Consider the following 249,183-nt stretch of genomic DNA (forward strand, 5'->3'; position numbering starts at 1 on the left):
AATCAGATTCTTTACACAAATTTTCAACTGTAAGAGGTCTATTTTGTATAATTGGGGTTATATATATATTTTGCCGGAAGTTGTATGAAATGTGTCCACAAATATTATGATTATTTCAGAAGATGAAAGAAATGATTCTGAGGAGGTGGAGGAGCCCGACGATGTTACTTTAAGAAGTACCACACAGTTAGTAGAGTCTTTGAAAAAGATGTCTTCAGCCAGCAAGTCTGCATCTGTTCGGCAGATGTTAAGACTTACCTTGGATGAGCGAGTGGAAAAACATCAAGATATGCAAGAGAAAGGCAGGTTTCAAGAGTTACAGAAGATATTTCCAGTATTCCAAAAATCAAAATTTGTGAGTATTTAGTTGTACATCACAGCTGTTCTATCTCGGTTTTTTAAGCATTTTTTAAAGCTTGTTTCGTTACCCTTATAATATGACACAAGGTCAGTAACTCTAGCAACACTATGCCCAACAAAATAGTCGAACACGCTGTCCCTACTGACAGTGCTTGTTTGCATATGGAGACTTACTGCAGTATATTTTTAAAAATACTATAGTGTGATAGCTTATATTACAGTATGCAATAAGGTTGCAGTTTAGTTACTTAACTTGGACTTCATAATAATTGTTATTTTAAGTAATTGTTATAACTCTGACACTGAAAGAAGCAGCAATATTTTGTTTTGGTCTATTCAAAGGTAATCTACTACATGATCATTCAACTGCCAGAGAAAAATACATCCATTGAAGAGCTGATGTCCAAGGTTGTTGAGCAGGCAGACAGCATATTGGATTATGTCAGTTCAAAAGGGGCTATGAAGTTTAGTCGCTACCTACTCAAAGCAGATGGTACGATATGCTTTTTGTCATTTATCTTTTAATTTTCCTTGTTGATTTGTTTTATACTAATTGAGGATTGTTCTGAAAACTAGAATGTGTCTATAGGACACAGGGTGTACCCCCCACTGGTACATTTGTCACAAATAAGGGGCAATAATTCAAATGTTTGCAGTCTTAATGGGGTATTATAAACTAAGCCTCAACAAACATTTAATGGAAAGGATTCATTATTCTAGGCCATATACATTTTGAGCTATGAGCATCACAAACAAAAAATCCACTATTTTGGCTATTTCAAGGGCCATAACTCTGTAATAAGCACAAAGATTTCTAAACAAGAATGCCAAGTGTGCAAGGTCACAGCATGATAATGACTCAAGTAAGGTTTCATGAATTTATATCAAATTCTTTTTGCGCTAGGCACATTTTTTTTTTGTTGGATTTAACGTCGCACCGACACATGATAGCTCATATGGTGACTAATTAGGTGAAAATGCGCATTTTTTTTTTTTATTATTTCAGGGGGCATAACTCTGAAAATATGAAGCGGAGGCAGACAAAAAATAGGAGGTGTGCAAGTTTATATCATGATAAAGACTTATGCAAGTTTTCAACCATTTATGTTAAAAACTTTTTGAGCTAGGTGTGTCACAAGGTGAAAATGTGCATTTTTGACTATTTCAGGGGCCATAACACTGAAAATAAGGGGCGGACCAAAATAGACTAGAGCTATCACTAAAGGTGATGAATGTACCCCCCTCATGCACTGACACAGTTCATTGCAATTTGACACACACAAGATTGCATAAATAATAATGTGGACTGTATGTATACAGTATAGTAACAAAAAACAAGTCCCATAACTATGCAGAATATTTATCTAAAAGAACGTAACATGCACCATGCACAACTAGAGTTGGTACTGATCACTTGTGTACTGATTAAATTATGTGCAAGGGTTCGGAAGATTAGGCGCGCACAAGACTGCATATGCAGACTGTATGTACACAGTATATTAACAAGAAACAAAGTCCCATAACTCTGCAATTTTTGTTGTTGAAAGAACCTAACATGCCCCATGCACACCTACTGTTGTTACTGATCACTTGTGTGAAGTTTCGTTAAATTGTGTCAAGGGGATAAGAAGATATGGTGCACACAAGATTGTGTCTATGTATATAGTATAGTAACAAAAAACAAAGTGCCGTAACTCTGCAAATTTTTTTTCTGGAAGAACCTACAATGCCCCATGCACAACTACTGTTGTTACTGATCACTTGTGTGAAGTTTCATTAAATTCTGTCAAGGGGATGAGGAGAAATGGAGCGCACAAGATTGTGTCTATGTATATAGTATAGTAACAAAAAACAAAGTCCCGTAACTCTGCAATTTTTTTTTCTGAAAGAACCTAACATGCCCCATGCACAACTACTGTTGTTACTGATCACTTGTGTGAAGTTTCATTAAATTCTGTCAAGGGGATGAGGAGAAATGGAGCGCACAAGATTGTGTCTATGCATATAATATAGTAACAAAAAACAAAGTCCCGTAACTCTGCAATTTTTTTTTCTAAAAGAACTTAACATGCCCCATGCACAACTACTGTTGTTACTGATCACTTGTGTGAAGTTTCATTAAATTCTGTCAAGGGGATGAGGAGAGATGGAGTGCACAAGATTGTGTCTACAGACAGACGGAAGGATGGACTGATGGACAGACAAGACCAAATCTATATGCCCCCACCACTCATGTGGGGGGTTGGGGTCACAAACAAGAGCTCCGCCTTGCGGGTGCTGACGCTCATCTGATTTTTTTTGTGTAATAGAAATATTGTCCTACCCATGATTTTCTAAGTCTAAAAAGGGCCATCATTCTTGCAAAAAGCAGGATAGAGTTATGTTTCTTGATGTTCAGTGTCCACTTATGATGGTGAAAAACTGTTGCAAGTTTTAAAGCAATAGCTTTGATAGTTTATGAGAAAAGTTGACTTAAACATAATACTCAACCAAGAAAATGATTTTCTAAGTCCAAAAGGGGAAATAATTATTGCAAAAAGCAGGATGGAGTTATGTTGCTTGCTGTACAGGGTCAGCTTATGATGGTCAACAAGTGTTCCAAGTTTCAAAGCAATAGCTTTGATAGTTTAAGAGAAAAAGTTGACCTAAACATAAAACTTAACCAAGAAATCTGATATTTTCTAAGTCCAAAAGGGGCCATAAATCTTGCAAAAAGCAGGATGGAGTTATGTTTCTTGCTGTACAGGGTCAACTTATGATGGTGAACAAGTGTTGCAAGTTTTAAAGCAATAGCTTTGATAGTTTAGGATAAAAGCTGACCTAAACATAAAACTTAACCAAGAAAACTGATTTTCTAAGTCCAAAAGGGGCAATAAATCTTGCAAAAAGCAAGATGGAGTTATGTTTCTTGATGTACAGGGTCTACTTATGATGGTAAACAAGTATTCCAAGTTTCAAAGCAATAGCTTTGATAGTTTAGGAGAAAAGTTGACCTAAACATAAAACTTAACCAAGAAATCTGATATTTTCTAAGTACAAAAGGGGCCATAAATCTTGCAAAAAGCAAGATGGAGTTATGTTTCTTGCTATACAGGGTCAGCTTATGATGGTGAACAAGTATTCCAAGTTTCAAAGCAATAGCTTTGATAGTTTAGGAGAAAAGCTGACCTAAACATAAAACTTAACCAAGAAATCTGATATTTTCTAAGTACAAAAGGGGCCATAAATCTTGCAAAAAGCAAGATGGAGTTATGTTTCTTGCTATACAGGGTCAGCTTATGATGGTGAACAAGTATTCCAAGTTTCAAAGCAATAGCTTTGATAGTTTAGGAGAAAAGCTGACCTAAACATAAAACTTAACCAGGCAACGCCGACGCCGACGCTGACGCCGACGCTGACGCCGACGCCGACAACCGCTCAAGTGATGACAATAACTCATCATTTTTTTTTCAAAAAATCAGATGAGCTAAAAATGGACAGGTATTCTTCACAATCATTCATATTGCTAGTAATTAACTGTCATTCTTCTTTTTGTATACATATATATATTTATAAGAATGAAATGCAGGGCAGGTGTTAACATGACTGCATTATCATATTCCAGTATTTTTTTTACTGTTTATGCCAAGATTCTTTAAAAAGAAATAGCTGTATATATATCGCTTCCTGTTTACTTAAACAGCAAAAGTCTGCCAGCCTCAGTTCATAGTTTTGAAAGAAATAGTAAAAAAGATGAGATGTCAGTTGCCTGTAAAATGATAATATAAACTCAATATTAGGGTTCTGATTTTTTGTTATGTGTTTTTTTTTGTTTTTGTTTTTTTTTGTTGCAGCATACTCAAGACTGCCTATTGAGGACACCTGGCAGAATGTTGCAAGAGAGCACAGAAGCCAAACAGATGGGAGCTTCTAGGTCATGGCGCAGAAAATAGGAGATAGGATGGCCTTTATTCTATTCAATAAAGAAGAAGCGCTGCTGAAATGCTCCTCAGCAGCAGAGGCCATTCTGTCTCTAATGGGGACATACTATATAGCAGAGGTTCCATATCCATGTAACCTAAATGGATCTCTGCTGTTCATTCAGCAGAAAGTGTTACAAGATCTTGTACATGAGAAGGACCTTGCAACACTAAACAAGGCTATGAAGTCCTATCAATCCTTTACAGACGCTATGCTAGAAGAGAACATTTTCTAAAGGTAGAAATATTTACCAACTAACATTGAGAGGATAATCCTTTGATTGTTTTCCGAATAGTTTTGTTGTTGTTGTTATTTTATCAATTATCAATATGTAATTAACAATTATACCGCTTTTTGAAGGAAATGAAAAATAGTCATACAGCTGGATTCTCTTTATTGACCAAGCATTTGGTTAAAAAATATTTTCTAGCATTAAGTAAGGTGCAATCTTTTAAGCATGTTCAATTTTGTATCAATCTAGTAAACTGTGTTAGATGTTGACTGGATAAATTACCACTTTAATCTTCTTCAACACTTGCGACAAACTAAAAATACGACTAAAATAAATGGTAATTAAGAAGCAAGCAACACTGAGGGTCATATTTTCAAGCTCTGTTGAAGGACTAACTTGGTTTATATCTGTAGACTTTCTCCAGAGTGAGCAGAGCTTTAAACTTAGATCACACATTATATCTTTATACCTGGTATCACCTGAAATGAGGCTTCACTTTTGCAGCTTAATTTTCCAATGGATCGACATTATGATCATATAGTTCTCTGGCTACAACATCATTCATTGTCCACTTTCCGTGCCTGTAAATCCTCTCTATATTTTTGAGGCCTCAGTGGGCAAGTGGTAAAGTATGCAGAAGTCGAATCTTGATTTGAGAAGTACTTAGTAAAAATATTTTTTGAGTGGACTCTTTTTTCATTAAAGTAAATTATGTAAGAAGAAAGATGATTGGATGACCTTTAAGATGGTAAGCATGAAATTGATGTCAGACATTCGTGAGCTAAGGTATAACATAAGGCTTGCAATCCAACATGGCAAATCACTGCAGTAATCACCAAGAACACTTAATTTCGTAGCGGATAAAACGGCTTATGAAAACCATTATTCATTCATCCACCATCGTCAACATATTTGGCGAAATCCACAATGATTCAGCATGTTCGAAACCCAATTTTTAAACTTGTTCTGCACATTGAAAAATGGAGGACAAAAGTCCAATTCAGGTATGGACGAACACCTCGTTTTTAAAACTTAAATCTAAAAAAATGAATTTACATATTTCAATGCATTATTAAACTTCACTGACTCAAAGGGGAGGAAAAATGTTTGTAGAGTAACTGTAGTAATTTGTATTGAGACGAATAAGCCTTTCAAACTTTAACAGGGATTGAAGCCAGGACTGAGACTGCATTACACTCAGACACACAACCATGTCACTATTTAAAAGAACTAGACCTAACAGCTAGGCTGTTGAAAGTGGCCTACATTATTATAAACTGTTACACTCTTCTGCTCCTTTTATTATTTTTCCACATTTATTTCAATATTTGATAGCAGAGTTCTTCCCAAGCCTTTAGGAAAAAAGATAATTTTATTTTAAATATAAACACACTATGTGCATCTCTATAGGTTGAGCCTAGCTGGCATGGTTGTGGGGGAGCTTGTGAAGTCTGGCTTGAAACACCTTAAGTTTGAATGCAAACCGAAGAATGAGGGGGCTGATGAAGCCGCTGTGATCTTACAGGATGTCAGTGCAGCTGCCACAAGAAAGGCTATCAATGCATTTGAGGTCATGATGAAAGGAAATCGTGTGTTGCCAAAAAAAGAAAACCAGCAGGTTAAACATATTGTCTTCTTACTGTTTTGTAGACTTGATTTTAATTCTTGAATTTTCACCACCATTTTAATAATTTTCATTGTTCGTCTATCTGACATTTTATTTAAACTACCTATACCTCAGGCATTTTTATGGTAGGTGTAACTGAAATATCAATGCATTGCGATCCTGTGTGTCCCGATAGAATGCATCAATAGAAAAGTAATGATCCAATAACTATTGTCGATAGTTCCTTCAACAATCAATAGTTTCGACAGTTTTGAAATTTTTGTAAATACAGAAATAATTAATAACTTATCAACCAAGAGACAGAGCCAGCCTTTTATTTGCGCCTCGGAAAAAGTTTATGTCTCCATTACAATAATTAACCGCACGGAATTAAACTACCTTAAAGAACTGAGAAGTTGCGGAGATAATCAATAAATTTAGTTTCTTAGAAACATTGATTAAATATATTTAAATAACCTGTTAATCTTAAATGAGAAAAAAATACTATGGACATGGAGAAAGTAGGCTACTTGTATAATATATCAAACTGTTCGGTACAGCCCTTCATTTAGTGTTTGGACATTCGCAACAAAATGGCCGATTCGTTTGGGTATACCTTGCCTAGGTTTATTGTTTTACTTATTGTTTTAAAGCAAAGGAGGGAAAGAAATAGAAACAAGAGGGCCAAGTTTTGACATAGATCACATACGCATACACTTTAAATATCATCAGGATAAATATTTTCTTGCAACCCTTTTGACCTATAGGTCTACTGGTCAGGGCCTATCTCCATACCAAGTTTTAGGGTCCTCGGCTCAAATGCTGCATTTTTGTACTAGCACGACTATTCCTTACCCTATAAGACTTAAACAAGCAAATTCGATGAATTGGTATCCCCCACCGAAAGGGTCTGAATATTAGGATGAAGCAGGAAGATGTCAGTCGGATTAAAGTGTGCTCCAAAACACCGGTTAAATTTGCTTTAAATGCCTTAGAACTTCTAGTTAACAAAGAAGAATGCAAAGATAATTTAACAGTATATGGTGAAGGGAAGGGAAAGAAAGCGTTAGATGAAAGAAAAAGAAAAGCTCTGAGAGGTAAGAATTATTATTATGAGCCATACTTTCTGAAGAAAAGTCCACCTGTTCTACTGGCACAGGTTTCAGCTTCAACCTTAGTTGTAGGCTCGCTTCACTAATAAACCTCTTTATAGAATAACCCGAGTTTTGAGTTCTTATGTGAAACAATATATCACTACGGCCTCTGTGATATATTCTTACGCATAAGAACTCAAAACTCTTGTTTATTCTACGATAAACCACATTATGGAACTTATTATTTCTTAAATAACTAGACCATTTTGTTGTTTTCCCCCCGCCAAAGGCGAAGGGGATATTAGAAATGCTCTCCGTCTGTCCGTGTGTCCGCAACGACCTTTGTCCAGAGCATAACTCCAAAAGTACTCCAAAAGTACTAGAGGGATTTCTTCAAACTTCATACACTGATAGAAAACATTTGGAGGAAGTGCAGTGTGCAAGAACAATAACTCTACCTTGCCTATTTTTAGCTCACCTGTCACAAAGTCACTCTGATGTTACTGTTTATGCATCCGAATTAATAACACCACTGTAACTATGCATAAAATGTCAACATACAGATATATTAACTCAATAAAATTACTCTTGACAGATGTCGAAAGTATCTGAAACTGAGAAAAATAGGAAGTATTTCTTAATGATATGAATAATCTAACGGACAGACTTTTTCCAAATTTTATATTATGTAAGCTAGAACTAAGACAAAAAAATCTAAACCAAAAAACTAATATCAACCCGTGCTTGTTTTCAAGAAAAATTAAAAAATATTCACTCTACCCACAAAAGTATTTTTTCATTAGCCCACCCACCTAAAAATTATGAACATTTTTTTTTCTTACAAAACAAATTGCACAATGTTATTATCAGTTCCTTAATCAATATTCTTACATGCGGAATAATGCTCCTTTAAGGTTGCATGCCTCTAGGTCAAATACTTTTTGAGATACATGCTACACAAGCTTTCACATCCCATTTACGTATATATTTGACCACGTCAAGGGACATAAATCTGTTTTTATTGAGTGAAACCTCAAATAAAAGCACTGGTGCACAACTTTGCATGCTGAATTTAATTCTTGTGTGGTTTCATGACTCTTGGCGCATATAATTTTAAGGTACATGTGACACAAATGTTTAGACCCTTTATGTACAATTTGACTATCAAGGGCAATAACTCTGGTCTTACTACGTGAAATGTGGGATGGGGCACAAAAAGTATAACCTTTCTAGGAAGTCACATTTGAACTTGAAGGAGATATATCTACGATAAGATTTTCTGGAATTTTATTTGACTTGGAGTCGACTGCATCATTACTGGACGAAATAGTTTACTTTCAAATTGGCTGTCCACAATGTATTCGATTCGAGCACTTCTTACAACTACTCCTTCAATAAAACACCATCACTTTTAAAGGTAAAATATGGATGCACAACCTATATTGTCAGTACATACGATATATTTTGCGCGAGTGTGTTGCATATCCGACAGTTATGCACTTTCGACGGCGAATTCTGAACTATACAGTGGATATCGCTGGCTGCGCGATTGAGCTGCACACAAAATATTGTGATGAACTCCTTTAAAAAAACAAAAGACTTACAATGATTACTAAACAACCACAAAATTAACATTCCATTTGCAAATACAGCTGCTAGAGTAAAGAAATTTGCTGCGATGGGTATATATTGTGACATTCTGGCACTCTTGTTCCCTGTTAGCTTTCAATTCCTTCTTTTTACAGTAGCCATATAGAAAAACATCATAGCTATACTGTTCATGAAAATTAATAAAATTTAGCAGTAAACCACCTCACTATTGACTTATTCTTTCTTCCACATCTATAAAACCCCTGATGAGGACCACAACTAAACGGTTCTTCAAAACTTTCCCCATAAATTAATACTTTCAGACACTAACTTGCCAGGAACTTTAGCCTTCAATTATAATATGCCCTGCAGGGGGATTAGCCATGTGTAACATGGCTCTTGTTTTATTTGGTGCCTGTGATAGAAAATGTATTTAGTATGTTTTAAAAATAACATTGGTTGTGATTTCAGGTGAAATATTCAACAACTTTCCATGTAAATCGGAAGAAGAAAAAACAAATCTGTGGATGAACATCATAGTTCCAAAGCTGAATAACAAAATTCGAGGAATAAGAAACGATAAATACAGACGAAACACAGCTGATCAAGAATAGTTTTCTCTTGTTTTCAGCAAGAGCCATGAAATAGTTTAATTATTGAAATTGTTTGGATAAAAACAAGAGCTGTCTGATGACAGCGCGCTCGACTATTCGAAGAACTGATTGAAGAATGGGGTCAAAATATTTCCATGGATATTCAGACAAAAGAAATAAATAGATTAGACAAACAATGTTCCTGTATTACTTTGATTTCGATAAGTCTTGCACTAAATGGCAATATATGAGCCAATTTCAAAGTCCAAAAAGGGCCATAATTCAGTCAAAATAGTTATGTACTCTTGCCTACAGATGGAAATCATAATGATAAGCAAGTGTTCAAAGTTTAAAAGCCATATGTCAAATAGTTTTGACAAAACATGGACTTGTATGAAAACAGAACCAATTTCAAAGTCCAAAGAGGGCCATAATTCAGCCAAAATAGATGACAGAGTTAATATGTAAAAATTGTCTTTCCTACAGATAGAGACTATTATATTAAACAAGTGATAAAAGTTTCAAAGCCATATGTCAAACACTTTACAAAAAATATGAACTGGTACGGAAAACTTAACCAAGATCTAAGTCAAAAGGGGCCATAATTCAGCCAAAATCCTTGATGGAGTTATGTACTCTTGCCTGTAACTGGACATGGTGATGGTAAACAGGTGTTGAAAGTTTCAAAGCTTTATCTCAAAAGACTTTGTCAAAATATGAACTGGTACGAAATATTAACCCAGATTTCTAAGTCAAAAAGGGCCATAATTCAGCCAAAATCCTTGATGGAGTTATGTGCTCTTGCCTATAACTGGACATGGTGATGGTAAACAAGTGTTGAAAGTTTCAAAGCATTATCTCAAAAGACTTTGTCTAAATATGAACTGGTACGGAAAACTTAACCAAGATTTCTAAGTCGAAAGGGGCCATAATTCAGCCAAAATCCCTGATGGAGTTATATACTCTTGCCTATAACTGGCCATGGTGATGATAAACAAGTGTTGAAAGTTTCAAAGCTTTACCTTAAAAGACTTTGTCAAAATATGAACTGGTACGAAAAACTTAACCATGATTTCTAAGTCAAAAGGGGCCATAATTCAGCCAAAATCCTTGATGGAGTTATGTGCTCTTGCCTATAACTGGCCATGATGATGGTAAACAAGTGTTGAAAGTTTCAAAGCTTTATCTCAAAAGACTTTGTCAAAATGTGGACTGGTACGAAAAACTTAACCAAAGTGTGACGCCGACGCCGACGCCGTGGTGAGTAGGATAGCTCTACTTATTCTTCGAATAGTCGAGCTAAAAATTATAATAGTTATTGAATTTTTTTTATAAATATAGACAAGAAGCAGATTTGAAAAAGTTGTGTAGTGTTGTGATACCACCAACAGCGTTTGGGGTATATAGATTGGCAGTGGCTAGAGAACCGGAATCGGTTCCCTAGACAGCGAACTTATTCGTCCGGATCTGTAATGGTTTTCTGACTGTATTTGACAAATATAGACAAAAAGCAGATATCTGCTGAGTAGAATTTTTCGTGAGGGGTTAATTTTCGCTATATTCACAAAGTCCTACATATCGCAAAATTTACTGGTAATTGTTGTGTAAATATTCACCATTAGTATAATGCTAATTCGAGTAAGATACCATTTTTACAATTTCTTGAATATGAAACCTCACAAACATAGTCAAAATTTCAAAATCGCAAAATGTTAACCTCGCAGAAATATGCGCTTTTACAGTATAATTGTTATTTGAAAGTTTTTGACAAATATAGACAAAAAGCAGATCTGTAGTAGTTTTCTGAAAGTGTAAAACAGCTGATTTGTAATAGTTTTCTGAAAGTGTTTAAGACTGTTGTTTAAATACTGTTGTATGCATTTGTTTAAAGGTGACTTTGAATCAGAGAAATATTTAAGGGTTGTACCTGAAGGTAAATACAGAAATGCAATGTGTAAATTTCATATTGAAACTGGAAGGTATGAAAATGTATTAAGAGATCAGATAGAAAATGCACTTTTTGCAATATAAGTCTTAAGTTGAAAGTGAATTTCATTTCCTGTTTGTCTGTCTGTTTTATGGTGAACTAAGAAGAAAATGTTAAAAACTATATTTTTGTCATTGGCCATGCAAATACCTATATCTAATAAATTTGAAAGCCTTATCTCTCAACTTTAGTATTATTAGTTTATTGTCTCTTCTGAAATTAATTATGTAATCTTGCATGATTATGTTTGTATTTGCTATAGGAATATTGTAATTACATGCTTAAAATTTATGCAGTAAATCAAAAATTGAAAAATACATTTTTTTGCTAAATTTTCATGAAATTTCAAAAACATGTTAATGAAATATCACCGAAAGAATTTGGCTAAATTTTGTTGAAATTCCACTGTTATTTTGGTGAAATTTTACCAAAATTCACCGAAAGGTTTTGGCAAAATTTTGGTGAAATTCCACTGTTATTTTGGCAAAATTTTACCAAAATTCACCGAAAGATTTTGGCAAAATTTTGTTGAAATCCCACTGTTATTTTGGCGAAATTCTAATGAAATTTTACCAAAATTCAGCGAAAGATTTTGGCAAAATTTTGTTGAATTCCCACTGTTATTCTGGTGAAATTTCACTGTTATTTTTGTGAAATCCTAATGAAATTTTACCAAAATTCAGCGAAAGAATTTGGCGAAATTTTGCTGAAAATTCACTGTTATTTTAGCGAAATTTTAATGAAATTTCAACAAAATTTTACTGTTAATTTGCCAAAATCTTTCAGTGTTTTTTCACTGATATTTCACTGAAATTTCACTGATCATTTTCACTGGGGCAGTATCTTGGTTCATGTCTATTTCAAGTTTGATGAAATTCTACCTGCTAGTTACTGAGAAATGGCTGCGGACTGACATTTTTCATTAAATCAAGGGCAATAACTCTTAGGGAAATTGACCAATCAAAAAAAAAACTTGACGGGCATCATCGCAGTATGTTGGTTCATGTTTATTTCAAGTTTCATAAAATTCTACCAGGTAGTTACTGAGAAATGGCTGCGGACGGACGGACTGACGCACGGACAACGCCATTTCAATAACCCCCTCCCGATTTCATCGGCGGGGGATAGTAACATTTAAAACCAATCTCATTAAATGCTGCTGAGGTATATTCATTTATATAAAATAAAGGGAAGTAATCTGTCATAAATTCAGTCGAAAGCTATCTACCCTGATTGTCGGAATCCATCTGATGGCATAAATGACATTTCAAATCAGTACCTTCATTGGTTTCCGAGATACACCCATTTTAATTTGAAACAAAGGGAGGTAATTTGACATAAAATCACTCCATAGTTATTCTATGTAGCACGTTACAATCCTTGCCTAAAATATAACTGTTAGCTGATTTAAAAAGAATAAAATTTTGGATAGTTGTTCTGAGCATTTCTTCTGGCTTAGGATTTGTTATAACCATCCTCGAAGGCTCATACTGAGCATCCTGTTTACAACTGGAACTAGAGTGACAATGTGTGTGATCGTTTTTATAATGTGACACAATGTTTGATAGATATTTTCTCAAGTTTTCTGCCCTATTCTCACAGTTTCGTATGGCCCAGTGACAGTGTGTTGCTATTGGTTCAACTTTGTCAGAAAGCTGCTTAAACCAAGTGTTCCCCTCTTTATATCTCGGTCCTGATGATATGGCAGTTTGATTGATTTAATTCCATGCCAAACATCATTCTGATTGGTTGTTAAATGTGTTTCTTTGAGACATATTTCTATCATGAGTGTGTACCCTCATTGTCTGTGAAGTAGTTGTATTTTTTCTTAGTTCCATTTAGCTCATGTCTTTGAGACACAATGTCATCCCTTTTAGTGACATGACATCACTATAACACTTTAAGCGTTTGTTCTCCAATAATCACGATGCTCCTGTCCTTTGCATTTTTCCTCCAGCCATGCCTCGCATCGGTCATCACATCTATTCCATCTAAACTTTCATAACATCCAATTTCCTCAAAAAAGGCATCTTTAATAATGACAGTAAAGTTGGTAGGCAGTTGGTAGTTGGTAGTTGAACATTCGAATAATCAACTACTTACTAGTTGCCAGTTGGTTATTCAAAATGTATAAGCAAGTCTGATTACCTTTTCAAATACAATGATAACAAGAGCTGTCTGATGACAGCGCGCTCGACTATTCGAAGAATTGATTGAAGAATGGGGTCAAAACATTTCCACGGATATTCAGACAAAAGAAATAAATAGATTAGACAAACAATGTTCCTGTATTACTTTGATTTCGATAAGTCTTGCACTAAATGGCAATATATGAGCCAATTTCAAAGTCCACAAAGGGCCATAATTCAGTCAAAATAGTTATGTACTCTTGCCTACAGATGGAAATCATAATGATAAACAAGTGTTCAAAGTTTAAAAGCCATATGTCAAATAGTTTTGACAAACATGTACTTGTATGAAAACAGAACCAATTTCAAAGTCCAAAAAGGGCCATAATTCAGCCAAAATAGATGACAGAGTTATGTTCTCTTTCCTACAGATAGAGACTGTTATACTAAACAAATGATAAAAGTTTCAAAGCCATATGTCAAACACTTTACAAAAAATATGAACTGGTGCGAAAAACTTAACCAAGATTTCTAAGTCAAAAGGGGCCATAATTCAGCCAAAATCCTTGATGGAGTTATGTACTCTTGCCTATAACTGGACATGGTGATGGTAAACAGGTGTTGAAAGTTTCAAAGCTTTATCTCAAAAGACTTTGTCAAAATATGAACTGGTACAAAATATTTACCCAGATTTCTAAGTCAAAAAGGGCCATAATTCAGCCAAAATCCTTGATGGAGTTATGTGCTCTTGCCTATAACTGGACATGGTGATGGTAAACAGGTGTTGAAAGTTTCAAAGCTTTATCTCAAAAGACTTTGTCAAAATATGAACTGGTACGAAAAACTTAACCATGATTTCTAAGTCAAAAGGGGCCATAATTCAGCCAAAATCCTTGATGGAGTTATGTGCTCTTGCCTATAACTGGCCATGATGATGGTAACAAGTGTTGAAAGTTTCAAAGCTTTATCTCAAAAGACTTTGTCAAAATGTGGACTGGTACGATAAACTTAACCCAAGGTGTGACGCCGATGCCGACGCCGTGGCGAGTAGGATAGCTCTACTTATTCTTCGAATAGTCGAGCTAAAAAGTCATTTTAATCCTTGTTTTGTTCTTTAATATTAATCTTCATTTCTTTAAATGCATTCAGCAGTCTCAAAAAGTACCTGGAGAGCCAGTTGCCAATTCGCGATATGTTTCAGAAATACCTTTTTTCAGAAATAAATGCATAAAATTATTCAATTTTACATATATTTTGTCCTTTCATATCAATATCCGACACTTTCAATATGTAAGTCAGTCTTGGAAACACTTCAATAGTCTCTTTGTAAGTAATGTCAATGCTTGAGATATGGTTTTCCTTAAACTTTTTTCTCTTTTCTTTCGAGATAAGCCCCATTCCTGCCCCTTTCACAAAATGATGGTAATGTGAAGGCAACATTCCACTGCAAGCAAATCCATGATTCATTCTTTGATTTACCAGATATTCTTTGTTCGGTAAATATGGTGATGATGACCACTGAAGTCTGTGTTTTGTTAGCTGGCATTGACATTTTCATTTACATGACCTCTGTACACTTAATTTTTCAACATTCAATCCTTTAGTACAATACTTCATGTGACTTTCACAAGTTTTTATCAGTGCTGATAAAGAAGACTCTGCCACAGCAAATATTTTCTCATTAGTTAATTACATGTATTCCTATGTTTAAAAAGCTTGTCCATTAGCATTCCTTAGATTATTAAGCTGTTTTCTTATTTCAGTTCCTACCAAATACTGCACTTGATGTTGATGTCACAGAAGCAGACCGTGATTATTTCATGCGTGATGGGGACTTTGCCATTGAAAATACAGAGAACTCAAAGAGCTTGACACTAGATGGTATCTACCAAGTTACCACTTATGATGCTTGTGCTAATGCAGGTGAAGACACTACCATATTTAACTTGAAATATATGCAGTTGGAGGTTTCAATCTCCCATTGGTTACATGTACCTTACTTTGTATATTATGCATTGCCTGGTGGTTATAGTCAGTTAACATGTATATTTATAACTTTTGCCTGCATTTTGCACAAACTGTGGCCATTGTTTAACTTGAAATACTTATTATATTGTACGATGTGCGGCCCTTCACCCCCCTCGAAATTTTCGGCCCGGATTTACACGATTCACAGAAATGACCCCTAGGACCTTCAGATCCGCGGAAATCCAAATTCCGCGGGAAAAATCACATCCCTGTTCCTAGATATGACTCCAGATGGACAGATGGAGTTATGAACGGAAAGACGTACGGACGGACAATGCCAAAACTATATCCCTCCGACTTTTTAACAGTCTAGATAATATCATCTCAAGTATTTATTCCTATATAACTCATATAATAAATGACCCCCAGGGCAGGGCCACTTTTCATCCCAGGGCATAATTTGAACAATCTTGTTAGAAATCCACTAAGCAATGCTTCATATCAAGTATGAAAGGCCTAGGACTTGAACTTTCAGACAAGAAGATTTTTATTTCTCCCTGTATATGTCTGTGTCTTTTCAACCCAGGGGCATAATTTGAACAATTTTGGGAGAGGACCACAAGGCATTTTTAAAGTTTTTCTTTTCAGTTGCCATGGCAACCAGATTTCTGCATAGAATTCAGTTCATGGACCAGTTTTGAAAGGGGTCACCAAGTTTGGTGTAATTCTGCCCAGTGGCTTTCTAGAAGATTTTTTAAGAAAATGTTGACAGACGGATGATGCCCGACACACAACAGACATTGAGCGGTCACAAAAGCCTTTGGCGCAGCTGAGCTAAAAAGTAGCATATTGTTAAAACAAGATTAATACAGTTTTTTGGCAGACAGAATGAACCTGGAAAAATTTGCTCATATTAGCCATGAATTTTCCTGTAGAAATGATAGTGCACAATGCTGCATAATTATATACCTTGGATAGATATCAGACCATTATAACACTGTTGAGATAACTAGTAAAATTTCAATGCAGTACTATGTATTGCCTGGCTACACTTAATTCTTGTTTAATATGTTAGTTACTATATCATTTCAGAAGTATCAATGCACACATTTACTCAGGCATTACGAATGAAGAAGCATTGAAGGTGGCCTCCATCCACAACAACAAAATGGACCATTTCCCACTTAGTTTTCTGGTAACCACTCAATATGAACGGTTTACCACTTTATTTTAGGGTTTGATTAAGAAATAATGTATCCAAACTGTTGAATGTGGTCGCTGTTTGGAATACAAATTCTATAAAGTAAGCTATTAGGAAAGCCAGTTGTGTGAAATAAGCATACGCAACAAATGTTTTATTCCTTAAAAAAGCACAGCAAGATTTTTTATATTATTTTGCTCCAAATATGTTATTTAATCTTTGGCCTGCTGCTGCCAAGTGATTCTGCCTTTACAACCACTGCAGACCAAGTCAGCCTGCACTGCACATATCAGAATACCTCTCATATTGTCAACTCAAATTGCCTTCACAAATTGTCTAAGACATCATCACTAGAATGGGTTACTCCATATGTCAAACACTGTGGAAGAGAAATTAACTACTAAAGCGTACAATGAAGAGCATGGCAACTGTTACTTAGGGCTGCAGGTGGGGAATTCATAGTCAACGAAGCTTATGTCTGTCACTGGTGAAGACAGAATGACACCTAAATGAATCAAAACGAGACAAGACATACCAATCATGGGCATACAGCACAATTATCTTGTTATTGAAAAAGAACTAATAAAGCTGGCCACCGGTCATCGCAGCAAAAGATTCGCTGTATCATATATTTATCTGGAGGCCATGAATGTTGCCGAGTCAAGCAACCACACAGAATTCAAAGGGTCACAAACCTGAGTCTACAATATCCTACGCATAAACCAATTATAAATTTGTTGCCACAAAATTAATGCACTGTGCAGAAACTGCCTAAGGATTATAAAGACAAATTCAATTATCCTTTATACATCAGTCCTTGTAACAAGTTTCATTCATACTTCAGTACTTTAAAATCACAGATTGTATTTCACAGGTTCTGTGCTAAATGTGAACAAATATTGGATGGAGCTGAAAAAAACTGTACAACATGCAACTGTGATTTTACTAACAAAAACAATACTACATATTTCATAGAAATTCCATTAATGTTTCACTTACAACAACATTTTTATAGACTTATTTTTCAATTGAACTTGCTACACAGATTTTCTTGAAGGAAAAAAAATGAAAATAACATTGAAGACAGTCATATATGATGGGGAAGTGTATAAAAAAATTCAAGGAAAGGAGGTTTTCTGGATGCAGTGAACAATATAAGCTTAATCTGGTATACAAATGGAGTTCCACTGTTTAAATCATCTAAAGTGAGCATTTGACCTCTCTTTCTGTCAATTAATGAACTGCCTATTCAAGAAAGGTTTAAGCCGGAAAATATGCTGTTTGCTGGTCTATGGTTTGGTCAATCAAAGCCAACAATTACTATGTCGATCATGCTTTTTAAAGCCTTTTCATCACACTCTGATTAAGTTTAAAGATGCAGGACTGGAAGTATACTACTCACATTGTGCTAAACATATCAATGTGAAAGGGCACTTGCAATCTTCCAGCTAAATGTATGGTTATGAACATGACCCAGTTTAATGGAAAGTTTAGTTGCCCAAAATGTAAACAAGAGGGAGTGGTCACCAAATCAGGTAAAGGACATACAAGAGTATTCCCATTCGACAGTGTGCATATTCATGGGCCTATGCGAACTCATGAAGAATTTACCTTTATTTCTTCTGAAATAGTTTTTGGAGTGAAATGACCATCATGGTGGACTAACTGTTGTCCAGATATCATTAATGGATGGCTATTGACTATATGCATTCTGTTCTACTAGGGCTTGTTCATCGTTTGCTTCAGTTGTGGTTTGATCCAAAGTTTTCTGGTGAATCATTTTCTGTTTCACACTTAGTGGATGTAGCTAATCAAAGATTATTGGGAGATAAAGCCACCCCACTTCATTCAGAGACACCCTAGAGATATCAAAGAACAGTCTAAGTACTGGAAAGCCTCAGAATGCAGAGCATGGCTTTTCTTTTATTCTGTTCCAGTTCTGTTTGGAGTAATAAAGGAGCAATATTTTCAACACTATTTATTATTAGTGGAGTCAATATACATACTGAAGTTGGAGTCAATTTCATCTCAAGACTTTAAACTTTGTGAGGAAATGTTGATTAAATATTGTTGTGTTTTTTCAGCACTGTATGGTGACCAACATAATTATGTCAGCAAATTTGCACTTGCATGCTACTGTTAAACAACTTGGACCTCTTTGTGTTTACTCATGTTTTTCATTTGAAAGTTTAAATGGTAAACTTGTAAGTCCTTTTCATGGAACACAAAATCCAGTTGTTCAAATAGCCAATGCAGTTTCATGTTTGTTGAAGCCTCCAGCCCTTTCAGTCTCAAAGATTATTGAAGGAACAGAAATTGATCATTTCTATAGCAAACTAACCTCAAGAAATTACGATTGTTACAGAAACTATGTTTGATGGTGCATATATACTTAGTATAATACTCATTCAAGAAACTTGTGTCAGTAATTTATTCTGAAAATGGCAAGATGTGTTGTGGACATGTATCATTTATCATTTGTAACAGTTTCTTTAACTTTAGAGCAAAATTTCAAGTACTTTTTTTAGTGTATAGGAACACAGATTTTCTTCATTTTGTCACATGAATGCTTCCTTATAATAACAAATATAACACTTGATGGTTTAGACAAATATAACACTAGATGGTTTGGATCCAATTAGATGGTCTGGACGAGTGGATCCAATCAGTAATTCAAGGGCCATAAATCAAAAGTGCCTGGGTGGATTTGGCTAGTTATCAAACTTGGCTAAGGTCTTATGGCCAAACACATTTTGTTCAAGTTTGGTGAAGATTGGATGAGAAATGTCCGACTTAGAGAGAAGACAAGAGTAAAAAGGCGGATTTTTCGGTAATTCAAGGGCCATAACTCCAAAATGCCTGGACCGATTTGGCTAGTTATCAAACTTGGCCGAGGTCTCATGGTCAAACACATTTTACTCAAGTTTGGTGAAGATCGGATGAGAAATTTTCGACTTAGAGTGCGGACAGGAGTAAAAAGGCCGATTTTTGGTAATTCAAGGGCCATAAACGGGCGTTGTTGTCGGTTTGATTGATTATAAACATATTTTTAACGTGTTCTTTATCCTGCCAAATTGAACTGTTGAAGCCGCGAGGTCTTGGTGCCATTTGGTGGCGACTTGGTTATTAAATAAATATTAAAATAATTTACTATATGTATTATTGGCTTGCATACTGTGTCATGATAATATTGTTGACTGTATTTTATTTTCTTTTTCATTGATTGCATTATGAGACGTTCTACCAGAAAATGCAAAGCTCCAGCCGGCTAGATGTGGGCAAGACGGTCCCAGAGAGACGGGCATGCCCTGGTGAGACGGTCCCAGACAGATGGGCACCCCCTGGGCAAACTGTGGCTATGCAGACTGAGGCTCCTGCTCCTCCAATAAATGATAGTCAGAATGTCCCAGACCCTGCACTGACAGTGCCTCCAGTTGACAAGGTTGTTTTACCTCCAGTGCCACCAGCAACCAACATTGGCATACATCCAGTGCTGCCAGCAGCAAATGGGCCTATAGGTAATATTACATTGCCAAATGTCACTCACACTTTCCAACCCCCCATGATTCCCTCTGTAAGATCAGACTTGGGTTTTTTCAGTATCTCAAAGTATTGGGGATAAAAAGGCATTAGGTCTGTTTGTAGAGATGGCCGCTTTTCTGCCATCTTGATGCTTTTCTGCCATCTTGATGCTTCAGGTTCAGGTTTGGGCGGTTTAAATGAAGCTGCGAATATATACACAGGGGGTCTTTGGAGCACCTTAGAGCAAAACTTGCATATTAACATTTTAGAATTAAAAGCTTGCCAGTTAACATTAATGTCATTTTTGAAGGAGGAAAAGGCTACTCATGTTAGAATATATAAAGACAACACAACTAGTTGTGCCTATATTAATAAGTATGGGGGAAAACAATCATGCAAGTTTGAACAAAATAGCACAGTAAATATGGTTTTGGTGCACTGAACGGGAGATTAATGTCAGCGCTGTTCATATCCAAGGACGAAACAATGTTGAAGCAAACTGTCTTGAATAAAGCAAACTAATATTCTATACAGCAAAACTATCAAAGGGCCATAACTGCAGTAAAAGTAGTCACAAAAAATATTTCTTCCTTTAAGACCATCTGCAAGTCAAGCTTGTTCATCTGAGAAAGTTTGAAGCATAATCCGGCTGATAGTGTGGGAGAATTTGGACTTACAAGGTTTTGGGATGTATGGACAGACATATCACTATATTGGGGATGTAATTTTTCCGCGGAATCGCGGATTTCCGTGGATCTGAATGTCCTTGGGGTCACTGTGAATTATGTAAATGCGGGTCGAAAATTTCGAGGGGGGGCAGGGGGTGAGGGGCCGCATATCGTACAAGATCCGACAAATACACTTCCATTCTACACTACGCCGCTTTTCATTGGTTGGAAGGCCACCGCTAGACCAATCAAATCATATGTGTAATTGACGGCGCATACGGGTATTTAAAAATGGCATCAGATTGAAAAAACAAATTATATACTGGGAAGAATGAAACAAAAATATTTGCGAATTATGGCGAGAATTTTAGATAGCGCTATTGATACTTTGGAAATTCAAAAAGTGGACGCTGGTTGTAGGAATAAGTTTAAGTGGGAGTGGCTAGAAACAGTCCTTGAAGGAGTTCCATTGTTGTCTTGCATCTGCAAAATAGATTTAGAGGGTAAGGCGAAGTGTATCGCTTGTTCCCGGTTTATAACCTATGCTTCGCAGGGAAATATTGCAATTATTGACCGTTGCACTTCTTCTGATCACAACAGCAGAGTGAAAACAATCAAAAACAATGAGAAAGTACCATCTGCAATCACTGGGGAAAAAAGTGAACTTACTTACGCAATACACATGTAGTTAATTGTTGATATTTTTTGACATCTTACTGCACCAAATTTCATCAAAGGAGAGCCATCCAAAGGGTTTTGAACACCTGAAATTGCTTCTGGGGAAGGGGGCTTTGCCCCCTGTGACCCCCACCGGGGATTGGCCCCTAGACCCCATTGGGTGCCTTGGGCGGCCCCCAAATGCCTCACCGAAGATATTTTCAGCCCTTCTTACTTCAGCTCAATCACATCCCTGTATATGCGGAGCATAACAATCATTAGGAAGTGTAGACATTCAGGCATAAGAAAGGTCAAAGGTAGGTCTGCTGAACAAGGGGGAAAACTACAAGACTCCAAGATAATCAGACTGAGTCCATCTGACTCAGAGGAAACAGTGGACTGGGACATTGTTCAGGATCTGGATCAAGAATGTCTTTCAGGGCTTACCTGAGATTAGATTGCGACCAAAATTCGTAGTTCAGTCTAGAAACCTAGTTTATCAAATGTAAACCATGATTTATAGTCGAAATATTAGGATTATAAAATCAACTATGATTTTCGGGCATGAATATGTAAAAGGTGTCCACAAGGGAAGATCTCCTGTGCCTGTGTTGGAATATCTGTTGGACCAGCATGGTACCTTCTACATTGTTAGGACCCTGTGAGCCTTCTTTAGTTCCCTTAAGATCAACCCACGATTCTCAAGACCAGAAAGAGCTGAATGCAACTTCTCATGGGCTTTTATTCACAGTATACTCTTAGCTTGTTAACCAGACACCCATTGATGAATACCTACAAAATACCTGTAGAATAGCCCTTGGGGAAAAAGGAAGCAAAAAATTTAACAGTTCTCCACATTTGTGCTACTCACATGCTGAAAGCTGTTTGAGATAGTTTAAGGGACAAGGTGCCTGATTTACAGATGTGTCAGCTTCTGACAAGATTGTTTGCGCTGATGTAAAACTACACAACAGTTCCTGAAACTGTCCAGATATGGAAAATTATGTGCATAGTGTTTGGCAACAGATATGTGACCAATGCAGTTCAAAAGGGAATTGAGGCTATGTGAAAAATGGTTCTTAATGCACCATTAGATTGTCTGGAGGAAGATCTTATTTGTGCTGAAACCATTTCTAGTGAGGATGATGACAATGATGACACATTTTGATGGAATAAGGAAGACATCCCCTTGTACAACTAGAGCTATCACTAAAGGTGATGAATGTACCCCCCGCATGCACTGACACAGTACATTGCAATTTGACGCACACAAGATTGCATAATTATGTGGACTGTATGTATATAGACTGTATGTATACAGTATAGTAACAAAAAACAAAGTCCCATAACTATGCAGAATATTTATCTAAAAGAATGGAACATGCACCATGCACAACTAGGGTTGGTACTGATCACTTGTGTAAAGTTTCATTAAATTGTGTGCAAGGGTTTGGTAGATTAGGCACGCACAAGATTGCATATGCAGACTGTATGTACATAGTATGTTAACAAGAAACAAAGTCCCATAACTCTGCAATTTTTGTCGCTGAAAGAACCTAACATGCCCCATGCACAACTACTGTTGTTACTGATCACTTGTGTGAAGTTTCATTAAATTGTGTCAAGGGGATGAGGAGAGATGGTGCACACAAGATTGTGTCTATGTATATAGTATAGTAACGAAAAAAACAAAGTCCCATAACTCTGCAAATTTTTTTTCTGAAATAATCTAACATGCCCCATGCACAACTACTGTTGTTACTGATCACTTGTGTGAAGTTTCATTAAATTTTGTCAAGGGGATGAGAAGAGATGGTGCACACAAGATTGTGTCTATGTATATAGTATAGTAACAAAAAAACAAAGTCCCATAACTCTGCAATTTTTTTTTCTAAAAGAACCTAACATGCCCCATGCACAACTACTGTTGGTACTGATCACTTGTGTGAAGTTTCATTAAATTGTGTCAAGGGGATGAGGAGAGATGGTGCGCACAAGACTGTGTCTATGTATATAGTATAGTAACAAAAAAACAAAGTTCCATAACTCTGCAAATTTTTTTTCTAAAACAACCTAACATGCCCCATGCACAACTACTGTTGGTACTGATCACTTGTGTGAAGTTTCATTAAATTCTGTCAAGGGGATAAGGAGAGATGGTGCGCACAAGATTGCGTCTACGGACAGACAGACAGACGGACAGACAGACAACCTGAAACCAGTATACCCCCCCTTACAACTTTGTTGTCGGGGGGTACAATAAATACTTCGTTGAGTTAATTCAAGAAGAGGAAAATGGGGAAATAAACATCTATTGCAATCAAGAAGTACTGATAATGTTCAAGGACAAGTATATGCCCCTTCTTAAACTGTGGAGCAGAATAATGCTAGGTAACTTGTACTGACACCTTGACAAGGAATGTGAAAGAAAATCAGTTTCTCAAACAAGAGATACAAATGCTAATGTTGAAAATTGGATGAAGATAGTGAAAGTCGATACATTGGGAGGAATGTGTCATCGTCTGAGAATGCGCAAGATGTTTATTTTTATGTTATTTGTTTTGCCCTGACATATACGCACTGTTTCATTTATTCTGATACAACTTTTCAATGATTATGCTACTATTATGCTATAGTGGTAAAAGGTGTCCACAAGGGAAGAACTCTTGTGCCTTTGCTAGAATATCTGTCAGTCCAGCATGGTACCTTTTACATTGTTGGGCCCCTGTTAGCCTTCTTTAGTTCCCTTAAGAAGTTCAACCCACAATTCTCAAGACCAGTAAGAGTTGAAAGCGACTTCTCATGGGCTTTTGTTCACAGTTTACTCTAAGCTTGTAACCACACATCAATTCATGAATACCTTCAAAATACTTATAGAATATTTCTTGGGGAAAGATGTTCCAGATAGTTTAAGGGGCAAGGTGCTTATTTATACATGTGTCAGCTTCTGATGAGATTATTTGCTCTGATGCAAAACTACATGAAAGTCCGTGGAACTGTCCTGGTGCATAGTGAGTTGAACAGGGAATTGAGACGATGTGAAAAATGGTCCTTAATTAATCATTAGACTGGTCTGAAGGTTGTGACGATGAGAAAAATGGTCCTTAATGCATCATTAGATGGTCTGGAGGAAGATCTTATTTGTGCTGAAACCATTCCTGGTGAGGATGATGACAATGATTATACTAGTTTTGGAGGAATAAGGAAGACATCCCTTTTTTCTGCACTGTAAAATGAATACTTCTCAGTCTCTTCAAGAAGAGAAATACAGGGAAACAAACATCTACTGCAATCAAGAAGTACTGATAATGTTCAAGGACAAGTATATGCCCCTCATTACACTGTGGAGCGGAATATTATGCTAGGTAACTTGGACAGACACCTTCACAAGGAAAGTGAAAGAAAATCACTTTCTTAAACAATAGATACACTAATGAATTGTGACTGTTGAGAACTGGATGAAGATCGTGAAAGTCAATATATTGGGAAAAATGTCTCATCTTCCGAGAATGTGCAGGATGTTTATTTTTATGTAATGTGTTTTGCCGACATAATACGCTGTTTCATTTATTGTTGATACAACTGTTCAATGATTTTGCTATTGATGAATACTGATCTTTGTGTGGTTTCGTCATACATTTTCCTGTGAACAAGTTGCAGACAAATACAAAGGAATTAAAGAACTTGCGTCCACTTGCAAGGATGAGGCTATGATGCGACAGTCAAGGTCTGTTTGATTTAAGTCAATACAAAGTAGGCATGGTTTACATGAACCATTCTGATTGGTCAAACAATTTCTGCCAGAGAAGAGTGTGTGCGGATGTGTTTTAACCCTCATTATCTATCAGAAACATGTATACAGTGCAGCCACAAATTTACTTAGCTCATTCATGACGATGAGTCATCAACAAGCAGTGGAAAGTTTCGTTCAGTACAGTCAAGCAAAGAGGCTTAATGAGGAAAGCTCAGCACTTGAATCAAAACATTGATAACATCATAACTTGCATAAACTTGGATCGTGGACAAGATCCTTTGTTGTTCAAAACTAGCATGTCACCACTCTCCAAACTGAATTTGTGGGAGGACGAAATTAGAGAAGCAACGAACGAAAAAGATATCAGATGTAATATCTGCTGCAAGATTCCTTTTGGAGAACCAAGGCTTGCTGAGGGAAGAAATTGTTGAGTTGAAACTTTGAACTTGAACTTGATACCTTTATTTCTCGTTGTAGCTATTACTGACTTGACTTGTTAAATTGAACATGTAACATTTTTAACGTTTTATTTTTCGCTGTTTCAGACAAAATTGACAAAGCAAAGAAACAGATCACTTTAACAGAAATCATCGTCATTAGCGATGATGAAGGACTACCAGATATCATTAGTCCAACCCTGACTATGAGATCGAAAAGTCTGGTAAAAGGCATCAGAGGATTTCACAAGCTGAAACCATATGCAAAACCTTCAACAACGGTTACCAGCAGTACATTGTCTGAAACTGACTGGGAAAAAGAGGGAAAATGAATTGCTGGTGGCTCATCAGAGGGAACTGTCTGAAGCTAAGCAAGAAGCAAGGGATGAACTGTTCTTGTGCATAATATGCCTGTCTGTACAGAAAAATCAAACACTAGTGCCTTGTGGACACACCTTTTGCAAAGACTGTGCTGATAAGAGTAAAGCAAAGGGAAAGTGCTTCTTTTGCATGGCCGAAGTAAAATCGTGTGTGAGAATGAGACTGACTGACTGAAAACACTGACTGATGTAATTCCTTGCCACCTTAGTATGATGACAATATAATACCAAAACACTGCTCAGTTTTGTTTTTCTTTATCTCACTTCAGGTTTAACCACAAGTCCCTAAACTTATATCCAAAAGCAATTTGAAACACTTGAAAAGTAGACAAACGCTTCAACAGTCTAGCAGTACTATGTTATGCCAACATAACTTTTTTTACAAAGTAGGTAGAACTATACTGTATGCCATATATGTACAAGTTTCATTTTTACCATTTTGGAGTTCTTGGACAGAACAATTTGTATCTATTGAGTTTCAGGAGCTGTGTTCCAAGTTTGACACAGACAAATCAGAGTTGTGTTTAATAAAGAACCCCGAAGTCTTACGTCTAAATTAGGACTTGAATACCATTGCACTTTCATTTCACAAACCCTCTTCTCTCCCTTACACTCAACTTTTTTTTTTTGGTTGGATTTAACAGTGCACAGACACATGATAGTTCATATGGCGACTTTACACTCGAATAGTTCTCATTTTTGACTTAAGATAAAATCCTTTAAAGGGAGGAAGATAAAACAATCATACAATTTGTCAGTCATCTGCAAAACAAGAGGGCTAAAAAGGTAGCAACAAAAGCCAACTTGACAGACAACAAACTGTTCTCCCTTGTGGAGGAGGTTCAATCAATGACACAAGTCATAAAAGGGAAGCACCCATTTTTTGTTACACAACAGAGAAAGAGGAAATGTTGAGAGGTTGTCGTCAAACAGTAGCTCCATCTTTTTTCTGTATTTAAAGCTGTTTTTCTCAAGTTTTATCTACTGGGTGCCTACCAGTCGCTGGAGAGGAATATATACCTGACAAACGTAATTACCGCTTTATTTCAATTTTATCGAGTTATCGGCTAATTGGAAATATTCGGTATTTTGTTTTGACTGTCCAGTATCAGCACTGACGGACAAGTAAGTATCAACAAGGAATATCTTTCCAATTCTCACCTGTGTTTACAAAACAGCTGTCCAAAAAATGCGCAACTTTTTTATTTTTGGGGGGCACCAAGTGGGTCTCCAATAATTGTAGTACAGACTCAGAACAAGAGCTGTCACTAATGGCGACAAATGCCCCCCGCAGCACCTTGACCTTTGACCTGGTGACCCCAAAGTCAATAGGGGTGGTGTACTCAATAAGTACTATCAGCATGTGAAGTTTGAAGGCCCTGGGTGAAGTGGTTCACATGTAAAGTGTCTTCCTGCAAAAATTTAACGTTGGCCCCTGTGGCCCTGACCTCTGACCTGGTGACCCCAAAGTCAGTAGGGTTGGTGTACTCAAAAGTACTATCAGCATGTAAAGTTTAAGGTCCTGTGTGAAGTGGTTCGGGAGTAAAGTGCCTTCATGCCAAAAGTTAACGTTGGCTCGTGACCTTGACCTTTGACCTGGTGACCCCAAAGTCAGTAGGGGTGGTGTACTCAATAAGTACTATCAGCATGTGAAGTTTGAAGGTCCTGGGTGCAGTGGTTCGCAAGTAAAGTGCCTTCATGCAAAAAGTTAACGTTGGCCCCTGTGACCTTGACCTTTAACCTGGTGACCCCAAAGTCAGTATGAGAGGTGTACTCAATAAGTACTATCATTATGTGAAGTTTGAAGATCCTGGGTGCAGTGGTTCGCGAGTAAAGTGCCTCCATGCAAAAGTTAACGTTGGCCCCTACGACCTTGACCTATGACCTGGTGACCCCAGTCAGTAGGGGTGGTGTACTCAATAAGTACTATCAGCATGTGAAGTTTGAAGGTCCTGGGTGCAGTGGTTCGCGAGTCAAGTGCCTTCATGCAAAAAGTTAACTTTGGCCCCTGTGACCTTGACCTTTGACCTGGTGACCCCAAAGTCAGTAGGGTGGTGTACTCAATAAGTACCATCAGCATGTGAAGTTTGAAAGTCCTGGGTGCAGTGGTTCACGAGTAAAGTGCCTTCCTGCAAAAAGTTAATGTTGGCCCCTGTGACCTTGACCTTTGACCTGGTGACCCCAAAGTCAATAGGGGTGGTGTACTCAATAAGTACTATCAGCATGTGAAGTTTGAAGGTCCTGGGTGCAGTGGTTCGTGAGTAAAGTGCCTTCCTGCAAAAAGTTAACGTTGGCCCCTCTAACCTTGACCTTTGACCTGGTGACCCCAAAGTCAGTAGGGATGGTGTACTCAATGAACAAGTACTATCAGTATGTGAAGTTTGAAGGTCCTGGGTGCAGTGGTTCGCAAGTAAAGTGCCTTCAGGCAAACAGTTAGCGTTGGCCCCTGTGACCTTGACCTTTGACCTGGTGACCCCAAAGTCAGTTAAGGGTGGTATACTCAATAAGTACTATCAGCATGTGAAGTTTGAAGGTCCTGGGTGCAGTGGTTCGCGAGAAAAATGCCTTAATGCAAAAAGTTAACGTTGTGACGAACAAACAAACTAACTAACGAAAGGACGGACAGTTGAAAATTAATATGCCTCCCTTCATCCTGGGTGCAGTGGTTCGCAAGTTAAGTGCCTTCATGCAAAAAATTAACGTGACGAACGAACGAACTAACTAACTAACGAACGGACAGACAGTTGAAAACTAATATGCCTCCCTTCGGAGGCATAAAAACTGCAGACAACAGTTTTCTTTTTAATTCTTTGCTTGCAGGCAAAACAAAAGTTAGTTCATATATTGTTAAAATACTGTTTCTACAAAATGAATCAACGTCTGCATCATTTGCTTGGCCGTGTGTTGAATACTGTTATATATGGTGAATAGTGGCTAGAAAACATGTTTAAATCAACATGACCTGTGAACACACTAATAATACAGTAATAATAGTAATAATAATAACAAAATAAAACAAGAGGGTCATGATGACCCTGAAGCGCTCACCTGAGTAATATGAGCCACATGTTTCAAATGACAAACTGATGCTAAAATATTAGAAAGTAGGTCAGTAGGTCACATTCATGGTCACTGAAAGACAGATTTAAGATTGGTAACTGTACATGTCATCCAAATTTTAAGGCTGTATCTTAAAAGACAAGAAAGTAGGTCAGGTTAAGGTCACAGTCAAGTGATCCCTAATCGCTTGGGTCATCAGGGGATTATAATTAAACAGTCTAGGAAATATGACCTGATAATTTTTAAAGTATTTTTTCTTATATAACTCATAATTATAACAAGTGACCCCCGGGGCGGGGCCTCTTTTCACCCAAGGGGTATAATTTGAAATACTTGCTAGAGATCCACCAGGCAATGTTACACACCAAATATCAAATACCTTGGCCTTGAACTTTCAGACAAGAAGATCTTTATTTTTTTCCTATATAAGTCTTACTGTCTATGTAAAACTTGGTACCCCCAGGGCAGGGCCTCTTTTCACCCTAGGGACATAATTTGAACAATTTGGTCGAGCAACACTAGGAAAGGCAACATACTTAATATCAAAAGCCTAGGCCTTGTAGTTTCAAGCAAGAAGATTTTTAAAGACCACAAGGCAATACTACATACAAAATATCAAAGGCCTAGGTCATGTGGTTTTAAACAAGAAGGTTTTTAAAGTTTTTTACTATATAAGTCTATGTAAAACTTGTGACCCTGCGGCAGGGCCTCTTTTCACCCCAGGGACACAATTTGAACAATCTTCATAGAAGACCATAAGATGATGTCACATGCTAAATATCAAGACTCTAGGCCTTGCGGTTTTGGACAAGAAGATTTTTTAATTTTTTCCTTTCGGTTGCCATGGCAACCAGAATTCTGTATGGAATTAAATTCTCTGAACAATTTTAAAAGGGGACCACCCAAGGATCATTCCTGTGAAGTTTGGTGTAATTCTACCCAGTGGTTTTCAAGCAGATTTTTTTAGAAAATGTTGATGGACGCACAACGGACGACCGACGATGGACTACGGACATTGTGCAAACACAAAAGCTCACCATGAGCCTTTGGCTCAGGTGAGCTAAGAAGGAGAAAAAATAAAACATTTAAAAAGTTTTGGGAGTGGGGCCGCTGCTCGATTTTTTTAATCCAAGGGAGGCAAAACGTACAAGACCGCTTATATATAACTGCAGGAGTTAATGCCCTTGTCAGAATACATGAAGAAATGTATTCAGTTTCTAAACTTTGTCATGAAATCTAGTCTGTCTCTTCAGAATCCTTGCGTTTGTTTGTTGTTGAATTTTTTTTTTCTTTTTCTTTCTTCTTTTTGCCGTTTAATATGAAATTTCAGTATTTGCTAGATTATCAGATCAAATATATTTAGATATGTTTAACTGTAGATGTTGAATATAATGGTTCTTAGTCTAAATAACCTTGAACTGCTACTTGTTATAATATGTCAAAACAGAAGTACACTGAAGAAAACTTGGAAGCTGCAGTTTCAGCTGTCCGCCAGAACAGAATGGGGCTACTTAAAGCTGCAGCTGAATTTCATGTGCCAAAGTTGACGCTCAGTGACCATATCCGGGTAAAATATCAGAAGTCTGCCTTTGGCCCAAACAAGCAACTGACAGATGAGGAAGAAAATGCCCTGGTGCGCTATATGCTTTATATGGCAAACCTCAGGGATTTCCTTTAACAAGGAATATGGCAAGGTGCAATATCCAAGATATAGTTAAACAGTCAGGTAATTAAAAAATACAAATTGTACGTTCACGAAAATGGTTGATATATTATCTACCATTATGACAACATCATACATTTACATGGACTTTGATATTAAAACTGTACCTAAGGGTATAAGATTCACTTTAATAGCAAAAAGGTAAAATAATGTGTTTTTTTTTTTAACAATGTAAATTTGATTTAAGGACGAAAAACACTTTTCAATTTAGAAAAAGGGTCATTGGACAAATGGTTCAAAAAGCTTATCCAGAGACACCTGGAGCTATCCCAGAGAAAGCCTGAGAATCAGGACAATGCCAGGACAGTTATGTCAAACAAGGGCATTATGGAACGCTTTTTTTCATTTCTAAAGGATGTATTTGTGAACTCTGACATTATGAACAAACAAACCGTCACGCTTAAGGAAGGTCATAATATTTATAATCTCCGTCATAGGTATTGAATTATATCACATCAATTCTTTGTTTTTTATCATTATGCCATATGTTGTTCAAGTTTCTTAATTTTAGATTTTTAACTGTGACGAGACGGGATGGTCAGGAAAGGAAATGGCAAAGGCTAAGGTGATCAGGCCGAAGTTAGGGCACTTGTTTCGCAGGTGCACTAAGACCACTGATCATACAACAGCCCATTTCTGTGTCTGTGCAGACGCTAGATTCCTTCCAACGATGGTAATATTTCAGGTATGATGAAAATACAGTTAAATGCTTCTTTTGTACCAAGATGTTGATCTATTTAAAAAAATTTCCTTTAAACCTGTAAGTCAGTGCATTATAAAGAAGGAACATTTCTCGCAATTGTGATAAAATAGCAGTTAAATGAAGACCTAAACACAAATTCTATTTATGACGGATCGTTTCCACATCGCAGCTACAGGGATGGAATCCCAGATTCATGTTTTTTTGGCAAGAGTGAAAGTGGCTACATGGATACAGAGTTGTCCTATATATGGTTTACAGAACTATTCATGATCCTAACTGTGGCTGGGTACGACCTGTCGTGCTACATATGGACAATCACGACAGCCACATAAATCTAAATGTTGTTGAAAAGGCTATTGAAAACGAAATAGTTTTGGTCGGGTTCCCTGGACACACCACACATATCTTGCAGCCCCTTGATGTAAAGGTATGAGACATTGTTTTTGCTTTATAATCTGAAATCTTATCACATCAAATCCCCTGTATGAGAAGGTAAATATATTTCGCAACCACTTGTATTATGACATTCTCATGCTAACTTACTTGATTATGCAAATTATCAAGAAAACTTCAAGATGTCTGGAACTCAGTTCTTGTTTGTCTGGTGATCAACCTGACAAGTTGTCAATATATTATGGTTCAGACCTGTGACCTCAGTTTCATTAGCAGACATTAAGTCTTAGAAGTGTTCCTTATATAAGAATATTTTTTTAACTTAAGCCATGCTTAGAAATGTTGGCTATTGCAGAAAATACCAATCAATGTCATTTGATTTACCATTTTTACTGTAAGCTTACAGGTCCTCTGCACAAGAATCAAACAGGTCTACGCCTAGCCAAATGTTACTGCCACAACACAGTACTTCCACCGGACCTATTGCTTGGTACATGTATTGCTGCACATTATTTGCCTCCGAACCAATTTCTTTAACAGGAGTTAGTGCATGAAATAGCTTGTTGCCATCAAAAGTAACAGTATGATCAACCAGCCAGAGTAAATTCATACAATGCAGGAGATAAAGTATGAACAACACTCCGCCTGACATCATTTGTCCTCCATCTCTGATTCATCTTTCTGACTTTTTCTTTTAGTTTATTTATGAATATTATCAAATAATTGATTGGAGCTACTAACCAAGGTTAAGTTGTTAACAACAAAGTCAATGTATGTCTATGTGAAACAAACAACTACTCTTGACTGAGATCTTTCAATTTCCAGACCAAGAATGGATATGACAAAAGATATGATGAGGTCAGCTTATACCTCATTATATGGATAGAAGTATCAGCCCTGCCAGTAAAGTACCACTACATGCTCCAGCAGTTTAGTCAATTTGGCAGACAATGTCACAGCCACTGTAATAAAGCAGCATCGCTGCAACAGCTTGTACTTTCCACTGGCAAAGTTATTTCTTAAACACCCACATCCAGAAAGCTATTTTATGATGCTAAAAGGTGTCCACAAGGGAAGACTTCCTGTGCCTACATTAGCATATCTGTCGGACATTGTTAGGACCCTTCTTGGTTCCATTTAAAAAGAAGTTCGCTCCATGATTTTCAAGACCAGTAAGAGTTGAATGTGACTTCTCATGGGTTTTTGCTCACAGTTTACTCTTAACTTGTAACCAGACATAAATTCAGGAATACCTACAGAATACCTGTAGAATCTCTACTTGGGAAAAATAAAGCGAAACATTTAACAGTTCTCCACATTTGCGCTACTCACATGTTGAAAGCTGTTCGAGAAAGTTCAAGGTGCCTGATTTACAGATGCATCAGCTTCTGACGAGATTGTTTGCGCTGATGTAAAACTACACAACAGTTGCTGTAACTTTCCAGATATGGAAAATTATGTGCATAGTGTTTGGCAACAGATATGTGACCAATGCAGTTCAAAAGGGAATTGAGACGATGTGAAAAATGGTCCTAAATGCATCATTAGATTTTCTGGAGGAAGATCTTATTTGTGCTGAAACCATTTCTAGTGAGGATGACAATGATGACACTAATTTTGGTGGAATAAGGAAGACATCTCCTTGTACTGCATTGTACAATAAATACTTTGCTGAGTCAATTCAAGAAGAGGAAAATGAGGAAATAAACACTATTGCAATCAAGAAGTACTGATAATGTTCAAGGACAAGTGTATGCCCCTTGTTATACTGTGGAGCAGAGTAATGCTAGGTAACTTGTACTGACACCTTGACAAGGAATGTGAAAGAAAATCAGTTTCTCAAACAAGAGATACAAATGATAATGTTGAGAATTGGATGAAGATAGTGAAAGTTGATACATTGGGAGGAATGTCTGATCTTCTGAGAATGTGCAATATGTTTATTTTTATGTTATTTGTTTTGCCCTGACATATATACATTGTTTCATTTATTTCTGATACAACATTTCAATGATTATACTATTATGCTATGGTGGTAAAAGGTGTCCACAAGGGAAGACCTCTTGTGCCTGTGCTGGAATAACTGTCGGACCAGCATGGTACCTTTTACATTGCTGGGCCCCTGTTAGCCTTCTTTAGTTCCCTTAAGAAGTTCAACCCACAATTTTCAAGACCAGTAAGAGTTTAATGCGACTTCTCATAGGCTTTTGTTCACAGTTTACTCTAAGCTTGTAACCACACATCAATTCATGAATACCTTCAAAATACCTATAGAATATCTCTTGGGGAAACAGGAAGCAAAAAATTTAACAGTTCTCGACATGACTGATGCAAAACTACACGAAAGTCCCTGGAACTGTCCTGGTGCATAGTGAGTTGAACTGGGAATTAAGATGATGTGAAAAATGGTCCTTAATTAATCATTAGACTGGTCTGGAGGTTGTGATGATGAGAAAAATGGTCCTTAATGCATCGTTAGATGGTCTGGAGGAAGATCTTATTTGTGCTGAAACCATTTCTGGTGACGATGATGACAATGATTATACTAGTTTTGAAGGAATAAGGAAGACATCCCTTTTTTCTGCACTGTAAAATGAATACTTCTCAGCCTCTTCAAGAAGAGAAAAATCGGGAAACAAACATCTACTGCAATCAGGAAGTACTGATAATGTTCACAGACAAGTATATGCCCCTCATTACACTGTGGAGCGGAATTATGCTAGGTAACTTGGACAGACACCTTCACAAGGAAAGTGAAAGAATATCACTTTCTCAAACAATAGATACAAATGTAACTGTTGAGAACTGGGTGAAGATCGTGAAACTCGATATATTGGGAGGAATGTGTCATTGTCTGAGAATGTGCAGGATATTTATTTTTATGTAATGTGTTTTGCCCTGATGTACTGTTTCATTTATTGTTGATACAACTTTTCAACGACTATGCTATTGATGATCATTGATCTTTGTGTGGTTTCTTTATAAATTTTCATGTGAACAAGTTGCAGACTTAAATATAAAAGAATTAAAGAACTTGCGTCCGCTTGCAAGGATGAGGCTATGATGTGACAGCCAAGGTCTGTTTGATATGCTGAAGCTCGATATGCTGACTGAGGAGTATATCTGACAATGAGGTAATCATCAAAAGACATCCTTGATGTATTCCAAGCAGCAGTGTCACCTGCGACATGAACAGTAAAAAATATTTTAGTTACCTTAAAGTGTGTTATTGGAAGCTTTCATATTAATATCAGATTGTACTGTAAAAGCACATATTTTCATGAGGCCAAAATTTCGCAAATTTGAAATTCTGAGTACGTTTGCAAGGTTAAATATTTGCGAAATCGTAAAAAGGTAACCTGGTTGTACATTATACTGAGCAAGTCATGGAATGTCTATGTCGGAAAAAGGCTATTAATATTAAAACAATAAAGCTAATGCATGTGGGTTAGGTAATGAAAGCATTCGATAAGATGAGCAGTGACTGGTTTGTTTGTGAAAGCATTTAATAATTGTGACATTGGAACATGAAGATCATTTGAAACTAAAATGGACAGTCAAATAAAATAACATACATGTTACATTTGCAATGAAGCTTATTAAACACATGTCATTGGTTTTATTTTATATTAATTCTGGGTGTAATACATTGATATTATTTTCAACATTGTGTTAATCTTAACACACAAAAAATTGGAAGACCACCCAACAGAATCTGTTTTAGTGATAAAGCAAAGTCTGAAATAGAAAAAGTTTTGGACAGAGCTGTAAAAAACGAATCTGTATAAGATTCAAACTCTCTATGGGGCAATTGTCATTTCAAATCCTTGGTAAGGATACTTTACATTTGCTTTTGAAAGTGCAAAAAAAAATGGATTAATGAAAACCGAAAAACAGACGTTAGGTCCTTACATAATTTTTCATCAAAGGATGCTTCTCGGCATGGAAGAAAGTACCATCTTCTCTTTTGGGCAAGGGGAAAGAGTGTTATGTTATTGAGTTCAAGTGAAATAATAAAGAAGGAAAATCTGAATGCTAAGACTATCCTTGAGGAAGAGTTGGGTGCCGTTTCGCTCTTTCTGCACATTACCACTTACTGGTAGTTAAATACCTTTTCGCTTATGGATAAATAGCCTCTTTCTCGGATCACAGAATTCCAGCTTATGCAAAATTCAGAGAAGTTTTTCTATTTTAACTTTTTCTATTCTCCACTTTCCACCCTACCACCCTCCAGGTCCATTCTAATTCATATGTTACTGTTTTACCTTTTGATGTATGGACATTTTGCCAACCAACTTTCTGTCATCAATACACATTTTTCCTTATACACATAATGTTATAGTCTTTTTTTACTTTATCTGTAAAGGGAAGAACCTCTTACAAAACTTTGCTAAAACACTACAGGTGTTTCTACCGACTTTGTCGGGGGATAACAAGCCAACAGTGGAGAAGAGGCTTAAAAGACAATATTTCAAACCTGTTAGTTTAAAGACATTTCAGAAGTCATACTGAATCACAACAATATAAGTACAGGCAGTCAACTAGACAGCTGGGAATGTGGCAAGGTGATGCCTAATCCTGATCTATTCTACAAAATTGAATAACTATCTGTTCTAAAGTTACAAAGACATTATTGATTGCTTTGGTTCAATTTTAGCACTATTTTTCAACAGTTTTTCAATTATGTATCGGTAGGCAGTTAATCTAACCGGTGTTCCCAGATACTTCTCCACAAGTAACTGCAAACTTCCCCTCAAGAATTAGGGTGGATATATGAGTGCAGGCACAATCTCTTTTATCAAATCATCATAAGGACATTATGCCTTCCCCAGGGATCAAACTCAATACTCCATAATCCATAGATCTGTGTGAACCCTAGTGATAAGTTAAAATAATGATTTCGGTAACAAATTGACACTGATGGAGACATGGCAAAGCCAGCTGAACCCTACTTCCATGATCAGAATAACCATATTTTACAGATACATATTTGACTTTTGGTTTTAGTTTGAACAATAGAATTAGTGCACAGGGTCTAAAAATCATTTAATTGAAGAATTAGTGTAACTTATATAAACTATTAATATTATGACAACATAAAAGATAGAACAATACAGTGTAATAATTAACAGGGTCCATAATAATAATAAAGCTTTTAACTTAAATCCTAGAACGATGTTGCTTTATGAATCTTACATATCAATTTCTTTGGTTTAAATAAACTTTCTATCAAAATATTAATTAGATTTAGATTCAATCTTACTGTTCAATGAAGAGCGACTGATCTAACTAATCAGTAAGAATGGTTTTAAATGAAATAGAAAATAATAAGAAAATGTTAAATACCGATCCTAGTAATTTTTTTCACTAATAAGATGCTTTATGAATATGGGCCCTGACCTCGAACATGAAAACTACCAAATATTTTGTCATCAAGAATAATCATTTACAGAACAGTAAATGAGGATTACCCAATATTTTTCAACTTCAATTTTCACACCTCTAACATTGATTACTTTCTATCTATAGAATTCTAATGGAAATAACCCAATTTTCATGTTCAAGAATAATTTTCTGACCGTAGTTCTCTACAAAATAATTACTAAACATATAACTTTCATCAGAATATAATAAAGTAAAAGTATTTACAATTAACAGTTACGCAGTATCAACACCCGCAAATAACAAACATACAATAATTGCAGATGCTTCTTTCTGTCATTGCACATTTTTTTTATTTTTAACAAAACCGGAAGTAGTAACTTCATTTCTGGTGAAATGGGAAATACATCGACTTGCCCAAGGCCTATGATTGTGTGAACATTTCCTGTTAGCACGGTACCTGGCAGTAATACTACAGACTGATCCTAAACACAATCCTTCATAAAAATTACAAATGCTAGCTAGAAAGAATTAACTTCATCACAATATTATATTAAGAAGTTTCATCCTATGCTGCAAGAATGTGACTGACACAAAACACCTTTCATTCATACGCAGGTTATCAGTTTAGCTGTCAAATGTAACCGAGTATAGAATTACACTTATTAACTTTCTTTCAAAACAGATTTCTGTGTTATAATTCCCAAATTTGAAGAAGTAACTTGACTCGATCAATTCCTTTTCAGATCTTATTTTCATGCATGCAATTTGTAATGGCAGCGGAAGCGGTTAGTCAAAACATGCTTATATGCTATCAAGAATACATTATCACATTATGTTGAAATTCAATGATCATAAATATAACTAATATGTAAATTTGGAACTAATGTATCACAGATAACTTAACACAACGGTAACTTATTGTTGCCTTCATTTCCTGAACAGCAGTATACTCGATGCACATTTCTTGCCGACAAATCCAGCATACTCCGTCACCTCGTCCAAGTCGTCAGTCTTTCCTTTACTCAGTGCCTTGTATATAGGGTAAGGCATTGCTGTACGCTGGAATAACACAAGCAGGTTCTCTAAGTCTGGTTTACCGTTCTCATCATCTACAAACAGAAAGATATGAAAGCTTCATGCAAAATGGATTTGCACTTTAAGTGGGATAAATTTGACAGTTCATAATCAAAAGAAACACTTTATACTGATAATCCGAAAAAATAAAGATATATATTTCACAGAAAGTTATTCTTTTACCAGTGTTACTTAAACAATCAATAAACTGCCTACAAAGATTTGTATTTATATGCGAATATTCTATTTAATATATATTCTTACAGCCCTATATAATACATGTAAGCATTGTTTTTCATGTGCTATAGATACATGCATTTGTCATCTACTCATGGGTTTTCAAGTATTTTAACAGTATTTTTCAGGTGCCTGCTGATTAAATATTTTTATGTTCTCCTGGATTATCATACCTTTTTATTTTTATTTTAAACCAGTGAAAACTAAGTAAAAGGTAAAGACAATCTTGCTTATATCTGTATTCCATATTTAAAATTTGTCTTTCGATGTCCATTGCAATTATTAAATTTTCTTAAGTTACCCAAAAATTCTGAAAGATATCTAGTTATTTTAAACATCTGACAAAGATAACATACATTTGTAAGCATTTAGTCAAGTGATGAGGAATTTCTAGTTTTCGATAAAGAAATCATAAGAACAGTAATTGCACAGGCAAAATAACTGAATGAAACATCACATACAAAGAGTAACTGTGACTTCAATTCTAGTCATGCATTACATGCCTGGGGCATCAAACTTGTGATCCCTGTTTAAGTCTGAAACATGTTGTAGGATGCCCAACTTCTAGCTACACAAATTTTACTCCTTAGCTACAATGCAATGGTCAGACTTTGTAGTAATTATTTATATGACATTGGCTGCATTATATTGATTTAATATAACATATTGACTTCTCTGTACCACAAAATACAATTTCATTCAACTTTAATAACCTTTAGTTGGATCCTCCTCAAATCTGCAGTATGTTTTCTGGTCGAGCATGGGACCACACTTCTCTACAGGATGCCAGGTGTACGTCTCTGGACACAACAAGTATGATGGATGGTACTGACCCTGTAATGTTAATAATTTCAATTCTGAAATTGCCCTTTCACAAGTTAAATATATGCTTGCCAGCTGCTTCCTGGATTTTTTTACCAGTACATACACCTTAGTAACAGACTGTTGTGACTGTGATAAAAGTCGGCTCTCACAGGGGTTAGAACCTTTCACCTACCAATCAAGAGTTTGTTCTTTATCCCTGTATCATAGAGCATTTTCCTGACATGTAAATGACAGAAAGAAGGCTACCTGTAATTATGTCCATAATATTGACAATATTTCTGATTTTTTTTTTTTTTTTTTTTTTTTGGATTTAACGTCGCACCGACACATGATAGGTCATATGGCGACTTTCCAGCTTTAATGGTGGAGGAAGACCCCAGGTGCCCCTCTGTGCATTATTTCATCACGAGCGGGCACCTGGTTAGAACCAAGATTTCTGATTAAGGTGGCTAGACTTTAGCCCCATTTATATATAAACACTCTTTCCATTACCTAAACTTTCAGCTAATGAATAACTTCTGACATTATCTTACATAGAGAAAACTTGTTGAAGAATCTGTCTCCTAGATTGCTCTAGGATCTATTTCCCTACTTCTATACCAGCTCACTATTGTAGAAGATATATTCTTACGTACTTCCTGGATGCTGTTCATTGTAATATTAACCCTTAGCCTGCTGGCGGCAGATGATTCTGCCTTTGCGACCAGTGCAGACCAAGATCAGCCTGCACATCCGTGCAGTCTGATCATGGTCTGCACTGTTCGCTATTCAGTCAGTAAATTTTCAGTGAAAACCCCTTTGAATAATAAGTGGTACTGTCCTAATTGAAAGATGGACCAGTCCATTATAGAAATATAGCAGGCTAAGGGTTAAATTAGTACTACTGTTAACTCTGAAGTATATAATTCTATTTTCAAAAATATCCAAGCATGGCAAAACTTACCTTATATATCATTTTGGGACAGGAATGTATATAGTAGCCCATGTAATAGTAGATCAGTTCTGCAGAATGTTTATGGAGATCTCTTACAAGTGCTAGTTCACTGAAATCACAATATAACATAAGGATGACCTAGATTTGAAATAATCTGACGGTGACAACACAAAAACATTCCAGTGAAGTTTAGTTGAAATTGGCATGGCGGTTTAGATGTCCTTAAAGGAAATGTGGACGACAGATGGACACTGATATCCAACAATCATAAACGCTCACCATGATCACTTCATGCTGAGGTAAGCCTAAAACTTGGTATCTTTTTTTATCTAAAACAGCAAAGAGAACTTATTATCAAATCATGAAATTGCTTTTTTTATAAAAGAAGTTACTGGTACTGATGATAAACCCGGACAGATGATAAAGTCGACCACCTTGGAAATTTTTGATTGCAATCGGTTATTTATAAAATTGAATACACCATCTAATAGTTTCCATTTACAATACCAACTGGTGTAAATAAAAACAAAATTGGTAAATATTCTGTATAAATAAATGACTTACATAAATTTGTATAAACAAGAGCTGTCTCCATAGGATGACACATGCCCCCGATGCCACTTTGAATGAATAGTTATGGCCGATGTTATAGTTCAGGACCTTTGACCTACGGACCTGGGTCTTGCGCACGAGAGGACGTCTTACTGTGGTACACATTCATGCCCAATAATTTTAAAATCCATTCATGAATGACAAAGATATGGACCGGACACGCCCATCAATGCACTATCATGAAATATGACCTTTAACGTCTAAGTGTGACCTTGACCTTTGAGCTACGGACCTGGGTCTTGCGCGCGACACGTCGTCTTACTGTGGTACACATTCATGCCAAGTTATTTGAAAATCCATCCATGGATGACAAAGATATAGACCGGACACGAATGCACTATCATGAAAAATGACCTTTAACGTCTAAGTGTGACCTTGACCTTTGAGCTACGGACCTGGGTCTTGTGCGCGACACATCGTCTTACAGTGGTACACATTCATGCCAAGTTATTTGAAAATCCATCCATCGATGACAAAGATATGGACCGGACACGAAAATTGCGGACAGACCAACAGACGATTCAAAAACTATATGCCTCCCTTTGGGGGCATAAAAATAGTTATCCAAAATTACTGGGGAAGAGGTGTTTTGTGCACATGTTCACTGTCGAAAAATTAAGGCCTGAAATTTGGTAACTTTTCATTACTTGATCAAATATGACTGTTGCAGCTTTTTGGGGAAAGTTTCGATATAATAATACCAAGAAAATTTTGTAAATGACAAAGTGTTCGAATTTATCATCAGTCAAGGTTCATACAGTCCCCTTTTTACATACCCCTTTCAGGGCCTCACTTTGTGTGAGTTTGTTTACTAAATACAGGGGTTCAAGTATAAAATTTTGAAAAACCTGAAAATATTGCTGGGGGCCAGGGGGCCGCATGGGCCCCCGGTGGGTCCAGGGCAAAGCCCTGGCCAGGGGTCCAGGGGGCGGGAGGCCCCCGGAAGCTGTGAAATTTTAGTAATTTCAGAGTCATACAAATCATTTTTTTGAGGTTCTTCTAGGAGTGTATCTACACAGAGTATTTCATCTTAAAAATTCTAATACTATTGAATCTAGCAAGATATTAGATTATGTCACTTATAACAATAACAAAATATTTCAAGAACATCTATACAAAGGTTTTTATTTACTTTTTTATTAGAAATGCCATTAATTCAAGTAACACATTTCTTTAATTTATAAATTAATTAATGACTGTGAAAATTACATGGTAGGATTGGTGCATTAAAAGTCCTAACAGGGGTGTAATAATAATCTTAATAGGTTTTAACTATAGTTCACTTATAATACCAGTCAGTGAGAAATGCTGCGTAATAAACAGTTAGGTAGTCAAAACACTTCTACCAGCCTTGAGGTGACATTGTACATCTGGAGAAATCCGCTGCTGATTGGTCTAGTAAGATGCTTGGATATTTCAGCATTCATCAAAAGTCATCATTTCATTTACAATTTCCTTCACTTTTGAGGACTTCTCTACCTCATAGTATTGGTCAAAGCAAATACTCTGAAGAACACTGTCTACATTTTTCATCAATGTTTTGGCCACATTGCTTATCATGTGGACCGTGTCCCCACTAACATCAAGAAGACAATCATTTTTCCCTCTTATAAGAGTCTCAACTCCTCCTTTCACTCCTCTCATGATGCTACAGTTGTCCATCAAAACATTTACAACTTGTGTCCACTTTATTTCATAATCTAACAGAACACTTTCTATAGACTTCACAATTTCAGCAGCTGCAGCAACATTCAGAATTCTTGAACCTAAGTGGTCAAATACAACTTTGTTTGACTCTTCATCATAATACTGCACTATAATGTTAAGCACTTTGTCAATATTTCTATTAGTTGCTTCATCAATGTTCAGTGACACAAAATTTTCCTTATGAGTATTCACATATATGCTGCACTGGTCCTGGATAATTTTTTTTTATTTTATCTAGCGCTACCTTGTCTTCAGCAAGTCATTTCACTAGATCTATGATGTCACCTGCCAGAGAGAAAGGCAGACAATGTTCACTTACAACTGCTGTAGTAAGGATTCTCTCCTGCATCGACTCTAAACGAGAATCTACAGCCAGGAAGTACCTGAAAACGGATCATTGAAAAATCAAGCTGTGTTAAAAATGGTCCTATAAATAAGACCTGACATATTTTTACATTTTGATATTTATCGGTTATGTTACAATGCAAACTAAAAATGAAATGTAAAATAATGAATGTTGAAGGTAAAATGAGCATGTACACATCTAATATGCCTGTTTCTCGTAGATTCGAGCTTTCTCTTGTGTTTTAGTAAAATTCATGCCCAAGCAACTTGTTCTTCCATCAGAAACTTGTGTCATTTACATTTTAAAATGCCTTGTAAAATATTAGTCATGAAACCACTGGAAAATTGAGTAAATACCTCTTTTAATATTTTACATAAAAAATTATTTATTTCAAAAGGAAATTACACAGTGGGCAATATTGTGACCCAAAATTTCAAATTAAAAGCGTCCTGAGCATAATTTGACTGTTTTAACAACTGAAAAAGAAGTCAGTCTTTATAGACATTTGCTTTATGGAAATAGACTGTGCAAACATTAACATTTATTGACCTACCAGACAAAGGGCTCGAATCAATGAGAAAGTTTTAAAATGATGTGGAGTTTGACCTTCTTCAGTTTCTTGCAAAAATGTTCATATAAAAGATGATAACATTGTAATTCTTATTGTCTATTGTTAAATGCAAATATTTTTGTACCAAAAAAAACAAAAAATGTTTAATTGAACAGGTTTACAAAAATATACACAACCCTAAAAGATTTAAGAGGCTCGAATCAAGGATAAAGCAGCATATTTTGGAAACCCTACACCCCCCCCACCCCCCCCAGGGACATAAATATATATTATTTATTCCTGTCCCCACCAAAAAAAAACTAAGTCCAGCTCTCTGAAAAAAATGGGCAGAGGTTCCCCATGGGCCATGCCAGCACATCTCAACCCCCAACCCTTTCACCCAAGCCATAAAAGTTTGGACAAGAGAAGAAAAACAAGTGGGTGGGGTGACATTTGTACCCAAAACCTAACTAACCACTTGCTTCAACTACGATACAAATAGACTGGAAAATAATGCAATAAAATGCACATACCTGAATAGTTTTTACAGTTTTGGTGTGCTTTATCCTTTGAATGATTCTTCACTGCCTTTTTTCCCCGACGACTGATCATCGTTTTCCCATATTACGGCTGGAAGGTCTGTTGTTTTTTTTCAACCAACTCTCGTATTTGTTGCCAGACGAGTCCTTCTAATTCATCCAATCCCATCTCTACTCTATTTTTACACTCCTTGTCCAACACTTTCATGTCCGTACCGGGCCGTAGAAATTGCATATATTGGATATTTTCGAACAAATATTATGCGTTTTGGGATTTTTGAAGAGTGCGCGCGCGAGAACGGTGTACGGGAAGTCGCAAAATGGTTGTTTCCCTTGCAACGAACGGCAACTGCTCCTGCACTTGCACCTCCGCGAAACGGTCAGTTTCTGTCTTCGTGGTCTCGCGTCCATCACCCCCCCCCCCCCTCCCAATTTCTCAACGGATTTACACGATTTGGAAAAATGATCTCTCGGACCCTCGAAAAACCGGAAATCCGGCATAAACCGGAAAACTTGCACCCCTGTAAATACAAATTTGAATTATGTAAAGTTTTCAACAAAAGTTAAGCTTTATTTTGATACCGACCGATGATTACAATTTGCAGAAATAAAAAAGTTACAGGTAAAAAACCTCATTTTCTGTTCGGGTTTATCATCAGTACAGTATAGATTTCAAAGCACTCTTATATAGAGTGGTGGAACCTATGCTCGCGGTATTTTGTACATATATAATCTTTTTAAGAAGCAAGAAAAAATTATGAATTCGTTTTGCCTATGCAAAAACTTAAAGTTATCCTCCTTTTAGCGAAACATATTGCTGATGTGCGTCATCACGTGACTTAGTCGTCTCGTGTGCTATCGACACGGCATACGTAAAAAGGTGAAAATTCGCCCTGAAGGGAACCTATGCTGGCGTTATGTAATATCGATTAAACTAAGGACGAAAAAAAAATTCAGCAGGCTAAAAATGAACAAACAAGCATATGCGAATATAATATTTAGAACATTACTCATTTATTATGTGAAAAACAAAATAAATGGGGATAAAATTTAGTATGTGCCTCTATGTGTATATTTCCCTTACAGAAATGGAGTCACTATTAGAACAAAGCTTAAAAACGTATAATAATGTTGTTTAAAAACAGAATGTTCAAGTATTAAAGATTCAAACAACGACAGTGATTAACTCGCTAATGTTTTCTACACTTCTTTTGTGTGTAGGAAATTTACTCCTCCCTACATCTCAGGAAGAACCATTTGGACTTTGTCAAAATACTAAGATCTTTTCATGGTTCGAAAGGCACTCGTAGTGTAGCCAGGCGCCACATTCATCACATCTTGCTCTTAAATGTATCTTATATCTGAATGTAATGCATGATTTATAAAAAAAAACTAACTTTAGTTGAGTGATTTTGACATATTTGTGTGAGATTTGTGCGACGGATACAGATTGCGTAAAATGTATCGGCTGCTGTATACGTCACGTGAGCGGCACGCGCGGCTATCGCTACGTTTGTTGTAAAGGCATTTCACCACTGGTCGGTGTTGAATATAGCATGATGAAATATTTTTATCAGTGCTTCTGCAGCGAGCATATTTATCGAAATACCGCGAGCATAGGAATACCGCGAGCATAGGTTCCACCACTCTACATGAAATAAAGTTCTAAAACCAAACACCTACACCAAAGCCGAGTAAGTCCCTAATGAAAGAAACTGGTAGTCTGGATCATAATAGAGGTATTTTGACGAGATCAGCGACGGCAGGATATCAATCACGCCTACGCAGATTATCTTCCCATCCAGTATATATTGCTGATGAAATGAACCATAACCCTCAGGTAAACTTCCTCCGGGATGTGAGCTCTGAAATGATGAAACAGAATTGTTATAAATGCAAGAAATGACATTATGATGCACAAACAACTTTAGTCACGTAATTTTTAGTCTTATTCGTCTTGCCAAGTCTGATATTTATTTAAACAAGGATTTTCAAAACAGATCTGGCAATTTAAATGCTCCAAAATCTGTTGTGAAATATGCTTACTAATACCGAATTATATCACAGAGAAAATTTAATGCCAACAGTCATGGTCAACAAATTATTTAATGACAAATAAGTATGCGAAGTTCAAGTGAATTGGACCAAAATGAAAATTTAAACCAGAAACTCCAATTTTCTTAGTACAAGAGGACCATAATTCTGACAAATGCATGCTAGAGTAACGGTTCTTGGCCTACATACTCATCTAACAATGATAAACAGGGGTGCAAAGTTTCAAAGCTATAGCTCCTGTATTTTCTGTGTGAAAAGTGTACCTATATGTAAACAAAACTCATAACCCGCACTAGCACCAACATCAAGTGACAACAATACCTAGCAGTTTTCGACAAGCTAAAAAACCTTAATTTAAAACATATTTTATCAACATTTTGGTTGCCGAAGACATGATTTATGCTTTGGAATCTAGATACGCACCTTTAAGTTAGAGAATTCTGTGTTCTGAAACATTAATGTTGCAGCTTTGCAAGTAATTAAATAAGTACCTCTAACGGTGAGTCAACAAGGAAACCATTATATGAAGACTTAGAGCAATCGTCCTCGGTGTCTTTATGAATTGTCATCTGATATTTCTTGTAAACCTTGTAAGACTCCTCGTAACTTGTCTTAAACCCATCAGACTTCGGATAACTGCGTACCAATTTTATCTGTGAAGTAAGAAGTGAGAAATTAAAATATAATATGTACCTCTAATGGTGAGTCAATCAGAAATCTTGTAAACTGACGCATGTTTGGTTTGTCTGCAGGATCACCATGAATTGCCATTTGATATTTATGATAAACTTTGTGTGTCTCTTTCAGGGTGTCTTCAAATTCTTTACTTCGAGGGCAGGACCTTACCAGACGTATCTACAAGGAAATAACACGCAAATAAGAAACATTCTTCCAAGTCCATTTTTAAAGATAACAACAGTAATTCTTAAGTTGATCTGGTCTAAATATAGTACTGAAATACACATGATGCATAAATTTCTCTAAGATCAAGTTTTAACTACTCCAAGTCATTAACAAGACAAAGCCTGTTGAATCTGGTCCAGCTAGTGAAAGAGTGAGTGGGATTTTATAGTGAATCAACACAAAAAGGTAAAATATTGCTGAGAAAACATAAACTGAAAAATGTTGCCAACATATATACTGTTAAAAATAAAAGTTTTTAACATAGCTATATTGCAACAAATGCAAACAAAAATATTTTATGATCAGATTTTATGATAATGACTGTCTGTTTTAAAAAGGACAAAACTTTATCTAAAGAAACTGTTTCAACCCACTCTTTCAAAGACTGTATGTCAAAATATATACTATGGTATAGGGTTCAAATAATCAATTAAAAAAATTGTTCTATAGTAAGTCATGTGTGACAAGGTACACATTCATGTTGATCTTTCTTCAGAAGATAAAAATAAGTCAAACATATATGACTTTTCAGCCAGCAAGGAAGGATAACTTTTCTTAGCTGCCTTGATGCGATGTTTGTATTATATCACAAGGTTTACTGAACAAAGCACTGTTCATGAAAACTGACATTTCGATAAATTGCAGTTTAGATCAAATACATGTATTTACACATTGTTTAAAATTGATTCTCGGTAATTTCGAATTCGACTGTGGTAATTATTGAGATTTCTTTGCTGCATTATCAGCATCCTAATTTCAATTAATACAAACATAATTAGGAATCAAACAAAATAAGATAAACTTTTTTTAAAGATCGGTACATGAACCATAACCCTTACCCTGTTAAATTTCTATAATGAAATTGTCGATCTTTCAATTTCGACAGTACAATTAACTGTTACAAGAGGTGCTTACTACTGACTGAATAGCAAACAGTGCAGATTTTGATCAGACTACACAGATGTGCAGGCTGATCATGACCTACACTGGTTGCAAGGACAGAATCAATCGTGTCCAGCATGATTAGGGTTAAGAAGAATATTCTAAATAAAGGATTTTCCAAGTTTCAGGTTATGAATCAACTGTAAAACAGAAAGTGAGTTGGAAAACTCTGGCACTGCTGAAAATATTTTTGCATTATTTGGCAAATAATTCTGACCTATGAAGGTGGCTGATGGGAGCACAAACTAACTTTAACCTTTAGTTTGCTGGGGGCAAATGATTCTGCCTTTGCTACCAGTGCAGACCAAGATCAGCCTGCAAGTGATCTCAACATTTTACAATTGTAAAGTGATTTACTGTTAGAACAATCTTGAAACAAAGAATTGCCAGAGTTGTATGATTCACCTAAGAGATAGGGATATTTTTGAGGAGGCGTGGATTCTTCAAAAAAAAAAAAAAAAATCAAGGTGACACAGAAAATATCAAATCTGTCCTGAAATTTCAAAATCCCTTAAAACTAATATAACCTATATCTGCAAAGGAAGTATATGATTTCCTTAATATTGTGATACTCCAATCCACTGACCAAAACCTTATTAGCAAGATACAGCACTTTCAACCATGTACTAAATAGGGTTATTGAGTTAAGATGCAGAACAAAACTGATGCTGAAACATCTAAATAAGGAAATTCATCTTTCATTTGGAGTGCCTGTTATCAAAACAAACACAGAAACTAATTACGAAACTGACCTGTCAGATAAACTGACCTAAATTTCATGAAATGACACAAATCAAATTAAACACTGCCCTGATAAATCAAAACTTCAAAGAGATTAAAAATAGTTCTCCAACGGATAAGACTAACATCCACTTGCTTTAAAGTCAAACACTACAAAACTAAGCAATCAGAATTAACGTCCTGAAACTTGTGCAACCTTTTGTAACTTGAAGAACATATCATAGTGAACAAGTATTAGATAGCCCTGTACTTTGTGTATTTTTCAAAATTCAAATTACAACCAATATACAGAAGTACTGTAGCTAGAAATGTGATCATTGGACATGTGTGATCCCTTAAAACTGAAGTATGTCAATAAATGATCCCTATAATAGTACAAGAATTATTACCTATTAGAAAATATCTTTCAGTGCATAAACCTAATTTGTGGAATTTTTAATACTGAAATTTGAACAAAATACCTATATATAATTACATGTGAGTCCATAGGCCACTGATGCTCCCAACTACCTGTCACTGTGCACGGTTTCATGACTTTAGGTAAAAAATCTTTAAAAGATAACTACAGCATAAACTTTTAAGCACTGCATGTGTATCCTTAACTAAGTAAAGAACAATAACTCTGGTCTGGCTGAGTGAAATCCCAAACGGAACACAATATGCTTTATGCCAATCCTCTAATGTTTCATTACTCTAGGTCAAACACTTTTTGAAATACATGTGACACATACTTTTGACCCTAAATGCATATTTTTTTACTAGGTCAGGGGTCATAACTGTGGTCTGACAGAGTGAAATCTCAAGCAAAACCCCAGGTGCACAACTTTACAAGCAGAATAATACTCCTACGATGTTTCATAATTCTAGGTCAAATGGTTTTAGAGGTATGTGCAACACAAACTTTTAGGCCATTTTTATGCATAATATTATACTAAGTCAAGGGCAGTAACTCTGTTGTGGCTGTGTGAAATTCTAATTAAATCACCAGGTGCACAACTTCACATACTGAATGACAATCCTGTGAGGTTTTATGACCAGGTCACATCATTCTACACTGCACAAATTCAGATGGACAGATGGGTGGACAAACAACTCTAAAATACCCATTCCCACTCCCAGAATTTTGGATGGCACAAAAACTTTAATGTCAACTTAGCCTTATCTTCTACTGAAATGTTAAACAGGCTATGAAAGCTGTTTACTATCTAGCCAGTCCCTGGGTACACCATGTTAGAACTTACCACACAGCTAGTCCCATTCTACACTATGTTAGAACTTATCATGTAGCTAGTCCCGTGGTACACCATGTTAGAACTTACCATGTAGCTAGTCCCATGGTACACCATGTTAGAACTTACCACGTAGCTAGCCCCATTGTACACCATGTTAGAACTTACCACGTAGCTAGTCTCATGGTTCACCATGTCAGAACTTACCACGTAGCTAGTCCCGTGTCATACCATGTTAGAACTTACCACGTAGCTAGTCCCGTGGTACACCATGTTAGAACTTACCATGCAGCCAGTCCCATGGTACACCATGTCAGAACTTACCACGTAGCTAGTCTCGTGTCATACCATGTTAGAACCTACCACGTAGCTAGTCCCGCGGTACACCATGTTAGAACTTACCATGTAGCTAGTCCCGCAGTACACCATGTCAGAACTTACCACGTAGCTAGTCCCGTGTCATACCATGTTAGAACTTACCACGTAGCTAGTCCCGTGGTACACCATGTTAGAACTTACCATGCAGTCAGTCCCGTGGTTCACCATGTCAGAACTTACCATCCAGAAAGTCCACTCATATATAATGATAGAGCATATCCTATAACCAGTCCCATATATTCAATGCTTTCTATCTTGTACTGTCTTACATTTGAAATCTGTAGAGACATGGTGGACCGACAAAAAAATTATTAGGACATGTGAGAGTTTACACCCCTGCCTTACTAGTCTAGTAGGTCCCATGGTATACAATGTTAGAACTTACCTCTAATTTATGAGCACATTTGGTAGCTTTACTAGGTTCAGCCAGAAATTCTTCTAGAGTCTTCCCATCTCTTTTACTTTCTGCACCCTCCTCATTCTGCAAAAACTTACTTAGTTACTTCAAACACTTTATAAACTGTCGGTTTACAATCAATTCATGTCACCTTTCTAAACATGCCGACAATCACATGTAATTGCGTAGATCATACACATGACGTCCTGTCTCGCGGTGCAGTGCAAACGGGCATAATTTATGCCGCTATCGATGAGAAGCAGGTGACTCCTCCCACTAATATTGCTCAAACTTGTTTATTCACAGGTATTTGTAAACAATTAATTATGAAGTTAAAGCTTGCGTCCCACTGCAGAAACTTGTTTCCGTTGACCCCAAAACTTCATTAAACATCCTTATACTGAGACCAATTATGCGTACAGGGACGCTGAATTCTGAGTTTCCAAGAACCCTGGTCAGATGGATGACTTTGTGATCTAGTGAAACTTGACGCCAATCCAATAAACAATACAGAAGTCCAGGCACTAAAAACTTCTAAGATGCTCTTGAATGCCTTCCATCCAACAGGTTAGTAACAGGTCTACACTTTAAGGAAGGCTATGGCATATACAGATACTTTACACAAAGCACATAAAAAACAAAGGGTTGTAATCCCAAAGGGCTACGGTCATACAGCCAGTTCTCTTTTATCTGACTATTGCATATTTCAAAATTATTATAACCATACAAGTAATAGATAAGTTACAACTAACTCTGAACAAGAGATCACAGAGTGATCTTGGCGCCCACCAATGTGCCATTTTTGAGTGTTCCAAATTTCAAGACTTACTGACTAGCTCCAGGTCAAATTTCATTTCCGTACACAACACTGTGCATGTGGTCCAAATTCGAAAGCTGTAGCTTGAGCAATGTGAAAGTAGGTCACTAGATCAATCTTAAGGTCAAAGTTTGTTTCGGTACACAAAACTATGCAAGTGGTCCAAATTTGAAGGCTGTAGCTTGAGAAATGTGTAAGTAGGTCACTAGGTCAAAATCAAGGGTCAAATTTCACTTCAAAACACAAATCTATGCATGTGGTCCAAATCTGAAGCCTGTACCTTCAAAAATGTGAAAGTAGGTCACTAGGTCAATGTCAAGGTCAAAGTTTGTTTCGGTACATAATCCTATGCATGTGGTCTAAATTTGAAGCCTGTAGCTACAGAAATGTGAAAGTAGGTCACTAGGTCAAAATCAATGTCAAATTTCATTTTGAAACACGGAACTATGCATATGGTCCAAATTTGATACCTGTACCTTCAAAAATGTGAAAATAGGTCACTAGGTCAAAATCAAGGTCAAAGTTTTTTCAAGTGCACAAAACTATGCATGTGGTCCAAATTTGAAGGCTGTAGCTACAGAAATGTGAAAAAAGGTCACTAGGTCAAAATCAAGGTCAACTCATGTCAAGGTTCATCTTGCCACTCAAAAATATACATGTGGTCCAAATTTGAATGTTGTAGTTATTGACAAGAAGATTTTAAAAGCTTTTCCCTATATAAGTCTATATGAACCATGTGACCCCTGGGGCGGGGCCATATTTGACCCTAGGGGGATAACTTGAACAAACTTGGTAGAGAACCACTAGATGATGCTACATTACAAGTATCAAAGCCCTAGGCTTTGTGGGTTGGACAAGAAGATTTTCAAAGTTTTTCCCCATATAAGTCTATGTAAACCATATGACCCCCAGGGTGGAGCCATATTTGACCCTAGGGGTATAATTTGAACAATCTTAGTTGAAGACCACTAGATGATGTCACATACAAAATATCAAAGCCCTAGGTCCTGTGGTTTTGGACAAGAGGTTTTTTCAAAGTTTTTCCCTATATATAAGTCTATATAAACCATGTGACCCCCAGGGCGGGGCCATATTTGACCCCAGAGAAATAATTTGAATCATCTTGGTAGAGGACCACTAGATAATGCTTCATACCAAATATCAAAGCCCTAGGCTCAGTGGTTTTGGACAAGAAGGTTTTCAAAGTTTTTCCCTATATAAATCTATGTAAATTATAGAAATAAACAAAGGGCCATAACTCACTCATAAATTGTTGAACCAGTCTGATTTTCAGGGGGACACAACTAGGGTACCAATACATCATTCTGACAAAGTTTGGTCAAAATCCCCCCAGTAGTTTCTGAGGAGATGCGATAACGAGAAATTGTTAACAGACGGACGGACGGATGGACGGAATGACGGACGGCCGGACCACGGACGCAGAGTGATTTTAATAGCCCACCATCTGATGATGGTGGGCTAAAAATCTGGATATAGTTAATTCTAATTCAGTTACCTTTAAAGGTGGATAATCAAATTTTGGCCATGTAACGGATTTGTTCGAAACTTTAGCATCTGATCATTTACACTCATTTATATTCACTTAACACTTAATACAAATTAGATTTTCACTGGAGGTATTTTTAAAATTTCATTTTCCTATCCTGGTTGCCCAACCGAGATAAGAGTTATTTTATCATAAGTATAAATTTGATAAACATACTTTGCCCAAGGAAACGCAAGTTTGAAAAATTATTATTACCTCCCTTTGCCTATCTTGGTTGTGCAACCAAGATAGATTGGAAATAAATGAATTCAGAAGCTACACAAAGCTTTAAAACTTGCATTTTGGTTCAGATTGTTCAATAGTTGATATGTCTATCAAATGCAAATGTAAAACTAGACATTGTATCGAAATAAAAAGTAGGGGTGTAACGATACATCGAACTATCGATGTATTGCGATACTAAGTGTCCCAATAGCATGCATCGATAGAAAAGTCACGATTCAATAACAATCGCCGATAGTTCCTTCAACAATCGATAGTTTCGATAGTTTTGAAATATTAGTAAATACAGAAATAATTTATAATTTATAAACCAAGAAACAGAGCCAGCTTTCATTTGCGCCTCGGAAAATGTTTACGTCTCCATTACAATAATTACCCTCACGGAATTAAACTACCATAAAGGACTGAGAAGTCTGGGAGATAATTAATAAATTTAGTTTCTTAGAAACCTTGATTAAATATGTTTAAATAACCTGTTAATTTTAGATGAGAAAATGTACTATGGACATTGAGAAAGAAGGTTATTTGTATTATACAGCAAACTGTTCGGTAGGGCCCTTCACTTATAGTGCTGGTACACCTTAATCTGATCCGTTCATTTTCGTCTTTTTCGATGCTTTGGGTTATTAAACATGTTGACATTCGCAACAAAATGGCCGATTCTGTTGAGTATACCTTGCATAGGTTTATTGTTTTACTTATTTTTCCAAAGCCAATGAAGGCAAGAAATATTTAATGTTAGAATTATTTCTGTCCGTTTCAGTTATACAAACATCTCGATGTGTGTTAACAGCAATTATAAACAGTGCCATCTGTTACACTGTGTAACAATGCCAGTTGGTAGCTTTACTGTATAAAATATGATGGCCGATAACTATTGCAATAGTATCGCAATAGTAACCTGCAATAGAATAGTATCGCAATAGTTTTTAAGCAATATCAATAGTATTGCAATAGTCAAAATTGGCCTCAATAGTCACCCCTAATAAAAAGAAATACCCAGCTTTTTATATACTTTCATATTAAAGGGGAGTAATTACAAAATTTTATAAAAATAATAAAATATACATTTCAAACAGGAATCTAACTCTATGTAATCGGTCTTTTTGTTCCTTAAATAATTCTCTACCAGAATATACAAAAAGTAAAAAATGTCATTAAATGTTGATTAAATGTGACTGACCACCTTTAACTACTATTTTCTTTTATTTTTCATCATTTTTTAGTAGAGTATTTTACCTGTTTACTGGTTTCAGCAGATTCACCTTTGGCAGCCAGTTTTGCCATTTTTTTCTCCTTTCTTCTATCCTTAGCTTTCTTGCATGGGGGTTTGTTGGGGTCTGGACCAGCACCTTGATATATGGGAAACATGCATTATAAACACAGATCTGGATATTACGTACTCAGGCATTAAATATGAATTTCGAATACCTGTCATTAATCTTTTTTCTTTTAGTTTGTATATTAAAATTGAATATGTAAGAAAATCTCATAAAATTCTACTTATAATTTTCATTGAAAAATACTGATAAGAATGAACTGTCAGTTTTTGGAACACTGACGATTCTGTTGTGAAACCTGTTGGGCTTATTCCATATATCAGGTCAAAAATGGATGGACCATTGGTTAAAAACTAATGGAATTCTGGTATTACATAGGTATCTTGGGGAAACTGTTACCTTTCTTTGGTGTTTTAACATCCTTGGATGAACCCTGATTAACTTTTTCTTCAGTAGACTGTCCACCCTCAGACTGACAGCTGGGCATTTCAGTAGACTTGTTCTCAGATTTCCCTGGATTTTTACTTGACTGGTTCTTAACTGCCTCTATATCATCATCAGCTATATCACCTGAAGGCTGGATTCCCTCAATGAGATACTTATTCACCTTTTTCAATACCTTTTTATGTGATTTTCTTAATTTGAACTTCAATGCCTCACATCTTATGGTGTACATTGGACAGCAAGTTACATTCATAGTAGGCTTGTAGCAGTATTTTCCACTTCTGAAAACAAAAATATTTGTCTTGAATTCAAATCAATAAATCATATAAATAGTGTGTTTTGGGATTGGGGCTTGGGTTTAATACCAGTCAGTTTATTTCAACTAATAGAATTGTTCCATTGAACATCTGAGACAAAATTCAAGTACTTTCAAGAACTTTTCATGTACATTTTCCAAATTTTCAAGGATTTCTTATCTTTTCTTGAGGTCATCCTCCAAACAATACATGTACTTATCAACTATTTCAAATGATTCTTTATTTATCCCTCATTGTAAAATGTATACACATTTCAAAAGGTTAACCTGGCTCAGATAAAAAGAACGAACATTATCAGCTCTTTACATTTGTGCTGATGCGGCATTTCAGAGCACTTTCCTCCCATTCTTAATACTTATAGAATATATGATCCGCACCATGAGAAAACCAACATATTGCATTTGCAACCAGAATGGATCCAGACCAGCCTGCGCATCCACAGTCAAGTGAACAATATTATACCTAATGATATTCTAAAGAGTTACTCACCGCCTCCATCCTCGGTTTAACAGATCTTGGTAGTCTTGCACAGTCATAGTATGTGCCCACATACCTGCAAAATTGAAGATATACTGAAAGCATTTTCTTTGTCAGTTACATCATTGCACCAACTATTTGTATTTATGATTACTTGTCCAGTTGAAGAGAACATTGAGAATATTTTAATAAGACTAGGTTACTACAGTATTGCTGGCAAACTATTTTATGTATCACTGCCTTCTTTACTGCAACACTATAGTAAGTCAACTTTACTGCAGTGTTGCAGGCAAATTGTTGTTGTTTTTTCTTCAACACAGAAACTGCAATACAGTATTAGCTATTATATACTGACACTCTTTTTTTTCTCAGAATATTTTTTGTTATACTTATGTTATTCAAAACAAACGAGCACGATAAAGGCATACATTCTGTACTGAGTAACACATGAAATAGCTAAATGAAAGCCACTCTGATTAGATTTTGAATAAATAGAAAGCAATTTGACCAAAATTACAGTTCCTTATTTTGTACTACTGAACCAATTTCCACGTCCAAAAAGGGCCATAATTCAGCCAAAATAGTTGACAGAGTTATGTACTCTTGCCTACAGATGGAAATCATGATGATAAACAGGTGTTTAAAGTTTCAAATCTACATGTCAGCATGCCCATTCACGCACTGCAGTATGTGAATCTTGCCCAAAAATATCAAATGCACGCATAAAAATGGCTTGTTGGGGGTACATGCATGCAGAGATTCGAAACTCCTAGGTCCAACTACCAAAATGTGACCATCCCCAATTCGTGGGTGAGTATTTTACACATCTATAGGAGATTTTCCAACTTGGAAATAAGATTGTTTATGATTTTCGATAAAGGGAAACTACCCTCCACGCTAACTGTCGATGTTAAAATCTAAGATTGCCGTTATGTTCAGTAAAAGATTAAGTGGTTTATAATTCTTTTAAACAAAATTAATTTCATACAATTTTAATAGTATTTTGATGAAAGAAATTAAAAACAAGGAGCTGCATTCAATAAACGCTTGATGCCCCCAGTGGCATCCTTGTCGACAGATTTTGCACCCAAGTCCAAAAAAAAAAGGTCAAGGTCAAACTTAGGTCAGGTGATGTTTGAAGATGAGGAATGGTCACAGTTTACATCTGTATTAGTATCAATTCATTCTTGTAAGGGGCACTGATGCTAGGCGAAACGGTCCCATTTGGTTAACCAAGAGAGGGCTCATATAAAGCAACCCAAGTCCAAAATGAGGTCAAGGTCATACTGAGGTCAGGTGATGTCTGAAGATGAGGAATGGTTACAGCTGCATTAGTATCAAGTCATTCTAGTAAGGGATATTGATGCTAGACGAAACGGTCCCATTTGGTTAACCTGGTACGGACTGACAGACAGGACAATCACTATATGCCTCCCGCATCAGTAGATGCTTGGGGCATAAAAAAATCATAAACATTGTGATAATAATCAAAGATTGAGTATTATATTCAACCGAGATCAAATTGTGATCAACAAAACTGACAAGAGGTGTAACGCTAATTGCCGATAATTACTGGCTAATTTATTGGCATTTAATCAACACCAGACTTTGTAAAATGTTTCTTTCTTACTTTCTACAAAGATTCACATACTGCAGTGCGTGAATGGGCATGCCATTTTTATGCGTGCATTTGATATTTTTGGGCAAGATTCACATACTGCAGTGCGTGAATGGGCATGCTACAATGAGCCGTACCATGAGAAAACCAACATAGTGCATTTGCGACCAGCATGGATCCAGACCAGCCTGTGCATCCGTGCAGTCTGGTCAGGATCCATCTGTTCGCAAATTGCAATAGGCTTTGAAAGCGAAAATTTTGTCAATTTTACTGGCGTGTTGGGACAGGACTCGTGCATGTTGGAAAAGGACCCTTAAAAATTTAAACTAAAGGATTCTAGAGGTCTTGGGTTTTCAGGTCTAGTGGAACCCCTGACCAGGTATTCATATTAAGCAGGGCTCACACTGTCACTCACACGAAAAATAACTTTTAGCGAAAACTCTCAGCGAAGCATTTTTCACTTTATTTTGTTTACAATCACAGAATGGTTTTCTAATCTCCTCCTGATGCATGATAAGGCGCATTTCCATAGGCAAAAAAATCGATACCAGTCTACAATACATTATCCAGGTTATCAAAAGGTTAAAATCTGTCACACATTTGCCTGGAAGTGCGAATATACAGCTTGTAAATTATTTGACATGAGCGACTCAATTGTATGTTTGTAGATGATTGAATGGGTGATTAAAGAAACAAATTAGCTGTTGGATTATGCAATAATTAACTGAAAGCCTGCAAAAATAAAGTGCCTCTTTTGGCACGGCTGATTCTCTGAAGTGTATCTATAGATGTGCTATAAACTATAGACGTGCTGTAAATTGAAACGGAAATTTTATGTCATTAAGTTTAATATTAAAGGTCATATTAATTACCACACATCTGAGGATTGTGAAAAATGTAATTATCCATATTCTGAGTAGTAAGCACTCGTTTTTGCTCCAAAAGGATGGGAAATCATGCTGTTCCATCATTCCCAAAACTGCATCTTCTGCAGTCAAACGCTTTTTAGATCAAGATTTGTCTGATACTTCACCATCCCAAAAGTAAATTTGAAAGTGCTACTCCATGTTCATTCAAACAGCACTGGTTGAATGAATTTGATTGTCTTCAATTATATGACTCTGGGTCTAAACTTATGTTTTGTAAATCGTGCATTAAGGTGAAAAAATTCAAATAGCTTTACACCTGGTTGTGGAATGATGATAAAGTTGTTAACAACAACAGTTCTCATTTCTTTCAAACATGGCTAACTTAAATATTTTCTCAAACATAGGTGTATTATGTCATTTTCACAGCCTACTTTCACTTTCATTTTGCAATTTTCGCAATGTTTTGAAATTATGTAAATGTTTTGTAACATTTTCCACACTGGGAGTTCCTGGAGAAATATATTAGGAACACAATAAATATAGACAAAATGCCAAAATATTTTTGAAAAAGAAGTTTGAAGATATTTTCTACAAAAATTATAGTGGACATGTTTTTAGGCTAAGCACATAATACAAGAAAATTCATCATTCCGAAAAAACAAACCTTCTTGAAAGACACTTTCACTTTTACTGAACAGTTTTGTATACCATTTAAAAAAAAACAACAAAAAAACAACAGCCTATGCGGCCTAAGAAACAAAAATCACCCAAGGGGCATTTTCAAAACACTTTACATGAACCTTAAAAAACAGCCTCACAGATTTTTTTCTGGCCTAAGGGTGAATTAATTAATTCTAAACCAATGTTTGATTGTGTAATTATTATACACATTTAGACCATATGGATGTGTGATACTACTATTATAATACAATATACATTTTCATATATCGATATATCGTCCGGGACTACTTGCATAAAGTCGAATAATGTTGAGGACGAATTAAAGCATAACACTTGTTGCGTTTCTCCTATTAAAACGATAATTTCTATGTAACTTAGAAGAAATATTAACCATGTGAATAATTTGTATCTGAATTTCCACAGTATCCACATCTGTAAGCTTCATGTTCAGCAAAATATTCAACAATCGTTCGTGCTTGTCCTGCCATGATTTACTTTACTTTAACGAATGATATGATTTGTCCTAACCGTCAGTTAGTTAATCCATCCAGAAATTTACAGGGGCAGTTTTGCCAGCGCGTGCACCGGCATAGATACACCGGCATTAACCTGGGTTCCGGACTGCCGATTTTTCGTGTGCATCTTCCCCATAATCTATTTTTGACAAGGTGCATTTTTGCATATTTGATTTAAATGCTAACCCTGCACTTGAATTTTTGCTATATTCTTAAAACTACACGTTCGAATTAACATAGTTGATAACAGAGAAAACGATATATAGTTTTAATTTTTTTACTATCACATCCCATGTTTTAAAAGTCACAGAGATATATACATAAAAGTGTGTCTTTAATGAATGGTTGAATATCATTTATTCAAAAACATCATTTGTTTTTGTTTTGTTGTTTGATTTTTTTTTATCGGTCAGAGACCACTAATTCAAAAAAGTAATATGAAACTTAGTGCGAAAAAGATATCCGTACCTGGGAATATGGTAAGGATAGTACGTTCTGATGAGTCAGTAAAGCAGTGCTTTATATTTTGAGGTTGAGTCTTTTAATGTGTTTAAAGTATTTTAACACAAATATTGACAATATTTGCAACATTTTATACATACTGGCAGAAGTTTCACAGTTTTCTCCCACCGTGCCAACATTGTAAACGGGGTCACATCATTTACACGAAAAATACTCGAAAAAGGTGTACTATTTACATGTGTTTTTTTATCTGTTATCTCGGTTGAATTACGATAGTTCTTGAATAAAAATATGATTAGGCATGTATGTTTCGAGCCATAAGAGAAACACTGTTAATGGGCTGACTAAACGGGCCAGAAGACAGTATAAATCAGCACAGTCCTTATAATCAGTAATAAGTAATGTAATAAAAGAATATTGGTATTGAAAAGGTGGAGGCTATTCAAACAATTCTTTGAAGAGGTATTTCAACAATGTGTATATGAAATATTCGAAACCGGGTGATCTCTCTGAACGGAATTTATTTTTAACACTTTTGTTGTCATTTTTAGATCATAAAATATGTCATTGCATTTACACAATACACACTTGTACAGTTCGAAAAACATGACTTGGGTAATGGTTACTTTCATATGTAAATTAATCATTAATTAGGTGGGCGATTTATTAGTTGTATTTCGTAAAAAAGTAAGTGAGTAATACCATGTGTAACTGTATTTCCGTTCTTTTATACGTGGGTGTCTAGATCGTTTAAAATTCAATTCCTTAATCGGCGACAGAAGGAAACCACTCTGTAACTAAAGATAGCTGTTCATTCCAAAAAAAAAGCTGCATCGGACCTTGTCGACATCCTACTCAGCTCTATCACGTCAAGTAGCCGGTCATTATTTTGTTTAGATAACCTTGTAGATATCGTCATGTTTGCACCTTTTATCAATGAGAATAGTATGATAACGATCACTCTGAATATTAAAATAAATACCCTTCCCAAATTTATGAATGGGTAGGTGAAAAAGGTCGCAAAGAAAGATTATCAGGTCAAGAAAAAATACCCTTTCATTTTATGAATGAATATGTGTGAACAGTTAAAATGAGTGGTTAACAGGTCAAGAAAAATACCCTTTTCATTTTACGAATGAATGGTCTTATAAGAATGTAAAATATGACTTTATCAAAGGAGAAAAGATAAATGTCAAACTCATCCTTTAAACTGCTAAAACTGCTTGCTTATGAAATGATCTACTGCACTTTCCTTTTTAAAAGAAACAAATTTTTACCAAAGGTGATTCATATCTGCAATTTCCTGCAAATTTTCTTAAATTTTACTTCTCTGAAGACCTTTACGTAACTGCCTGCCAAGGAGTACAAATGTGTAATAAAACAAACTTGTAGACATTTTCAGGTTCAGTCTAGAGTTATGTCATGGAATTTTTACACTATTTTTACATCAGTGAGGTTGCTGTAAAACAAAAAAATCCTGGTTTCCGGAAAGAAGCATAGTATATAAACAGGTTCAAGCCTTTATTACCACATAACTTGAGAGAAGAAAATAACTACACTTATAATATCCCAAAATTTACCTACTGAAGACATGATTTCAATCATGAATAGAGGTAGGCATATGTTTGAATAACATAAATAAAACAAACCAAATAAAACAAACCAAAAAATATTGACAACATTATTATTTTGGTCATTTTTACTTATCAGAAAATGGTACTTGAAATTTAATGTAACTAGAGGATTATGTAAATATACATGGAAGGTTATATTAGAGAATTTCTGCTAAATCTGCAAATGCGTCTCAATAAGCAAAGATGTTTACTCTTCTTGTAGAATTTATATGTATCCAGTAAAATGCAAAATAGAAATTCAAGAAAACCATGTACACCATAAAAAGTTTTCTACATGGTAAGAAATTACAAATTAACCACTTGATTATGGATCGAATCACTAAACCAATAAAACAAGTGGGTAGTACAACAAACTACTGTGTATATTACATTATACGATTCTAAGTCAACTTACCAACGGTTTTACATGCGCTATTATCTAAACTCGTAAGGTCTAAATAATATGAAAAATATGAATGACAGAATTCTTTAAATGGTTAAATACGTGGTATTCAGAGATAGTAAGATTTATGTAGCCTTTCTAGAAAACTTTGAAATTATGCATTTTACATGCCAAAATATAGGTAGAGCTATGCATTAATCTATTCCTCCAGACACTACTATTGCTTGTCTGTTCAACATACTTCTCACTGGTAGTTACGTAATAACTAAATACAATGTAGTTTAGCTTTTTCAATTGAAAATAAAATGAATATTGTTCATTATTGTATATAATTGGGGTTTAAAAGGAGAAAATATAAACCTATTAGGGAGATAATGGATACAAACATTTTCCTGTCTGAATATTGTGTTTTTATATACATCAAGCTTAAGGAAACCAGCCGCACTTTTTGCTGTGGGTTAAAAATAATGACCTGTCGCTTTTGATAATATTTCTGTATGATAAATCATTCGGTTTTCAGTATCTTGTTTTGAAATAAGTCGTCTTCATTCTTTCAAAGATTTTTTTGTTTTTAAAAATCTGAATGGTTGACCATGAGCCCATTTATTTTGTCTAAAATGTTTCCATTTTTCGTTTGCGCATATTGTCTTAGAATAGAAACCACAAACTATCATGTAAAAGCGCAATGATGAAAACGTAGAGATGCTTTGTGAGCGAAGTCTGGTCTGTGGAGTTTCCACTTTTTTCTGTTTATTATATGATCATATGTTATCAAAACCTCTTCCTCCTGATGATATTGGTATCATGTATTTGTAGACGACTACCCTGTGTTAGTTTTTAAATTGTTCCTTCTCGGTAGTTTTAAAATAAATTTTGGATATTTTTCTTTTGCAATTTTCATCTAGTTTCTCCTAAGCAAAACTAAAAAGATAAAGACTAAAATAGTTTGTACTGTATTTTCCTATGCATAATGTCGAGACGTATATATGAAGCAAAGAACACTCTGTTAAGATCAGTTATATTTCTCATGAAGGAAAGTAGTATAAGGATCGCAAAGGAAAATAATAAATACACTGATGTATTTTTCAAACACGTCAAAATCATTTCTACAACTTCATAAAGGTACATCCTGCATATTCGGATATATTTTATTTATTTATTTCATATGTTAAAAAGACTTACTTCATAGTCTGGCTGTCAGTCGTGCAATTCTGTTTAAAAATACTATTTCGGTCTCAAATTGTGAGGTCACAAGTTATTCAAACAAATTGTGCGAACACTTTGTATGAATACATGCATTTATTATTGACTATGATAACCTTATGCTGATGTCCAAGTCGCATGCATAATGATTAGTCCATCGAATCCATATAAATGACAAAACCGATTGACAGCGAGCATTTCTATTATAAACGGAAATCTGACATTAAATCATCACAATTCTTAATTTCTTTTAACAAAACACTTCATTTAATCTAAGTATTTCACAATCCTTCTACTGGGTGTAAATTTCAAAAAGCCAGAGTTCATCTTGAGCTGTTCCTTTGTTTTCAAAGTTAAATAGACTGAAACCCGGTCAAAGTAAAACTGATAGATGTAACTAGTTAACCTATGACAATACAAAAATAGAAAAAGTGGAAACTTCACAGGTCGCTCAACACGACAAAAACGAAAATGTTGCAGGCTCGGTTTGATTGAGCCTGTTCATGGACGGTAGTGGAAATACAAACTTTATATATTTTACGATGGAATATGTCCGTATTCTAAGAGTGAAAGTAAAATACATTGTTGAGTGCTTATTTAGTTTTGTTGTTTTGTTGCAGGTCTTATTTGTACGTCTTTGTTGCTCTTTGTCCTAAGTTCCGTGTGCATTTGCACAACAAGCCAATCGGGGTCTGAAACCCACACAAATCCGTGCCACGTTAATGGATCACCACCAATTGTCGACGTAAATGAAGCGAATTTCAACACAATTATACACAACATTGTCGCGGATAGTAGTTCGGGCATAAAAGTACGTTGTCGAGCGCTATACGAAAAGGCAGATAATTTGAAGAAGTTAGTAAGTACGGCTCTTCAATATCGTGAAACATTGGATATTTCAGTATCTTCCTAGCATAAATGCCAAGATCATCAGATTGCTTATTAGGTCATTGAATTTCCGATATGGTTTAATGTTAATGCAACAAAGTTTGTTTTAGTTCTTTAAATTGAGTCATTTTCTTTCTTCTCTTTAATGTTGTTGAAAAGTAATAAATAAATATTTATTTTCCTCTAAACAGGCACTGCGTTATCATATATTGCCATTTAGAAGGTATTTCCAGAATGACAGGATATACCATATTTCCTGCAATTTAGCACAAAACATGAGCAGATCACAGGTAAGAAAAACTTGTTTTCATTTTCTTATCTGGCTTGTTTTTATTCATAAAAGCAATTAGATTATTGCACTCTTTATATAAAATAATAAAAGGCGTTCAACACCTCGACTATGCATTATCTTTAATATCTTGACTTTACTATCCTAGACGCAGTGTTGTTTTTTTTCCTGGTTATTTGGATATTCAATTATAATATATGATAGAATTCAGCAAATAGAGTCGTCACTATAATGTGCACGTTTTTGCCCAGTACTCCTTCTATTACTTTGATTGGTTGCGTTCTATGATACTAACGGATGAATAAAATTATTAAAGGATTGCACGTGTTATACTCGCGATAGAGATATAGTATTGTTAAGTGAGTGAGTTGGGTTTTACGGCGAATCGATACAAAATGGTCATATATCGCCGAGAATATTGTTAAGGAAGTGAGTAAGTGAGTACCAACTAAATACGGATTTGTAATCTGAGTTTGCTTGGAGAGCACTCAAAGCTTATCGCCGAAGTGTGGTAGACACTTGAACGCATATTGAAATTTCCTTCTTGTCTCCATCATTAAAACATTTCCAAAATACCAAATTATGTCGTATAGTTTCGTTCATATCCAATGAGTGTTTTGTTATTTTGAGATATTTGAGAGTGAGCATTTGATAATTTGCCTTTTTCAAGTGGATGTGAGTAAAAAAAACTAGCCGTAGAAAACTATACCACTCAAAGCCCTGTTCTTGAAAATGAAAATGAAACTATTTATCTATTGCATTTTTTTCAGATTACCGAATGCCTACTATCGACTTATGAAGTTCTGAAGAATTTCTCTATCTCAATCGAGGTTATTAATAGCACAAACTTCAATTTTGCAAGGAAAAATATTAGAGACCTTTTATATTATCTTCAGGAGCTTCAAGGCAGTATTGATCGTGCTTTATGTTCTATAGCTAGCAATGGCTTATCACGTCTCGTCAATTTGAACTCCCCAACTGTAGCGGTAGGGCCCTTGGACATTGTAAATAATATCAACGGTAACATACGACAAATTCAGGTGGTCATCAAAATATATCAGTTAACTATCGCAATTAAAAATACTTGTAGCGAATCGGCCATACCTCGAACACTTAGCCAAATGCTGCCTATATAATTATAAGCGAGAGAAGACAGAACCTGCCGTATTTTGTCTCTAATAGTCTGGCAGTGTTATATTTGAATTGATACAAACTTTACCTGTCACATTTTTATACATGACAGAAAAAGAGAAACGTCTTTCATTTGTGAAGTAAACCCTGGGGTTTTAAGGTAGTTCTGCACGTTTGATAAACCGGAAGTGATGGCGTAACGTCATTTATCCGGAAAACGTAGAAATAAGCCTGGATTCGGTGTACGGAAACGAAAATCATTTTATAAATTAATGGAAACCCGTGAGTATTTTTTTTTTACAAGAGGACTATTACTTTCTTTGAAAAGTTAAAATATGATATTAAAACATCTGGCACGTTAAATAATTCAAAATAATGTCTTAAAATTACCTTGAAATGTGCGGTTCACTTTAATGAATTTAATTTCATTTCACTACATTATAGATCATATGTTTATTTACGACTGTGAGAAGTTTCATTAAAATCTACATTGTAGAAATTTTTCTATAAGGGAAACTGTTATAAAAGTTTTTCCATAGACTCCCATTATGAAAAATTACGTGAGGTCCAAATTATTCAAGTCAGTCTAGCAAAAAATCCAGCACACGACCCTATCTTTTTTAATTGCCGAATTTTCTAAGTATATTCTTAAGTTTTGGAAAATCAGGGTTTAATCAAGTTCTACATTGCAGAAAAAATTTCGATCCAAACGTGCATAACTACCTTAACGAAAATTGATCACATAACCGTTTTAAAAACATTCTGCATTTGTTAACATTTTGTTTCATCTTCACTACTCTTGTTCGTTCTTGTTTTTTTTTTCATTGTACTACTTTGCAGTAAGTGCGAGTATTTAAGAATATTTATGTTTATTCCTATCACTGTTTCGTCTGACGAACAGTTTCACTATATTATTTATATAAAGTGTGTAATGTCAAGTGGCGGACTGTTTTGCAACTTGAGACAGAAACAGTCCTGTAGATTGCATCAATAACATAACAGATGAACGAATGGTGAATATTAGATATGGCCGGCTTCAAAATGGCCTTTCGAGTGGATTATTTTGTATGCCCATTGAAGCGATATCATTAAAACATTGGTTAAAATGGGTAAAACATGCAACCAATAAAATAATTGCCGCGTTTCTTTTTGACACTTCTAAATTATCTTATTTACAGGAATGCTGCTCTTGCCGAAAAGGTTATTTGTAACCTCTATGTACCAGTAATGCTCATTTATGCAAACTATTTTCACAATAATGCTTTTACCATAATGACCATTAGTCGCTGCTCTTTAATTTCATATTGTTACAACAAATGACTTTATATTGAGATTTTCAGTTAATATTCCAGTATTATATGTTTATAATATTTGACTTTTAAAAGAAATATTGCCAGGCCTGTGAAGAATAAAATATTTTATTTGGTATTTGCAATAAAGGCTGTGATACTTTATGGCACCATTATTTTACATGAAACTCTTCGTATTTTTCATGATCTCTGTTTTCGAAGTTTTTCCACTGGTAACTGCTGTTTGTGTTTTTTAAAAAATGGTGAGAAATCTTAAAGGTTAACAAAATATGTAAACAAGTAGAAACAACACAAAATAACTAGTTTAAGCCATAAGTGTACAAATGGTTATTTTTCTGATTATGATCATCTGTGATAATCCTTGCATTGCGATTTATCTTCTTTTATTTTGTTGTTTTGTTGTACGTTTTGTTTCACTTATTGTTGAATAAATACAATTTAAACACTGGTGTGATGTATAGTTGTATTTATCTCCATTTTACTGATACACGTAAAGGCAAAAATACTAAACGAGACTATTTCTTACCCAATTCACTTCAACTATTAACTTCTTAAATGGTTCCTATAGTTGTATTTCGAAATTCTATAGTGCATACTTTCACCTCATACCAATATGAAATGTATTTGAAACACTTAATTAAATGGTTATTTTCACGATTTACTTATCCGACATATGTCAAGGCAAAGATGTCGTTTTCCTGTTATCACGATTTCTTTGCCTCGTAACGAAATTCAAACAAAATGTATTAAGATCGTTAAAATGAATAGAATAACTTTACTTTGGAGCACTTGATTTTGGTGAAATGTCAATGTATTATTAGCAACATATTTTATCAAACGTGTTAGAAATATAGTAAATATAAAGTATATTGGTTAAATGCGCACATAGAGCCGACTTCGCTATGAAGAAATCTGCTTCAATTACTAAATATTGTTATAGGGAGTATCATGATCATCGACTGTGTTGAATTAACCCTTACCCCGCTAAATTTCTATAATGAACTTGTCCATCTTTCAGTTTGGACGGTACAATTAACTGTTAAAAGGGATGCTAACCAAAGAGATACTGACTGAATGGCGAACAGTGCACACCATGATCAGCATGCACGTTATATTATACAAACAAAATAAAACCCAGAAATGTTAAAACGTATAAATAAAACCAAACGGATATACTCTGACCAGTTTTGAAAATGCTATTACTTTTCTACATCGAATTAAGGAAGTAAAACATATTAACCCTTGTCATGCTGGACAGACTGATTCTGTCTTTGCGACCAGTGCAGATCACGATCCGTGCAGTCTGATCATGATCTGCACGGTTCGCTATTCAGTCAGTATTCTTATATGCATCCCTTTTAATAGTTAATGATACTGTCCAAACTGAAAGAAGGATAAGTTTATTATAGAAAATTAGCAGGGTAAGGGTTAATACTTTACAGTTTGATACATACACAGTCATTTTCTGAAACACTGTTGAAAACAGTGCTAAACCGAAACATGTCTGAGAAATGAAAAATTGTCGACATGCAAATTCATATATGATTCAAATATACTCAAAATTATGAATCAGATACAAAAGAGTACATTTGTAAGAAAGGATAATTTTGGTCCAATTTTTAAAAATGATAAGGTGGTTAATTAGATTTTGATCAACTAATGGATGTGTTCAAAACTTAACCAACTGATCATTTACACTTATATATATGTTCACAGAGTACTTAATGTGCGACAGAGTTTCACTTAAAGTATTTTTAAAATTTGATTTTCCTATCATGGTTGCCCAACCAAGATAGCTTTATTTTAGCATAAGTGTATATTATATAAACATATTTGGCCGATGCAATAATATGTATCAAAGTTGTCAAAATTTGCATTGATAAATACATATTTTGCCAAAATTAATTAGAAATGCAAATTTATAGTATTATTACCTCCCTTTGTCTCTCTCGGTTGCGCAAAAACAGATAAAGTCCAAAGCTACATGCTTTTTCAAAACTGGCCTTTTGTTTCAGGTTGTTGAAATGTCCGAATATTTATCAAATGCAAATGTAAAACTAAAACTAAAAAGTACATTGAAATGAAAAGAAAGTCCACAAAAATTCCTAAATTAAAGAGAGAAAATTTCAAAATTCATCAAAAGTAATAAAATACATATTTCCAGTAGGGATCTAACTTCATGTATATGTAATGAGTATTTTCATTCCACAAAACAATCTCAAACAGAATACCCGGTACATGAAAACTGAAAATAATAAAATGTTGCTCAAATATGTTTGACCACCTTTAGTATTAACTAGGTCATGTACATAGTTAGACCCTTGCTTATAAATTAATTTTATTACCTTTAATGTCATAGTCTGATTCTTCCTATTTTTAAAGTTGGTATTATAATGAGTTATAATCTATAGGCCTCATAAATGAAACTTACAGCTTTTGCCTGGATCTTTTCTAGTTATTAGCTCGACTATTCAAAGAATAGTAGAACTATTAGACTAACCAGTGCGTAGGCCGGCGTCGGCGTCGGCGTCCCGATTTGGTTAAGTTTTTGTATCTCAGTAACCATTGATGGGTTGAAACTTCACATGTTTGTGCACTGTGATAGACTGACTTATATTGCACAGGTTCCATAACTCTATTTTACTTTTTTACAAAATTATGCCCCTTTTCCGACTTAGAAATTTTTATTCAAGGTTTTGTATGTAAGCTGGTATCTCAGTACCCACTAATGGGAATGGATTGAAACTTCACACACTTGTTCACAGTCATGATCTGACATGCACTGTGCCGGTCCCATAACATTGCCGTGCATTTTTTCAAAACTATTCCCCCTTTTCGACTTAGCAGTCTTTGGTTAAGTTTTTGTATGTAAACTGGTATCTCAGCATCCACTAATGAGAATGGATTGAAACTTCACACACTTGTTCACTGTCATGATATGACATGCACTATGCAGGTACCATAACTCTACTATGCATTTTTCAAAATTATTCTCTTTTTCGACTTAGTGGTTTTTGATTAAGTTTTTGTATGTAAGCTGGTATCTCAGTATTTACTAATAGGAAAGGATTGAAACTTCACACACTTGTTCACTGTCATTATTTGATATGCAGTGAAAAGGTTCAGTAACTCTACTTTGCATGTTTTCAAAATTATTCCTCTTTTAAAACTTAGCAGGTTTTTTTTGTTAAATTCTTATATGTAAGCTTGTATCTTAGTATCCACTAATGGGAATGGATTGAAACTTCACACATTTGTCCACTGTCATGAGCTGATAAGCACTGTGTAGGTTCCATAAGCCTGTTTCCCACTTTTACAAAATTATTCCCCTTTTTCGACCTTTGTTTTCATTCAGTTGACAAGGCTGTTGAATAGTCGAGCTTTGCTGTCCTACGACAGCATTTGTTAGTATGTCCTTTTCTCGTTATTCCGAGCCCCTTAACCAGTATTTCAGTTCTTGTCGGCAACAGTTTTAAGTTTCAGAAGAGTTTTTGCTATTATTTGATACACCAACATCTAAACTTAAAAAATCCCCATGAAGAAAAATTATAAGGGTTGTTGTCAATGAATAATCCACATGATGACCCTCACCCTCTGAAACAGCCAGATGCTTTCTCGTTGGACCGAGAATTGTGATCATTTGTACTAGCTCTCAAAAACTAAGGCTGTTTTTGAAAAAGTTATTTTTTAAATTTAAGAACAGATATATTATTGTGTTTGCAGACAAAAAAGTTTTACAATAAGTGGTTTCTGTTTTCTGTAAGAAGGTTATATATTACCCCAGTGATTTTAGATAAGCAAATTTTGAGCCAAAATTTTCTATTGTGTATATTTCTATTTTAATGTGAGTTATACTATTTAGTTTTTATTTTTGTTTACTTGCCATATGATTTGCCCCAACATACATAAAATTTAGGATGAGGAAATAGCTGCAAGTGCAAATTTTCCAAAGCGCGGATCAATGAGAAGGCTCGGAATTACGAGAAAGAGGCATATATAAAATCGGTAAAAAGATCCTTCTGAAGCAAAGAATGCAACTAAGAAGAATAATAGCAGACTCAGTTTGACTTCAAGTCTGTTCATGAGAGGTAATGAAATATGCAACACCTCACATGTCCCATAGCACCGGCTTAAGCTGAACTCTATTATACATATGTTTAATGAACTCCATGATCCCAAAGAATCAGAAAATATAACAACACTGAATCCAAGTATGGGAAGTCTTACCACGAATATGCCGAGTGAGAGGGCTACAGTGTATGTTTTATAATATAAAGGTATAGCAGATAATACATCTGCCTTGTTTACATGAGTGTTAGCCAGTTTTTTTTATCTCCTTTATTTGTCTTAAAGCCTTTTGCAGTTATTATAAATATGCTTAGCAAATTTTAATTCAAAATCAAAGGTCATCAAAATTTTAAAATCCTAATTGCAAGAAACAGTTATCCATGTAGGTAAAAAGTTTTGTTTTATTTATTTATTTTTTTTTTGTCTAAAAAATTTTTCTGTAGTGCTTTTTAGAGAACCAGCCGGTCAAAGACTGACTATATGACTCTACAGAATCAACAACATTTCTGTGTGTTTCACTGCAGGCAAGTGTTATCATCGGCAAAAATATACAAATAATATTTATATTAAAAATAAAAAATGTCAATGGTGAAAATGTAACTGTGTATGTCACCTGAAATAACACTCTGAAAGTTGTCTTCATAAAAAATTTTGATGGCACTTGGGTGTAAGCCAACACATTGACACATTGCTTCCTGTTACTATGAGTGTTAAGGTTTGATTAAAGACATCATAAAAATCATGAAACGTGAGTAAAAGAGCATGGGTTGTAATCGAAAGATTTCGACAAACCTACTAAATAGCCCGTGACAAATTTGTTTTAATCAACATACATTTTGCAATCTTTTTCAGTTTTTTTCCGGCCTCTGTTGTTCAAAGAAGGGTATTTTGACAGTTGTAACTTTGCCTAAAAGCAGATCCGTATTTGTTAAAATGGTTATTTAAAATATCAGTAGCCGGGTATCAATAGACGTTTTATAAAATGGACATAATTGATAACATACTGACATGCCTATAGTTATGCTATTTTTTTTTTCTTGTAAACTGGAGCGATTTAAGAATCAAAGTACTAGATTACATTACGTAAACCTAAGCTTACCATTATATGTAAAAGGTTTTCAACTGATGGTCTGGAATATTTCGAAAGTTTTGCAGATATGTCATTATGCCCTGCTGCCATTTCAGAATATGATTCAACAATTTGCTTAAGTACTGCTAAAGAATCACAAACAGACATAAACCATAGCTTTTATCCAACTTACTATCCTTACCCCTATTTTTACCTTATCTTTGGTCAGGATTATAACTATGCGTAGATCTGACAGCAGTTACCTGATAGGTGCATATAAGTGACAGACTGAGGTAAAATATAAAAATATTGAAGACTACCTTTTTCTGCTTGTTACCTCCTAACTTTGGTCAGGATTATAACTGTGCTTACATCTAACTAGTAGCTTCCTGATAGGTGCAGATAAATGTGAGAGACAGATTGTGGTTAAATATAAAAATCAGCCTGTCCGATTAGCTCAACAGGGAGAGAAAAGATCAACGGTCGCAGGGTCGTAAGTCCGATCCCCGGGTGGGTCGTATGTTCTCCGAGATGATTTGATAGAAGACATTGGGTCTTAAATATTTGTACTCACCTCTGATTCGATGAATTGGTATCCCCCGCCGAATGGGTTTGTGGTGAGGAATGGCAAAGAAATACATTCGGCAAAAAGTAAAAGATGTTACTAGGAAGCAAATAATTGCATTACATTTGAACTGGAGGGTGGGGAGTACAACTTCGCATGTTGATAAATATTCATGAAAGGTTTAAAAAATCAAAAACATTTTAATTCATTTTTAATAATAAAAATAATTTTAAAATGTTGGCGATGGGAGGTTTGGTGCTTGATCGAGGTGTTGGGGGTGACTGGGTGAAGGAGCTAGGTTGGGGAAGGGTACAACTTTGCATGTTGATAAATATACGGAAGGTTTAAGGTTAAAAATAATGTACGTGTGTGTGGGGGGGGGGGGGGGGGGGGGGGGGGGGGGGATGTGGGGGTGACCGGGTGTGGGTACTCAAATTCACATGTTGATAATAATTGTTAATGGAAAAAATGAAAGAAGTAAAGAAGTTTGATTAAATTCTATCAACAAGTTAGTTTGTTATGTACAAATGTGTTGATTTTTAAACAATTAAATGACAATGATTCTGAAGTTACTCAAGAGATCATGACGAAATTATATGTGCACTATCACATTGTGGTGATCTAAATTCAGTTTAAAATGCATAGTTCTTGGTCAAATATGTCACAGGTTTTGAACCAGAAATTGCTATATAGTTAACGCTAGAAATTACTAAGGACCATAACTCTGGTGTTACTTAAGCAATCTGGCTGAAACTTGACGGGTCGAATTTCCCTATAGAGGTGAACATGTATATAAGTTGATTATGACTGGAAAGACGGATGAAAAGACAACGCCATAACTATATCCCTCCGTCTTCGGCAAGGGAAAACCAATTGCCAAATTGGTGGTTATTGACCTTAGACGATAACGGTGATATGGTAATATTCGTTTAAATAAAAAGAAGTTGTACTTACTTAATTTACTTCCGGGATAAATAAAAAGCTGCGACGCAATATTGTAACAGTCGAATTGATTTAAATCGTCGGAGAAACTGTCGATAACCATGAAGTTTATTAGTTTTGCATTCTGCCTTCTTATATTGTGTTTTGCCTCAACGGTAACTGCGGCAGAAGAAGCCACTGAAGGTAGGTTCCGTGATGTTTTTCATTTCGTTCTCAATAATTTTCGAGCGAAATATATTCTATGTATAGCGGTAGATATTTTGTAAAATGTAGGGTCACATAGACGAAATATCAGTTTAAGCACAACTGAAACTGATGTCCAGAAAACAGATGTTTAATTTTAATCGATAAAAATAGATTACAATCAAAGTTGGGTAAGAAAATGTTTTGACTGTTTCTTTTTTCATATTTTTGAAATGACCGTAGGTTGTCTGCTGCAATGTCAAACTGCCAGTTTTTCATGAACTATGCTTCGAAATTATTTTAAGGATAACATGGTCAAAGGGGTCCGACACGTGTGGGTCACCTTAATATTGGCATAATAAATAGTCCTAAGGCACTGGGAGCAAAAACATTGGTCAATAGATATATAACTGTGACCAGGGAAATTGCTCTTTATGGACCCTTCAACTACCTCACTCAACAAAACCCCCAAAAATTTTTACACGCTTTGTTGCATCCATTCATTGTTTCTCTCTGTGAATTACAGGGCTATGCATAAAAAAAATTTGCCACTCATGAAAACACACAACTTTAATCAGTTGTAACTAAATTTAATCCATGCCTTAAAGGATGTTCATTTTGTCAAGCTTTGTATGTCACAATAACGAATAAATTTCGATCCATTTACACGCGTTTGTACACACGGAATGCAACAGTAAAATGAATCTTAAATTCAAATCTGGGTCACATGGGGTCAAAAACTAGGTCACTAGGTCAGTTCAAAGGAAAAGCTTGTATACACTCTAGAGGTCACTTTTTTGCTCCAATATTCCCAAAACTTTGTCAGAATGTCAATGTTTGTTTTTATGAAATATTGGACAAGTACTAATCTGGGCCATGTGGGGTCAGAAACTAGATCACTAGGTCAAATCAAAGGAAATGCTTGTTTACACTCAAGAGGCCACATTTTTGGTCGGATGTTAATGAAAATTTGTCAGAATGTCTCCATAAAATCACTAGGTCAAACATGTTAACACTTTTATTGTATGTTACTCATGTGAGGGACCTAGGGCCATCTTGGCCCTCTTGTAGAGATAGGCCCTAAAATTTTCAATGATAGAATTACATTAAATAAAGTCTAGAAATTAATTTCCAAGTCCTTGAAATAACCAAAAATGATTTCACAAATGTGAAGTTTATGATAGTTTTGTTAATATCAATAACAGAAGTTTTAATTTTTAATTCAAAGTTGTGATCCACAAAGAATGACAACTCTTGCCTTGGGCTAGTACTTACAAGTAGAGATCTATTAGTTTACTTCCCTTGCAATTACACAATTGAGTGGAAAATGAAAACTGTTTAAGACACAATATCATACTTTTTTGCACAACAAAATCATTAAGGATTTATTCATTTGTGTTTGATTTACCCCTCAAGACATGGTTCATATGATTCTGTCAACTTACATATGGTAAAAAATTAACTTTTAACAAGCCAATAATAAAACGAAGTACCAGTAGGTAAATAATAGTGCAGATAATACAGTTTTGTTTGTATCAAAATGTCACAATAAATCCACTTTTGTAATACAGAACACCTGGTAGGATTAGTAAAGGTGCAATTATATTGATCTCTATTTCCTATGCCTACCTCTTGTATTTTTATACCACATAGATAAAAATGTTGATGTGGTATGATCTTTGATTTCTTCAACATAGTTCTTAGGGATGGGGTCAATTACTTGGTAACATAATGCATTAATAACCATAACCATTACATTGAGATGTACCCCATTACCATTACATCAATTTTGATGATAATGCATTACCATTACCATTATATTTTAACATTTTAAAGAGCGTTTATAGTATATTCTAATATGACAAACAATGCTTTAATCATCACAGCGATATTATGTTGGTGTCACGTCAATGTGATATTTAGCGCCATGTACGCATCAAGAAATAGCGCTTTCAAATTTCATGAAATATTTTACTTGATAACATGTTTTAAACAAAATGTCACATTGCACAAATGTGCTGATTAATTTAAACACATACTGAGTTAGTTATTCACTTTGCTGAATAATTAGCAATACTTTTCGCTCAAACTGAACTCTGCCGCAAGACGTATTACCATTTGCGGTCCTGGCGTGCATAGACAAAGACCTACTATTGGCGCCATGGTTGTGTGAAGAAACAGTTCTATCATATTTGATATAAATTATTCAATAAAAACATATTAGAATCGAAATGATTTATAGCAAAACAGTGTTTTACCACTATTTATACACTCGGGCGGTTATATGTTGACCGAAATAATTTCACGAGGACGCAGCCCGGCGTATAACCGCCCATCGTGTATATATAGTGATAAAACACTGTTTTGCTATAAATTATTTCTTAACTAATCAATACTTTTATTCTGAAAGTTGTCACATGTTATGATAGTTGATACATTGACATTACTTTGAGAGTTATTGTGACAGTTTTGTTTGGTTTTGAAGACACTGAGATTCCTGTTATAGGCTACAGATAATTCATTAATACTGGTAAGGAAAAACAAATTAAAAGATCAAAAGGCTGTACCAGCTTTGCTGGAAAAAAAATCTTGCACCTTTGCAAGAGTCAGGAGGTCTGATTAAGTTGATGAATGTCAAATTTTTAAATAAATAGAACATGATTTTAATATATATTGTCTGTAATATTTCAGTAACTTGATGTCTATTTCTGTTACAGAGGTATGTGCAGCATTGACAGAAGATAAGAAGTGTTGTAATACGACAGGGTGTATGTGGTTCTTCTGTGAAAATGCAACAGCAACAAAAAACATTACAGGTAATTACTTCTTGCAGTTATACACAATTCAGGGGTTTTTTTTACTAAGAGGGGAAGACACCCAGGCCTGTGATTTGGGGGAAAAATAGCTCTGTATTTGGGTAAAGGGGCCGGAATAAAAAGCTTGATGTAAAGTCAATTTTTGGGGACAACTGCATGATTTAAAAGAAAATTTCTGATGGGAAGGGGCCTGTAAATGATCCCTATTATAGAAGGGAAAAAACCCTGCAATTACAATAACAATCATGCCTAAAGAATATATAACAAATCACAAGTTATTTAACGTCATTATTTACAAAACTCCAATGCTGAGGTCTCTGGGAGGTTACCATTTGAGTATGTGTAAGCATCTGGTAGAGATTTTAAACATTTTGCTACCTACATGTATGTAAATCTAAAAGTTTAAAACATCAGGTCCTGGTTTAAGGAGTACATGTTTAATGTAAATTGAGTGAATTACTTGCAACATCCTGAATTTTTACACCTTGTATTCTGATGATAGGGAATACTGTAATCAGGGTCCTCCATTGTGTGACTGGTTGACTGTTGTCTTTGAAGTACTTACCAATTTACTATCTGGGGTCATAATTTTGCTCGGCATATAGAATTTTTAGTGGGAAAAAGTCAACACTGGCGTATGGAAAGTCTGTGTTTCTGCCCAGAAGTAATGCCAGGAGGGGGTACCCCTAGGGTCTTCCCCACCATCAAAAGGTCAGAAAAGTCACTGCATCACCTATTATTGTGTTCTGTAAACCCAGCAAAAACATGTAATCCTACACTTTCTTATATGCAAATATGAAATTTGAACTGGTATTAATGCAGAAAAGATTGTAAAGTGAAGGTTATTCAGATTAAATGTTGCATGCATTGAGATTTTTACTATTTTCAGAAAACTTATCTTCATGTTTTTAATTGTGAAGCTTGTTCAATAATATTAAGTCTCAGCAAACAAAGAAAATTATTTATGACTGTATGCCTCCATGATTCACATTGCCCTAAACCACAAAATTTTGTGTACAAAAAAGAGATCTAACCAATGACCATCCGTGTAGGTATATATAAACATAGGGCTACACTTAAACTGCTTTATTTGATTAAACGCCTAATTTTACACATAGTATATTCACCGGCGTTGTACATTTAATTATACCAGATTTATGTAGCGCCAAAGGCGCTTTACATAGTTCAAATGCAGCCACACAGGGCGCATAATTCATCCTCTACTAGTACAGACACAGAGCGATCTGACCAGAGGGACAGAGTGAGACAAAGCCCCCACGACAGAGAGATCAGAAATCAGATACAGGCTTATCCGGCTAACTTAGCCTAGCTCGTTTCGAATAGACAGCCTGGTTCTTTAAAGTGCCCAGTGTATAGCACTGATACACACAAGGATTGCCTGGGTTCCTGACCAGTACACCTCTAGTTGGGTGGGAAACACTGGAAAGCGTTTCTGAAAATTCCCGAGTAACTGCCGGGGATCGAACCCCGACCTCAGGATTGGAAGGCCAGTGTGCAAACCACTGAGCTATCCGTCCACCCCAGTACACAGGTAGAGTAGTGGTCATTTTAAAGGTCCATAATGCTTAAAAAATTTATCTTGAAAACAGATAATACAGCTTTCCAAATAGATGTTATGCATACTTACAGTCATGATTAGAAAAGTAATACATTTAATATTGCACATGAAATGTTAAAGGTAGAGCTATAAAGGGAGGTAATAAAAAACAATAGATTCAATAAAACAGTCTAGTATATTCAGCAATATTCAAACCTTTGACATATGTTCAAGAAAGTAATTATCAGAATTAGGACTTAACAAGAAATTAATGTATTTTATATTCATAACAGAAAATGTGGCAGCCACATTCTTAATCTTTAGCCTGCTGGCACCAAGTAATTCTGCCTTTGTGACCAGTGCAGACCAAGATCAGCCTGCACATCCGTGCAGTCTGATCATGGTCTGCACTGTTCGCAGTTCAATCAGTAAATTTTCATTGAACATCCCTTCAAATAATAAATGGTATTGCCCAAATTGAATGATTGACCATTCAGTTTTAGAAATTTAGTGTGCTTAGGGTTAATTATTGTACTGGACATTTTATTGAGGTGCTTTAGTTAAAATGCCTAAATGGGTGGTTTTTCTGACATATAAGTGCATGATTTTCACAGTTTTGTCAATCTGACCATATCATTTTTACCACAGGCAAGATATGAAAAGTAGAACCTCATGGTCATATTAATTATTCCCATATTTTCTTGACTTCACATATAGTCATATAGTGAATTTCATAGCAAGGTGTAACTTGGTAAAACAGCCCCTTTCTGTTTCCTTTGACTGACTGAGTAAAGTAATATAAATAGATCATGGATTTATTTCTTGAAAAAAGTACCCTAGTATCCGTTTAAGGGGATCTGATGAAAATGAAACCAGACTGCAGTTTTCAAAAAAAAAAAAAAAAAAAAATGAAGATTTCCTAAAAGTGACTCATGTTTTCTAGTGGAAATATGCAAGCAGTAATTGAGATAAACTTTCTGATACCATAAAAATGTGTATCCCCAGAAATAAGATGGTTAAAATGGTTTTATAATGGAAATGCATGTACATATATTAATATTAATATGTTGGAAAGTATAGGCTAAGTTGCTGATGCAGGCAATAAATGTATAATGGAGAAAAGATTTATTCTGGTCTTATATTTATCTTGTTTGCTGACATTTTGAAGAAGATTTTGAAGTATTTTCAGTAAATGGTTTCTTTATTACAGAGTGCCATTCCACAAACTGGACAGCAGTTGACTCATGCAAGAACAATACTCAAAAACAGATTTGTGAGAAACCAGGTATATTAACTCCTTTGCTTACAAGTGTTTCTGAAGTGACTGTGCATATATTTAGAACATACAATGTAAATCAGATATATCAGAACATTGCCCAATTTTTTTTACCAACTTTGTGCTGGTTTTGCTGATTTGTATCTTGAGTTTCGCGCAAAGGCAGTTTCTCTTGAAGACTGTCAGAGAAGAGTTTTGTTAGTTTGTTTTGGGTTTAAGGCCGTTTTTCAACATATTTCAAATATGTGACAGCAGGCAGTTAACCTAACCAGTGAGCCTGGATTCTGTACCATAACAAACCTGTTCTCTGCAAGTAACTGCCAACTTCCCCACATGAATCAGAGGTGGATGACGATGATTTCAGACACAGTGTCTTTTATCAAATCAACATGGAGAACATACACCCTGCCCGGGGATCGGACGCAAGACCCCACGATCCGTATATTTGAGCTCTACCTATTGAACTAAGTGGGTGGGTAGAGAAAAGTGCATGATATAGGAGTTGGTTCAGTTGTGTGAGATTTCATGGTACTGGGGGCGTTAATAAGCGGGACGGCATTAATTAGGTATTGTATTGTAGAAGCTTGGGTCAAATCTTATTAACTTGAGACCAGTAACAACTGTACACCAACCATAAATCTGCACAACTTTGACCATTATGGACGCATTTGTACATTTTTCCTATAGAATTCCCTAATTTTAATGCATTCAACAGTTTTGAATTTTTAGCTCACTAGAGCACAAAGTGCTCAAGGTGAGCTATTGTGACCGGTCATTGTCCGGCATCCGTCGTGCTTCGTCTGTCGTGTGTCAACATTTGTCATGTGAACGCTTTAGAGGCCACATTTATGGCCTAATCTTTATGAAACTAGGTCAGAATGTTAGCCTTGATGATCTCTTGGTCAAGTTTGAAACTGGGTCATGTTCGGTCAAAAACTAGGTCAGATCAAAGGAAAAGCTTGTGAACACTCTAGAGGCCACATTTGTGACCTAATCTTAATGAAACTTGTTCAGAGTGTTTGTCTTGATGATCTCTAGGTCAAGTTTAAAACTGGGTCATGTGGGGCCCAAAACTAGGTCAGTAGGCCAGATCAAAGAAAAAGCTTGTGAACACTCTAGAGGCCACATTTGTGACCTAATCTTTATGAAACTTGGTCAGAATGTTTGTCTTGACGATCTCTAGGTCAAGTTTGAAACTGGATCATGTTGGGTCAAAAACTAGGTCAGTAGGCCAGATCAAAGGAAAAGCTTGTGAACACTCTAGAGGCCACATTTATGACCCAGTCTTTATGAAATTTAGTCAGAATGTTTGTCTTGATGATCTCTAGGGCAAGTTCAAAACCGGGTCATGTGGGGTGAAAAAGTAGGTCAGTAGGCCAGATCAAAGGAAAAGCTTGAGAACACTCCAGAGGCCACATTTGTGACCCAATCTTTATGAAACTTGGTCAAAGTGTCTGTCTTGATAATATCTAGGTCAAGATCGAAACTGGGTCATGTGGGCTCAAAAACTAAGTCAGTAGGCCAGATAAAAGGAAAAGCTTGTGAACACTCTGAGGCCACCTTTATGACCCAATCTGTATGAAACTTGGTCAGAATGTTTGTCTTCATGATTTCTAGGTCAAGTTCGAAACTGGGACATGTGGGGTCAAAAAGTAGGTCAGAAGGCCAGATCAAAGGAAAAGCTTGTGAACACTCTAGAAGCCAATGTTTGGAGCCAGTCTTTATGAAATTTGATCAGAATGTTTGTCTTGATGATCTTTAGGTCAAGTTTTAATCTTGGTCATTTATGGTCAAAAACAAGGTCACATGGTCAAATCAAAGGAAAAGTTTGTGAACACTCTAAAGGCTACAGTTGTGACTCAATCTTTGTAAAACTTGGTCAGAATGTTTGTCTTGATGATCTCTAGATTAAATTTGAAACTGGCTCATGTGGGGTAAAAAAACTAGGTCAGTAGGCCAGATCATAGGGCCATCATGGCCCTCTTGTTTGTTTGTTTACTGAAGTTATTTATCTTTAAGAAAGCAAATGATGATGGAAAAAGAGTTTTTTTATAAACAAATTTTAAGGGGAAAGTTGCAGAGTACCATTCTATTTAATGGTTAGTTGAAACTCTGTAACTTAGACTTGTTTGCCTTGAACTCTCTTACAAATTTTCAGGTCCCGTCAAATTTTTTTTTCCTTGTATCAAAGTGAATTTTAAGTCCCCATGTATTTATATCTGGTAATGTTGAAGTCAAAGAAATGTTGTGAAAACATAGGAGTGATCATGTGTTACAAATATGGAATGAATAGAAGCTATTTAAAAAAAATTGTTTCAGACTAGTGAGTACTAACAAAAAGTATATAAAACATACATTGTCATGTTCACATGTACATATAAAGGAGGCTTATGCAACACATTTGGTGAAAATTCTTGTTGCAAGGAGGGGTACCTGGGTTCCTCCTTTGCAATTAAAAGCCTGTAATTGTGTCAATGTGATGTTAAACCTAACAAAAAACAAATCGAACAAAATCAAAAGTAAAAGGCTAAGTCTCTCGATATGCAAGATACTGATCTTTGAATATGGAGCAATTTAAGCGTCCTTCAATTTTCATTAGAAATTTACACTATTCAAAAATAATCTGTTTATAAAATTGAATATTTATTTAACATGTGACAGCTAAATATGGAACACAAATAATGATGTGGTTATATGATCAGAAATTGATTGTTATTGTAATTGGTATGCCAGATGGAATAAATAAGGTTATTTTAACCTTTGGCCTGCTGGTGGTTTTGTCTTTGCGACATCAGCCTGCATGTCTGTGAGGCTGATCATGGTCTGCATTGTTTGCCATTCAGTCGGTAAATTCTTAGTGGACACCCCTTTGATAAGCAAGTGGTACTGCCCAAATTGAATGATGGACCAATCCATTTCAGAAACTTAGCAGGGTAGATGTTAAACTTGATCAGGCAGTAAATAGATATTTGATTTAGAATTCAGTAAAGAATTTTGTCGTATGAATATTTGTAAAACTTGCGAAATAGCTTTTTGATTTTCAGTTGTCACTGTAAAATAAGAAATCTTTGCAAAGGACTTATTTCCCTCGAACTGGTATGCACTAACCATTCATATTAAGTTTTGTGAAAGTACATACTTCTGGAAAGTGCTATTAGTGAAATACAAATGTAGGTATTTTGATTCAAAAGTTGGCCTGGCCAGAAATGGTGAACATTCTACCTTAGAGGTGATCGAATATTAGGTCTTACTAATATTTCTGATTTTACATCATATGGTAAATTGATAAAGTTGTTTTGCATAACTGCATGCAATAATGAATTAGTTTTCTTACATAAATATGCATAAATATGTTATGTTTTTGTATAGTAGGAAATGTTTTCATTTATATGCATAGTTACTACGCTTTATTAATCAACTTGAACTGAAATCAAGTACATCAAATTTGTTAACTTATTATCAGTGTTTGTTGAGATTGGTGTATATTGCTGCTGATAGCTAGGATTGTGCTATTGGCTACCATCAACAACATTTTTACCATGTTTTCAGCTTACTGACACAAAGTGCTTGAGTGAGATATTGTGAACACTCATTGTCCAACCATCATCCCTCCATCAAAACTTGTCACTATGTAAAGTGTAAAACATTTATTTATTTAGTTTGGTTTTACGGCGCACCAACACAATATAGGTTATATGGCGCCAAACAGGACTACAAATTTAAAATGAGATGTGGAACCAAAATTTGTAGTCCTGTTTGGCACCATATAACTTATACTGTGTTGGTGCGCTGTAAAACCCAAATAAATAAATAAATGTTTTACACTTACATTGTACATCATTTAAAGATTCCTTTTTGTAAACATAGTATTTTTAGAACAAACTTTTCTCTCTTCAGTCTACATTTTATATCTTGGTTACACTAAGATGTACATATGAAAGGAACTATTTCTTTCTGAGAAAATTAAACTTCTTTTTAAAACCTTTGGAAAGCATGTCAAGATGGTGAACATTGTAATAAAGTCTTCAAAATTTATATTCAGTGTGACCTTTTTATAAAACTTGCTCATACATTTGAGCATGTTGGGCAATAAGATGCCAAAAATTGAAGTTTGAATACTTCCTGTTGAAAATAATTGGTCAGGAATTCAAAAATTTGTACATTTTTACTCCCAAAAAAGGTCTCAGCAGGTCCATAACATGTTCATAATACATGCATATGTCTGATCATTACTGTTTACTCAGATCCTTAAGTCTGAAAATTTGTGTAAGGTCTGCAATAACATAATTACCTCCCTTTGGTTGTTTGAATTGTTTTTAGCTCACCTGTGGTCAGGGTGAGCTATTAATATAGCTGGATGGTCCATTGCCCATTGTCCGAAGTTTACATAAACATCTTCTATGAAAATTCAGGTTAGTATAACACCAAACTTGGTCAGTACCATCCTGGTATGGTCCTCTCTCAAGTTCATATAAATGGGAGCACAGAAAAGAAGAGCTCATAATGAAACTATGTATGGATTTTCACCAAATTTGGTGACAATAAGGTCCTCTCCCAAATTTATTCAAATGGAAGCACTTTGTCCATTGTATGGGGTACTATAGCTGAAAATAGAAAACCTTTTAAACTTAAACAACTTCTCATGGACATCTTGATGGATCTTCATCAAACTTGATTTTATAAGGTCATCTCTTTATTTTGTTCAGATAGGCGAACTTGACCGTAGAGCTAAAAATAGAAATATTTCTAAAGGACATTTTCTCTTGGATTCTAAGCTGACCACTATTTTACTTGGTCCATATAAACATCTCTGTCACTTTTCCCCTATCAGATTTGTTCAAATTCGAGGGCTCAGAGCGAAACTAGTCTAAGTGTATATAGAAATAGAAGCAGATAGACCAGTTTCGCTCTAAGCCCTCGATTAATGGGGGCATTTGACCTATCTTTTTACTTTTTATACTTTAAATACATTTGTTGCCATTTGTGATTCAGTTTGTCAAATATATATCTACTCAAGGCCATTGATATAAAGTTCAGTAGCATAACTTAAAGCCACTATGGCCCTCTTGTTTTTTTTTACAGAAACAGAAATTTCTATTGATTACGCATTTGTAAAGGAAATGTATACATGACAATTTGTATAGGTTCGAATGTTCTAAAAGTTTACAGAGAAAATCACAGTAAATTACATAAATATTGACCCAGGGCAAAAATTTGCAGCAGGCTTTATTGAATATTGTCAATGTTATCAGATATAATGTAACACGAGGACATTTGTATATAAGATAATTAAAAATCTATTTACATGTTTGCCCAACAGATGCTACGTCAACTCGATATTTATACCTATAGATGCCTGGCTCGCAAACACTGTAAATATATAGTAAATCAATACTTTTATTCACATGTGATTCGTTAGTCACTGCCACATGTATGTTTTGTATTGACATCGTGAGAGAGGCCCCAATACAGATTTTTTTCGTACACTTTCCTGTTAGATTGCTAATGAGTCCAGAAGAATACTGAATGCTATTTTATATCTTTTGACTGAATGATGAATGTCATGTTGTGGCAGTGGTAACAAAATGAATGTCATTTCTTGGCGATGTCAAAAAAGTGAAGTCTGTTTTTGGCAATGGCATAAGGTTGAATGTTGTTTTGCTACTTTGGCAGAAAACTGAATGTCCTTCATGGCTAGGACAGAATAATAAATGTCATTTTAGGGCTGTGGTCAAAATATCTAATGTCATTTTGTAACAAATGTAATTTTGCGGCAAAAACAGAAAAAGAAATGTCATTTTGTGGTTATAACAGAATAATACACGTCATTTTGTGGCTATGGCAAAATAACACTGAAAAATCCTTATATCTTATTTCTCATTACATACGCATGCCACATTTATTTATGGAAAGACTATCAGATGTCCATCACATATGTTACACACTGTATACAATAGAAATATCAATGATAAAAGACATGTTTTTACTGATACAGATTCCAGGAACACTGGTTAGGTTTACTGCCCGCCGTTACATAACTGAAATACTGTCGAAAAATGGCATTAAACCCAAAACAAACAAACAAACCTGATTATCAATAAGGCTTTTAATTTTGTGCTAAAAGTAGATAAAGAATCGGTCCAAACAGAAAATACTCAAAATTTTATAGTTAGAAAAGTGCTAAATTATTAATGTGAAATTATTATGTAACAGCAATATAGGGAGTTAATAAAAAGACAGTGGACACAATGATATTTTTTACTACATTAATCAGATATTCGTATTTATGACAAATGTTTGAGAAAACAATTATCAAAAACTTGTTTAAATTAGAAATATATACATTTTCATAACAAAAAATGTGGAAGTCATGTTCTGAACAAAGACCTTTAAAAAAATACACGTGAGATAAATCAAGCTAGCTTCATTAACCCAGTGCATTGTAAACACAAACATCACCCTTTGTAAAATGGAAAATAGAAAATGATATATCCTTAGGACGGCAATCTCGCCAGCACAGAAAGTGACGTCAGATGACCTTCATTTTTTCCCCCGAAAGTAAAGAAAATGAATGTAAACAGGCTAAACTTAAAGGCAAAAGTTGCATTTGCATTGGTTTATAGTCAGGGGTCACGCACAGGGGTCACCCCATCTAAATCATCACAGTATGCACATGGACTTTTGTGTAATAAATGTTGATTCTATGGAAGCGTGAAAGGGCCATCAGACGCTAATACATTTTATTTCGTTACATGCGCGGAAAGGATATCTCTGTTGAGATACAGCAGCATGCAACTCCTTCTGTAAAGGAATTAGATGTGAAAAGGGCATGCAAATGTGATGTTGGTAGCCTTGTTACTGAATTTTAAATACAAGATTATATTAAGTTAATGTTAACTATCAAATGAAATAAATCTCATCACTAGATTGTTAGAAGTAAGGAAAATAGTAGTGAGTGAGTTTTGAGTAGTGAATTTTATCGAATAATTTTCTGTTGGGGCCTCTGTGTAATATTAGAACATTCGTTTGCTGACATTTGATTTTTTGTCAACATTATATTAACAACTGCTGTTAAGTATAAAGATGGAACAGGGAACATTTGTGTTGCTGATTGGAATTATCATTGTTTATAATGGTATACTTTAAATTTTGATATTTTGTATGACATTTTGTGTATTCTAGTGTCTGTAAAGTGGATGTAGGAGTATAAGTTACTTTAAGAATTTGTAAGAAGCAAGTTTTATGCAGAAAGATATTTGAACTTTTGTGGCATTTAACCCTTATCGTGCTTGACAATATTGATTATGCCTTTGCGACCAGTGTAGATCTTGATCAGCCTGCACATCAATGTAGTCAGATCAAGATCTGCACTGTTTGCCATTCAGTCAGTATCTTCTTGGTATGGACCCCTTTTAACAAGTAATGGTACTGTCCAAATGGAAAGATGGACAAGTTCATTATAGAAATTTAGCAGCGTAAGGTTAAGGTGTGTCATGCTCATGATGTCAGTCATATACAACATATATTTTATTTTGATTATTATATACATCATATTTTCATGTGCATATTTAGTAGTAGTATGATATACAGAAATAAATATTATATAGCCCAATAAAAATGATTTTGTGATTAATTAGTTAAATGCTTTGATATATGCCTCTTGTTGGTGTGTCAAAAGTTTGTATAATAATATGAAAGGATACAAATGCATGTCTTAATAACATAGAAATTATCATGCTTTACATTCTTTAACCCAAGAAACTGTAACTGTTGATCTTTTTATGCCCCCGGCATCTACTGATGCGGGAGGCATATAGTGATCGTCCTGTCCGTCCGTCTGTTCGTCTGTCCGTACGAGGTTAACCAAATGGGACCGTTTCATCTAGCATCAACACCCTTGCTAGAATGACTTGATACTAATGCAGATGTAACCTGTGAACATTCCTCATCTTCAGACTTCACCTGACCTCAGTTTGACCTTGACCTTGACCTCATTTTGGACTTAGGTTGCTTTATATGGGCCATCTCTTGGTTAACCAAATGGGACTGTTTCGTCTAGCATCAGTACCCCTTGCTAGAATGACTTGATACTAATGCAGATGTAACCTGTGACCATTCCTCATCTTCAAACATCACCTGACCTCAGTTTGACCTTGACCTCATTTTGGACTAGCATTAATACCGCTTACAAGAATGAATTGATACTAATACAGATGTAACCTGTGACCATTCCTCATCTTTAAACATCACCTGACCTCAGTTTGACCTTGACCTCATTTTGGTTGCTTTGTATCAACAAGGATGCCACCGGGGGCATCAAGCTTTTATTGAACGCAGCTCCTTGTTTTAAAGAGTACAGTAAAAGCTGTCTTAAGCACCCGGCTGGGAAAATTCCAGAAGTTTCCATGGAATGTCTGTGATTTTCCATGGAAGTCCGGACTCCGGAGTATTCGGACAAACTTTCCGGAGCTGGATATGGAATACTGCAGAAAACTGTGGAAAAATGTCCAGAGATTTCCAGAGTACTTTCCATGGACAATTTTTCGGAGTGATTCCACGGAGGTCCGTGAACAATTTTCCGGAGTTATTCCGCAGTTGTCCAGGAAGTTCTGCTGACAGTATTATTCAATAGCAATAAATGTGATTTATTAGAATTTTTTTGCAGTACATGTATAATGAGCAATAACAGTTCAGTACAAGCAATATGATTTTATTGCATGTGATCACTTTTGCAGTTTCAAACACTATATGATATATATGAACAAGGAGAATGAATCTTTGCCAGTTAAAAGTGACTGATTAGAATATTTTTTAAGCATATACATGTGAACAAAGATTAGTTACACTTAAATAATGATGAAATCATTCAAAGAAAGTACCTAAAGTCATCTGTTTTCAATATGCATGTTACTTATAAAATCTTTGTGAAGCGTTTGGTTACTTTAGCATTCATTGTTTTATGCTATGTAATGACTGATATACAAAGACACATGCATGTGTTAATTACCATAATTACAAATGTATGTAATGTTTCATTGGTCAGTTATGTAACAAACTTACTTGAGCAATTTATAGAATCCTCAATATTAACTCTGAACTGAATTACCTCACATAATAAAGTTTCACTAATTTCTACACAACTTAATATCAGACTTCCAGTTACACATTTTGAAAATTCCTCTGTAAGATCAGTTGATCTAATTGGCTGAACTTGATCACATGGTATTCCCAGTCTGATGCTAACTGTTTTCTGATGTGTTTAAAATCCCTTAGAAAATGACAGAGTTATTTTCCAGAGTTAAATGACCAGAATTCTTTCTAAGTGCTACATTTCCGCAGTGTCCGTGAACATTCCATGAACATTTTTAAAGATGTCCAGAGTAATTTCCAGAGATGTCCGTGGAAAATATTTGCAATCACTCCGGACATGTTATATAATAGGTGACTTTTCCATACCATTCCATGGAAAGTACATACTTTCCATGGAAGTTTTGCATTTGTCCGCAGTTTTTGCACAGTCACTCTGGAATATGTACAGCCGGGAGCCAGCCAAGGGAGTGTGAAAAAGTGGCTGATTACAGCAGGTGGCTGCTGTATGCAGGTGATTCATAGAATGAATGACTTATTTTGGGAAATGAGACACTGGCTGCTTAAGACAGGTTGGATGCTTAACAGAGGTGACTGCTAAAATGGGTTTTACTATATTTACTAAATAAGTGATTAAACAGTGCATCAGTGATGTCATAAACACAAAATGATGGCTGTCTACATGGTTAACCATTTTGTTAAATTTCAGAATGCTTTTTCTTTTTCAATAGTGGCCTGATTTTGAAAATTGTTTCATTGTTAGATTATGACTGAGCAATGGTTTTCACATAAAATCAACATATTGTTAGGCATTCCTTCCCCTTTCAGGGTTCAAGAAAATATTCATTTTAAATATAATAAAAGTAATGAATGGACATGAAATTCAGTAAAAAAAAGGCTTTTAGCTAGGACTAGATGAAGAACGATCATCATTTGCTTCCTTTAGTTACACAACCAACTGTAACCAATGACTTCAGTCTTCATATTAAATATGCACATCAGAATTCATCTTGTAACTTAAATTTTAAATTATGAAGCTTTGCAATAATGTATCCATACACATGAGCCACGCCATGAGAAAACCAACATAGTGGGTTTGCGACCAGCCTGGATCCAGACCAGCCTGTGCATCCACGCAGTCTGGTCAGGATCCATGCTGTTCACTTTTAAAGCCTATTGAAATTAGAGAAATCATTAGCGAACAGCATGGATCCTGACCAGACTGCGCGGATGCCCAGGCTGGTCTGGATCCATGCTGGTCGCAAAGCTACTATGTTGGTTTTCTCATGGCGCATGTGGAACATGTTCTTGAGATTTGATAATATCCTATAGAATTATTGTCACTGTAACAGATTAAAATTGTGAGATATTGTCTGTAATTTAACTTTTAGCCTGCTGTCCACAAGTGATTCTGCCTTTGCGACCAGTGCAGACCAAGACCAACCTGTACATCCGTGCAGTCTGATCATGGTCTGTACTGTTTGCTATTCAGTCAGTAGATTTTCAGTGAACAACCCTTCTGAAAAATAAATGGTACTGCCCAAATTGAAAGATGGACAAGTTCATTATAGAAATTTAACAAGTTAAAGGTTAATGGTTTGAATCTCTCTAAAAACTGCCTGATTATCATAGGTTGTCAATATTCATCATGTTAAATAGTGTCAGTACTAGATATTAACATGACCACAGCTGATATATGAAACTTACAGTCTTCTGTAGGAAGTATTATGTCCTGGTGTTGATTTCTGCTATACTATAGCTGTTTCAGGTTCTTTTGTTTTGAAGTGTTAAGTTCTCCATGTGTTGTATTTTATCACAATATTTTTCGTCCTGCTTTTGAAAATTAGTATCATGTTTAAGCCACATTTTTGTGCCTTACACAGTTTAATGCTCCTTCTGTTATTAAATGGTGTATATTCAAGGAGTGTTTCATTAAATTTCTTGAAATTGTATATATTACTTTACATTTAGGAACACATGTTTTAGATAAGATACTAAAATCTGCTGCAGATGTTGTATCTATGTTGTTCTGTTACAGCTTCTCCATCAACAGCAGCAACAACTACTCAAGCACCAGTAGAAGTTGATCCATGCAAAAATGTTACAGACAAGACATCATGTTGTACTATCAATGGCTGCGTCTTTACCAACTGTACCAGCACAGATGACACAATCACTGATCCTGTACAAGGTATGAGAATACATGCCATATAAACTTCCTTTCATTCTAACTCAATTATCTATAAGTGACAAGTGCAAAATTTTTACAGGGGTATGCATTCCAGAAAATAATTGATTTTTTTTTACCCATACAGTCTGATAAGCCAGTTCAAATTATTATCAAATATTATTAATGCAAAATTTAACATTTATTTGCTATGTTAGTACAACTCGTCCAGATGAGCCTAAACAGGGTGCATGTACCACGTGACTTTTTCGCTAATCTGGGGTGCCAAAAACATGGCGGATACCTCGGTAAAAGTGACATTTTCTTAAATACCTTTTCACCAACCTGTTCAAATAAAAGGAAACATAGATGAATGCCATCTCATATGAAAATCCGACACTCGGCTACAAGTTTTTTGTTTCTAAGTCCGTTCGTTTTCTCTAAAAGTGCAACCGCACAACTGAAGTGAACAAATTTGATGATGTTAAGACGGGGGACATTTTCGCAAATTCAACTGATGAATCGTTTAAAAGGCCGTAAAAGACTACTTTGCGACACGGATATTTGTACGAGTATTGTCTTGACATATACGCTTTAAGAAATTACAAATTAAGAGCCTTCAATAGCTTCCGAGGCCGGATTTATCAAATTGCTAAGCAGGGGTCCGTTTTTCTTGATGCTAAGACGGGGGCGTGATTCAATGATTTGGTAATGGAAGTCTTTTGTATTTCATTAGCCTACTTCATTTAAGTTTTTCCATGCTTAAACTACTTACTATAAGAAAAATCCCGTTGTATGTATGTATGTTAAAATTCAAATGATCATGACAAATGCAAGTTTTTTACCGACTGTGAACGGAGAAATTTTACCTAAGGTGAAATACTTAATTTGACTGACTTAATGAAAAGTTCACCAACTTTCACTCTGTGGTGTCGGCCCGGTACAATTTCTCCTTTGCTATACATAGTAAAACAAGCACTTTTGGATATAGATTCAGCGGCGAATTTCACAACAAATTTACAGCACTGAGAGCTCTGTATTTCTGAAGATTAATAATGTCCTAGTCAATAAATCATAAAGAAACACTATCATCAACAATGAACTTCTTTGCTACATATCAAAGTATTCAGTCACTCTTTGTTTTCCAACACACATCTGTCATGGCCGCCAGTCTGGAATAGTTTTTAATTCTTCCGCACAGAAATGTAGTCCTGAAAAAAACACGGACAAAACAACTGTTAAAGACATAGGAAATAACACAAGATGTTTAACAAGTCAAAGTAGAGATGGCTTCAAATCGGGAACTTCAAATTTCAAAGAATTAACTGCTTCCTAGGATACAATGACCCGGAAGTACTTCAATACCTGGGTAACACCCTATCTTAATAGTTTTATTACATTTCCAGGTAGGCTTTGGAAAAATAGTAAGTCTATTTTTATCGCATTAGTTTTGTCTTTAATGTTTAAGTTAGTTTGCTTCTTTGGTTTAACTTTCAATAACTCTAATTGAAACAGGTCTCTAATTATTAAAATGTTAACCGTTCTTACTTTTGCTTTGCTTCTTAAGGCAACCACTGAAATGGTTGAGAATCTGCACAGCAATGTTGATCTAATTTTTTTTCTTTTTAGATCATAACTGTGTGCTGTTTTTATCGCTTTTGTTGGAATATATATCTGAACTGCAGAAATAAATTATCATACTTTCAAAGCCTTAAGAATGTTTTTTTAGATTCATGTATTGAATTATCAGTCTTATGTACCGGTAATTTCTTCACATGTATTGTGAAATCATAGTAAATGTTCGAAGGTTAAAGTTTAAAGAACTTTTTTTAAACCATTGAATTACAACAAAAGAAAACATAATTCAGAGCCAATATTTATCATAAAACACAGACGCAGTGATCATTTTGACACTTAATCATACTATAAAGAGGTCGACCGCCTCAATTGTCGAATTGTAAGATCTCTCTCACAGACGACCATGATTCGAAGCCCGAAACCGACTATATCTCTTATGAAAGAAAGTGGCCATTTCTTTTAAGAAGTTTTGAATATGGTGCCGGTTCTTCCCAGGAACAATGGTTCGATAAACTGATCACAATACAACTGGCGTTAAATTTCATAAAATGAAAAATAATTAAAGACAAATAAGTTGTAAGGTAAAATTATTTATGAATGCATGCAAAAACGTTGACACTATCAAGTTTCTCAGTACGTTGTTGCAAAAACAAATGACACAGAAAAAGAATTAAAGCCAACATGTATATTAGTCGATCTACAAAAAGATGAGAATCGGTTTCGAGCGTGTACATCGCAGGCTAGTACTTCATTCGAACGACTTGGGACATTTTACAGGCTCAATAAAATGATATTCTGTGGGCTGTATAGGCTATTCGATACAACAAAATGAGATGTTGGACAACAAAGCATACTGTACGGGAATGATTAAGGGTCATTGAAACACAGGACCAAAATATCCACCCTTTACGGTCTCCTGCAAACTACGAGATATCAGCTGTGAAAGATGTAAAGTAATCCACATTATAGTCAAAACAATTTCTAGAAGTAAAAAGGAGATGGACAAAATGTACAATGCTTAATATATGCCAATGTAAGGTCGTAATATACTAGTAATAATATTATTAGTCTCACCGGGAAAGACCAATTGCCGCAGTTATAAGGTCAATGACTTCTGTCGCCTCTTTCTGGAAATAAAGCCACGCAGAAGGCTTTTTCTGCAATTATATGCTTTTCCACATTCATGGCACACAAATGTCTGAAATGTAAATGCGCTTTAGTACAACATTGATAACAATATTTCATATTTTTTAAACCAAAAAGGACATTCCGAACAAAATGTCTTAAAATAAGATAACTGGAAATAACATATACATTTTATGACCAACGAAACCAGTACAATTTCCGATTTCTTTTGACAACTGTTACTGACGCTCATGCCAGATGCGCAAATGTATTTCATTCAGCCGAAAAAAGAATTCAAAGTTAACGCAACTGAAATAGAATTAAATATAAACTGTTGCTTTTTCAAAAACTTAACAGTATTTGTTACAAAGGTTACAAAGAATGATCTTGACATGACATTTTAGTCGACCTAGAAATGTAGTACATAAAGTGAAAGGTGCATTTTCAATAAAATCAGTCAAATTAAGTACTAAGTAGTTCACCTTAGGTAAAATTTCACAGTTTACACTCGGCGAAAAGCTTTCATATGTCATAATCATTTGAATTTTAACACATATAACGAAATTTTTCTTACAGTAAGCAGTATAAACATGGAGAAAACTTAAATGAAGTAGGTTAATGAAATACAAAAGACTTTCAATAACAGACTTTAAATCAAGCCCCCGTCTTAGCATCAAGAAAAACGGACCCCTGCTTAGCAATGTGATAAATCCGGTCTCGGAAGCTATTGAAGGCTCTTAATATGTAACTTCTTAAAGCGTATATGTTAAGACAATACTCGTACAAATATCCGTGTCGCAAAATAGTCTTTTGCGGCCTCTTAAACGGTTTATCTATTGAATTTGCGAAAATGTCCCCCGTCTTAACATCATCAAATTTGTTCACTTCAGTTGCGCGGTTGCACTTTTAGAGAAAACGAATGGACTTTGAGACAGAAAACATGCAGCCAAGTGTTGGATTTTCATATGAGACGGCACTGATCTATGTTTCCTTTTATTTGAACAGGTTGCTGAAAAGATATTTAAGAAAATGTTACCTTTATCGAGGAATCCGCCATGTTTTTGGCACCCCAGATTAGCGAAAAAGTCACGTGGTACATGCACCCTGCTAAAGAATTTATTAATTGTAAATGAACCAATGATAGTATATTTTCACAATTGAATAAAATGTAAGGCTATGGCAGATTTTACAAACCAATAATTATTGAAGTTGGGTGGTTTTGATAATGTTACTTTATTTGTTTGATAAAATCATAACACTTTGCCAACATTTTGATGCTTTTACACTGTGATGGCCATACTACCTGGAGTTCAGTCTTCAGAGACCATTTCAGAGGCAAGCCAGTCATTTTCTTTGCAGGAGAGTAATATAGTTTGCCATGCTTTAACTGCCACTAAGAAATGTAAATATCAGAAAGAAGGGACTCAGATTAAACTAGGGATGGGAACAAATGTTTGAATATTCGAAAATCAGTCAAATATTCGAATATGAATATCAATTTCGAATATTTGTAAAATAATATTTTTTTTTAACTTTATAGGTATCACTGACTTTGGGCAATATAAGCATGCTTATTCTGCAGAGTAAAACTGTTTGTTCTGTCGTGTTTGTTTATCGCATATCAAAAGATGTCCAATCAACAGGAAAATAGCAATGCATAATTGGCAGGGGCCGCTGTCATAGATTAACAGTTTGCAACAAGGCGTAAATGCAATGCATGTCAAAAATTGTCCAATTAACAAGAAAAATGCAATGCATAATTATCAGAGTTCATCATTACGGATTAACAGTTTGCAACAGGTATAAGTGTGACACCTTTTTATCTTTTGTTCATTTTTATATAACAAATTTAGAATTATTATTTGTTTTCGAAAACAATACCAAACTTGTAGATATTGGCGATCTTTTTACAATATTTTGTTCGACATTTCAGACCGTCTGTTGAATCGGTTTCATCCACAGCAATTCATTTATTTAAATCGGCTGTAAGTTGTTTATAATAAAATCAAGAAATAACATACGATTGATGCATACGATTATGTTGAATGAGGTTTAAGTCTGTTCTCATTTTTAGCTCATCTGATTTTTTAAAAAAAATAACGAGTTAGTGTCATCACCTGATTTGCGTCTGCGTCAGTGTTGCCTGGTTAAGTTTTATGTTTGGTCAGCTTTTCTCCTAAACTATCAAAGCTATTGCTTTGAAACTTGCAACACTTGTTCACCATCATAAGCTGACCCTGTACAGCAAGAAACATAACTCCATCCTGCTTTTTGCAAGATTTATGGCCCCTTTTGTACTTAGAAAATATCAGATTTATTGGTTAAGTTTTATGTTTAGGTCAACTTTTCTCCTACACTATCAAAGCTGTTGCTTTGAAACTTGCAACACTTGCTCACCATCATAAGCTGACCCTGTACATCAAGAAACATAACTCCATCCTGCTTTTTTTCAAGAATTATTGCCCCTTTTGGACTTAGAAAATCAGTTTTCTTGGTTAAGTTTTATATTTAGGTCAGCTTTTCTCCTAAACTATCAAAGCTATTGCTTTAAAACTTGCAACACTTGTTCACCATCATAAGCTGACCCTGTACAGCAAGAAACATAACTCCATCCTGCTTTTTGCAAGATTTATGGCCCCTTTTGGACTTAGGAAATATCAGATTTCTTGGTTAAGTTTTATGTTTAGGTCAACTTTTTCTCTTAAACTAAACTTGCAACACTTGTTCACCATCATAAGCTGACCCTGTACATCAAGAAACTTAACTCCATCCTGCTTTTTTCCAGATTTATGGCCCCTTTTGGACTTAGAAAATATCAGATTTCTTGGTTGAGTAATATGTTTGTCAGCTTTTCTCCTAAACTATCAAAGCTATTGCTTTAAAACTTGCAACACTTGTTCACCATCATAAGCTGACCAAGTACAGAAAGAAACATAACTCTGTCCTGCTTTTTGTAAGACTTATGGCCCCTTTTGGACTTAGAAAATATCGGATTTATTGGTTAAGTTTTGTTTAGGTCAGCCTTTCTCCTAAACTATTCAAGCTATTGCATTGAAACTTACAACAGTAATGTTGTTCACCATCATAAGCTGACTATGTACATCAAGAAACATAACTCCATACTGCTTTTTGCAAGAATTATGGCCCTTTTTGGACTTAGAAAATTATGGGTAGAACAATTTTTCTAGTATACAAAAAAAATAGTCAGATGAGCATCAGCACCCGCAAGGCGGTGCTCTTGTTTTAAGCTTTTTACATGCCAATTGAAGATTTTCAAATGGCGGCGGTAATACAACAGCGCATCACATGCTTTAATTGGACGACGTGCTGTTTTTAGATAGAGTTGCGACGGTATAGATTTTAATCAATCTGAATATTTGGGGTTTTTATGCCCCCACTTTTGGGGGGGGGGGGGGGCATATAGATTTGCCCTTGTCCGTCCGTCCGTCCTTCCGAGAATGTTGTGTCACGCGTAGCTCCAAAAGTATTTGACATAGAGTCACAAAACTTAACAAGAATGTTGGTCAGCATGTGTAGTTGTGCACCTGGGGTTTCGCGTCCGGATTCATTCAGTCGTGTAGGAGTTATGGCCCCTGACTTAGTTAAAAATTGGCATTTTAATGTTGTGTCGCGCCTAGCTCCAAAAGTATTTGACCTACTAGAGTCACAAAACTTTACAGGAATGTTGGTCAGCATGTGTAGTTGTGCACCTGGGGTTTTGAGTCCGTATTCATTCAGTTGTGTAGTAGTTTTGGCCCCTGACTTAGTAAAAATTGGTCATTTTAATGTTGTGTCGCACGTAGCTCCCAAAGTATTTGACCTAGAGTCACCAAAGTTTACAGGAATGTTGGTTAGCATGTACAGTTGTGCACCTGGGGTTTCACGTCCGGATTCATTCAGTCTTGTAGGAGTTATGGCCCTGGACTTAGTTAAAAATTGGTCATTTTAATGTTGTGTCGCGCATAGCTCCAAAAGTATTTGACCTAGAGTAACCAAAGTTTAAAGGAATGTTGGTCAGCATTTGCAGTTGTGCACCTGGGGTTTCGCGTCCGGATTCATTCAGTATTGTAGGAGTTATGGCCCCTGACCTAGGAAAAAATTTGTGTCCTTTGTCATGTAGTGGGGGCATCTGTGTCCTATGGACACATCTCTAGTTTTTGTATCATTTTGAAGCTAGGATACTGAATTAGTTAAATAAGATCATGATTATACTGTCAGAATCGTGAAATAAAACGCTTAAAGGGTCGGCAGGTTTAACTAGGTAGGTCGGGTTACAGGAAACAAACATTTTTAGGCCTTATTACGTACAATGATTCACGTTTTAAACACCGGCATATATTGTATATATGTTATATCTTTAAAACTATTTGCTATATTGTATATATGCCAATCACCTAATAAGAATTTAAAGCTTCCAAACAAGCGAATATTCGAACATTGATTTCGAACATTGATTTTAGTATTCGTTCCCATCCCTAGATTTAACTAAAGCCATGTTGTCTTTTACTCACAGAAAAAATCATTGGCAGCATATTGTGAGGTTATTACTTGATACTTTAATCCTGATGTTAGTTATACAATACAGTCAAACCTGTCTATAAAGACCACTCTTGGGAGAGCCAAAATGTGGTCTTTATCGGGAGGTGGCCTTTATTCACAGGTTGAAATACACTGTAAATGTTAAAATGGGAAACAAAACATGTGGTCTTTAGAGCCAGGTGGTCTCTGTTCAGAGGTGGTCTTTAACACATGTTTGACTGTATTTTACTAAGCAGTGGTTTGGTCACTTGTGTACTGAAGTTTGCAAGAACTATAAATGCAATACTAAATTTGATTAAATCTTTGTGAAGAGACTGAGCTTTAATTTTAGAATTTGTTTCAGTTTGCGTGAAAAATGAGACTGTATCTACTGTGTGCAAACTAGACACAAACAAAGATCAGTGTGCACCCTCAACCTCTACACCAACCCCTACACCAACCCAGCCGACAGATGTTTGTGAATCATACAACAGTAGTGAAATAGACTGTTGCAGCCATACTGACCAGAACTGCACTTACATCAAGTGTACAGATCCGAATGATAATGCACACACAGGTAACCATAGAAATGCTTTATTTATACTGCCACCAGAGTCCATTTTGGGGGGTTAACTAGGAAGCTTTTTGTCTGGCCTGTCAAGTCCCAAATATTTTCTTAATATATCTCTGCAACCCAACTGATATTATTATGTCTTCCAATATGTGGGGAGATGTATTGATTTTGTCTTCTCAGTCTATTCATCCATCCATCTGCCTATCCATCTTTTACAAAGTGGGATTTCAATCAAAAGAAAAAGCTTTGTGTGGGTGCTAAGTACCATGGCTAGTTTTGCAGTTTAGTTATTTTCAGGTTGGATTGCATTTTGATGAAGTTATAGCACCTTAAAGGTCAGTTTTGCTACTAGTAATCTATTTAGAGATTAAAGTCATTTCTTTTTTGATATATTTAAAATTTAGATCTGTCAAAAATTCTGTAAGGTGAGGTAATATATTTACAAAATTAAGATTGTCATTTCATAAAAATAAGAATAAGAAAATAAGAAACTGTAGGAAAATTTATAAGGAAACCTGTATTTTTGTATATATTCTAGTATAAATATTTCATCAAATGTTTGAAAGTCTAAATACATTTGTAAGCATTTTACTTAAAGGGAACTTACTTTTTACAGTTGTAGAAGGACAGTTTTCAATAATTTTTAGCTCACCTGAGCACGAAGTGCTCAAAGGTGAGCTTTTGTGATCATCCTGTTTCCGTCGTCAGTTGTCTGTCCGTCCGTCGTCAACAATTTGACAGTTAACACCATAGAGGTCACATTTTTGGCCCAATCTTAATGAAGCTTGGTCAGAATGTTATCCTCAGTAAAATCTTGGATGAGTTTGATATTGGGTCATCTGGGGTCAAAAACTAGGTCAACAGGTCAAATCAAAGGAAAAGCTTGTTAACACTCTAGAGATCACAATTTTGGCCCAATCTTAATGAAACTTGGTCAGAGTGTTATCCTCAATAAAGTCTTGGACGAGTTCGATATTGGGTCATCTGGGGTCAAAAACTAGATCACCAGGTCATTTAAAAAAAAAAAGCTAGTTTACACTGTAGAGGCCACATTTATGACCATATGTTAATGAAACTTGGTCAAAATGTTAATCTTGATGATCTGTAGGTCAAGTTTAAATCTGGGTCAGGTAGGTCAAATCAAAGGAAAAGCTTGTTAACACTCTAGAGGCCACATTTATGACTGTATCTTCATGAAACTTAGTCAGAATGTTAAAATTGATGATCTTTAGGTCAGGGTCAAATCTGGGTCATGTCGGGTCAAAAACTAGGTCACTGGGTTAAATCAAAGGAAAAGCTAGTTAACACTTTAGAGGCCACATTTATGACCATATCTTAATGAAACTTGGTCAGAATGTTAATCTTGATGATCTTGAGGTCAATAGGTCAGGTGAGCGATACAGGGCCTTCATGACCCTCTTGTTTGGATTAGGCAGCTCTTTTGTTGCTTTTTTGTCTGATAAACAACCAATATTGCTGGAAAGATATAGTACAAAGGCTAGTTTTGCATAAACAGTGAAACACCGCTAGCTCAAAGTCACAAGGGGACAAACAAAAATGCTCGAGTTATCCATGGTTTCGAACAACCCAAACATTGACCATCATAAGAAGAAAATTGAAGTTTATTTACCAATTTTCGTCGGGACCATTTGCAGAGGAAACGGTGATGCGTAATGATAACACACTTGTGACATTTTCAGAAAACATATGATAAACGTTATCTATGATGTAATAAGTAATAACATACTTGCTTTAATTGAAAACAAACAGTAATTGATCAATAGAACTTTTCTTCAACCTTTCATCAATAATTAATCTCATTATCAGATCAAATATACCGACAAACAAACATTTAAGATAGTTGGGGAATAGATCAACAATTCTCGCGGTGTGCAAAATTTTTAAATTAATGGATACATTCTGACTGCCAAAGGTGTGAAAAACTTTGACATCTCTGCTTGAGATAGCCAGAAGCAACAAAGTGTAAATTAATACACAGGGACCAGGTGTCATGCTTGAGGATCGAGTTATCGATGCTCGACCCAGCATTGGTAATTTAACACAGAAAATAGAAGGAAATCGGCTGGGACCACATGAATTGCACAAGCAAGCTCGGGTACTCGAGTCATCGATGCTCAAGCGAGCGATGTTTCACTGTATGTGTTGAATGATTATGGCTTAAAGTTTACAGCATACACCATATCATGCAGCATTGCCTCCCTTGAGGGATCATCATGGGAGAGATATGTGTATTACAGTCATTGTTATATACAAAAAAATTCTTGTATAGTTTTGGTCATTACCCTTTCTGTTTTCCCCAAAAATTATCTTGGTTAGATATTGCATATTAACATATCACTTTTCTTTTTAAATAAAGCGGTTCGGAGAAACAAGTACTTTTACCAAATGCAGTCAAGTTTTGAAACTTAAACAGGATTTAAAAATCGTAAGACAAGTTCACATAATAAGTCCCATGACTATAATATTATTTTCTTTTTTGCAACTTGTATAGATGGTGGGTAGTTTCTTTGAGACAGTTTCTGATACAATAACTGGAGAAAACATTGGCCTATAGCCTTCAGTCTTCATAAGACAATTGTATGTAGTCAGTAGATGACCCAAAATTACATACCTAGTTGCCTTGAACAGGCTATCATTGGGGACATTATATAAAAGTAACCCATTATATGTGCTGTAGCCTGTATTAACAAGTTACCAAAAAATAAGGTTGGTGTTTTCAGGCAGCTTAATAAATACACCCCAGCCAAAATTTGGTGGGGATGGGGAATCCTCTTCCTTTTGAATGCATTCACAATGTCCTCTTAACTTTGCAGTTACGTGTAGTTAGATATGAATTCAAACATAACATAACTGTCATCCATGACTGGTTTTGCTGCTTTGACTTGGCTGAAAACAATCACTCAAGTCCAGACCCTAACTGGCTTTTTATGCCCCCGACATCTACTGATACGGGAGGCATATAGTGATTGTCCTGTCTGTCCGTCCGTTTGTCCGTACGAGGTTAACCAAATGGGACCATTTCGTCTAGCATCGATACCCCTAACTAGAATGACTTGATACTAATGCAGATGTAACATGTGACCATTCCTCATCTTCAAACATCACCTGACCTCAGTTTGGCCTTGACCTTGACCTCATTTTGGACTTAGTTTGCTTTATATGGGCCATCTCTTGGTTAACCAAATGGGACGGTTTCTTCTAGCATCAGTACCGCTTACAAGAATGAATTGATACTAATACAGATGTAACCTGTGACCATTCCTCATCTTCAAACATCACCTGATCTCAGTTTGACCTTGACCTCATTTTGGACTTAGGTTGCTTTATATGGGCCATCTCTTGGGTAATCAAATTGGACCGTTTCGTCTAGCATCAATACCGCTTACAAGAATGAATTGATACTAATACAGATGTAACCTGTGACCATTCCTCATCTTCAAATATCACCTGACCTCAGTTTGACCTTGACCTCGTTTTGGACTTAGGTTGCTTTGTATCGACAAGGATGCCACCGGGGGCATTAAGCGTTTATTGAACGCAGCTCCTTGTTTAAAGCTGCTTTTTATGCCCCCCGCCAATGCAGGGGTGGCATATAGTGTTACCCCAGTCTGTGTGTGTGTGTTTTTGTGTTCAGGAAAGGGTAATGTTTGTGTCCGGGCCATAACATTGACATGCATGGTCAAATTTCAGAATAATTTCATTCAAATGATTAGCATGGATAGACAATGTGTCATACTAAAAAACCATTTCACTAGCTCAAAGGTCAAGGTCACAATCCTTGCTCAAACTTGGCCAATTTTCACTACCTAAGTTTTGGACTTAGGTTGCTTTGTATCAACAAGGATACCATGGGGGGCATCAAGCGTTTATTGAACCCAGCTTCTTGTTTTGTAAATAAATAGCAACAAGGGTCCTTCTTTTAGTTTGTGAGCAGTACTATGCCTATGACCTTTCTGATGTTGTGGGGGCATCTGTGTGGGTGACACATTTCTAGTGTATATGTAAAAGTATTTCTTTTATTTTCAGGATGTCATGTACAAAGCAGTGATACCAGTATGTCAAAATTCTGTAAAGATGAACCTAAGTTTTTGTGCAGTGGTGAGTATTTAAGACACCATTAAAATGTGCGCAAGTTAAGGACAGGATACCAGAAATTGCAGTTTGTTATTACTGACAGTGATATTTTTCTGACATTAGATATTTGTTTTTGACTCATAAAAATCTAACATTTGTGTGAAATATACATGAGGTGAGGTTCGTATTTTAACAGCAACAAATTTCAAGGGAGTACAGTATACATAGAAAGGTCTTTGCAGAATAACTTAAAGATAATACAATGTTCATTTTGGGGAGTTTCTGTATGCAATCTACCAGTCAGAAAATGTTAACTACCGGTATTACACAGCTGAACCTCTTGAAATCTGACGTGTTCCTTAGCAAAATTGACGTTGTTTCACCTCTAACTGAAGCTCACATGCCTAGTAAACACTTGCTCCATCAACATTTCATGGTCTGAAATAATTATTGCATAAATTAATGTAGGCGTTCGAAATCATATTTGTTTCAACAGTATTTCTGTTGTATAGCAGCAGGTAGATAACCTAGCCTGTGTTCCTGCATTCTTACCTGTTTCCCACAAGTAACTGCCAACTTTTCAGCATGAATCAGAGGTGGAGGACAAATGAGCAGCACCATGAGAAAACCAATATAGTGGCTTTGCAGCCAGCATGGATCCAGACCAGCCTGCGCATAGGTGCAGTCTGGTCAGGATCCATGCTATTCGCTTTCAAAGCTTATTGCAATTAGAGAAATGGTTAGGGAACACTCCGCGCAGGCTGGTCTGGATCCATGCTGGTCGCAAAAGCACAATGTTGGTTTTCTCATGGCGCGGTTCATTTCAGATTGTAAAACATACACCTTACATGGAGATTTAGCTCTTCGTAAATCTGTGCTTTTCGTATTTAGCTAAGTGGGCAGACTTCTTTATCATTTTTAAACAAGATGATATAATTATTGATAACTTTGCAGTTAAATTTTGTAACTATGTAGGATATTATTGAATGAACAAAAGAATGAATTTACTTTTACTTTGGAGTATTTTTTAATTTTTAAGCACCGACCCCTAACCCAGATGTAACAACACAGCCAGCAACAAATGGATCATCAACTCCGACCCCTGATGCAGATGCAAACAGTGGCGAAGCAGAGCATTCACAACATTTCGACGGAGCTTCGTTTATTGGTGGCATCGTGCTTTGTTTAGGCCTTGTTGCCATCGCTTTCTTTGGAGTCAAGTTTTACAGGGCAAGGGCGGAGAGAAATTATCATACACTCTAGACTGATGGCTTACAAACACTGCTGCAAAATTTAAATTTCATCAAACTTTTGTTAAATTATTGTTTTTCTGTAATATCATTTTCAAAATCTGAAGCAGTAAGCAATTGAGGGCTTTCATTTATCTATAACTTGATAATTGTGGTAACTGATGAAAATTTTACTGATTTCATATTTTCTCTTGGTAATAAGGTATAAATAAGTAAAAGATTAGCATTTTAGGCTTTTTCTTCTGCTAAATTTGCATTGGTTAATGGTCCGATTCCATTTAGTTGTAATTCAGATAATTTCAGGGTTATTATGTACTATTCATGTATTCAATATGCCATAACTAGTTTTGTTGCAAAAAGAAAAAGAGTTATTTTTGTCTTTCTAAAAAAATTGTGCCTTCAGAAAGTGTATAAAAAACAAAAGTTGTTATACAATTACAGTTAAAATCTCTTCTCGCAAACACTGAATAAGGGGCTGATTTAGATGGTATTTTTGTAATAATATTCCTCACCATATTTGATAATGCTGTACTTCTCACTTTATGGAAGGTACTGCATAAGTTGATATATTTTTTCAGGAAAAGTGAAAAAGGTTCCAGTTTCAGGCAGTTGCTTTTAACGTGTTACGAGAAACAGAGCATAATATGAGCCGTGCCATGGGAAAACCAACATAGTGGGTGTGCGACCAGCATGGATCCAGACCAGCCTGCGCATCCGCGCAGTCTGGTCAGGCTCCATGCTGTTCGCTTTTAAAGCCTATTGGAATTGGAGAAACTGTTAGCGAACAGCATGGATTCTGACCAGACTGCGCGGATGCGCAGGCTGGTCTGGATCCATGCTGGTCGCATACCCACTATGTTGGTTTTCCCGTGGCACGGCTCATATGTAAATATAAAAGCAGTTATTATATATCTTACTATAAATAGGAACTAATCTTGACTGGACAGACACTTGCAACATGTGCCAGTGGTAAGAACTGTGCACTGTAACAGGTTATTGACATTCTGAATGTCATGCCAGTAACCCGATGCCTCGATGTTTATGTTCAGGTATATAACAACATAATAAATGTCAGTGGCACACATTAATGTGGATACACCTTTAGTCCAGTATGTGTTAAATAATGTTAGCATCCTTTGTAAGACATGCCTTTGCCATTTAATAATAATGTTTTATAAAGTACCTGTAATAATATTTTCCTATGCTTTTCTATCCAAGTTCATATTTATAAACTCATTTTGTATGACCAAAGGCAACTTTATTCCAAAGAAATGTGATGAAGTATGTTGCAGCATTATTTTCAATCACCATTTCTATCAATTATAGATGAAATTACAAAAATGCATCTACAAGATTGTTGTAGACATTTTATTGTCTGCTTGTAAGAGTTAGTGCCATTGAGTTTTTGCTTCAGTCATAAATCATTTTAGCAGTGTCATGAGAAACCCGACATAGTGCGTTTGCGACCAGCATGGATCCAGACCAGCCTGCGCATCCGCACAGTCTGGTCAGGATCCATGCTGTTCGCTTTCAAAGCCTATTGCAATTAGAGATTCTGTTAGCGAACAGCATAGATCCTGACCAGACTGCATGGATGAGCAAGCTGGTCTGGATCCATGCTGGTCGCAAATGCACTTTGTTGGTTTTCTCATGGCGCGGCTCATATAAATTGACAGAAAAAAAAAGATGAAAAACAAAAAATAAAGGATGTAGGGGAGAAAGTAGAAACATTTCAGGTGGAAATAGAAGATAATATGTAATATAGTCGAGCATATGTGTTTATGTAAAAAATCAAGGTGATTTCAAATGTATGTTGAGGTCCCACTACGCATTTAACAATTTTTGTCATTTGTGTACATCATTTTTACTTGTCAGACCAAAAATAAGGTTTTCTTAATGTAATAATAAATGTCATTGCATTTGCTTAATAATAGTTATCATATTAATTATGTCATCATGTACTTGGTTGTTCATGTGAGGTTATATAACATTTGTGTTGAAATAGAATCAGTGCTACTTACTTGTAAATAATTACGGTAATTATTTAATGTAATTTACCTCGACCATTCTAACATACAGTGATTGCCCGATTTAAAAACAAGCTTTTTGTGACTTTTTCCCCCATCTTTTGTTGGGAAATGGATGAGAATTATATTGCAATAGTTTTAAGACTGAACATGTTGCAACTTAACCTTTAGCATGCTAGATAAATTGTCGTCTGCTGGAAATGTCGTCTGCTAAAATCGTAAAGTTCATTCAATTTGCTCCAAAATTGGAAGAAATATTGTCATAGTAGCAAACAGCTTGGAACCTGATCAGACGCCGATTTAATCGGCGTCTGATCTGGTTCCAAGCTGTTTGCAAAGGCTGTTAAATTCGCCTGCAGCAGGCTAAGGGTTAATATTGTATGTAGTGTTTCATGTTAACAGTTTGGTTGTGATTTAGAATAAATTTATCATTATATGCACTATACAGAACTGTTAATCAGAAGAACGAGATTATACACTTAAACCTGCCTTAATGGTCATATCTATTAAACAACCACTTGCCATAAGCAGCCAGGCAGCTAACTTCCCACATTGATTTTTTGTAACAAATTCGCCTTGTTTTAAGCAATCTGCTGCCTTAACCCTTAGCCTGCTGGTAGCAAGTGATTATGCCTTTGCAACCAGTGCAGACCAAGATCAGCCTGCACATCCATGCAGTCTGATTATGGTCTGCACTGTTCGCTATTCAGTCAGTAATTTTTCAAAGAATACCCCTTTGAATAATAAATGGTATTGTCCAAATTGAATGATGGACCAGTCCATTTTAGAAATTTAGCAGGCTAAAGGGTAAGCTGTCCAATTGTGTGGCTGCCTTGGCTGGCTGCGTAATACAGGTTTGAATAATAAATGGTATTGTCCAAATTGAATGATGGACCAGTCCATTTTAGAAATTTAGCAGGCTAAAGGGTAAGCTGTCCAATTGTGTGGCTGCCTTGGCTGGCTGCGTAATACAGGTTTGACTGTAGTTCTAAAATTCAAATCAGAATCATTCTTAAATCCTCTAGACAGGCTTTCAAGTGGCCCTAAAATACCTAAAAAAAGTCCTAATTATTGTAGGCCTCCCTAAAATTCCTAAAAAAAAAACACTAGGAAAGGGCCAAATTCCTAAAAAAAAAGCCTGTATTTTTCAAATTATCCCTTATTCTTTGAAATTTCTGTCTGAACTTAAAACATTTTTGCACAAAGTCATGCATATAATGAACCTGTTAACTTATTGAAGTTAATATTCTTTAAGATTCATTTACAGAGGATGCTTTGAACTATCAGGAGCCCTTTTAGGCAAAAATAGCCCTAATTTTTTGCCACATAGTGCTTGAAAGCCTGCCTGTATTCTTCTCAAGCTGTCAGCCAATGTACAATTCAGAGATACTGTAATCAGAATATACATGTATTTAAATTTTGCAATAGAAGTATGGACTTCTAGATAGGTTGATAATAAACCAACATAAGTTCATGCATTGGTTTAAGAACTTGCCTTGAAATTAGCCAGTTGAGTTTTTTACATATTATTTGGCTGAATTGGCTAAAACAGTTATTACTTGGTCGTTGAACTGATACCAGTTTCTATATTTAAATTATATTTATTTGGTTTACATTAATTGTGTAAATGTGTTAGTCCTGCATTATATTGTCATTTGCATAAACATTTTATTATTAATTACTAGAATTATAAAGAAAATATCTGCCAATTTTCTGAAACAGATAGAAAAGATTTGCCTCGTTTCTAACATAAATATCATATAGAAAAGATCTGCCCTGTTTCAAACATAAATATATAGAAAAGATCTGCCTCATTTCTAAGACAGATATAGAGAGAAGATCTACCTGGTTTCTAACATAATTATCTTTTAGCTTCTAACACAAATATGTAGAAGACGTCTGGCTGGTGACTAAAACGAATACAGGTTTCGTTTTTGTTAAAATGGCTCCTTATATTTTTTGAGATATTTAAAACAGATAGTAAATAAAATAACAAAATCACAGTTATTTTGGAATTTCATTTTTACTTGTACCTATTTAAACATAGAAACAGAATATTATGGAAAATAATTGATGTAAATATTGTCGTTACATTGTTAATATTTTTGTGTTGTGGTTGTAAAAAGCCTTAATATGTTATTTCTTGCAGCTTTTTCTAGTCTATATAGTTAATATAATAGTTACCTGCTCACTGTCTTTAATTGCTTTATATAATTGATCCACACTTGCTTTTTATACAGGAATACTAGCTTGAGGAAATTGTTTACTAACATAAGGAAATTGTTTTCTTTTTTTTTTCCCCCTTTTCACTCATTGTCAAAAACAGGTCAAATTCACTATTTTGTTAACTTCTGATCACATAGTGTTTAGCCAGTCTTGTTTTAATCTATGATTGTAGGAACGTTTCTAGGTAATAATAGAATCTCAGTGTCTTGTACTTACTCAAGTACTAGATGAACACTTATTTTTTTTTTTTTTTTTTTTTACTAAAACAAGCTGTTGTATATTTTGCCTTTTGTGAGAGAAATACAAGAAGTATTATTGAAAGACATATATTTTGATATGCAGAAATTTACTACAAATTGAGGTGCAGATAGCAAAATTATTGCTCATTGTAAACAGTATATTAAATGTTACGATGTTATTTCTTGCAGTTTTATTCATACTTGTACGAATGTTGAGGTTTGCATTGTGAAAAATGTGTGTTAGTCAGAGTCGTAGTTTTAAAAAATGTAGCAATCTTCATAATATAGCTAAACTGCGGTTTTGAGAAAAGAAATCTTTTTTTTTGTTACAAATTAATAATAACAAACTTATTGTGTTCAGAAAAAATACTTCAGGTTAATGAGAAATGAGTAATAACAATGATAGATATTGTATCTTTATTTGCATTTGAGGAAGTTTACTAAGAGACTAGAGGTTAAGAAATTCTGTAGTTATATAGATATTAAACAAATGGTATTTTTTCTCACTCACTTAACACATAGATTTGGCTCTGTGGAATATGGGAAGTTGGTATTGTGATTTTTTTCAGGTGTACCAAATTCCTGGCCATGATAATGGAGTGCTGGATTTTTTTAGTTTACAGAAGTGCTTTCCGTGATTATATGATCACATTCCTTGTTGCTTGACATGTTTAATGTCTGTGTATATTGATAATTGTTCTCTGTGTGTTTCATTTTGTTGCATTGTTGTTATTCTGTACTTACTACATTCTGCTGAGGTCGTGGGTTCAGAAAGTGCTTTTGTGTGGCTCTTATTAATACATATTTTCAATGTGCAATGTAGAAGACATATTTTGTCCCTAAGTATCAAGGCATTAGGCTTGCAGAAAAATGTTAAGTGAGGACCAAGCTCTGCTTAGATTTTGTGATTGCTGTGTTTTATGCTGATAGATTGAATAGTGATCTCCAATGACATAAATCCAAGTGTTAAGATTTTAAAAAATGATGTTTATGTAAATCTATTTTATTTTTTTTCTCTGTATCGTCACCTTAGTGCAAAAAGTGAATAAGTGCTTCTTTAAGTCAATGAAGTTATCCACTTCTTGCACTGAGGTGACAGTATACAGTCTTATACTCTTCCACTTTTCAAAAGTGCAGATTTGCAAATTTTATCAAATCATGAAGTAAAATAGATGCAAATATTTGCATGTCTACTGTATTTTGGCCTAATTGTAGATAACGTTCAAGGAAACAGATTATTCTTTGTGTATTCAAACTTAATCAGATATGATTGTCATGAAAACTATTCTCCACAGCTTGTATTTAATGTACCATATGGCAGATTGATTTCCTTTAAAAAAAACTGCATTAATGCAGAAGGAAATAAACAGCCAGTTCACTACTGGTATGTAATAGGAAAAGCAGGCAATCCCTTTTTCTCAGTATGAAAGGGTGTACAGAATACATATGTAATTCTAAACAGATTTGATATATCATGCATTTCTCTCCACACTTAAGTTATGTTTGTTTTAACTTTATATCTCAAATGAACACTGAATGCACAGTTTTACCTGAAAATGTTTGAAGAATTTTTTGTCTGCAAATTAGAATGATATTATTAAAATGATATTTTAAGTCAATGTTATTTTTTTTTGCAACAGTAATTATTCACAGATTCAAAGAAATTAGTTTGTATACCATACCATAGAATCTCTGTTTGATGGCTTTGTATTGGTAAGTTACATTTACTGATTTACCATTTGTTAGTGTTTAAACATTTTGAGGAGCATTTGTTTCTGATTGTATTTATAAAATTGAGGCATAAAAAATTATTCAAAAGTTTATCATAGTGAGAACTATTAACCTTTAGCCTGCTGGCGGCAAGTGGTTTTGCCTTTGCAGACCAGTGCAGCCTGCACGGATCTGATTATTCAGTCTGTAAATTTTCAGTGAACATCCTTTTGAATAATAAATGGTACTGCCCAAATTGAATGATGAGACTAGTTCATTTTAGAAATGTAGCAGGGTTAAGGTTAATGTAGTGGATCTGTAATGACATATGGCAGTTCCCTTGCAATTACATGTTATTGTTATATAATTCGGTAGTCCTCAGAGGTAAATATAGGTCAGCGCTTACATGGCATGCCATAAAAGCCAGAGAACGCTGAAATAGCCTACAGAGAATTAATTTTACCATTTTACCATTGTCTTTAAGGGTCCACTGCATTAACCCTTACCGTGCTAAATTTCTGTAATGATCCTGTCCATCTTTTAGTTTGGACAGTACCATTAACTGTTTAAAGGGGTGCTTACCAAAAGATACTGACTGAATGGCGAACAGTGCAGATCATGATCAGACAGCACAAATGTACAGGCTGATCATGATCTACACTGGTCGCAAAGGCAGAATCAATCGTGTCCAGCATGATAAGGGTTAATATAATCTGTGTAGAAGTTGTCTGGCATTGTGTGTATTTGTGTTTATGTATAAAAATAGAAATACAGCAGTCTGGTAGGATCTAGGTCCATCTGTTGAAGCAGCATATATACAGATTTAAGTCATTATGTTTGAAATTTTCTCAAACAGATAAATATATAAAACTCCTAATCATAAACAAACATTCTTCATTGCACACTGTAGAGAACATCTAAAAATGTTAGTGTTTCACACCACAAGGATAGAGTACAATTTTCTGCACACTTCTAGAGAGCATAAATAGATACTCTAATGAAATGATTTACACATTTTAGATACCAACTGTTTAAAAAGTCAGATTTATTTTTACAGAGGTTTGTAGATGTGCTGCTTTATAGGATTGAATTTAATGGCAGTGTAATGGGATCTGCTTTAATATTGTCGTATAGTTAAAGGTGCAAAATTTATTCTAGAAAATTCAACTTTTTTTGTTAACATTCTTTTTATGATGTTTTTCATTTATTTCATTGTGTATCAGAATCTCTTGTTATAACACCTAGCAACACCATACTTCATACTCAGTTATCAGAACATTAGGATAAAAGATGGAGTTCCAATATATAGATATAAACAGTTTAGTTTTAATATTGTTTGACTTTGGCATGATACTTACTTACTGACAGTACCTTCACTGACTGATTTGTTTAAACTGTCCTGTTAGTACACTCTAGTATTCTACAGTCAAGACATGATTACCCATTCATGTTGTAACACTGTGACATGGTACTGTCCACACTGTCAGATGTTTACACAATCCTGTTAGTACACTCTAGCATTTTAAAGTCAAGATTTGACATGATTACCCAGTCATGTTATAGCACTGTGACATGATACTGTCCACATTCTGTCAGATATGTTTACACAATCCTGTTAGTACACTCCTTTTACAGTCAAGACTTTGACATGATTTCCCAGTCATGTTATAGCACTGTTACATTCTACAGTCTACACAGTCAGATATGTTTACATAATCCTGTTAGTACTCTTTGACATTCTACAGTCGGCATTTAGACATGGTTACCCAGTCATGTTATTGCACTGTGGAGTTACACAATCTGCACCAAAACATTATGGTTATTACACTCTTTGACAATATTTGAAGTATAAGTGCTTAAAATGTAGTATCTTTCTTAAAATTATAATTCTAACATGATCCGATTCATTTTCCTATTAAACAAAGAAGGCAGAAAACAGTGAATTATTATACAACAAATCACTGTTCTGACGTCACAACGGCATAGCAGCGTGCTGGAAAAGGAACCGATTGAAAACGGGCAAATATTTGATTAATGTCATCAAGGATGTACTTAAAATCCTTGGTAACGTGTTAGAATCGAAATAATATATCTCATTTAGTGATTTGCTCTTGAATAAATCATTGTTTGTCGTTCAGATGCGTATTATTATATCACTTGGGCTGCGCCCTCGTGATATAATTCCTTCGCATCTGAACTCCAAACAATGATTTATTCAACGACAAATCACTGGATGAGATATATTATTTCTTAAACAAATCTATGAGATAAAGGCTGTAAGAGTTATTTGCATACTAAAAGAATTGGGTCATTTTTTTACATTTTTGTGTGAATTCCAGCAAACAAAATAAAGAACAAAACAGAAACTGGCCATACTTTCTTTAAATTTCATGTCACTGTGAACGATGTATCAAACACCAGGGTGCTCAGTATGAAGAGAGAAAAGAAATAATCTTCATTGGTAAACTAAACCAAATTTGGTTGTCTCAAGATTTTGGGAAATTTCACTTCCATGTTCTTATAATAATTTCAGGTCTGTTTTGTCTCATAGATCTTTTTGATTAAAATAAGTCAGAAAAATGTTCAAAAGACTGCTTGTGTTCTTATTAGTGTCATGGAATAAGAATTTTATAGTGTAATAATATCATTTATAGCTGCATTTTTATTGTTCCTTTGTTGTCCATGGTTACAGTTTCATTAAAATAGTGATTGACAGTTGTTAGTAGTATTTGTTGTAGGTATTTAAAAAAAAGTAATAAAAAGATAAAAGTATTACAGATTTTGACCATATAAGTTTGTTTAAAGTGTGGAGAAGTTGTATTTGTCAGTGTAGTTGTTTGGTCTGTAGATACATGAAAAAATGACTTATGGTGTTGTAGTTATATATATATATATATATATATATTTGGAAAACAATGTAAATAGATATTAAAATTGATAACAAATACTCTGGTTCTTGTGATTTACACCATATAATGAACTAAATTGGTTTATGAAGGGAGTCATAACACATATGTACTGATCCTGTGCATAGGTACAGCTGTTCCTGTTGGTCAGTAGCTATACATAGCTAATGTTGTCTATATATGGAACACCGGCTTTAAATAAAATTTGTATCTTGTTTATGATGATTTTCCAGTTCTGATGGTGGAGGATGATCCCAGGTGCCCCTCCATGCATTATTTCATCAAGAGTGGGCACCTGGATAGAACCAACGACCTTACGTAAGCCAGCTGGATGGCTTTCTCACATGAAGAATTCAACGCCTTGAGTGAGGCTTGAACCCATTTCGATGAGGGGCAAGTGGTTTGAAATCGGCATTTTCCTCGGACAAGAAAGGAAATGACAAAGTCACAAGTAGTTATGTCAGTTTAAATCATTTGAAGTTGACAAATGGATTAGTTGTCATTTTGAGGATTTTGTGAGTTGGTGTAAAACTGGGACTCAGGGAACTGTTCAAGCAAGCTGTTAAACTCTGGAGAGCAATGTACCGGTAGGCCCGCTTGTTTAAGTTTTGCGAGCCATTTTTTGCGTTTTCTTATACAAGATAATATCAAAATTCTGAAATGATAATTGAATCCAAACAAAACGGATATATAGTGACTTTTAACTGCTTGAACCCATCTTGAGATAATGAGTTTAAATAGCTAAAAATTTCAACAAGCTGGTCTTTACTGCAAGAATGCAAAACCAGTGATAAACAAGTGTTTGTATGTGGCAAATCAAACAAGGAAAAGAATGATGAAAATAAATAGATAAAACAAAGCGAAGTAGATTGCAAACTTAAGATACAAAGAAATGTTGCACAATAATGATATAGCATCACAATGAAGTGACATATAGAAACAATGTACAGCAAAACCAAATTGCTGTAGGTTGTAGCAATTTATTATTTAATCAAAAACCTGAACAAAAAAAACCCCACAATTATACTAGTCTGAAGAGCAATAATGCTAAACTGTCTCCATGTCACATTTAATGTGTTGTTATAACTTAAAACCCAACAAACACTGAAAAGAATACCAAACGTCCTGCAAATCAACCCCAATTTGGGCACATCTTGACCCACCCCTGGCAGTGTATCATTGACCTTATTGAAGTAATTCTCACGCTGTTTATATTACACGGAAGACCGATTACGAATTTTCTATTTTCGCACATGGTTTTGCTACATATTCAACCTGATTCGCTTGAGTTGTAATGGATCAGACACCTGCAGTAATGGATAAACATTTGGAGGTTGTACAGTGTCACAAAGGTTTGTTACTTTCATTCACTTCTTTTGCAAATTTTTAGAAAAAATGACCAGTTTCAAACAAAAGCTCCCCACCCATCCATAAATATGTATTGTCTTTGTTGTTTCTAATTAAACTATTGTTAAACAAGGTAGAAAACCGATTCACACACGTGTTCTCTTTCAAGTCATTCATTATAACAAAGTCTATGAAGAATTACTTTATAAGAATTGTGTTTAATATATAAAATAAAGGAAGTGGCTAGTCAGGTAACCAGACCACTACACTCGACAGTCCTAAGATCCAGTAGTCGGCATTATCAGGTTATCAAGTAATAGTCCTTTCTACGGAATGAAGTGTTATACCCACCTCAGTCCCCAACTTAAACTCTTATAAGGTATTTGATTATAATATTCAGAAGGGTTATTAAATCAACGTATTTTTTAACTCATTATTTTTGTTCATTCCGTATATAGAGGGTACTATTACTGGATATTGCCCATTAGTCAGGGTTTCCTCTGGGTCAATTTCACTTTGCGCCAACAAATTCGCCAATCAGGAAAAGTTTGCGCCAGTGGCTCTCAAGTTGGAGCCAATAGTCTGTGATGGGTGACATACCATTTTCTTTTTTTAATCTCTTTTTCATTTGATTCTTTACAGTAACCATTCAATTTCCTCTTGAACCAGTCTATCCTAATATCACATTGAATCAAAAATAGTTTTTAATCTTCTCAACCATTTTCAAGTACATTTTCTAAACAAAAGTAATTGCTTAATCTATAAAATTATCCCTTTATTTAGTTTGCCATTTTTAATTATCTCCCTTTAAGGGTCATTTTCAATAAATAGATGTTTTTAAAACATGAATATTTATCCTAATATCACATTGAATCAAAAATAGTTTTTAATCTTCTCAACCATTTTCAAGAACATTTTCTAAACAAAAGTAATGGCTCAATCTATAAAATTATCCCTTTATATAGTTTGCCATCTTTAATTATCTCCCTTAAATGGTCATTTTCACTAAACAGATGTTTTTAAAACATGAATATTTATCTCTTTATTCTTTTAACTTTTTATTTCAAAATTTATTTAGGTCATTTATCAAAAACTGTATTGTTTTATATTATTTTATAACTTTTGAAAAGCTTTTTAAAATACTTAAGTTTCATTATATATATATAACTAAATTTCTATTTCCTTTCATACATACTAATGTATAGCGAAAATACCACCTACAGGTATTATTAGCACTTTGTTTCGAAGCTCTGGGGTTGAGCTTTTTAAAATTATTCCCTGTGTATCAATGCTTTCCGTTGGGCACGTAAAAGAACCAAAAGAACTGCTTTAGTTCATTTGTATCTCAAAAATTCTTCGATTGAAATTATACGACCGCGACTGAAATTTACGAACGCAACGCGTAGATTTATTTAACAACGCTTGTGCAAAATTTATCTAGTAACGATATCGGAGAATATGTGTATCTTTTGATCGCGCTTTGACGTGTCATTATTTCCGGCATTTTCTCGGTCTCTCAATGACTTTGGCGAATCGGATTGTCATTAAATAACCTGTAATTTGTGTCGCGTTTTTTGCATCATAATAAAGATGGTGCATAGACGAAGCACGCAGCTAATATTTCGTTTCATTTGCTCTCGTGTAAGTAGGCGGTGTTAAATTTGGCGAATCAGATTGACCGATAATCGTTCTTGCGTGGAGGAACGCTCTAGTGACTCGGGGAAGTTTTAAATTATGCCCCATGGTGTAAATCGATATTGACACGTTGTGTATTGTCTTTGTGTAGTGTTAAATATCGGATAATCTGTTATTGCGTCCTTGAGAAAGATCAGAAGATCAGATCGACGATTATCTTATAGGTGCCAATGAAATTCGCCAGTTGAAGATTTTCAGCGCCAGAATTTACATTTTGTCGCATTTGGCGCCATTGGCGACCGACAGCGGGAACCCTGCATTAGTCAATATGTTACATACAGGGCTCTCGCGAGTTGGCGACTTGAGTGAAATAGGCGCTTTGGAACTTAAAACTTTGCTCAGATCTAATCTCAAAGTGAAATGCAAGTCGCATGATATTTTTTGATATCCGCACTCGCTAATTAACTGTTGACAATTTGCACGGTGTCAAAATGAGTGTTGAATACACGAACACACGCTGATAGCATAATTAAAGCTCCCCCTACTTCAAGTACTTGAGAGATTTTCCCGAGAAGTGTGTGAAAGCGAATCAAATTATCTTATACAGTTGATTGTGTTCAGCCAATTAGCGCCGCGGTTACGTCTTTGACACTCTGTGTTTAATTGTCAGCATGTTCGAGTGCATAAAACAATGTTTTATAAAGAAATTACTGATTAATTGGAATATTGTACACATTCTTTTGTTATCTATGGTAAAAGAACGACATGTTATGTATTAGGGGTGTAACGATACATCGAAATATCGATGCATTGCGATACTGAGTGTCCCGATAGTATGCATCGATAGAAAAGTCACGATCCAATAACAATCGCCGATAGTTCCTTCAACAATCGATAGTTTCGATAGTTTTGCAATTTTAGTAAATACAGAAATAATTAATAATTCATAAACCAAGAAACAGAGCCAGCTCTCATTTGCGCCTCGGAAAATGTTTACGTCTCCATTACAATAATTACCCTCATGGAATTAAACTACCATAAAGGACTGAGAAGTCTGGGAGATAATTAATAAATTTAATTTTTTTTTTAGAAACTTTGATTAAATATATTTAAATAATCTTAAATGAGAAAAAGTACTTTGGACATGGAGAAAGTAGGCTACTTGTATGATATAGCAAACTGTTCGGTAGGGCCATTCATTTAGTGCTGGTACACCTTAGTCTGATCCGTCAATTTTCGTCTTTTTCGATGCTTTGGGTTATTAAACACATTGACATTCGCAACAAAATGGCTGTTTCGTTGAGTATACCTTCCATAGGTTTATTGTTTTACTTATTGTTTCAAAGCCAAGGAAGGCAAGAAATTGAAAAAATGTTAAAAATATTTAATGTTAGATTTATATCTGTCCATTTCAGTTATACAAACATTTCAATGTGTATTATTAACACTATTAACAGCAATTATAAACGGTGTTGTGTCTTACACTGTGTAATAATGCCAGTTGGTAGTTTTACTGTATAAAACATGGTGGCCGATAACTATTGCAATAGTATCGCAATAGTAACCTGCAATAGAATAGTATTGCAATAGTTTTTCAGCAATATCAATAGTATTGCAATAGTCAGAATTGGCCTCAATAGTCACCCCTATAATGTATTAACTACGCAGGCATTAAAAGCTCTTTTTTCTCTAAACTCACTTTTTGATAACGTTAGTTTAAATGTTTCTGATAAGATAAAACTTTTCAATTCTATGGTGTTACCGATATTGTGTTACGGATCTGAGATATGGGGTTTCCATAAGTCTCCAGACATAGAACGTATATACCTAAAGTTTCTTAAACAAATTCTTGGTGTTAAGCAGCAAACATGTAGCAGTGCAGTGTATGGAGAATTTGGTGTATTTCCTATGTATGTAATACGTAAAATTAGAATTATAAAGTACTGGTACAAAATTATGAATATGCCTGATACATTAATGCACAAATTAATGATGGCACAAGGACATAATAATACACTGTTAAATAGCTGGTCAGTTAATGTGAGAAACTTATTAAATGAACTTGGATTTTCCTTTTTGTGGAATTATGATAGAATATCTGAATCAAATATTAATGCAGTAGTTCAGAGGATCTATGACCAGTATTTACAGCAATGGTTGGCTGAACTTGATTCATCTACTAAACTGGATTATTATAAACAATTTAAGTTAAATTTTGTTCAAGAAAATTATTTAAGCATAATAAATAATGATGCTCATAGAAACGCATTAGCAAGATTAAGATGTTCGTCTCATAATTTAGAGATAGAAGAAGGTCGTTATAGAAATGTTGTTAGATCTGAAAGAGTATGTAGTCGATGTAATTTGAATCAAGTTGAATCAGAGTTTCATTTTTTGTTAGTTTGTCCTTTATACAGAGATCTGAGATCACGTCTTTTGAACGGATATTATTATACATGGCCAAATATGATGAAATTTAGAAAACTGATGTCTACATCAAAAAAGTCTGTTCTAGTGAAGCTCGCCAAGTTTGTTTACCTTGCTATGAGGGCTAGAAATGATAATGTTTGATGTACTTAATTTATATATATATTATATACTGTAAAGTTATTTTACTGTATTATATGATGCAGTTTAATTGTTTTTAATGAATTTAAGTTAATGTGTTTAATACGGTACATACATTTGTATATTTCTTATTTTCATGATATGACTAGTATTGCCACGTTTGTAAAAATTGTCATGCTTTTCAATATACTACTGTTAAGCAAACCGCCAAATGATAGTTTTTGGCGAAAAACATGTATATATGTTTATGCCAATAAATATTTTGACTGACTTGACTTTGACTTGACTTGTTAAATTTACTTCCATTGATGAATTGATTAATCATTTGAATATGTATTTCTAGTTTACACAGTTTACTTTCAGTTTTAATCAAGTGAGATACTGTTCAACGATGTTGTGACTCAGTGTTAATAATAAACACTTCCATCCTGCATTCATACAAAATAGTTATAACCAAAAATGAGTGGGTTAGCCCTTTACTCCATAGATACGCTTTTTACCACCTCTATCCATTCCCTGATAGATACCCTTTTTACCACCTCTATCCATTCCCTGATAGATACTCTTTTTCACGCCTTCAAGTTTAAAAGCAAATTATGAATAAAGTACAACATCAAGGAATCCCACAAAAGCATTTTTGTAAAGTTTAAACCATGTACAAATGATATCTGTCAAAAAAATATATGGTTTATATTTGATTTTTAATGGTAATTTAAACCTGAAATGAGGTAGTGTATTTATGGAAAATTATTGTTAGGAAAGTTTCATCTTGAGCTAAAACTAGCCTGATCAAGGCTAATTATACCCCCAAGTTTATCTTTACAAATTATGAATTTGTGTAGTACTTATTTGTACAAATTGTGAATTTGTGCAAGCTAAAAATAGTACTGTAAATTTTTTTTAGGTTTCTGCATTTCCCAGGTGATTTAGAAAGTGGAACTTTTTTTTTCCAATGGATTTATATAAAAAATATACATTTTATGATGGATTAAAAAAGTAACTGTTGCAAATACATATTGGTCTGATTTACCCTGAAGACAAATTAACAGTTAATTACCTGCTGCACTAAGGAATTTTATGACATACGTCTGTATATTACCTATCAGTGTGGGGTATGGTTGATTGGGGTGATCTTTGGATAATTGGGTGTGCTATGGATAATTGTAGGCAACTTTGATGTTAATCCAATTAAGAAATTTTACTGACAAGTGTTTTTATAAGCTGATAAAATTGCTTTTGATCAATTATTCTTATAAAAACATTATGTAACTAATATACCAGGGGAAAAATGCAGAAATAAATAAGTACCATCAATAGAAAAGTAGCTAAAATTATTATAGAAAAGTAAACTAATGGGTTTAAAGCTTTGTATGTCAAGAAATATTTATCACACTTTTATGTAAAATGTACCATTAGAAAGAAAATTTAATTGTGAAAAAACTTTATGTTGGTTACTAAGTGTTTAAAACAATATTAAATATAGTAATATTGAATTGAATAACACAGGTATAAATTCTGCATTTTTTCCCCAATATCCTGTATGGAGATAGTGTACTGATTATCAGTAAAGCTGTATGGATATGATCAGCCTAATTAGGCTAAATGTATATGGAGTAAAGGGTTGGACATGTTAGATTTACAGCATCTGCTTGAATTTTTGAAAACGACCACTGTATGGGAAATGATCTAACTAAGAATATGAATTGTCACATCAATGCTTTTTATCTACAAACAAGAAAATTATAGACACCTTTCGAATTACTCAACCGCGTTGAGGTAGAAAAAATCTTCCCACTTCTCCCTAAAGTCTCCCCACTTCTCCCTAAATCAGCTTGAGGGGGAAGTGACTTCGTCCAAAAAATTGGACCTAGCTAGACCCCTGACGTATGTCATCTAGCTCACCGGAACGGAAAGTGTAAGGTACAATGTATATGTATTGGCAGATGGTCCGCCATCCATTGTCCAGCATTCATAGACTGATAGTCCACAGTTCACAAACATCTCTAAAACTGCTTTTCGTAATTACATCAAACTTGGGCTGTAGCATCAAACTTCTCATGAACTGCTTCAGGGATTTTTTAAGGCAGATTTTGGGGCCGAAGTTCGGCCCCATCCCAATTGCAGAAATTTGCTTATTTTCCCAATTTTGAGGTTTAAATTTCCCAAAGATCTGCCAAAAAACACCATTTTTGCGGTAATTTCAATTTTCAGGTTTCCGATTTTTCGTTTCAACTCTTCTTCCTCTTATTTAATCGAGTCAGCGCTGTTCCAGTTTTAATTGAATAACCGCTAAGGTTTCGAATAGAGTTAGTGCTGTTCCTGTTTTAATCGGATAACCGCTCGGTTACCGATTCAATTAAATCTTGCAAACTGTTCCGTACACATGACCGCGATCACATTTAATCAAGCTTGCCAATTTTTATCAGAAATAAAAATATGTTGAGTAATAACTAGTAAATATTATACAAATAAAGTCATAAAACAGTATGCTGCTGACAACAAAAAGCTGTCAAGCTTCGGCTTTGTCAGTAAAACAAGTGCTGAGAAATAGGCCACTGTGATAAAGTTCCAGGATTTGGTAAGATAAACGAATGCCGGTGACGAATTAAATACATCCTCGGACCAAGCTCGTTATAAAACATTGGATAAAACACTGTACGCAAGGGAAGCTGGTACTGACCCATTGAACACTGAAGGTTTTACTGACCCCTCTTTGTCCTAAGAGTTTTTGTGACTTTCTTTGTACAAATTGGTAGACACTTTCAAGAGACCAAAAAACCCAGAAAAATTGACTTGTATTTGTAATGCGATATACAGTGCTGAATTAAATTTCATATAATGGTAAAACTTACTTTTAAAATTCCCAGTTTTATGTTTCATGTTCCATGTGCCATTTTTCCAAATTGAATGGGCCCCAGGCCCCGGGTTTGAAATGGTAAAAAAATCCCTGTGCTTAATGGATCTTCATCAGAATTGAAGAGTCATTGAAGTGTCGCTCCTCTTCGAATTTTAAGACCCTAATTTGTTCTAATAGGGGCGCTTGGCTCCTTCTAGGAGCTGCTTTTGCTGAAGATAGAATTTTAAATATTGCAACAGCTTATGAAAATAGAATGGAATTTGTCTGTAGTATCATTTTATAATGTCTTCTTCCAGTTTTTGCACAGAGGTATGCTTGGCCCCTTGTAGAAGCCACTAATGGTAAGAAAAAACAACCTTTAAAAGACTTCTTTTCATGAACTGCTTGATGGATCTTCGTCAAACTTGGTCTGTAACATCATTGTAAAATCCCTTTTTAGGGGCCACTAGAGCTTAAATTGAAAAACAACTTTAAATGACTTCATTTTATGAGCCACTTAATTGATTTCAATCAAACTTCCTATAGATGTTATATTCTAAGGTCCTCTCCAGGATCATTTTTCAAATGGAGGCACGTGGCACCCTTGGGTTGCTAGAGCTAAGAATAGAAATACCTTTAAACAAGTTCTGATGATGTTCTAGACGGATCTTCATCAAACTTAGTCTGTAGCATTCTTATAAAGCCCTTTTTTAAATTTCTTTAGTTAGGAGCACTTGGTCGAATGAGGTCATGTACTGTACACTCTGTCAGGAGCACGATCATGGGGAAATAACGGTTCTAAGGTATGGGTAGAGAAGGGTTGCAGGACACTAAGATTTGATAAAGTGAAAGAACATGAAGTCAGTACACAGCATAAGCAGTCTCTAACTCTCTCCATTGACACAACACTGGAAGATATGGCAGAGAAGATCCACACTGAGGCAGGGAAGGCTATCTATGATGCTCTCAAAGTTCTGTACTTCTTGATCACAAAAAACCTTCCTCTTGACATTTTTGGTGACATGATTGATATGTGTATCAGTGTAGGTTCAGAATCACTAGAACTCCTGAGACTAGCAAAGAATGCTACATACACTAGTTGGGATATAACCAATGAACTTTTGCAGATATTAAGTACTTGTGTGCAAAATGAAGTGAAAAGTGAATTGAAAGACAGTCCATGTTATTCCGTCATGGTAGATGAAGTAACTGACTTGACAATAATCAAGCATGTGGCCCTGTGTTCCCATTATGTTGGGGCTAATAGTGAGACAAAGAGGTCTTTCTTGTCGGATGCTGAGATCAAGAGTGCTACTGCTGATGGTCTTGTGAACTCCATCTACACACAGATACAGGAGAATGACCTTGATTTGCACAAAATGTCTGGGTTTGCATCAGACGGAGCTGCAGTTTTCACAGGGAAAAAGAATGGTGTAGCCAAACAGATGCGTGATATCAATACAAAGATGGTGACCACCCACTGTAAGGACCATAGACTAGCTCTTGCCTGTACAGATAGTTTCGGCAATGCGCCAGCATTCAAGAAGCTGGACAAGACTCTGGATGCTCTGTAGAGTAACAACAACTTCAGCTCAAACAAAAAAGCCAGCCTTAGAGATGTCCAGAAGGCATTTGACGAAGCCCCACTTACAATCAAACAAGCTAAACACCACCATTGGCTAAGTCATGACAAGGCAGTGAATTCCATCGTCCATTCATGATACAAATGTATCATCAAAGACTTAGAGTCAATGAAGCTCAGACCCTCAAGGTCATGGTATTCTTAAAACACTGAAAAACCCAGACACTGTCCGGAAGCTGCTACTACTTGCTGATGTCCTCCCACATGTAGCCTCTCTAAGCCTCTTCTTCCAGCAACGAGAATGCCATATTGGTGAAGTCAGCAGTCAAGTAGACAAGGTGTTGAAGAAAATAAGTAAACTAAAATCATCCGATGGTCCATGGCGAAACAAAGCAAATTCCATCATGCAAGAGTGTGGCATCACATCTGAACCGCCATCTTCAGATTTCCTGAATGGTCATAGAGTCCCTTGAAACAAATATCAAAGACCACTTCTCTGACACCAATGTGATGGACAACCTCGCTGTGCTTGACCTCAGCAAGAATGATGATCTACCTGCTTTCTACGGCCAGTACGAGATGGAGTGCATTGCTGAGCACTATCACATGGACCCAGAAACACTCTTAGTTCAATGGCAGGAGTTTGTAGACATTATGAAAATCAGAACTGCCAACATGTGCACTCTTCCAGAGCTATTAAAGCTTTTCTTTAGTCCTGCACATAAACAGAAAAGTCTAGCTGTACAGTTCCCTCTTGTGGCTGACCTAGTAACAGCAGCATGTGTTATGCCATTAAGTACTGCAGAAGTTGAGAGGGTATTCAGTGCGCTTAAACTTGTTAAAACAGCACACAGGTGCTTTCTAAAAACAGCAAAATTTTAATGTTAACAGACTCCTTAATGTTAAGCTGAACAGTGATGATACATGTAAAATGTTTGAAAAACTTAGGTCAGTTGTGGTGAAAAAGTTCTTTGGGAAAAAGAGAAAAATTACCAGTTCAATTATTTAAAGGCAGTTTCTTAAGTATGACCTTTCTGCTAAGTCTCTTGTAATTATGGCAGACAGGGCACTAGACAACTTTTGGGGACAGGTACCCATACCCTCAGAAAGGGGAATTTTTTGTCGTTTTAAGACAAAATGGGGAAGTTTTTAGCCATATATATGTTACTACTTTTTACACTTATTGATACTGTTTTCAATCGTTTTTAACTAATGTAACTATATTCGGTATATTGCAGCAGTTCTATTCCTTAAAGGCACTAAAATATAACTTGAAAGAGGGTTTATATCTAGTTGTGTCAAACAACCTGTTACCTGTTATCAGGGGAATTTTCTTCCAATAAAGGGGAAAAAATACATTATTTTATGAGGGGAATGGTACCCATATTCGGCCCCAAAAACAGCCAAATGAGTGCCCTGGCAGATGAAATGATGAACTGTTTAAACTGTTATAAGTTGTAAACTTGTTCTCTATATTGTGAATTGTTTAAACTGTTATAAGTTCCGACTAGTTTGTCCTAATTTATCCAACTGCAGTATACTCTGACTTGATTTACTGAAAGTTTAAAACTAATAGCCTGAGACTTATATTCTACAGGAGACTAATATGAAGGTGGATGTTGTAATAGGTAGTAACTAGTAGAAAATGAAGCATTTTCAGGCCATATGCAGAGTCTAAATTTTTCCAACAGATTATTATGTTTGTCCATGATACACAATGATTCCAGTCAAAACAGGATCGCACAAAAGACAATAGTTTCATGCTGAAAATGCATCGGAGGCCTTCTCTAGCCTTCTGTTTTTATGCCCCCGGCATTAACTGATGCCGGAGGCATATAGTGATTGTCCTGTCCGTTCGTCCGTACGAAGTTAACCAAATGGGACCGTTTCCTCTAGCATCAATACCCCTTACTAGAATGACTTGATACTAATGCAGATGTAACCTGTGACCATTCCTCATCTTCAAACATCACCTGACCTCAGTTTGACCTTGACCTCGTTTTAGACTTAGGTTGCTTTGTATCGACAAGGATGCCATCGGGGGGCATCAAGCGTTTATTGAACGCAGCTTCTTGTTCAAAATTTTCATGGGAGAGATCCCCCAACCCAACCCAGTGAGAGGGGGTTTCCCCCTCCCAAACTCTCCCCCTTTTTGTCGCTTCTCGACTCCCAAGTGCCCTTTCAGGCACTACCACCCTGCTCTTTTAAAATCCTGGCTGGAGCACTGGTCGTTTTAAGGGGACACAGTAACTTAAAAATAGAAATACTGTATCTCTAACTGACCCAGTTTTATAAAAAAAAATCTCATGTTCATTTGGAAACATTAAATATTAAAAGAAAAGAAGTCCATTTTTGAGCACTTCAGAACCATGAAGTTGTATCTATTTTGTATCTATTTCATGTAGTCAGTTTGTTAAATTTGGTTTTAGGTCATTGCTGCCAAAGTGCTTGCTTGGTGGTAAAATGTTAATGGTTTATGTTCTGTCTCTAAGCAATTTAATTATAGTCTTGACCTGTGAAAAAAAGATTGATTTTAGTAGCCTAAAAGGATAATTGTAATTTCAGATGGTGGAATATTGTTAGGAGCTTCAAGTCTAACTGGTCGGTACTGGTATGGTTCGCTGTGGTACTACCAGAACCCAGAACTTGCACCAGATGTGGAGAAATGCACTGCTGGAGTCCAACTAGAGGCAGGGCTAAATGATGCATGCTGGGTAGATGATACCAGAGTGCTTGTTGGCATGGACACAGGTACAATAATTTTCATCTCAGCTGTTTGAAATTTTCCAAATAGTAGAGCTTTTGTTATAATCATTTTCTTGGCATCTGTGTCACCAAACTTTCAAGTAAGCAGAATTCTCAAAAGCTACTAGCATGAGGCCTGAGGCCAAATGCTTTCAAAGGTCATGTAAGTCTGTGGTATCGATAGATGACCTCACAGAACAAGTCAAATAAATAAATAGCTTTTATATAAAGTCAAAATTGCCCCTTACCACGGGGGAGGAACTGTTACACGAGACTCGGTTGTGGAGGATATCATGTTACAGATTTAGGATGCTACTGTTACAGTATTCCTGGATAATGTTACAGCATTAGGAGGATAATACATGTAATCGCTGTCGGTGTTTTGTTTGCCAAAGAAATAGTAAAGATTTATCTCTTTTTTGCAAAAGTAAAAATTGTTTTTCTAGATCAGTGGTATGTACGTTTGTTGAGACATGGTTTAACACGTGAAACACAGTATATTGATGTCTATCAAGCGTTTAATGACAAAATCCGAAATTCTGATAGAAAATTATTTAAAAGAAGTTGATTAAAATATGTTTCAACCATACTTTATGCTCATTTGCATCGATAAAGACCCTCTTTAGGCATGCAGTTATAATACAAGGTAGAAAAATCAATGTGGGTCTAATTTTTCGTGGTTTTATAGAATGTTACAGTTGTGAGGTGCTACTTCTGGATGTGTTACAGATTTAGGATGATACTTTTTGGAATACATTTTGACAATATACAATACCAGGATAGCAAGTAAAATTTAGATATCATGAATTATGCGGGATTTTTTTGTAAGCTGTAACAAATATATTATACCAAGTGCATTTTTTTTTCTAATTTCGAAATTCTAAATCAACATCTATATATGAGCCGTGCCATGAGAAAACCAACATAGTGGGTATGCGACCAGCATGGATCCAGACCAGCCTGCGCATCGGCCTATTGGAATTGAAGAAACTGTCAGCGAACAGCATGGATCCTGATCAGACTGTGCGGATGCGCAGGCTGGTCTGGATCCATGCTGGTCGCACACCCACTATGTTGGTTTTCTCATGGCACGGCTCATATAATAAAATGATATATAAACATTTTCAATGGAAAGCTAGTGTTCTGTATATAAATGATACCATAATCACCAATTCGCATTGAATCGTCGTTTGCACTTTAATAGGCTGTTCTTTCATAAATAGTACCTGTTTATGCTATATGTATTAAGCTAGCAAACGATGTGTCCTAGCTTCAGAAGAGCTTGGCAATGCGTGTCTTTATGAACGATTTCAATTACTAATATGCTTAAAAGAAAATATCCTTTCGGAATCGGTAATGGAGAACTTAAGAAATTAATTGGCTTTTCTTACAACAACTCGCACATGTGCAATAAAACTTTATTTCAAATAACAAAATATTCTTTTTTTGTTAAACATGTATACGTGTTTACTGTTGGAACAACCATCGAATCATAGTCTGCTTGCAGGCGCGTAGCTGCCTACAAGCAGATATGCATCTGTGCAATGAAGATCTGGCAAGCATGCACAATCAAATAGGCTAATCTGAAGCATTGAATCTATTTGGTCACAGTTAGGAGCCTATATCATTTAACAGAGGATTTTATATGCAATTCATAGTTAAAATGTATAATGTTTCAGGATTTTCATCTAAAAATATATGCGTCTTTGTCTTTGTGTGTATGACGGTGTCAAGGGCTTTTCAGGACTGTGCACCATTAGAAGGCATGTCTCAGGACTGTAGGCATTGTGTAAACGAGAGCACGAGCACATTCAATTCGGGTTGTTCAAAAATTAGGAGTTACCTTATAAACATAGTAACTCACTCTCTTTTTGGATTTGAACGAAAGTAATTAATCTATGTGAATATAAATAAAGAAACACTTAGAACATTTTCCGATTTCGCTCCGCGATATCTTTGGTGATTTATTTTGAGGTTATGAAAAAAATTGAACAACCGTATTTAGAGATTGTTCAAACGATCGGTCAATTTGCATGGAAAAGGGATGGGAGATTTGCTCTGCATAACTTGTATCATCAACTGTTCATCATATGTGATTCTTGACATATCACAACCGACATCTTCTCCCGTTAGGTGGAATGTTGTAGTTTTTCTTTCCTTTGTTTTTAAACGTCGTTACAGCAACGCCACTTTAGTACATGTCTGACTGCCTCAAATGACAAAATAAATGTTGTTTAGCAGTATTTACATCTAACAACAGAATCCTGAAGAAGGAAAAAGTATCATCCTAAATCTGTAACACATTCAGAAGCAGCACCCCACAACTGTAACATATCCTGCTAAACTGCAACATTCTATAAAACCACGAAATATTAGACCAACCGTAATTTTTCTACCTCGTATTATAAGTCCATGCCTGAAGAGGGTTTTAATCAATGCAAATTTGCATGAAATACGGTTGGAATATCTTTTAATCAATTTCTTTTAGATATTTTTCTATCTAAATTTTGAATTTTGTCATAAAACGCTTGATTGACATCAATATACTGTGTTTCGCAGGTTAAGCCATGTCTCAACAGACGTGCGTATCACTGATCAAGAAAAAACAATTTTTATTTTTGGAAAAAGAGATAAATCTTTACCACATCTTTGGCAAACAAAACACCGGAAAAAAAAGTTACTATTTTCCCCAGTATCAGACCCTAAAATTTCCAAAATGATTGCAAAAAAAAGGTAAATTATCACCAAACTCCTAGTTTAATACGAATCACTGAAATAGCTCAATTAAATATGTGAATTATGCAGAACATGCCCCCACCAAATAATGGGTTGCACCAGGCAGTATTCAAGTGCATCATATATTCAAGAACATTTTTTCTAAATACTGTAAAATAGAATAATCACCAGATTGGAAAAATGATCCACAATAGTAAATAGTATGTAAAGAAAATCTTTGTAATAATTGCTGGTGCAGAAGCCTTTCATGAGATGGCTTTAAGAATTCAAGATTTTGGACGTCGTTCATGCATAAAGTGGAGGTAAACATTGTTTTCAATCCATCTCTGCCAGTATGAGAGGCTCAGATCTCTGTGGCTAAACGGCCTGATGACCAGTGTTACATTTCTAAACATTTGGCACTAGGAAAATGTTCAAATTCTTAAGAGCAAGAAGTAGCAAAAGAATTGCCCTACAAGTTCGAGGTTGTGCTATTGATATTCCAATACAGCTTTAAGGTTTAATTGCAGCAATGAAATAAGAAATTATGATAAATAAAGCTTTCCAACTTGGTGTTAAATTCTTTGAGTTTTCCCAATGTTCACATAAATAAATTTAGAACAGTTTAGATACATATTAAATTTTTATCAGTAATTTAGCAAGTTATGTACAGTATGTGAAACAAACTGTTTAAGCAGGCTGCTTTAAGAGATCAGTTAAATCCAGGTTAACAAGGTATGTATAATATCAGGTTAATATAGTATACCTGAAACATATTTATTTAAGGTATTACAGAAGTTTGACGGCTAGGTGTCCCCCTTGTAAAGAAATTGATACTGTTTTAGTACAACTTTTGTATTCATTTTAATAAATTTAACAGCTAATAATTTTAAATTACACAGAGCCTTTTAAGATGTCAAAATGACATGATTTAAACAACTCGTTCACATGTATTATTTGAAAGAAAGCTTCTCTCAAAAATCCATAGAATTAATGTTACTCAGGGGTACTGTGAAGATCAGGAGTGGTACATGTTTTTTGCAAGGTATCCTAATAAATAGACTAGCCAATAGACTGATAATAATATATTTCTTCATTTTTCCCCTAATTTGTCTAATTCAAATCCATAGAGATAAAAGCCAGTCTATTTTTAAGATTTTCACAGTGGAATGATGTTAAAATTATCATACAATATTGGACATAGGATATAGACTGGCTCAGTTCACTACATTCAAAAAATGTAAAAAGATGTATCATAGCCTAGGAGCTAGTTTACCTGATTAATAACTAGAAATATTGGGAACTGTTTCAACAAATGAGTTGCAACAAAATGGAGAAAACTAGCATTCTTCTTGCATTTTTACCAATTTCTAACTAATATTTTACTCACTTTATCATTTTCAGTGTCATATATATAAACATTCTATGCCAAAATTGATGGAAGTACCCATATTTTAAAATTTTTGTCCCAATTTTTGGCAAATAGCTTTAAATAGGTCAAATTGTTGTGAACCATGGATAATTTAAAACTGCAATTGAATAGAGAAAGTTCTAACTTTGATAGAATTCAGCATGAGTGCTTTGTTAGATTTCATCATGAGTACTCAGCTGATTATAAAATATAAAAAAAGTAACAAGAACCATTAGTCTGTCTTAATTCATCAATGTCTGAATTATTTCTGGTGCAAAAGAAAGTAAAAATTTGTAAGAGTTGCTGATTAGGGTGTGATAAGCTTTGAGTTGTTTTGTTAGTCTGTTGATGACCGAACATTCAAATATTGGTTCAGAAGGTGGACCGAATATTTAAACACTTAAAATACTATTTGTTGCCATCCCTAGTTATAATGACTCAGTAAGAATTCAGTAGGAGTGCTGATATATAATTCAGCATCAGTACATAAATAGACTTTGGTAAAGGTACTCGGATAAAATTCAGCATGGGTACTCAATACATACTCAGAAATTTAGTACGAGTACTCAGCTACAAATTCAACAAGATACAGTAGGAGTACTCAGAAATTTAGCAGTATTCAGTTAGAAACTCAGTAGGAGTACTCAGAAATTCAGCATAGAAATTTAGCAGTATTCAGTTAGAAATTCAGTAGGAGTACTCAGAAATTCAGCAGTATGCAGTTAGAAATTCAGCAAGAGTACTGAGAAATTCAGCAGTATTCAGTAAGAAATTCAGGAGGAGTGCTCACTCGAATAAAGAGTAAACTGCCCTTTTAGGTTTTAATTTTTTGAAATATTAGTAAAGGAAATAACTTGTGTTTACCCCAAAATTTATCTAGCTGGCACTTGCTTGTCCTTTCCTAACATTGAACTTCTAGTACAAACATACTACTACATACTAATTATCAGAATTTACCATAGCATTTTTGTTTGAACCTAGGTGGTGTTGCATTATGGGAGTTGACGGATGATCTACACACATTTATACAACAAAGCTCAGCAACAGAGCATGATGGTATAGTCTCCTCAGTTTGTGTTTGCCAAGACAAGAGGAAAGTCATATCAGCTAGTTTTGATAATACGTAAGTACAAAATTAACCATTATCATGCTGGACACCATTGATTCTGCCTTTGCGACCAGTGTAGATCATGATCAGCATGCACATCCATGCAGTCTGATCAAGATCTGCACTGTTTGCCATTCAGTTAGTATCTTTTTGGTAAGCACCCCTTTTAACAGTTAATGGTACTGTCCAAATTGAAAGATGGACAAGTTCATTAAAAAAAATTAGCAGGCTAAGGGTTAATTAATTAGATAGTACATGACTTTGTATTGAAAACTTTTGAGAATGAAGGTTATTACTTCAAAAGAGTGATGGCATTGCCATTTTTTTTAGCTCGACTATTCGAAGAATAAGTAGAGCTATCCTACTCACCACGGCGTCGGCGTCACACCTTGGGTTAAGTTTTTCGTACCAGTCCACATTTTGACAAAGTCTTTTGAAATAAAGCTTTGAAACTTTCAACACTTGTTTACCATCATCATGGCCAGTTATAGGCAAGAGCACATAACTCCATCAAGGAGTTTGGCTGAATTATGGCCCCTTTTGACTTAGAAATCATGGTTAAGTTTTTCGTACCAGTTCATATTTTGACAAAGTCTTTTGAGATAAAGCTTTGAAACTTTCAACACTTGTTAACCATCACCATGTCCAGTTATAGGCAAGAGCACATAACTCCATCAAGGATTTTGACTGAATTATGGCCCCTTTTGACTAAGAAATCTTGGTTAAGTTTTTCGTACCAGTTCATATTTTGACAAAGTCTTTTGAGAGAAAGCTTTAAAACTTTCAACACTTGTTTACCATCACCATGTCCAGTTATAGGCAAGAGCACATAACTCCATCAAGGATTTTGACTGAATTATGGCCCCTTTTGACTGAGAAATCATGGTTAATATTTCGTACCAGTCCACATCTTGACAAAGTCTTTTGAGATAAAGCTTTGAAACTTTCAACACTTGTTTACCATCACCATGTCCAGTTATAGGCAAGAGTACATAACTCCATCAAGGATTTTGGCTGAATTATGGCCCTTTTTGACTGAGAAATCTTGGTTAAGTTTTTCGTACCAGTTCATATTTTTTGTAAAGTGTTTGACATATGGCTTTGAAACTTTTATCACTTGTTTAGTATAACCGTCTTTATCTGTAGGAAAGAGAACATAACTCTGTCATCTATTTTGGCTGAATTATGGCCCATTTTGGACTTTGAAATTGGTTCTGTTTCCATACAAGTCCATGTCTTTTGAGATAAAGCTTTGAAACTTTCAACACTTGTTTACCATCACCATGTCCAGTTATAGGCAAGAGCACATAACTCCATCAAGGATTTTGACTGAATTATGGCCCCTTTTGACTTAGAAATCATGGTTAAGTTTTTCGTACCAGTTCATATTTTGACAAAGTCTTTTGAGATAAAGCTTTAAAACTTTCAACACTTGGTTACCATCACCATGTCCAGTTATAGGCAGAGTACATAACTCCACAGGTTTTGCTGAATTATGGCCTTTTTGATGAGAATCTGGTTAAGTTTTTCGTACAGTTCATATTGACAAAGTCTTTGTGATAAAGCTTGAACTTTCAAATCTGTTTACCATCACCATGTCCAGTATAGGCAAGAGTACATAATCCATCAAGGATTTTGGCTGAATTATGGCCCTTTTTGACTGAGAAATCTTGGTTAAGTTTTTCGTACCAGTTCATATTTTTTGTAAAGTGTTTGACATACGGCTTTTAAACTTTTATCACTTGTTTAGTATAACCGTCTTTATCTGTAGGAAAGAGAACATAACTCTGTCATCTATTTTGGCTGAATTATGGCCCATTTTGGACTTTGAAATTGGTTCTGTTTCCATACAAGTCCATGTTTTGTCAAAACTATTTGACATATGGCTTTTAAACTTTGAACACTTGTTTATCATTATGATTTTCATCTGTAGGCAAGAGTACATAACTATTTTGACTGAATTATGGCCCTTTTTGGACTTTGAAATTGGCTCATATATTGCCATTTAGTGCAAAACTTATCGAAATCAAAGTAATACAGGAACATTGTTTGTCTAATCTATTTATTTCTTTTGTCTGAATATCCGTGGAAATATTTTGACACCATTCTTCAATCAATTCTTCGAATAGTCGAGCGGGCTGTCATCAGACAGCTCTTGTTTTCAAGAGGAAGGGGAGAAATTTAGCAGTTATTGCAGTTGAAGTTATTGATAGTTCTTCACTTCCATACATTGCTATCTTTATTTCCATTTGGTAGTTGTAAAGTTATTGCATAGACAAAACAGTGGATCTCAACTGAAAACTGTACAGAATAGACAAACTCTTGTGGTTCACATGCTTTGCATTTCCTGGCATTGTAATCTATCATTATGTAATGTTTCTTGAAATTCCCATCAAAGTTGTAGTTACGGGTATTGTCAGACAAAAAAATGAAAAAATTATTTTAAAAAGGGAGGTAATGCAAGAATTGTTCAAGACAAGAGTTATGTTCTATTCCTTATCTAATGAACTTGTATCACTGTGTCCAGATTCTTTAAATTAATTCCCTGTAATACTTGCTGCATTATTGTGAATACAAAAATTTTAGTGAAAAAAGGGAGATAATTGAAGAACTGTTCCTTACTTGTTATCAGAACTTCCTCTTATTGAAATCATGACAAGATTCTTTAAATTTTCTTATGTAGTTTCAAGTAATAATTGTGAAAAAAGGAAGTAACAGGGCTAGCGCTGGGTTGAAAAAAGTTTGAGCCAAATATTTACGCCGTAGATCGAAGAGGCTCGCACGCCCATTTGCGTGTCCAAGACAGGGCTTTGGTGGGGTTCACAGGGGGCTGTGCCCCCAGAAGCTTTTGGGCTTTAAGCTATTCAAATGCTTTGATTGCAGCAGAAAACACCATTATCCACAAATATTGAAACATATTAAATGCTTCATAACTGAATAGTCTGTCCTTGTGTAATAATAAGCAAAACAGTGCATCAAGGATGAATTTATTTGAAAAAGTCTATTTTCCGGGATCCGGACATTTGCCCCCAAGGACATTTTGCACCCCCCCCCCCCCCCCAGCCCCCCATGAAAAAGTGGACTGCTGGACATTTGCCCCTCAGTTGAAATGTTAGATAGGGCATTTGCTCCCCCAGTCCTTATTTCTGAAACGGACATTTGCTCCCCCCCCCCCCCCAATAATCTTTTGGGAACTTGATACAAGACACTCGTCATATTTTAGGGGACAGTGGCTTTCTATTTTCCATTTTTTAGCTGGATTTAGAGTCCTAGTCTCACTTTTCACAGATTTTGCTTTCTTTGCAGGAGGTAAACTACCTGATTCAGAACTAAGTTTCTCAGCCATAATGACAAGCAAGAAATGAATTTAAAAACATTTTAATATATACTTATTGCCATCAATAATGAATTACTCATTCAAATAATTTTATTTAATCAATCTTTTTTGAACAATAAAGATCAAACTTTAATCTTGTCTTTTGATGAGATAATAACAGAAGGACCAATAGGAGAGATCGCCGTGACGTCACGCGTTAACATCTGTTTATCTGGTGGTTGGCAAAACAAATGTTTTTAACACCGTTTGCGTGCTGAATCAGAATTTTTAATTTTTAATAACTTTTTTGCTCATTTATGGATTTTCAAAATTCAAAAAGATTTGAAATACTAACGATCTTCATATTTTTGTATCCAAATATCTTTTTTCAAATAATAACCGTTTTAAATGACATATAATTTTAAAAGCGGCGTAGTGATTTTCACAACCTTTAGAAAAACAGTGTAAGTTAAGCGTTCATAATTAATCCATTTTATTTCGAAATAACAATTAAAAGTAATCAATAAATTGCTTGTTTTATAACCTTTCCATTGATCAAAAAATTATTTATGTAATTTGTGTTTTAAGAAAGTTTAGACTGTTAGAAAAACATCACTGTTTACAAAAAACATGGACGATCGGCTTCTGCCCACCCGATCACTGTCTTATCAGTTCTAAAAATAGAAAATACACCGGATTTGTATACAAACACGATCTCTCCTATATTTTATTCAATCAAGGAAATTCAATCATAGCATGATTGTACCACAAACAAACACCTTTGATCCATGTGTATTCATTAATCAGTGCCAATGTAGCTAAACAAACTGTGAGAGATGCTCAATTTTCCTTTTCAGTATGTTGCCAAAAGTGACTTTTTCATGCTTTGCTTTGTAAACTTTGAAATGCACATTCTGTTTTCAGTTCTAGACAAATGTTATTTACATATTTGCAAGCTTTAGATGAGTGAAGTCACATTTTCTAAAATCACAATTTCCAGACAGAATTTGAAAAAATAAAAACTTGCATTTTTCTTTTAATAAGTTCTCATTATTTCATTATGTGAAAATAAGTTTCTGATTATCTTATTTACATAGAAATGCCAAAATAATTAGTATAACTTAAAGTTATCAATTATTCATTAATTTAAAATAAATTACATAATTTCCCTTCTCACTAATAGATCACTGTAAGGTAGACTGGCTTTCCAATAAACAATGACCCTTGTTTATATTTAGCCATACTGTGATGTCATTAGCCCAACTTGCTGGTGAAGACAAAACCCTTGGCCACTGCCAAATCTAGGCTTAATTACCGGAGGCACAGGTTTATTGTCACTGATGGTGTTAATGACCATGGACGTGCCTCTTGTTTATTGATGTTTTGTCACAGTCTGTCTTGTACCTTTGGTCCAAAATAACATTATATAAAATGACTGATTTTAATTCTTAAGTAGTTTTTTTTAGAGTTTGAGCATTTGAATGTCTTGAGCAAATTACATTTTAAGCATTTTGCTCAAAATGCCCATTCCAGCGCTAGCCCTGAGTAAACTAGAAACTTGTTCAAGATAAGAGTTATGGTTTGCACTTTGTTTTATTTCCATCCACTGTATTAAATCACTTAGTTTCATTACATATTTTCAGCAGTTTTAAAGTTACCATTCAGACAAAAAAATTGAGTATAGACAGGCTCACATGCGTTTTGATTTTAATATAGCTGATTGGAATGAAACCTCTTGAATTTATAAAATGTCCCATTAGTTAATTGTTTTCAGTTTGTTTGGTAAATTAGAGACCTTCTAGTTCTATTGAATATGTATTGGTTTTGTTTGTTTTATTAAGTTTTATTTATTTTCTTTTTCAGAATAAAAATATGGGATCTAGAAAGCTTCTCATCAATATTTAGATTTCGAGGTAAGTTAAAAAATGGACTTGATTTCATGCGTTCAAGGGCCAGTACAAGTAAATATAATATACTATATACTTACTGACTTGCTTGCCAGTCTGTAGTCAGAAATCTGTTTGTCCAAGGTCTGTAGTACCATGGGCTGATAGACTTGACTATTGACCGGCAAGCCATTTGGTAAGTGTTTTATAACATGACATCAAAAATAAATTCAAAGGTATTTTTGTTGAGTTTTGAGATCAGCACAGCAAAGTTGTCTTGAACTATAGACCAGTCAATAGACTATTAGTACAAACTATAGACTGGCAATTTATGTAAGGAGTTATGTAATAATGCAGATTCAAACAGGGCTTATTTGATTGACAGTTATAAATGTAGATGTTCAAGCCATTATATATTCAACAATTAAAAATGGTTGATGCTTGGACAGGTGAAAGAGCATTATGCCATCAAATTGCCACATGACACTGGTTCATTACCACAGGGATAAATGAAGTCCAGCGTAACTTATATCAGAATATTTTAATTAGCATGTAAGAATGAAAACTTGTGGTTAATTGTCTGATTAAACATGGTCCTGATGCGCAGATATTTAACCGTTCGGGCTTACACCCTCTTGGTTCTATTCCTGTGCATCTGAATTCTGAACCCTGATAAATCAGGTGACAGACCACTCAAAAGCTTTGATTATTTTATAGATAAAGACCAGTACATTAGTGGTCTTAGAAATTTATATTCCTCTAAAAATCTTACAAAACAGTATCATCAACAGGATGCTATTCTTTCTTGATCTGTTGTTAGGATGATTAATGGTGGTTTGAAGAGGAAACTGAAAGACCATATGAAGCTCACTTCATATTTTCAAGGTTTTTAGCACATCTGATTTTTTGAGAGAGAAAATGATGAGTTATTGTCATCGGCGTTGGTGTTGCCTGGTTAAGTTTTGTGTTTAGGTCAGCTTTTCTCCTAAGCTATCAAAGCTATTGCTTTAAAACTTGCAACACTTGTTTACCATCAATAGCTGACTCTGTACAGCAAGACACGTAAGTCCATCCTGCTTTTTGCAAGAATTATGGCTCCTTTTGGACTTAGAAAATCACAGATTTCTTGGTTAAGTTTTGTGTTTAGGTCAACTTTTCTCCTAAACTGTATAAGTCATTGCTTTGAAACTTGCAACACTTGTTCACCATAAAAAGCCGACTCTGTACAGCCAGAAACATAACTCTATCTTGCTTTTTGCAAGAATTATGGCCTCTTTTGGACTTAGAAAATCAGATTTGTGGTTATGTTTTGTGTTTAGGTCAACTATCAAACTATCAAAGCTATTGCTTTAAAACTTGCAGCACGTCTTCACCATCAAAAGCTGACTCTGTAGAGCAAGAAACATAACTCTATCCTGCTTTTTGCAAGAATTATGACCCCTTTTGGTGCTAGAAAATATCAAATCTCTTGGTTAAGTTTTATGTTTAGGTCAACTTTTCTCCTAAACTATATAAGCTGTTGTTTTGAAACTTGCAACATTTGTTCACCATCAACAGCTGACTCTGTACAGCTAGAAACATAACTCCATCCTGCTTTTTGCAAGAATTATGGCCCCTTTTTGGACTTAGAAAATCAGATTTCTTGGTTAAGTTTTGCGTTATGTCAACTTTTCTCCTAAAGGGTCAAAGCTATTGCTTTAAAACATGGATCAGTTATTCTCCATTAAATGCTGACTATGCACAGCAAGTACTGTAACTCTACATTGTTTTTGCAAGAATTATGGCCCTGTTTTGACTTAGAAAATCATGGGTAGGACAATATTTCTATTATACAGGGACAAAAAATGCAGATTAGCATCTCACTGGCAAGGCTATGCTCTTGTTAAGTACTAAATGTGAACAGATTAATATTGATGTATAATAACACATGGATATCTGCTGAGTACTTCTCATAGACAACTGACTGTCACAGTAATGTTTTCTTTCTGTAAGCATAATAACATTATATACTATATATATTATATATAATAACTGTAAGATCATCAGATGTGTACATATATTGAATAGTTGTTATACGTTTTAGTACATGTACATATCTGTAAGATCATCAAAAGTGTCCATGTATATTAAGAATAATTATAATACATTTGAGCATATATTTGTATTATTGTAAGATCATCAAAAGTGTCAATGTATAGAATATTTGTTATATGTTTCAGCACATACAGATGCTATATATTGTGTACGAAGTCACCCAACTAACCCAGAACTATGTCTAACTGCGTCACAAGACGGAAACATATATTTATGGGATTTCAGAAAGAAAAAGCCTGTATCAAGATTAGGTAGGTCAAAGTACTTCATGATTCTCTAGCTTTCTAGTCTGCTTGGTTTGACCCTGCAGCTACTTGCTGTAATAATACACATCAAATACCTTGTAAAATCATTTCCACTTTGCATTAACATTCAGTTATCCACTGTATAATGGTGACGGGCTAGGAACTGTTTATATTAAATTCAAAAGCATGGATAAAAAGTGAATAAATTTTTTGCTGGATATCTAAATTCTGTGCATTTACATTTTTGCATATATGATGTCAGTTTACACAATTTTGAATTGAAAGTTAAATAAAACTGCTGTCTTGGAGCTTTTTGACTTGTCATTATACAAATTGTTGTTGTTTTTTAATATAACTCAATGAAATACTTACTGGACATATTTTTTTTCCTCCAAAATGAAAATCAGTATAAAGATTAGTTTGACTTATACATTCACAAGAATTAAATGTTTTATTTTAATACATTCTGTATTTATTATGATAAATCACTATTAATTTTCTACATAACATGCACAGCTTTCCTGTGGATTTTTGCTGCTGAAGGTTTTATCGGTGCATCTGCATTCCACATAATTTTTTCACTCAACAAACATTAGTTTTTGGTACAAATATTCCCTCTTTCTGGCACAGAGCAACAAAAAATGATGTCATCAGTGGAGTATTTATCTTAAATGGTTCATGAACTTGACCCCATGTTATCTTGTGCTTTCTCATTGATCCTTGCCTTTTGATTGGTTTGTCTGTATTTAGACCATCCTTTTGATTAGTTTGTCTGTATTTATACCAGTAGTTTAAGAAGTTTTAGAAGCAAGTACCGTCATGATGTTTCTGTTGCTTTTTGTAGCTTTTGTGTACTTATATAAACAAACTCTATGACAAAATGGCCAACATCCTTTTCAGAAATGAAAGAAAATAATTGTTCCTCTTTATTTGGATAAGCGATCAAAATAGAACACTTAAAAATTGTAGATAGTTTAGAAAGAAATGTTTAGCTAATCTGTACTAACTGTAACACAGCATTGATTGATGAGATACGATTTAGTGGTTATTTCTGAAGATCAGAGGTGGAACAAGTGGAAATTTGCTTTCTTTGATTCAGTAAAATATAAGCATACACAGAATAACTTATATTACTTGTAGTGTATATATGGAAACTGAAATAGTTGGTTAAATATTTTCAGACAAATCTCCACTGACAAGTATACCAACTTGTGTTGCTTGGCAACCAGGCCAGGAGCACGTATACAGTGTAGGAAGTGATAGCGGCCACCTTGTTGTACGAGACACAAGAACAGCAGTAACAGAATCTGTCTCTATAGTACCCCACCACAGAGGCATCACCCGAATACAGTTCTCACCTTTTCAGTACGTTCTTTATAATCTCTTATGATACGAGGCATCTTATTTTTCCCCCCGCCAAAGGCGAAGGGGATATTAGAAATGCTCTCCGTCCGTCCAACGCAACGATCTTTGTCCGGAGCATAACTCCAAAAGTAAAGGAGGGATTTTCATCAAACTTCATACACTGATAGAACACATTGGGAGGAAGTGCAGTGTGCAAGAACAATAACTCTACCTTGCCTATTTTTTGAGTTATTCCCCTTTATCATATTTTCTTAAAACATTTTGTTCGGAGCATAACCCCAAAAGTACTGGAGGGATTTTCTTCAAACTTCAAACACTGATAGAACACATTGGGAGGAAGTGCATTGTGCAAGAACAATAACTCTACCTTGCCTATTTTTTGAGTTATTCCCCTTTATCATATTTTCTTAAAAAAATTTGTTCGGAGCATATCTTCTTCATGCCTAGAGGGATTTTGATATAACTTGGCACAAATGTTCACCACCACGAGACGGAGTGTCGTGCGCAAGATCCAGGTCACTAGGCCTTAGGTCAAGGTCACACTTAGAGGCCAAAGGTCAGATACAAGAATGACTTTGTCCGAAGCATTTCTTCTTCATGTATGGAGGAATTTTGATGTAACTTGGCACAATTATACACCATCATGAGACGAAGTGTCATGCGCAGTTCCCTTCTTTAGAATTACTTCCCTTTGTGGTTCTTTAAATAGCTTTTATTGTAACTTTTTCATTACTAGTCATAGGGAAAAATCGAGACCACTTTTCTGTAGTACAACAAGCATGCTAAATCCAATTTTGAGGTGTATTTTGACCAATCTCTTCCTGATAAAGATTTTTGTGTGGACTTGCAATTTTTTTTTTTTTTTTAAAGATTCACTTCCCTTAGTTGTTACTATAAATAACTTAAATTGTAACATTTTTAGCTCATCTGATTTTTTGAAAAAAAATGATGAGTTATTGTCATCACTTGAGCGGTTGTCGGCGTCGGCGTCGGCGTCGGCGTTGCCTGGTTAAGTTTTATGTTTAGGTCAGCTTTTCTCCTAAACTATCAAAGCTATTGCTTTGAAACTTGGAATACTTGTTCACCATCATAAGCTGACCCTGTATAGCAAGAAACATAACTCCATCTTGATTTTTGCAAGATTTATGGCCCCTTTTGTACTTAGAAAATATCAGATTTCTTGGTTAAGTTTTATGTTTAGGTCAACTTTTCTCCTAAACTATCAAAGCTATTGCTTTGAAACTTGGAATATTTGTTCACCATCATAAGCAGACCCTGTACATCAAGAAACATAACTCCATCTTGCTTTTTGCAAGAATTATTGCCCCTTTTGGACTTAGAAAATCAGTTTTCTTGGTTAAGTTTTATGTTTAGGTCAGCTTTTCTCCTAAACTGTCAAAGCTATTGCTTTAAAACTTGCAACACTTGTTCACCATCATAAGTTGACCCTGTACAGCAAGAAACATGACTCCATCCTGATTTTTGCAAGATTTATGGCCCCTTTTGGACTTAGAAAATATCAGATTTCTTGGTTAAGTTTTATGTTTAGGTCAACTTTTTCTCTTAAACTATCAAAGCTATTGCTTTGAAACTTGCAACACTTGTTCACCATCATAAGCTGACCCTGTACAGCAAGCAACATAACTCCATCCTGCTTTTTGCAATAATTATTGCCCCTTTTGGACTTAGAAAATCATTTTCTTGGTTGAGTATTATGTTTAAGTCAACTTTTCTCATAAACTATCAAAGCTATTGCTTTAAAACTTGCAACAGTTTTTCACCATCATAAGTGGACACTGAACATCAAGAAACATAACTCTATCCTGCTTTTTGCAAGAATGATGGCCCTTTTTAGACTTAGAAAATCATGGGTAGGACAATATTTCTATTACACAAAAAAAAAAATCAGATGAGCGTCAGCACCCGCAAGGCGGTGCTCTTGTTATAACTGACCCTAGGGAAAAAACAAGACCACTTTTCTGTGGTACAACATAGATGTTACTCTCCAGTTTTAGGTGTATTTTATTAATTTTATTATATATAAGGTATCTCTACACAAAATTAACATTCCATTTGCAAATGCAGCTGCTAGAGTAAAGAAATTTGCTTTGACGGGCATATATTGTGACATTCTGGCACTCTTGTTCCCTGTTAGCTTTCCATTCCTTCTTTTTACAGTAGCCATATAGAAAAACATCATAGCTATACTGTTCATGAAAATTTATAAAATTTAGCAGTAAACCACCTCACTACTGACTTATTCTTTCTTCCACATCTTAAAACCCCTGATGCGGACCACACCCTTCGATTATAATATGCCCGGCGGGGGGATTAGCCATGTCTGACATGGCTCTTGTATTTATAATTGCTTTAATACTCGATACTGTGCAGTCATTCGCTGATTTCAAGGTTATGTCAAACCACAAATTAAATCACAACAAAGAAATTTAATTCCCATTCTTTTTATTGTCCGAAGTTGAAATCATTGAATTTGTATCCCGACAAAATAGCTGCTTTAGCAAAAGCCATGAAATTTCATGCAACAGTAATTACGTTTTTAATGTCATATGAATTTCCATTGCATATAGGCCAGCCTGACCGCCTTTTAGATGTTGAAAAGGTCTAGGCTTTTTACCTTTGAATATATACAAAATCAAGTTAAAGCCTTTCAGCTCCTATAAAACTGTTATGCTACATGGGGGATTTGATAAAAAAAGTCTTACTAGGTATTGTCATAACATGATTGTGTGCATAGGTTAAGGTTTTTATTTAAATCCACTTTTTCTTGAAAACTGGCAGAGTTGTAGTGTTGAAACTTTGTGTGCTTATTTGTCATCATTATGTTAATTGGTCAGGATTCATAACTCAATTTATCAGTATTATGGCTGAACTTAAAAAAAATTGAATTTTTTGGTGAACATTTGTTTTTTGTTCCACTTTTTTTAAACACATGCTCATTTCTTTATTATATGCTCGAAGGGACATATGTTATGACGCCGGTATTCATCAGTTTGTCCATCCGTCCATTAGTTATTTTGTGTCCGCTCTGTAATTCTTGAACCCCGTGAAGAATTTCAAAGAAATTTGACACAAATGTTCACCACGTCTTGACGACGTGCAAAATGCATATTTTGGATGGTTCGCTTCAAGGGCAAGGTCACACTTAGGGGTCAAAGGTCATTATGTCTCCCCCAGGAGACATATTGTTTTTGCCCTGTCCGTCCGTACGTCACACTTCATTTCCAAGCAATAAGTGGAGAACCATTTGACCTAGAACCTTCAAACTTCATAGGGTTGTAGGACTGCTGGAGTAGACGACCCCTTTTGTTTTTGGGGTCACTCCGTCAAAGGTCAAGGTCACAGGGGCCTGAACATTGAAAACCATTTCCGATCAATAACTAGAGAACCACATGACCCAGAATGTTGAAACTTCATAGGAGGATTGATCATGAAGAGTAAATGACCCCTATTGATTTTGGGGTCACTCTGTCAAAGGTCAAGGTCACAGGGGCCTGAAAATTGAAAACCATTTCCGATCAATAACTAGAGAACCACTTGACCCCGAATGTTGAAACTTCATAGGATGATTGGTCATGAAGAGTAGATGACCCCTATTGATTTTGGGGTCACTGCGTCAAAGGTCAAGGTCACAGGGGCCTGAACATGGAAAACCATTTCCGATCAATAACTAGACAACCCCTTGACCCAGAATGTTGAAACTTCATAGGATGATTGTACATGCAAAGTAGATGACTCCTATCGATTTTGGGGTCACTCCATTAAAGGTCAAGGTCACAAGGGCCTGAACATTGAAAACCATTTCCGGTCAATAACTTGAGAACCACTTGACCCAGAATGTTGAAACATAATAGGATGATTGGTCATGCAGGGTAGATGACCCCTAACGATTTTGGGGTTCCTCTGTGAAAGGTCAAGCTCACAGGGGCCCGAACTTGGAAAACCATTTCCAATCAATAACTTGAGAACCTCTCGACCCAGAATGTTGAAACTTCATAGGATGATTGTTCATGCAGAGTAAATGACCCCTATTGTTTTTGCGGTCACTCCGTTAAAGGTCAAGGTCACAGGGGCCTGAACACTGATAACCAGTTCCGATCAATAACTTTAGAACCACTTGACCCAGAATGTTGAAACTTCATAGGATGATTGAACATGCAGAGTAGATGACCCCTATTGATTTTGGGGTCAGTCTATTAAAGGTCAAGGTCACAGTGGCCTGTTCATGTAAAATCATTTTTTGGAAATAACTTGAGAACCACTTGACCTACAATGTTGAAACTTAATAGGATGATTGGACATGCAGAGTAGATGACCCCTATTTATTTTGAGGTCACTTGATCAAAGGTCAAGGTCACAGGAGCCTGAACAGTGACTTGAGAACCACTAGGCCAAGAGTGTTGAAATTTAGCGGGATGACTGGGCATGCCAAGTAGATGATCCCTATTGCAGCCAACCATCAGTGTCTCTTTGACTTTCACTCCTGACCCCTATTGACTTCTTGCCTATAGGACTTTGCATTGGGGGAGACATGCGCTTTTTTACAAAAGCATTTTCTAGTGTGACTTTGTTTCGTGTCCGCTCTGTAACTCTTGAACTGCATGAAGGATTTTAAAGAAACTTTGCAAAAATCTTCACCACATTGAGAGGGTGTGCAGAGCGCACTTTAGATGGCTCGCTTTAAGGTCAAGGTCACACTTAGGGGTCAAAGGTAATACCTTTGGGTTTATATTGCTCCGCATTGCAGTGCTCTTGTTGTCATTAGATTAGTAAGTAGGTTTAGCACCATGTTGCCAAATGCCAAACACCAAGGTGAGTTATGCAGGCCTTTTATGGCCCTCTTGTTTGTTGTTGTTACAGTTGTCTGTTTCTTGTGTTGCAGGAATAATCTGGTAGCCAGTGTATCAGAAGATTGTACAGCTATGGTGGTGGACATTTCTGGGGATAAACCTGAACAATTGTAAGTATAATGCTAATGCAGTGATAAACCCAAATAGTTATATGTGTAATTAACTGTAATGGTAAAGGGTTTTGCAAGTGATAAACCAGAACAATTGTAAGTATTTTGTACATCAACGGTGATATATGCTTTTGGCAATACCATGAACATTTGTTAGTATATTGTATATGTACTGTAATGATGGTGAATGTTTCCAGTGATTGGCGTTTAGTTTTTCCAGTGCATTGATTTTCGTCAGAGCTATGGCACTTGATTCATCAAATTTTATGATGTTTTGGCCACTTACTCAATAACTATTATGTATTTATGTGTTTTGAAAGGTTTTTACTTACATAACGGCATAATCGTACATTTATTTTTGCCAATGTGCAGACTGCCATAAAACTAAAAATGGTAATGGGTTGGTTTTTCCAGCAATTTATGTGAACAAAATGGCAACTAAAACTTAAAGCGCAAGAATTTTCTTTGACTGATCAAAAATTAATTTTCAGTTGGGATTTGTTCCTTTAGATTGGGAAATTCTTGCCTCCAATTGGGAAAAATGGAGCCTAATTAGCACTGGGAATGGGCCCCGATATCCGGCCCCGTGGGAAGGCTGGAAAAAGCCCTGAACAGTAAGACATTGTACAAGCAGAAGATTGTGTCTACGTATTCTCAGTTTTACATTTATTTTGCAGGTATAGAAGTACCTCACATAAAGACTTTGTCAAGGGAGTTTCCTGGTCAGGGGAGAACACTCTGTTCACTTGTGGCTGGGATGCTCAAGTTTGTTCCCATACTATTTCTAGCAGTGGTATACAAGTGAACAATGAAGCCGGGCCTACAAATATGGAAGTGAATGGAGATCAAGGGGAACCAGGGACAGCTGATGTTAATGACACTCAGAATTCAGTGACTAAGTGTACAGTGAATGGAGATGGGGGTGGAGATCTGGCGGTTAAACAGGAAACACCAACTTGAGATCAGATACAATTTAGATAGATCTGTTACAAATCCTTGTCTTAAACATGCAAAATGATTTCTGTATTGATCAAATGTTCAAAGACAGCTGTTTTGATACAAAGTTCCTTGACATAACAATACACATATTTGAATGAGGGTAAAATAATGGCATACACTTTGATTGAATCAGAAGAAGTCAGTTTGAGAGACTGTTTTGGTGTAGAATAGATACTTGAAAATTTTCTTCTAGACCTGTCCGAACATTATATAGTTTGGATACAGTTTTGGATATGAAAAATTTTAGAATATATATTGTAAAACATATTGAAATTTGATAGTGATATTTCTTTACTGATCATTGAAAAGGACTTGTAGAAATTTAGTCAATAAATTTATGTTGTGGAATGTAACACACAAATCAAAAAAGAAGCTTTTCAAATCTACTGATGCAAATTGGTATTAAAAATACTTCATATAACAGTAATAGTTTTATGCTTTGACAGATAAAATGTCTCTTAATCCTGTAATAAAACATAAGAAAAATCTCTAGTTATAGAGACAAATGTAGAACATTTTGTTGAATTACCAAAAGGGATTGATGGGTGCTTACTCTACAAACACCAGTTGTATCAAGTGCTGGAAGACCAGTTCTGTGTAAATGATTTTATACAGCCAGTGTTTATAGCTCAAGAGCTGGTTACAGTACTTTCATGCTTTATACTGATGTAAATGATTCTAATATTTTTATGTCAATGTTGAGGAAGTTGAAAATGTCTGCTATATGTGATAATGGAAGAATGTGCTCTTCTTTGGTCATTGCTAACTTGGAATAAATATGGAAATTTTCTTCACGTTAAATTTCTATAATGAACTTGTCCAATCTTTTACTTTGAACAGTACCATTAATTGTTAAAAGTGGTGCTTACCAAAAAGATACTGACCGAAATGGCGAACAGTGCAGATCATGATCAGTCTGCACGGATGTCCAACAATACAAATAATTTCTGGTCCTTGTTCTACTTTCTGCACACCTTGAGACTGTCGACAAACAATGGTCTGCAGCACCATTTAGAAAATGGAACCGGTGCTTTCTATCGCTACAGCTGCCAACCATCTGGCAGGTATCATCCGCAAAAGTTGTTTGCTGTCTTACTTTAGAATTTCTTATCCAATATCAAGCTTGGTCAGAATGTTTAAAGGCAAAATATCTGCCAAGTCGGATAACCATCCAGATTGTCCCATTTACTAATTATGCCCCACCCCTTCGAAGAAGGAGGGGTATATTGTTTTGCAGCTGTCGGTTGGTCTGTCTGTTGGTAGGTATGTAGACCAATCGGTTTCCAGATGATAACGTGAGAACACTCGGGCCTAGGATCACAACACTTAACGGGGAGGTTGATCATGACCAGCAGATGACCCCTATTGATTTTGAAGTCAGTAGGTCAAGGTCACAGTGACCCAGAACAGTTAAACCGTTTCCGGACAATAACTTGAGAATACTTGGGCCTAGGATCATGAAACTTAATAGAGAGGTTAACATGACCAGCAGATGACCCCTATTGGTTTTGAGGTCAGTTTGTCAAAGGTCAAGGTCACAATGACCTAAAAATTTCTGTTCCTTGTGCAGTTACTGAATGCATCAAGGGGGGCATTTCGTGGTGGCCGACTTACTCAAATTGTGAAAAACTGACAGTGTCTACTCAATAAACTTTAGAAGTTCTTATTCAGTGTTCTCCAACTTGGTCAGAATATTTATGGGTATGATATCTTGTCCAAGTTCATTAAGTATTATAGTCTCGGTTACTCTTGAATTCAGACCCTTTAACTATACAAAATTGCAAACAACTGAAAATGATTCGAAACTGGGTCAGAATGTTTACAGACATACTGTCGTGGCCAGGTTCAACAAGAAATTGTCCTGCCTAGAGACATTTTTCACAAAACATGTTGCTAGCCAATACCATTTCCTCCAATATAAAGGGGCAACATTCTGAAAATGTCTCAATTGTAGTTCTATAATAATATTCAGTAAGAGGACCATACTGGTCATTAGTCGCTCACCTGCCTGACAATTTGACCTTGAATATGTTTATGACAATGAATCGTGGATGAGAACAACTGTGTTATTAACTAGTGGTCCCTAAAAGGGGCAAGTGCCACTATTTGGGCAAATTAGTAAGTTCGGCGGGATTTGAACTGCAACCCATGTATTAAGCACAAAAGATTTCTTCAGCCCAACACTATAGACCATCTGCCAATAAAAGCTAGAAAGTCCCCATATGACCTAACGTGTCAGTGTATTGTAAAACATTCTGACAAAGTTTAATGAAGATCAGTTACAAAATCTGGCCACTTCAGTATCGATTTTTTCGAATTTGACATAACCTAGTTTTTTACCTCAAATACCCCAGTCAAGGGTTGACCAGTATTTCTATTCATAGAGACAATTTGACAAAACTTACGAAGATGAGGAAGAAAATGTGGCCTCATGTTTCAACAAGCCTTACAATGTTTTTCTGTTACTGATCTAGTGACCTAGTTTTTTGATCCAAGATGAATCTGCAACAAATTTAACCAAGATTTTATCGAGGGTAACATTCTGGCTAAGTTTCATTAAGATTTCGACGTAACGGACCTCTAAAGTATTAATTCAAACTGTAGACAACAAAAATATGTCTGTAATGTATTGCAAGTGTAATGTTGTAATGCCCTTTAATAAATCTTAGAGACAGGACAGCTGATTCTGTGCTTCCCACCTGACCCCTACTCCAGGAGTTTGGAATTGAAAAAATATGAACATGTAGTTAAGAAGTTGAGACCCAGGAAAGGTGTCCAATGAGTGAAGGTCATGTCTACAAACTGGTACTCAATTAACTGTCCTTTTGTTTCTATATTGTTCATTCTGGCAAAAGATCAAGACAGCCTGGATATAGACCCTAAAACACATACATGCAGTCAAGTCTCGAAATTAGCTTTATCACAAAATAACGCCAATGAATTTATAAATTTTATTGGCGGCAATTTCATTTACTATTACTATAACATTCTTTATAGTGGCAACAGTTTAACTGGATGTAAAAATTCAGATAAGAAACAACTGAGCCGCGCCATGAGAAAACCAACATAGTGCATTTGCGACCAGATGGATCCAGACCAGCCTGCGCATCCGCGCAGTCTGGTCGGGATCCATGCTGTTCGCTAACGGTTTCTCTAATTACAATAGGCTTTGAAAGCGAACAGTATGGATGCGCAGGCTGGTCTGGATCCATGCTGGTCACAAATGCAATATGTTGGTTTTCTCATGCCGTGGCTTAATTACAGGCTTAGTGCATAGTCTCAATATCTGCAGGCAGAAAGACAGGCATTAACTGAGAACAAAAGACAAAACTGCAAATCAATATGGCTCTAATAATAATAGAAAACTATTTTCATCTACTCTATTTAACTTGGTTCGATTTCCAACTTTGTACACCTTTATTTGAAATCTTTTAAGTTGCACTCTTTAAAGAATCCCCTTGTGGTAACTAACAAGCTAAGAAAAGACTTAGATTGAAATATTTAATAAACAGTTCTTAAGTTCCAGTTGGATATTTATAGTTAAAATAATTTTTTAAAAGTAAATCTATTGTTTCCCTGTAATGAACAACAATTAAATGCTGTGCATGTTACATGTATATCAATTTCTTTCCTTAACTAGCATTTTTTTATTAAGAAAACTGTTTAACTTAATTTTTGCATGATAAATCTAAACAAACAAAAATCTAATACAGCATGGGCCATGACTTTACAAATGTATTTAGAATGAAATCGCAAAACACAATATGGACTATAAACAAACACTCCTTTGAAATCATGGATTTTATTGCAGATACTGAGTTTAAAAAGGCAACAACACCAAAATACGAATAAACATGAAACCACTTTTGTTAATGATGCTATTTATATGAACTGACATTTTCTACACAGTCCAAAGGAAAGTATATGTACTTTATGTATTGGAAACAAAATCACCGCAATGCAGAGCAAAATACACCCGAAGGTATGACCTTTGACCCCTAAGTGTAACCTTGACATTGAAGCGAGCCATCCGAAAAATGCGCTCTGCACATCGTCTCGATGTGGTTAGCATTTCGTGCCAAGTTTCTTTAAAATCCTTCAAGCAGTTCAAGAGTTACAGAGCAGACACAAAACAAAGTCTTATGACCTTTGACCCCCTAAGTGTGACCTTGACCTTGAAGTGAGCTATCCAATACATGCACTCCGCATATTGTCTTGATGTGGTGAACATTTGTGTGAAGTTTCTTCGAAATCCATCAAGGTGTTCAAGAGTTACAGAGCGGACATGAAATTGCTAACAGGCGAACGAACGGACAGACACCGGCGTCATAACATAATAAGTCCCTTTTGGCATATAATAAAACCAAACACAGAAATTCAACATTATAGTTTCCTGCTGGGATACGTTTATCAAATGAAAAACTATTCATAACAGCAGCAATCATTTTATATGAAGCATAACAATACGAATAAATTAAACATGCCTTTCAAAAAAAATTCTAGGATATGTGTAGTTTTTCACATCAGATCATGAAGTCAATACTTGTATTAGTTTGTCTTAAAAGTACTCCTGAGGAAAACTCCACATAATAGCCTTTTCTTCTGAAAGATAATATACTTGTATAATGTAACCTACTGACTACACTGTTCATATGCAACAGTTATACTGTGATGATTAACTTTCAGGGTCAGGCATATCAAGTTATACCAGTATACAAGCCTAGATACTGTCAAACTGTGAACTTTTGATATTTGCAAAAAAATTTCCTATTCACGAAAAAAAAAATGTATTCTAACACAACCTGACTTGTTTCACTATTAAACAAAGAAGACTGATAATGTGACATTATTATGAAATAAAATCAACGAATGCCAACAATTGTAATGTTGCAGCGTCAAACATCTCAGTGGAGCACTGAATATGACACAAAACCCTCAAATTATTTGGTGGATGTAGCAAAAGATGTAGATAGTAAACCTTATCAATGTGTTAAAATTGGAATAGTGCATGTCATACAGTGGTTCTATCTTGAATAGTCATTGTTGTTCAGATGTGTACCAATTAATTATAAGGGCCAGGCCATTCTGATAAAATTCCTTCTCACCATTCTGAACTCTAAACAATGACTTTATCCAATGACAAAATCATTGTTTCGGATATATTATCACTGTTTCAGATATATTATTTCTTATATGAACATTAAGACATACATCCACGCCCACCTCCTCTCAGATTTATCCAGAACTTCCAACAGTGTTAACATCCATATGTTCTTAATTAACTACGAGTATGGTTGTTCCCATTTCATTTCAAATTCCACAGTTGTTTCCCATTTCATTTCAAATTCGAGGTATCGCAGGTTCTATAACATTGCAGGTTCTATGAGACTGAAGGTTCTATGAGATTGAAGGTTCACTTGTATCGTTAGTTCTATAATTTCACAGCGCATAAAGATCATACTACAATGAACAGTGATGAAGCTTTTTTGGTAATTACCCCTAGACAATAAATTATTTGAAAGTCGTTTTCTGTCAAATAGACTCAAATACACAATATTGTCAACATTTCATGTTTGTCTGGTCAGTTTTCAGCAGAAGTACCCAAAATCTTTAATTTTCATTTCAAGCTCTATCTCTGTTCTTTAAACAAATATTTTCAAAGGATATAAACAAATGCCATCTGATCATTATGCATATCATTAATTACAAAGGTGAATTATGGGTGAAAATTTCAGAAGCAGAAACTGTGGAAACCAATTAACAATGGAAACTACGTTTACAGTTTGACTTAAGAATACATGAAGACATCATCTATTAACCTTTAGCCTGCTGGCGGCAAGTGATTCTGCCTTTGCGACCAGTGCAGATCAAGATCAGCCTGCATGTCCATGCAGGCTGATCTTGGTCTGCAATGTTCGCCTTTCAGTCAGTATCATTTTGGTAAGCACCCCTTTTAACAGATAATGGTACTGTCCAAATTAAAGCATGGACAAGTTCATTATAGAAACACAGCAGGGTAAGGGTTAAATATATTCTATTTTGTCTTTCCAATTGCCTTCCAAACTGCAAATATGGCAATGCAATCGAACCCTATTTAAAGGTCGATAGATACATGATTTAATGAAATTATTACATTAAAACAAGTGCTTTTGTGTCTACTTTTCATGAACATTACCAGATAGGAACTAACTTAAAAACCTGATAATCAATTAAAAGATATGAAAAAAGTGAAACTTCTCTTCTCTTATAATGATGAAGATAATATAAAAAGTAAACCAACATCATGTCAGGTAAAAGCATTGTGTGTGCACTAACTTAACCGGCAGTTGTGGGCACACTTCCCCCGCACATGAAATTACCAGTCCTGTCCTTCCTGCAAAGATGGTTTCTCCATCCTGAGGAACAATCATATTTTGAATATTTGACCAATCAGAAGAGCCGAAACAAACAGCTTCCTTCCAACTCATCTGCATTCCATGCTATGATTGGTTTTCATTCCACACAGCTTCGCAGTGAATGAAAATCTTGATTGTGATGGGTTGAGGTCAGTATTTCAAAAGCAGGACAAGAATGTGATTATACACACTATGACATATAAATAAATAAATTGATATTGTCTTCGTCTCTTCTCATATATTTGTGTTCTATCAACCATTCTATTTGTTCTTTGATAAGTTTTTTGGATGGTAAAAACATATTTTTGAGGATTTCAACAAGTTCAGTCTGTAGGGCTGCATTGGTGATCTTTTTACGCATTTTCATTATTTTCACAATAGCCTCCTGCAATTGAAATAAAAAATCTTTACCACCATGTACAAGCATGGAAAATAAAACTAACTTACAAAATGAAATATTCCATTTCATTGGATACAGAAATCTCGGGCATTTTTTAACATTAAAAGCAGCTTCAAGTCATATGTAAAATGAGAAAATATTCATGTAGTTTTAATACAATTTATCCCTCACATACCGTATTTTCCGGAATTAAGGCCCCCCCTCTAATTAACGCCCCCCACCCGTTTTGGAGGGGAAAAAAAGTTAACAAGAATGAAAAAAAATCACCTACCTCATTTTTATAAGTCCACATAATAAGTAATTTACAGTAAGTATCCAATGTATTAAGAATTAAACACACTATTAAACAGTACATGTAACGTAAATCCAAAACGTTTATACTAAGTACGGTACGTATCCAATCATCAAATAGAAAATTAAACGGTAAATCCATTTTTGATTTGTTTTTGCACCACCTGCGCACAAGCTTCCTGTCAACTTTAAACAAATTTGCGGCAAAGTGTTAACCTTTTCTTCGGCAGTTCTAATAACTTTTAATTTAAAAGCCGGCACATAAACAGCGTGTCAAACCACTGACATTGTGTATTGCAGTACCCGCATGTACTAAGGAAAATATTATCGGAGTACACAGCTGTTTGGGTATGATGACGTAATGTGTAATGTCGCGAGCGTGTCACGGAATACATGAGGTACCGTATTTAAATGCATAATTTTAAGACAAACTGCATTAAATTAGATGCCAAATAATTACGTTTTGGGGGAATTAAACAACACAGAAACACTTTACAGTTGGTTTGAACGATGTTTTTAAGTTTTGTAAAAATTTTTATTTTTTATTTTTTTACCTCAAATGAACGCCCCCCCTCTTTGGAAAATGTAACGCCCCCGGGGGCGTCTATTCGGGAAAATACGGTATTTATTATATTGTGATTAAATTAATTCAAGTCTTATTTCCTTGTTTTCATTCATCTGTGGTGGACACACTATCGAGACAAAATTGCAAGACATACTTAGCATTCAAAATGATTTTTTAAATTCTGTTCGAATAGCCAAACCAATTTTTTCACATACCTGTACACGTAAGATACGAAGCTGCATGATTCCTTCATTGTCTTCTTCCTTACTCTTCTCTGTTGACAACTGAAGACGACCAATCAAATTGATCTTTCCACGCTTCTGAACTTTACCATTTTTGCTGTGAAAAGAAACTTTAATTCTGCGGATCATTTAAAAAAAACTCTGAACTCTCTGTCTTCCATTATCAAATATCAAAACCATTTAAAAGAGAAATTTACTCAAATTCTAGCTTTATGAGGACTATAATTATGGTCAGCTTGAATTATTTCTTCCATAAATGTAAATTTTTAAGATCTGAGTTCTGGTCTTTAAAACAGACTTCATTTCCCATTTCACACAGGAGGCAGACACAGAAAATACAAGATAGGGTACAACGTACAAGTACAAACCTGTTCTCCGCAAGGAACTGCCAACTTCCCCACATGAATCAGAGGTGGAGGACGAATGATTGCAGACACAATGTCTTTTATCAAATCGTCCCGGAGAACATACACCCCGCCCGGGGATCCAACTCACGATCCCGCGATCTGTAGACCAACGCTCTCCCTACCGAGCTAAGCGGGCAGGCACCACCACTTTTAAAGGATGTAAACTTGTCATACAAACTTAATTTTTCATGTGTGACTTAAAGTCCAAACAAACATTATTTACTGTACAAACTAAGTGCCTGTACCAACTAAGATCATTCCAAACCTCTTTTTAACTTACATTAAGGCAAATTCCTGATTAGCCCAGAACTGGGTTCCGTCTGTTATATCTTTCGGTGATTTTACCTCGCTTGAACAACATAACACTTGACGTTTGATCTTTGGAAATGCTACCAAGGACTGAAAAAAAATTTGCATAAGTTGTATTTAAGGCCAAGGTATTTCTCCAAGTATATGCATGAACTTAAGATGTTTTCTAGTATGTAGCGTAACAAGAGCTTAAGCTTGCCTTCTCATCAAGTCATAATTATATAAACAAGAGGAATTTCTAATTCCCAGTGTACAGTTAGTGCATGACCACTTTTCAAACTAAGAAGACTTCTCAGAATTTTGCAAAGCATAGCATCAACTACCTACCCATAATGTTCTTCTCAACTCTGTATCAGGCAATTCTGTTGCTAGTTTCAAACTTTCATATGAAATTTTATCTTTTGGCCTCTGATTCCAAGCAAACAATACTGTCATTTGAAAAGTTGTCACCTCCACATCAAAACGTCCAATATCATTGCAAAATGTTATCTGAAATAGACACAGAACAGGTGTACTAAGAAACTCTGCGCTCCACACAAGTAACAAAAATTGTTATAATTCATATAAATATTAGTGATCAAAGATACCTCAAATGAACAAATGGTAAATAGAAGACAGTTGTTTGTATCAGCGTTGGATTGAAAGAAAAATCTTTCACTAAATATCTAAGTGAAATATTTCCTGGGAGTGAACCAGATGACGTTGGAATAACTTTTGGTGCAACCCATTTGTACACTGACGAGATATGAAAATGCAACAAACTTAGGCCTGAATATATTTTTACTACAAAAAGCATCACCTTGAAATGTTCAACACATACATATCTCGATATTCTATACCCATTGTGTTAATTTTACAGTCTGTTGTGCTGATTAAATTGGAACACAATGGGTATATAGTATCGAGATGTGTATATGTTGAACATTTCAAGGTGATGCTTTTAGTAGTAAAAATATATTCAGCCATATGTTTGTTGCGTTTTCATATCTTGTCAGTGTATGAATTCTTGGATAAATCGGATATGTGTATATATACAATAAAATATGGTAAGACTAAAATACTTTCCAAGTTGCATAGTGTAATATCTGTGTAAAATCTGAGACTATTGAGCAAAAGACAGAAAATTACATCATTTTCAATGATTTAACCAAAATTTACCCCTTCGTCCCACACATTGTCACATGCATCAACATGACATCTACATTTGAATATAAAGGCACCTACATTAAAAAATTATGTACCAGTGAAAATCATATTTGCTATTTTCCCTATAAAGTTCATAGTTAATCAGTACTTATCTGATTTCCTAACAGTAACTGAGAACATATCTCTTGCAAAATGAAGTGAGTGCACTTTCAGTCTCGAGGAACAAATACATGAGCCTGACTCACAATTCCATTTGACATAAGGTGGTGCCACTGTAACTTGCGTCCACTGTGTTTCTGTCTGTAGAAATCTTCCACCTGCGGGATATAATCCTCCAGCTCCATCGGTAGAGAGACAGACAGACGATCACTGGATCTCGCCCAGGCACCAGCGTTCAGTATCTTTATATTTATTGAATCTGAAAACCCAGCATTTTGGTTAAAGCATTATCCATTAAAAACTGTGGCAATATTAAGTTTGTATGGAGTCTTTAGAGTTAAGTTTGAAAGATAAAAGCAAATGGTCATGCAAGTCTCAGCATGTAAACCACATACTGAATTATCCCAGTCTGACATTGTCAGGATATGACATCATGTCATCAGAACGAAACACGTATTGTAAAACTGGTATGATATAGTTGCATTAATAACTCTACTAAGTAAAGAATGATTCTGAATCATTATCATTATTATAAAATACATTACAGATTACTGTACATGCAAAGTTTGCAAACTTTCTCTGACATGCAAGCAATAGTGCTTGATCAACTCCATCTAGCGTGTTATTTCAGAAGACACCTAAATATCTGCTTGGATAGAAAATGTAACATACCTGCAATATATTCATTATTATTTCTATGGGCGTCTTTGAATTCTATATTGAGGTCCTCACTAACTTTGATGTCCTGGAACATTCTAGCTAGCTTGTTCACATAATCAGCTGGCATACCAACCTCCTGTAACACAAGTAATTTATTACTTATGAACGATATATCACAGAATCACTTTACAGCATGTTTGCAACACATTACCAATTTGTATTTTTTTCCTGAATCTCAGAAAATAGGTTATAAAGATAAGGAATCAGGAAGTATCTGTCTTTAACCTTTCTGTTAACCTTCAGCCTGCTGGCGGCAAATAGTTCTGCCTTTGCGACCAGTGCAAACCAAGATCAGCCTGCACATCCGTGCAGGCTGATCATGGTCTGCACTGTTGGCTATTCAGTCAGTAATTATTCAGCAAACACCCCTTCAGGAAATAAATGGTATTGCCTATATTGAACGATGGACCAGTCCATTTTAGAAATTCAGCAGGGTAAAGGTTAAGGATATTGTAGAGTTTAAGGTCATATCAACACAGATCAGATCATATTGCAACCTTCAAGTATTATCACTGGAGGAAGACTCGAGGTGTCCCTTCAGACACAAGCAGACATGGAAGACTGCTGACCTTCGATAGCTTCCTTGCATGTGGACCTGAATAAGACTCGAGCTACAGTGAAGGACAAGTGATTCAAAGTAAACTTGACAACAGTGAGCACCGCCAATTTCACAACTGGAGTCATCAATAAAGACAATTTATACCCAAAGATGCGGCTTTGGTACAGAAAAAGTAAAATGTTGCGATCATGACCTTTGATCTTCAAGTTTGACCTTGACCTTAGACCAAGTGGCCTTGACTGTACACAGCAAGTCTTCTTAATGAGGATAACAGATGATGCATAAAAATCCTTTCAGGTTAAACAGATATGGAGCTGACATTAATTTAAGCTATTTGAACTTTCATCTCCAAGTGTGACCTTGAACTTAATGATCAAGGTCATAATGCTCTATGTCTCGTCTTCATGAGGTAGACAATTGGTGCTCTTAACCTTGGACAAGTGTGGCCTTGACCTTGGACATACTGACACGGGCTGTGTGCTCTGCACATTTCTTTGGTGAGGTACACAACTGATGTTAGTTTATGAAACTCTTTTGAGCGGTTTAAACAATATGGAATGGACAAGAAATTAAACTATCTGACCTTCACCTTGGACCTAGTGAACTGGGCAGTGCACTTTGCACATCTTGATGAGATTTACAATTGCTGTTAAATTTATGAAAAGCAGTTAAGAAGATATGGAGCAGACACAATGGACTGACGGATGGACAAAATGGATGACATGTGCAACTCCAATAGCGCCCACATATACTTTGTATCAAGGGGCACAACAAGTTTACTGATGGCTGCATGCCGGTATGTTTAATAAATATTTTAATATACTCTATAAACTTACCCTCAACCACTCAACCATATTTTCTTCCTTCTCATTGTCAGCGGATGTATCAAGTATAAGACGTCTTGTCAAGTGAGCTTTGTGATAACGCATGAACACGTCTTTATTCTGTACATATTTCAGCACCAATAACTGTCGTAATCAAAGCGAAATATATTTAGTCATTCTATCAGATATTAAGCCTTTGCAGAAATTTTTATGTAATTTAGGAACAATTTAACAACATTAAACAGAATTTTGCAGCAAAAAAAATGCTTTTACACAAGGTTTGTATTAATGTTGCTATTAATTTTTCTTTCTTTGACTACTCTGCAAGTCATCTGTACATTTAACAGCTGTTTTCATTTAAACAGATAAAATGTGTTTCTCATCATTTATCAAACCCTTTGTGCAAATATGCACACACTATTTCAGTCCAGTTTGTATGTCTGTCAACTGATCATTACAAATCTAAAGTTATTCCAATAATTTTGATTTATCATGCATTTCTGGTCTTCAAAGTCCTGCATAGTTTTAGTCTTTTCAGATGTTTGTATGCTGCAGACTGTAACAAATGTAAACTAAATGTAACATGATAAGTAACTTACAACATCTCTGAGTTTTTTCTCTACCTCCTCTGATGTAAGTTTTTTACTAAGTGGAGTTTTTCTCAGTAACATATCACAGTAGTTGGCTAGAAGTTCTGGACATTTTGACTCAGGCTGAGTTTTTGTGCCCATACTGAAAATAAAAGAACAAGAGTGATATCAACACTGTATAACTCATGCCCGCTGAAAATGCACAAAACTCAGGATAAAATGGGAATGTCCACTTTATGCTGATTAAGACCAAGCTCTTAATTGAAATGGATTTAAACTGTTGGACCAAGCTCCTAACTGAACTGGATGAAAACTGAAGGAGTTGAGTACACAAGACAGTGTGACATAGAAAAATATTAGAGAGTAAAACAGGCCTAACAAAAAATATTATTCAAAGAGTCAAACCGTTTGCATAAAATATCCAATAAGGTTAATAAATCTTAAACAGTCTTAAGAAAGAAACAAAGAAGCACTGTTATTTGACTTAGAACAAAGTTGTGATATGCTAAGAAGAGGAGTTTATCTCATTTTACCTACCCCTTATTTTTGATGGGTATTTCCAATTTGAATACGCTAGTGTCATTGACAACATTTTTATAGGCTTTATCTCTAGCTGTAAGGAAGCGAGGATCATCGTTGAAAGCTTCTCGTACTAGAGCACTGAATCTGTTAAACAACTCTAATAACTGCTCTACGTATTTCTCAGAATCCTGGAATAATTAAAACATGTATTTAACAATTTAGTAATTGGCTGTCTATGTTTATCTTGGCTTATCAAAATGTACATTATACCATACTTGGGTGGAAAACATCAACAGGTATATTATATTGCATTCCAGTGTAAAACAGAGTTGCTCCTCAAAGAATTAAGTAAACTGTAACTTAACAAGCCAGCTACAGACCTTCATTGCCGAGTGGTATACCTTGCTGACTTCAAATCATTTGGCTATATCCAACTGCATGAATTCTTACCTAGTCAACTTTGGAGATCCCCATTAACAGTGGCAATAATGTAGGGCATAAAACCAGTGGTCAATTTTAACTTCAAATATCTTTATACTGAGTAAAATATGTCATGTTTCTGACGATCAATATTATCAAGAGTACAGCAGTCAACAGTCCAGAACTACACACATCACCTTTAAAGACCCCCCTCACCACATGACTATTCCAGGTGGGAATCTCAACATTTTCCTAACTTAGAGTAAAATCATTATTTGTGGGCAGCATTTTTGTGGACTTTGTGGTTGTGTCCATCCACAAAGTTAAATCCAAATGAACAAATAAAATTCCCATTTAGATTATATACAAAATAAAAATTCCACAAATTCATGTCCTCATGAAATAGCCATTTCCTGACCACAAAATGGAATGATTTTACACTATACAAGGAATTGTTCCTATCGAATATAGACTTACTGAAGTGATAATATCAGCAGCTGCAATCATGTCAGCAAGACCTTGGTTTATAACGTGGGCTTCAAGGTCGTGTAACATTGGAGTTATACCATCTGGTACACGGTCCATTAAATTGAACATCAAACGTAACCCTGGAATTGATAAAAACACTCAATGTGGATAAAAACTTTTAAAGTCATTTTAGGCCACAAAAACACTCCTTTTTTACCTATAATACTGAAGTACAAGCAAGCTGTTCATTATGCTCATTCCAGTTTTAAGAACAACACTTCTGAAAAAAAAACTTTTTCTTTCATAGAATTTCTGTTTTTCAAATTTGCCTCTGTCCATGATTATATATATTTTGTTGATGTTTTCATGCATCTGGAAGAGATCTGAAACCAAATTTTATCTGACAAGTTCTTGCAATTTTTTCATGACTTTGAAGTATGAATATGACTTTTACAAATGAGCAAAAGTGCATGCACATTTAAGGAATCTTTTAGGACTTACTATCAGTTTCGTTACTTCTGATCATTTGAGCACATTCCTGCAGTATTGTCTCTTTGAACGCCGTAACCAAAACATTTACACAACATTCTGTCAACTGAAATAAAATTTTACAGCATTTATTATTGATGCAAATTGTAAATGATATTCAATGTAATACTGACATGGTGGTGACATGGTTTATAGCATTGTACCATCTTGACAACAAACCTAAGAGTTCAGTGTATACTTTACGCCTGTCATGCCAATGAACCAGAATAGTTTCTGTAATGAGAGTGTCTTCTGTATCTTGCATTGTTCTGCTACTTAAAATATTAACTCTTCTGTATGAGTCACCTGTATGTGTAACCAATGGCGACCACAAATAAATCTATATACAAACAAGCAGGTGAACAAATATTTCAGTTAACTGATTGAACTGTCTTACTTTAAATTCAAGCAGAACTACATTTTTAAAATTTTGTTCACATGAACTATTATAAAATAAATATGAACTATTTGGAAGTATTGTCATGAAACAGCCCAAATGATATTAGTTTATACAGTTTTAATGGTACTACTGCTGACTGACATATAAGAAAAAAGGTTTTTGGCAAACTGCATTTCTGTGATACATACTGCACTAACAGATGTACAACCCCAGCCTGTTTCTAGGTATCTGCGAGCTCTCCCTTCTTCTTCCTTCAGTTTGGCATCAGCATACCGCATGTAATTTTGTACACCATTTGCCTGTAAATATTGTGGAGCCTTGAGCTTATAGAAGGCTTTTGTTGCTTCCAGATACGCCTTCTCAAAGTTTTCTCTGTAGATCTTCAATTTATCCTCCACATCAGAACTGAGATTCACTGCAAAAATATGTACACATCTTGAACTGTCTACTTCAGAAAATGCAACTTACTATATATTTAAGGTATGCACACTCTCCGTATAAATGAAGTACGAGCTATTTTACATCTGTTGTAGTTTTAACAGACACTTTACCATTAAGTATCAAACCTGCATTGATAATTCCTAAGCTTAATTTCAAAACGAAACATTAACAAGAGCTGTGCTTAAGACAACCAATGCTGGACTATTCTAACTGTTGTCCCAGAAGTAGGAATATTATACTAAATGTTAAAATATCTGTTTCAATCAAGTATCTGCATTAGTTTTGGAGATAGTAACTTACATGCAAAACTTTAACCAGAAGTTTTTAAGTTCAAAAGGGGAAATAATTTTGCAAAATACATGTCAGAGTTATGGTACTTGATGCTATGACCTATTTTTATAAACCTGAAGAAATGTGTGAAGTTTCAATTCAATATGTACATTAGTTTTTGAGATGCAAAACTTTAACCAGAATTTTCTAAGTCCAAAAGGGGGCAAAATTTGGCCAAAATAAATGTCAGAGTTATGAGTCTTGATGCTATCACCTAGTTTTATAACCCCAAAGTCAAATGTGAAGTTTCAATTAAATGAGTTTTGGAGATAGTAACTTGCACAAAGAACTTTAACCAGGATTTTCTAAGTACAAAAGGGGGCAAAATTTGGCCAAAATACATATCAGAGTTATGGGACTTGACCCAGTGAGGTTGGTAATTGACCTAGAAAAAGAAAAAAATAAGCTTCAAAGCTATATGCCTTTATATGATAGCTGTATGTACTTGCATGCAAAACTTTAACAAAGGTTTGATGCCGACACCAGGGTGAGTAGAATAGCTCGGACTATTATCTGAATAGTCAAGCTAAACACTAAAGACAGAAATTAAATTCACACAAATTAAAGAATTGTTTTTCAGTAACTTTTTCCATCTGATTTTACTACAAAAATGCCTTTTGTTTTTTGAAAATTATCATGGTAACAAACATTCTCCCCCAGAAACCATTATCAAAGAAACATACTTTCAGATTCATGCCAAATTCTTCAAAAATTTAGGATGTACTTTTGAACGTCAAAAGAGAAAAAAATAGCTGTATCATTCTGAGGAAGTATCAAGTATTAACTAATACTGATTAATATATTTCATAGATACTGCAATCTCTTTTAAACATTTTGATATGATCATCATGATGTATGCCCCTTTAATTTCAAACAAGTAATCATAATTTCAGTACAGGAACAATAACTGTAAGATATCTCATACATCTATGAGCAGGCCTTTTAAATATGTAAGTTGTTATTTGAAAAACACATACCGTATGCATGTCCCTTTAAATATGTACATAATTTTAGTACAGCCACAATAACCATAAGATTCCCATACAGCTATGACAATGCCTATTTGTATATTTAAAACATAGTTTTAATACAGAAACAATCACTGTATGATCCTTGTACACCTATGACATTACCCCTTTAATATGTAAAACATGGTGCAAGTACAGAGACAATTACCGTAAGATTCTCGTACACCTATGACAAGTTGCGAGTCAAAAGCTTCACCATTTCTCTCTGCATGTACAAGTTTCATTGCGCTGTCCTGCAGACGCTGTTTTATATTTGAGAAAATACTGTGGTTCCAACTGTCTAACATCAACTACAAAAGAATACAATGTGTACTGTAAAAAGTGTTTACTAAAAAATTACTGGGTAAATTTAACCATGATCATGAGATACATGTATTGTAGATTGCTTACATTACTTCAAACAGTAACATGGTGACAAAAGTAAATGAATGTTACAGTGTTTGAATAAAAAAGATAACACTTTACTTTAAGGAAGAGCAATGCTAAGATTTTTCTATAGATATCTACTATTTTCTTCACTACATTTCTTCTTAGAATCAATTACAATTTCATATAATATTATAAGTATTACTAATCAACAGCTCATGAACAGACCCAATTAAAAGGAACCCGCTATTATTTTTCTTTGTTACATTCCACGATTCCAAAGGATCTTTTTACAGATTTTATCTACTTCAAAAACACATCTAAAATGAGTTGTACCACAACCATTCTTGAAAACTTCCATGCTCCCTCAATAGTGACCACTTTTTTGCAATATGGATTAGGAGAGCACAAGAACCAGTAATTTCAAATTCTGCTGAATCTTAATCATTTTATGTTGGATATGGAAATTTAAAAATTGCCAAGACATCCAATATCTTACTTTTCTGACTATGCTTTCCTCCCCTTGTGTCTTTTTCTGCATGGGTGTGTGTGTTTTGCTTGCCAGGGACGTCTCTAGCTGCATGAAAGGTTTTGGCAGATAGTCACACTGCGTGAAGAACTTCCCCCACTCTGCAATGTAGGCTTTCAACAGGGCAGAATCTTCCTGAGTATGTAACACTCTCTGAATAATCAAAAACTCATATTATAGCATTGTTTTTTTTTTCTGTTTGAACATAATTCTTGTGCAAAAATAAACTTCTACTGCGAAAACAATATTTGTGGGGGGAATAACTTTTGGTGAATTTTGTGCTTTAATCCACAAAATTAAATCCCAACCAACCAACAAAATATCCATTCATTTCATCCCCAAAAAACTGCAGTTTTGGCCAAACAAACAAAAATGGAAATCTCATGCCCACATAGTCTGATGATTTCACAGAATCAAGATCCTGTTTACAATGTGGCTAAAACAAAATTGACTTTTGGATACGATACACACAGAGAAAATATCCTATTTCAGGTAACATTTTGCCTATATTTTCCTTATTACTTGACAGATTTTCATCAAATATAGAGCGTCAAAAGCAGCGAAATGAGTGCTTTCCTCAGCACAAAACGTCTGCAATCAGTTCTCAGTCCTTTTCTCAAACACTTCACCCAGTTGCAAAAGTATGTGTACACAGTTAGTCCATGAAAAAGTGTTTGAGAAAAGTGTTGTACATACATATGCTAGAGACAGCATTTGAAACTTGATGAAAACTATATTTCTTTCATTACCACCGCACATAAAATGAGCTGGTTTGAATACCTGAAAATTTCTTCCATTAATAAAGATGACAGCTCAGAAAAATAACAACCACTCGATAATAGTCAGTTTTCATGTAATATGGTAAAATGAAATGGTTTAATAGTCTACAGTTTAACAAGGGGCCAGCCAAATGATCAAAATAGGGAAGATGAAACTTACATTCTGAGCATGTTTAATGAACTCAAGGATATCATCTTGCAGGGCTTGGTACACTTTCTGTGGACCTTTGTCATCCCATAGACACACGGAATGAACAGCCCTGAAATCAAATATACGTGTATGAGCTTGATGATAGGTAACACAATTCATTTTAAAAAGCTGTATTTATACAAATGCAATCTATATAAATGCAATCACCATTAACGCCTGTAACACTTTTTATAAGTGACACAAAATGACCTGAAAATGATTTGCCTAAAATTAAGTCAAAAGCAATCAACACCTTCAAAGAACACACATTTACACATTACTTTACTATTTATATATATCCAGCAGCATTAATTAATATAATTTTGCATTAGTCAAAGTCCGTGTAATCCTTAATATGTAACTCTTATGATGCAGGTGCATGTATCATATTGCTCCTTCAAAATCTATGTATGAGCCCAAGGTCTGTCTTGATGCACATACAGGAAATATATAATATGCTGTACATTTAGTACTATTATTAAATACCCCTTCTGGTTTCAAATAAACACTATCTACTGCTATCAACAACAATAATCCCATCACAATGAAGAATCACTACACAACAGAAGCAGGTTTTAATCCTTATCATGCTGGACACGATTGATTCTGCCTTTGCGAACCAGTGAAGATCATGACCAGCCTGCACATCTGTTCACTCTGATCATGATCTGCACTGTCTCTTTTTTGTAGGCACCCTTTTTAACAGTTAATGGTACTGTCCAAATTGAAAGATGGACAAGTTCATTATAGAAATTTAGCAGAGTAAGGGTTAATTTTACCAGAATAGGTCATGCCACTCTGATCTGGTGACAGGCTCTTGACGCAGCAATTTCAGTACCGAAGGTCTCATAGAGGGCCATTTCTCTTCAAATTGTGACTGCCCTTGCTGAAATAAAAGAAAATTCTAGACTTTAGTCACTTACTTATTATCAACTGCAATCAAATAAGTATGTCCAGTTTAAGTGAGACTGTAGAGCACTTACTGTAATTACATCAGAATGCAAAAGTAATGTCACTATGTCTAAAATACATAAATTCCTCATTATATCAAAAGGTATGCTTTTCATTCAATTCTGATAACTTATTAAAAAAGGTCATATTTAAAGGGTTGTTCCACTGTTATATAGACATTCAATTCATATTAAAGGCGTATGCTAGAATTCCCTGTATATGAGACGGGCGAAAATTTTCCCAATAACAGAATTTCTTTAAACTTTGGATATTGAAGGACAATCATCTAAGAAACAAAAATATGCAATAAAAATCATAGGTCACCGGTATCGAAAAAGAGTTATCTGCCCTTGAAAACGCCATTTTTGGGGGAAATGCGGTTTTCAAGCGCAGATAACTCTTTTTCGATACCGGTGACCTATGATTTTTATTGCATTTTTTTGTTTCTTAGATGATTGTCCTTCAATATCCAAAGTTTGAAGAAATTCTGTTATTGGGAACATTTTCGCACCAAATTCTAGCATACGTCCTTAATGCTGCCATTTTGCCGAATGTTAATATAATGTTCTTTGAAAAATAGAGAAACAAACAAACAAAATACAATTTGCATCAAAATAATACAGAAAATCAAAAGTAACTACACAGAGGTGAAATAATCTCCTTCTGCTGTCTGCTGTTACAACTTTCAGAGCAGGTTAAAAGTTGCTAAATTGTAATGTTTACACATTTTTGCTGCTAGGCAACACGCAATTCAATTTACGAAAATCTGAATTTTATAACGTCAGTGACATGTGGCTTCTATTGTTATAATGCTTGCCAGATATGTCCATATCTAGAAAACTATGCAATATATCTGTCTACTTAGTTAGAAAACTATTGCACATATATCAAGATACTTGGGCCTGATTTTTGTTGCTTACTTCTCATTATATATACATGCTTTTTTAATGACCTTCAGTGAAATTACTTATGGACCAACCCTCATGCATGGTGACAGACAAAAATTAGTACAGAAAAAATATGTTGGAACTTCGAAGTGGAAATAGAGAGACAGTCGATAGTGGTTTGTGACAGACTATTCCATAACCTTATGGAATCTGGAAAGAATGACACCTGGGTACGGGCATAGGGCACAAGGAACACTGCTTTAAGGGCTGGAGGTGCATCAGTGGAATATCAACAAAACAACTGACTATCCGATATATCATTATGACCTTTGCAAACTTAGCTATCCAAGTTGGCACAGCATGTCTGTGACACTACTGGTGCTGCAAAAGTCTGAATAGACCATCCTTGCTGCCGTTTGTTGGACCATCTCTGGGCTTGTAGATGTTAGCTGCCGTAAACGGTGGAGTACTGTATATGAGGGCGTATTAATGTCCTATAACATAGCTCTTTCGTCTTTCTGGGACAAAGATAAATGTTACTGCATAATAAATAACTGGATGTTATTGGACTGCTAAACTATTGTGCTTATATGATGGTTCCAGCTCAGAGTCTTATGGAAATTTATGCCCAGGTATTTCGCTTTGTCAGTTTCTTCAAGTATATGTATCCAACGATCCTTCATGGAACTTTGATTGATCGATGGATTTTGGTAATATGCAGATATAACTGCCTAAGCCAGTCTTTTCCCAGTGTTGTATGTTGTCTAAATTCTGCCAGAGCGCCTGAGAATCTGTCTTTGATTTGCTTTGGACGTTTAGATATATAATAATAAAAGAATGTTTTGGACAGAGTGCTAACTTTTGACTGTCACTGTCCTGTCACATCCAAATTCATTCTGAATATTTCTGTTAGGAAATCCCATGAATCTTTCGAATGTTTTGTAAAATGTACATCAATGTATTCGGTTTTTTTCTCACATTTTGGGACTGAACCATACTGTGGTTAGATTCGTGAATTTTTGCCAAAATAAGGGGAAAATGTACAAATTGCAATATCCATACCTGTTAAAGCCGATATGAAGACATTACTGATTCTTATGTTTAATTAACTGTAACTCAGTGTGATAAGGTAGTTTACAGATCAATTTCACAGACTTTCATATTCTTGAAACAGTCAACAATCTTGTTAAGTTGTGCTGTAGGCGAGACTGATGAAGGACTTTGTTTACGGATACATACATCCTCAAGACTGTCCACTGACATCTTCACTACATGAATTTATTGGAGCACGACGGTCTGGACAGTATTTTTTTATTTTTTTATTTTTGAACATCTTTGTTTTCCTAACAGTAAAATCATGTATGGGTAAGGCTTTGAGGGATGGCAACTATAAAATATCAGATCCTAAAATAAGCATCTAATTAGTAAGGCTGGAAAAAGAAAGGCTAGTAAAACAGGAAAAACCTAAAAAGTTATTTGGGAATTTTAACTTTAGAATTGGGAAAAACATATTTTAATGCTTTGGGAGTTCCTCCTTATTTATTGGAGGCATCTTCATTTGGGAGGGAAGTTGTGGCAGCTTATGATGACTAACAAATACAGATGACTCGCCAATAGCGGGTCACTATCAACACTTTTAGCATGTGGTGAAGAATGTTTAGACTTTCATGATATCTAAACTTACTAACACTTAAAACTATTGCTCACATTCATTTAAATGTTTGATTTATTTGAATCTATCTTTTATGTCTGAAGTTATAATGAAATATTTAAACCTGTCCGATTCACCAATAGGGGGTCACTTTTGCCAATAGAGGGTCACCTAGTTTATCATATTTTCTATCCATGTTTTACAGTCTTTTTTTTTCTGACAAAACATGACTGTGGTATTGGAAATAAACATTTCAAGGCAGAATATAATGAGAATCAATATGTTTACATTTCAAACTGGAGATACTAGGTAAAAGGAATATAGAGCTAGTTTTCACAGTTGTATTCTAAGCATAATTAGCACCAACTATACCTAAAACAAAAAAAAATGTATTGATGCACAGAACCTTATTCATTTATCTAAATTTGCCAGTTCAAACCATTATTACATCAAATCAACCATTGATTTGTATTTTTAAGCAGAATAAACAATCTTTTGATTATCCCTGATATGGATGACCCTTTATTGACTAAATGGCCGCCTCTGCTTGATGGCACTTTTTTTCATCAAAGTCAATCTAAAATTCATAATCATATTATTCCTATGAAAGTGTGTGTTTTACTCTTGAAAATGGTACCAAATTTGTGTGGTTTTATCTAAGAAACTGTGAGGTATGCTCAAAAATAGTCTACTTCGAAGAATTCAAGAGTGCTAAAATCCAAGTCAGGAAACTGGTTGCAAGAGTTATCTATTCATGGAACTCAAACTCATTAGATTAGATCCATCATCTTTTGTGTAATAATTGGTAAGTGATAAGTTTATATTACTTGATACTTAAACATTGTATACTCTAATACGTATTAGAGAGATTCACATTTTATTTTCAAGTGACCCGCTATTGGCAGTGATTCTCTATTGGCGAGTTGACTGTATTTAAATGGATGGACTAAAAAAAAACACACATATTAAAAATGGATACTGCCTTAAAAATCTGGAACATCTTTCAAAACTAAGGAATGTATCCCAAATGAGACGGATGACAAGTGAACCTAAACAGTTACTGCATGACAAAGAAACCAAATTTTTATTCCCCTCCCAGTCAAAAAAAAACATGATGGTTTTATTGCGTAATATATGTAACATATTTAATTTTATGAAAACGTAAGTGTTAAGTTCTTGTTGTCTGAATAGGCGATTAGTTGGCTGCATCAGCCATTGTAGGTAACAAAAAGCACGCAAAATTTACCTTCAACATTTTTGACAACTTTTAGTTGTCACTTGATTTTTCGTCTACATAAAGGTGCATGTTCTTCCTGTCATCGAATAAAATATATAGAAATCAAGAATATGAATAGAGTACAAGAAAATACTCGCTTTCTAATAAAAATATCATTTAAATGGTGCTAAGATGAATAGCTGAAGTTATGTTTTGGCCTTGTTATTTATTATAAGCGTAATGATAAACCCATTTATTTGTATAGAATATATTCTTGTCGAGATTTCAACCAAGCTCAAATGCCTAAAAGCGCGAAAAGAAAATTGCGAAAATGACTGTTATACGCAAAAAGGAGTTACAGAAATTTGTGCATTTTTCAATACAGTATGATAGTACGATGAAATTACTTAAAGGAAAAAAAATAAATACCAATGTTGAAGGTAAAACACCGTGCCTCTTTATCTATTGTGATCTGAAAACTACCTTTTGTGCAGAATCTAGGTAAATTCTTAACGAAAAGGAGAGCTCTATATTTTTTTTTCAAATTACTGAATTCATATAATGCATATTTTCCCCAACACTGTATGAAACCTATTATAAAATTGCGTTCATAAAACTAAAAAATAAATTCCGATGTCTCCACACAGAATGGCATTACTTTCAAGAGCTAATTATGGTTTGTTTGTTGTCTTTTTTTTTTTTTTTTTTTGTACATAGAGCAATTGTAATGCTATTACATGACGATGATAATGTAAAATGGACCCGGATCCTTCACCTGGGTAAAGAGCGTTTTATTTCCCCAAACAACAGTAAATACATCCTTTGACTGCGTAATTAATCTTTAGCTATGCTGATATCAGGAAGAAAACAGCATTTAAAAATGAACTTACATGACTGACAACTTTAATGATGCAAGGAACCGTTACTCGTCTGTAGGAACGCACTTCATGTCGGCAATCGTTGTTTTTTTTTTTTTGTTTTTTTTTTCAAAGCAAATAAACTGACAACTTTATTGCAGGAAAAAAATGTTAAAATGTTGGAATAACACATATAATTTCGTATTGTACTCTGCACAATGCCTTGGGATTGACTGGTACTCGAGCAGGTTATTAGGCACGGGCATAGATGTATGACGAGAGCTTCAGCATATGTTATAACAAAAAGTGTATAAATGCTGTTAATAAAAGCTTAACCAAGGCAATATTTAATCGATAAATAAAATCATTCATTTCATTTGTTTTAATTATGCGTTAAAATGTCATGCTAAATACGTATAGTTACATTGAAATTGTTCAAATATAACTTGATTACCTTTCAAACAATCTTGTAGCTCTTTGATATTTTGATAACATGTCAGGGAGAATGAAAATCGTCGACTTAAAGACTCTAATATACCCAATTGTTTGTAGCGAAACATTATATGTATAATTTACTACAGTAGAACTGTACTCTGTTCTGTTTTCTTTATATTTCAAATTAAAAAAAATAAAAAAGACAACTTGGACAATTTTAAACACTTCTTTATAATCGAAGCGAGTATTTAGAGTATTTAGTTTTACAATATAATAAAACAACTTTTTTTATAGGAGATATTACCGGGAGATCCCTTAGTATGGCTGTGGTCTACACTTTAAAAACGGTATCAAACTGTGTCTCGGACAACAGAATTGGACCTAAAAATCCTCTCGAACTGTGAAGATCTCCTCATAGATAGTTTGGAAATCCAGGCCGACACTCGATAAGGTTACTTTTGACATTTCACACTTTTTTTCTGTCAAGTCAGGGATAAAGAAGCTAAACGAACTTCTTTAACAAATATACACATTTCAATAAAATTTGACTGTGTATATACATATAGTCATGATTATCCAGCGTGATTAACAGTAACAAATATGAAGGTTTCAGCCACTTACTAAGACTTTATCAGCATACTAACTTGCTACATGTAAACATCTTTCGAATCTCGTTTGGTTAGTATACCAGACAGAGAACACAGAAAAGAACTGGTTCGAATATACGAGGAAGGGGTTGGCGGGGAAGGTTATGTCAAATGAGGTTTTATTATCAGAACCCGTCATCGGAATTTGAACAGTGGCTTTGACCATTATAATTATCTTAACATGTTTACATCGCTTACGAAAAGAGCCTCGAGTGGAGTTAGCATGAGACCATGTCAATCTACTGTCCACAGTCCACAGTAAGTAATGTACTGTTGATGAAGAATAAATGGTTCTTTCCATCATTTTAATTAGTGTCTAGTAAGAACATTGTTTTTTTTTGTGCTTGTCTGTAAGATAATTAATTTGAAATTCATATGGTACTTTCCCGACTGTGAAGTCTATAATTATGAAATGGTTGTTACTTATGGACGTGGGCCAGTACTTAGTAACAAATATTCTAGCTAAACAAAATTGACCAACGGAGAATTTTATAAGACTCAGAACTCATCAGAATTACTGTTTCGAAACAAGCATTTGTTACCTCAGCAACAGTGAGGTGCTCATGATAAGCTTTCAAGTGTATTTAGCCATATGAAAGTGAATACGAGGATAGGGTACCAGGTTCTTCTGGAACTCTGTCAAATCCACATTCAGTGCGTCGTCAAGTCTGCGAGAAGCAATGCTAGAAGACACGATCTGACCTATTAGCGGTTCCAAATTGATATGTGTAAAGGTTACTGTGGCAGATGCATAGATAGCCTCGTTATTATCCACGAAGGCGCATTCGGAGTGCTCCAGGGTGGTATGTGTTGTTAAAATGGCGTTGTGTGGCTCTACAACAGCAGAAGAGACTTATGGGGCAGGATTAATAACAAACTCCAACACAGTGTTACTTCCCCTTATCCGCACAGATGATTGTTTGACAATATTCCTGCATGCGCGGAGGTTGGGTTAATAAATACCAAACTCAAGTTAATCATCCCATAATCGCCTGACAGACGCTCCATTAGCAGGGAGGTGAAGCCAGAGCCAGTACCACCACCAAATAATTGAAGATAAGAAATAAATAACTTTTATTCCTCCAATTATGAAAAGACCGGTACATTGGTCAGTAAGTTTACGAATTCTGTCGAGGACCGAGTCTATGATCTCCTTGTCGATAGTGTAGTGACCTCGAGCTGCTATGGATGGAACACTTAAAAGTAAGATTTGAGAGGTAACCCGAAAAGCAACAGATGTGATAAATTCAGCGTTCAAAACATCGCTTGGGGAATTCGTAGAATTTGTGGAATTCGTTCATGCGAGAAAGTCAAACAGCCGCCTTATGGATGGTCAGCGAATTCACCAATTAAAGGTGCCGCCCGGGTTTAGAATAATGCCACAACAGCTAGAAAATCGCAAAACAACATCAAACTGTCAGTGTGGCTTGCTTACAAAGATAGATAAAGTAGCTATAAATATGGAAGGCCGGTGCGTCATGCTAAATGACAAATAGTTAGTCGTCCATTCTACAGATAGAGGAGCATCTCTTTAAACATGTCGGCGCAGTTCAGCTTTTCGTACTTTTTGGTATTATCATTATTTTGCTTTCAAAATGAAGGAGACATGTTTTATACTGTCTAAAATCGCACTGAATTTTCGAAATCAGATGTTAAACACATGCACATGAGGTCAAAAATCTATGTCGGCGATCTAGGGTTAAATTAAATTGCATGGTACTGAAATTTAAATATCGGGACAATTACTAAACTGTTATGCTCAAATGATTAGTTAATGATATATATCTTGAACAAAATATCGCCTTTTTCAATATGTGTCAATCATGTGTATATTGATCGCATATTTTTTGTGTCGACAATTTGGACAACAGATACGTTACAACATCTACTCACTTCAAATACTCAGGTGCGTAATGCATGTTCCGGAACGACTATTGACAGTTTGAATGTTTAATGATATGATTATCAAAATAACATTTATTTATTAACGAAATAAACATATTGTAGAAAATAAACTAAGATGATGTTCAACTGCCACCGTGTTTCAATTTGTTTTTAACAGATACGTTACGAAGTGTTTCATTCAGCATACATTTATATTGCATTTATCTAGAAATGTTACTGGACAGTGTAGTAGAACATGTGTTTAACTTTGTATCTGAGTTAAAGTATTTATCTTTTAGTCCAGATTTCATATTTTTTCACTGGAGAAAACATATTAAAAACAGATACGTTACAAACAACAGATACGTTATACGTCTGTGCTATAAAAGTGTAAAAATGTTTGAATTGTTTGAAAAATCATCACCTTAACTTAAAGTTTTAGAAAATAGTTGATTACGGTTTTATTATTGATATCTGGAGTTAATAAGTCATAAATATTGAATAAAACAGATACGTTACAATTTCTATTTTTTATGTTAGATGTTCAAATTAAAGTTTTTCTATACAAAACATAAACATTTTAAGTTATATTACTTTATTTTCAAATAGAATCATATCAAAATATATGAAGTATAAAGCAAATGTAACGCCAATTAAGAAAATTAAAAATGCGACAGATACGTTTATACGAATTGGGTAAACTATTTTCACCAAAAAGACTGTATTTTCAGATATATCTAAGAACCAACAGTTATATTGTTCATAAAGTATGTTCCCCTCATCAATTCTAGTACGTTAATCTGCATGACGATATAGATCTTATTTCATAATCCAATATGAAGTGCATTTTTTGTGTAAATTACGTTCGTTTTTCCATATAATTTGATTTATTTTTTCGATCATGATATATAAATAACTTCATTTCTTATAAAACTATAAAGAGTATTTAGTCTGAACAGGTAAATAACGGACACAAATATTGTTATGTGTTATATCAAAATGTTCTTTTGAATGAAAATTCGCACTGTAACGTATCTGACGCTGATTTACAGCTATCTTTGTAAAATCAATGAAATAACAAAAAATTGTCGATAGAGCTAGTTAATTAAAATATTTAATATGTGTACTCCAAAGGCATGAAACAACTAAATAAAACCAAATCTGATTATGTTTGGGAACATCAGATGTGGGGACATTTTTGCTGTCCAAGTTGCTCCTCTATCTGTAGAATGGACCTGAGCATATGCTACTGATTTGCCAAATGCAAAGTGTCAAATATTGACTGTCAAAAGGTAAGTGTCAAACGATAAAATTAATGCTAAATCTGTGTGCTCAATCTGTATTGCAAAATGGGAAACAATAAATGCCAAATGCTTATAGCTACAAGTGCTTATTCAAATAAAGACCTGGATATATTATATTTGCGCGTGAATGCATCCTTTAAATATTCATTGACCTTTATTACATATCTTTGTCTCTATTAAAACGCCAATATTAAATCTCCCCTATTATATGTACGCAGGTTTTGAGTGTACAATATACAGACTAAATGGAAAATTAGGACTTAAAATTCCACGACTTTTAATTATGTTTACTAAATCATTATTTTGGTACCGGCCGACTAATTATCCTTATTAGGGTTACTGTAGATAATGAACAACATTATTAAATATTCATATTCCCACAAGAAACATTCAAACAAATTTAACAGTCGTGGCCTAGGCATTGTGCTAGTATCGATCTATTTATGTCCTAAGTCAAAGACCTGTATAATGCAACTGCACGAATAAATGAAACAATATCTAAAAGTTAAAAGGAAACTTAATGGCCTTTTCGCCTGTCATGGAAGGTATAACTACTTTAATGTGAACTTAGTGCATGTCCCTTCTTTCAATGCATCAGTGCTCTTTGACCTTTTTGCAATCATCAGTTCTTGAGTGAAAATAAGTCTATGAAGACTGCTCCTATGATATGTTTCCCGGCCCCTGTCTCAATGAAAAATGTGTTGAAGACGACAACCTGTTTGCCCTCCATTCTTTGGAAAGTAAAACTTCCAGTAGGCATTGAGCATCTGGTTTTGGCCGACACGGACTGAGATACATTTACCCTAAAATAAACATTTAGCAGCTTTTTGTAGTATCTTTTTCCTTTGAAGTTTAATAATATTTATTTTAAGTTATTTCTGTGGCCATGATTTTATGCAGTCAGTATTATTTTTTTCAAAACTGCACAAAAGGACTGGTCAGAAAGAAGGCTGATATAAGCGTGTATCATTGTAAACACTTGGATTTTAAGAGGAATTCCTAATATGAGGAAAAGGAATAAAAATAGAAAATGACTCCTTTTTATTTGTGCAATGATTTATAACATGTATTTAAAGGTTTTTATTCAGATTTTGGTCAAGTAATGGGTCTGTCTGATATTTTAGCAACTGATTAGTTAGAATTTCACTGGGAATATGTTTAAAATTTGATCGGGTATTAAATTTATTATACATTTCTTGCCTAATTAATTATATGAATATAAGAAATATTTATAATATTTGTGTCAAATATTTGCATTTTACCGAAATTCATTAGAACTGCAAGTTTGTCAAGCCATGACTATACTACCACTTTAGATTCTCTACAGTTTGTTAACTCAGCGCCGGGTTATAGTGATGAGTACAGCCAGTCTACCTACCCCTCTGACCCGTGACATTCCGTGCAAAGCATAGTTGTAAATACATGTACACTACTGAGTAGTGCACACATTAAACCAACTAGAGCTAATGCGGTTATTATTAAGTTATTAAGCATATAACTATTTCGCGAATTTTAACAAAAACATTTGATAATTTTAGGTTTTTATTTATTTATTAATAACTCCCTTACATCTTTAAACGATGTTTCAGCAAATAACTTTTTATTTACACTACAGTAAGTTCTTTGATTTTTATGCCCCCGAAGGTGGGCATATTAAAATCGCACTGTCAGTCCATCCGTTCGTCCGACCGTAACTGCGTGTTTGTTGTTTACTCAAACTTTGGAAAAACTAACTCAAAGATTCTACTTACTATTTCAAATGTTCGACAAACTAGACGTAGGTATACAGGTCGTGGCCAAGATCAGGTCATTGATGATAGCCAAGTTGTATTCGCAGTTAAAAGAGATACTATTTTAAGTCCAGAAGGTTTTCGACACAGTTTGAGCCCATTAGGCAAGTAAATATCGCCATACCTTCCACGTATATTTGTAGGTCCAAGGCTACTGTTTGATACAAAGACTGCGTACATGGAATAAATTGTAGAGTTTTAAGTCGAAGTGAGGATATTTTAAAATTTTGACTACATCTGGAAGGTTTTCGAGCTGGTACGTGATTCTGCAATCGGACAGAATTAGTTTACAGGTATACAAATGTATGTCCAGGCTACAGTTTGAAATCTGGAGTATCTCTAGAGGCTAGAGTAGGTCTCATGCGGATTTATAGTAAGTAATTTTAAGTATATGCTGCTACTGTTAATCTTGAACCTTGTTCAAGCCCTTACATTTTGGGTACCATAAATTGATATGTAGGTAAATGTGTCCACTTTACATAACTTTTCACTATCTAAGAGTCGATAAAATGACTTCCAAGATCTAATACTTAGTACAAACTTATTAATTAACAGTTTTGAACACGGGGTTAGTTTAACGAAATTTCGAATTAATAAATTTCCTTTTATGCTTCGGCAAAAGTATTTGAACAACTTCATATTACTTTTCTAGTGCAATCAGCAGACTGATTTAAACCATGCTAAAATCGCTAGAAGCTTCTTTTTCCCCTTTTCGTGAGTGACAAGGTTATTAATTGTTGTTCACAATTGTTAACGAAGCACAACGAGAACCCTTAATGAGACTTGTTCATCATTTTAGTGTCTCAGACATATTCGTTACCTTGGTTCTTTGCTTGACTGTCAGTTGCTTTATTTTATTTAAAAAACAACAACAACAACAAACCCACCATATTTTAATGCCTTTACAACAAAGACCACTTTGTCGAAGGACTGTTGAACATTCCATTATCATACATTAGCAGAGACAGTCAAACTAGCCTGTTGTTATTTTGTGTCGTTGTATTCAATGCTTCAAAGATCTTCTTATTTAGATTTTATATATATTATATTATACCAGATTTATATAGCGCCCTTTCATGATAAACACGTTCAAAGGCGCTTTACAGCAACTGCAGCCACACAGGGCGCGAAATCATCCTCTACTAGTACAGACACAGAGCGATCTGACCAGAGGGACAGAGTGAGACAAAGCCCCCACAGAGAGATCAGAAATCAGATACAGGCTTGTCCGGCTAACTTAGCCTAGCTCGTTGCGAATAGACAGCCTGGTTCTTTAACGTGCCCAGTGTATAGCACTGATACACGCAAGGATTGCCTGGGTTCCTGACCAGTACACCTCTAGCTGGTGGGAAACACTGAAAAGCGTTTCTGAAAATTCCCGAGTAGCTGCCGGGGATCGAACCCGACCTCAGATTGGAAGGCCAGTGTGCAAACCACTGAGCTATCCGTCCACCCATTTTATGTGTCATGTTTGGGTCCCTGGACTTCTGGCTCTTGTCTTCGAACACCTAAGACTTGGCAGACAGTCTTATGCTATATTATACGGAGGATACCTGATATTTTACTATGAAAGACCTGGTAGATCTACTTTCCAGATCATCTTACACTTAAGACATTCACACCAGGGAACATTACCATACGTAAACGCTACTAGAATTTAAAACAGTTTAAAATCGCAAAAATTGAGATTTCTTTAACAGATAGGTCATTAAGCACAGCGAATAACCTCGCGCGCATGACTTCGAAAGCGAGTGTCACCTGTTGCATACTGTTGGACTATGTTTTGATTAGTCCACAAATAATTGAACAACGCTTTCGTGTAAACCTGAACAATAATTAAATGTAAGTTTTAAGAGGTTTTTGACAGAGGCTGTGCAATTTTTACAACACTGGTGTTACTGCGGTATTTTCTATTGGTCTTGTAAAACATTTGACCTTACCTAACATATATATCTTAAGTTATTTGTATAATCTTGACGACTCAAGATATTGTTACGGGAATGTAAAACTAACTTAAACAAATCAACAACAAATATTATTTTAACTAGGTACTATTTTTCGAACGACCGAATATTTATTCGCAAGTTTGGACAACAAAGAGTGTACGTACATTAACTTCTTTATGGTCGATGACTTGACCAAAGTCATACTGACGGACGGGAGCCAGTGCTGGGTAAAAATAGACTAAATTGGAGAATTGATAAAAGTTCTAGACTTTGACGTGCACCAAACTGCTCGTATAAGAGTCTTGCAAAGTACTTTCTCCGTCCAAAACCGGATATTTTTCAGTTGTATGGAGTGACTGACTGAACAATGGTCAAGTAGATGAAATACTTTATATCCGCCTACACCTACAATATATGCGAAATCCCAACCCCTCTAACAGTTGTAAGACGACTGAAAGAGAATATGGCTATATTGGTTCATTGTAAAAAAAATCATAGTGTCTGTGAGTCGAGGATGTGTTAAATAAATGACCACTTATTTGAAAGAGTCCGAAAATTTGAATAAAAAAGTGTTATTCTGCATACAAGTTTCATTATATTATCATTTAAAGACATATGCAGCTGTATACAAGTAACATTTCTTCCACATATTATGACAGTATAAAATACCGGTACAGAGAATACCTGAAATAATTTAGACTCAAAACATCTGGAATTCTACTAAGGCAAATATGACGAGGGAATAGAAAATGATTTTAAGTCATTTGTGCAAGCATTTTATTGCAAACAACATTTTTATAAATTACATGTTTTAATCGCATACATGAGCAAGTTGGAAGTTGACAGAATTAAGTAGTAACTGTTGCTGATATTATTTTATTGATAATTTGTCAATAGATGTAAAGATTATGTTTACTTCTGTGTTTTGGACAGTTCTTTAATATTCCTCCCCTTCTTCTTCATCCCCTTCTCCCTCAACCGAGTCAACACCAACCTCCTCATAATCCTTCTCCAGGGCAGCCAAGTCTTCACGAGCCTCTGAAAACTCGCCTTCTTCCATACCCTCGCCAACATACCAGTGGACAAAAGCTCTCTTAGCGTACATCAGGTCAAATTTGTGGTCAAGACGGGCCCAAGCCTCGGCAATAGCTGTGGTATTGCTCAGCATGCACACTGCGCGCTGAACCTTAGCCAGATCTCCACCTGGTACCACTGTCGGTGGCTGGTAGTTAATGCCGACCTTGAAACCAGTTGGGCACCAGTCAACGAACTGGATCGTTCTTTTGGTCTTGATTGTAGCAATGGCCGCATTGACGTCTTTTGGTACAACATCTCCTCTGTACAGCATGCAGCAAGCCATGTATTTGCCGTGACGTGGGTCACATTTAACCATCTGATTGGCTGGTTCAAAACAAGCATTCGTTATCTCGGCAACGGTGAGCTGTTCATGATAAGCCTTCTCAGCTGAGATGACAGGAGCGTAGGTAGCCAAAGGAAAGTGGATACGTGGGTAGGGTACCAGGTTAGTCTGGAACTCGGTCAAATCCACGTTCAGAGCGCCATCAAATCTTAGAGAAGCGGTGATTGACGACACGATCTGACCTATTAGCCGGTTCAAATTGGTATATGTTGGTCTTTCAATGTCGAGGTTACGGCGACAGATGTCATAGATTGCCTCGTTATCAACCATGAAGGCACAGTCGGAGTGCTCCAGAGTGGTATGCGTGGTCAAAATGGAGTTGTATGGCTCTACAACAGCGGTAGAGACTTGTGGCGCAGGGTAAATGGCAAACTCAAGCTTGGATTTCTTTCCATAATCGACTGACAGACGTTCCATCAGCAGAGATGTGAAGCCAGAGCCGGTACCACCACCGAAAGAGTGGAAAATGAGAAAGCCCTGCAGACCAGTACATTGGTCTGCAAGTTTACGAATTCTGTCGAGGACCAAATCTATGATCTCTTTGCCGATGGTGTAGTGGCCTCGAGCGTAGTTGTTGGCTGCATCTTCCTTGCCGGTGATGAGCTGCTCGGGGTGGAATAGTTGACGGTAGGTCCCTGTTCGAACCTCATCTGGAATACAAATGATAAATTATTGTAAACTACACATGTGCCTATGGTCTATATGCCATCTTTACAAACACACCATTTAAAGATACATCCATCCACTACCGCTGTATTTGACCATGTTGACTATAAAACACAAAAGACAATAAGCATTATGGCAAAGTTTAGTATTTGGCAATTAGCATGTCGCCCCTTCCTTCAGTACAGAGTTCTATCACTTTTCCGGTGTTTTAAAGTATAAAATTCTTATCATGGAGCAGAAAATGAAAAATACAACCCAGAACTCTACCAGTTTTATTCGGTCCGTCTCGTCAGGACGGTATTACGGTGAGATTTTTTATTTGAAATCAAAGTAAAAGATCGAAACTTTCAAATGCAGTGTAGATGCTTTCTGTGCTAGCTGAGAACCATCTAACCTATCACAATTAACCCAAAGAGACTCCTTCTAAAAGAAAGTTGTTTGCCGCAGTATATTATATACTATACTATGTGTTTCAACATAGATTACAATTACAAATCGTTGAAAGTTTAATTTAAATCTGTAGCAGTGTAGATCTGTGAAAAATGCAGGAAAGACGATTGTGAAAAAACCCAAATCAGTATTCCTCAAATGGTAATAATTGTTTTATTTTTTGTACACCCCTCCCTCCCCCTTTTCTTGTGATGGTGACAGATACGACTTTGTCCGTACGATTTTTTGTCCGTTCGAATTTGTCTGCTGCATATCTCAAAAAAAGTCGATTAAAGTTATTCAACTTTATAGGAATGTTACTTAGCATATGAATTGTGTACCTGTGGGTGTATTTTGGATTTACACCACCCGCATCCCAACCCCAAAGAAAAATATTGTATTCCCAGTTTCATTAATATTATGTTTCTCATGGTGTTTTGTAGTATCCTTATCTCCCCCTCCCCTCAAAGGTAATATGAAAGTATACTTAGGCTTGCATTGTTAACTAGTAGCATGTGACCGTATAGTGACAGTACGTGTCCTTTGGACACATATCCAGTTCATTTGACTCAGTAATTTGTTTACCTATATAATTGGCTGTATGTACCAATTCTCATGTCTTTGAAGTGAATGCGAATACTGTTCAAATAAGTCATAGCCACAGATATTTCAGTCTCGGTTATGTTGAACAGCAGCACAATAAACGGGCCTAAGAGCAAAAGAGCTAACCTTGTATCAATGCTTACTAAACCAACACTTTGGAACCAGATTTAAATAATGACTACCGGTTATTATCTAAGTAGGTTAAATGAACATCATTAAATTTTCATACTCTCAAGCAACATTCAAACAAATTTAACACTCCGGCACATTGTTTCAAGTCTATGCGCATGCGCATGGCCGATCAGCTTGTTCAAGTATCGATCGGTTATGTTTGAACAATTCTAGGGAACACTTAAAGACACATATCACGCAACAGCACTAATTAATGAAACAATGACTCAAAGATAAAAGGGAACACAATTGCTTTTTTCACCGGTCACTGAATTTCCTAAACAGAACGTCCTAAATAACTTCTTAAAAAAATCTAAAAATAACAAGTGAATGAAGTTCCTTGCATTAATAATACTAGATGCCCACGGGCAACATGTCGAGCCCGCCAGCTGATAAAAGGACTGGGAGTTGCACACGATACTATTTATAGTAACAACAAAGGGAAGTAATTCTAGGTTCTTGCGCATGACATTCCGTTTCATGATGGTGAATAATTGTGCCAAGTTACATCAAAATTCCTCTATGCATGAAAAAGAAATGCTCCAGACAAAGTCATTCTTGTATCTGACCTTTGACTTCTAAGTGTGACCTTGACCTTAGACCTAGGGACCTGATTCTTGCGCAAGACACTCCGTCTCATGGTGGTGAACATTTGTGCCAAGTAACATCAAAATCACTCCATGCATGAAGATGAAATGCTCCGGACAAAGTTGTCATTCTTGTATCCTTTGACCTCTAAATGTGACCTTGACCTTAGACCTAGGGACCTGGTTCTTGCGCATGACACTCCGACTCATGATGGTGAACAAATGTGCCAAATTACATCAAAATCCCTCCATGCATGAAGAAGAAATGATCCGGACAAAGTCATTATTAAATTTGACCTTTGACCTCTAAGTTAGACTGGCATCAGTCGTTAGAGTCATTAAATATAAAGCACTTGGCCATAAAATCAATCCTCTTTGATAGCACTTTCTAAAACATTTACAATATATCTAACCTCTGATTCTAACGACTGAACAAATGCGATCTGAGCTAGGCACTTTTCATCCCAGCTATAATAATCACCATCTCATTAGAGATCATTGCAAATGTGTTCATGATGTAACATAACCCTTGAATGACTCCAGTGCCCTGGATCATAGTTCTCCTTAATGACCTTCATAGTCTGTATAGAAGTGCTTGCCAACGTTTTATTTCACGTTTTATTTCACGTGTTAATCAACTTTATACTTTCATAAATGTATCATCTTTAAATTGAAAATTAAGGTTTAGGAGTATATCACCAAAACACAAAAATATTTTATATACGAAAAACATCGTTACCAATATGTTACCTAACAATTGCATGTTCTGCCGTACTGTCCTGTACTGAAAATATTCTGAAAAGTTGTCCCCCTTTGAAAATGAATGCCATTTGTAAAGAAATAAAAATAAACAATTGCTGAAAACTATGTTCCACTTAGTTATGTGAAATTTCAACACTCGCGTGCTATTGCAAATGCATCAAAACAAACATGTGTAACAGTTCTTTGAAAATGGTGAGTTTTTGAAGGCGTTTGACTGCCCGGAAGTGGGGCCCCTTTAGGCAGTCCTTTTTTCGGAATTCAATGTTTATATTAGTATACTGACATTTGTTTTGTTGTTTTTGTAATGATAGCGTGTATATTACTCTACAAAACAAGTGTCACTGTACTGATATAAGCATTGGATTCCGAAAAAGGACTGTCTAAATAGGCCCCACTTTCATTTCGGTACACAAAACTGTGCATGTGGTCCATGCATGTGGTCCAAATTTGAAAGCTGTAAGTTAAGACATACGAAAGAAGGTCACTAGATCAATTTCAAGGTCAAAGTTCATTTCGGTACACAAAACTATGCACGTGCTTCAAATTTGAAGGCAGTGGCTTGAGAAATGTGAAAGAAGGTCACTAGGTCATGATCAAGGTCAAAGTTCATTTCGGTAAACAAAACTATGCATATGCTCGAAATTTGAAGGCTGTAGCTTGAGAAATGTGAAAGTAGGTCACTAGGTCAAAATCAAGGTCAAATTTCATTTCGGAACACAAAACTATGCATGTGGTCCAAATTTGAAGCCTGTACCTTCAAAAATGTGACAGTAGGTCACTAGGTCAATGTCAAGGTCAAAGTTTATTTCAGTACACAAACCTATGCATGCGTTCTAAATTTGAAGGCTCTAGCTACAGAAATGTGAAAGAAGGTCACTAGGTCACGATCAAGGTCAAAGTTCATTTCGGTACAAAAAAACTATGCATGTGGTCCAAATTTGAAGGCTGTTGCTTGAGAAATGTAAAAGTAGGCTACTAGGTCAAAATCAAAGTAAAATTTTATTTCGGAACACAAAACTATGCATGTGGTCCAAATTTGAAGCCTGTACCTTCAAAAATGTGGAAGTAGATCACTAGGTCAATGTCAAGGTCAAAGTTTATTTCGGTACACAAACCTATGCATGTGGGCCAAATTTGAAGGCCGTAGCTACAGAAATGTGAAAGTAGGTCACTAGGTCAACTCATGTCAAGGTTCATCTAGCCACTCAAAACTATACATGTGGTCCAAATTTGAATGTTGGTTATGAACAAGAAGATTTTCAAAGTTTTTCCCTATATAAGTCTATGTAAACCATGTGACCCCCAGGGCGGGGCCATATTTGACCTTAGCGGAATAATTTGAACTTAGTAGAGGACCACTAGATGATGTCACATACAAAAAATCAAAGCCCTAGGCCCTGTGGCTTTGGACAAGAAAATTTTAAAAGTTTTTCCCTATATAAGTCTATATAAAACATGTGACCCCCGGGGTGGGGCCATATTTGACCCTAGGGATATAATTTGGACACTCTTGGTACAGGACCACTAGATGATGCTACATACAAAATATCAAAGCCCTAGGCCCTGTGGTTTTGGGGAAGAAGATTTTCAAAGTTTTTCCCTTTATAAATCTATGTAAATTATAAAAATAAACAAAGGGCCATAACTCACTCAAAAATTGTTGAACCAGTCTGGTTTTCAGGGGGACACAACTAGGGTACCAATACATCATTCTGACAAAGTTTGGTCAAAATCCCCACAGTAGTTTCTGAGGAGATGCGATAACGAGAATGATGGTGGGCTAAAAATGATGGATGGTTGAGTTACAGACTTGACCAGAAATAGCCTTGTTGGTCTTTAACCTGTAGGTGTAACATAGACCTTTAGGCTAGGCGGCTGGGTGTTGCGCACGACGCGATGTATTATTATAGGGAATACCTTAATGTATGGATGGTTGAGTTATGCATATATTTGTCGTCCAGGTGTAACCTTGCCCTTTTAGCTTGTGACCTGGGTTTTCGTCTCGTTATGGGAAACAGTTGTGCCAAGTAATATTAACATACCTTAATTGATAGCAGAGACAGGACACGAAAGTGTGGACGGACGGAATTACGGACGGAAAAGCGCAATCCTATAGTCCTCGAAAATGGTTTTGAACCAGGAGTGGACTAATTTGATGTTTATATAATTCTTATCCCTTGTGTCTGTTTTTCAATATCGTACTTCAGTCGTATCTAGAAGAGCTTACCTCTTTGTCAAGATCGCAAAAAAAAATTTGCATCCATCATTTCCCTGTTTAAATAACATAAAAAAACTAAACTTACCAACAACTGTAGGTTCGAGGTCTATGAAAACAGCTCTAGGGACATGTTTCCCGGCCCCTGTCTCACTGAAGAAGGTGTTGAAGGAATCGTCCCCTCCGCCAATGGTCTTATCACTTGGCATCTGACCATCAGGCTGGATCCCGTGCTCGAGACAGTACAACTCCCAGCAGGCGTTGCCCATCTGGACCCCGGCTTGGCCGACATGGACTGAGATACATTCACGCTAAAATAAAGATTGTATTAGTTTGTCATAATATCTATTTCTTATGAAATTTAATTTTAACGTCAAGAGATTTTCGTTGCCGTTACTTTATGCAGTCAGTGTATACAAAACAGTCTGGCCAGATAGAAGGTTTATCTATACATCTTCCTTTGTTAACACCTGGATTTAAAGATTTCCTGTTGAGAGGAACTTCATTTGTGCTATGATTTAGAGAAATTTCATAAGACATATATTTAATCGTATACATTAGCTAGTCGAGCTTTTTAGTCTATCACCTGTAATGACGTATCAATTCGTCAATTATAATGAGACAGCGTTTCATGCAATCGGTATTCTTTGTCAAGGGGAAAACTATCAAGGGAGACAACATCTTGCTTTAATGTATAATCGGATGAGTCAGTGCTCGACATCTATTCTTGTTAAATCATTGTCGATATGTGTAACTAGATGTTAAACAAGACTGGTCCACAAGACAGCGCGCTCCACTATTCGGGGATTTGACAGTAAAATGAATATATGTCTGAATAAGAGACCTCTACTATAAAAGGAAGATACACCAAGGGGCATAATTCCATCAAATACACAAGTAAGAGTTATCAGGATTGTTACAACAAATGCAGATGATGATGGTAAAGATATATTTTAAGTTTCAAGTCATTATCTTATATAGTACCAAAGTTATGTCAAGAAAACGAAGTTTGTTAAAAACATTTAAGTATAAAAGGTATAATAATTTGGTCAAAAATACAAATCAGAGTTATGGGGATTGTTACCATGCATGCAGATGATGGTGATAAAGATACATTTTAAGTTTCAAGTCTTTATCTTATATTGCATTAAAGTAATATCCAGAAAGCGAAGATTGCAAAAAAGTTCAAGTACAATAGGGGCAAAATTCTTTCAAAAATAAAATAAGAGTTATAGGGTATGTAACCACACATGCAGATGATGATTATAAAGAAATATTTTTAATTTCAAGTCATTATCTTTTAAAGTACCGAAGATATGTCTATTAATAAAGCTTTCGAAAAAATTTAACATGAAAATAATTCCAAGTATAACTCCTTGGTGACCTTGACCTTCGGTATAATGGGCCCAGCCCCTGCATATACTATGTTTGTATGCTGGACAATGTTTATGAGAACTTACAGTAAGATATAAGCAAAAGTAACAAAGTTATGACAGAAAAACAAAGGTTGCCGAAAAACTTTAACCTTAAAAATAACCTAAGTATAAGACCTTGGTGACCTTGAGCTTGGATAAAATGGGCCCAGTCCCTGTACATACTTTGTTCGCATACTGGACAATGTTTATGTAAAGTTACAGTAAGATATAAGCAATAGTAACAAAGATATGACAGAAAAACAAAGGTTGCCGAAAAACTTTAACCTTAAAAATAACCCAAGTATAACACCTTGGTGACCTTGACCTTGGGTATAATGGGCTCAGCCCCTACACATACTTTGTTTGTATACTGGACAATGTTTATGTGAAGTTACAGTAAAATATAAGCAATATTAACACAGATATGACAGAAAAACAAAAGTTGCCGAAAAACTTTAACCTTAAAAATAACCTAAGTATAACAGTTTGGTGACCTTGACCTTGGGTATAATGGGCTCAACCCCTATACATACTTTGTTTTTATGCTGAACAATGTTTATGTGAAGTTACAGTAAGACATAAGCAATAGTAACAAAGATATGACAGAAAAACAAAGGTTGCCGAAAAACTTTAACCTTAAAAATAACCTAAGTATAACAGCTTGGTGACCTTGACCTTGGGTATAATGGGCTCAACCCCTATACATACTTTGTTTGTATACTGGACAATGCTTATGTGAAGTTACAGTAATATATAAGCAATAGTAACAAAGATATGACAGAAAAACAAAGGTTGCCGAAAAACTTCAACCAAAAAGGGTCACGCCGCGACGCCGACGCCGGGGCCAGTAGTATAGCCTCCCTATTCTCCGAATAGTGGAGCTAAAAAACTGTTATGAGGCCGTGTACATAAGCGTATAAGCAGAAGATTGGGGTAGGGGAGCAACAACTGTGACGGGACGGGGTATGGGGAGCAACAATTATGACGGGTTGGGGGCGTGGGGGCGGGGGGGGGGGGGGGTCAACGTATGCAACCATCCATTCACAAATTAAGCCTAAAAGTTTTTTCTTTCCAAGTAAAATTTAAAGTTGCATATGAATAACATTCCATGTACATATAACCATACCCTTTACATTGGATTTTAATCAAATTAGTTTCTTTTTCTGTTATTTGTTGGTTTGATTGTCGTTCCTTTTGATGGGGTTGGGTTTGGGGGCGGGGCATAAGGTTGTCCCCAGCTGACTCCCCACAAATTTGGAAACGTTCTACGAATAACCAGTTATATACTAAATATACTAAATGTCCATGATAATGGCGGTGTTTAGAGATAGCGTCTGCTTATTGCCGGCGTCGGACAGACAAACTGATAAGAACGCACGATATATGTATATGTTTTCTACATTTAAACTTTAGAATTCAATCAAAACAAATTTCTTAATGCCTTTCAGAGAAGAAGTACAGTCACAGAAAGATGTTGCAATTTTTGACAAGGACGTGCACATTATGATTCAACGTGCAGATGTTTCACAACTCTGCAATCGATTTTGTCTGTTCTCAAGGATGATATTTGCGTGTTGATTGTGAGTCATAGAATCTACCGATAGATCTGAGCTGTATTTATGTTGATGGTTGAATCGCCTTAGACACAGCCAAACCTCATCAATGATTCATGTTTAAATGAAAGCTCTTCAGGCATGACAATGGGATGGCATTGTAGCATGGCGACAAAGATAAATGCGATTTTAATTTAATACTGTTCACCTAACCGGTAAACATTAGAAACAGAATAATGAGCCCAGATCATACATGTATACCCAAATTTTTACATTTTCAGTTCTTAGAAGATACATACATACTTTCTAATCAATCATTCAATTAACTTGATACAATTAATCTAGTATTAAATATGATGATGGTGCATCTTGTATAAGGTATGATAATGACGATTACTAAATTAATAGTTGTTTATTATGGAAAAAAATACGATGACAAGCTTAATTACAAATTATCATTTCCTTCAGTTAATAAAGTAAGCACGAAGAAAGAAGACAAACAGCATTCCTGCTATTAAGCATTTAAGGAAAGGCAAAATAGTTATTCAATTATTATCATCATCATCATCATCGTTATTATTATTATTATTATTATTAAATTACATTTCCTAGGAGGCAATACTTTATGATTAAATACCTAGATACAAAAACGAACACAAAGAAAATTTCGAAAATGAAAAATGCAAATCATAGATATTGCCTTCCCATCCTTCCAGATAATTTAATATAAATAATAATATCATTCAATAAAATATATTCCTCTAATATTTTATTTAAATAATATAAATTAATCGAAAATTAAGGTAACTTATAGAAAAAACGAAAATTAAACTTACCATTTTAAAGACGAGATGCTATTGATCCACTCGACTTTATGGTGTTGTGGAGACAAACGCTTTGTCTTGTTGCTAACGATGCACGCATATTTTATAGCCTTCAGTTGCTATTGACTGGGCGTGTATACTGCGCACCAATGTCTGCAAGGCACTTCGATATATACTTGATTTCCCTATAGAGAAGCATTTCGTTAGAGGCAAACTACTAACAATTTTTGTAACGGTATAATTTTCTTATCACAGGGGCATTTTTTTTTTATTAATTAAGTAACACATGTGCGGCATTGTGGGACTGAAACAAATATATTACATACATTTGATATTACCCTAGAGTAATAATATGTTGACGCTGGCTTTATTGGAGACGTTGAAGGAAATCATTTTTTCTATGATAGGTAAAGAAAGAACACATGTCGATAATTCGATGATCAGCATGAAAAGTTGAGATGTGATTAAGATCATATTGTATTTGTATCTTTCCAAAATATACAGTGAAAAATATCAAATATATGTATGTTAAATGCATGGCAAGAACAAAGAAAGCAACTGTATGATTTTATTATTTTCTGAAACATTTTAAGAGCGACCAGAATCAGTATGATGCTGGAATACCAGAATTTCTATCAAATGTACATGTATATCATATATAATGAAAAAATGACCCCGCATACAAAAGCGACTACTCCATCCCTGGTTCTGTCAATTCCGATAAGGCCGGATTATCTATTCGGACAGGACGTAATGTTTTAAACTTAGTATAGGACCATTCATTTGAGTGCTTGGAGTGCGCGTTGCGTGTTACAGTGTTGCCAAAGAATTGTTATTCATCGCCATATTGATTTACATCGGTATTGATAGAAATGCTTTCTATTTTCTTTTTAATCGCCACTAATCAATGTTATAGGCTTTTCCACTTGAAAGAATATGACCTTCGTTAAGAGTTCTAATGAATTAATGATGCTCAATTTCTCAGTCAATCAATTTTTTCATTCGCCAATCCTAAGCAAGAGATGCATGGAGTAGATGCTACCGATAATTAGGTTTTGTGTCCATAATGCTTACAAAAATTTATCAACCTTGTCGCAGTTTCTGTATATTTTCCGACATGGTACCCGTGAATCCAGTACCCGGACGACCACCAGTTGTATAACATAGTATACATAAAACTTAGTCACGGTATTCCTGGATCATCAGCTTAGCATTTGATTTCCTGAATCTCAATAATTATATAATCATCCAAGGCTCTAGAGGGAGTGTTAATGGGAGTTACAGTCAAACCTGTGTTAAAGACCACCTCTGAACAGAGACCACCAAAGACCACTTGTTTTGTTTCCCATTTTAACATTTACAGTGTATTTTAACCTGAGAATTAAGACCACCTCCAAGTGAAGACCACATTTTGGCTCTCCCAAGGGTGGTCTTAATAGACAGGTTTGACTGTATATTGCTTTGATGTCACTGAAATTATATGGGTGATTCTCACCAGGTAAATATAACGGATTTTGACTGGCTGACTGGTGGAGAGGCCTAATTATTTGTGAATAAATATTAATGATGTTCAAAGTGACGACCGATTAATACATCGAATGGAAGAATGAAGTAGTCTGATTCGTTGGCAGAAAAATAAGGAAAGTTAATGTTTTGATGAAGGTTGGGCATGAAGATTTAATTCATATAATACATTTTCTTCTTTTTGAAGTGTTTGGTGTGATTCATTTTTTTTTTTATTTGTGAAGGAAATTGCATAAAAGTTGGCAGTCTGTTCCTTTGAAGGGTGTTCTATAAAAGTGTATTACAGTTTTTTAATAAATGAACCCATTCTTGAATTATATCACTTTTAATTCCTTATGGAAGGAAACAGATACTCCAAAATAATTGATTTGTCTGTAACTTTTTTCTGGCAATTTAGGGAAAATGTGTGATACACTTTGGTCGTTTATGGGCCTCCCATACTGCACAAAAAACTGTTGCTCATTTGAAATACTGATAAGAGAGTTGAATCTGTTTGAAGACAGCAATAACGTTTCACATATTTTGTTATCTTAAAAGAATCATAATGCATACAATGTTATTATAATAGTGCCATTGTATAGTTCAGTCTTTTACCTTCATTTCGGTATGCTACACATCATGATTTTTCTTCAGAAATGCGGAGAAAAATCGTTAAATCAGGTCACCCCTCCATCCCTTAGAGTGTCCTTAATTTCATCCATTGGTGCATCAATTGGGAAAAGTGCGGAAAACATAGAAAACTGCAAAATGTAAAGGCCATAAGAACAAAGGAACAAACTCCGCAAAAATAGGTAACAAGAACCCAACTGTGAATTCTTGTTATATACCAGTACGCCAAAAATCAGCTCAATATCAGCATCCTTTGCGAAAGTTCTTAACCGAAATAGACGATTAAACACGATGTTTAAAGATAACGGATTTCGTTCTTAAGAAAGAAAGTGACATTCCAAGTATGATCTCACATGTCTTGAGATGTCAGAAAAACTCTCACGTGATCTTTAAAATATGAGGACACCCGTCTGAGGATGCAGTGCAATGTGACCATTACGAAAGAAAATGTATGAGAAAATTCGCATTTTTATATGAAGTTTTAATAATTTATGTATGAAATAAAAGTATAAACGATAAGGCCCAGAGTGGTTACTCCCCTTGATTTGATAATGGTTTTAAATATTCTTGTTTTGTCGTGTTGTAAGTCACACCGACACACTTAAAGCCTTATGTCGACTTTCCAGCTTTGATGGTGGGTATACCACTAATCTTCAGATGGCTTCTTTGCATGAAAGAATTCTATATACCATCACGACGTTTCGAATCTACAGCTGTGAGGGGCAACTGAATCGAAGTCAGCGAACTTATACATGTATTATATAACCACTCGGCCAAGGAGGTCCCTATAATTAGTTTTCAATGAAGAAACTAGACTGGGCTTGACATATATAAAGAGCTAGCAGTATTGTAGCAATTCCAAGCAATTAGTGGCATCTAAACGATAATACAACTATATCAATATAAACAACCACATCAGGAAAACAAATAGGCGACATATCGTGGACTGAGCGCGAAACTATTGTAACTGTATCTAAATAAAGAACAAGATACAATAGTTTCGCGCTCAGCCCTCGATATAGTGTTACATGAGAGATAAAACCATAAAATGAACTTGGAAATTGGCGATATAGCTTTAACATGATTCAACGAAGCAAAATAAGACAATGTGAAGTCAGTCCAGGGTTTGGTGCCGGGACCTCTTGCTAAAAGGGTGAGTGTTCTGCCGATTGAGCCGACCGGCTGCCATATCTTATGTGAACCTGTGAATGTCGTGACAAGTGGGTATGACATTAGTATTAGCACTCATTTAGCAGTCAGTCAATTAGATATTTCTCAGTGAGACGTTTCCGGTCCAAGTGTCTTAGTGGTGTTTTAAGTTAAAAGGAGTTTTCCAGTGACCATAGTAGTTAGGTGATGGAGAGGATGGGGTTGTTTTTGGTAGTGAATAGACTTCATAGGCACTGAGGACGGATTTAATCTAACCAACATTAAACTGCACTTTGTCTAAACTGATGCTTTATAATTGTCTCATTTTCTTCATTGGTTGCACTCAAAAGTTGTCATATTCCCTTGGTTCCACATAACACCAGACTTGTTCAACTGGGTGTTCTCTTCGAAAACTTTTAGACGTTGTTGATTACATGTTTTAACCTATACTGTGTTTGTGCGCCGTAAAACCCAAATAAATAAATAAATAAATAAATTATTACATGTTTAATTTCGGCTCATTGCATTCCACTGCCCAATCTTCTTTGCGTGACTCTTGAGGCGGGGCTTTCGTATGACCATTTTATATAGCTCTCAGTTGAACCATATGGTACTTTCCAATTTTGTTGTAAGAATGAATTCTACAATAAATTTTAGACATGCAAATATTTTGCAAGTACCAAGAGTTAACACTACAACTAATCACTCCTACATATGTTGCGAGACTCTCTCACAGATGATTATAGATCATGTACTACTTCAGTCAGTCAGTCAGTCAGTCATGGCTTATATTGTAATGTGATGACCTTTTGCTCATCATGTTGTTATTGCTTTATTTATGCTATTTTTGCTCTTGTAAGTTTGCTTAATGATGTTAAGTTCTCTGTATGTAGCATTTGTCTGCTAGTAAAGGCTGTAGCTGATTGTCGAGTCTATTAAATACCTGCTGTCATTTGCTCTTTAATTTTAAGTCATTTTCTAATTATATTGTTCATAATATATACTGTTGTTTTTTTCTGTTGATTATAAACCTTTCGGGTTTACCTTACAGAAAAAAAAAACTCACCTCACAGAAAAATGGATTTCATCCAAACAGTCAAATATAAGAGATCACCTTCCGTGGGTCAATCAGGACATTAAGAAACTAACCAGAAGGAGGAACAGAGCTTTTAAAAAGGTTAAGAAAACTAGCCACCTTCTGATCGAAAGAAATTTCTAGACTTAAAACATCTAGTGTGGAAAAAGGTCAAAGAGACTTATAGTCAGTATCTTGAGCACATCCTAAACTTTAACAACACTGATGCCTCACTCCCAAATAAACCAAATACTAAGAAAATGTACTCGCTCATTAAACACTCGAGACAGAAATCTTCCTCCATCCCTCCCCTTAAGTATGAAAATAAACTCCATCAGGATGATCAAGCTAAGGCTGTACAGTACTGAACAAACAGTTTCAGTCTGTTTTTAGCCCCAAATCACCAATAAACCTTGCCTCGCTCAGCAAAATGAAACTAACTCCAGATAGTAAATCAGTCCCTACTATGACAGATATTAGGATAGGCACAAATGGTATTGAGAAACTTCTCAGCAACCTGTACCCCCATAAGGCCAGTGGTCCTGACAAAATTAAGCCCATAATACTTAAAACACTCTCTGTAGAACTATCCCCCATCCTTGAGGTCATATTCCAGAAATCCCTGGAGGAAGGATCACTTCCATACCAGTGGAAATCCGCATATGTTGCCCCCATTTTTAAAAAAGGTGATAGGTCAAATCCAGTAAATTATAGGCCAATTTCATTAACATGTGTCCTATGCAAAGTCCTTGAACACATTGTTTCCACATCTATTGTTAAGCACTTCACCAACCATTGTATTCTGTATGACCTTCAGCATGGATTTAGGGAAAAAAGATCATGCGTTACTCAGTTAGTTATGTTAGTAAACGATCTGGTCATTTCAGTCTACAATAAGAAACAAGTAGATCTTATACTACTAGATTTAAGTATGGCTTTCGACGAGGTTAGCCATGAGAAAGTCCTTCTAAAAATGCATGAATACGGTGTCAGAGGTAACACACTAAAATGGATCAAAGGCTCCTTAGATAATAGGAGCCAATCAGTAGTCCTAAATGGCACTACCTCTGATGCCATCCCAGTATCATCAGGTGTCCCACAGGGGTCTGTATTTGGTCCCCTTTTCTTCCTAGCTTACATAAATGACCTCCCACAAAACGTCAGTTCCAAAGTCCGTCTGTTTGCAGATGACACGGCAATATATCTAACTCTGTCATCTGCAGACCTATCTATCACTCTGTAAAATGACCTCAAACTTCTAGAAAAGTGGGAGTTGGAGTGGGATATGGAGTTCAACCCCTCCAAGTGTTCAACCCCTCCAAGTGTCAAGTGATCCACGCCACTAGAAGGAAACATCCTATCCCTACCCAGTATTGCCTACATGGGGTCCGACTTGAATCGGTCAGCTCAGCTAAATACCTAGGCGTGGATATCTCAAATGACCTGTCGTGGGAAAATCACATAAACAGGTCAACCAAGAAAGCTAACCAAACCCTAGGTTCTTACGAAGAAACATTAAGGTCAAATCCCAACCCATTAAGACCATTGCTTACCAGACTCTAGTCCGACCCCAGCTCGTATATGCCTCCGAGGTATGGTCGCCCCACACCCAAACTCAAATTGACCAAATTGAAAGTGTTCGAAGGAGAGCCGCCCGTTGGATCAAGACCGACTACGGCCGTACTTCCAGTGTAACAGATATGCTACACTCCCTAAACCTCCGTCGACTGGATTTAAGGCGTATAGATTCTAGGTTATCACTCTTCTATAAGATTCATCATGATCTGGTTGCTAACCCAATCGTTGATTACCTGACCCCAATGACCCGTTGTGTCCGCTATGGCCATTCCCTAAGTTATAGGTTAATTACAGCAACCACTGACTATTACAAGTTTTCTTATTTTCCGAGAACAGTGTACCATTGGAACCAACTCCCTGCCCTAGAGCAGTTCAGTGCTGCAGTTTGCAGCCTAGAACATGTCTCGCCCTAGTTATCCTGCAAACTCAAGTTTTAACCTTTTTATATCACCAAAGTTATTTTTAGTTTCTTCCACTCTAAATTTTTATCACTATATTCTTTCCCTTTTTGATTTTGATGCGCAAAACGTCTACGTTCCCGCAAGGCAGATAGATAGATAGATAGATAGATAGATAGTGATGTCCTTGAGTCATTTATGTGTATGTGATATAAGCTTTGAATGTTAAGTTCCTTTGTTCTTAGTAATTTCTGCTCCAAAGTGTTCATCTGTTTTTAAATATGTTTAAAGGTCTAAATTGTACTTTTACATGCATGTTACTTCCCAGTCAGTTATAAAATACATCTTTTTCCTTTTATCTTGTCCCCCAACAAATGATAAGTGAATTACCCTATGAAAAATATGTAATTATGTAATTTCATATCTGATTAGAGCGATATTCTGATTTTCAAAGATATTTTGCTGTGGCTCCTTTGCGCGTTATTTCCTGTCATCCGAAACATATATGGCCCATTTTCCGAAAATGGAAAAATATGAAAATTTATCATAGATCATAAAACAAGGGGATCATACGGGAAAGACGGGGTTTGTAAGAGATGAAAAGGAGGTAGTTCCCGGCATTTTTGCAGTCAGAACTGTTTTGTAAGGCTTAGAATTTAATTGATCGATCATACCTCATACTAGAGGAAGATCAAAACAGGGAGACTCAATGTGGCGCATATCTTCACTTGTCTCCATCGTATGTATAGACAGACTCGAAATGCTAAGTCTGGAATTGGATACCGATTCAGACTCGTGACGGATGGGCTTTTACAACTTGACATTATTTTTTAATTTTAAAGTTCATTGTAAGTAATTCTTACAATATGGCGAACTGGACAGAAAATGAGACATATCTAATCCGAAACTATCTTTTCTTAGCAATTATAAACCACAATTGGTAAGAATAAAATGTATCTCATATACTCTTTGTCGCGAATTATCACTCCTTATTTGTAGCCATTATACACTTGTTAAAGATAACCACTTAAAAAGCACTTCAGAGCTTACCTTATCTGTTAATATCCTACTGAATCAAATAGATCTTATCCTATCTTTTTGTGGACGATAAGTAAGTTAAGTAAGTAAGTATAAGAAGGTAAGCAAATAAGCATGCAAGAAAGCAAGTATAAGTTTTAATGAAAGTCGACAAGATATCAAACAATACAACATAAGCTGATTTTAGCTTCTTAACTGACTGAATGATACTCTTCGCTGGTTTTTGTATATACCAGATATAAGACAGACATAAGGTGTCATCCTATAATGTTATAAAGATTAACTGCTGTCCTAAACTTCATAATTTACAAATGATTCAGCTTTTCCTCGCTCTAAGGTGCGTTTGCTAGTAAATGGGAGTTGTAAATGATAAGACTGTATAGGTACATAGATTTACAATAGGCAAGCATGCGGGCAAACAAATAGAGTTGACCTCGTTACAACTTTTGATTCTTTTTCACGTACCGTTTCACTTCTGGCGTTGGGTTCATTGTTTAGTAAACACCGCTCTCCGTGAAAAAGACACGTCAGAAATTGATTGAATCCGAGTTTTGTCTTTATTTGTGTCAAAAGCACACTTCAACTACTTTGTCAACATGCAGGGAATGTACAGTATGCGCAGTCCTGGTATGTATAATACAAGCAGGTGTTGTTTAAGTTGACCGAAGTATAGAAACTTGGGAACAGGAAGTCAAATGTACCAGTTTTCGGACAAGTCTATGTAACAGCCTATTCTGTCTCATTTTTCAGGGATCTAGACATTTTTGTGCACATCAATCTACAAAAATATGTAGAAGAAATGTAAGGTATTTGGCACAAATAAAAAGAGAAAGGAAAAAGTTTAGGCAGTGTCTAGGTGACCTAAACTAACTAGTCCAACTAATTGTACGAGAGTCGCGATATTGTGATAATTTTTGAAAAGGTCAATATCTTTCCTCCACATACAACATTGGTAGGACCTTTTCTGCAGTGGACCTTCTGCGATGATTCTATGGGGCGGTTTTTAAATCGCATTTTAACTATTAAAAAACAAAAATATTAGTGGAATTTTTAGATACCTGGATAGAATATCCATTTTTTGTACCCCCCGACAACAAAGTTGTAAGGGGGTGTATACTGGTTTCAGGTTGTCTGTCTGTCTGTCCGTAGACGCAATCTTGTGCGCACCATCTCTCCTTATCTTGACAGAATTTAATGAAACTTCACACAAGTGATCAGTACCAACAGTAGTTGTGCATGGGGCATGTTAGGTTCTTTTAGAAAAAAAATTTGCAGAGTTATGGGACTTTGTTTTTTTGTTACTATACTATATACATAGACACAATCTTGTGCGCACCATCTTTCCTCATCCCCTTGACACAGTTTAATGAAACTTCACACAAGTGATCAGTACCAACAGTAGTTGTGCATGGGGCATGTTAGGTTCTTTTAGAAAAAAAATTTGCAGAGTTATGTGGCTTTGTTTGTTTTTTGTTACTATACTATATACATAGACACAATCTTGTGCGCACAATCTTTCCTCATCCCCTTGACTCAATTTAATGAAACTTCACACAAATGATCAGTAACAACAGTAGTTGTGCATGGGGCATGTTAGGTTCTTTCAGAAAAAAAAATTTGCACAGTTATGGGACTTTGGTTTTTTGTTACTATACCAGATACATAAACACAATCTTGTGTGCACCATCTCTCCTCATCCCCTTGACACAATTTAATGAAACTTTACACAAGTGATCAGTAACAACAGTAGTTGTGCATGGGGCATGTTAGGTTCTTTCAGCGACAAAAATTGCAGAGTTATGGGACTTTGTTTCTTGTTAACATACTATGTACATACAGTCTGCATATGCAATCTTGTGCGTGCCTAATCTACCAAACCCTTGCACACAATTTAATGAAACTTCACACAAGTGATCAGTACCAACCCTAGTTGTGCATGGTGCATGTTACATTCTTTTAGATAAATATTCTGCATAGTTATGGGACTTTGTTTTTTGTTACTATACTATATACATACAGTCTATATACATACAGTCCACATAAATATGCAATCTTGTGTGCGTCAAATTGCAATGTACTGTGTCAGTGCATGCGGGGGGTACATTCATCACCTTTAGTGATTGCTCTAGTTCCTTCCGTTCAGTTGATGTTTATGTAAATACACAAGTTTGTCACTGTTTTAAACAACGCACCGTAAAGTTGGCATACATTGTACATCGATCTGCCTGGTGTCATGTGATCGATAACAACCGAATTTCTGCACTGTCAGCTGTACTGATCATGAGTGTAATGGCTGACATGTAAGTACAGTGAGATAGCCAAATGAAATATATAGTGTTTGCATTTTTATTAATGTGTTTTACAGTTATGTTTAAACCATAAAATGATTCAGTTTTATTTTGTTTAACAGTTTCATTGTTTAAGTATATCAAAGAAGTACATAATAAACAGAATGGCAACAAGATATAATCTCGCGTAAGCGCGTGTAAACACGTTATCTCACTGAAGCGTTTGCTGACTTGATCACTCATGATCAGATCAACAGACACTTATTAAAGTATCATGCTGGCGATACGGCCAGCAGGTAATAAACAGAATCGGGTCCGCAGGGCTCCAGATAATTTTTCATGCAATTACTGAATTAGTTTTTCACTTCTTGTTTTTTTTCGCAATTAGTTTTTTCACTACTAAATTTTAAATTCAGTTAGTTTTTTTTTAATTTGCAATTAGTTTTTCATTGCAAAAAGTTTAACCTTTTATTTTTTTGTCACAGGGAGCGTGTTTATTATTCATTTAATATTGCTTGTTTGACCAATAGGCTGTTTTCCATGACTGAAGTAATTTTTAGCTTGACTATTCGAAGAATAAGTAGAGCTATCCTACTCACCATGGCATCGGTGTCGGCGTTGGCGTCACACCTTGGTTAAGTTTTTCGTACCAGTCCACATTTTGACAAAGTCTTTTGAGGTTAAGCTTTGAAACTTTCAACACTTGTTTACCATCACCATGACCAGTTATAGGCAAGAGCACATAACTCCATCAAGGATTTTGGCTGAATTATGGCCCCTTTTGACTAAGAAATCTTGGTTAAGTTTTTCGTACCAGTTCATATTTTGACAAAGTCTTTTGAGATAAAGCTTTGAAACTTTCAGCACTTGTTTACCATAACCATGTCCAGTTATAGACAAGAGTACATAACTCCATCAAGGATTTTGGCTGAATTATGGCCCCTTTCGACTTAGAAATCTTGGTTAATTTTTTCGTACCAATTCATATTTTGACAAAGTCTTTTGAGATAAAGCTTTGAAACTTTCAACACCTGTTTACCATCACCATTTCCAGTTAAGACAAGAGTACATAACTCCATCGAGGATTTTGGCTGAATTATGGCCCCTTTTGACTTAGAAATCTGAGTTAAGTTTTTCGTACCAGTTAATATTTTGTGTAAAGTGTTTGACGTATGGTTTTGAAACTTTTATCACTTGTTCAATATAATAGTCTCTATCTGTAGGAAAGAGTACATAACTCTGTCATCTATTTTGGCTGAATTATGGCCCTTTTTGGACTTGGAAATTTGTTCTGTTTTCATACAAGTCCACGTTTTTTCAAAACTATTTGACATATTGCTTTTAAACTTTGAACACTTGTTTATCATCAGGATTTCAATCTATAGGCAAGAGCACATAACTCTGACAACTATTTTGGCTGAATTATGGCCCTTTTTGGACTTTGAAATTGGTTCACACATTGCCATTTAGTGCAAGACTTATCGAAATCCACAAATACAGGAACATTGTCTAATCATTTTTTTTCTTTTGTCTGAATATCTTTGGTAATATTTTGACCCCATTCTTCAATCATTTCTTCGAATAGTCGAGCGAGCTGTCATCAGACAGCTCTTGTTCTGTTACTTTTAGTCCACTACCTTTCACTGGCTTTTTCCGACCAGAATCAATGACATTTGTTATGATCTCCGACACAATTCTATGTATTTCTTCATTAGATTTTTCTGTTCTTGTCACAGAATAATTCAATTAGTTCCAATAATAAACATATGACCGTTCCTTTCCGATCAGTGCGGTTTATGCACTGACATGTGTTTTGTGTATAATTCATTTAAAAATCGAATATTGTTGTTTTTTCTTAGTTTATTTTCCTTTTTATTTGTTAAATGAAGTACGAAATATGAAGAAATAATTAAATAATTTCCAATAATAAATATGTGACATGCCCCTTCTGATCATGTTATGTCCTTTCCGATAGTGCGGTTTATGCCACTCGTATTTTGTCTATAATTCATTTAAAAATCAAAAATTGCTATTTTATAATTCATTATTTATGTTCTTTTTTATTTGTGAAATGAAATATGAAGAACAATTAAATAATTTCCAATAATAAACATGTGGCATGCCCTTTCTGATTGTGTTAAGCCCTTTCCGATCAGCGCGGTTTATGTCATGACCCGTATTTTGTCTATAATTCATTTATTAATCGAATATTGATAATTTTTTTATCTTAAATTATTTTCTTTTTCATTTGTTAAATGAAATGTGAAGAAACAATTAAATAATTTCCAATAATCAACATTCTGGTATCTAGTCATAGCGACGTAAGCATACAACATTTCTGTAAGATTGTAAAGTTATAATCTTGTACACAGAATTTTTAACTTTTAATAAAATTCTCCAAATATTCATTCATGTTTAATCTGATTGAACATGGTTCTACAACTTACAAAAAAATGATGAGTGTTTATATAAAAGAATACTATTTATTTTAAAGAAAAGGATGAGTGCATTTAAGTTATGGAAATTTCCTGTGCGCTCACCGAATTTCAATCTCGTATAAAATCATTTTGCGTTAAAGTCTTTTATTTTCCTTTTGTAAACTAATTATTTATATTATACCATGTATACACGAATGATTTCTGCAATAAACCCTACAAAAATACCATTTATTAATAAAATACGGGTGTATTTCGGTTATGGAAATTTCACGCGCGGTCGCTGAATTTCAGTCTCGAATAAAGTCATTTTGCATGAACGTATTTTATTTTCCTTTCGTATGTTATTTATTTATGATATACAGTGTAACTTCTGAAAACCGAATGACCTCCGGACCAGCCTGAAAGTTCGGTTTTTGGAAGTTTCCGGTATTCAGAAGTTTAAAAGTTTGTAGGCAATGTGGACTTGGTGCACAAGAGTTATGTTTTCTTACACATAGGGTGAAGGAGATTATTATCCTTTTCAATTTTACAATTTTATTAAAAGAAATTAATTAATTAATTAATTAATTACAAACATTGAGGATAATAAATACATAAATAAAAGATATAAAAAGAAACAACATATCTTAAATAGCAGCATTTACGCAAATATTTTCCACTTACATTTTACTATCTTTGGAGTTCGGAGTTCGTCAACATTTCATTAATGTTACTGCATAGTTTAATCGATACTGAATCCTTCATTACTTATGCATCAAATGATCATTGTGATTATCTAGCGTGTCAAAATAAATGGGGGTCGCTGATAGATAAACAAAAGAACATGTTGACAGCGTTTTTTGATTAACAGGTATCACTTTTAACCCAGCAAAAAATTTGCTGTTCGGTTTTCAGAAGTCAATTTTAGTGTTGAAATATAAACGGTCCTTCAGAAATCGTCCGGTATTCAGAATTCAGAAGTTCCGGTTTTCAGAAGTTAAAAATAAATAGAAATAAGAACAGAAAAAATCGGGACCTTGAGTTTTGTGCAGTTTTCAAAGGTTTCCCGTTTTCAGAAGGTCTGGTTTTCGGAAGTTACACTGTATATGATAGAATTATATCAGAAAACCTTCAAAAATACAGGTGTATTCTGGTTATGGAAAAGGTATTCCGTTTTTTAGGTAGATTCCGGTTTAATGTGTGATCGCTTTAAATTACTTCTTCCCATGAACCATGTGATGGGTCATCACTAAACTTGGTCTGCAGCATCCTTGTACGATCTCTCTCAAATTTGTAGAAATTCATAAAGAAGTCATAAACATTTAGCAAAAAACATATAAATTGATATAGTTACAATTAGCTCTACAGTGTTGCATTGTAGTTTGTTTCACAAAAGAAATAGGTAAAAGGTCAAGGTCACAGTGAAATGTGGAAACTGTTTCCTATCGATATCAAGAGATTGTTTCTGCTTATGACCGTCACCTGTCATAGGATGATTCCTTATGATAAGGAGTCCGAGATGATCTCTGATGGGTTTATGTTGGACAATATCTCAAAAGTCAAGGACAATGGACTTTGTGATTGAAAATAGATTCTGATCAGTTACTGGAAAATACAGTATATGATTCATAAAATGATTGCCTGTAGTGACTTTATGATATGTGTCGTTTCGGAGGTCATCAGTCAATGTCACAACATACAAAATTACATACGATCTTAATGATGCCATTAGTCATTTATTTCTGTTCTATTTTACAGCTGTGAAAAGGCTGATGAAAGAAGCACAGGAACTGAGTGAACCAACAGAACAATATGCATGTCAACCACTTGAGGTAAACTTTGACCATATACACTTGAATGCATAGTTGATAGAATATGAGCATACCAGGATTTTGCTGGCATTATAGTTACACACAAAATTCTATACTAACTGCTTGATATTATATATTCAGTGTAATAAATATTGTTTTTATATTTATATTTCATACTTGTGTGGGTAGACCTATAGAGGATATTTGTTTGTTTTAGTGTAAGATCGAAATATATTTCACCGAGTGAACACTATAATGCAATATTTTCACGAGTGGCACAGCATCGAGTCCACGAGTGAAAATGTAAATTATGGTGTTCACAAGTGAAATATATTTCGATCTTACATTGAAACAAATTTTCTGTTTATTTTATGCATTTTAATGGTTTGAACCAAATTATATTCAGTTTGCCCGCGCAGTGTCACATGCATCATAATGTGATAATGTCGTGACGTCAGGATGTCTTTGTAGAAAAACTATAAATAGTTCTATTACTTTTTCTGATTTCTTTGACATTTTATTATGATAAAATATAAATATTTATGATGCTTTCATTCTTTTAATACATCTTTACCTTTACTGAAGAATATTTTGCAAGGAACTTCTTATAATTTATAATTCATATCATTTCGCATTCAAATGTAGTTCCGTACCAGTGAAAAATAAAGATGATATTTTCACTGTTTGAAACAGTGAAAATATCAATTTTATTTCACTGATAAATTTCAGTATTTCACAGAAGAGTATAAATTTTTCAACAATGTAGTTTCAGAATTCAGAGCAGAATTTAACTAATTTGATATGTGCATTTGAAAAAACAACAACATGAATTGTGAAACTGGTCTTCAAACTTCGTTTCATAACATACATGTAGTGTCAGATGATTCCAAGCTGTCCTGAGTTGTATGAAGTTAAGACTGTGATCAGTACTGTACAAGGTAAATAGTTTGAAAAGTGGTTGTTTTTATTTCAGGACAATTTGTTTGAGTGGCATTTCACTATCCGAGGTCCAGCAGACTCCGAATTTGATGGAGGTCTGTATCACGGCAGAATTATTCTGCCACCAGAATATCCTATGAAACCACCCAGCATCATTATACTCACGGTAAGTAAATTGTTATGCATAAAAAAGTGGTCATATATATCAAAATACTCAAGATATTCTTTTTAGCTCATCTGATTTTTTGAAAAAAAATGATGAGTTATTGTCATCACTTGAGCGGTTGTCGGCGTCGGCGTCTGCGTCTGCGTCGGCGTTGCCTGGTTAAGTTTTATGTTTAGGTCAGCTTTTCTCCTAAACTATCAAAGCTATTGCTTTGAAACTTGGAATACTTGTTCACCATCATAAGCTGACCCTGTATAGCAAGAAACATAACTCCATCTTGCTTTTTGCAAGATTTATGGCCCCTTTTGTACTTAGAAAATATCAGATTTCTTGGTTAAGTTTTATGTTTAGGTCAACTTTTCTCCTAAACTATCAAAGCTTTTGCTTTGAAACTTGGAATACTTGTTCACCATCATAAGCAGACCCTGTACATCAAGAAACATAACTCCATCTTGCTTTTTGCAAGAATTATTGCCCCTTTTGGACTTAGAAAATCAGTTTTCTTGGTTAAGTTTTATGTTTAGGTCAGCTTTTATCCTAAACTATCAAAGCTATTCCTTTAAAACTTGCAACACTTGTTCACCATCATAAGCTGACCCTGTACAGCAAGAAACATAACTCTATCCTGCTTTTTGCAAGATTTATGGCCCCTTTTGGACTTAGAAAATATCAGATTTCTTGGTTAAGTTTTATGTTTAGGTCAACTTTTTTTCTTAAACTATCAAAGCTATTGCTTTAAAACTTGCAACTCTTGTTCACCATCATAAGCTGACCCTGTACAGCAAGCAACATAACTCCATCCTGCTTTTTGCAATAATTATTGCCCCTTTTGGACTTAGAAAAATCATTTTCTTGGTTGAATATTATGTTTAAGTCAACTTTTCTCATAAACTATCAAAGCTATTGCTTTAAAACTTGCAACAGTTTTTCACCATCATAAGTGGACACTGTACATCAAGAAACATAACTCTATCCTGCTTTTTGCAAGAGTGATGGCCCTTTTTAGACTTAGAAAATCATGGGTAGGACAATATTTCTATTATACAAAAAAAATCAGATGAGCGTCAGCACCCGCAAGGCGGTGCTCTTGTTTAGCTCATCTGATGTTTTGAAAAAAGAATGATAAGTTATTATCACTTGATTGGTGTCGGCATCTGCGTCAGCATCGGCATTGCCTGGTTAAGTTTTATGTTTAGGTCAGCTTTTTTCCTAAACTATCAAAGCCTTTGCTTTACAACTTGCAACACTTGTTCATCATCAATAGCTGTCTCTGTACAGCAAGAAGCATAACTCTATCTTGCTTTTTGCAAGAATTATGGCTCCTTTGGATTTAGAAAATATCAGATTTCTTGGTTAAGTTTTGTGTTTAGGTCAACTTTTTTCCTTAGTGGTCAAAGCTATTGCTTTAAAACTTGAGCAGTTTTTCGCCATTAAAAGCTGACTTTCCACAGCAAGTACCGTAACTCTACATTTTTTTTTTGCAAGAATTATGATCTCTTTTGGACTTAGAAAATCATGGGTATGACTATTTCTGTTATACAGAGACAAAAACAGATGAGCTTCTGCACCTGCATGGTGGTGTTCTTGTTTTAAATACCCTGCAGCATCTAAAAGCTGGATGAGTTTATAGCGTTGACCTCCTACTCGGTCTCAAAGTTGAATGGCCTGACCTAAATTAAACATGTTTTATGGGTTCAAAGTTTAGTATTTTACATGTGAAAAGCTATTTGACTGGGTTATAGAAGGTTGATGGCTCTACCCATTACTCTGGTACCTGGCCATGCCAGAAGCATTGCTCAGACTGAAAGCTGGAAAAGTCGCCGTATTATCTGACTTGTATCAGTGTGACTCAAAACCCAACAAAAACAAACAACAACAAAATTAATTCAGTTATCCACTGCCCATTATTGTAAATTGCAAAAACTCCCATTGGCCCTGGATAAATACATATTGATTCATTGAATGTATCAGTGTTTGTATCATATATTTCTAGCCAAATGGAAGATTTGAGGTGAACAAAAAGATATGTTTAAGTATATCAGGACACCATCCGGAGTCATGGCAACCATCTTGGTCATGTATGTTTTTATATTCAACATTTTTGCTACTGTACATCAACATTACTGTTTAACAGCCATGTGCTATTTTATCCATTTTAGAATGTTATATCTCTTGCAATAAGTATGCTGAAAATTATTAATTTTCATAAGAGAAGTGGGGCTAATTTTTGTAGTTGAGTTAATCAAATGAAATTAAGTCCCAATGATTAAATAAAAATCCACTCATGATTTTTCATCGAAAGTTGAAATAGATGAATTCATATCTGCATGAAATAGTCGTTTCCTAAACCATTAAGTTTGTACTCACTAAGTACATTAAACTGTTTCACAGCTAATCACTTATCTTATACAATGTTAAAGCAGCAAATATGTTAGAACAATTTGTATACTGTTTTCTCCCTTATTTCCTAGTTTGATAAGTTGTTATAATTTCAGTGAGAACAGCCTTGCTAGCTATAATAGGATTCATGCCTACACATGGGGGTGGGGCTCTCGGGTCCTTGAACTACACTCCAGATGAGAGAAAAATACTGGCAAAAAGGTTAGCGGTCTTTCTTTAGTACGATTTGGTCATGGTATAACAAATGATGGCATTTGCTAAAGTTTCATCTCATTTGTTAGCTTAACTTTTCAAAGAAAAAGTATGTATTGCACTTGACCCGGCGTTGGGTTTAAGTTTTTGATAAAGTCAAATATCTCTCTTACTATCAAAGCTTTTGATTTGAAACTTAAAATAGTTAGTTACTGTCAAAGTCTACACCAGGAAAAACAATCCCCATAACTCTGATTTGAATTTTATTAGAGTTTTGCCCCTTTTTAACTTAGAATTTTTGGTTAAAGTTTTATAAAGTTTTTACTGGCAAAGCTCTAATTCAGAGTCAAGCACTGAGAAAAGTAGAGTGTGCTGTCGTTTATCAGAGAACTTCTTTCGTCCTAGATGGACAGGCTGACTTGCTCACAAATATATTGTTTGTCTTCCTGGTACAATATTGTACTAATCACCTGAATCTGAGATTGACTCGTATACATGTAAAATAAACTGCAGTAAGTAAAATCTTAAAGAAATGTAATTATGTTGTTGTTTTTTTAAAGAAATTAGTGCCTAATTTCTTGTATTCTTCAAAACTTTAAAATTACTTTAAAAATAAAATTCTGTTTATGAATCTGGTATTTATATTAATAATAGAGCTGTAAAAAATATACATACTAAGGAAATAAAAATAGTATTCACAAATTTTGAGTCATATTATTGGATATTTTAAAATTTCATAAATAGATTTTCCAATTTCTTTTTAGCTCATCTGATTTTTTGAAAAAAAATGATGAGTTATTGTCATCACTTGAGCGGTTGTCGGCGTCGGCGTCTGCGTCGGCGTTGCCTGGTTAAGTTTTATGTTTAGGTCAGCTTTTCTCCTAAACTATCAAAGCTATTGCTTTGAAACTTGGAAGACTTGTTCACCATCATAAGCTGACCCAGTATAGCAAGAAACATAACTCCATCTTGCTTTTTGCAAGATTTATGGCCCCTTTTGTACTTAGAAAATATCAGATTTCTTGGTTAAGTTTTATGTTTAGGTCAACTTTTCTCCTAAACTATCAAAGCTATTGCTTTGAAACTTGGAATACTTGTTCACCATCATAAGCAGACCCTGTACATCAAGAAACATAACTCCATCTTGCTTTTTGCAAGAATTATTGCCCCTTTTGGACTTAGAAAATCAGTTTTCTTGGTTAAGTTTTATGTTTAGGTCAGCTTTTATCCTAAACTATCAAAGCTATTGCTTTATAACTTGCAACACTTGTTCACCATCATAAGCTGACCCTGTACAGCAAGAAACATAACTCCATCCTGCTTTTTGCAAGATTTATGGCCCCTTTTGGACTTAGAAAATATCAGATTTCTTGGTTAAGTTTTATGTTTAGGTCAACTTTTTCTCTTAAACTATCAAAGCTATTGCTTTGAAACTTGCAACACTTGTTCACCATCATAAGCTGACCCTGTAGAGCAAGCAACATAACTCCATCCTGCTTTTTGCAATAATTATTGCCCCTTTTGGACTTAGAAAATCATTTTCTTGGTTGAGTATTATGTTTAAGGCAACTTTTCTCATAAACTATCAAAGCTATTACTTTAAAACTTGCAACAGTTTTTCACAATCATAAGTGGACACTGTACATCAAGAAACATAACTCTATCCTGCTTTTTGCAAGAATGATGGCCCTTTTTAGACTTAGAAAATCATGGGTAGGACAATATTTCTATTATACAAAAAAAATCAGATGAGCGTCAGCACCCGCAAGGCGGTGCTCTTGTTTTATTAGGTCGCAAGATTTCAAATGTCCATCGTGTGGTAGTATCCAGAACATACTGAAGCCAGTGACGGAGGAATCTAAGAAAACAACAGAGGAAGCTAGAGAACTTGCCGCACAAATAGACTTTAAGGTAAGTTTGTAACATCTGTATGTTGTAGTTGTATATTTCTCAGTATAAGTTTCTAAAAAATAATGTCTTGGTAACTATGTTTGAGAAGCATAGCATGTTGCTTTTGCCTAGCTTTGATCAAAACTGAGATTTTCTTGTTAATTTTTGCCTTTAATCATTTTTCAAAACTCCATCTATAAGAATTGATTTGGAATACCAGGCACAGTTTGTGTCTTCAGCTTAAAAATACACATAATAAAGTCAGAAGATAAATTGTTATTTATGTTTGTTTCTCTCTGTTTACTGTATATTGTATAGTTGATTTTGTAACTTGTCTCCTAATGGACAATTTATTGTTTTCATTCCAAGGACGAGAAAGAGAAAAATGCAGCTTTGAAATCCACTACCCAGAATTCCTCAACTAGTGAACAGGAAACGCCTGTAGCAGACAACACAACTGAGGGTGCATCAGCAGCTGCAGCATCTCAACCAGATATAGCGTCACAACAGTTCGGGCAATTTCCATTCAGAATGCCATTTTTCCCGCCTTTTCCACAGATGAATCCACAGTTTGCCAATACTGGGGTTAGTGCAGCGACACAAGTCCCAAGGTTTCCTCTACCATTTGTGTCACCGTTCTATCCTCCAATGATGCAGCCAGGAACTTTTCCAATGCCCCCCATGATGCCTGGAATGCAGGTGCCACCATGGCAACAGAACATAAATACAACACCATCACAGAGTCCAGTGTCTGCTTCTGTACCAACAAGGGAGACAACTCCACCAAACGCTAGCAGTTCTTCTGTTCAAAATGACACTTCTGACACTCAGAGTAACACTGAAACTGTAAACCAGTTGAGTACTACAACATCTTCAACACAAAATGCCGAAAACACATCTACAAACAACACGTCGCCTACAAGTGAAGAGGGACTGCGCCAAAGAAATGTTGCTTCCGCACAACAAACACACACACATCACAGGCAACAACAGTCTTCCCAACAGGCAGACACAGACGATCGTAGGACTGATAGATTCTTGCTTCTATTTGCAGCCTTTGTGGTTATTGTAATAGCATTGTTGTTAATCAGACGCTTACATATGATGAAACTTATACACTTTTCATTATAGGGATCAATAACTACATTACAGCTTGCATTAAGAGTCCATCTTGGTTAAGGCGAGAAAGTGGTCGCATAACACAACTGTTCTCTTAATATGGTGTAATCATTTCTTTAACAACACAAAAAGGAGTAGATGTTACAGTCGGTTGTTTCTATACTTAATATTTAGACTATTTGGGCAAGCTTTGATATACTGTTATAGAAAAGTTTTAGTTATACCCTTTGCCAAAGTAGATTAATTTAAACTTATTCATACAAAAAATTGTGACTTTTGGGGGGAAAAAAAGGATCAAAAGTAAACAGTTACAGAAATCTTTTCCCAAGAAAGTAACTTCAGAATTGCATACAAGATATGTGTTTGTTTTTGTGTTAGATGGAAAAATTTTTTCATCAAGTTACTTCGACAGCTGACAGAGACGATCTTTAAAAATGACTGTATTAAAATGTTTTTAGTGTAAAAAAAACAACGCCCAGATTTTGAGATATCTGTGATTTTATTGAAATGAGCCGTGCCATGAGAAAACCAACATAGTGGGTATGCGACCAGCATGGATCCAGACCAGCCTGCGCATCCGCGCAGTCTGGTCAGGCTCCATGCTGTTCGCTTTTAAAGCCTATTGGAATTGGAGAAACTGTTAGCGAACAGCATGGAGCCTGACCAGACTGCGCGGATGCGCAGGCTGGTCTGGATCCATGCTGGTCGCATACCCACTATGTTGGTTTTCCCATGGCACGGCTCAAATGGTGATTAGTGTGTATAAGTGCATGTACTTACAAAAAGATTCATAATATGAGATATTTTGTAATGATAAAGTCAACAGCTAAGTCATATTTCGTCACCTTAATTCAAGAAGGGTGTAAGTTCATTTTTGACAAAATGGAGTGTTTGGTAACATTGGATTTGTCTCCAAACGCTCAACAGCATGCACCTAACTTATATTGTGTAGCTCTAACATGAAGAGGGTAAATCTTTGCCACCAACATCTAACTCACCCATTTTATGTTCCAGTCAGATCTTTAAACGCATTTTTCTCAAAACAATAATAATGAAGTTATACGCTTCTGGAATTAAGGTGACAATTTGTCAGTGAAAAAGTGCAATAGACAGTTCATACAAGATGTGTTACCAACTAAACTTCGGTAACAGTGTAATAGCTCAAAGATAAGTGGATGAATAATAGATAATTGTGGAGAAAGCATGCAGGATCAGTGATATCTATTTTCCTTTGTTGCATTTTGTTTTTGGTATTCTGAATGTTTATAGCTTCATAACAAGTGCGTCAAATTACATTTATGCCATGATTTTAAAATTTAATGTTTATTTTCAATAATGATGCTGTTAAAGTAATATTTTCAACTTACATGTAAACATAGAACTGAATTATGTAGAGGATTGTGTGTTAGAAAATACTACATTTAAACAGTCCTTTGAAGATGAGGGGATATATGTTGTTTTGCTCATGTGATGCTTTGGTTGGTTTGTCTTTGGGCAGTTAATTTTTGTATAAGATCAATAATTAAAGAACAGCTGGACCTATAACCAAGCCTCACGTAATTGTTGCTCATGGTCAGTAGGTGACCATAGTCACGAGAAGCTTGAGGCTGTTTCTGATCAATAACTGGGGAACACCTTGATTCTGAAACCAAATTATGTACACAGGTACCTCTGACATGCTGTCACGATGAGCATACTGTGAAATAATCAATATTAAAAGGGGATTTTAGTCCTATTTATTTTGATACCTTCAAGTTCATATCCCACTGAAAGAGCAGTTTTGGTTTGATTAATATTTTTCATATAATTTCACAATATGTGTTTAGCAAAGAGCTTATGTTAATATAATTAAAGTTGGGTTATTTTCTAATTTATTTGTTTATGTATCTTTTACAATTAAGATTAAATTTTTCTTGACTTTTGTTACTTGGTATATTATGTTGTTGTTAAATCTTGGAGGGGATATTTACTGTGTTGTATATACGTACCTTTTATTACTTAGTGAATAATTTTAGCATCACCTTTATTACATAAATAAGCACTAGCCATATTTGTGCTATTAAGAATTTATGCTGTTATTATGGTAATACTTTTGAGATGCTGCTGCTTAATATTTATGACATTTTGTCTTCACAAGTCACTGTGATCGCAATGTTCGTCTTCACAAGTCACTGTGATCGCAATGTTCGTCTTCACAAGTCAGTGTGATTGCATTGTTTGTCTTCACAAGTTACTGCCATTGCAATGTTCATCTTCATAAGTCACTGTGATGGCAATGTTAGTCTTCACAAGTCAGTGTGATGGTAATGTTTATCTTCACAAGTCACTGTGATTACAATGTTTGTCTTCACAAGTCACTGTGATCGCAATGTTTGTCTTCACAAGTCAGTGTGATTGCATTGTTTGTTTTTACAAGTTACTGCCATTGCAGTGTTCATCTTCATAAGTCAGTGTGATGGTAATGTTTATCTTCACAAGTCACTGTGATTACAATGTTTGTCTTCACAAGTCACTGTGATCGCAATGTTCGTCTTCACAAGTCAGTGTGATTGCATTGTTTGTCTTCACAAGTTACTGCCATTGCAGTGTTCATCTTCATAAATCAGTGTGATGGTAATGTTTATCTTCACAAGTCACTGTGATTACAATGTTTATCTTCACAAGTCACTCTGATTGCAATGTTCATCTTCACAAGTCACTGAGATCACAGTGTTAGAATTCTGAAGTGACTCCTATCACCATGTTCATTGTTTCAAGTCACTCTGATCAATGTTCATCCTCACAAGTCACTCTGATAACAGTGTTATAATTCAGAAGTGACTTTTATCACAGTGTTCATCCTCACAAGTCTCTCTGATCACAGTGTTCATCAGCCAAAATAACATAATGATGAATATCATCCAGTCTGCTGTGTAACTATGTCAATATGTTATGCAATTTTCATTTGTTGTACAGCTTACTATCATATTCAGAGCATACATTTCTGCATTTCTTATTGGATATGGATGAACAATATTTGAAAAGCTGAAGACAGGCCATTTTTACACTAAGGGCAATACAAGGGAAATGTACTATTCCTTTGCTGATTTACTTATGTTGGGCTTGTCTTTCAATATTGTTTATTTATGGGTAATCATGCGATTCTTTGTAAAACTAACTGTTTAGTGTAACATTTTCAGGCAGGTTTCATCTCCAGTGTACCTGTAAACATTGGTAAAAACTGATAGACTGTTTTATTTCATGTCTTTATTGGTTTACATATGTATAATGGTTGATCCAGAAATAATATCACTCTGTCTATGGCACATTAATTCTTAGTTTATGCTTATTCAGATCTGATCACATAAAAAAAAATTTTTTCATTACAGATATGTAGAAATTTCTAGTATAGCTTTGGCGCTATTTCAGCTCATTCAAAGGCAATTTATTTTTTTTATAAACAGAAATAATGGTCAAACAAAGATGGTCACCAAAATTTACATTGAACTATTGTGCCAAATGAAATGAAATTATTATGGTCTTAAAAAGAACCTTTCTGTCATCTGCGGCTAAAATCTGGGTGATATCTTGCAGGGTCAAGTTAGCTTTATAGTACAAGTGATTGTTACTCAGTGAAAAAAATGTTGTTTTCTGATGTCAGTAAGTTCAGTGATGTGTGTCGTTCGCTCTAAACATGCTATCTGTAGTTTGAAAGTTATTTGTGTGATATTCTAAAATAACACTGTTAACAGATCTAGATATTCAGGTATGAAATATTGTTGTTTTCTGTTCATTTTACCTGCTTTTGTGACACCAGTTACATTACTTCTTGATCAGCCCTCGTACATTACAGAAGAATGCTTCGTGTTTATTTCTTTGCAAAACGTTTTACTTAATTTGCTCATATTTTGCTCATCATAGAGGGTACTGCCAGAAATCAACAATAAGATGTCAGTGTGACAGTTGTATAGACCTAGAGATAATTTAGCTGTTATATGTAGGTTGGTAGGATTTTGTTAATGCTGATGTAGGTTTAAATCATTTCATAGATATGTCTAACTAATATTGTATAAGTATGTAAACAACATAGGAAACCAATGTTGGATTAAATCATGTCATAGGTATGCCATATTTGTAGCCTATAGGTTTGTGGACAAGACAGTAAGCTGTGATAGGTTTAAATCATGTCTCAGATATGTGTAGTTAGTATCCCGTAGGTTTGTAAACAAGACAGGAATCTACTATAGGTTTAAATCCTGTCATAGGTATGCCTAACCAGTATTCTGTAGGTTTGTAAACAAGACAGTAAACTTATGTGTTCAAATCATGTCATAGATATTTTGGTTTCTGTAGGTTTGTAAATATGGCAGTAAGCTGATGTAGTTGGGCATAATTTGTACCCTGTGTCTGTGTGTGTTTACTTTGTTTAGATAGAACTTACATTATCTGATTGTCTACCTGAGGTGCTATCGTTAGTGTCTGATAAGTCATCAACATAGGTTTCAAAAGATCACCTGTGATATATGCATGCAATTTGATGAGACCGTGAATTTCTTGAAATGGGTAGGCTTGAGTACATGATAACTGCATACATATTTTGAATGTATATAGGAACATGACTACATACTCTTTGTTATATCAGATACAGAATAATTTATTCCATATACACTTACATGGTATTGGAGGTAATTGCATTTTTTTTTAATTAAAATTTCACTTTGTAATTATGACTTTTCAAATCTTAAATTTTTATTTAGTAAATATACTTAATTTCATGGGTGCAATTGTTTTTTGTAGTTAACTAAAACTTAGAAATACTTTATTGTTTCTGTATAGTTATCTGTTCACATGTTATTTATATTATGTAATGTTTGTCTTCACAAATACTTTATTTTATTGTTGTTTTTTTTCTGTTTTATAATATTTTTGTTTGTATGCCATATCTTACGCACATAATGTGTTAAGTGTAATTTTATTTTTATGTTCTATTTCTTAATTTAAGTCGGAAGTTGTTGCAGTTTGTATTAACCCTTATCATGCTGGACACAATTTATTCTGCCTTTGCGACCAGTGTGGATCATGATCAGCCTGCACATCCATGAATGTTCGCCATTCTGTCTATATCTTTTTGGTATGCATCCCTTTTAACAGTTAATGGTACTGTCCAGATTTGAAAGATGGACAAGTTCATTATAGAAATACAGCAGGGTAAGGGTTAATTGAATACTATTAGGCCAATGAAAATTGATTGTAGAGATGTTGCTCTGCCAGCTAGAATCTTCATCAAGGTTTGGCTGCTGTTCTATAGATTGATTTTCACTGTCCTAATTAGTGATAAAAATTGTAAAAGTGTAATGTGTAAGTTTTTTATGCTTGGGACATGTTAGCATTGTCACATTGTTATGTAATATTTTGAAATCCAGTTAATAAATAACTTCAAACATGTTTGTGATGTTGTGTATAAAATTTCAGTTTTTGAAACAATGATTATTGGACTTCCCTCATTCACGATCATTTACACTCCACTTTCCGCATTTCTGAAGTAGTCTTTACAAAACTGGAATAAAATGAATTTTGTCATAAGATCTCAAAATCAAATTTGAAAATACCGTAGGCCAAATGTGGAGATAATTGACCCTTTATCAATAATGCCATATGTAACTGTGTTTAAACTACAGTGCTTTTATTTTATGGCATATCCTGATCACATTTAGACAGAATGTGTATGACCTAAAGATCTTGTAGAAGGTCAAGATTTATATTCCCTTGATTTATTTACAAAACCTGTCCATAGGCCATATTGTTGGGAAATTTCTTAATTAAGGTAGCTCTGCAAGTTTGATAAACCAGTGTAATTGTGTAACATCAGTTAACTGGATAACGTAGAATGAATTTAAAATGGCAACGATAATGTAGTATTGCAATGCTTAACACATTGACTAATGACAAATGTCTTAAAATAAGCCTGATATATGCATATCTCTAATCATGGGCCAATATCTCAGAAACAAGCACACAGACCGATACATTTTAATTTCCCATATTATAGATCATACTTTTATTTAGGACTATGAGAAATTTCGTTAAAATCTACCGGTACATGGTAGAAAAAATTGTATTTGTGAAAATGTTTTCAAATTTGTTATTTACCAATAAACTCAGATTATGAAAACTTCTGTGAGGTTCAAATTTTTCAAATCTGTCTAGCAAAAGTTCAGGCACATGACCCCATCTTTCTTATTTGCTGAAATTTCCCGAGTATATTTGGAAGTTTTGAAAAAACAGGGTTTTTTTTGAAATTCTAGTGTAGGAAAAAAATTTATCCAAACAGTTTTATTTCCCCACTGTTCATTTTTATGCCCCCGAAGGGAGGCATATAGTTTTTGAACCGTCTGTCTGCCGGTCTGTCAGTCTGTCGGTCTGTCAGTCTGTCCACAATTTTTGTGTCCGGTCCATATCTTTGTCATGGATGGATGGATTTTAAAATAACTAGGCATGAATGTGTACCACAGTAAGATGACGTGTCGAGCACAAGACCCAGGTCCGTAGCTCAAAGGTCAAGGTCACACTTAGACGTTAAAGGTCATTTTTCATGATAGTTGGGCGTGTCCGGTCCATATCTTTGTCATCGATGGATGGATTTTCAAATAACTTGGCATGAATGTGTACCACAGTAAGACGACGTGTCGCGCGCAAGACCCAGGTCCGTAGCTCAAAGGTCAAGGTCACACTTAGACGTTAAAGGTCATTTTTCATGATAGTTGGGCGTGTCTGGTCCATATCTTTGTCATTCATGGATGGATTTTCAAATAACTTGGCATGAATGTGTACCACAGTACGACGACGTGTCGCGCGCAAGACCCAGGTCCGTAGCTTAATGGTCAAGGTCACACTTAGACGTTAAAGATCATTTTTCATGATAGTTGGGTGTGTCCGGTCCATATCTTTGTCATCCATGGATGGATTTTCAAGTAACTACGCATGAATGTGTGGCACAGTAAGATGACATGTCGTGTGCAAGACCCAGGTCTGTAGCTCAAAGGTCAAGGTCACACTTAGACGTTAAAGGTCATATTTCATGATAGTGCATTGATGGGCGTGTCCTGTCCATATCTTTGTCATTCATGCATGGATTTTAAAATTACTACACATGAATGTGTGGCACAGTAAGACGACGTGTCGCGTGCAAGACCCAGGTCTGTAGGTCAAAGGTCCTAAACTCTAACATCGGCCATAACTATTCATTCAAAGTGCCATCGGGGGCATGCGTCATCCTATGGAGACAGCTCTTGTTGGTTCATTTTTACCTCTGATGAGCAGATACTCTCCACAACGGTAAGCGGCAGTAAAGAAGTGTTCCCTGCCATTATCACTGGATCTGTCAATATAGCTGTTCTACATATAGCCTGCTTGATTGTAATTGCCACTTCTTGAAAGTAAAAATAATGGCAGGGAACACTTTGCTGTGATCTCACTTCTTTAAAAACATTTACATGCAGGACTGTTTGAGGATGCAGCATCATGTACACTTGATATTTATTTTACCGGGGTAAATCAGTATTTTACACATTGTAATATGTTACGATGAAACATTAGTGAAAGATATTTATATCGAAAATATTACCTTTTCATGTGCAGTTGAAAGCAAACAGGGAATTAGTTTGTGTCATAGGGTGAGAAAATTGTGCAGCCAGACTGGAACTCGAACCCGGGGCCTCAGAATACCGTTCCAACGCTCTACCGACTGAGCTATCCGGCCGTCTACACATTTTCTTCCCGTTTTAATTTTTTTGTTGTTGGATTTAACGTCGCACCGACACATGATAGGTCATATGGCGACTTCCCCGTTTTAATATTTAAGTTCTATACCATGACATATTTCCCCACCATCTTGAAATTCGTCCTTGAATTTCAGCAGGTACTTTATATATAAGCAATTACAGGCTTCGGAGACTAACCAGTGTAATGCCGTCACGGTCCCATGTTGGGCGCCAATGTCACAGGATGAGAAAAATGTGCAGTCAGTCCGGGGCTCGAACCCGGGACCCCTCGCTTACAGGGCGAGTGCTCTACCGACTGCCTGACACATCTCCCCTGACGTGACCATTTACTTAGTCCGTACCGTGACATACACCCCCACAAATAGGAAATTCGACCTTGAATTCCGGAGCTACATAATATTGCAAGCTTCGTAAGACTGACCAAGCAAGCACGCCACGGCCCTACGTTGGCCAAATGTCACAGGGTGAGAAAAATGTGCAGCCTGACCGGGACTCGAGTTCGGGGCCTCAGAATACCGTTCCGACGCTCTACCTACTGAGCTATCTGGCTGTCTACACATTTTCTCCCCGTTTTAATATTCAAGTTCTATACCGTGACATTTGTTTCTTGACAACCTCCGAACAACAACAGCTCCCCAGAGCAACAAAAATATATGTCTCCATCAAGTCGCTCTGCAGTCAGGTTCTACCAAACCTGGTATGTAGATAAATATCTGGACACTGAAGTGAGGTGAACTTGACCTTATCATTAGATGTCATGTAACTATCACCCGTCTCCAATATATGTACCAGTGTCCTCTGGTTACCAATGTTTCCTTTATTGCTTCACGTTTCAGGTGCCCCCCCCCCCCCCCCCCCCACCCCACGTTTTCATGACTAAGAGAAATATTTTTTAAGATGTTTGCAACACAAAATTTTAAGAACTTTATGTATATTTTTCACTTAGTGAAGGATCACAACATTGGTCTAGCAGAGTTAAATCCCAAAGAGAACCAGGTGGAAAACTTCTCATGCTATAAAACAATCCTGTGTTTTAAGACTCTAGGTCAAGTACATTTCGAGATACATGGGGGCACAAACTTTCATTTTTGCCTAGGTCAAGGGCCATAACCCTGGTCTTGCAAAGAAATAAAAAGTAACAGGTGCACAAATTCACATGTTGGATAATATTTCTTCATGGTTTAATGGCTCAAGGTGAAATATTTTTAAGATATATGCAACAAAAACTTTTAAACACTTAATGTATCAAGGATGGCAACTCGTTTCCCAAACAGAATACCAGATGCACAACTTCACATGCTATGTAACGATGCCATATTTTATGACTCAAAGTCAAATACTTTTTTAGATACATGCGACACAAACTTGTATCCCATTTATACATAATTTTGACCAAGGGCCAGAACTCGTTTTGGCAGTGATATCTAACAAAACCCTAGGTGCACAAATTCACATGTTGGATAATATTTCTTCATGGTTTAATGGCTCAAGGTGAAATATTTTTAAGATATATGCAACAAAAACTTTTAAACACTTAATGTATCAAGGATGGCAACTCGTTTCCCAAACAGAATACCAGATGCACAACTTCACATGCTATGTAACGATGCCATATTTTATGACTCAAAGTCAAATACTTTTTTAGATACATGCGACACAAACTTGTATCCCATTTATACATAATTTTGACCAAGGGCCAGAACTCGTTTTGGCAGTGATATCTAACAAAACCCTAGGTGCACAAATTCACATGCCAAATAATATTCCTGTAATGTTTCATAATCCTGGGTCAAATACTTTCGAGATACATGTGACACAAACTTAGGCCCTTTTTATGCATATTTTTTAACTAAGACAAGGACCATGACTCTGGTTTGGCTGTGTTAGATCCAAATTAAAACCCCTGGTGCACAACTTTTCATGCTGAATAGCAATCCTGTGAGCTTTGAAGACTCTGGTTCAAATACTTTTCGAGATATGAATGACACAAATTTGGCCAGACTGAAGGCATCCATTGCTCCCCAAAACTTTTGGTGGTGTGTAGGTGGGGGGGGGGGGGACACACAAAAATCTGACAGATAATGAACGACAGGTTGACAATACAAAAATCTTTTGAATGGTTGACAAAGTAATTACTACTTTATAGTTACACAGAAAGCTTTCTGTAAATGGTACTATAAACTAATAACTACTATAGTTTAGATGATATTTATTTTATAAATTCAGTATACAAAAATATTAGCTGTACATAATATAGACAAATTAAACTATACAAAAGTATCACACTTATTCCTTTCCATAATTTCATTATGTATATAACAAATTCACAATATAATGCTTAATGCACTGATTGATATGTTCCTATGTATAAAATATATACAAAGCAATCTAATTTTCTTTTAAAATAAGAGGTATTATTACATACTCGTTTCTATTCCCCGTTAAGTTACACTGGTACCGGAAACGTCAATATTTTTCCATATACTGACGCCTGAATTTCATATCGGGTGCGTGACGTAATTCAGTGTGTGCTGTTGCACTATTTCTTTTCTATTTAGTTCAGTATTGTCAATCCTATTCAGGCTATTGAACAAATTTATGGTATTTACATTATATTATACGTGTCGGTGAGTATGTAATAAAAAGGTTATTATCTTTGCATCGGGAAATATGCTCTCGTTCTTCAGCGGAATAATATTGCGCTCCTAAAGTCGCACAATATTTCCGCTGAAGAACTCATGCATATTTCCCGATACAAAGCTAATAACCTATAAATATACATATAATAAGATGACTGTAAGAACATGCTTACATTATTCTTGCATGCCAGACAGGATTTTCCTGTGTTTTTACCACTGCTGGAAAATCTCGTCTTGCACCCCAGGGTGTAAGATGACTTGTGTGCTGCAATTTATGAATGAATGCGTAAATTCATAAGCTACTATACTAACATAGTGCTCAAAAGAAAAGCATTAGTTTTACTTCATTTCTTCTATTAATTAAAGAATACAGCATGCAAGAAAAAGAATCTATCACTAGTTGAAGGTGCAGACTGAAATATCTAGCTCAAGCGGTAACTCAGCAGAGCCTCGTTACTGCCTAAACAGTTACCCTCAAGCCAGATATTTCCATCCGCACCTTCAACCAGTGAAAGATTCTTATACAAGTGGAATGGGAAAACTGTATTCCTGAAAATTTGCCATTAAAACTATCAATATGCCAATAAAAACACATCTGCAAATAATGTGTGGCTTAATCTCACACATTTCCCTTGTGCAATAATTAAAATTTTCTATGTACAATATTGCATTTTTGACATGATCTTTGAATAATAGAGTCCTCAAAATACTTAAATACAGATTCAATGGTTTCAAAAGTCCTGAACTGAAAAAAACATATCAGAAATAAAGCATTAATCAAATGCAATACTGCAAGATAGATATCTCTCAACTGATTTTGTTTAGTTTTTGTTGGGTTTAGGTCATATGGCAACTTTTCCAGCTTCTGATGGAGGTAGGTCCCTATCCGAAACTGTTTACGGAAAGGGTAGGCACTTGTGCAGAACCACTGACCTGTTAACCAGCTGGACATCTTCCTCCTATTAAGAATTCTACACCACAAGTAAGGTTTGGAACCACATCAATGAGGGGCGAGTAATTTAAAGTCAGTGACCATTACCACTCAGCCGCATAGGCTCCTTCAATCAACTGAACAATGGAAAAACTGCTGAATATTCTTTAGTATAAAACCCTGTTGCCAAAATGAAACACTTTTTCAAAAAGCAAATAGTTTATATTAAGGATTATTCTTTCTATGAATGTACTAGTAGTAGACTTAAAAAAGTTTACACAGTATTTTCGTTGTTGCTGTTGCACAAGAAAACTTAGCACAGTGATCAAGTAAACATACTTTTTTTAACAGGAGAAGTCAGTTTATGATATGGTGGGAGTTTTAAGTATGTACACCTAAACATGCACGTAATTTGTAAAAATTCTGGTTCATTAGATTAAAATTTTTTTTTCCTAATACCTAAAATGCGTACATTCTGTATTCTCCTGTAACATTTTATGATGACCACTGGCATACTGTACACTTAGTTGACTGCAATATCAGACTTATCAGTATTGTACCATGAGCAATTAATTGTTATAATACAAGTGTCAAGTGGGCATGGCAACAGTAACATAAACACCTATAGTGTTATACACTAAGAAAATCACCATACCTAACATATATCTATGAGTATGTACAAATCAAATATATGACGGAATGTTATTGGTATAAATGAAATATCTTTTTCTATATACAGATGTTTATGGATTATTTACAGGTGAAACAACAGAAATTAAAACAGTAACAAAATAAAGAGAATAGAAATTAAAAACCGTAACAGAAAACTTTGAATTAAAAAATACTCCCCCATTTTTTGCTGTTGTTAGAAATGTTTGCAAAGCAAAATCACATCATTAATTTCTTCTTACAGATCTCTCCAGTAAAGCAAATTCTTAAAAAGGCAAAGGGATATTGAATACCACCCCCTCCCCACCCCAAAATAGTTATTTTGAAAATATTCAAATTTTTTAAAAGACAATAAAAAACAACTTAAAAAACATATGACTACTGTGTACAGATAAAATGTTAAATGCATGTACATATGTAATTGTACAATCTATAAATACTCTCAATATATTTTCATTTTGTATGTATATCTAAATGGCACTCAGATCCTGGAGCCCAGATATAAAAGCACTTTTGATTAAAAATTAAAAAACTTGTGTCAATAAGTTTATATCTTTCCTTTAACACAAGAAGTATAGGAGGTCTCACACAATAAGAATGATTTCATTCTATGTTCTTAACAAGTTTCAAAACTGTGTTTTAAACCTCTTTTAATAAGCCTTGTTTAGAAAGCTCATTTTTCTTTGGAGAAATCATATTCAAATATTTTTTTAAAGAACTGTTAAAGCTGCACAATAATTTCTGTTAAGGTTTTTTACATGATGAGAATGAATCACAGTATACAATGTCTGTTTATGCAGAAAGAATCTCCAGTTTCCGTCTATGTTGTTGACAAGTGTATGAAGTAATGTTCTGCGTATGTAGCTGTCATGACGATGTTAGTGTCTCTCATAGCAACAAGGTCAGTGAGGTAACGAAAATGAGGACAATGTTAGCAGCAACAGAACGTGCTCCAGCAATACGGCATTTCAATGTGTCATACCTGTAAATAAAGAAATAAAATACCACTTATGTTTCAGAACTGAAGTTTTCTCTTTGTGCTCAATAATGATTAGGGGCAAGAGCATTCAAATCACATCCAGTATAGCGTTTAGCCATTGTCTCCACAATGTCTTTCCAATAGATAATTACTGCTACAGGGCCAGGAAAAATCAATGAACATATCACAGTGTGAGAACTTTATCTATATGTAGCTTTAGAAAGAAATTACAATATTTAATGTTATAATGTCTGCCTACGTCTATTAATACTCAATTTTAATATGATCATCCTAAAATGAACAAAATGGTATTGTACTGTTGAAGTTACCTGTTAGGTTCACCAAGTCTTTTCTTGGAATATTCCTCCTCCATCGTCTGTCCATGGAAGAACCAGGATAAATCAATGAATGGATACTCGTAACCTTGCCGACACTCGCACTTGTAAGCTCCCTGCTCAAACCCTTTACCTGGGAGTGGCACACACTGAAATAAAAAAAAACTTAAATGAAAATAAACCATTGAAAATATATATTCTAGTTATTCTTTCCAAAACTTCATGTCTTGTGCATCTGTATCCTTAGTTGAGTTCTAAGTTGTGATGAGGTGACTGGCTCTGCATGTATTTCCATGGTGACTGGTACTTCCTCTTTATGTTGCCGAGGCAACAGGCCAATTTTGACACCAGAGAACAACCACAGTTAAAGTTACGTGATTATTCCGCCAGTGCCAAGATCAGACTGTCACTGTCTTTAATGGTGTCCTGTAATGGTATCCACTCTGTAACTGTATCCTGTCTGTAATGGAATCCTGTGTGTAATTATATCCACTCTGTAACTGTATCCTGTCTGTAAATGTATCTTGTCTGTAACTGTATCCTGTCTGTAAATGTATCCTGTCTGAAACTGTCTCCTGTCTATAGCTGTATCTTGTCTGTAAATGTATCCTCTGCAAATGTATCCTGTCTGTTACTGTCTCCTGTCAGTAACTGTATCCTCTCTGCAAATGTATCATCTGTGACGGTATCCTGTCTGTAACTGTCTCCTGTCTGTAACTGTATCCCATCTGTGATGGCTTCCTGACTGTAAATGTATCCTGTGTGTAATGGTATCCTGTGTGTAATGATATCCAGTCTGTAACAATCCAAGTTTCCACAGGACCTGGTGCTTTGTCCAACCTACACATCATGGTGTAACGTCTTCCAGATCTGGTGGCCTTCCAATCTGCTATTCCAAGTGGTTCTGGATGTGTAAAATGAGTTTGCTGGCAGAAATGTGAATGGTATTGTCTGGTAAAAGGTAGCATCTCTATCAATGAGTAAATAAAACTCATATCTTTTGACTGTCTGCAAGTGCTTTCTGTACAAGATAACACTTCATCATCACCAATATGCTGGTCATTCATACCTAGTCAATTTGGAGGTCATATAGTCTTTGAAATAATTTTTAGTTACACAGATTTTTACTTAATCTTTCCATAGTAAATTTTATAATTCATATGCTTACAATTTATATGTATGTTTTAACTGTAAAATTACTGGCTGAACTTTCAGACACAACTCCTGCCATTATATTAATATTTCTTGCAAAATGCAAATATTTTAGCTGTCCTAATTTAACCATTACATACTTTAACACAGGAAAATTTGTGTCATATATTTACAAAAGAAGAATAGATATAAAAACTTACATATTGCGATCTGAAATCACATTTAGCTGTGTTCTTAAAGGCATTGGCAACATAGAAATCTGCTGGACACTGGTTGATGTCTAGATACTTCAGCTTCACATCTATGGTGACCACACCCCTACAAAATATCTTACATTGTTATACATATAGCAACTTCAGCTTGCTTAGTGCTTACGTTGTACTTCCTATCTAGAACAAGTGAAGTGAGCTAAATATCTGATATACAAGTTTGAAAATGTTAAATCTAGACATAGTCATTTTATTACTTAAACAATATTCACTGAAACCATTCAAGTACAAAAAAATCTATAATACATACTTTTTAAACATATCTTTATAACAACAGCCTATGGGTTGCTGACGCTCATGCTAATTTTTGTATAGAAGCGGGGGAAATTAAAAGCACCTGCATATAATTAATATATGCAAAATTTGCAAATAGTTTCAAAGGTGCCTAATTTAACCATTACATACTTAAACAGGTAATTTGTGATTACAGGTTTCTAAAAGGATAGATATAAAACTTCAATTTGCATAAAAATCGCTTTAGTTTGGAGTTAAAGCATTGCAACATAGAAATCTGTGACACTGGTATTCTAGATACTTCCTAAGTACATCATGGTGACCATACATCTTCAAAATAGCTACATTGGTTATAATGCACTTCTTGCTAGTCGGGTCGTTGTATTATCTGAACAAGTGAACAGTTAATATGATATACTTTGAATATGTTAAATTAGACATGACATTTATACTTAAAAACTATACACAGAACCATTCAAGTACAAAAAACTCGTAAACTATTTTTGAAGGCAAAGTATCTATCATTTTTCTCGAGAAACTAAAAAATCTATCTGGGAAACAAGCAAAGAACGATTGCAAGTACATGCTTTTTTATCTATTTTATACATTAAAGTTTTTTTGTTATATACTGTAATTTCACTTATGTTACTTACTTGAACTCTATCTGTGATTTGATGCTGTTTAGACCAAAGAATGGCACTGTGTATGTTGATACCCAATCATCAATGTATCCATCACACTTGAACTCTGGTCGTGTCCACTCCCCATCCTCATAGCTTGGAGCTTTGTATGTGATTGGATAATGTTCAAATCTGATTGAGCTTGTTGAGTTTGGACTTGATCGGATCATGGGTTTGTCGATAAACTTCTTCAGACTATGGAAATTTGTAGCCCATCTTTGCTTCATGCGTCTAAACCAGAGTTTATCTGTGTATCTGTATGCACCAATTCCTGCAGAATCTATGATTCTAAATGCATCAAGACCATCTCCAGGGTTCTGTATACGCCAGGAGTATGGTCCAAAGTATTCTCTGGTGATTGCATTAGAATAACGAGGGTCAGTTGTGTCTACTGGTGGCGAAACTCGGAATTTATACTGGTCAAAGTAAGCGCCAGCACCAAGAACCTTGAAGTCACCCATGACCATTGACAGAACTTCACCAAAAATATGTGTCTCATTTAATCGTCTATCACCTTTAAGATTACCAAACTGTTCATACTCGTCCACGTTCTGTAAGAAGTTACTCAGGAAATGAGATAAACGTAGAGCTGTTCGACCTTGAGCCTCAAACTGTCTCTCTACACCATACCCTGCATCTCCTGGCAGGTACAGTTCAAACGCTTCTCTTGAACGGCAAGTTTCCTTTGTAACGTTATAGAAACGCTGACGTATGTCAGACATTCTTTGCCAAGATTCATATTCAAAAGCCTCTCGCTTCTTCCGAACTTTTCTTGTTTCATCATCATATCGCTTTACAAACTTCTTCCTAAAGGTGGCTGCAACAACACGTTCTTCTCCATCCGCGCTACGGCGCTTCCTCTTGGCAACCAGTCTTAGTTTTGGAGATGCAGACATGTCATTATTAATTGGACTGACAAGTACCTTGAACTCATCTAGCTTTGATGCTGTGTAACGAGTGGAACGCTTCTGCTTTCTGACAAACTCAGGCATCTGATTGGGTACAACTCGCATCTCTGAAATAAAAGCCAAACATTGTCAAACAGTTGTAATTATACATAACATATACATGTACTGTACTTTCAAAGTTACCTGAAAATACAGTTATCAGGTTTGCATGGAATCACTGCATAGTATTTTGAGTTTGTTGACTGGGTCATATATTTATAACCCCTGTCACCTAGCTGTCTTACAAACCACTGTAAAACAACACTCACAAACCATATACAAAATGGCAAAAACAAAATGATGGAAAGTCATACAAATTAATGTGTAAAAGACCCATGTCAAATGTTTTATTTTTTCATCTGCACTTAGTCCTAAAACTGCAGCACAACTAGTAATACCAGTAATAATTCTTTAAATTACAATTGAGAAACATACTCATGGACATACAGCTGTTGCATCAATAGTGTCCCCTATTATAAAATTTTCCAATGAAAACTAAAAACAGTATCTAAATGCCCAAGAAAAACCCTTCCAAAATATAAATCACAAACCTTCAGCTTTGAGGCAGTCAAAACCATACTCGTACTCTTCTTGTGTTGCCTGTTCGATCTCCCATCCTGGGAACGGTCCATCATGCCACCACGGGTAATAGTAACCTGGCAAACACACACATTGGTAACCACCACGACGGAAACCATACCCACTGATTGGCTCGCACTGAAAATTAATTACATAATCTCCTTAGAGCCCTTAATGTACACAGAGCAAAATTTACACACACATCTTTTGCCACTTTTAACACACGGACAGAAAAGTAACTTGTTCCAAACATCCTTTTTAAAGTCAAGTGGTTTATACAATATTGATTACAATGATCTAAGCACTGAAATATAAAACCAAGCCATAAAACTGAAGTTTATTTCATCCAAGTTTCAAATGAAATCTAGAATGAATAAGGCAATATCAAACAGAATGGCAGTATTCTCAAAGCTGTAAAAATATCATAAAGAACTTAAACAATGGTCTCAAGTGCTAGACAATAAATGATTCATTGTATTGTGCACGCTTTTACATGAAAGCTATAAAATGAAATACAGTTAAAGAAATATTAAAGCAAAGTCATAACTGAATAAAACTGATAAGCATATAACATTTTCTCAAAGTAAATGACTGCAATATCTGCAGATTAGGTGACTTCAACCCTTACACTGCTAAATTTCTAAAATGAACTAGTTCATCATTCAATTTGCACTCTACCATTTATTAATCAAAGGAGTGTTCGCTGAAAATTTACTGACTGAATAGCGAACAGTGCAGACCATGATCAGCCTGCAAGGATGTGCAGGTTGATCTTGGGTTTGCACTAGTCGCAAAGGCAAAATAAGTCTTGCCTCCTGCAGGCTAAAGGTTAAAGTTGTTGTTTTTTCTGTTGGCTAACATCATTTTTCTAAAACAGGTCTGTAGTTCATTGAATCTCTAACTAAAATAAATTAAAATGCAGCTACCAAACCCAGTTCCTTAAAGTAACACAAAGTCATAATATTAATGTTTCAGGAAAACCGGTTTTGCCTGTATGTAATTATTATTAACTATACCACCAATATCATTTCTGAGGTATTTCACAAAATCATATAAAGTGGTATGTAAAATTTTACTTACATATGAAAATAGCCCTTAAAATCAGATTTCAAAAGTTAATGACATAGAAAATGTACTAATTATAATAGTTTGCTTGTATTACTTTAATGGCTAATTCAATGAAAAAAAATGTTACATAAATCATGAAATATTTGTAACAGTTATGTAAATCATTTCAAAATGACCATTGGTACATGTATTTTCAATTTACATATCATCGAAAATCAGACTTTCTCTAAGGAAACCTGGCCTCCATCACAAAATATTTTACTGTCATTTACAGTAGTTATTGAAAAGCAAAGGTAAATATATGATGAAGGGTTCAAAGATGTACATCCAATTGTTGTTGTTCTGAACACAAAATGGCAAAAAAGTATTTCTGTGGTATCTGGTAACAATAAATGAGCCGCACCATGAGAAAATCAACATAGTGCTTCTGCGACCAGCATGGATCCAGACCAGCCTGCGCAGTCTGGTCAGGATCCATGCTGTTCACTAACGGTTTCTCTAACTGCAATAGACTTTGAAAGCGAACAGCATGGATCCTAAGCAGACTGCATGGATGCGCAGGCTGGTCTGGATCCATGCTGGTTGCAAATGCTCTATGTTGGTTTTCTCATGGCAGCTCAAATAAAACTTTAACTAACATTAAATTCCTGATTTACCAGTATGTGACATTTTGTATTACATTAGATATCAATCTAATGAAATCAGCATTATTCTAAATGTTGTAATTTTATCCAACATTATACTGGTAAGTTCCCTAGACTACCAAATATAGACAATTTAGAGCAAAAAACTGAAAACATCTGATTATGATATAGATCAGTTGAATTTTTATTTGCACACATCTCAAAAGTGACAATTTAGCAGAAGCAAAATTTATAACTTTAAATCTCAGAAATCTGTATTTTCTTACATATTTTTTTTCAAAATCCACTCACTACTATCACTATTACTGACTTATAATTTCCCCTTTTTCCATAAACTTAAAAAAAAAAACACACATCAATATTACCCTGTTTTATTTCAGTGTGAATTTTCAGTTCATGCTAAATTCAAGTTGGTTCTGTTTAATTTCAACTTCCTTCATAAACAACTTCTAATTTGAAACCTTGAATTGTGACAGGTGGCAATTTTCCTCCTCTTTTATTCAACATATTTTCAACTAATAATTATGGTTTCAAAATTACAGCTGTTTTTTCTAATATGTCCATCGAATGATGGGAAACTGAAGAAATTTATTGTATGTGATATAGCCATTAATTTGCGAATCCCATACTTTTACCACATCATAGTGTACAGTATGACAATTCACAAGAAAGAATATTATGTAATCTGATAGCTAAGACAAAATAAAACTACAGCTTTCTTTAACTTAAATATCTTTCAAATTTTCTAGAATATATAACCAATATAATTTGGCAATAAATTGTTGAAATAGAACCATTTGTAAGTTTACAAATAAAATTCTTACCGGCATCACTAGACAATGTTATGTTTGAAATACAGTTTTTCAACAATGATAAACATGTTCTGATAAACATTTTCATGTTATTTTGATGAAATATTTTCATTTTACATACTAGTATTTTGATACAAATCTGACAGATTTGCAAGTCCAGATAGAAAAGTTTATCATATAAATAATTCAAGGTATGATTTTCATATAAAAATATAAATTAAAGTAAAAAAGTGCATTTACCCCTAATGTACTATTGGAGAAAACTAAGTCATTTTATAGAAAAGAAATAACATCATATTATTAACTACTAGCAACTAAAAAGAAAATATAACAGAAATAATATATTTGATAAAATCTTACCAGTTTATTATACAGTAAATATCTCTCCAAGATCTCCCACTCTAAGCAGTCTAAATAAGAGTTTACTTTAAAACTAAGCCAAGAGCCCTTACATTTTATACCGTTCTATACATGAGGTTTATGACACTTTTCAAACTGTTCAAGTAGAAGAACTGATACAAACAACGTATATGACATGTTGTATGTTACCGTCTCACGCAATCTAAAGAACCACTACCTGTTATAATCAATCAAACTCTGAAATCGGCCAGTAATTTGTCTACCTCGCTTCATTCAAACATTTCCATTAAAAATTCTTAGTTTACTACAAATCAATAACAAACAAAATAAACAAGCAATCAAATCCAAATCAATTCAATGACAAATAAAACAATCTCTTGGGAAAAATTACCAGTTCAAGCAAGAACTGCCAATACTGTTGAAATATATTCCTTTCTTAATTGCTAAATTACTTGTAATTATGATATAATACATAAAGTTATGTTCAATGCAATACATTGACAGCAGCATTGATTAATTAGACAGAAGTGCAGACTGTCTAAAAACTTAAGTTGCTGTTTTAGAAACAAGAGTATAGAGTGCACTCAAAATGAGTTTTATCAGAAAGTCACAAGATCACAAAAATTAATTATATGACTTCTGTTAGGCTTTTTTAAAATTTTATCTTAAAAACAGATTAAAACATCTGTCCGAATAGATGTTATGCACAATTATATGGCTTTTAATAAAGCACACAAACTTGTACAGTTTGAGCCATAAAGGGAGGTAATCAAAGGCAGTGGATTCAGTAACAGATCAATATTCAAACCTTTGACAAATATCAGAGAAATATAATTATCATAAAAAAACAATTTAACAAGAATTTATCATATTTTATGTTCACAATGAAAACGGTGGGTATCCACATAATAGACAAAGACATTATGAGCCTTTAAAATTGTGGTTTAGAGGATTATATGACATACAAGATCAATACTTGTGAACATGAATCAAATACAGCAGCTGTACAGTGAATTATCATAGTAATTAGTAATTACATCTGTCTCCTCATTTACATCAAACTACAATTACTGCTTTTAATACTGTTTCCCCTTAAAACAGAATTTTATACATGATACAGTTACACCTACACCTTTCATGACTTCTTTACTTGTAGTTTAACCTTTCACTCCGCTAAATTTTTAAAATGGACTGGTCCATCATTCAATCTGGGCAATAACATTTATTATTTGAAGGGGTGTTCACTAAAAATTCACTGACTGAATAGCGAACAGTGCAGACCATGATCAGACTGCACAGACATGCAGGCTGATCTTGGTCTGCACTGGTCGCAAAGCCAGAATCAATCGTGTCCAGCATGGTAAGGGTTAAGATAGAAGTAAGATCTTATGTAAAATTATTTACAGAGTGATTAGAAGAATTGCAAAATTAATTAATTAGCAACCAATGACACCAGTATTTTGACATATGAGCCGCACCATGAGAAAACCAACATAGTACGTTTGCGACCAGCGTGGATCCAGACCAGCCTGCGCATCCGGGCAGTCTGGTCAGGATCCATGCTGTTCCCTTTCAAAGCCTATTTCAATTAGAGAAACCGTAAGCGAACAGCATGGATCCTGACCAGACTGCGCGGATGCGCAGGCTGGTCTGGATCCATGCTGGTCGCAAAGCCACTAGGTTGGTTTTCTCATGGCACGGCTCAATTACAACTAAGCTTACTCAAGTCTTTCTGACAAATTTTAAAATTTAATAAAAGCTGCATGAGGCAATAAAACATTTCACATTAACAAGACGGTAATTGATATTAATCAAACTGAATCATGAACAATGCTGAAGTGAAATCAATAGAAAGGAACATTTTGATATCGGTTTTGTTCAGATCTATTATCCTGAAATCAATTCTGACAATAGTTTTAATGTTGTACTATAACTAACAATAACACATAAAACTATTTTTTATTGAATTATTCATTGAAACAGGGTAATCATTTTAAATCTTCTACATTTTTAATGTACAATTTAATAAAGCACTGACGTGGCTTGTGAGAAACAACATTCATCATGTGCTTACATTTTTATCAGAAACTGTAAAATCATTGGCATAAAATTTAGTAGAGGTAAGTTTTGTTTTGTTGGCATTAGAGACACTTCAACACAACAAATTCTCTAGCTGGTAAAGGAAGACTCCAGGTGCCCCTCCCAGCATCATTTCTGCTTTGGGTGTAGAGCCATTTTTCAACAGTATTTCAGTTATATAACAGCTGACCATTAACCTATTATATATATATATATATATATATATATTAAACCAGTGTTCCTGTATTCTGTACCAGTACTTACATGTTCCCCACAAGTAACTGCCAACTTTCCCATATGAATCAAGAGGTGAGAATGAATGTTTTCAGACACAATGATTTCTATAAATCATAACGGCAGTCTTCGCCTTAATTTTTTTTCAGCACTTGTCCTTTCGGGCAAGTAAGTTAAGAAAATCACTTGCCCGAAAACATTTTTACTTGCCCGAAATAATTTTGTTTATAAATATGATGTATTTTGGTTTATGCTTAATTCAACATTCAGTTACGGAGGACATTATGCTTTGCCTAGGGACTGAACTCACGACCCCTTGATTTGAAGATCTGTCCTCTCCTTACTGAGCTAAGAAAGCAGATGAGAGACCCCCTAGGCCCCTACAGCTAAGTGGAAGTGAAATAATTACATTATGTCTTAGCACATCATTGTGTGTAGGTTGGTACAATGCATGCAAGACCTAAACTCATTCAGTAGTGAATCTAAGCAGGAGATTATTTACTCATTTGCACTGAAGAAAGATATGAGACTATGGTTAGATTAGCATTGAATAATTAATTCATTGCAGTAATATCAGGTGGACATTCTCTTTGATGTTGTCTTAATGAACCAGGCTGTTCCCTTAAATGTTTACAGATTTTTACTGTTTTTGTCCAACTTAATTACCAATGTAGTTTCCCTTCACCTAGAACTGGTATATGATAATTCAGTGCAATCTGAAGGCTTACCATTATAGATTCCCTACACCTATGTGTATAATTCAATGCAGTCTCAGGACTGACCACTGTAGTTTCCCTACACCTATGTGTATAATTCAATGCAGTCTCAGGACTTACCACTGTAGTTTCCCTACACCTATGTGTATAATTCAATGCAGTCTCAGGAATTGCAATGTAGTTTCCCTACACTTATGTGTATAATTCAATGCAGTCTCAGGACTTGCCACTGTAGTTTCCCTTCACCTATGTGTATAATTCAATGCAGTCTCAGGACTTCCCACTGTAGTTTCTCTACACCTATGTGTATACTTTAATGCAGTCTCAAGACTTACCACTGTACCACTGTAGTTTCCCTACACCTATGTGTATAATTCAATGCAGTCTCAGGACTTACCACTGTAGCTTCCCTACACCTATGTGTATTATTCAATGCAGTCTCAGGACTTACCATTGTAGTTTAATTCAATGCAGTCTCAGGACTTACCACTGTAGTTTCCCTACACCTATGTGTATAATTCATTGCAGTCTCATGACTTACCACTGTACCGTTAGTTTAATTCAATGCAGTCTCAGGACTTACCTCTGTAGTTTCCCTACACCTATGTGTATAATTCAATGCAGTCTCAGGACTTCCCACTGTAGTTTCCCTACACCTATGTGTATAATTCATTGCAGTCTCAGGACTTACCACTGTAGTTTCCCTACACCTATGTGTATAATTCAATGCAGTCTCAGGACTTACCACTGTAGTTTCCCTACACCTATGTGTATAATTCAATGCTGAGTCTCAGGACTTCCCACTGTAGTTTCCCTACACCTATTTGTATAATTCAATGCAACCTCAGGACTTGCCACTGTAGTTTCCCTACATTTATGTGTATAATTCAATGCAGTCTCAGGACTTACCATTGTAGTTTCCCTACATCTATGTGTACCAGCAAACATATTAGGTGGATCATTTCCCTCAGAGATTGGACACTGATTTATATCAATACGCTCATACTCCCCATCTATGCCCACAACTGCAACAAATCTGAAAAATAGCAAAAATGTTGTTCTATTGACATGTTAAGGGTTCTCATTTGGGTACTCTAATCATGACAATGGGTCAATGATACTGCTCAAAAATATTTACATGTTAAACAAATATAATGAAGTTCACTACTGGTAATTTAGACATCAAACATGTTTGTCCCTAACCAAGTTTGAATAAAGTACGTAAGGCACAAAGTACATGCCATATTTGCTACATGTGTATATAAATCAAGGAAAGTAATATTAAGAACGTACTAGACCAGTTTTAATCAAGCTACTAGACCAGTATAATCAAGCATGCACTAGACCTGTTTTAATCAAGCATGCACTAGGCCTGATTTAATCAAGCATGCACTAGACCTGTTTTGATTGAGCATGCACAAGACCTGTTTTAATCAAGCATGCACTAGACCTGTTTTAATCAAACATGCATTAGACCTGTTTTAATCAAATTTGGTGTGAAATGTGGACTTCGGCTTTAAAATCTAGGTTTTCTTTGTTCTCTGAAACTGCTGAATTCATGGCAAAGATTCTTGTCAAACTTTGCATGAATATGTCTAATCCAGCAGCTGAGCTGAACAGGTATTACATAATAAATTTGAGGCAAATCATTTGGCTGTTTTTAACATGTTGAAAATCTTATTCGTAATTAATGGGAAAACATATTTGTCATTTGTGCTGGGCAGATAATTTAAATCAAAGTCTCATTTATTTTTGAATTTTATGAATTTCTCTCTTCATGCTACTTTGAATGAAATCTTGAAAATTATGATCTTGAAATTATACAATTTCATAGTACAGTGGGCAGGATTTTTTTTCATTTTTGGGCAAAACAACTGAGTGGTTCATGGAGATATAATTTGTAGATTTCAACTTTTGAAGATGAAATGAACAGGAATTTTATTAAATTGAACCCCTAGTATTATTAATTATAAATACTTTTCTCATGATACTACATTGTAGTGTACTATATACTGATTAACATGGGTAAATACAGTTTACAATTCTGAGATCCTTCCCGACAGCTTTTTGTACTGGTTTTCTTTTTTGCAGTAACTGTTGTAATTTCATGTAACTGCCATCTTTTGCAAAAAAAAAAAATTGTGACAGTCACGATAATGCACTGGGTATTACATTTCTGTTATTAAAATAGTACCCATAAATACATATCACTTCAGCTTTATTGATTTCACATTGATGACTTACATTTATCTTTATGTGGGCCTCAAAAAATAACTTGTCATCCCTCTCATTACAATTAAAACTGTGTCTTGCTGTACAGGAGGTAAGATGCCATGATTTTTCTATGGTATATAACAGAGTTACAAAAATGTAAGGGATAGATGTCTTGAACAAATCAGGTGTTGAAAACTTCATACATTACAATGTAACTTCACAATCATCATTTTTTAATTTAATATTAAACACTATTATTTACTAATAAACTTTGATAATGTGGCAGTTGAGTCCAGTAAGTCCAGGGGTGTCCAAAGATAATCCGTCATAGATCTATTGTAAAGCAAATATTGGATTTACCTGTATTGGAAAATAAACAGTGTCGATTGGGTTGAGGTCAACTGCCACATTATCAAAGTTTATTAGTATTTATCTATATCTGTTTATAACATGTAAGTAAATATCGATATCGTCAAAAAAAAACAAAAAAACCCAACATGTTTTTCTCATTTTTTGCATACATCGTGCAATCTGAAGTCATTCAATAAAGACAACAACAAGGCTGTTGTTTGAAAAAATCTTTCAAAATTGGTTACACTGCTTAAATGTCAAAAAGAACATTCAGGTAAATTCTAGCTTGAACTAAATTTTTCTGAAAAAAAAGATCAAAACTAAATTGACGTATTTCTTCCTAGATTTATGGAATATTTTAAAAAGAAATCAGGGACTTTACTTTTATTGGAAGGCAAATCAGAATTCTATTTAGATGTTGAAAAGATTGATAACCTTGCATTTATTTTAATTTTCTGATACACATGGAAGAGTAGAAAGCAACTGTAAACAAGAGCTGTCACAGGAGACACTGAGCACGCTTGACTATTTCGACGCTGGATAGTGAAACTGGGCACATCTGGAGTGTTTAATGACTCCAATGGTGGACGAAAGATATTGCACAATAGCTTGAGTCTGTGTCAAAAATAGTAAGTATTAAGAGATGTAATGATAAAGTGTATAAAAACACTATATAAGTATAATTCCAAGCAAAAAGGGGGCATAATTCATAAAATATTGGTGCAAGAGTTATGCATCTTGTGCCATATGATGTGGGTGATGATGTGGAACAACTACTTCAAGTTTGAATCAAATGCATTTCATAATAACTGAGATATAGTGAAAATGCATCAAAATTAACCTTAAATTCAAAGTAAAAGGGGGCATAATTCATGAAAAATTTGTGCCAGAGTTATGCAACTTGTGTGATACTACTGTTTGCAGATCAAATTGCCCTTTCCTCCTTTTTGAAATTGATAGAGTTACTCTTTTACGTCACAAAAACCGTGAAGCTGAAGCTATTTTTGGAGCAATGCTGACAGGTTAACCCCGCCTCATTCATTCACGTTGTGGTGAAACTTTTTTCTTTATCTTGACGTCACACAAAGCGCGTGCTCTGACTCTATCTTTGAAGTATCGCCGTACTCTTGCATACATTGTAAAGTGCAATAAATAAGGAGATAATAGATATATATTGTTTCAAAAGTAGAATATAGAATATTTCAACTACGTTCACATGAAAACAGCGTTTTTTATTTGTTATGACAATTATTATCGACGAAATTTCTAACCATGCAAAAGTATACATGGTTTTATAGAAAGGTAGGCCTATCAATTGATCATTGAACCTTCAAGCTCCGCAACACTTGTAGAAAATGTAAATTTTGTTTTATCCATAAAAACTGATTTATTTGATTTTTTTTTTTTGATTTTTTGGTGGGGTTTACGTGTAAAACTATGTGAATTTATCTACTATTTATTTGAAGTCGTTTAAACACTATATCAATTATTAATATACAGGCAGTTGATAAGCCTTGTCTTCGTTCATTGAAAGAACCTGTAGTTATAGACGTTTAGTTTGTTTTATATTTGTGAAGGTCACTCTAAAAGGACCAAAATAATTGAGGATAAATCGCAGTACTTATTGGTTTTATCGCTTGCACAATGTTATCATATTTTAGCTAGTTTTAACCAAAATTTGAAACAACTTTAACATGTTTTACATAGAACTGAAACAAAGGTAATAAAACAACTATAAGAAATCAAATAGTAAACATAGGAAGAAAATATCATTTACAGTAAAGTTAGGCAAGCATTTGTAAATAGATGTTAGGGACCTACGGTGGCATAAACAACATACAGAGCAGAGTAATGGATATAAGAAAGAAGTCACCATAGGAAAATCCGATAGTGAAAACGTACAATAAACAACCAGACGACGACAGGCAACCGAAAACAGGTAACCAGGTAAATTTTAGATAAGAATAATACTGCGAAATTTAGGTGTCCCGTACACAGGAAACGCGTGTGGAGCTTTTAATATCCAACAGATTTGCTTCAAACTTTCAACGTCGATAAAAGATAGATGTAGCTAGAATATTAGGGCATTTTCATTAAGATACAAACTTTAAACTAATCAAAATTACATAAAAACGGCCGATTTTTCATAAATTTACCGGTAAAATTTTATACAGCGCGATCGCAAATAGCTATTATGTCTTATAAGTAAATAAGTTGAAATCAATGCCAAAAATAAAATTGGACTTTCGGCTAGAAAAGGCAAAAACAGAATAGAAAAATCTTTAATAAGAAGAAAATGCCATCAATTTAAAAACATACAGTAAAAACGAAATTGTTAACCATAATGCGAATAGTACGTACATGGAGTAAATAAAAAAATGTCGACGACATAGGCATGGCGTGTAACCTAAAAATAAACATGTGTATGGAAATGTATCGGACGTAAATAGATAGTTGTTATCAACCAGTCAAAAATATAACGATATTCAACTCTTGAGTAAAAATATTTGGACTACCTTTTGATACATGTAAGCAGTGACTGGGAAAGAATTTTTGTCTATGGGACAATGTCTCGTAATACATAAAAAGTTATGAGACATTTGAAAAATTTATGTGACATTCGGAAATTTCTATGAGACAGTTGCAACTTGTGTTCTAGGAATCAGTATCTTTGCAGATTAAAGCACCTCTTACATGTGATAGTAACTTAACACTGTGACAGCTTCACAACTTTATTTTCAATCATTTATGAATTTAAAAACAATGGCAAATAAAGTAACATTTAATACTTTTCAGACTTGAGTGTACGTCATTTAAAAAACCAACACAAAGAACCTTACACTCAACCATAATACTGTTTTTTATACACTTTAAAACAGCTTTATCTTCTAAAGAGTGTGATTGCTAGACTGCCTGCTGAAATTCAATAGCAAGTTTGGTGCCTCAGTTGCATTAACGTGGTCAGAGGGAGCTTCATGTCTCGTCATTGATCATAATAAGCTTGAAGCTTATATCAGACATAAAATTGTTTTTCTTCTCGTTATCAACACATGGTTTACAATATAAAACACCATCAGATTCATATAGCCAAGGCCAGAGTTTAAACCAATTAGACTGAATTTTTCTAATGTGTTTTTAAGTAGATGCAGTTGTTTCAGGCTTTGACTGACTAGACTTTTCTTGATCAACCTCGGTAGGCTCGGTCTCGGATAATGTCATTTTTCGGTGCCTCGTTATTGTTGACATCCTTTTGCATAAAATTAAATGGTAACTTCTGTTGACCTTTAATGGGCAACAATTTTCTCTTTCTGGAGGTCATGCTTGAAAACTTACATAAAAAACGAAGACTAGAAAGAAATATTCTCCCAAAACAAACGTTTCTTAATACCGGAAGCGCTTTCACTACGCGCACAAGTTACGTCCCTTTACATCAGATTCGTACTCAAAAATATTCGAAATTTCGTCCTTTCGCGTTTTTATGCGACGCAGGGCGCACCAGCGCTTAAACTCGTGAGACATTTTTCATTTTTATGTGACTATGGCGCATGGCGCATGGGTTTCCCAGTCACTGTGTAAGTTTATCTTATATTCGCAACAATATCAGCATTTAAACCCAAATCTGGCAATGACAATTTCTTTCGAGTGGAGAAAACTACTCGTAACTGTTTCCTAGGATCGCGTCAAATTAGTAAGACTAAGACTCACATATTCCGTAAGAAATTGCCGACTTTTTTTCAATTAAGGAAGCATGGTCCTTTCCAGGAATCGAATTTATGCCCTTCAATCAACGATGAGCGAATCCAACAACTCAAGTCAGTCACGTTTTATAATTATTGTTAAAAAAATAAACAGGAGGTACATTATTTAAAAATATGCAGCAAAAGGTACTGAAATTTAGGCAGAAAAAGGCCTGTAATGTACAAGAGGGTGTCTTTTTTCATATCCACGCTACCTAAATGTAGTTTGCATTATGGCAAGATTCATTTAAAGTTTAAATGAAGATTAGTTCTAGTACATCTGTTACAATCCAGTTAAGCGCAGTCTATGTAAACAAGTTCATTCAGTAATTTTTACTCGTATCGGAAAGGCGGAGTTATCTGTATAGACGAGATCCAAAAATGGCTCCAGCATCGCTGTAAAGGTACAAGTTTATCGATTTAAGAAAAGACAAAAGGGCAATTTGATCTGCAAACAGTAGTATGATGTGAGTGATAATGTTGAACAACTGTTTTAAGTTTGAATCAAATCCATTTAGTAATAACTGAGATATAGTGAAAGTGCATCAAAACTTTAACCTGAAATTCTAAGTAAAAGGTTGGGGGGGGGTGGTAATTCATTAAATATTGGTACCAGAGTGATGGGCCTTGTATCATATGATGTAGAACAACTACTTTCAGTTTCAATCAAATCCATTTAAGAATAAATGATATAGAGTGAAAGTTCATTAAAACTTAACCTGAAATTCTTAGTAAAAGGGGGGATAATTCATACAATATTGGTGCAAGTGTTATAGCCCTTGTGCCATATGATGTGGGAGATGATGAGGAATAACTATTCTAAGTTTAAAGCAAATCCATCAGGTAATTACAGAGATAAGGAGAAAAAAGAAAAAGTTTTAAGAAACTTTAACCAAGGTGGGGACGCGGAAAGACGCCAACGCCAGGGTGAGTAGCCTACTCAGAGTAGGACAGCTCTCCATATATTTTGTATAGTCAAGCTAAAAATGAAAATGTTCTTTCTTGTGCATTTAGATGGGTATAAATTATACTGGGACTTCTTGCAAGTTATCCAAGAACTGCTAGAAAAGAAAGTGTTCAATATTTCAATATTTAATAATGTTTGTTTTTGGAGAAAATCTGTGGCAATGAAATAAGCGATCAGCAATCATAATCTACTCCAGGCATTCAGGTAAACAATTATTCTGCCATACCTAATACTTAAACTTAAAGCCAACAGGAGAGTTAATGTAGATTCACCAAACAATATACAACATAGGGATTTTGGCAGGGTATGACGGAGTTCATTAATTAGCAAAGGGTGGTGTTCGAATGAATGAATTTTGGCTGTACTATAATTTATGTTAATATCCAAAATATCATCAAATGCTACAAATTTATCTGAGTTTGGAGACAAATCTCAACATTGCTATTACATGCACAGATTCAATCAATCAGATGCTGGCATTCAGACACTGGTCTCAAAACTCGGCTTTATTTTCTTTTGCCCTAGACATAAATAAAATCTTTGACTATCCAGGTGATGCTTTAATAAATACTGTCTAATAAAATTGACTTTACTCTGTGTCAGCGGTAAAAAAGATTATCTGTTTAACTTTTCATAAGGAAATGGGCTACAAGGATTTTTTTAAGGCTGATTTTGGGGCCGAATATGGGCCCCATCCCAATTCCAAAAATATGCTTATTTTCCCAATTTTGAGGTATAAATTTCCAAAAAATCTGCCAAAAAAACCCCAATTTTCCGTTGGTCTCAATTTTCAGGTTTCCAAAACTTTCAAAACACAAAAAAAAAAAAAAAGACTTTTGACGTGACTTACAACAAAAACAACAAGAGCTGTCGGAGGACAGCAACGCTCAACTATTCAACAGCCTTGTCGATTGAATGAATACGAAGGTCGAAAAAGGGACAGAATTTAGTAAAAAAGCAAAATAGGGTTATGGAACCTGCATAGTGCATATCAGCTCATGACAGTGGACAAGTGTGTGAAGTTTCAATCCATTCCCATTAGTCGAAAAAGGGGCATAATTTTGTAAAATGCAAAGTTGAGTTATTGACCATTTGCACTGCATGTCATATCATGACAGTGAACAGGTGTGTGCAATTTCAATCCTTTCCTATTAGTGGATACTGAGATACCAGCTTACATACAAAAACTTAACCAAAAATTTCTATGTTGAAAAAGGGGCATAATTTTGAAATAAAGCAAAATAAAGTAATGGGACCTGCTTTGTGCATGTCAGATCATGACAGTGAACAAGTGTGTGAAGTTTCAATCCATTCCAATTAGTGAGTACTGAGATACCAGCTTACATACAAAACCTTAACCAAAAAAGTCTAAGTCAAAAAAGGGGCATAATTTTGTAAAAAAAGCAAAAAATAGAGTTATGGAACCTGTGCAATGTAAGTCAGTTTATCACAGTAAATAAGTGTGTGAAGTTTCAATCCATTCCCACAAGTGGTTACTGAGTGGTTACTGATATACCAGCTTACATACAAAACCTTAACCAAAAATTTCTAAGTCGAAAAAGGTGCATAATTTTGTAAAAAAGCATAATAGAGTTATGGAACCTGTGCAATGTAGGTCAGTTTATCACAGTGAATAAGTGTGTGAAGTTTCAATCCATTCCCACAAGTGGTTGCTGAGATACCAGCTTACATACAAAAACTTAACCAAATCGTGACACGGATGCGGACGCCGACGCGGATGCAGATGCATGGGCGAGTCCAATATAGCTCTACTATTCTATGAATAGTCGAGTTAAAAATTAAACAATTCTGAAATAAAGGTTGTATGATGGTAAATCTTATTTTATGAATTTCCCAATTTTCGGGTTTTACGCGTCATTTTTCCCAACTGAATGGGCCCCGGGCCCCAGGTTTGAAACGGTAAAAAAAATCCCTGGGCTAGATATTGACCTATGATAAATATTTCAAAATGTTTTCAAGAGGTAATAAAAAATGTAACTTCAACATAATTGTATTTACTGTCCAAACTTGGACACCCATTGACAACATTTTCTTGTTTTAAACACCAATTTAAACATCAAATGGTAATGTACAAGATGAGACGTGTTGCCAATAAGAAGTGTCATATTTGTCACAGAATTTCAAGTCAGGTGCAATTTATGAGAAAAACAAATTGATAAGGAATAAGCAATTCACTTTTAAACATGACAACCAGAAAAACAGAAACATTATTTCTGAACATTGTAATATTACCTAGGTCTTCTGAGATGAATGTATGGAGAGTATCTTGGCATGTAATCAACAACTGGAGCTGACATGGTTGTTATCCACCTGTTGGAACGTCCACAATCAAAGTACGGTTGTGTGAACAACACGGGTAAAGTGATATCGGTATCAGTCTGTCCTGGTTGTGGCGGTCCGAAAAATGGAATACCTTCAAAGTCATCTTTTGTGAATTTTCCAGTCTGGTTGGAAAACTTTACACCAACTGAGTATGTAAATTTACGTAGTGAGTCTTTGTAACCATGGTTATCTGGCCACCAAAAAAGTGGCTTCTTTTGTGTGGCATCTGTTGGATCGTATTCATAACGAGTGTAAGGTGCATACTTATAAGATTCATCTGTGTAATTAGTAACTCTACCAGCTGCATAGTCTTCTACATCAATTGTACGATTTGTCGGTTCACGTAACCAGTTTGTCGGTTCATTATAATCATCAGCCCTCCAAGCTCTTGGACCAAACAGCTTAAGTGTAGTGTTAAAGTCTACTGTGGTATACCAATTTGGATACGTACAATTATTGTCAAAAAGCAAGGATGAGCCGTTGACCCATCCGGGAGATGCTGAAACGTCTGCTGCTGCTGACATGTACAAGTACATCAGACCAGGCTGATGTTCAAAATCACCTGATGTGTTCATTCTCTGGTAAATAAAACTGTAATAGAAGGCCCTGTTGAATGCTAGATTATGCATGTGTAACAGCATTGATCTGTTAGCAAAATATACGTTACTGAGCAGTTTGTTATATATCGGTACGTGTGACACCGACTCCTTCGGCAACTCCAATTCTGACCTTGGTTTTGAGCGGCAGTTCTCTGTTGTAACCGCTGTCATTCTGTCCATTATTTCATCAAATTTGTCTTTTTTCATCCAGGAAAAGGGTCCAGCTCCCACTATTGTTAGGGCTAGTAAGCCCCAAAACACAACTGTCAATACTTTCCTTAAAGTATTCATGATTAGATCACCTGTAATTAGAACAATTTAAATCATTTTCAGGTATTTCTTGTTATCAAAACACAATTTTTTCCAGTTTCGTTTCTTTATCTGTTTTCAAAATGGCGGACTATGTATGTTCAATTATTCAAATCATGTTGGACGCTTCCCCGAGGGGAAATAAAGGGAATATAATACCTGTGTACAGGTGTGTTAATTTAATTGTGCCATTGTTACAGAAGAATTGCAAATAACAAGCAGACATATAGTGAATTTGGTACTGAAAACAGTATAGTTAAGTTTGCAATGTCATTTCACAATTTCTATGCACAAAGCGAAATTTACCTGTACCCCGTCGGGTTCCTTTAATTATGAAAGCGGCATCGATTGATCTATCAGGTGAAATATTAAACTATGTTACAAAACTTTGTCTTTCTTCTACATCGACTTTAACTTTTAAAATTACTTAAATTCATACGATATATTTGTTGTTAGGCCTTGTTATTTAATTTAGAAAGCGTTCTTTGCACAGGAAGCGTGACTCAATTGTGTTAACGTATTTGTCACCAGATGGCGTACCTGCGACATTAATCAGCGCGTGGACAGGTGTAAACACACGCACTAGGTTATTTCCCTTAAATTATCGCAGTTTCCTCCCTTATACTATGAAGTACGAAAAGACGAAATAAAAAAAGATAGGGTCGTGCCATCAATGATATTAGGTCGGAATGCCGATTTCGCTTTAAGACAATTCGATTTAGTATGACCCCCAGGGTCGGACACATTCCAATTAGTATGACCCTGGTTGAGAATTAGCTTAAAGCTATTTCGTTTAGTACGACCGTCGTAAGGGTTACAGCAGACAAGCTTGCTGCTTTGACCGTCCCAATATAAAACAAACTGTATACGTCGGATTAGTTCGACTAGACTAAGGGTTAGACAATTTCAATTGGAAATTTCGAGTTCTTAAGTCGAAATCAGGTTCGGGGTAGGAAGTCGAAATTTCGTTCGGGATAATATTACAGTCGAAATTTCGAGTTACGTAAGTTAGCATCTCGAAATGTTGAGTAAGGCCTAAAAAAATTCTTTGTTTCCGGTAACATGCTGAAAACCGTTTCAATGTAATAAAGTTGCAAATTGTAATAATTATAAAAAAAAAACCGGGTTGGAGTGCTTATTACAGTTTAAAATTGACATCACAACCCGTAATAAAGTTGCAGTTGTAGTCTAATAAAATTTCTTAGTGTGTGTAAGTTCTAAGGTTCACTATGCGAATAAAAGTGAAGATGTAATGTGTCATACTTTTGACAATTCAATGTCCGACAAATTTATAATCTTGCTAGTGGGCTACCAGAATGTTTTTGTGGTAGCCCAGCGTTTTTTATTGTTGCCCAGAAATTTAAATCCCGAAAGTATTAACTTGCTCTATCCGAGCCCAACTTACTGAGATGTGAAAATCAAAGGGGTCTGTAACAATGTTTCGTTAATAAATTTCAAAACATCAAAATAAACCTGTGTGTTCTTTTCCAGTTCCGCTGACACATTCCTATCATATTATAGTCTAAATATATTTGAATGACAATAAATGTTTACTTTGATGTTGATATTGCCCAAATATTGTTATAGACCCATTTGCCGGTTAAGAAAGTGGTAAATGTTATCTTCCCAAAACCAGTAACAGAGTTTACCAAGGGTTTTTACCAGTCCATATTTTTGTAAAACCATTCAAGCTTTTTGCTTAAAGATGTCACCAATGATGTCAACTTATTTATATGAAATTGTGGACGTCCTTTATTTTAAGTTTGAAACCAAGAAAAAGGTCTGTTACAGGTCACACTGTAAACTATTTCGGCTTATATTGATTAGGTTTTTCATCAATATTTCATTTATTACGCTTTATCGCATAGTGCGGCAATTTTCCTTTGATCTTTGCAGCATGTTATACATAGTAACACACATTATTACTACAAAACTGTGCTGATATCTTACAAAACTGTTGCGATATATATCAACACGGAAATCTCTATGGAGTTTCATAAGAAAAAAAGTGTTCCGATATATATCAGCACAGTAAAACTGTTCCGATATATATCGGAACACTTTTTCTCTATTGAGGTCCTATCAAGGGAGTATAATTTTTTCCTTTCAAAGAAAAGATGATTTTAGCTCCAATTTACAGTTCACAGAGAAAGAATTGTCACAAACACCTACATTTATAATGTAAAAGAATAAATAAACTAGAATATTTCAAAAAATTGATAGTTATTGCCAAATTCAGAAATACATGAAATATATGAAATTCTGAGATTTCTCAAATGTTTCTTTTTCTTTGATTTTTTTTACAAACAAAACAACAAGTTTTACAATATGTCTGGCCAATGAAATGCAAAGATTTAAAACCAATGCAGAAATTTGTTGGGTACTTTTATCTGGGGAACACATTTTCTAAAACAGAAGTTTTAGTGTTTCAGTCAGCGAGGCGCAGAAAGGGAATCAAAATAGTAAAAATAATAATAAACAAATTTAAATGAAAATGATATATAAATTTTAATGATAAACTATGCGATAAAACAGTTATAATATGTAGTGCTCGTGTGTTACCAGGATATATCAGAGCTAGGGGTACATCTCGTTATTTTTCTCTTCACATATCTGTCTCGGCCTACCGGCCTCGACGATATGTGCAGAGAAAAATACCCTCGATGTACCCCTAGCTCTGATATATCCTGGTAACACACTCTCACACATACTATAACTATTACTTACAACTTTATTACAAAATGGGTTGCGCTGTTCATTTCACATTGTAATAACGACTGTATCACGTTTTGTAATAATTATTACAATTTGAATATCCACATTGATTGTGTAACTACTTGTTTGTTGTTTTTTACACGCTGAAAATGCATACTTTATTTATTCATTTAGAAAAGAAGTCATTTTTTAGTGCGTGACAGCAGTATTTTCGCCACGCCGAAGGCAGTGGGATATTGTTTCGGCGTTGTCCGCCCGTCCTGAGTAATATCTAGGAAGTGGTTTGGAATTATATTTAAATAAAACTTCAAATACATGTTCACCACTAAAATAAATGAGAAGTTTCAGTAAGTTTTCCCAGGTACATTTGTAATACCAGAATTACACGGTGTGTATGCATATCGGATCCCTCACTGAGGTAAATGAGACTGACCCACTCTGTTCGCGCACCTGTGAGGCAAAATTGCACCGACTGAGAGGGATCCCGTGCATTAACGAAATCGAATGTATGGCGTTTTTAAGGAAATCTGATGAAAATAACAACATAAAGTGTATTTACAAATAAAATGGGATCAAATACTTCACATCTAAGGTACTAGACACTTTATATATTCAATGAAAGTCGTATTCAAGTTTCAAGAACCTCGTACGATGTTCAAGTCGTCCGAGCCAGTATCCTCCGTCTACATTCCATCTTCATTTGGACTTGTGTCAACTGATAAAACAAAGGTAATGATAGATTGTCTGAGCCCACTGACGTAGGAGTTCATTATTTACTACAAAGAAGGTCCTGTGCGCGAACAGAGAGGTGAGGGATCCGATATGCATACACACCGTGAGTTATAGCACTTTGTTTTTTTTCTAGTGTTAACTATATAGATTACTATATATATGGCAATTTGGTAACTTGTGACATAATTGACCCAGAACAATATGAAACTTAAATTGAATTTAGATCACCATAACGTGGTTGTGCACTCAAAATTTCGTCACAATCTCGTTAGTAACTTATTGTCTTTTAATTGTTTAAAAATCCACATATTTGTACATAACAAACTAACCAACCGGTAGAATTTCATTAAACTTCTTTCATTTTTCCCCATGAACATTTATTATCAACATGTAAAGTTATGTACACGCACCCAGTCACCCAACGGCCTGGTCACATCTACTCCCCCTCCCCGCCTCGCATTTTTTTTAAATCCTTAAACCTTCCATGAATATTTATCAACATGCAAAGTTGTACCCACACCTCGCTCCTCCAACCAGTCACACCACCACCCCGATCATGTACTCCCACCCAATATTTTTTTCCCCATTTTTTATTTTCCATCAATATTCATTATCAACATGTGACGTTTTGTACCCTCACCCGGTCAGTTCGCATGGCTATATAACGGAAGACGCCAAAACGAAAACGCGAAAACTCGACAAATAAGATCATTTTCATGGCAAAGTTTTTGTGTTTTCGCGTTTTCGCGCGAAAACATGAAAACTAGACAAATAATGTTTTTATCGTGTTGTCGTATTTTCATGTCGGCGGGACGAAGTCACGACAAATCGACAGCACGGCAAATAACGGGCACCTGACAACACGAAAACGTGACGGCACCTTCTAAATATTGCGTTTTCTTGTAAAATGTATTGAATTTTTCATTCGTGTTTTCTTGTATGTATTTGATTTAATGCTTGTATTAAATGTGATTTATAATTGTGTGAATATATATATATATGATTAAACTAAATTAAACTTTTCTTTTGGTATTTTCGCCTCGCACACATATTACCCTTAAGAACTGTAAGATATGAGATGAATACTTTGCAGAAGCTAGGGCATCGTGGAGAACAACATTAAGGACCCGACGAGACAAACCAGAAGATGGACATCAAAACAGCTCCGGTCGGATTTAAGATCTGCCTTATGACAGCACCGTTTTTCAACAGTATTTCAGTTTTGTAACTGCGGGCTATTAATTAGTGTTCCTTGATTGTTGTTGCATTATCAACTTGTTTTCTGCAAGTAACTGCCAACTTCTCCACATGAAACAGAGGTGGAAGAAGAATGATTTGCTGCACAATGTCTTCCTTCAAATCGTCACACAGAACGTTCGTCTCGCCAGGGGACTGAACTCCCAACCCCATGGTTCGTAGATCTGCGCTCTCCATACTAAGTGGACCCACTGCATCCACCTGTCACGGATTGATGAAAAGGGAAGATACAAACATATACATATCATATAGGGGCAAGGGTATGTAAGAATGCAAGTTGTCCAATGTTTAAATATCGCTTCTAACTTTTTATCCCCTTGACCATCATTCCCAACAATGATCGCCAGCTTTTGACCACGTAAATTTACTAACATGTATTCAGCTGTGATTTCTTTGCCATGTACACGATTGTAGCAATCCTGTTATTTCAAATACATTAGGATGATGACTGCAGTACTAAACACTATCAGTGTGTCTCAGTGTGTCACCCTAGGCTTATGATAATATAGGAACCGTTCTGCATGTCTTGCAGGATCAGACTATATTTCTTACGTGGTACTTCAGGAACTGGACTTGCAAGGCTTTGTTTTCTTGGCAGATGGCTGGTGGGCTCGAACTGTTTCGGGCTCAACCATCATTCACAATGCGACCTTCACGAACATACACTGTGTAACAATACGAAACATATCGTTCTGTGATTACAGACGAATAATGGGCTGATGAAATATATTCACCAATCATTTCAGAAATTTATCAAATTTCCAACACTATATCCAATTATGAAACACTTTTTGCTGATCATTTTTTCTCACTCACTCACTCACTTACACGCTCGCTCGCTCCCTCCCTCACTCACTCACTCCAGCGCCGTCTGGTGCTTGAAGCGACTGCAAATTTTATGTGGCAATAGCAAATGATTATTTTCTATTTTCCCCATATATTTTGTCTACCATCACTCCTTTCTTGTTTTTCTCAACTCCTCTTCCTGCTCCAGTCTTAGTCCAGCTTCTGGTTGGGGGTTTAACCTGGCAGACCAGTGCACTATGCACTGACAAGACAGGGGACTCACAAAGTGAAAATGCTTTACAAATTATGAGAGGACTTATTTCTTACCCCGCACAAAAGGTAATTCGATATACGATTTTAAACATATCAATTGACATTTCTCTAGTTTTTGCTAAATCGCTGTGCCAAATAATACTTTTAACTGTTCATAAAATGTCATTGTGAACAAAACGAAAATACATATTCATGAAATTGAACATTTCATATCTGATTTCAGTAATGATTACCAATAACAATTCGGTCAAGGTATGAACGCATGCACCGTTCATGAAAAGATTAAATGCCGTTATATTTTAACAAGATATTCTAGTATTTAAATTGTCTACTTGTCATTGACATGTTCTTTGGTTAGACATTCTTTAAACATTTTTTACTAAATAAATAAATGCGCCATGATTTGATACAAATCTACATTGTATCATGTTACATCCGCTTTCGATTGTACGTTACAAGGAAAACATGGTATTGGTCCAATGTGTGCTCAAATACCGCTCAAAGACGAGTTTTTCCCCTGCAAGGAAGAGCGTTATTTGTGTATCCCCGAGTCACTTGCTCCCCATGACACACTATAATGTGTCGCGGAAGTCCACGTCCACGCCCCCCCCCC

The 249,183-nt window shown here is 35.2% G+C and overlaps 7 protein-coding genes across 10 annotated transcripts; 3 read left to right on the plus strand and 4 right to left on the minus strand.

Annotated features, from left to right (window-relative positions):
- Window positions 1-37,044: 37,044 nt before the first annotated feature.
- Window positions 37,045-59,666, minus strand: LOC123551647 (arginyl-tRNA--protein transferase 1-like). 2 transcript variants are annotated; one of them, XM_053541126.1, is made up of 10 exons: window positions 59,555-59,666; window positions 56,008-56,071; window positions 55,157-55,482; window positions 54,717-54,829; window positions 50,860-50,955; window positions 46,773-46,934; window positions 45,910-46,091; window positions 40,482-40,581; window positions 39,427-39,547; window positions 37,045-38,511 (listed from the first exon to the last, which is right to left on the minus strand). In XM_053541126.1, the coding sequence occupies exons 1-10, from the start codon at window positions 59,649-59,651 to the stop codon at window positions 38,330-38,332; spliced, it is 1,443 nt and encodes a 480-aa protein (XP_053397101.1). In that variant the 5' UTR covers window positions 59,652-59,666; the 3' UTR covers window positions 37,045-38,329. The 2 variants fall into 2 exon arrangements, with proteins under 2 accessions (XP_053397101.1, XP_045196662.2); XM_045340727.2 differs by lacking the exon at window positions 46,773-46,934 and adding an exon at window positions 46,975-47,136.
- Window positions 59,667-73,638: 13,972 nt separating this feature from the next.
- Window positions 73,639-112,995, plus strand: LOC123551649 (sialomucin core protein 24-like). Of its 2 annotated transcripts, XR_008370597.1 has the most exons (8): window positions 73,639-73,804; window positions 76,522-76,620; window positions 79,389-79,463; window positions 90,580-90,732; window positions 98,294-98,506; window positions 102,551-102,622; window positions 103,638-106,140; window positions 106,203-112,995. XR_008370597.1 is itself a non-coding variant. In XM_045340731.2 (7 exons), exons 1-7 carry the CDS (start codon window positions 73,723-73,725, stop codon window positions 103,859-103,861), a joined length of 918 nt encoding a protein of 305 aa, XP_045196666.2. In that variant the 5' UTR covers window positions 73,639-73,722; the 3' UTR covers window positions 103,862-112,995. The 2 variants fall into 2 exon arrangements, 1 of the variants encoding a protein (XP_045196666.2); XM_045340731.2 differs by having other exon boundaries at window positions 103,638-112,995.
- Window positions 112,996-114,149: 1,154 nt separating this feature from the next.
- Window positions 114,150-146,576, plus strand: LOC123551651 (methylosome protein 50-like). Its single transcript, XM_045340732.2, has 8 exons — window positions 114,150-114,308; window positions 125,490-125,675; window positions 130,777-130,918; window positions 136,083-136,132; window positions 138,325-138,450; window positions 139,626-139,809; window positions 144,710-144,787; window positions 145,465-146,576. The coding sequence occupies exons 1-8, from the start codon at window positions 114,251-114,253 to the stop codon at window positions 145,745-145,747; spliced, it is 1,107 nt and encodes a 368-aa protein (XP_045196667.2). The 5' UTR covers window positions 114,150-114,250; the 3' UTR covers window positions 145,748-146,576.
- A 2,147-nt stretch (window positions 146,577-148,723) lies between these two features.
- Window positions 148,724-169,200, minus strand: LOC123551652 (cullin-5-like). 2 transcript variants are annotated; one of them, XM_045340733.2, is made up of 17 exons: window positions 169,130-169,200; window positions 165,174-165,280; window positions 164,365-164,464; window positions 163,396-163,578; window positions 162,679-162,820; window positions 160,920-161,146; window positions 160,305-160,398; window positions 159,813-159,943; window positions 158,931-159,103; window positions 158,403-158,535; window positions 157,816-157,947; window positions 156,373-156,496; window positions 155,787-155,959; window positions 154,723-154,884; window positions 154,367-154,485; window positions 153,653-153,776; window positions 148,724-152,566 (listed from the first exon to the last, which is right to left on the minus strand). In XM_045340733.2, exons 1-17 carry the CDS (start codon window positions 169,136-169,138, stop codon window positions 152,372-152,374), a joined length of 2,328 nt encoding a protein of 775 aa, XP_045196668.2. In that variant the 5' UTR covers window positions 169,139-169,200; the 3' UTR covers window positions 148,724-152,371. The 2 variants fall into 2 exon arrangements, with proteins under 2 accessions (XP_045196668.2, XP_045196669.2); XM_045340734.2 differs by lacking the exon at window positions 169,130-169,200 and adding an exon at window positions 166,560-166,580.
- A 9,522-nt stretch (window positions 169,201-178,722) lies between these two features.
- LOC123551653 (tubulin alpha-2/alpha-4 chain) lies at window positions 178,723-188,752 on the minus strand. The gene is made up of 3 exons (XM_045340735.2): window positions 188,620-188,752; window positions 184,904-185,126; window positions 178,723-180,032 (listed from the first exon to the last, which is right to left on the minus strand). Exons 1-3 carry the CDS (start codon window positions 188,620-188,622, stop codon window positions 178,900-178,902), a joined length of 1,359 nt encoding a protein of 452 aa, XP_045196670.1. The 5' UTR covers window positions 188,623-188,752; the 3' UTR covers window positions 178,723-178,899.
- A 7,705-nt stretch (window positions 188,753-196,457) lies between these two features.
- On the plus strand, window positions 196,458-214,624 carry LOC123551656 (ubiquitin-conjugating enzyme E2 J1-like). The gene is made up of 7 exons (XM_045340736.2): window positions 196,458-196,605; window positions 202,442-202,515; window positions 203,468-203,599; window positions 205,593-205,677; window positions 206,095-206,200; window positions 207,982-208,102; window positions 208,451-214,624. The coding sequence occupies exons 1-7, from the start codon at window positions 196,575-196,577 to the stop codon at window positions 209,210-209,212; spliced, it is 1,311 nt and encodes a 436-aa protein (XP_045196671.2). The 5' UTR covers window positions 196,458-196,574; the 3' UTR covers window positions 209,213-214,624.
- Window positions 214,625-219,156: 4,532 nt separating this feature from the next.
- LOC123551658 (uncharacterized) lies at window positions 219,157-243,335 on the minus strand. Its single transcript, XM_045340737.2, has 8 exons — window positions 243,114-243,335; window positions 241,810-242,800; window positions 233,197-233,323; window positions 226,347-226,512; window positions 224,822-225,863; window positions 223,866-223,983; window positions 222,508-222,662; window positions 219,157-222,181 (listed from the first exon to the last, which is right to left on the minus strand). The coding sequence occupies exons 2-8, from the start codon at window positions 242,787-242,789 to the stop codon at window positions 222,088-222,090; spliced, it is 2,682 nt and encodes an 893-aa protein (XP_045196672.1). The 5' UTR covers window positions 242,790-242,800; window positions 243,114-243,335; the 3' UTR covers window positions 219,157-222,087.
- Window positions 243,336-249,183: the final 5,848 nt, after the last annotated feature.

The sequence above is a fragment of the Mercenaria mercenaria genome, chromosome 4 (assembly GCF_021730395.1).
Source record: "Mercenaria mercenaria strain notata chromosome 4, MADL_Memer_1, whole genome shotgun sequence".
Taxonomy (NCBI): Eukaryota; Metazoa; Mollusca; class Bivalvia; order Venerida; family Veneridae; genus Mercenaria; species Mercenaria mercenaria.

Bases quoted from the DNA above. Each gene is read 5' to 3' on its own strand.
- LOC123551656 (XM_045340736.2), top strand. From the start codon at position 196,575: ATGCAGGGAATGTACAGTATGCGCAGTCCTG. The intron at 203,600-205,592 runs GTAAGTAAATTG...ATATATTTCTAG, and splicing joins CCAGCATCATTATACTCACG to CCAAATGGAAGATTTGAGGT. The intron at 205,678-206,094 runs GTATGTTTTTAT...TTATAATTTCAG, and splicing joins ATGGCAACCATCTTGGTCAT to TGAGAACAGCCTTGCTAGCT.
- LOC123551653 (XM_045340735.2), bottom strand. The intron at 180,033-184,903 runs GTAAGTTTAGTT...TTTGTATTCCAG, and splicing joins CCTCGAACCTACAGTTGTTG to ATGAGGTTCGAACAGGGACC.
- LOC123551649 (XM_045340731.2), top strand. From the start codon at position 73,723: ATGAAGTTTATTAGTTTTGCATTCTGCCTTCTTATATTGTGTTTTGCC. The intron at 73,805-76,521 runs GTAGGTTCCGTG...TTTCTGTTACAG, and splicing joins GGCAGAAGAAGCCACTGAAG to AGGTATGTGCAGCATTGACA. The intron at 90,733-98,293 runs GTATGAGAATAC...AATTTGTTTCAG, and splicing joins AATCACTGATCCTGTACAAG to TTTGCGTGAAAAATGAGACT.
- LOC123551651 (XM_045340732.2), top strand. From the start codon at position 114,251: ATGGATCAGACACCTGCAGTAATGGATAAACATTTGGAGGTTGTACAG. The intron at 138,451-139,625 runs GTAGGTCAAAGT...AAATATTTTCAG, and splicing joins AAAGCCTGTATCAAGATTAG to ACAAATCTCCACTGACAAGT. The intron at 144,788-145,464 runs GTAAGTATAATG...TTTATTTTGCAG, and splicing joins GGGGATAAACCTGAACAATT to GTATAGAAGTACCTCACATA.
- LOC123551647 (XM_053541126.1), bottom strand. From the start codon at position 59,651: ATGGCAGGACAAGCACGAACGATTGTTGAATATTTTGCTGAACATGAA. The intron at 46,092-46,772 runs GTACTTATTTAA...TCATCATTTCAG, and splicing joins TTGTTGACTCACCGTTAGAG to AGCTCACATCCCGGAGGAAG. The intron at 39,548-40,481 runs GTAAGTTTTGCC...TTAACATTACAG, and splicing joins GTCCCAAAATGATATATAAG to GGTCAGTACCATCCATCATA.
- LOC123551652 (XM_045340733.2), bottom strand. The intron at 159,104-159,812 runs GTAAGTCTATAT...TAATTATTCCAG, and splicing joins CTGCTGATATTATCACTTCA to GATTCTGAGAAATACGTAGA. The intron at 158,536-158,930 runs GTAGGTAAAATG...TTTTATTTTCAG, and splicing joins ATACCCATCAAAAATAAGGG to TATGGGCACAAAAACTCAGC.
- LOC123551658 (XM_045340737.2), bottom strand. From the start codon at position 242,789: ATGAATACTTTAAGGAAAGTATTGACAGTTGTGTTTTGGGGCTTACTA. The intron at 233,324-241,809 runs GTAATATTACAA...GCTATTTTTCAG, and splicing joins ATTCATCTCAGAAGACCTAG to ATTTGTTGCAGTTGTGGGCA. The intron at 225,864-226,346 runs GTTTGTGATTTA...CTTTTATTTCAG, and splicing joins TGACTGCCTCAAAGCTGAAG to AGATGCGAGTTGTACCCAAT.